Source organism: Neolamprologus multifasciatus, chromosome 18 (genome assembly GCF_963576455.1).
Source record: "Neolamprologus multifasciatus chromosome 18, fNeoMul1.2, whole genome shotgun sequence".
NCBI lineage: Eukaryota > Metazoa > Chordata > Actinopteri > Cichliformes > Cichlidae > Neolamprologus > Neolamprologus multifasciatus.
The window spans coordinates 9,584,547-9,869,340 of NC_140456.1; the positions used below are offsets into that span (position 1 = coordinate 9,584,547).

Here is a 284,794-nt window from a genome sequence, read left to right on the forward strand (position 1 = left end):
ACTCGAAGCAGTCTGGCCATTGTCCTCTGACCTCAACAAAGCATTTTAACCTAGAGAAGTGAAGTTCACTAGATTTGTTCTCTTTTTCAGACCTATTTTCTGTAAACTCTGTCACCAGTTTAACTTAGATGTTGAAATGCATTGAGTTGCAGTCATGATCAGATATTTACACAAGACAACAAACAACAACTGAACAATAGTCGAAAACGCACACACAAATAACATGTCCGCATGTGTGCAAGTTATTAGTTAAGAGACAAAGGTTTAGACATTTCCGCTTCAGCTCTGTGTGATATTATTTAGAGGGGACACGATTACTGTTATCGCAGCTATAAAACTAAGAACACAGAAGCCCCGCCCACCTACTGTTTAACCCTTGTGAGAGGCATCCAGCTGACAGAAAGTTGGCTCAAAGGTAGGTGAAGTGAGCTAAAACAGGATGTTTTACACAGAGGATAAACTGAGGGGTTGTATTAAAATGGCCCATTATTGGACAAATAAGCCTTTGAAAACTTCCTCCACTTACATCAAAAAAGTCTCACAAATATGACAGCTGTTCTCGAAAGATAATGTAGAAGAAAAAGGAAGTGTTTTTCACACGCCATCTACCGGGGCACACTGCGCCCAGGCAGTTTTTTGTTGTACTTTACAACCTCCCAATAAAAAGCCACATTAAAACTGTGTATTTAATCCCGCCCACAAAGATAAACTTTAAATTTAACCAACAAGATTTTCCATATTAGTTCTGTGCACGTGCTCTTACCAAAATCTCTGACAGGTTTTGAACAAGGTCAGTGTCTGGAGTCTTGAAAACGGGATAGTGAAGTAATAACAATAATGATAATACATTTTATTTTAGGCGCCTTTCAAAACACTCAAGGTCACCTTACACAGAAGACTGATGTCACAGTGTTGATCTGTTGATGATGATATTGAAATGTCCATGTTAACCAAGGTTAATATTTAACATTATAGCATAATAATAATTCTTTAGCATGTTATAAGGCCATATTTGGTAGTAAAATTGGGATATTGACTTGATGGAGGCAAATTTTAAAAAAAAAGAAAAAAAAAGTATTTCAGGTATGCCAGCATTATTTTTCTAAGAATGAATGTGTTATTTCATGTATCTGTTATCTGGAAACCATAGAAGTAAATTTCGCAGTAATCCACTGCTGTTTGGAGATTTCAGTATAAACCAAGTGAGCTGACATTACTGTCACCGGAGCAATCCCACAATCCAAAATGCTTATCTTATAAACTACAGGAAGCAGTTTTATCCAAATGATCTCAGGCCCTGTTACAGCCTGTGTACGACTCAATCTACTGTCTCAGTGTTACAGGGTTTCTCCTCTTTGAGAGCCTGACAGTCCAAGAGAAAACAGCGAGTGAAGAACACAAAGCATGAAGAGGTGGAATAACGCAAAGAGACAGAGACAAGTGCTCTAGAGGCTGATGTGCCTGTCGCAGGACTGTCCTGAGAGCAGTTTATGTAAGAGGCTGTAAAATAGATGAAGTTCACAGGCAGGTGATTGCTGTTAGTTCCTGTAATAAACATCAAAGTGTGAACTCCCTGTTCCTGTTCAGGCAGCAGCATAGTTCCCTTTTTGCACAGTCACCCTGGATGAGTTACAACGCCCTCTGCTGACAACTCATCTAATGGACTGACTGTATATCTGATGAGTGCATGGCATGCTGCAGTAGTGTCTGTCTGCAGTTTCAGTCTGTTGTTTGGTGGTCGGCAGGCAAGTTTTGCAGATATAAATCAGGTTATTGTCACTTCAGTTTGAGTTGATTTATGTAACGCCAGATCCCAACAGTCGCCTCAAGGCGCTTTATGCCTAAGTTAAAGAGGCCACAATAATAGAGACGTTTAATTGTCGTGCAATTAAAAGGCTATGACGCTTATATAAAATGATAAGTGTATAAATGCTAAAAAAAGGTCATTTTCACATGTTGGTGTTTGTTTGTTAGGTAAAATAAAATTTAATCTAGATAAGGATTAAAATTAGTTGCCATGACTATTGCTGAAGTCTTGTAGTTTGCAGAGAAGCAGACAGAAATTTGGTGGATTACAGTAGGATGCTATAATCGGAGCATCATCTGATTGCTGACCGAGTAAATTAATTAGAAAATGTTCCTATTAAATATCTTGTATGTGTTACAAAATCAAATCTTAAAATCAAATGCTTGTTTTTTTCATGTCTTTCACGTAATTGGTTTTTGGACCATTGTTGTTCAAGACACAAAAAGTTAAAGCTGTGGTTTTAACCTTTTTGTTTTAAGGGAAAAACCCCAAAGGTTTTATTAATGCTAAAATTCAGCTTGTATCTGTTTCTATTGTTAATGACTCACAAAATGGGGAATTACTTAATGGTCAACGTGACAAGAGTTAAATAACATTAATCAGTCATATATCTTTTGACAGTTAATGGACTAAAATAATATTTGCAGCCTAATTTTGAATGATAGCGAACTCAGGCAAGTAGTTTGAGGAACTCTGTGTCAGCAGGGAGTGGTTTCCTGGTCCAGCTGTATGAAGGAGAGCTGGAGCGGTGTGATGGGAGCACTGCCAGCTGAGGAGAGGCACACCTGTCTCGCATAGCTAATTAACCTCGCAGTCAGAGTTTTCTGACTCCACGGCCGGGCACGTAAAGTGGAGCAAACAGAAGTGTGTACTTGTGAGTTATAGTCACATAACTGTGAGTACAAACCACAACATTGCATTCATTTTTACTACGCGAGTAGCTGCACCCAAGAGCTCGAAGTTTGTTGTTGAAAAAGTGTGACATCCAAAACCAGAAACACTGACAAAACCCTCTATCCCTTCATCCATCTAAAGGTCTGAATTTAAGTCTTTCATGTGAGTATAACAGTAAAAAAAAAAATGCATCTGTTGGTTTTGAGAACAGTTTTAATATAAAGCATAACAAAGAGCAAAGGGTTTATGGGAAGAGTTTCATGGAAAATCTAACAGAGAGGACGAGTCAGGCAGGCTTAGAACGTCTGACATTAAAGCACAAACCTGAGAAAAGTTTGAATGAATTTGAATGAAAAACCTTTGTCAGAGTGAATGGGAGTAATGAGCATCTTGTGCTTGTAAGGTTTCAGTACTGAGATGACAAGAACCCCAGTTCGACATGAGAAGCAAAAACAAACAGGAAGTCAGAGCAGATCTGCACTTATGCAGGTAACTGTAAGAGCAAAGCCGCGTGGTTTTAGATGATGACTCAGCCATTTAAGAGCTTGGTGGCGATCGTGGTTCAACAGTTGGGAGTTCGCCTTGTAATCGGAAGGTTTCTGGTTCGAGCCCCGGCTTGGACAGTCTCGGTCGTTGTGTCCTTGGGCAAGACACTTCACCCGTTGCCTACTGGTGGTGGTCAGAGGGTTACAATGTAGCTTGCCATCACCAGTGTGTGATTGTGTGTATGAATGGGTGGATGACTGGTTGTGTAAAGCGCTTTGGGGCCCTTAGGGACTAAGTAAAGCGCTATACAAATACAGGCCATTTACCATTTAAGAGCTTGGTTTGTTTTCCTTTTTTTCCATTTTTTTGGATTTCTAGCTTTGGAAGGGTTTCACAAACGTGTGAACGAGGGTGCAGTTCAGTTTCACATTTTGATCATTTTAAGTACTTAAAAAGAAGCAAACATGTTGATATCCACGCAGATGGATTTTGCATAGTAAAATATGCATTAATATACAAAGTTGTTCAGTAATGCCATATGGTTAAAAAAAAAATCCCACTGGAAAAAAAAAGCTGCCGTTCACTGAATATTTAATTCTCAGACTGTCGTCTTTCACCTCGACCACTCGCACCACCTCAGCTGTAGGTGTGAATGATTCTGTGCCGCTTTAAATGATGCATGAGGATGAAGGTTTTCCCGCACTGTGAGCAGCTGTATGGTCGTTCCCCGCTGTGCGTCCGCTGGTGAACCCTCAGGCTGCTCTGCTGCGTGAACCTCTTCCCGCACTGTCCGCAACCGTACGGCTTCTCTCCCGTGTGAGTCCGGTGGTGTATGCTGAGGTGCGACGAGCACTGGAAACTCTTCCCGCACACCGTGCACCAAAACGCTCGCTTTCTCTTGTGGCTCTGCTGGTGCAGCTTGAACTGGTGGAGGCGGCTGAACGACTTTCCGCACTGCGAGCACCCGTAGCATCGGGCCGTCCCGGAGAGGGGTTTGTGTAGGCTGTGAGGGTTAAAGCTGCTCGGTGTGAACGTGTTGTGCGACTGAGTTACAACTGGTCCGTCTCGAGTTGCGGACTCCCTCTCAGGGTCTTCCTCAAGCTGGCTCAGGTGAGTGGAGTGTGACGCGTTTCTCTGCGGGTAAATTTGTTCCTTCTGCTTGCCTTGCTGCAACAACGGAGCCTGCGACCTAGGCTGGAAATCTGACGACTGTGGAACGTCCTTCTGATATTCGCTGTTGTAAATCCCATTGCAAAGCCTCTGAGAAGGCAACTGCTGGACGTTAGTCGACTTGCTCAGGTTAGAAGTTACATTTGGATCTGAATGGTCCGGGTACGTGTTGGAATACTCCTCTACTACACTAGAGAAGTCAGGGAAACCAGTGTCAATGTCATTACCTTCAATTATGGACGACCAAATTTGGTTCTCTCTTTCATCCAATGAAAATTCAGCAGCAAGTTGCGTCTGCTTCCCCACATTGTGCTGGCACCCCTCCTGTCTGAATGCCAGTCGATCTTCTTCCTTCTCTGTCTTCACTGTGAACTGAAGACTACTGATGTCTACTGCACGCTGGGCAGAGTTAAACGAGTCACTGAACTCTGATGGCTTCTGTCTGGCAACCTCTGGATGGGTTAACTGGTGGCCCTCTTCAAACTGCTGGTTCTCTGGAGCACTAGCAGTGTTAGGGTACTGAACAGCAGAACCTGCAGGTGACAGGTGTTAGGAGACTTCAGGTGGGGGTGTAAAGTTCAATTAAGGTTTAATTCTTGCACAAAACCTAGGTCTTCAACTCACCAATTGGTCCAGCAGAGTCACTGATCCATAGTGCCTCATCTGGACTTTCTTCTTTAATTGTGAAGGAAACAGTTGCATCTTCAATCTCAGGAAACTACACAAAAAGGTCATGGATTACCTGATTTGTTTTTCAACTTGAGAACTTCTAAGATATATGGTAATAATATAGAGATTGCAACGCCAGAATCTGCCAAATTAAGTTTTATATTTCACTTCTTTTAGCTTTGTTTTCCCCTCTACAAACAACTTACTAATTATTAATCCACCCTTTTTTATAGCACAGCTACCTGCCATAAATAGAAACACCTATGGGAGTGGTGTCACACAAACAAAGTCTCAGCAATGAAACCAAAACTATAAGATTAAGAGGTGACATTTCTGCAGCGAGGTGACATTTACCATACAACTGACACTATTAGAATAACACACAGGTTTTTGATCCACTTTTTGAACTAGTTTGTCACCAGTGTCAGCTGCCCATTTTTTCCCCCATTTTTCTTTTACAATTTGTGAAAAAATATATACAACCACTAAAAATTTCTGGATTTTTTTGTTTAGAAAGGCAAACTTTTAATTCTTTTGGAAAACAAAATAAAGATGATGCTTTACGATAAAGTTACCATTTCAATCATTTACAGTAGAAAAACAGCAACAGCAATTACTTTAAATGGCGTGTGAGGGCCTAGCAGAAATACAGTGAGGTCCTTCTGAGCCTCTGAATATGGGGAACTGCGCATAAAAATGCCCATAATTCCTGAAAGGTTAATGCAACAGTTTTGTTAAACCCCTTCAATTAAAGGCTGAAAGTTTGCGCTTTCACCACATCTCGATTGTTTGATCTAAAATCCACTGTGCTAGTGTACAAAACTACAAATCTTATATCCACGTCCAAAACTGTAACTTTTTGTAGGCTTTTCGGAAGTGTTCATCAGTCTGGGTGTGAAAGTTTCTGATCACTCTAACATGAAAGATTTTTGAGAATCCCCTCAATGCAAACTCAACAGATGACCTCACATTATATCTAAGCAGTTTTCAATATAAAGTAGAACTCACAAGTAAATAAATGACTATAAGCGACCTTCTGCAAAGGCAGCGAAACAGCACAAAACCACAACACTTCCACCACTAAACTTCACAGATGGCGAACAGTTTTTCTCATGAAAAGCTGTCTTTTGTCTGCACCAAACATATCTACTGTTACTCCAGCCATACAGCTCTGCTGTTTCTTTATTTTTCCGATGCTAACACTTTGACATTAACAGCTAAAGAATAAATGAACAAATGCTCAAGTTTTTGCAAGACTTCTTGTTGCATTAGTCAATCTGCCCCTGGGTTGAACTGACCTTCCACATGTGGGGGATTTTATTTCATATCATTTGGGGATATGTTTGAATTCCCATGCTCACAGGCAGTACACGTTTTCTTGTTTTATTTGTTTATTTATTTTTAAATGAACACACTCTTCAGAACAGCAGAGCACAAACCTCACAGCTTTCAGCTGTCACTGTTAAAGGAAGCTCAAATCGCTGACGCCTAACCTGGAACTGATTTTAAGTCTAGGTGTGTGACACATAGAGGGGTAACAAAATAACTCGAGAGGCAAATCTTACCCCATCGTAACCACCATGAAAGACCTACAGGTGCTATTTTGAAGGATTATTGAAATAACTTTAATTTAACAAGGAATAAAATTAACAGTTTGTTGACTTTTCTTCAAAACATTTTTTATCCTTCAATCACCATTCTTGCTGTTACAAAATTATCCCTTAGATGTCACTTCATGGTTGTTTAAAGGCCAGGTCTCCCTTTTAAAATATCTAAATAAGCGTAGATACTTTTTCCATGTAGCTGGTATGTTTTTAAACTGTGTAAACATTGAAACTTGCAGCAATTTTCATTTTCATTTTATGTATGACTTCTCTAAAAACAAAAAAGTTTTGGTTTTTTTTTAACAAAAAAAGAGCAAATGTTGTCCAAAAGGCAACAATTATTAGAGCATGTAGTAAACACAGACCTTCATATCTCTTGCAGGGTGCGGACAGTTGCTCCCCACATCAGTTCCTCTGTCCATGTAGTTTTCTGGTTGCAGAAGGGAAGAAAAATCTCAATTTGAAAGCTCGAGCAGAGGAAAAGTAGATATTATTTGGAGGGGGAGTAAAATACCTCGAAATTCATTTCCAAAAATAAGCAGAGGTTAATATAAAACACACCAGCGGTGGCTTTTTAAATCAAATTCTTCCTGCGTTTGGTTCTACTTCTACATTTAGATGCACAACACACTGAGTTGTCAGTTGGCACAGTGATGGAAATCTTACCGAATCCTCGCTGCAGCTGCGCATTTTTGCTCTCCATCACCAGCAGTTTCCTCTTCAGCATCTCGTTCTCGCTCTGCTTTCGGGATATTTCAAGATGCAGAAACGCACATTTGTCATCGACTAGTTTGGATATCTCTGCCACTGCTGCCTTCACCAGAACCTCCATTATTGAGGATAACTGTGTTTGAAAGGGAATGCACGTCGCCATGTTGACTCATTCAAAGTAATATATGCCAGGTAAATGAAGAATTAGTAAGTGCTTCCAAGCAGTGGTTTAAAAAATGTGAAAAGAAGCGACGCAGTAGAAAATTTTTACATCCCTGTGAGCATCATGCTAGCTGAAACCTTTCTTCCGTGTGGCGGAGGGCTTTACCATAAATACACGAATAGAGGCGCGGTGGAATAACAGGTACGAGGCCTTCATCCTTCTGAGTCATCACCCATGGGTGTTAAATTTGAGCTAAAACTGCACGTAGAAAGGAAATTGTGGGTTAAGAAATAAGATAAAGATAAAGGTCAATAACCAGCTCAAAGATTAGTTTTGATTCTTGTTGTATTTAATTGGGAAATATACCACATGGTCTCAAAAAACAAGTCATATTGTACTTACAAATACTAATTGCAGTAGTAGTAAAAACTAAAGAAAGATAGAAAAAATGTTTGAATAAAGAAAGTTCAGGAAATGTGCGCAAATGTAACAACAGACCTTCTCTTAGGGACTCCAGGACATCAGTACAATATTTAGAAAATACAAGAAAACAAAGGTGGATACCTTAATCTATTTCATTTGCTTTTATATGAATTTGTTTGGAGACCTTTTTTCTGTTTAAGAAGAACCTGTGAAATAGATCTCTTGATACAAATGAGTACCAGACCAATCATACCTCTAGACTAAACCCTTAACATATTTTTGACGGGTGTGTTATCCTCCTGGAAGCAGCCATCGGTAAATAGGTACACTGTGGTCATAAAGGGATGAGCAAGCAACAATACTCAGATAGACTGTGGTGTTAAAGAAAGATCAATTGGTACCAAGGTGCCTGAACTGTGCCAAGAAAAGATCGACCACACTGCTACACCACCACCAGCACTCCGAACCCCAATTTTTCCTCAGATTGTGACCCTAAAATCTGACTGTTGCAACAGAAATCAAGACTCATCCCTCATATTGTACAGTTTTGGTGAGCCTGTGTGAACTGTAGCCTCAGTTTCTTGTTCTTAGCTGCCAGCACCCAGTGTGCTGTTTTCAAAAAAGTTTGAAACACACAAAACAGATTTGAGAAACCTAAATCCAGCCACTCGTGGCGCGTCACAATTAATACCAACTTTCATTGAGACCATCTTTCACTGTCAGTCTAAAGACATTGTGGAATTGTGCCTTTACCACTGCCCTCGACTCAGAATGAAGCAGACACCAACTTCGAAGAACCAAAGGAAACACGTGCACATTGTCACAGGGCATTTGTGGCAAGCAAAATTTAAAATGTTTATGTCTTGGTGCCACAGACAGTTGATTGTCTCTAGAAGTAATAACTCCCTTCATAACAGCATCTCACAAGCCTTAATGTGATAACTAAAAACTCCACCAATCAAGGTAGTCACGGTAACATCGCCCATCTTTTAAATCTCCTCCTTTTAATCTCAAATACACAACTGAATTTAATTACTCTGTTATTACTAATCTTATTACTCCCCACAAACATGCCACACAGGGATCCTAAAAAAAATGGGTGAAAAAAAATGAGTTAGCATCTTAGTAATTGAAAAAAAAGGGAAAAAAAACATAATGTCAAAGGTCTCAACTTTGATTTTAGAACTTATACATTTTGTGTAAATTAGGCTCCTTCAAGGATCCCTACAGGGTCCCAATTTTACATTTTTTCCAAGAATATGGAAAAACTAGGAGGAAGGTAGGAGATGTAACAGAATGGAGAGAAGGAAGAAATCAGCATTTGAAAGATTTAACATTTAGCAATTACTAAGACTGATCAATACGAAAAGAATCCACAACTCAAACACAGAATTTTCCATTTATTAGAAAATACAAATAAAGAAAATTATATTTTGTTATTCACATATTACGTATCCTTGAATATGTAATCCAACTTCATGTACAAAGTGAATTTAAATCTTTCCACAGCGGCCTTGGGTTTCAGCAATTGTTGATCAGCAGCCTTGTGTAATAAACCTCTGTACTAAAGTAAACAGAAAACACTTCATATAAGAAAGGGGGGAAATTATAAGAGGTTTACTTTGTGATGCACTTTTGAGAGGCATCAAAACTGCAGTGGCAGGTTAGGAATTTCATTTCCATGGAAAAAAACAAAACAAAACAAACAAAACAGAAGCACTCATATGATACAAGAAATAGTTTTGTGACACCTGCCTCAGACAGTCTCTCTGTAGGCTTGGTCAGTGCTATTTTATTGGCCTCTTTAAGTCCATTTGTCCATCTAACAATTCAGGACACTGTTGTCTATATAAAATACTCAACACCGCTTTAGTAACTAGTTTCTGGATTATGTCTTTGACCCAGTTCATAAATAAAAATACATTTCACACAATAAATATCATCGTGGGTAGGTATAGGTAGTCAAACAAACAAAGAGAAACTTCAAAGTCTTTGACCATTTGAAATTCTTGCTAGTCACCATAGATGTAAATGAGGTATTTAATGCACAACCTTCTCTTTGATTCTTCATCATTAACTCTCATCCTTTCATTTCTTCATGGAAATTGTTTTTTTGTTTTTGATTAATGGAAAATGTCACATAATTGAAATCTTGGCTCGACTGGAAAGTTAAAGACTATCCACCTGTAATTTGTCTTCTTTAAGACCAAACTTGCAGAATGTGGCACTACAGTGCAAGCGCAAATTTCATGCAACTTTAGAAGATACCGTGATTTGAGGTTCAGTGTGCAGCCCATAAGAGGACAGAAATAAAATGCTGCAAAGCAACTATTTGAATGTCTTCGACTAAATTTAAAACTTACCTTACAGTAACTTCTACAACAGTTAAACTCCGTGTGGGTGAACTACACACCAGCCCATATCTTAAAATCTATTTTACTGATGCAAAATTAAATTATTTTACTTTAACAGCATTGGCATGATGTCTCAACCAAAGTTTAGAAAAACTGGTCCAGTATACTTGCTTCGTTATATATGCTATAGTATGGAACAGCAAATAAAAAAGCGCTAAATTTCAATGTAATGTGTTAAAATAATGCATACACTTGTACCAATAAAAACAATCAAATATTTTCGAATTGATATGTGATAATGAGAAATTAAATCTATGTTTGTAATTATTTTGTCTATCTTTTAAAAATGTAATTCAAATGTAAAAGGACACATTATAAGAAGCAGTGCCATTTAAAATTCTATTTAAAGGTGAACAGTGTCATATGGGTTGAGGTAATGGTTGATTACAGGACTGTACTGGCTACTATAATAAAATAAAGTACTTTTGACACAAAATAAATGTCTTTGAGTAGTTTACATTAAAAAAAAATTGAAGTTCTGCACTTAAATAACAGAAAAAGCTTTTAGTTAGTAGCTTGCAAATATCAAACATTTGTTTTTGGCCTGTTACTTTAAAAAGTAAGTAACACATAAACTAATGACAAGTCTGAGTAACTGCTCCGTTTACAGACAAGAACATCTGACAACTTCTAATGTTTCTCACCTACAGAGACATAATGGATTCATTTGTGCAAAAACGCTCCTGTTTTTCTGAATCGGTGAGACCAGTCCATGCACATGCAGCACTGTTTGTTCTGTCTGTGCTGCTGGTTAACTCAGGTATCAGATTTTGTTTAGATGCTAAAATCAGTAATTTTAGCCCATTAAAAGGTGGTTTTCTAGGCTTATATAATTCACCTTTATGAAAATAAAAGTGTTGCAGGTGCATAAATGCTAAAATGAGTTGTTTGAGCAAACCAAAGAAACATATTTCACGTAAGATCTCAAAAGAACACGAAAGCTTGATTTCTTGAGTAGTAATGATAACTCTTGACTCCCCACTAAGTGTTACACAGTTAGAAATGAGCTTCCTATGAAAGGTGGCTGTCCTCTCCCTTAGAGATCGGGTGAGAATTTCAGCCATCTGGGGCTCAGAGTAGAGCCGCTGCTCCTCCACATCGAAAGGAGCCAGTTGAGGTGATTCGGGCATCTGACAAGGATGCCTCCTGGGTGAGGTGTTCAGGGCATGTCCCACCGGGAGGAGGCCCTGGGGCAGACCCAGGACATGCTGGAGAGATTATATCTCTCGGCTGGCCTGGGAACGCCTTGGTGTTCCCCCAGACAAGCTGGAGGAGGTAGCTGGGGAGAGGGAGGTCTGGGCTTCTCTGCTTAGGCTGCCGCCCCCACAATCCGGCAGCTGATAAGCAGAAGAAGATGGATGGATGGATTTACTTTTGCTCACGTTTAAAACATTGGGAGATACTGCTATTTTTGTATGTTGATGTTTAAGAGATCCCAGAAAAACACTTGAATATACAGCAAACAGTTTGTACTGTTATCAGCTACATGATTCAAAGACTTTCTCCTCTTTTAGGATTTTAAGATCTCAAGTTTTTCTTTGGATTCCCAAGATAATTATTGTAATTCAGAAAAAAACCCAAAAAAAACAGGTGTAAGTGAATCACGCTTCCATACTCTCAACTTTGTTTCTCTCCTCATATTAATTACACTATTGTGAAAGGCACTCAAGAGCCCAGCACAGAACAATACAGAGCAAGTAAAGAGCAGTTGTGTTGCAGAGCAATTACACTCCTCAATCAATTCAAAAACAGATGAAGTGGTTCGAAGCAGCAGGAAAACATTTCTGTGAGCACTTAAAAATGTCACAGAAGTCAGACGGATCAGTCATTTTTGTGCTTGGAAAAAAAAAACAAAAAAAACTACCTCAAGATTTTGTTCTTCAGATTCAGCCTTTGAGAGTTTTACTACAAGTGTTTATATAAATAATATGAATAACTGTACTTGTGTGCTTTGTATATTTCAGTCCACATGCAGTTTAAGATGCAGTTTCAGGATGCTCATCTGGTTAAAACTCTTTCCACAGATCTCACAGCTGAAAGGCTGCTCTGTGATTTTCTCACACCGGTGTCTCTGAAATATATCGAAGCTATCAAAGCTTTGGCCACAGTTCGAGCATATGAAGCAGTTTTGCGTGGCAGACTCCTCGCCGCAGTTTCCCTCACGGTCAGTTGACGAGTTCATGTTAAATCCAAAAACACTCACTTCAGGAGTCCGGTCATTCGCTGTGTTGTAATCACTCACAGCCACCTTGTGTATGATATGCTGATTGTGTGGCTCAGGTGTGAGAGTTATATCAGAGCTGCTGGGTTGCATGCCTATGACAGAATACTGGTCGCTGAGCATCATTTCTTCATTTTCTTTGTCTAGAAAAGGCAGATCCTTTATCGGCGACGTATATCCCTGCTGCTCACTCGCGGCTCCGGCAGCAGGACTGAGGTGATACTTGACATCTTGTAGAAGTACACAGACAGTTTGTTCAGGGGCATCGCTGCTCTTCTCAAGCCCAGACGTCCACAGCTGACTTTGATCTGGTGCTGCCGTGCCATTATCAGTCCCTACCTGTCCTACAGCCTGAAAATTCTCTCCATTAGGCTCCAGCTTTACCATAACAGTTTCCTCCCTGGCCGTCTCACCATATGTGGGGCCTGGTAAGGGTTCCTCAAAAGGTGGTAGTCCATTCTTAGATTCTGCCAAGTTCTGCAACAGTGGGTTATCAGGAAGTGTAAACATCATGTGCGGGGGCTCCAGCACATCTGGGTTTTCTCCTTTCCAGAAAAATCAAAAACAGATGTCAATTAGCAGATAGTGTTAGCCAACACATTTTATACACAGTAGTGCTGGTTGTTTTCACATATGGATCCCATAAATTGGAAAATACACATTTAATGGGAATATAGAAATATGATCAGCAAACCAAAAAAACAATTCACAGCTTTCGCCGGGCTGCCACGAACCGCTCCACAGGAAGCTGTATCACAGTTGACTCCTGGTTTCAGCATTGATAAACTCATAATATTTATCATGACCAAAACTAAATGAATTATACTGTTAATTTGCTTTTTTTCCTAATGAATTTCTTCAGAAATACATTTCTTACCATGTTGTGAAACCTGTGTGTCTCATTAGGAGTTTTTAAGCTTTAACAAAAATGCACTATTCCAGCTACCAAAACGCGTACCTGCTTTTTCCCAATCATCTATAATGTTATAGAGAAGTTCTGTCTTTCAAACGATACTTTTGCCCCTTCCTTACCATTTCTGTGTGTCTTCATGTGGCCTTTTAGGCTACTCTTCTGATTGAAGCACCTCCCACAGATGTGGCAGCCGTACGGCTTCTCGCCGGTATGAATTCGCAAATGCCTTTCAAGGTGTCCGGCTCGCTCGAAGATCTTGCCGCAGTACGAGCAGATGAAGCACTTCTTTGGTTTGATTACCTGAAAAGATCTGCTTCTCCTCTGATGCACATGATTCATCAAGGTCTCTGTCATACCGTGCAAGCCTCCTTCTTGTGAGATCATAAGAGGGTCTGAGGATCCAAAGGGCGTTTGGGAGATCATGCTGTTTTTGAGTTCGCCGTACGGTTTTCCTGGGAAAGAGAAGGTGCTACAAGAAGCTTCAGCTGGTGGAGAGAGTAACTGAGCCATCCCGGGGAACGATGGCATGTTTTGCTCCGAGCTGCTAAGAAATTCTGTACTGCCCATCTCAGGGTTGTTTTGTAGTCTGGGCATCCACTGCTGGCTGTCTCTCTCAAACGCTGCGAAGGTGTCACCGAGGGTTTCAACTCCTTCTCTTGTCTGCTCGTTCCCCCCGTGAAAGAGCGGTGGCGGTGTGATATTCTTCTCTGCAGGCTCTGATTTAACCTGTACAGGTGTTGGCAGAATGTCCTCACTCTTAGGTAGAGCATCTTCAACGATTGCTTCTTCAGGGCGATGCACATCAATAGGTGGATTCACCTCAGGAATCAGTTTCTGCTCAGCCACTTGGATCTCAACAGGTCCTGACTGAATACCTGTTTAAGCAGAGAGAGGAGGAAAAGTAAGGTAATTCACCTTTTAAACATCGACAATTTAGAGTTTATTCTGGTTTCAGAATGGATCATCCTATATTCAATCACTACTCCTCCAATCCAGATGTCAAAGCATCCATAGATATTTGACTCTGTTGATTCAATGTTGGGTAAAAAGGTGCTTAGACAAAAAAAAAAAAAAGGCTCTTGCATGAATATATGTGAATAGGTGAATGAGGGTTGTAACAAGAAACCACACTGAGTTCTTAAATAGACTAGAGAAGCACTACATTAAAGTACCAGACCATTGACAATTTACAAGTCAGTCAGTCCACCATCTCTCCAAGACCTCCACAAACCAACTACGACCCTTCTGTCAAATCATCAGTGCCACTGCTCCAAGTTCCAGTCAGTACCTTCCCCATTGTTTCAGCATTTTCAGTGATGGGCTTTATGCCAAATTGCTTTTAACTATAACTAATTCGTTTTTTATTCACATGAATATAATTTATGCAAAAAATATGATTTAAATCGGGTGGCACCGTGGTTAGCACTGTTGACTCACAGCAAGAAGGTCCTGAGATCAATTCCACCATCAGGCCAGAGTCTTTCTATGTGGAGTTTGCATATTCTCCCTGTGTTTGCGTGGGTTCTCCAGCTTCCTCCCACAGTCCAAAGACATGCAGTTAGTGGGGATAGGTTAATTGGAAATATTTTTTTAATGGTGCCAGCCTCATCTGAATTAAAGACTAGATTTCATTTAAAGCACACTTAAAGACCCTCCAAGAATGTGGAAAAATTTATATTAAATATAGGTTTCCTGTCCAGACTGAATATAAATGACACAGATGTTTTTGGCCAGAATTTGGCCTGTGGACACCTCAGGACCTTCAGGAGGAACCGGAGAAAACATTGCTGGGAAAATGACGCCTGAAAACACTCAGCTCACTATCACTGCAATTTCAGAGGTGTGAATGAAAATGGTGGTCTAAGGAGCTTGGAAAGAAAAGCGTCTGGACTTCTTTAAGTTGCTTGAAGACGTTTCACCTCTCATCCGAGAAGCTTCTTCAGTTCTGGTGGTTGGACTAAGGTCTGCTATGACGTCTACTGTAGTGTTCCAGTTATTTAATTAATGGATAAGTTCATCAAAAATAAGCAAATTTCATTATTCAAAAGTCATTTTAGTCATTATTGAGGCAAAATAACAAACAAAACCAAAGATTAAACTGGTACACGTTCTCAAACTTGAGTCAGGTGTATGTCTGTGGTGTTTTGTGTCCTCCAGTTTTTTGTTCAGCGCTTCTCAGAGTGTCAGTTCACACCAGAAGTGAAGTGTTTAGTCTTGTGGGTGGGGGTTTGTTGATATTGAAAACTGACCAGATTCTCGCCTCCCTAATCTGCTCTGTGCAACTTGAGGCGTCTTCATCGAAAATAGACCCGGCTCCATTTTAAGCAGCACTGAGACCTCAAGTCACTCCTACAATGCTTCTGAATCACACAGCAGCACATCTGGTGGAACTGTAATCATCATTTTGAGTGGGTGCAATTAGCTCCAGAGGCTTCAGAGCCAGAACATGCAGCCATGTTTGGTATATTCACGGGGTTAGCAGGTTTCAACCTCACACTACAGAAATGGTCTTAAACTGCAGAGCGAGCCCCACTGGCAGCCACAGAGCAACTGAGGGTAGAAACTGCAATTAAAATAGTTAATCATTTTGAATTTGTTTATTGGGTGAAAGGAATATTCTGCTCACCCCTAAGTTAAATGTCAAAAAACTCATTTTTTATTGTTAATGATTGATATAAATATGAGGTGTAAACATTTTTTGGTTTTTTTGAGCAGGTCATACCTGAAAAGGTTTCCTTGAGACCAAAGTGATCAGTTGGTATGGAAAATAATGCTCCTGCTTCTTGACCATCAGCAGTTAAAGCTTTAAGCTGTTTAAAACATAAGTAGTTTAAGCTTTAGAAATTCTTTCCTTTAAACACCCGCAGGGAAGGAAACTCGCGACCCCTGCTTGACAATAATCATGATGTCGTCTATGAAGACATCTGGAAACGGTTTGGATTTGATGCCACACATGAACACAAAGTTATGGTGGCTTACCAACTATGCTAAATACTTGGAGGGAACCCCTGAAATGATTTATTGTTTCATCTCCCTGTAAACACAGAGGTTTTTGTCCTCGGTGTTGCTTGCTATGCTCTGCTAAAATCAGCAGAAAATAAGCTGAAAATTGGTTAATTGCCTAAAGGTTCGAAGGGCACTGAACATCTCAATAGTGTCACGTTACATGCATGAACTGGGTTTCAACCTCGGTAACTAATATCTGGTGGATCTTGTACAGAGCCCGGTGGTCTTGCTCTGGGTAGCACAAAGCTAAAAATTGGCTCTACAAGGCAGGAAGGGGGACTCTGCTGTTCACTGAGACCCTTTTAAGTCACCTTCCCCTCCACTCGCTCACTGTCGTCACACCTAACCCACATAATTTTTCCTGTGCTTACTGACTTCAAACTGTGAACCAAGACTCAGAGACAGAAGATAAAAATAACACACCACAGCGTACAACTAGCTACTAACGTGTCATGTGAGTGACATGAACCTTCAAATTAAAAGATAAAATTACTGCTTCTATACGTTTCATATAAATTACATATAATTTTAAATGTGTCTTTAATCTTTCATTCATTCTTATAAGTAAAATCTAAATACTGCACGCTGGCAGAGAGCCAATGACCCCAGGCATCCAAGTTTGATCCTCCACAAATCCGTGAACCTCCCTAATCCTGCCCTGCTGAAGAATCGTTGAGCAATGCAGTAATTCCCCACCAACCAAACAGCCACCGGTCCTGACCTCCTTCAGTACAATAACAGAGGAAAGAATGTCTTCATTCTACAATTTAAATCCAGACGTTTATCAGGAGGATACTGCCTGAGTGCACACACCATTATGCAGCAACACCCTGATTTACACGTACCTCCAAACTACTGGAGACCTCAAAACTGCCAAGTGTAACACAAAGTCTTTTGGCCCTTCTGAGAGCGACAATGATTGTGCAGTTACTGAAATATTTGAGTATGTACGACAGTTGTTTTCACAACTCTTTCTCTGCTCATGTTCAGACTGTTAGAAAAGCAGAGGAGCAGCTTAACTGGGTCCAGGGCTGCTTTCACCCTGAACCTTTTTAGTCTTTGTACAAAACGAGCTGCATGCGAGGATGTAGACCAACGGTCTTTCATCTGTCAACGTGAAGTCACACTCGAGTTAGTTTTGGTCCCATACCTGAATGGCATCATCACCTAAAAATCAACAGTACTTCTGCTAGTAAGAAACCTTCTGAAGCAGATTTCCTGTTGCGTTAGAAGTGAGAACAGGCAGCTTGGAACCATTTTGTGACAGGTTCCCTTTTAGCGTTGTATGAAGTTCCTGTGTGAAAATAGCTTTATGATAAATATGGCGCTAAATGTAAGGGTCATATTTATTTATTTGTTGTTTTGCCAAACCTGCCACCAGTAGGGAGAGCTGTCAATCAGTTTGTAGTTCTTCAGAACAATTAATCTGACAGAGACGTTGCCTAGGACAGAGTTTGTGACTGTGGTTGATGCTCCACAAAAACTATAATAAGAAGCTTTTGTGTTTGTCTTTGTGTCTCAAATCATCTAAACGAGCTTTCTGCACTAACCACTGTGGTCGCTTCTGAAAAGCTAATTGGTCGACATATTGTTCTTATACAAAATCTGTTTGTTTCTTTGTCTGCCAACTATGCTTAAACAATCGTGAGTTGAGCAACCAAACGTGGAGGACAGGTACATCTAAAGATGGAAGCAACATGGAAGAAAAAAGCGAGGAGAAAACATGAATGACATTTGGTGACTTCAGGTGACTATGAGTGAAATAACTGCTGGCAGTTGAAGTGGGGCAGGACTCCACAGGACCAATGAGAGTACAGGAAACTGTTGACTGGCATACAATCTTAGAGAGTTACCAAGGCAACCAGAACCTGGAATGTCAGCAGGTGAGCAGCTGTCAGCTTCACAGCAAAGTGCAACAAGCAAAGTGCTTTCAGCATGAACAAAGTTTATCTCTCTGTCAAGTTTAACATGCCATCATGTTGCCTAGCAACCACCAAACAATAGTTACGTAGGTATAAATGATCAATTATTATCATCATCTATGCACCTATAACACCTTATAAATTGTATAATTTTAAGTTCACAATAACATCTCATTTAGATCCACAAAGACTTATTCGGGCATGTCCTGTTGCTTAGGAACCACCTAGCAATAGGCTAAAATGATCAATTTTTAGTATTTATTTATCTACGACACCTAGCATGATTGGACTGTGTTCCTGCATTCAAGAAATCTCTCTAAAATTAGAAACACCCTGTCTCAAAGTGATGCTGAAAAACGTCTATGCTCAACTATAGTAATTCATTAACAGGCTTTCCTAAAACATTACCTCATTACTCTCAGGAAAAAGTTATTTGTTATACTACTTGTTGCAATACTTTCATGTTACTCTGTAAAATAGCTGAAACACTCTGTCTCATAATCACCATTTAACATTATACATACTCTTCTCACATGCAAGGTCTTGAAGAATCAGACCCAATATAATCTTAAAGACCTTATAATACGATATCACCCCAACAGAGCACGTTTCTGGTTCTTAGGGATTAAAAATGGAATAGGAGGCAGATCCTTCAGCTTTCAGGCCCCTCTTCTTCTCTTCTTAAATATTTCCTCTTTGATGAAGCATATAGTTGGGGCTGCTGAACCCTCCCTTTTTTTAATACTGCAATAGCTTGCTCATAGGAGCATAGGCATATATCAGCAAAAAAAGAAAGAAAAGGAGTCATGTGTCTATACTTGCACCCTCAGAATAGTTTGCTTGTTCAGTTGTTGAGTGCTTGAAAGCATTGAAGATGAACACTGCGTTCATTTCCACAAGCTCTAACTGACCAAGTGTTTCACTGATGAGAGCTGGTTACAATCCAACTTAAAGCTACAAACCAAAAACCTCATAGTAGGAAGCATTTTACTTACATCTTCTGTGAATCTTTGTGTGCTCCTTGAGGCTGCATTTCTGATTGAACCGCCTCCCACATATCTCGCAGCGGTATGGCTTCTCACCAGTGTGGATCCTTTTATGCCGCTCGAGATGCCCCGCGCGCTCGAAACATTTGCCGCAGTACGGACAGATAAAGCCTTTCTTAAACATCAACCTCTTTACCGTCCTCCTCCGTGCCGTGTTGTACGCATTGCGGTACAGACTATAACCCAGTAAGCCACGACCAAAGTGGTTCTGCTGAAATCCACCAGAGCTGCTGCAGGACACGACCAGCCCACTGTCCAAAGACGATTCGGGAAGACACGACAGGGAGTTCTGTCCTAAACGTAAATAATGAGAGCTGTTGTGTCCAGTCTCATTTTGTGTAGTCGACCTCCACTGTCCACTTTCATACAGAGGCAGCTCTTCTCCTGGTTTGTCGGACTGTCTGCTGGCCTGTTGATTTTCCTCCTCCACAGGTTCACATTTGACCTTCACTTCAGGTACAGACAGAGTGGCGGGTCCATCATCAGCATGCACATTTTTAAGAGAGTTCTTCACATCACCAGCACCACCCTGGCTTTCTGCAGTAAGATAAACATGCATGTTATAACTGAATTAAACCATCACTAACTTAATTCCAAAACAATTAGAAGCCGGAGGAAGTAATTTCCCCAGGATGATGGTGAGATATGTGCAATGACAGAAACAAACCAATAACATACATTAAAGAGTTGTAACTTTAATTCTTCCCCAAGATGAGAGTCAAGATAGACATTAGTTGAATGCCATTTGTTCATCTGATTTTGTGTTTACACAACTTTTGATCTGCATTTCATGAAGTTTAATGGAGAGGTGAAGCAGTGGCAAAGGAAGTACTTGTTAAACTTTGGTCTGTTATTACATTCTAAAAGTTTGAAAAACAGGACGTTGGTCGTGGCAGAGTATGGACTCTGCACGCACCACTTTAGTTTCACATTATTCAAGTTTTGAAATCAGGTCCTTGGTAAAACTTGCAAAACTCTTACATGGCAATATCTCCAAACACTATGCATGAGTTTAAAACTTTTCACAAGGTGCACAGATTTATTTTGGGACTCATAAATAGCAGAGCTAAAAGTGTTATGTAACCCGCCTCAACAAACCAGAAGTTATTCTTGTAAATGGCGTGTAACTAATGAGATCTTGGGGTAAATGTAAATATGCCCTTTCGGATTTTGTTCAAGAATCGAATCAATCCTCTAATGATCGTGTTTCACTAGCTTGACTGTCACAACAGCCTGACTAAGGCTTAAATTTGGCAGGTACTTACATAGTGCTTTCATACTCTAAACGAGCATTAAACATGCTTTTTACTGCAAACCTCATTTAATTCTATTTATGTAGCACCAAATCACAACAACAGTCGCCTCAAGGCGCTTGATATTGTAAGGTAAAGAATCTACAGCAATTGACAGAAAACCCAAACAATGAAATGATCCCCTGTAAGGAAGAATTTCTGGTAGAAACCGGCTCGGTGGGGCGGGGCAGTCTCCCATAACCACACGTAGTGAGTGAAAATAGGTGAGTGAAGAACAAATACTCAACTTTGGCCTATTGTAGTATAACTAAGGGAGGATTCGGGATTAACTGATCCAGCTCTAACTCTATGGTTTACCATAAAGGAAAAGTTGAAATGTAATCTTAAAAATAAGAGCTGGTTCCACAGAGGATGCTTCCCATTTTACTTTTAAACATCCTAGGAATCACAAGTCAGCCAGGAATCCGAGAGACAATTGCTCTATTGGGGTCTTTAAGATAAGACAGGGCCTGATTATTCAGACAACCCCTGCTGGTCCTGGCAGATGTCCGATCTTCCCTGAGGACATTCTGCTGTAGGTTTTTTCCTCTTTAAAAGGGAGTTTTTCCTTTCCACTGTCGCCAAGTGCTCGCTCAAAGCGGGTTGTTTGATTAGTGTCTTTATCTTACAATATAAAGCACCTTTGACTGTAGTTGTGTTTTGCACTATATAAATCAAATTGAACTGAACCGATGTTGTACGTGAGGAGAAGGATTGTAAAATTAGATTCTGGATTTAACAGGAAGCCAACAAAGAGAGGCCAGTGTGAGAGGAGCACACTCTCTTTTTCTAGTCCCTGTCAGTACTCTCACTGCAGCCTTTTGGATTAACTGAGTTTTTAGGACAGCCTGATAATAATGAATTACAATAGCCCAGCCTAGAAGTAATAAATGCATGAACTAGTTTTTCAGCATCACTCTGAGACTGGATGTTTCTAATTTTAGAGATACTGCGCAAATGCAAGACAGCAGGCCTACATATTTGTTTAATATTGCTCATTGACTCAGAGCTTTGGGCAATATTTCTCACTCTGATCTCTCACTCTGATTGATTCATTGGAGGAGCCAAGGATTCAACCACCTACCCTGCAATTAGCGGACGACCTGCTTTACCTCCTATGCCACAAATCCATGAGCTGTACAGCTCACTAAATATGTGAATATTAGTAATATGTGAAAAAACACCACTATCTCGACTTCTTGTACATTTTGGAAATCTACAGCGCTTAATACATTTTTAGACGACCATCCAATATAAGATTTATGCCACAGCTGCCCTAAATTAACAGTACTTACCAAAATCAATCTTTATGATTCTGTAATATCCACAAGCTCTTTTATTGAAGTGATACTTTTAATATAACTATTGTTGACATCCAATAACTTTTAAATTTGATTTTACAAAAAAGCTGACAAAACTATTACTTTTTTAAAGTAAGATGACAAATTACTGTTATTTACTTGCATTCACAAACAAAAAATAATATTAATTTTACTGGTTTGATTAATTTCTGACTTCTCAAAGGAGTCCAGTCTGCCAGCTCTGGTGTGAGTAATCAATTCAGTCTTTTTTTTGTTTGTTTTAAACATGTTTTTGACAGATTTCTAAAATATGTTCTTTCTTGTTTTTAATGGCAGTTAAGCAATAAATACGGTAAGCACAACTGGTGCACTGAACTCATGCCCGTGTAAGTAATACTGTTTATTCTGACCTATGTGAGCAGGCGGGAGAGACTCATGAAACAAACCAAATATTTGTACCAAATGTTCTTCAAAATGAAACGAATCACTCAAAGATCTACAACAAAGTGAGAAAATAGATTTGTGTATTTCATATCTGCCCCCAGAAAAGGTCCACATGGCATTTGGACAAAAATCTATTTCTAAGTAACTTCTGCTGATATCTTATCGCAAAGAAGAGAAACAACTTTGTAATGCTTACATTCTTTTCCTTACACTATATAACTGCAAACACGCCAGCTCATTAAAAAGACCTATTTTGGTCCTCATGTCCTGCAGCCAAAAGATAAATGATCCAAAATAACCACTGGAACGATTTCCCATATTATTGCAGAGCAAATAAAAGCCAAAGCCTTGTGCTGGGGGATTTTTCACAACGTGGCAACACAAACATTTGTTCTTAAATTATTTTTTCTCTAGAATTTAATAAAGTATTTCTCTATCTCTACACAACCCCTTTATAAAAGTTTGAAAACTGAGATTTTTGCATTTTCGTCCCTGACAAACCTTGCATCAGTGTACCAGTAAGTTGGCACCCCTCAGCAAAGAGGTGCCAGGTTAGCACGGCAGCTACAGGGTGTTGAGGTGTGGTTTAGCTCGGGTCCAGCTCACCATCTCTCCCGTGGTGGTCGGGTCTCAGGGTCACCGCCTGCTGGGTTACTCTCAGCTCGCCGTGCAGGAGCTCGATGTTGCTCTTCAGCTTCTTGATCTCGTTTTCACGCTGGCACATTTCCAGCCGCAGCACCACCATGCCATCCTCCACAACTTTGGCAATTTCTGCCACGGCTGCTTTGGACAAGGCATCAATCACGGAGGCGATCTGGGAGCGCAGAGCAACGCTGCTCAACATTATCGTGAACCGACCAAGGAGTGAAGGAGGGCTGAACTTTAAAGCCAGTGAAGCGGCTCGGTGGGTCCCACGTCAGGGAGGTGAGTTAACAGCTGTGTCTAAGCGAAGCAGGCCGATGCGGGAGCCGCTGGCTCTTCCCAGCCTGCAGGCATTTGGTTAGCCTGATGTTGGTTTTTAATGAGTACAAAGAGATAAACACTTTCTCGTTTTACGGAAGTGATGACACACATACCGTAAAAACGCAGAGAAGAGCGCAACGCAAATTGTCACCGCACTTCTGGGGTTGCTGGACCTCTTTTTTTTTTTTTTAAAGAACCCCAAAAACAAAAAGTCTTCAAAAGACTAAAGTAGGACGTTTACGAGAATCTAGAGAAAACATGCTATTTTCAGGTTTTATCTTAAAGGGACCATATCGCTTTACTCTTCAAGCATTTACTCATGAGAAGTTTCCAATGTTTCCAATCACATCAATACAACACACAGAGATGAGGTTGCAGGGACCGTCTATAAAGTGCAACACGACAAAAGAAATCATACCCTTTCATAACATTTGAATCTGGATTAATTACAGTATGTTCATCTAAAAGTGTTGTAACCAGAGTTAGGGATTATTTTAAATTCCCTTCAGTTCTATGCACCAACACAATGGAAAGCTGCTAAGTTTTAGGAACACCTGAGAGTAAAAATTATATATGCAGGACGTGTACATATTCAGTTGAAGATTTTTAAATTTTTGTTTCGAGTGACCAGAATGAAGACGATTAGAAATGAATATATCAGAGAGACAGCTCAGGTTGGAGACAGAAAGGCAAAGTGACGTCTTCATTCTCTGCTGACCGCAGGTTTCCCCAACCTTATAAATAGTATATTTGCATGACTGAATCTAGCACCACTGACTAACAATGGGCCATGAGATCGACGAAAATATCAGTAGATGAGCAGTTTCTGAACTACTCAGATTAGCCTATCTAACACCAACAACCATGCTGCGTTCAAAGTCACTTAAATCACATTTCTTCCCCATGCTGATGCTTGATTTGAACCGATCCTGCTGACCATGGCTGTATCCCAATTCAGGGTCTGCAGCCTTAAAGTACGCAGCCTCAACGATCCTCAAGGGCCGCGTACTTAAAGACCGCTAAGGCCGGAAGTGCGAGGTTTGTGAAATGGGACGGTCTAGCCTCCGTTGCGCTGCCCAGGTTGCCTAGCAACCATGATACTAACAGCTGGAAACGTTTCATACAGCTTTGTTTGACAGAAATGAAGGAGAAAGTCTTTTGTTCATTTGCTTGTTTGTTTCTACATGAGCTTTGATCATTCTCTGTAAGATTAAGGTCAGCTATTGAACGGCGTATATTTTAAAGTAAAGGCTGTAAAACCAAGTTAGTACAAACGTCACTTATGTCACATAACTTTGCCGACATGTGGCCAACAGTAATGTTTTCATGTTCTTCGTTATTAAACATTTGCACATAAATAAGTGACATAATATTCAGTACTTACTTAAAGTTTACTCTTCGGGTGCCCCTCATCCGCCGTTTTTTTCGGCAAAATTATCCACACCCACCGCTGCACTATGCATTCTGGGATATGTTGGGCCACGAAGTCTACACCGCCACGTCCTTAAAATTCAGGGAAATTAAGGACGCATTTGAGGGCCGCATTTCGAGCAGCCTTTGAATTGGGACAGCCTTCGTCGCGTCACGGTGACGTAGTCGGCCTTAAAATGCAGCCTTTAAGGCTGCAGACCCTGAATTGGGATACAGCCCATGTCTAAAGGCCTAAATGGATTGAGCTACTGTCATCTGATTAGATATTTGAGCAGTTATACAGATGTATCTAACCATTTGAAACCCAGAGTTGAAGCTTTAAATGAAAAATGCACTTTCAATTAAAAAAAATGCAATTAACTCATTGTTGTGTTGTCTGCACTTTATTAAACTGTTAGAAACAACACCCACAAAAGACAATGAATACACACACACACAATTATAATCCCTCGCGCACTTAAAAGTTTTTACTTTTTAATTAAATGTGTATAATTAAGATCTGACAAGTAATCTTCAGTCACATACAGTTTGTCCTGCTAATAACTACATCACAAGGGCAAATATTAGAAAAGGACCAACCATTTAATTTCTTCAGACATGTTTCAACAACAGATACCAGTATATTTTCAAGGCACTTTAATACTTCTGAGTACAGAAGTATGACAAAGTTACAAACACACCAATCACAGTTTTCTTTGAGTGTTTTTACAGTCATTGAAGAATTAAAAATGAAGAAGAAATAAGGTAGCTAAAACTTCCCAAACACAGAAATGTCTACTAAACAGTAACACACAAATGGCTTATGGAAAAAAAACATGTTTCCACATCTGTGAATTTGAAAGGGACCTGCAGGGTATCATCAGGCATCCATGTGCCCTGCAACTACAGTGCAATGTCCTCCCTGCACGTGGACTTAAAAGTAGTATAAAACGACACACCCCGGTGACCACAGCTGTCCATGTGCGCATCCACATGGGAGCATAATCAGCATCACAGTTAACATCAATAAACAGACCATTTCTTAATAATAATACTAATAATGGATTGGATTTATATAGTGCTTTTCAAGGCACCCAAAGCGCTTTACAATGCCACTATTCACTCACTCTCACATTCACACACTGGTGCAGGTGTGAATTGAAGCCACAGCTGCCCTGGGGCAGACTGACAGAAGCGAGGCTGCCATATCGCGCCATCGGCCCCTCTGGCCAACACCAGTAGGCGGTAGGGTAAAGTGTCTTGCCCAAGGACACAACGACCAGGACAGAGAGCCCAGGGATCGAACCGGCGACCTTCTGGTTACAGATGCGCTTCCCAACCCCCCGAGCCACAGTCTCTGCCATTCTTACTAATGTGTCACAGAGGACATTTGTATGCACGCAAAACATAAAAGAGTCACAATGGAAAGTTGGTCTCTTCCATTTCCTGCTGGTTTTATTTAAGAGACCCTTTCCCCAGCCACCAGGTTAAAGAAATGCTTAACATAATTTAATGGAAAATCTTTTCAGTTCAATGTGCCATCTAAAGAGTGCTGGTTCATATAAGTTGTTGGAGTTAACCACAGAAGCCGTTCTCAGAGAAATGAGTGCAGACACCCTCCAGGAAGCCCCTGACACGACAAGAACATCTACACTACACAGTCTGCTGGTGGTATGTTTGGGGAAACTGAAAACAAAGACCAAATATATTCCTCTGAGCCCTTCACACGTCACCACGCTCTTGTAGTTTCAATGCCTGAGAGAATTTTTTGCTACTCAGACTGCATTTAAAGACCATCTAATATTTATATGAGAACACAGAAAAAGAAAATCTTCCCCACCTCTCTAGTAGTTCCTACTCGCAGCATGAGAATCAATCAATAGTTGACATTTATGGAAGTTAAACTGTTAACCCTTGGATCAACACCAGAATGCCTTTATTTATCAGTTAGTGGTTACTTTTTAGTTTCTGTTTTATTTATTTTTTTCTGTCTGTGTAGGTTGTGGTCAAATAAGGTTAAACTTTCATAAAATGTCTTTAATCTTTAAAACTTTCTAAATATCTAATTATACCTCTGACCTCACTTTTACATTTCACATCTACATCACATATGGTCATGAAAAAGAGAATGAGCTGACTAGTCAGAAAAATTAGATAATAAACTCAAATTATTCATGTCCAGTTATTTACAAATCAATACCTATTATCTGTTATATAATATTACCCACTACTATATGTTTTTTTTTTCAAAAACACAATAATATTCCCTTAAAAGTAAATAATATCCAGAGCAGTGCTTCTTTTTTAGGTTAATTGTGATCATGCCATTAGGAAAAAAAGACATAGAAACTTTTTTCAAAAATAATAGTTACAATGTTTTTTATGTTTAGATTTCCCAGGAGATGAAATCTGTCACATTAATGGGACAAAATGTCATATACACATAATTAGTTTAATTATGTGTAGTATCTCACAAAGAGGTGTGCGTCCAATGGAAAAGCAAGACAAAGCAAACGATAAATGTAATGACTCTCATGCATCTGCCGCCCTGTAAAGCAAATCAGAGGGCTTTTTATGTTTCTGTTCATTCACTCCAATAAAACTATCAAAGCACACTTGTAAAATAAAAGGTTCATGCAAATGTTCAAACTACCGCAGTCCATCTCTGAGAGCTGCAGTATCTGATCGCTATCTTCCTTGCAGGTGGATCTCTTCATGTATTTTGAGGTTACCAAGCACCGTGAAGCTTTTACCGCACTGCCTGCAGCTGTACGGCTCCAGCCCGCTGTGGAACCGCTCGTGTCTGAGGCAGTTGTCCTGCCTCGAAAACATCTTACCGCAGATTTTGCAACTAAACGGCCTCTCCCCGGTGTGCACGCTTTGGTGCGTCCTCAGCCGGGTCTTCTGGGTGAAAGATTTCCCACACTCGAGGCACCTGAAGCGTTTGGAGGGTTGGTGGGTGGCTACGTGTTTCTCCAATTGAAACAGGCACGAGAAACTCTTGTTGCACAAAGAGCAGACGTAGACTTTCTGATTAGGTCTGCACACCTTCATCACCCTTTTGGCTTTAAAGACATCTCTGCTCTGGTTAGGAGCGTCAGCATTTGAACTTGCTGAGATTGCTGCGGCTGTTTCCACGTGAGGCAGAGGGAGTAACGGCTCAGCTCGCAAGCAGTCACCCTGACTGCCTGCAGGGGGCGAAATACATCTGAACTCTTTATTATGAACAGACTCTAAAGCGATGCCCCCCATACACGCGGGGTGCGTCTCTACCTCCACTCTCACTGGCGCGCCTGCAGTTTCCTCTGTGGTAGACAGTAAAGAATTATAGGAACTTTCTGTGTTGCTCTGAGGAGAATACTGATCAGCGTCAGTGGGGAGGATCTGCATGTGCTGCTGCAACGCCACAGGGTTACTCTCAAACATGCTACAAGCAGGCCACATCAAGTCATCCTGCTCTGCCTTGAAGCAAACACCTGTTCTCGCCGTGTTGTCTTCTGTTTCGATGTTAGCAGGTTCATCCTCTGGCTCGTGCTTCACCACTGGCCAGATGTTTTGGCTCTCCTCTGTCCCATTTTGGGCAGTTTTTGGTTGAAGAGACACTGCAACCATGTCCTGAGCTTCCTTTTTGTCTGCATTCAAAAGAATGACAACCGTGTTAACACTCGATTTCAATTCTCAACCAACAAATGCAAGTCAACAGAGCATCTAACCAGTTTCACCAGTAGAAGTGTTTTAGTGCTGTCCTTACTTGTTTACTGGAAACGGTTAGACATGTCAGTCACAAAGGGGCACTTCCTGATAAACTCTTGTTTTACAAAGTTTAGAAAGTCACTGATATACTGCAATAAACTGTTTTTATCTTCATAAGTTCTTGAGAGTTTTATCTGACTGATATATTGTTAAAAAAGATTCAGTCAGTTTAATCTGAAAATGAAATGAATGTCAAAAAAAAGGAATTTCTTTGATTCATCGAATTGGACCAAGACATAATAAAAAAATATCCCAGCAGTTAGAAAGACAGTGTACAGAAATTTATGTTTAACTATCTTTATAAATGAACTGCAAAGACTAAAATAAATTGTTGGTAAAGGATTCAGTCACCTATATATACCTGTATATACAAACTTCGGTTGTTTATGTTTATAGGCACACCCTGTGTCTTCCTTTTATATTTTATTTTCCCTTGCTGTAAGAGCTCTGTAACACCGAAATTTCCCATCGGTGGGATAATAAAGATTTATTCTATTCTAATACACTCTTGAGATTCCTTCACAGGCGCCTTAACCTCACATTAGATGACCTCAGTGGGTCAGACGATAAGGTTAGGCAAGGTCTCAACGTGGTTTCACCTAAAACATCTGGAGGTAATGACCTTGGCTCATGTCATGAGGAAGTGAAGAAGCCTCTTGGATGAGGGGTGAAAGGTCTAAATGAAACAAAAAGAAATGGAGTGTGGGGCCTCCCTGCTGCTGCGGAGTCGGGGCGGTCTGCTTCTCTCCACAGGATAACACCACCTGGGTCTGTGTGCAGTTTCCCCCTCTAGGGGCAAGCAGCAAGACCTGGCGCTTAGAGTACGCTTGGGCAGTGTGATTGTGTGTACAGTGTCTATTTATGTCTGTCTCCACGTTGGGTAAGTGCTGAGTATTTGCATGTGAGAGCATGAAGGTGGGAATGGATGTTAGTATCTGTGTGTGCCTGTTTGTCTGTGTCTATATGTCAGGTCGGGTATCAGACGCCACCTCTCTGGGAACATCTCAGGCCCTCCAAGGTATGGAGGCCTATCTCCACTAACTAATTAAACACTAAAAACAAAGTGAATCAAATAGACCAATACGGCAAGGCCAGGATGGTCCATTTGGTAAAGTAAATCCTTTGGACATCTTTCTTGGCTTTTAGACAATAATTCTGATGGCAAAAGAACCAAACGGGACAGGCGCAAAAAAAAAAAAAAAGTCCAGTAGCTTTCTCCTTAGACTGTTACTGCTTGACATAAGCAGGACATCCTCCATCTGTGCTTTTAAGTCTGGACTTCCCTTTACTCTTTCCATTTGAAAAGAATTTTCAAATGAGGAGTGGAATCACCATTTTAAATGTTATTAGTAAATCGTGGATTTTTGAAACCATTTACTTATTTCTATTTTTTCATATTGAGTTTAAAAAAATGATTTTGAAAATTAGTTTTTTAATTTGGAATTCAAAAATAGTTTTTGAAATTAGGTTTTTATTGAGAGTTTAATTCTTTTTTTGTGAAATTCATTTTTAGTTTGAAGTATTTATTGGTGGATTACTAATTAATTTTGAAAACTAGATTTTAAAATAGTGTTTTTATTTAAAATAAATGACTGAAGTAATGTATTATTTAATAATGTTTGAATAAATACAATTATTTCAAAAATGAATTTACAAATGCAGAATTCATTATTTAAGCACAGAATTCTTTGTTTTGATGCGTGTGGCTCTTGTGGTCCTCCATTTATCAAAGCAATGTTTCAGTGTGCTTTATGAATACATGTCACTTACTAATGATTCATACTTCAGCCGAACCTCAACTTGAACCATCACAACATGATAGGGATGATCATTTATGTTCTAATGTGCAGTAAACCTTTTTATAAGCAAAGGAAGTTAAAATTTGAGATTTTTTTGAGTAAGGTTCGTTTGGTCGGTTCCAGGTGTTGCTGTTTCTTACCCGTTCGGAGCACCAGTTCCTCGGCTGTAGTCTGCGTATGTTTGGCTTCTGTAGCTGTGCTTGCGGCAGCTTCTTGAGCTTTCTTGAGCTCAGCCTCTATCAGCTTCAAACTTGCTCGGAGCTCCTGATTCTCATCTTTCCTCCGACTCAGCTCCAGGCGCAGGACCAGACTCCCGTCTTCCACCAGCTTCGTGATTTCTGCCACCGCCGCCTTCGCCAAGACGTCCATGATGGCTGCGACCTGCGCAGGAAACGACGAGGGAAAAGACATCCTATGACCCGAAGATTAAACCTCAGCTATAGATGTAAGCTGAACTACCAGCTGATGCATGTGGTGAGATCCAACTCCCCTGCTGTTATTTTGGTTCCCTTCCGGGAAAATGAAAAGGCGGATATGATGTAAAACCGACGGCTGTAAAACTTCTAATAAACATAATAATGATTATAAATCTCTCATAATAAACGGAGCAGTGTTCTCTAATGCAGCGGTCCCCAACCCCCGGGCCTCGGACCGGTACCGGTCCTTGAGTCGTTTGGTACCGGGCCGCGAGAGTTGAGGCTCAGGTGTGTAAATGTATGGTTTTCAGGGTTTTTATCGGTTTTCAGCGTTATTTTGATATCGTTTTTATCGTTAACTCGGTTTTCCTTGGTCTTTTCACGTTTGTTATGAATAAATCTTCTTTTTTTCGGTACCGGTACTAGTTTTATTTTGTTGTATTTATCCGCGACACCTTAAACGCCGGGTGTTGTGCCAAAAAGTGATTGTCTGCCAAAAACTGATTTCCAGTGTTTCTGTGTATTTTTTATGTGTAATATCTTTACGTATGTTCGTAAATACACTTCGGTGAACAGGGGATACAAAGGGGTTACATAAAGAATTAAAAAATTATCTGTTTTTTAAGTATCTTTACAACTTGTAGCCGACTTACAGTATAACCAATCCGGTCCTTTATCCCCACTTAAAATATTTTTACAGAACTACTGTAATATTTGCTGCCATTTCTGCTGTCCTGTTGGGCAACTTACTCTTACAAAATACATTTTTAATGTTAATGAGATTTTTTTTACTGCATAAATAAAGGTTATATAAAAGTCACTGCCAAAAACTGATTGCGGCTTCTATCTTGTTACACGAATGTTGTTTGTGGCTCAAGATGACTTTATGTCATCCATAAGGGATGCATTTGACATATGTTTAACATATTATAGCCCAACAAGTTACTTATAGCACTTTAAATATGAGCAATCGCTTTTTGGCAAATACCGGAAATCCGTTTTTGGCAGACAATCACTTTTTGGCACAACACCGGTCCGTGAAAATATTGTCGGGCATAAACCGGTCCATGGCGCTAAAAAGGTTGGGGACCGCTGCTCTAAATATGTATTTTATATATCTATATATCTATATCTATATAGATATAGATATATATATACATATACGTATATATATATATAAATAAATAAATATATATATATATATATATATATATATATATATATATATATATATATATATATATATATATATATATATACAGTAACGGAGTAACGGAATACATGTACCGCCATTACGTATTTAAAATACAAAATATGAGTAACTGTATTCCGTTACAGTTACCGTTTAAAAAGGTGGTATTTAGAATACAGTTGCTTTGTTGAAATAAATGGATTACATGGTGGTACTTCCCTGTTTCATATTGTGACGGGTCAGGACTGTTTGGGTTTTGTTTGACAGCTACGTTCTGTTGTTCCAGGCTGCAGCGTTACGGTTGCCATGGTTACAGGGTGACGCACTCTCTCTGCGTGTTTCCTGGGTGAGAGAGGCCTTTTTGTTGTTGTTGTGCTAAGCTAATAGACAGAATGCTACCAGTATAGCTCTGAAGAATGTAGCATCATAGGCAGTGTAGTCCGTGCTTCAGGGAGAATGGACTGCCATACAGGTTATGTGTCTGTGAGCGAGGGAGGGAGAAAAAGGAAAAGTATGAGCTGTCATCGAGCAAAAACGGGAGCTGGAAGCATGTAAATATAATAATAACCACTGCAGCCAAGAAGAGAGCCTGACGAGCCCAGTTGTAAGTAAGCTATTAAGACTCGACTGTACACCGTGTTCGTGTTTTCCTCCAAAAACAATAACTTCCGTTGGAGCAGCCTTTCAACGCCTCTCTCTGTCTCTTGCAAGCAGAGTTGACCCAGACAACAAGCTATTTTTCGGCTACGAACCCGAGGTATTAGCCAGAGGTCCCTTTACTACGTTTGGAGCCGCGGACCTTCAGTAACAGTAATAATCACAGCAATAGTACATTCATGTAGTTGTAAACAGCATGATAATATATTAAGTAATCCAAAGTATTCAGAATACGTTACTCTCATTGAGTAACGTAACGGAATACGTTACAGAATACATTTTGGGGCATGTATTCTGTATTCTGTAATGGAATACATTTTAAAAGTAACCTTCCCAACACTGTATATATATATATATATATATATATATATATATATAATATATATATATATATATATATATATATTATATATAGATGTAGATAGATAGATAGATAGATATATGTATACATATTATATATATATATATATATATATATATATATATATATATATATATATATATATATATATAATATGAGGGATTTATGATCATTTCTAATCATTATGGCTCAGGTGGTGAGGTTGGTGGGCAGGGGTGGGGTGTGTGAGGACAGTGTTTGTTTGCAGTCCGAATGGCCCCGGGAAGAAGCTGTTTGTGTCTGGAGGTGTCGACCAGAGAGCAGTGGGTCAAAAAGGTAGTGAGTGGGATTCAAGGGGTCACCTGTGATTGCCCTGGTTCTCCTGAGACAGGAGCATCTGGCCATGGCCTCCAGGAGAGGCAGAGGGCAGCCAGTGTTTTGTTTTTTGTTTTTTTGGGTGGTGTTAATTACCCTCTGCTCATCCTTCCTGTTGTCAGTTGTGGCCACTGCGTACCAAACACCCAGATAGTTGGAGTCCACGCTCTCCACTGAGGACCAGTAGAAGGCTAGCAGGAGCTTCTGGTTCAGGTTATTCTTCCTTACGACGCGGAGTTAGTGCAGCCGCTGCTGGACCTTCTTTATCAAGGCGATGGTGCTGTGGGTCCAGATAAGATCGACGGAGATGTGAGTGCCTAATGAAGTCTATTGTGAGTTCTTTTGTTTTAAAGACCGTCAGCTTCAGGTTACAGAAGCAAAACAGAAGACGTGTGTGAGTGAGAGGGAGGCACGTAGAAAAAGGTGAATATGTAAGGAGCAAAGGTAGTGCAAGGTGGATGAGTATAAATGCAAGGGGTCAACCATCAAAAGCAATGAACAGTGCACAAGAGAGGTGAAGAGGAGCGTTGGGGGTGATTTGTAAAGAAAAAAGTAACTTTTAAAGAAAATGTGTGACACACGGATAGCAGCAAGAGTGAAATGAAGGTTAACAAGATGGTAGTGATGTGTGATATATGTTTATTAGACGGTGTAATCAACGAAAAGGAAGTCGAGTTATTTTTCGAGTGATTTTTGAAGCTTGAAGTTATTTTAATGATTTTTTGTATTTACCTTCAGCTTATCTGTCAGTTAACATCCTGAAGATGTAAGCAAATACCAGCAGCATTTTTATAACGTAACAATAAAAGCTATTTATAACTTCAGCTTCAGCACCAACACACTTTGTTTGCTCTAATAAAGTTTAAATAAAGAAGGATTGAAGAAGACACAGCATATTGAAAACATGTTTTATTCACACAATGCAAAACAACTTAGATCTGTTGACATCATATTCCTGCTAAATGATATAGTCTATGCATCTTTTTAAACACATTTGTATTTGGCATCAAACCTCTATTTTTATGTACACCTTTCTGTAACGAGAGAGAAAACTCGTTACTCGTGCAAACACCGAGTGTAACAGGGAGTGTATTCAATGCAAATATTTTTACTTTTAGATTAGCAACCCAGACTCTTGAAACTAGCAGTTCGTCCAGATGGTTTGTCACACTGGAGCAGCACTTCGGCACTTCAGTGTTTGTCATCTGTTTCAGTTTATTCCTCTTAATTTCAGGATTCAAGATGCTGACCGTGTAAATCCAACCCCCGCATGTGATTCCCTTTATATCATCTCCGCGGTCTATTCTGTTCTGGTAAATGTATGGAGAACAAAACGTCCCTTGAACAATATTTATATTAGAAAACTATTGGTTATGACTGCACGTCAAGTTTATGAATTCTACAAAGAAACACCGAAACGGCTAAATCAGTTGCCTTACATAAGCAGGGCTGCTGTTGCTGTAATGTATAATGGAATAAATTCACCTCTCTATATAAGAAAATACAGCCTTTAACTCTGTGTGCAGAAAACTAGTTTGTACAATTCAAATCTCTACGTCACTTCCCCAGCGCGTCTGCCTCCGCCTCTCCTTCTCTCACCCTCTCTTTCTCTCTCCTCATGGTTGCAATGGCCACAGCCTCATCAAAGCACATGCTGAGGGGACTGTTTCTGACTTCGGCCCTGTCCCTCCTCCCCTCTCTCTCCCGGCTATCTCCCCTGAGCTTTGGACTCTCTTTTTTCTCAGAGCCCTCGTCGCTCTGGTCTCCGTCCTTGTCCTGCTCTCCTGGGGCTCTCAGCGTGTTGTCTCTCCCTCTGTCGCCGTCTCTTCTCTCTCTTTGCTGCTGCTGCTGTCGGATGGTCAGGGCGGTGATTCTGCAGTGCTGCGGCTTCGGAGGCACCACCGGCACGGCTTTAACTTGGTAGATCTTCGGCTGTGAGGAGACCAGCGTGCTTCCGACACCCTCTAAGGGGCCGTCACTCTTCTCACTCTCTCTTCCCTCTATCATATCAGAGCCCACCTCTTTAAATTGGTTATCTTCACTTGGCACAGTTTCAAGTTGCTCATCGGCTGTCTGTTCACCATCGCTCTCATTCTCTGGCTGATCTGAAAACGCTTCTGCTGTGACACGTTCCTGAGAGTCTTCCTTGCTGGCCATGTTCTCATGAGTTTCTCTCTGGGTCTCATCTTCGTTAAACTCTTGTTGCATTTCTAAACTTGTTAGCGCTCCTTCAGCCGTCTCCACTGGTTCACCGTCTACTTCTATCATACCTTCCTTCTTCTTCGCCTCCTCTTTGTCGTCTTCCACCATTTCCTTTGATCCGTGCTCTTCGTCCTGTTCATCTTTTACCAAATGTTCTTGCCCAACATCACCCTCCCTCTCAGATTGCGCCTTTTCCTCATCTTCTATCACTTCAGATACAATGTCCTCAAGTTCTTCCCAAATGTCATTGTGTGTCCCACAGATTTGGGTATCCTGCTCATTGCTACTGTCGTGTTCTCTGTCAGCTTTTCCCTCTGAGGTTTCTTCCCTCATTTTCTCGTCACTTTCCTCTATTTTCAGTACAAACTGTTCACACATGTCCTCCATTTCATTGCATATCACACCATTCTCCCCCTCCTTATTGTCTCTCTCTGTTGTACCCCCTCCATTACAGCTTCTGGTATGATTTGTTGATTCAGTTTCTTTCTGGTTCATCATTTCCTGAGATGGACAATCACTGTGAGCAATTTCAACTACTTCCTTCACCTCCTCAACGCTCGTGCCAGCCACAGTGCTGGATTTGTCAGCGGCCTCGGTGACTGGCAGTGGAAACTCTGTACAGCAGGTTGTTGAGGATATTTCACTTTCAGCATCTTTCATAATATCCAGATGTTCCTCTGTTTCTCTGCTGCAGATAGTTAAGAGACAAAAACAGTTTAGACACGTGCAACATAAGTGAGACTTTAAGACATATTAACGTTTGTTTATAGAATTTTTTGAGCTCTAATTTTGAGCGTCTTATTTAATATTTCTTCCTGATTTAATTAAACTTGTAGCAGTTTATTCTTGTAGTATTTCTCAAGCTAATGACACAAAGTTTAATGTATCAAAAGAGAATTCTCCTCAGTTTGTTATGATTTTCTAATGGAGGGACGGGAAGGACATGTGGTGCTATCTGCCACACTGTACTTTTAATCTTTTTCCACCAGGGGGTGCACACAGGTTTCAGACATTAGCCTTCAAATCATCCAAGTAGTGGCCACTGTGACCACACAACTTAACTACAGGATACTGGAAAACAAAACACCGCAGCAAAACAAGAGCGAAGTGATTATAGTGTCTTTTGAAAAGCGTGCAGTTGGGTTTCTTTTCCAAAATCAGCCACAAAAACATAACTGACATGTAAACCTTTGAAAATTTATATGTTAAGCATGCTAGCACTATTTACATCTTTATCATTCATGTGGAATCACGTTTCTTATAAGTAAGGTCAAATAGCCTGTTCACTCTCCATTCTATTTCTGTTTGGCCTTCTCAAACTCCCAAGGGAAATATCTGGGTCATTACAGTCTAAAGGTTTCACCGGCTGACTGTTGTCTGGGTATATTCAGATTATTAGGTTGTTTGTTTCTGAAAATAGCTGCTGCTGCTGCTGCTGCTGCTGGACCCAGTTGCAGAGAAAGACGAAAACAATAAGGCGAGTTTAAAACCAGAATAACGAACTGAAAGATGCTCAAACATCATATGTCAGACAGGAAGTGCAGAACCTGGTCACATTCTAATTAAACATCAAGCATTTAAGCTACAATCACAGATACTGTTGTGGTTATCTGACTCACTGTTAGTGTAAAATAATAGATAAAATAGTTGTTATTGTGCTCTTTCTGTCTGCCAGTCAGGAAAGATTAAGACAAAAATGCACATGCATGGTAACTATAATGATCAATACTAAAATCTGAGATTGTAATCAGTTGTCACCTTTGCATGTCGTTTTCCAGCTGGTCTCCTTCCTGGTGAACTTTAGTTTCCTCTTGTTTTTCTATCATCTCCTTTTCATCCAGTCCATTTTTATCTTCTCTGTCGTTCACTTCTACCTGCTCCCGCTCTCCCGTAGTTGTTTCCGTACATGCCGAATGTTCAGTTTTCAGTGACTGGCAGTCTCTTTCTTCAGAGCTCTCTATGTAATGCACAGAAACGCTATCATGAAGGGAACCTTCTTGTCCATCAGTTTCTGGTTTCAACCCAGAGATTGTGTTCAAAAAGAAATCCGTTGGAAGGCTTTTAACGAACATGCTCTCGTCTTCCTCGCTACTGTACTCGTTATCACCGATGTCGTCCCCCATAGCCTCGTCTTCAGATGAAGACTCATCCTGTCCATGGACAGGCGAGGTCATGTAAGGCAGGCTGAGGGATTTTGTGTGTCGACTGTGCAAGTCGAGACTGAGCGGTCTGTGTGGGTTTGACTCGCTGGGACTTTGAGGGCCTGGACGCAGGAGTGACTGTGGCTCTGGAGGACAAGGAGAAGTCTGAGCTTGAGCCATTGTTTCATACTCATCGTCTGAGTGACAAGGAGGTTCAACAGAGAACTCCTGCACCTAATTGGAAAAAAGAGGAACCACATTAAAAAGCTTCCACAAATACAGCGTAATACTGCTCCTGTGCAAATAACCATTTTCTTCCGCAAACCTCCAACTTCTTATGTGCTAAGAAAGATTTGCAACCATAAAAAACACACCTGATAAGAGACACTGCAGTCCATATGGTCCATTCCACTGCAGTCCATTTGGTCCAGGAATTCAAAGTTGTCTTGAATGTAGCCAAACATATTCTGGTTGTCACCTGCCACCTCTGTTGAGTTGAGAACATCAGAAGCATCGAACTCTCCATTATCTTCATGCTGAGTGTCCTCTGGCTGAAACTCAGACGTCTCACTAACTTTCATTTCTGTCAATGAAACAACGATCATGAGTTAATGAGTTTCACGACCGAGTAAAGTTCATTTGTTGCACTGTACTTGCAATAGTTTAATTCTAAGACAGCTGCAGAAAAACAAAGAGAAAAAACAAATTTCTGGGGAAAATACAAGCGTAAGATTATTGGGCTTATTTTTTGACTGATTCTCAAAATGTGCTTGGAAATAAATAAAAACAAAAATGCTCAAGTATTTTAAAAGGCTATAGTCAAAGGTTGGGGCAAAAAAGACTTAGAGCAGCTGAATGGATTTCATCCTTCAGAATACCCTAATGTGGTAATTTGCACAAAACACATACAGAAGTCAGATTGGCAGGTATTTGGTATTCCTGTTAAAGGGCACCATCGGAAAAATCGAAGGTCAAACGTTTGACCCGTTTATGAAACTTAGCAGAACTGTTTGTGGAATCTTATATAAAACCACATCAGAACTCAGGGTTACATTAGAAAAAGTCAACAAAGAGAAAAGTCGCTAGTCCCCCTGGGAGTGTTTCCTCGATAGGTGCACCGGAGCTCTTAACTATTTGTACCAAATTTTAAAGCAATCTTTGTAGTATCAGCTAAGACGTTTAAGTTTGAACCAGAAAATCAATAACTGATGTGCAAAACAGTTATTATTTGCAGTCCTTGTAAGGAAAAGTGGTCATTGTAATAAAAAAAGTTCAAATTACCCATATATTCATCATCTTCAACCTTTTGTTCAGCATTTTTGGCATCACTTTTGTTATCTTCTTCTGAGTTGGACAGGAGGCTTTTGGCTCGTTGTCTCTCAGGTTCATCTCCTTTCTCTTCTGCTCCTTCTTCTGTTTTCTCCTCAGCACCACCTGCTGCCACCGAATCCTCTGTCGTCTCCACGTCTTCTTCACTGCTTTTCTCCTTTTCACTTTTCACTTCCTCCTCCTCCTTCTTGGTTTCTTCCACATTCCATTCCATTACTCTGCTTACCTTTTTCGCTGCCTTTTCTGCTCCCGCCTTGTCACCCCCGTTTTTGTCTCTACGGTGTATGATCCTGTCAGCCCCGCCCCCTTGAAGAACCCCTAAAGCCAGGTTAGAGGTGATATGTAGTGGCACAGTAACCATGGTGGGTCCTGTGATGTGCATGGCTGCTCTCCGACCAGCTTTAGTGGATATTCCTGGAGATCTGGACTGGACAGTATCATTGCCTGCTAATCCTAAACCTTCTGGATCAAGAGCTGTGTAGGTACCCTGTACGCCTGCACCACCGCTTACTAGCCCTGTTCCCCTGCGGTAGGTCACAGCATATTCACTGGCACCTAATCCACCTGAAGATACTGGGAGCTCAGAGACAGCCTGAGGGGTGGTAGTGACAAGGGGAGACATGCTGGTGGAAGGAGGGCGCTGGCCAGGACGCCTGGTACCTAAAAATATAATGACAAATAAGAGTTTAGCCCAAGTGAAAGGTAAAGTTGAGTCTAAATTTTGATATAACCTGCAAACAATCATTTGAATCAACAATGAATCCTCCAAGATTGACAGAATCAAGTTTATGTATGATTATCCATGTTGAAACACCCAACTGTGCACCTTGGGCACTGACTTGATCTCAACTAATTTCACTGGGCTGGACTGAACCATGACCTCTTGACTGTATTTGTGCTTTCTGGAGTATTTTGAGCTTATCTAATGATGTGGCTTTCTTTGTGCTTACTTGTATTTAAAAAAAACCCACAAAAGGTCTGTGCTCCAGGTTTGACAAGTGAAAATCTAGTAAAGTATACTTTTCACCAGTGTGGCAAAATATTCTCACAGCAGTTTGTAAAATAATCGTGTCTTTCCTGTACACAAATATCCCATTTCTATGTTCACATACTTATTCATTCTATTTGTATTTATATTAGAGGGGAGGTCTTGATATGTTAAATTTCTACCTTCTGTTTTTCAAACATGAGTTTGTGTATGTCTGATACCAACTTCATTCATGTATTTTGTGTTGTGTTTTCATTTACTCCAAACGATCTTATATGTTGGGATTTTTTCCAGGTACACAAAATTATTTCTCTTGTTTAAGTGGAGAAAAAGTCCACATTTGGAGACTTAGGGATTGGTGGTGCCAATGGGTATTTTAGGACATTTATTTTAACTGCTCTATTAAGAGTTTGTTACAACAACAACAACAAACTTTATTTATATAGCACATTTAAAAACCAGTGGTGTACCAAAGTGCTTAACATGCAAGAAGGTAAGATGAAGTTACAGGGAAGGATGAGGGCTATGGCAAGGTACCAAAACGTGCTAGCAGGTTGAATGGCATTAAAACACACGAAGGCAAAATAATTGCATATAAAAGCATAAAAGAAGGCTAAGTGTAGAGGATAAAACAGTCAAAAAAAATTAAAAATGAATTAAAAGCAATTAAGAATAAGCCGAAGATAAGAATAAGCGTTAAGCTAACTATCAAGCAAGCGTTAACTGGTAGAAAAGGCGAGGCTAAATAAGTGGGGTTTTAACCGCGTTAGAGATTTGTTAGTTCCACATGGTGTACGGTAGGTTAAATATTAACAACAGCAATGGCTGCAGTGACTCCAGACATGCTCATAAAAGTATGGCACAAGTTTGACTATCACATGGACCTATGGCCTGCTCGAAGTGGAGCACTTTTGAACATTGTAAATTTTCAGAATCAGAATCACGTTTTTTGCAAAACTTTTACACAAACGGGGAATTTGTCTTGGTGTCATTGACACAGAAACAGAATATGTAGTATTTACAGTATATATAATCTATATTTCTCTATATAAATACACTAAATAAGAATATATACTAAATACCTACAGATGTTAGAATATAAATTAAAAATTAAAAATTAAATGAAGGTTATGGGTGGGAAGGCAAAATGTAGGTAGAACATGATGTGCAAAGCGCTGTTTTGTATGTAAAACCTTAATAATATTTTAAGATTTACCGCGAGTTTCTACGTCCATTACTTTAAAAAACATAGCCTCTCCAAACTGAATGATTCATTTTGATACACTCTGTACATTAGCTTCAAATTTACGCTAGCTCTAATGGAAAAAAACAAATCAGCTGGTGTCTATAAACATTAATGGATTTTACATTTTGTCAGGAGACTGGGTTAAATTCTAGCATTTTACTTTGTGCTACTTAAGATTAATTTGCATGTGTCACTCTTTGCATTGCACTGATGCAGTCTATAAATGTTTCCTGCTAGCCATTCTTGCTAGTGGTTGTAGTTAAACCGCTAGTAAATGTGGTCACTTCTTACTTCAAAATATGACTTGTAGTCGCTGCTGGTAAAGTACTCTGAGACATCAGTAAGACTAGAAAAATTAAAAGCACTATATAAATACCAGCACAGTCCAAAAACTGAGATGGGGATGGCTTAATTGCTTCAAAGCGGGACTTTACGAAATGGCATGTAAAAGTGCTTTTTTCTTCACGACATTAGAAAACAAACTCCATTCAACTCTATTGTGTGGTGATGGTGGAAGAAGTTCACAGTCAGCTTTTCACTATCACCAGATGCATTTAAATGAAATTTTATCTGCTCATTTTCTTCTTATACGTAAGCACTGTGAGTTCACATTTTAACAAACCTCAGAGTCTTACAGCTTAATCAAATCAAACAAATTAAATCAACATTTCAAATTCTTTAGAGAAGAGTTTATATCTAAATAAATATGAAATTCACTTACTTCTTAACATTTGTACTGCATTTAATTATTTTTCTAAGTAACAAATTCATCATTTTAATGTTTCAGAAGACGATACCTTCATTTGGATAGGATGGGGAGCTGAGGGAGTCCATGCTTCTTGCAGGTCTCAGAGCAGGCCTTTCTTTCTCTGGAGCTGAAAAAATATAAAAAAATATTTCTAAGATAAGTGAGATAATATATAGAGAGAAGCTGTTGGAACTGATCTATGGGAGACTTATGTCCAAAACAGTGGCCAGCAGCAACAATTTTCTAAAAGTACATTAATAAAAAGTGCCAAAACACAAACAAATTATATTTACATTTTTAAATATTTATATTTAAAAATATGTGAGTTTGAATGTCATTTTAAATGTTACTATTTCCTAAAAGTGAAAAGAAATTAGAAAACAAACCAAAGAGAATAAAGTTGTCAACACGCAAACCTGTTTATGGAAAAGGAGAAATGAACTTAGTAGGAATAAATGATGTGACTCATTTCTATGTGAAGGTTTTGTACCTTTGGTTGAAGGTTTGTGTTTTCTCCGTGGATCCGGGAATCGTCCTCCAATGTTAAAGATGGACATCCACTTCCTGCCTTTAAGGGATCCTTTCCTCCTGAGGCGAGCAAGACACGCGCATTTGCAAGAAGTTTATATGAAAAGAAATGTTATTTTCTAACATACAAGCATCATTTGCATTATTCCTGAGAAAAGCTTAACTTGCTGCTGACTTCAGTTCATCTCATCTTCACCTGATACTCTAACAAGTGTAAACGACTAAGATTTTGTGTATAACGGACAGTAATGGTGACCCAGATAAAGAAATGGTTTACTCACTTGTCTGTGCCTTCAATGATGGCATGGTAAGGTCTTATGGGAAGTGGACCATCTCCTGGACTGATGTTCCCATAGCTACAAGCTGGGGTGGGAACAGGCCGGAATAAACATTCCTCCGTGTTGGGGAATGCTGATGGGGATGGGAGGGACTTCCTTCTCTCGTTTGATATGTCTGAAGAGGTCAGAGGAAAGATTTTAAGCAGTGGTACATAAGTTTATCATCTTTCTCTGCACGTGAGTGTCTGTGGATGCACATCTGTGTTCTGACCTGCATCGGGAAACAGCTGAGGGACGTGTGTGAGAATGAACTCCACCACGATGGACTGGACCCTGACCTCCATGAAGGCCGCAGTGCCATTGAATCCTGTCGCTTCAATGTCTTTAGACCTTTTCATACAGATTGATAGATTGGTTTACTGATTGATTATCACAACTGCAAGACATGACTATGTGCTAAAGGAGAAGAAAGAATGGATGAAAACAACAGAAGAACAAAGTGAAGCAGAAAAGGAACAAGGAACAGGTAAGCAAAGGCAGCGGTACACAATACAAGGTTATTGAATCACATACAATATAAATTGAAATTACAGTAACTTTCAGCAGTTTATATATATAGTATTTTCCCTCAGAATGAAAGCAGGTAGTGTATCCCTCAGTTCACAAGAGCACATATCCGAGACACACTGATTTTTCATTAACACACCTGAGTAGGTTGGGGGCCCAGACAATGGCCAGGTTCCTGGCGTGCATGTTGGTTTCTGACGAATACGAGGCCATTCTGACAAGATGACGCATGAGAAACTCCAGAGTCCTGTAGGACACACATGATACATGATCAGCTTTTAAATCTGCAGCCTTGTTAGAAACAGTATTATTTTACACATCAACCATGTAATAATCAACATTATCATCTGTAAATGTGGGATTAATGGTGGTTTTCCTAAAGGAAATACTGTTATTGGTCAGTTCTTTACTTTTTAATTGGTAACTGTACTGGACTTTTGGACTGTGTGATCCAACTAAGTGAAGTATTTCAGCCATGTTGAACTGTAATGAGAGCCCAGGGTAGACCCAGGGCACGCTCTCTTGGCTGGCTTTGGAATGCCTTGCATGCCCCTGGAGGACGAGGTGGTTAGGGAGAGAAGCGTGTCGGCATCTGTGCTTATGTTTCTACCCCATGATAATAGACGGATGATAGCGGACCAAAACCGCCAGTTCAGCCCATTTATATGTAATTAAGCAGCTTCCCGGGGTCCAGTGTTGTTATCTGTAAATGTACAGTTTTGTAATATTTTCCTACATGGCTTCCTTGTGGCAGTGAACTAAAATCTACATATAGAAGAATTTACTAAAGCGTGTAAAGAATGTTTTTCCAAATAGTGAGCACTTTGTAAAAGCCCTAAAACTAATCTCTGGTGAAGTAATAAAATTGAGCTTATCTGTTGTGATAGTTACTGGAGAGAAATAAAAGGAGATGCCCTCTGCTTCAGTGCAGAAATACAGGTTATTATATAGTAAGCGGCTGTCATTGGGATGCAGAGGGTTGTACCTGTAATGAGGTGCTGGTAGCTCTTTCAGGACATCACCAATCTTTACTAGCCTCTCCTCCTCTAGCTGGATGGCCACAGCCTCCTGTTAGAATACGTGTTATTTTCTGTTTTCATGCCTGTAGTAGACCAGTCAAGGATTTTATTTTGTTTTTTCGCATGTCTGAGATACTCACAGCAAATTTGTCATACAGCTGATATGTGAGCAGAGGGTTGGGCAGCTCTCTGAAATAAGCTTTACACAAAGAGCTGATACAGTGGATGTCCTGCAGGTACACATCCTTGTTCAGTTCAGGATTACCATCACTCTCAAACTCACCCCTGTTTAGAATGATAATAACATAATCGAATAGCCGTTAAAATATATGTGGATTATATTGTTTATTTACAGGTAAAGGTTTACCACACACAGACATTTTACCTGAGTTTCTGTATATTGGATGACACTCCAGACAACCTGTAGATCCCATCAACAATCCCATGATGCTCCACAAACTCACTGCAGCATCGCAGCACCAGTGGAACTGTGAAAGAAGACTCAAATGAATAACCTGGATATTGGCCTAATAAAAGCATGGAACATGTTCAGTCTGTCATCTTTAGATAAAACTTTATTAATCCTTCGGGTTGCTTCCTAAGGGAAATTCTGGAAATTCGGTACATATACAGTCAATAAGTCTATCAAATCTATAATTTTATAACTAAAGCATACTGATGACTTTTGACCATGAAAATTTGCCTGGTTTCTCATGGTCCACGGATCTTATTGATAATGATCCTCTGACATCTAGAGGTTCATGCAGAGCATCAGACATATGACTCCAAGACTCCTCGATCAAAACCTATGAAAGACTGTTGTAATGAATATAATTTCCAGGGTTAAAAACCTTTTTAAAAACTTATTTTAGGGTCAAAGTCACCACACCATTTATACTATATATATAAAACTTATGTTGTGGTAGTTGAACAGGTTATTTTTAAGTACATTTCTGTAATACTGAGATTTGACAAATACAAACATGAAAGTGATTTCAGCCACAGCTTTGTTGTTGTTTTGTCTTTGCGTATTGATAGTGAGAAAAATTAGCATACCAAACTATGACTGTGAACACAGCAAATATTCTGTCTGCTTAAAACAGTTATTTTTGCTTTGTCATTGTTGACATGTGGGCATTTAGCTTGAACCACAGAAGTGCCAAAGACTACATGGATCCCTGAGAGCCTAAGTTGGCCAGGCGCACAGCAGATACCTTCCTCGTCCTTTCATCCCATTTATTGACATTATGTCCAATATTTTTTTGGTTTATTTCATGTAAGTGGAAACATTACTGACAAGAAATGTGTTGCATCCCTGCTAAAATCTTAAAATACCAGAAAATAAAACAGAAGCTGAAGTGCAAAAATCATTGTTTCTCCAGTTATAGTACCACAAAAAAGTGTTTGCCCCCATCTGATTTCTTAGTTTGTTGCATATTTGTCACAGTTATATTTTATATGTTTCAGATTATCTAACAGATTCTAATATTAGACAAAGACAACCTGAATAAATACAAAACGTAGCTTTTAAATTGTAATTTCATTGTTCAATTGTCCCCTAAGCCTTATAAATGGCTTTGTGACCCTTGGCAACAACGACTGCAATGAGTTTTTCACTTTGCTCTGGAGGAATTTTGGCTCACTCATGTTTGCAGGATGAATTAATAAAGCCACACTGGAGGGTTTTCAAGTATGAATGGCCAGTTTAAGGTCATGCTAAAGAATATTTCACTATAACACTCCAACACCATTATTTTGGAGTTTTTTAAACCAATCAGACGTGGACTTGCTGGTGTTTTGGATCACTGTCCTTCTTTTCAGCTCAACTCTGTTTGAGGTTTAGGGCATGAACTGTTGGCCAGACGTTCTCCTTGAGCATTTCTGGTAAAGAGATGGTTCCATCAGTTACAGAAAGTCGTGCTGAAGCAGCAAAGCAGCCCCAGACCATCACACTATGCCCACTTATGACTGCTGGTCTGATGTTCCTCTAAAAAAGTCAACCTTTGTCTCATCAGTGCCAGAATACTTTCCCAAAAGTCTTTACCTTTTTTTTTTTTTTTACTTACCCCCAAAGTAATTTGCCCTGCGATGTCCCACGCTTTGCCCACAATGAGTCAGTCGGGGTCGCATTATAAAATGATTAAGACTTTTTCAAATGTTTGACTCAGCCTGGTGTGGTTTGACAAGCAAAGTCATAATCTGAATGTTGGCCTTCACAACTTGCCTATGCTTTTTAAAAAAAAAAGCATAGGCAAGCACTTTACTGCAGAGTGAGATGCTAAAGAGTTAAGAAACATGAGAAATATCCCATGAAATGTGCTTAATAGCAGGTTGCTTAAAGCGAACCTGTCAGTGAATTAAATTTGTACTTTTAAATGTTCATTTTAGTAACACTTCTATGACATGTTTTATCTACATGGTATAAACGGTACTTGTGCTGATGTTTGACACCCATGTGTAAATGATTTATCTCTGCAGGATTGTGTTTAATGCAATGAAGAAAACTATGACAAGTGCAGAAAACAACAATAAGAGCAGGACATGTTTTCTAATCAGGGTTGCTCACTTACCCTCTTGACCAGAGGTATTTAGATGCTCCAACAGATCACATCCAAACACCTTCTCTTTGTTGCCCCCTTTTCTTCGAACTCTCCTCATCTCTTCCTGTCTTCTCTTTTCACCTCACATTCAGACTGGTCCCCTCTGCCCTGCTGGTGACGGTCAGGTTCACTAACTGTCTGTTCTGGATGCGTTGACCAAAATGGTTAAAGTGACGATGACTCTGATAAAACGTTGCACATTTCAGAGGTTTGACTGTGCTGCTGTTGCTTCTGTTTCCTTTGCCTCAGTGCATGTTGTTAGGTGCAGGTTGTTTCCTCTGTGAGCTGCGCTGCATTGGGGCTGTCACGTAAAATCGAGCGTTAGGACATACTTTGTTGTGTCTTCCTCCCTGCAAAAGCAGAAATGATAACGGTTTCGTTGTGGATATAGCAGTTTCACGTTTTAACAATGAACAATCTCACAGCCGAAATCAAACAAACTGCACCGAACGCTCGCCTTGCATATGTGGCTCTTCACTTCCCCCTGATGCACTCAATTTATTTTCGAATGAAAGGCCACACCCTTGCGTCTGTACTTCTCGTATTCACTGAAAAGAGCCCTGGAACGTTTCGCTCCAATCATGCTATAAGGTTTCTCTGAGGTGGTGGACCAACTTAAGCTTCTAATCTCCGCTCCTGCCTGAGGACTACGCTCACTACAGAGCCCGGTCTGTCCTCCCTGCCCTCATGTCAGGGCCATCGCGGCCCTGTTCTCATTTCAGCGGAAGTCGAGCACTGAACATATAGATTCACAGAGACGTTCAAACTCTCTCCCCACTCTCTCCATCTTCCTGACACCTGCCGCTGCTCTCCTATCATCCACCACCCCTCCCAATCGGTCCACGTTTTTGGAAAGACTTTAAATGTGAGGAAACAAACAAATTAAAAAGCGAACACAAGTGTTCCTACCTTCACTCTGCATCGGCACACAAGTAGCAGCATAAAACGATGACGCAACAAACCACTAAACTTCCCCTGTTTAACTTCCTGAGTGTCTCTCCTTCTCTTGTGCTTTCTCTCTGTATTTGGCCCTCTGTTTCTCCGCCTCTGCTGAGTAGGGAAATCAGTTCATAGTATCTGTACAGTTCATCTATTTCCCTCACATGCGCTGCATTTGTCTCTCTGTGGGCTGAGCTCCATCACCCTGACTGAAATAAGTAGATCTGAACATACCTTAAAGATGAGCGACACTAATCTGATTACATTTTCTTCCATTTTAATAGTTTTACATCATTGCTACATATAAATATAAATATAAATATAAATACTAATATAAGTACCAGCAAAGTATCACATAGGGGCTCAAGAATTATCACTGGAGTTCCACACAGCTGTCATACAAAGATTCAGTATGTCAGTGAAATCATAAGATAAACTAAAGCTAGTTACTAAGCCACAGATCACGAAGCAGTATCACACTGTGCCAGTGAAGGAGAAGACAAACACATGAGCAAGAAAAGTAGTTCAGAAAACCACAAAGAACATGAATGCACCACAAAGTAACAAAAGAGTCACAAAGCACTGCAGAGAAACATAAAAAGTCTAGTTGTGTGTGTGTGTGTGTGTGTGTGTGTGTACATTAAACACTGTCTGTGTTGATGCTATTCTTGCAGTATCTTGTTATTTGAAATAAAGCCCTCAAAACATTATGTTTATGATGAGTTTCTGTGGACCTGCTGGGCTTTTTCCCTGTTACAGTTCATCACAGATGTTTTCTACTGTAAAAGGTTTAATTGTAAGAATCCCTGTTAAAGCAGGTAAGTGTGGAATACTTATCACACCTGATTGTTCTCCGACTGTTTTTCTCTGGATGGTTTACCTTCCTTTACTTATTTGCATCTATGAGCTACAGTTTTGTAACTTCCTGTATTTTAATATGCTCCATTGCTTCTTCAGCTGTTATTATGCAATTTTCTTGTTGTATCATCTCTAACAAATTGGCACGGCATAGTCACCACTTATAATTCACTCTTAGGTCATAAGTAATGGGTTTTATATCAGTGCTTTATACAGTGTTTTAACAATAACCTTAAATTTGCCAGGTTGTGCACTTGATTAATATTGCACATGTAATTGTTGGAAAATCTTTTAGTTAGTCTTGTGGATTTTAAGGTTTTGAATTTTCCAGTAGGTTATTGAGCCAGTACTCTGCAAGGCATTCCCAAAATTTATGAAGGCTGTAACTAAGAAATTACAAAGTGGTGCAGCACAAGAAGGACCTGGATTCAAATCCATCGCCTTCTAACCTGGCTGTTGGTGTGAACATGAGCATGAATGGTTGTTTGTTTTAGGCCTGCAGCAGAATGGTGCCCTCACCTTCAAGTGTGCACCCTGTCTCTCACCCAAGGAGAGCTGGGACAGGCTCCAACCCCACTGCCACCCTGAACTTGATAACCAGAAGAAAATGGATGGATTGTTATTTCTTTTTGTTTTTTGTTTTCTTGCAACTTGGTCATTTTTATGGATGCCCACCTGTGTGTGTGTGTGTGTGTGTGTGTGGTGGGGGGGGGGGGGGGGGGTGTCTTCGTTTTTGTCTTCGTTTTTGTCTTTGTCGTGGGATTCCCCATTTAGTTACTTTTTGTTTTGTTTTCTTAGTCATTAGTTAAACTTGTTTTGTTTTTGTTCTAATTAGTTTCAGTTGCATCTTGTTTACCCTGGTGTTTCTACTATACCTACTCATGTGGGTTTACATAACCCCTCCTTTGTCTCTGTTAGCCTGCCTTTGTGTGTTCCTGCTTCATTCACGCCATGATAGTTTTTATTTATTTATTTATTTTCACCTTAATTGCATAACTTTTTTCAGAATAATTTTATGTGATGATTAGACTATAGACAAAAAACAGCATACAGGAAAAACAAGGAAAAGTGTGTTAGTTGCTGGGCCACCGCATGCCCACTGATTGACTGATTGAAGTCTCATGAACTCTACTGGACAATCACCATTCTTCCAAAAGATAGTATATAAAGACCAGTATAATCATCACCATCCTATAAGAGTTGATTACAGGGTGAAGCCTAGACTCATAAAAACTTAATGCTTATTTGCAGTGAGCTGTTTCACCTAAGGTGAAGTGTCTCGAAGTTTGGACTAAAACTTAGGGATAAAACCTGGACAGAGAGTGGTTTATATTAGTAACTGTAACCCGATGTTAATGATGTTTTTCTTTCTCTTTTTTTTTTGTTATCATAATTTTTTCACTGCTTAAATTGGCTGTTACATTTCTTATGGCTTTCTTTCTTTCTTTCTTTCGTTCTTTCTTTCTTTCTTTCTTTTCAGATGTGTTTATAAATGCTACAGGAAGGTTAAGTCTCTTCTTAGAATAAAAGTATTGAAACAGCAGAAAAATGCTCCTTTGGCCATATCAGCCATGCTACGCACACTGAAGCTACAGAGAAAGGAGGAGCTTCTTTCCTTGTGGCTTTTGCGGCCCAATCACTTTAATCTTTGCACTAAATGCACATGACAACCTAAACCATGCCTACAAACGAACCCTCCAAAATTTAAAAGTTATATTACACATGTAATATGTCAGACATCTGTATCTCGCAAAAAAGTCAGTTGTACGTACAGTTAAGTCCATATCTGGCTGTTTATAAAGGTAGTAGCTAGGTTACAGCATATTGTAATTGGAGTTACATATAAATAATAAATAATCATAATAAATTATTATTATTAAAATAAATAATAATCAGTCAGTCACCCGCAATCACACCTGCTACACGCGCAGTGCGCTTGTATGTAATAATTACGGTAATAGCACAACGTCACCTGTGGCTGCAAGTGAGTTTGGTGTGTCGTTTAAGTACTTCCTGTAATGGTGGAAACTACATTTTTAAACACGCACAGACGCATTTATCGGCTTGTTGTTTTTTGCATGAATTTTCTAGGAGGATTCAGTCGTGACCGTCTGTCTGGATCACAGAGGTACTAAAAACAAGCGTCCCTCTAGCATACGCGGAAGAACCTGCTGATACGTCTGCCGCTGTACTTCGGTGATGGATGCACTGCTCTAATACTTTCACACAGATTCACACACAGCACGCGTAGACGTGTGCGGCTTAAAACGTATATTTGTGCTGTAACAAGGAGCCGAAACCGGTGCGAGATGGAGAGCTGCGACTTCCAGAGTCAGCTGCTGTCCGTCATGGAAGTCCTGGCCAAGGCGGCTGTAGCTGAGATAAACCGGCGTGTGGACCAGAGCTGCACGGTGCTCAGGCTGGAGGTGAGCCAGAGCCGGCGGGACATCGACCTGCTGAAGAGCAAGTGTGAGGTGATGGAGGCAGAGCTGAGGAAGAGCCGGATGAGGGCCAGGAGAAAAGGTGGGGACACCTGCCTGAGAGATGCTGAGGAGTCACATCTTTGTTGTTTATAACTGACAGTTTTGTGTGATCTTCTCTCTTAGTGTTTAACAATCAATCAGCGGGGAGATTCTCTCCTCTGGTCAAAGTAGTTCTCAACAAAGAAACTCAGAGCTCACATTGGGACACACCGGTGGAAGCTCAGGCTCCAGATCAACCCCAGCAGGTAGGGTACGGCTATTATACCAGTGCACCATATTATCCCATTCATAGAAGTTCCAAAAGTGAGAGTGAGAGACAGACCCTTTAACCAGAAGAGCCCAATCCCCTTGTGGAACCAGCTCCCCGTCTGGGTTCAGTTCAATTCAATTCAATTCAGTTTTATTTATACAGCCAAATCACAACAACCGTTGCCTCAAGGCGCTTTATATTATAAGGTAGACCCTACAATAATATATCAGAGAAAAACCCAACAATCATATGACCCCCTATGAATGGCAACAGTGGGAAGGAAAAACTCAGTTTTAACAGGAAGAAACCTCTGGCAGAACCAGGCTCAGCGAGGAACCAGTTGCTTTAAGGAAGTTTTTTTTTTTTTAAACCTATATCCTTAAGATATAAACACGGGAAAGTAAATTAGAATATATGTAATAATTATTTTATATTGACTCATAAGTACAAAACTTTGTGATGTTAACCTTATTTAACCTCATTGTAGATGGGCTAGAGCTCTACTAGCACAACTTGCATATAAGCACTGATGCATTTGCTTGACCACACAGTGCATGTGTCATCTTATTTAAGCACTAACCCTGAGCCTGCTGTTGCAGTGTGCTGAGGCCGTGGAGCTTGCTAATGGGCCTGATCACGTACGGATCAAAGAGGAGTGTGCAGAAGAGGATATGTGGAAAAATGATGCAGAGGACAGACCGAGTGAGTCCACACCTTTAATAGTGAAGAAATAAAACAATGTGATGTTTAAGAGGAACTTTTCATTCAGGCACAAGGAATACTTTACTTTACTTAGTTAAGCTGTAAAGGTAAATAAATGCACTGTTTATATACAGGTCATAAGATGAGAAGCCTGAGTACAAATTAATATGTATGTGTGCTAATGTGCACCAGAGCTGATGCGACACACATGGTTTAGTTTACAGACAAATTATTGTCTAGGTTTGCAGTTTAACAGCGTTGCACTGAATTCAAAGCCCAGGATATGATCTGATAAGAATTACAACTATAAATTAATTTCAAATGAGCCAAACTGTTATTTGCCGACTATAAATCAGGGATGTCAAACTCAGAGGCCAAGTGGATCAGACCAGTGAAACTTCCCTTTCTATTGGTGCAAAGAGGTTTAACTGCCCATTTAATCCCTGAGATATCGCAAGATGAGGAAAAAGAAGCACAATTTTACCTTTACTTTCAACATATGATAAAGAAATTCTGCTGTGCTTAATAAAATAAATCTATCAGCTTGACTCTGGGATTGAGTTGTAAGAAATAAATGTGTAAAATTATCATTGTTCAGACTGTCCTATAGTTATAAAGCAGAAAGTTTGTGTCCACATTTATGTGTTTTACTGTGGAAAAAATGTGAAGAAAACAGGAGATTTTCTCTAATTTAATTGTTTAATTATTACTTAATTACATTGGTGTAATGTGGATAGCCACAGGGAAGAGCTTTAATAGTAGGGCAAGCTGTCAAATTTATGAAAATACAGAAATATATGAAAATAAATATATGAAAAATTTACATTTTCCAAAGCTGTCCAGTGGGGTGACTCTGGAGACTTGGCCTTATGTTTGACACCTTTGCTCTAAATGATTAAAGGCATTTCTCTGGTAATGTGCTCTCTTTAGTCTCTGGAGCCGAGCATCAGCCGTATTTCGACACAACAAAACCTGCCCAGGGCGACAGCTTTGCGGAGCTTTACCACTCGGCTGAAAACCCGGCCCTCTCTGAAGATCTGGTTTCCCAAGTAGACGGCTACAGCATTTTCCCAGAACAGCAGCTGAACAGCGGCCAAAATGATATCGAACTCGTAGTGAAACACGAGAAAGAGGAAGAGGCGGATGAGGACGCAGCTCCACTCGGTTCAGCCCACACGTTTGTGACAGAGACAGCTGAGGGGCAGCTGTGGTCATCCAGCGTGTGCAGAGACACGGGGGACCCAGGTGTCCCGTACACCGGGCAGCAGTTTGAGCAGATTCCTGCTGCATTTGCATCTTCAGCCCTGTTGCATTTGGAGGATGTGGCACCCAGAGTTCACTCTGTTGGGAAATTAAATTCTGTTGTGCTGAGTTCCGCACGACTGAAAAGACGAGGCAGAAGTTTGGGATGTAAGAGGCCACAGTCAGAGGAAGGACAAAACTCTGCATCTCAGATTAACTCCACAGATCCCACCTTGATTCCTCAACAGTTACAGAGCTGTACTCAAACGAGTAATCCAGACGAGGGTCGGACTGGGCCGAACCCCGCAGGCCCCTTCGCCACACACAGAGTTGGAAGCAGTTTGAGCCTGGTGAGGAGGATGAGGACGCCCTGGAGGTCCGGGCTCAGCGAGAAGCGGTTCAGCTGCACGTACTGCGACAAAAGCTTCACCAGGTTCAGCCAGCTCAAAGAGCACCTGAGGAGTCACACGGGCGAGAAGCCGTTCAGCTGCATGCAGTGCGGCCGGAGCTTCACCAAACAGTGCAACCTCATCAGACACGCGGTGGTCCACAGCGGGGAGAAGCCCTACGAGTGCTCGCTGTGCGGGAAGTGCTTCACCCAGCGCTCCAGCCTCAAGTCTCATCAGAAAACAGCACACTTATAACATTTATTTTATACAACCGCTGCCCGTGTGGAGAACATTTTCATGGCTTTTATAATTGGTTTTGTTTTTGTGATGTTACATATACACATAATTTTAGACAGAGTGGTACAGAATTATAAAACTACAGTCAAGTTTATGGCCCGGCTAATGTGTTTCCATCAGGCGCCACACAGGCTGCATGGAAAAGATGGATTGTGGAAAGTTGTTAAGTGTTTTATCTTTTTATGTTTATTTTTCTTTTTTTAAGCCAGCTGTGGTGAGTAAAGGGTGGAAATAAACTCATCAACTCCTCAAACATGCCCCGTATAACACATCTGTTTTACTCCAACTAGGAACAAATTTATTCAGTGAGACATAAACTCAGTGTTTATGAAATGTTTATTGAGGTCACAAATATAGAGTCGCCCTCTACTGGCTTTTAAAAAGAATGCAGGTTTAAAGCACTTCTCCAGTGGCTTAAAATTCATACCTGAAGGATATGTCAATCTTCCATATACAGTCTTTGATCAGACTGCAGTACTAATGCTAGCTTCAGTCCTTTTAATTACTGGTTTGAAATCACTTTAAAGACTCATGAAACGTAGCTTTATGTGTTAATCCATCAGCCTTAATCAGAGGCTAATGAAAAGCTAAAGAGGCTTTCTACCTCCCATTCTTCTCTCTTCATCTTCAACCGTGTTGTTTTTCCTAAACTACCAATTTCATATTCATTGCCTTTGTTATTACATGTAACTTATGCTAATTTAATCCTGATAAGTTTTTCCCTGCGGAGCCTAAACTGCATATTTGAAAAGTAAATAAAGTTGCTCTGCATTTGAACTTGGTCCTTGAACACATCTTTGAACACATCTCAGCCCTATCAGAGATTAGATCGGTGTCTGGTGTTTCCATTGAACATCAAAGTTACTTGTGCTGGAGGTAAATCAAAGAAGTACCAAAAAAAACTGATGGGCCGTCAGAGGGTAGAAGAAGAGATTGTCTGGTTCTAACAAAAGCAGTAATCCCTGCACCCCCTCCCCTCCCATGTTGTTGTTTTTACATTTTCAAGCACAATGTCAGTGTTTTTATAAGCTGGAAATCATTTGATTATAAATTAGGTATGTTTTAAATAGCTTCTTACAACTGCAAACTAAAGTAGGAACTGTGGTATGTTTAAACCTCTAGGTCACATTTTTACAAACAGTCAATCGAGGATTAAGTTTGATTTGAATTTTATTGAATGTTACTGGTCATAAAACAGAAAGGCGACCTCTGCAGGCCGTACCCCGCCTCCCACCCTGTGACAGCTGATAAGTCTCTCGGCCTATGACCCTGAACTGGATAACCTTCAGATGGACGGCTGTTACTGCTCATTACAATAAATACATTTCAGTAAACTGAAAGAAATGTAACCAGATTAGACTTGAAGGATTTTGGAAAGTGTCAGAACTGCTTTCTTTAAATATATGACTCATGAGAATTAAACTAATGATCTTTTGGCATTGCTTGTCTTCAGTCTCCGGGCATGGAAATCAAATTGGGGAGCCAAAGTTTCATTTATTTTAGAAACAGATCTCGCTTAGGATGGTGCAGTGGTCAGCACAAATGTCTCACAACAAGAAGGTTCCTGGGTTTGAATCTAGAGTTTCAATGTTCCCATGCTGCCCGTGTAGCTTCAGGTACTCTAGCTTCCTCCTCCAACCCAGTGATGCTTGTTAGGGTTATTGGTGATTATAAACTGATTAAAGACTGACTGGTTGACCTTTTCTGAAAGCTAAAATAGGCTCTGGAATCTGAAGTGTGAGTTCTGAGGGTGACGGGAGTCATCCTGAAGTAAGACAAGAAAAACTCAGGCAAACTCGTTATTCAATCAGAAAAACAAAAAACATCTTAATCTGTATTCGACAAGGCAAGTACCACAAACATTTTACACAAATATACAAAGGTAAGACATTACTTTTTTTCAATATAAATATGAAATTAGATCTTTTATCCTGTAAAACTGTGCTAAAAGTTGCATAGAGGAGTAGTGATAGGACAGGACTGTATATATCACTCTACGTGTGCATTTTAGTTCTTATTAGAGGGATCAGACTGAGATCAGCAGAACGCAACAAAAGCCACATGAAGGAAAAAATACCGGCGTTGATGTTCAACACTATGAATCGAATCTTTATGAGCATTTAGTTTGTACACTGAGCTGTTCAGATAGACATTTACAAGGATTTTAATACTCATTAAAGTGGAGATGGAAAAACTAAAGATGACTGATTCAAACCAGACATTCAGTGGAGTGTAAAGTACAACAAGTCACAGGGTCTCATAGTTCATTAAACAAACCAAACCAAATGTTAGCAGCTTTAAAAAAAATCTGTACTGTACGCTGTAATTATTCAGCTTTACCACATAACAACTGCATTTATTTGCAGCACTTCCTGTTGCCTAAATGTTTTCCCTCCACTAGAGCAGAAAGTCCCCATGAAAGACTTTGAAACTCCAGGTTATGACGTTAAACTGGAAAACATATTTAAACCCAATCATCAACTGAGTCCTTTAAGTAAAGTGATTCCAGTATCAGCAATGTTAAAACAATACCACCATGAAAAGTTTCTGACAACGCACAAATCTGTAAGGACTGTTTGATAACACTGTTTTTATGACTTACAGTAATCCTGTTTTTTTATAAGTCTGTAAGACCCGTCTTTCTATAGTTTACCAACATTTGCAACAATTATCAACCTAAAAGTGGATTTAATTATGCTTCAGTAGCTTCATCCTGTAATACTTAATCATAAGAGTAAAGTGGGAAGCAGGTTGTTACTTCAAACCCGTCACACACTGGATGGTTCGTCTGCTAGTAGAAGCACTCAAATATTATGGACGGATTATTTAATATTATTATTTTTATCTTCTTTTTTCCCTTCTTTTTTTTTTTTTTAAATCAGTGGTGAGACTTGGCAAACTCAGGAGTGATTAATTTCTGGAGTTCATACAAATCTAGAGCGAGAGATGGCGAAAAACTGGAAACTTTGCATCAAAACTTTACATGATCAAAACTGAGAGACAGAGTTGTGATATATTTTTGAGATGTATATGAAGCTAGATCCAGATATCCTTCTGAATCCAGGGATAATTCAGTGCATAGCATGGAAGGATTTTCAGTCTTTGTGGTGGTATGATCGCAGATTTGGCTTTTTATTTAAATTGCTCTTTAAAATTTGCATCGTGTGGCTTTAAACTTGTCTTGAGTTGGAACACATCCAAGTAAATAACCTGTGTTTTGGCTTGCTTCTTTTTTGGAGGGACTGTTTTGGAAATCTGGCCTGACAGCAACTTTTAAGTCCAGAAATGTACAAGACATTTATTACAATATCTATGTTTGCCTACAGAGGGTAGAAATAAAAAATGCTTAGACTGGCTGGCTTTCGTTCGACTAGTTTATCTCTCCTCTTTTTTCTGTTCTTTTAAGTTAGCAGGCTAAAAAATGTCAAAAGAACAAGAAATGTTCCTGAAAGATTTCAGTCGCCTGACACCAGGTTGTTTTTTTAAATTGGCAGGAATGAGCAGTGAGGAACCACCCTTTTCCCAATTTCACAGAGAAATCACTGACAAACCCTTAACTCTGTCACCCTTTTTCTCCTGGGGGAGAGATTAAACATCTGTCTCGTGAGTGCTTTTAGGCACGTTCTCATCTGTATATCAGCGTACGGTCTTGTAAATCTGATGCGGGGTTTTTTGATTCAGTATAAGCATTTGTTTCTCAATGAACACAAAAAGTATCAAAACCTAAACACAACACAATGGCTCTTCAATACCTCTCCTCATAGACAAAACACTGACTAGAGGAAAAAGAAAAAAAAATCTACATCTCATCAATATTAAATATAAACAACCTTTTCAGAAAAATAATCTCTATGCAGAGGGTCCGTTGTGTTGATAAAAAGCTTTTTGTGCTATTGCTGACTTTCACACCTGGGTGGAAACTTTGAACAATAATTATTTATCCAAATCAAGTGTGCTTGATTGAGTCAACAGGTGATACATTCACTTGAAAGATCACAATCAAGTGATTTTTCCTTTTATCTTTTATTCTCCAAAGAAATTTGAAATGTGTCCAGTCTACTTTTAAAAGCCGTTTTCGGCTGCCTCTGCGGAGTCAGAGTCCTCCCCGCTTTCTTTTCCACCACCACAGTGTGATGACGCACTTTGCGCTGGTGCATTACATTGGGCATGTGTTTGTCCCCCGTTCCCATTCCTGCTCGTCCTCCGGGCTGCTCGAGCAGTCCATGGCCTCTCCACTGTCTCTCTCACTGCTGGGGATCATCGGAGACCAGCTCTCCCCTAACGAGTCCTCCTTACTTCCCTCTACCTCCCCGTCGTCCTCCCCTCTTCTCTGCCCGCAGTAGGGTGGGATTTCAACCACAACATATTTCTTCGCCCAGCTGCTCAGCGCCACCTTTTGCCGGATGTCATTTCCCATTTGGCCTGCATCAGACCGTGAGTTAGTACCTGTGAAAAAAAAAAGCCGAAAGAGTAAGGATAAAAGGTTACAACAAAAAGACTGCTGTACTTGTAAATTATGTTGAGTTTAACTCTTTGTAGCTACAATTTACAGATGTCCATTAATGCATCACACATAGGTAATCATAAAGTTACTGTTTTGTAAAAGGAACAGCAACAAAAAATAGTCTGTGTGTGTGTGTGTGTGTGTGTGTGTGTGTGTGTGTGTGTGTGTGTGTGTGTGTGTGTGTGTGTGTGTGTGTGTGTGTGTGTGTCTGTGTCTGTCACATCCTTCATCCAAGCAGCATCAAACTCAGCAGTGCACTTAACTCGGGCTCCTGATAATTCATCAAACCAAATCTGAAGTAGTTTGGATGCAGTGTTGTTGATCAGACGAACACAGATTTCTCACACTATGAGTAGGATACACATGTTGATCTATGGCTAAACATAAACTTGTGTAAATAGGGTAAATCGGTGACACCAAGTCATGGAAAGCTACTATCAGTTACATGGCTGCTCTATTTGATTGCCACTGGAATTTCCTGTCCGACATTCAAAGTCCATTCTTATTTTGAGATCATAAAGGACGACTTTAAAAAGGTCACACACGGCGTCTACAGACAAATATTGCCTGTTATTCATCACCCTCATGCTTATCATTTAAACCATGCAAGTTTCCAAACTTTAGATACTAATTATGTGGGACCATCTAGGACAGGGGTGTCGAACTCCAGGCCTCGAGGGCCGGTGTCCTGCAGGTTTTAGATCTCACTCTGGGTCAACACACCTGAATCAAGTGATCAGTTCATTACCAGCCTCTGGAGAACTTCAAGACATGTTGAGGAGGTAATTTAGCCATTTAAATCACCTGTGTTGGATCAAGAACACATCTAAAACCTGCAGGACACCGGCCCTCGAGGCCTGGAGTTCGACATCTGTGATCTAGGACCATTAGGATCGTGGGCGATTGTGGCTCAAGAGTTGGGAGTTCGCCTTGTAATCGGAAGGTTGCCGGTTCGAGCCGGCTTGGACAGTCTCGGTCGTTGTGTCCTTGGGCAAGACACTTCACCCGTTGCCTACTGGTGGTGGTCAGAGGGCCCGGTGGCGCCAGTGTCTGGCAGCCTCGCCTCTGTCAGTGCGCCCCAGGGCAGCTGTGGCTGCAATGTAGCTTGCCATCACCAGTGTGTGAATGTGTGTGTGTGAATGTGTGTGTGATGACTGGTTGTGTAAAGCACTTTGGGGTCCTTAGGGACTAGAAAAGCGCTATACAAATACAGGCCATTTACCATTTTACCATTACCATATCGATATGGTAATGGTCCTTGTTCCAGTGTTCTTTGCACTGGAACTCAAATAGTTTTCTTATGCATCCCAAAAGATCTTAAATAATCGCATTAACTTGCCAACCTACACTAAAGGAGCAAAAACTGATGAACGAGGAAACTCGCCTTAATAATTACACACTGTTCTGTTCCTGCTCCTGCAGAATGAGATGGCCCACACTGTTTCATTTATATAAAACAGACTGAATGAAACAGACTTCACAGATGATGACTCATGTCTGTTACAGTAACCTAAAAGTGAACAGGTAATGTAATAATATGACACACATGGTTTGGTCATTACTGTGGTCATCACTGACAGAAGATAACGTGTTATCCTCTTATTTAAAACCATGATCTTTTCTCCTGCTCAAAAGCAGCACTGAACACGAGTTTCTTATTTCTGGTTATTATCACCTTACTCGCCTCATGTATGGTGCACTCTTAGCTGAAAAGAAGCATACTATGAGTTCACAATCCTCTAGCTTAGAATTTAAACTGCAAAGCAAAGAGTTACTTACACACTCAGCAATTAAAAATGTTATTTATTTACAATGCTTGCTGCATGCTACATGCAAACTGCTTGGTTAATCACAAATGTCCCTGACATGCCACTTCAAAGAGGGACCATTAGCCACAAAGTACTAAAATCTAATTTTAGTTGATTGTTTTCTACTTGAAGCTCATCTTTTATCTTTCCACAAACATTCGCTGAGCTCACCTGGAAGAGTTGTGGACAGCTGACTGGAGTTAATGTTAACAGAACCGTTGTTGGTGCTAACAGCAGCGGCGAGGTGGAAGATCTCAGAGCGAGGAAGCTGGGGCGATACCGGTAAGGAGTGACACTGTCTTCCCGGCAGCTGCTGCCAGTAATAAGACACCTCTTGTTGGGCTCCTCCGGGCCCGAGAGCACACGGTTGGTTACTGAACACACTTCCAGGTGGCGAGTGGAGGTCAAACACCAGGGAGAAGACGGACTTGCTGGGCACATCGTAAAACTTAATCTTCCCACCGCACAGATCTTCTCGGGCTGTAAAAGGGTTGATCTTGCGGGCTTTGGAGGCTCTCTTGGCAGTAGGGGGGTTATAGTAAGGGTCCTGGACATTGACTTTTCTTCCTGGCTTGCAGGAGAAGACGTCCGATTGGCTGCGGCTGAGCCAGATGTTTCGTCTGGGGCGGGGTGATTTAGGAGGGATTTTATCGTTTTGGAAACCAAGAGGATTCCCTCGCTTGAAGCCTTGGATCTTCTCCCCTTAAATGAAGAGAACAAGAGCTTTCTGTGATCATCTTACATAAAGTCTACAGAATATACAGAAGTGTATTTCAGTTTTCTTTTGACACAGCCATACTGAAGGTGAAGCAGGAATATTTTAAAACCACTAGATGGCAGAATAGGCTAAAGGCCTCGTATGCAAATACTCCATCAAAGCCTATATGTTAACAGTTTCCCAAGGCGCTGCATGAGATTATTTAAACAGACGTTTTCGGTGGTGTGGTCGGGTTTAATTCTCGTAGCGCTGAAATCATGGCAGGAAAAGCAGGAGGATTAAGAAACAGTCTCGCCGGTGGTTGTTAAACATTGTTCAAAAACAAAGGGTTTACTTGTATAAATATTTTAATATGTTAAGTACTGAGACGGTTCCAAGCATAGCATAAATATATCTAAACAAACGAGCTCCTCTCAAAGCTTGTAGTGCACCCCAGGTGTCTCCTTTATTCCAGGAAACTCTTTTTACTCATGTGGACTAAAAAAAGGCTACTTTGGAAAAAATATTTGGCTTTTACGTTTTCGTTATGCAACAGAAACATTTCCTACTGTCAGGGCGACCCTGGTCTCGGGAAACATTGATGTTATCAGCAGAGAGAGGGAGATGGAGGAGGTGGAGGAGGATGATGGGTACATAGAGGGGAGGAGGAATGGCGAAAAGGAAGTTTATGATGTAACAACCAACAGCTGATGAGAGGTGTCACAGTCAGGCCTTGTTTTCCACACAGTAACAGCTACATGAGGGATCACCCTCATGCCAGCAGGATAAGACTGCGTTTTATATGTTCTGTCACCTTCATCGGATAAAAAGAAAACAATAATCTTGACAGCTGTATAAATGTTTTATGTCACAGCTGTGACATAACATGTAGTGGGGAAGGGGGGAGCTCTGGGGCTTGCCTAAACAAAATCATTACTGGCTCCTCATGACTCCACGATGTGTCAGACATGCAGGCGGCTCTACGTGGGACCAAATTAGAAGTGAAACCTGGGCCTGCATGGATTAAGTGTCTCAAGCAGGAATGTTGATCTCTGACCAAATTTCCTCTTCTACCGTGGATGAAGTTTATATTTTCAGGAATCAAAGTGATTCACGGTTAGAGCTCTGGGTCAGTGATACGGACACTCAGATAAATGTTAACATGATGCACTTTAAATAGCTCGCTTGAGTGCGATAATAGTGAATACAGACGTCAGTGAAATAAGGGCTATTACACGGCTGTTTGGAAGGAGCAAAATCTGGCCTGAGCAAGCCTGGCTGTATGTTTAGGGTGAGGGCAGTGTAAACAGCACCTTTTGTAAGTGACCGTTTGCTTTGAGATGAGAAGCACTGTGGTGTTAGGAGGAAAAAGAAGAGTTGGATTGGACATTGGATAAATGATGAAATAGTTGACAGGCTGAGAAGATAAGACTTCTCTGTTGTAAGTGGCAAGGGCGAGGTGGGGGAAATTTCTGTTGCCTTGTGTGCTTACAGTTTCCCCTCCTTTCACCTCCCCTTGCAGGAATTTACAACCATCTTCGTGTAAATAAAACGACGTGGCCTTTATGGACTGTGAAGCTGAAGTTTTATGTGAGGGTGGGACTGTTACCTTTGGCTATGGTTTTCTTGTCATTGTCCCCAGTGAGCGGGACACACTCGTGCTCCATATCTTCAACTTTAAGGCGTGCGAAAATCTCCTCGAGGTGCCTGACGAGGTCTGAGAAGGATGGACGGAGTTTAGGATCCATCTAAAGGAGAAGAAAAAGGAGATATGGAGAAGGCTGATAGTGACAGTAATAAACATTATCAAAGGTTGCACTTTGTAAATTATTTTCTAGGTAAAGGGAAACACACACACAGAATTGCATTTATCTTAACATGAAAACTGCGTTGATTATGTAACAGTGTCATAGTTCACATTACATTACTCGATGACACCAAAACCCTTAAACTGTAGTTTACAGGTTGGTGCTATAGTGGCACAAAGAAAGGACGGTTTTATAATATTATTGGCACTCTAGTTGGGAAATGTTCAGTTGCTCAGCAGACTGTGGTATAATACTAAGACGAGTAGTAAAATGAACATCTGAGGTCACTACGATTTTCGACTGTCCTTAGCAATAAAATCGAGTAATAAAATGTTTCTTTTATGGCTAAGAATTAGATTTACCTTTGGGTGGTGCCAGCACATACAAGTACAATCATATCCTTACATTAAAGGCCATGAGTCACCCTGTGTGACAGAAATGTAAACTCAAACGTGCTTAATATTTTAATCATATAGCCGTTGATTAACGTTTGGCTCTAGCTAAAAATCCCTATGAGAAAATTCCCCTATGCAGGAAAGCCCCTCCTTTCCAAGAATAGTGACTGACTGAATTTATGAGGATAGAAATTGATGAAATCAAAATGAAAATGATAAAGCTGAGAGGCAAAATAAAAGCAAGAGAAACAAGGGGAGGCAGATGGAAGAAGAAGAAATTGGCAATGGGCAGCTGGGATGAAATACAAAGTGTGAAAAAAAATGAAAGTGTTGCTAAAAGATGTTATTTAACTGTCAAAGAAGTGCAAAAGAAGTCACAAGGAAATGCCAGAAAGAGACAGAAGAAGGATAAGGATGATAAAAGCAAGACAAGAGATAAGGATGAGAAGGCATAGAAGAGGCCTATCTAGTCTTAATCAGCAGGGTGCTGTAAGATCTTTAATGCTCTCATCATCTGTGGTTGTAATTAACTTTAGTGAAAAAGAACTCGTGTTTTCAGTTCAGTGATCATGTGAGTAAAACAAAGTAGCAAAATCTCATTTAAAGTCTATAAGCAAATATATTTGATTTTATGGTTTCATTTACTTGCTGCTTATTTTAGATACTTTTACAACAAACCAGTATATGACTTAAGAAAAGCAGAACGTGCCAAGTGAGTGGGTCTGCTTTTAGAGAACAGAACCCCTTCTGGAGAGGAAGCTAAATCCGATTATTCACATAATCAGATTGCCCCTTTATTTCTGAAAAAGGGAATGAACGTTACTTAACTAATTAGAAATAAAACAGTCGAAACTCCAGGACAAAGCCAATTTGGAAATGTTGTCTCAACATAGCAGAGTTTGTGGTAAACACATTATAAAAACAGACTGAAGCCTCAACTTTATGAGCTACTTTAAAGCTACTGCTGCCTGCAAGCTGTTTTCTCACAAGCAGACAGTGGGTGTTTATTATCAGTGAACTAGTGCTAACAAGCACATTCATTTTTTTTCTGTTGAATTTTAAATATTTAACAGTTATGTTTTGTTTACTTCCTGTAAATGCTGGTCAGAGATAAGCAGCCCTAAATGTTTGTTGCACAAGATGGAAAGCAGAGGATTGGAAATCGATAAGCAATGACCACGTACATCTCCCAGTAAACAACAACATGTTTTTATGCTTAAAATAAACCTAAGCTGTTTATTGGACTTTAAAAGAGCCACTTTAAATGAATCACAGTTTATCTCATGGGTTTTGATGAAGTCGCTCATTTCACTTGGTCTGAAATAAGCTATGTTAGCTTCTCTACCATTATCAAGCCAACTTTATTCCGATTGGCTGCTGGTTGCAAACACAAGGACTGAAGAGCAGGTGGGTGGGCCTCAAATGGCTATATGACAGATATCTGCTCTTTTTTTGACATCATACTGATTTAAATAGTAGGAAAAATTTTAGAAACCGAGCCTTTAGAGCAGCCTGAAGCCTCACAGACACTACTTGGATTATTTGAATCCTGCTTTAAAGTTTTATTATTTCTGAAATTACAAAAAATGAGGTTGTATAATGGACTCACATTGCAGCAGTTAAAGGCCAGCTGGAGGAAGTCAGGCGGACAGTCTCCAACCATGTGCTGGAACGTGTGATAGTCCAGGCCGAAGTTCTGATCAGGAGGGCGAAGCGAGAGGGACAAAGAGGTTTGAAATACACGAAGAACAAACAGGAAATTCATATTCTAACAGTGGGATAAAGACGGAGACTGACAGCACTTCAGCAGATGTTTGACATACTGTAACTCAGCTGCCAAAGCCAGCTTCATGTCAAACTAATCCCTCTGACATGATCCTGCTGGCTGCCAAGTTTTCTTTTGCTTTAGACCATCAAGAACTAATAATCAGCTGCTTTATTATTAACTTGGATTCACTTGTAAGCCCGGCTTAAGGGCACAATTCACACTGAAATGTAAAGGATTACCCTTTTGACCAGTTATCATTCTTAATGAATTCATGCCAACATGCATACAGTAGATGCTTGGTAAGGGATTTTAATGTTAAACGGTGTGCAAAACAAATGTACAGGTGATTAAAGTTTCTGTATTTTATTAACATGCATTTCATAATTTTAATGCCAGTGTAAGATGCTATTGCAGTTATAAATAAGACTGAAAAGGGTGGTTTTAACTAACTTGAACAGCTATATTCTGAGCCTTTTACATATTTCACATCATAAACGGTAAACATCGGCCTTGTGCAAAGAGAGCCTGGACATAAGCACAATGAGAAAGTTCATTAGATGAATAAATAGTAAAAAAAAAAAAAAAAAAAAAAAAAAAAAGATGAATAAATAGTAAATATTTGAATTTCACTTATATTTTTCTAAAATGGGTGGGAAAATGGTTGACACTCATTTTGTTCTGTGAATAACTATTTTACTGTGTACACATGGTGAGAGGCACGGTATAGCAACGAGATTAGTCTGTGTACAGTGCAAACATGTAGACTTAGTACTACAAGGTCATGTGATTGGAAAAGTGATGCGAGGCAGATGAGCAGTCACCTCTGTGCGGGGAAGGAAGTCGGGGTCGGCCTGAATCCTTGCGATGATTTCACACAGGATTATTCCATAGGAGAACACGTCGGCCTGAAAACAGATCGACGTTAATATTTACACACACACCCACAAGAGCAAAGAAAGACTGCTTATAAAAATATAAAATTGCCCCTGCTAACAATTCAGATCAGAGTAACTGCGAATCATCTGCTATTATTAACAGTTCCGAAGATTCAGTTTCCATCGGGGTTTGTTTAGGTTTAATCAAAACTATTCTAACAATGTCTAATCAAAGTTTATGTTCAATCCAGTCTGAGGCCATAGCAACACTGGCTGTAAAGATAAACATCTACCTTCTCATTGTAGGGTTCATCTCTCAGCACCTCCGGAGCCATCCAGAAAGGAGACCCAACCACCGAAAGCTTCTCTCCTTCAGCGCTAAACACACCATCACAGACACAGAATAATTTATTATATGCAACATGCCATCATAGTAAAAAAGCCAGAAAATGTAAGAAACTTTGCAGCTTTAAGATTGATCTAGAACTCTGCTTTCCTGCTTCACTGATCTAAAATATTTTTACCGAGTTGTTTTTAACTTGAGGAAGGCAAGAGTGAGTGTAGAACGAGGAAGAGACCTGACCTGACCATGGTCACAAAGTGGGTAAAGGAAGGATGTTTAATACAACATGAGGCTTTATATTACCCGTGTGCTAAAAAGTAAAAGCCTGTTTGAGTGCATTAGTGGAGTAAATGGATATAGAACATCAGTGAAAACATGCAAACTCTAACCTCACCATTAATGCTGAAAGGTACATGCAGCTTGTAGAGCAACATATGCTCCCATCCAGACCATTCCTTTTTCAGAGATCGCATATTTCAGCAAGACAATGCTAAAAAACATACTGCATCCATTACTGCAGCATGGCTTTGTCATAGAAGAGTCTGGACTGCAGGCAGGCCGATTTTTACCAATTGCAAACATTTGGTACATCGTGGAATGAAAAATACAAAACAAGAACACACAGTATTTTTGAGCAGCGAGAATCGCATATCGGACAAAAAGGGGACGATATTTCTCTCCCAAAGGTCTAGCAGCAGGTCTCCTCAGTTCTCAGACACTTTCCAAACTGCTATTAAAAGAAGTCTATAAGATTTACAAATAACCACATTCTATTTTAATTTACTACCAATGGTTTTTGGTATTGACTCTACCAGGCAGACCTTTTAATCACCTTTTATGACATTTAAAATGATATAGTAACATTTCTCTTAACTCTCTAATTCGTTCACTTAAATGACCTTTGCTTCATACATTTTTAAACTGGATTAAGCAAGCCAAGATTCATAATTTCCTGACAAACTGCACTCTCCCACTTAATAAGAAATAATAACGGGAGTGGCTACTTTCAGCACAGTAACACCCATACATGTTTACATATGCACATGCATAAAGCATTACATAAGTTATTATTTGGTCTCTATGCACAGCGCTCCTGAATATAGTTTAGAAAAGACAAAACAGAGACACTCCTTCTTTACTCTGCTGCAGGATTAAAAAAGTAAAACCCGGCACTGATACTATCCCACTGTTATCAAAACACTAAAGAAGAGAATGTGAAATGTAGAGGCGGCTGTTAATGTTAGTGCCTGACCTATGTGTCAGTAAATAACCCTGTGAGTGGTAGGAGGAGGAGGAAGAAGAGGAGGAAGACTCTAAGTGAGTTAGCTGTAACAGCAACAACAGAAAGGTACAAAAAGAATCATGTGGAGAGCAGTAATGAACAAAAAACAGGCTGGAATATTAATCTTATGACCTGTTATATTCTCTGGCACTCATTACAATGAGCAGGATTTGAATGGAGTAGCAATATGATCATTTATTCCTGACACAAATGAAAGTGTGGTGCAGATAAATTAAAACAAATCAAGACAAAGCTAAAAAGGCTACCCTGCAAACACATCATCCCAGTCAGTTAAATTACATAAACCAAACTATGTGACACACCTAGAGATGTTAGTAGCCACTACAAGCAAGTACTTTACTGCAAAAAGCTGGTCCAATACAGCTTTGAAGTTGTATAAACTTTTTTTAACCAGATAAAACAAGCGAACGGATATCTCAGTTTGGTTACACACTAGCAGACATCAGCCTTGTTAAACTTCAGTTTTGAGTCATCTGTCTTAAAATCAATCTAATTTTAGATCTGGGTTTTAAAAAGAAAAAAAGAGCCTGTGGTTTTACCTACTAAATGTGCTTCTGTTCATCAGTGTTTTCCCTTACTCTTTGTCGATCAGTACGTGGGGTACGTGTGGTTTTTGACAGCTGTAAATTACTGAGTCTAGTACAAGGTGGATGAGAACAGCTGTGACGCAAACACGCTAAATGTAAAAACTAAAAACAGTGAGTGAATAAAAGGGTACAAGGACAGATCAAGCTAACACTGGGTGATAATTATCAATGACTTCACGGTTACAGCCGGCCCCTTTTACAACGCAATTTAGATTCAGTGTTAGTATGAGTAAGCATGACTGTAACGCTGGTAGAAAACCAGAAGCACGGCCTCCAAATGCTGTTTATTATTTTTAATACTAGTTATGATCCAGGTGTAAATATGTGCTGAGATCACTGAGTCCTCCTTACAGATTGGTAGGGATCTTTTCTGCCAGGCCAAAGTCTCCCACCACTGCTGTGTACATGCCGTCATCACTCTTGATCAGGCAGTTCTGTGAATGCAGAAAGACACGTTTGCTTGAGGAAGTTGCATTAAAAAAAAAAAAAAAAAAAAAAAAAAACTTTTGTGAGCTAGTAATACCAGTCCAAATCTCTACTTCCTCACCATTACTGTACATGGTGTTGCATCTTTCCTGTTGAACATTCCTCTTCAGATTAAATTAACAGGCTGTAAATATGCTGTTTATTGAAATTTCTAATGCACATGCACTTCTGACTTCGCCTGCACACCCCTGTGTAACTTAACTGTGACATTTAGTAGTCACAGCCACTCAGACTGGCATATAAATAAACTGTGAGTACCTAGAAAACATTAACATTCAGCTCAACTGACTGGAGTAACGTACGACACAGTGAGTGCACAACTAGATTTCTATCCTGCCTTTATAAATGGTACAGCAACATGTTGCTCTGTAAACTACAAAATCCTTTCTACAGTAAAGCAGGACAGTACAATAAGAGGAGAGAGTCTTTAGAACAGTGCATATCTTTAAATAAATACAAAGCAGACAATGTTGCTTTGTTCATTTACTTCCCCGACCGGTATGAGTCCAAGTAAATAGACTCTCTATTAATTTGAGGAAGTATAATTTGCAAGGCTATGAGTACACATATGACCACAAAAGGCTTTTCTTGCGTGTTGCGTTTTCATCTAGTCCAGTGGAAAATTTCACACGCTTTAGTTTTTTGCAGGTACTTATTATTATTATTATTTTGTAAACAGGTGAGGAGCTAAAAGCAGAGAGAGGAAATAAATATGATTTTACAGCATACTGCTCATGTTCCCTCGCTGCGCCAACATGGCTCTGGATCAAGTTGGAAAACTAGAAGCTGCTTGGTACAAAATATCACATGTGACAGTGTTAGCTGTCTTTAGGTTCCACTTATTCCTAAACGTGCTGAACTCTTTGTTAACTGTGTTACAGGGACACACCTGAACATACTTTAAGGTTTCTAAATAACACTAAGAAAGTCTTATGAATATTATCTGGGAATAAGAAAATGGAAAAACAATTATCTGTTTAGTACAGCTAGTATTTCATTATATACTACCCCACAGGAAACTCATAAAGAAGCCAAAGTCAAACATTTTATATTGTTCTCCACACAAAAACACTTACAAGAAATACACCACAGGGGTTCTAATCTGAAGATGTCCAAGTGTTCATTTTTGGGGGGATATAAGCAGACCATTTTTAGCTCCCGTTTCACCTCTTAATGACACAATTACCCATTTAGCTAACCTTGGAGGTGAGGTCCCGGTGGAATATGCCTTTAGAGTGCAAGTAGGCCAGACCGCTGGCGATATCACAGGCAAATTTCACCCTGGTTGGCCAGCTCAGGTGTTTGTTGCTGTCCAGAAGTTGCTCCAGGTTCCCACCATTGATGTACTACAGGAAGAGAAAGACACATCTATAAATTAACTGGTAAATATCCGATTATTTTTAAACAAGATTTACATTCAGACCTAAAATAACCCTGAACAAAGTGGGGCACAGAAAATTGCTTTTAAAATGCTGAAGCTCGAGAACAGACAACATGCAATATGGTTTCAAAATGTGCGGAAGAACAAATTATTTCATATTATTGGTATTACTGAACCAGGAACTGCTTTACTATGCTTGAAAAACAAAGCATTTCCTTCCTACACAGGTCATTATAACAGTGAGATGGGGAGATATCAAATTCCTTTCAGTGGAAGCAGAGTTAGTGTGAATACTCCAGTCATGGCAAGATAACACTCCCTGTTGCCAGCAACAGAACAGAATGACTTGCTGGCTTTACAATCCATTAGTCACAGTGGTGCAATCACACTCGTCATCATTAAAATACAGAGGTAAATTCAAGCTGCACAGAGGTTCTGACTAATCATGTTACCCAAACTAGCTGCTCATTTGACAGCTCAGAGTAGAGGACTGATCAGTTGGATTCAGTGACTACTGACAGCCTGCTTGGTGGGTTAGGTGATGTATCGACCAACTGCCTGAACAAAATCTGGCCTGCAGCCTGTTCAACTGGCTGGCAGAATGGCTGGTTTCCTTAACATGAATGGGAACCATCTGCCCACCGTGTAGGCTGAAGAGCGTGCAGGCGAATTAGTAAACCTGCTCCGTGGGTTTAAGCTATGCTGGGGCCTTCAGTTTGTCCGTCCGCTTTGGTCCAGAAGAACGTGGCTGACCTCGGGTCTTGCATGCAAAGACCTTCTAATCCTGTCACATATCAAAACCAACTGTAGTTAAAACTGTGAGAGATGAGATAAGGAGTTGCTCGGGTTTAACTCTGGTTACTGTATGACTGACAGGAGTTGAATTAGAGCAATGGGAGCTGATACTGTACTCTACTTCTTCATGCAATAAATAAACTGGGCTTCTAGTCAGATTAATACCAATCAAGCTGAATCTTTTTTTAAACAACTGAATATTAGCCGGATCATTTCAGGGTTAAGTGTCATAAAGGTTTAGATTCCAAAGCCCAACATAAATTAGATAGGCCAACCTACAAATCCACATTACGTAAAACTGAAGAAAAAAAAATGAATAAAGAATGCAAATTATTTTGCAAAAATATGTAAAAACTGTGTCGCATCATCAGTGACTACCAACAACATTCTTCACATAAGTTTGCCGAAATGTTTGTCTTAATCTCCACAGATGATAATTCCATGTACCGGACTACGGTCTTTCTCAATTTCTACAGAAAGAGGTGCTTTTTGTGCCTTTGGATGTTTGTGGATTTCAAGCAACTGGACGATTGGACCCAAAATATTGAGCTGCCTGCGGTCTTTTACCCTCAGATATACTGTGACACACATGCGCACACCGCTTCAAGATGTCAGAGGATTACAGTATTTGTCCAGTAAATTCCTCAGTAGCCACAGAGTTCAACATCTGTTGTCTACGCCTGATTGGAGTTTCCAAACAGAGAAACACAACAGGAGAAATCCCAAGTGCAGTCAATTAAAAAGAAAAAAAAAAAAAAAAGACTACCGGTAATCCAACTTTCCTGCTTCGCACAGTTTATAATCACACCAACAGAATACGCACAAAGTATGCCTAGTCAGAAAAGCAAATCACACGATTTTACAGAAGAGTGCACCTGTCGTGTAAACTAAAAGCAGCAAAGTGGAAGTAAAGTTATATTTTAAAAAGCCTCTCACTCATGCATTGTGTATTTCCCGGAATTTACCTCATCCTGTTTATGGAAGTACTGATGTACCAAACTGATCATTAAACATGGCACGTTTGGGCCATGCAAGTACAGAGTATGATCATTTAAAATGCAGTGAGCTGAGGAAATAAGAAACATATGGCTGGTCACAATTGTTCTGGAGGACTGTCTGTGTTTCAGGTTAAAAAAACCTGGAAAGACTCAAACAAAGAGTTCTTGTTTGCTGCCGGGAGCAGCTTCAAACAGCAGTATAATCCTGGCATGGGTCATGACTTACCATTAGCCCAGATTACGATTGCAGAAGCAGTTCATATAAGATGCATTAAAATGAAGCTGAGCAGAAGCAGAACAAGTCTTTGAGGTCTAGATCACTGTACATTGTGCTAAGTCTTCAAAGGATAATTTGCCTGTGAAACGGTAATCCAGTGCAGATGCCAAATACCCACATCATGCAACGATTCATTTTATTATATCCTATATTTATCCTACATTATACCCTATATATATTTATGCAGGTCAAAGATACTATTTCAGGAGGCCCTGGCCAAGAGCACAGCGCACAGCACAATATCCAAAACATATTTAATAAAATATGAAGGTTAAAACCAATTTCAGTGCAAATCGAGGAGAAATTATATTAACCAAGAGTAGCATTTTCCTGATCCTTTAAAATTGACTTCAAATCCTCCACTGTAACCAGTTCTGAGAATTTCAGGCCCTTCTTTATATACTTCCAGGAAAAACAGACAAATTTAAAGGTTTTTGTCTGATTCTGTTCTTACTCTGTGGAGAAACATTTATCAAATATATAAAAGCAAACGCCTTCCTGATACACGTGTATGCGCAGACGTAAGAGGGAACCAGGAGGGGAGAGTTCTATATAGAAAGAATCCAACAGGAAAGTTTGAAGATAAACAGCAATGATGTGTGTACAATTTACATAGCTAATAACAAAACATAACGCATAATTATGTACAGGTATACCTTATCTAGTTACTATCAGGTAACATTTATAAAGAGCAGATCATCATAATGCAATAAAGATTAAAAAACAGTTGTAGATCTCAAGGATTTCCTTACCTAAATGGGGAAGAAGGTTTTAATTCTATCATATGCTATAGACCATTCAAAGCCAATCTTTGAAACAAGAAGGGGAAAAAATGCTAAAACTATCATTTTAAGTTTTATAATTAATACAAGGGAGGTATGCAGGTTGTATTCTTCAGTGTTCTCCTGGATTATTCTTATTTAGACGAGTTAAGAACAACTTTATTTAATGAAACGTCTGGTAAAAATCCAGACATGTTTTTGTGCACTGACAGAATGAAAAGGGTGTTTATTAACTTAACTGGATGCCTTTATATCGTCAAAAGACGTCAGACTGGATTATTTATTTAGCAGTTGTGAGTTATGGTGCTTTTCCAACACCATTTAATTTTCTTCTTTTTCTTTTCTTCTTTCTTCTGCTATTTGTGTCTTATAAGCTCTTTCATGCTGGACTTATTTTCTGTGCATGAAACAATAATAAAATCAAATCTATCATTTTCAACTTTTGCTCTCTTGAATGCAAACAGCACTTCAGTGTTTCAGTTTCAAGCTAACATATGTGCTAACATGGGATGTGCTTGTGTCTGCGTGTCAGTCAGTGTTACTGAAGCAGCTTGAGGCCATGCAGTAACTTCATTCTGCTCTTCCTCTGAGCACAGCCACATAGCGGGGGTCAGGTAACAAAACGCCATGAGCCTGCTACCAGAGTCAGAGCATACAGCTTGGCCCCGACACGACACAACAGGATCTGTTTACGCTGAAGGAAGGAATACAAGACCTACCACAGTGCGTATGCATAGTACAATATGCAGTACTTCCCTTTGCAACTACGATCAACCATGTGTGCAAATTCAGCATCTCAAGATGTGTTCTATTATAAAACTGGTGTCAGTCTCTATTTGTCAAGGCTACAATAAGCACATTCACTGTGCAGCACAGCAGTGTAATTTAGAACATATGTATGAGTCCGGGAGCATCTCTAACAGTGTATGCTTTCTTCAGATAGTCCATGTATATCACCCCACATTTACATGTAACTGACCATATCATGCAAATTCATACATAATCATTTGCAGAGATGAACTGGCTCATCAGTGGCTGATGTGTTGATGTTTATCTGTATAAATGAAAGTTCATGTAGATTGAGATTAGCACATCATTAGGCAGATTATGTGTGTATAAAATTTTAAAAACCTATCAAACAGAAAACGCAGTCTGTGATATGACTATATTTACACTGCATTAAGCAGCAGAGGGCAAATTTTATTGCAACATGCGCAACACGTGTTGCAAGAAAACAGGAGTTGTAGTTTGCATAACATTACTATTTCAAAATTAATTAATTCATAATTTAGTAATCTCCATGTTAGGGGTTAGAACAAGGCTAATAAACTCCTGTTAAAACCTTTTGTTACAGGAATACAGACAAAAAGAAATCTATGTCTGAATGCCTCGAGCTCTGAGACTGACAGAAGCAAAAAGCTTTGTACACCTTCTCTTATTCACTCACATTTATAGAAGCACTTTTTTCTACGCCTGTTTTCTATCTAACACTCACACCCCGGTGAACAACTTGGGGTTCAGTAGTTGCCCAAAGATACTTTGAAGCAGTCAGGGATCAAATCACCAACTTTCAAATTAGTAGATGACCTGTTCTACCTCCCGAGCTACAACTACCCCATTGTATTTATTATTTAAATTACCCCAAAAAACACACATGAGAAGCAAAAAGCAACTTGCGATGTTGGAGAATACTGTTCAGTATTCAGAATGACTTAAGAAAAATCAAAGCTACTTGGTAACAAGGGGCCCTTTACTATAACATAAACGCCACAAGGGTTCTGTTTCTGCCTCAGTTTATTCTTTTGTAATTTGGAGGATAAGACCTGATGTTCTGTGCAATTCATCCTTTCATTCAGACTCAGATATGTCATGTGCTTATTGGACATTTTCTGTGACTAATTTTGTCAATCGCAACCAAAATGTTACATTTCTAAAATTGGGCTATGTGAATTTAAATAACATTAATCACAAAGATATCCAAACGTTTACCTTCCCTGGAAAGCTAGATTAGTTGCCTGTATCAAATTCTCCCTCCCTCTTACTCACACAGAGGCCAAGGGTTACACATAAATAAGGACATTCAGTTCTCTTGGTTTTCCACAATTACAGGCTTGTGTACTTCTGTGTTGTGCTCATGGATTACGTGGTGTTCACTTGAAAATAACAGGAACGCACACAAGCCACACTAACACAAAAAGAATTATAGCATAGGTGCCCCAGTGCTCGACCTTTCATTAGCAGCCACACTTTGATCTCACATATTAGTGTGCACAGAAGCTTCAGTGTGAAATTGTGTGTTTGTGCATATGTTCTCCTACCTCTGTGAGAGCATGAAGCTGGCCCTCATGGACACAAACTCCTTTAAACCTAGAAGACAGATGCAATGAAAAATGTTGTTGTTAAAACGTGTTTTATAAGCACCATTTCAAAGATTAATTGAAGATATGTGTAATAATTTGACTTGATAAAAGAAAAATGTGGTTGAGACACTGACAAACACATGTTATTATCTTTGCAAACCACTGCTCCCTTATCACAGGACGTGTTTTACACTAGATACCCTTCCTCATACATCCCCAAAGGGCATTTGTGCTTTCAGCTGGAATCAAAGTAACAGCCTTTTGCTTGCCAAGAAAATGTGTTAACCATTACACTATAGAATCACCTGCTATGTAGTGTGTATAAAAAATAGATTAAAATACTTTGTGACCTTTGCTGTTATGAGTGAAGAGAAGAAAGCAGCAACAACAGTTGAGAAAAGATTAAAATTCCAGTAGGCAAGACCGGACCGGTGATTACTGTCAGACAGTCTCATAGCAGCAGGATAATAACAGCTCAGCTGCTTCACCTGCATTCCATCCATTTCTCCCTCTGCCTTTCCTGCAAATTTTAATATAGTAATAAACAAAACCACAATCATGCTAACACCCTTTCTGTTGTGTCAGTGTTTCATAATCACACTGACAAATTCGATTTCTGATATTAAACTAAATAAATAAATCTACCACAATGACAAACATTTTAATCAAGGATAAACACCGCCTCGATGTATCATGATGTCAGATCATTCTTTCTTAATTTTGGATAACTTTTTATTCATCTTTATTTATAAAATAAATTGAGCCCAGAGAGGGCTGTGTACCCCTTCACTTGAAATCTAATGGTGTGTGTGTGTGTGTGTGTGTGTGTGTGTGTGTGTGTGTGTGTGTGTGTGTGTGTGTGTGTGTGTGTGTGTGTGTGTGTGTGTGTGTGTGTGTGTGTTCAGAGCAACACATGAACCAACTGTTCACAAACTCGGTTGAGGACCTCATAATTCTGAAGTAAACGAAAAGGTCAACTCTGTGGGCCCTTATTGGACCTTAGCTAACAATGACCCCCTCAGTGCAAGCTTGTTAGCACACAGACACACAAACCATGAGGCACGCTTAACAAAGATGGCATTGTAAACGATGTGTGCTTGTGTGTCCGTGAACACACAAAGATATTTATGCATATGTGTGCATGGCCGTAAACACACACTCCCCCACACACATGCCCAAAGTAGAATGTGAAATATTTACTACAAAGACAAAATAACAAACCTATTTTTGAGCAAAACAGTTGTTCTAATTGAAATAACATCTCATATTCAACGTTTTATTAAGTGTACCCACTTTCCATACTTTCCTGCAGTAAAATGAAAGTTAAACATATTTGTATAGCCTTTGCATTTTACCACAGATGTCATTTCAAGAGGTTTAAATATGGATAAGATCTGCATTTAAGAACCATAAAACAAATACAATCCGAGGAATTAAAATATACTATTCATATTTTTTAGATGTGGAAAACTAAAACTTTTCTGGAACAGCAGCCATTGGTTATATAATTCCACAAGCCCATTTGATTTTATACACCTTAAAGGACATGTACATCCAAAACACCAATACCTGTGTAAGAAAACTGTAACTAACAACTGACTAACTGAAATTGAAAAAAGCACACTTTTTAAAAGACCGGGAAAAAAAATCATGATTATGCAAAGTTATACATACATAAGTAACTTTAACTATTAACAGAGGCAGCCTTGCTCAAATCCACAGGCTTAGGAGTCTTCATATATTTATGTATCTTTTTTAGATCTTTACTAGCTTCCAGTTTTGTTTTGGCCTTTGTCCAGTGATCATTTGTGTCAATGTTCTTAATGTTTAAACAAAGCAAAACCAAATAAAGTCATGAAAAGTGGCATTACACTATAGAAACAGAAGACTTTTAAGGACATTAGAGAAATTAGTCAGCAGGACAGCAGCGTAATTATAGATTCAAAGTTGAAAGTGGCCAAAGATTATGTGCATTTAACTTCAACAGGAAGTTAGATCTTAAAGAAAGTGGAACTTAAAGTCAATTTCATCATGATGCCTAGGTTCTGACCAAGTTGCAACCTGTGGCGCTGAAAAGTGAAGCCCAAACACACATTTCAAAAATAAGAGTTCCTTAAATGGCAAATTGAGGCTGCAAAAGTGATTCAAGTCCTCTAGAATCCCATGTTAAAACTTTGCAACTAAAACAGGCTTTGCTACATGTATCCAATTTTCCCTTTCACAAGATCAGCACAGAGTGAAAAAAAGCTACTTTCAGCTGCTCACTTATTCACAGGGGATCACATTTGTTTTGGCAGACTTTAACATCAGATGCCTTTTCTGATGCAACCCCAAAGACATTTATGTCTCCTCCTAGAATCAAACTGGGAACTTTTCACTTGTTAAGCAAACATGTAAACTACTGCACTATGTAGCCAATTTTTTGTGTATATCTCACCCCTTTGAATTTTATTAAGGCTTAAAATTAATATACTATTAGGACAGTAGCCACTTTATTTCTACATTACTTGGTGCTATTTAGCAGGTATCTCTGGCTAAATGAGGCACTTGTTGAGTCTATCAATGCATCATGCTCACCCGTGTTACTATTTATTTAGTGCTACGTCCAAAAAGAAGAAGAAAAGCAAAACTGAGACTGCACTTTTAAAACGGTTTGACATTGATTTCTACTTAATTCTGAAAAATGTTAAATGGAGACAACACAAATCAGCAAGGACCCCAAATGTCACCAACTTTTTGACACTTTGCCAATCATACAGCAGATAAATGAAAAGAAAATGTTCATGACTGTATACAGCTTCTGCCTTTCCCCTTCCCTGTGACAGAGAGGGCCCTCCTTGCTTCTTGCCTCCAGGCATCTGGTGAAACCCTAACAGGAGTTGGCAGCTTAGAAAATCCATTGCTAATAGGCTCTATGTTTGACACAGTTTCAAACCAACCCCAAAGGAAACAGGTCACAACCACAAGCACATGAGCAAATGACAGAAGAGAAGTGGTGGTGAAGGGGGTGGAAGACTATAAATATATTTCATTTATCATCACACAGGCAGGTGTTAGTAGAAATTATTTTCTGCACACAGTCATTTGTGCTGAATATAATCTAGAGTTTCTGAAATCATTCCTAAGAATGAGTTTCTTAAAATCTGCACCATAACGTAATAATTATCTGGAACAAAATAATGATTTTGCTTGCTTTGTTAAGTTAAATTAATGCAGCATTTAGAAGCAACCAACATTTTAAATTAAGATTCATTAACAAAGGTTATTTATCTATCTATCTATCTATCTATCTATCTATTTTTAAGAGCCCTGGCTGGAAAATAAATTACTCTTATTCGATTACTAACCTGAGTATGTTTGGATGATTAAGCCGGTTCATTAGCTGGACTTCTCTCAACATATTAGCCCTGTTACTACTGAGCTTGTTCATCTTCAGAGCCATAACTTGGTCTGAAGCTCGATGACGTACCTGGAAAAAAGTCAAATGAAAATGTGTTCAGTTACAGTCAAATACAACCAAACACTGTCTCATCCTTCATATCTAGGGCAGTTTAACTATATTATAGCAAGAAAACTATGACTGCATAATGCCTAAAATGAGCACAACAGTTAAGGCCTTGAACAGCTTGCAACCAAGCTCTTCTGCAATTATAACCCAAAAAATATATTAAATCTGGTTCTTCAGGCAAGAAAACTGAGGAAGCCAAAAAAACAAAACAAAGAGCAGGACATAAAAGAGAAGTGAAATGAGGTCAGTCAATGCTGACCAGCCATGACAAAGGAAACAGTCAGGTCAGTGCTCCACAATCAATTTTGTATGATTCTGCGTCAGGATTTCATTTCCATTGATTTGTTACATAGTTGTGGCATCACACTCAATCCCGCCATGGCTGGCTGGAGACTATCCCCGCACGGCAAACCTAACAGGTCATTGGATTGTGACAACTTTAAAACATTTCCTGTTTGAAGCTTTGAAACAGTACAGTACACTTTTTAAAAAAAACACAAAAAACAATCTACTAGCATTTATTTTTCATTGACTGCAATTGACTAGCAAGAGGTGCTATGTTGGTAGCATGTTTGAATTTAAATGCCTAAAAGTTAAAACCAAGAAAGTTGAATCAAAATTTAGAAGCAAATATTTCTTAATCAACATCAAATGTAACAAGAAATAGAGACGTGTATGCAGATTTTGATTTTGTTTGTTTTTATCCCAAATTTAAAGATATACTTTGGAGCCATTGCAAATACAAACACACACATACACACACTTTCTAAAATATCAGCAGTTCAATTTGCTTAATATATTTAATATCTACTGAAGGAAACACAGATTATTTTATAGATTCCTGTGGTTACTATTAAAGGTAGAAAGCCCCAATGTGACTGTCTAGACGTCAGGAGAACCAATTGACTAAGACACTGTATGCAAATCTATCTACCTACACATGCAAACTCTTTCCTCCCATCTAAACCATTTAAAAAGCTTTTAAGAAAGTCATTTCAAAAGCCTAAATTAATCCTGTATCTAAGGAAATACGAGCTTCAGTACATAAGGCAACTATTCAAATATCATAAGCTCCAGATGAGGTGTTAACTGTGGAAAATTATTCATAGACGCATGCAAAACAGACCTGCTGGCACGTTAGTATAGCAGTTATGCTATCATTTATTCTGCAGCAACTTAAACCAACACTTCAAAGATCATTTTAAACTGCACAGTGAATAAAAGGTTTCAGTGCTGCCAATGTTACTGTATGGGCCATTGTGCATTCTTTGTTTGCATGAACCATTACAAGAACAAAGGTTCACCTGTCACATATGTTGGTTTGTTTTGGACACTTACTCAATACTGGATGCTAAATAAACACGGTTTGTTAGTAAAAGAGTTTTAGTCACTTTTAGTCGTGCATTCCTTTTTTAAAAAAGCACAAACAATTCTGCTCTTTTCTGTAAGCACATAGTAACACATGATGATTGTAGAAATCATATCAAACTGCTACATTTGATTAGATTCAATAAAGACTGGGGGAGGGGGTATACAGTCCCTCTTATATTCACTATAAATAAATAAATAAATAAATAAAGGGCACATTTATGTCATCTTATAGCAAGTATCTTTCATTACACAGCCACTGTGATATCCCATCAGTACGATGGGGACTTGACAACACAGGCAAAAATCAATGTGGATTACACAGGCAACATTAACAATTAAAGGAAAGTATACAGAATAACACTGGTTCCTCTGCACTGCAAGTTCATTACTTAGTGCAAGATGATCACTATTATATACCGTGTATAAGCAGGACTTCAAAAAACATAATGAACTTGAATTTAGTCTGTGAGAGTTTTCTGTATCGACTTCTCTCTGTGTCTCACACATGCACAAACAAAAATGTCTCTGTTCAAGTTCAAAGGAGTGGGCATGGCTAAAAGAGCCGACAGTCCCCACCACAGGACAGCAGAAACAACAGATGGCCACTCCTCTAAAGGCCTCCTCCCCCACATCCGTCCGACCCCCAATTCCTCACTCTTCACATCCCCCCCCATCTGCAGTTATTCCTCATCCCCCCCTTTTTCTCCCCTCTGTGGGCTCCAGCAAATCATCATGCCCAAGTAATCATCGAGTCTGTAGGGGTAGCATTTTTTCCCCCTCTCCCATCTTCCTCTCTAGTGTCTCCCCATTTTTCCACCTCCCTTCTCAGATGGAAACCATAACCCTAGTGTCTGTCTCAAACCCTTTACCAAGCCCCTGCCACCCCAAAATAACTCAACCTCTAACCAATCCTTACACCCCCCTCCTCTTCAAACTCCTCTTCCTCTCCTCTGTAGCCCTCATCCTTGCCTTCCTTTGTACTCAGTAAACACCTAAAACCTCTTCTGAAGCACCACATCCCGTTCATCAGTCTTTCCACACCACCCCAGCATCCACCCGAATCCGTCCCTCCTCTTTAAACTCCTTCTTTTGCCTCAGCTCTGATCATTTTCTATAGCAGTATAGAAACAAAGTGAGTAATGCTTATCTCACAGTGATTATGCTTGTTTCCCTTCAATGAAACACACCCCAAATGTCTCTAAAGTCATTCATTAATGGTGTTTGCTTTGTTTATTTTTTGTTTTTTTAATCCACTCTTTAGCCCAGTTGCAGCACTGTGAGTTATGAATAACTTCCAGGGGTTTTACATCAATAACAATGGCATGTTTCTGAGAGCTGGCATACAAAGTACACAATGGGTTAGAATAGTGCTGAATAACAGCACTTTCTACAAGCTTAATATGGCTAATAAAAACCAATTACAATATGCCTAGATTCGCTCCGATACAAATCTGGATTAGCTTGAGCTGTTCCTAACAACACACACGTCACTCAAACACCACTAGCTGTCAGACACCAACAACAGTATCATCAATCAGCCCACCCAGGACACAATGGAAACCAAATGTCACAGCAGGTCATCTCCACTGGAGGTCTCATGTTGCATACTATCCAGTACATGGCCAATCCTCCTGCACTAAAGCCAAGTTGAAATTCCAATACACAAAAGCTGACAAGGAAAAATAAATTATAATACAGTTTGTAGGGCTGGGCGATATGGCCTAAAATCCATATCACGGTATAATTTGAAGCATGTGTGATAACGATATATATCGTGATATATTATTTTCTTCTGTATAACGTATTTTCCACACTATAAGGCACACTTAAAATCCTTTAATTTTCTCAAAAATCGAGAGTGTGCCTTATGTATGAATTCTGGTTGTGCTTACTGACCTCGAACCGATTTTGGCAAGCAGAAATCTGTTAAAAAATGTTTTAGTACAACTTTGGTAAGCCGCACTGCTTGATGGATTGTCAGAGCATTACGGCTGCTGTAGTGAGGAGCTTCGCAGAATAATCTGGGTCCAAAACTCCATCAACTTCAGGTCCCAAAGTCAAACAAACACTGAGAGTTAAAAACAGTCTAAATTCTTTCATCTTTAATAAAATCATCAGCATTGCTGCTTTACCAGGTGTAACAAGTAAGTTTAACATCCAGGCATCCATGAAAACAGAATTTATTACATTTAACAGAGTTAGAAGTTAACAGGAAGTTAGCTCGCTAGTTTCCAGCTAAACATGACATACCATGTTCTGACTGAGAGATTTTTGAAACTAATTAAAACGTACAGCTCTGCTACCACTTCCAACATAAATGAAGACAGAAAACTAAACAGCAGTGGCGTTTGCAGGGTTACTTAAGTTGGACCACCTGGTATATAATGTTGTGCTACGTGATTGCTAGCGACACAGCTATGTTAGCATAACATTAGCACAGTGAAGCTGGAGGATGAACGCCAACTTTTTTTCCCACTCGATAAAAGTTAACGTGAGGGATTCTGGTGGTCAGGGACAAATGCAATCGCGTAGCAGGATGCTATACACGGGCCAAACTCCAGTCAGGAGAACAACTGAGATTATTCATCCACAATACGAGGTTAGTTATTAATATACTGCAACAACATGGGAATAGAACAGCTGCGAGAGAATTCAACATTAATGAATCAATGTTACAGAAGTGGAGGAAGCGCAGTTTTTGGCTTTCCCCATATTTCAAAAGTGCTTCATCTCTTTGCTATGACTGTCGCCCGGCATAATTTGCAGATGATAATGGTTGTAGCCGCTGCGATGCTTTCGACCAAAACAGGCGCAGCTTGACGACGCCGTCAACATGCGCTATCGCGATAGAGCGGTATAGTCAAAATCTCTATCGTTGGCCAAATTTATATCGTTTCTATCGCCCACCCCTAACAGTTTGATAAATAGAGTGAAATAAAAGGGAGCCTTAACTTTCTTAATGAATAAGATAACAAACCCTTTACCCCAATGTCGTCACCTTTGTCTTCTATGTTACCCCTTTAAGAAACAAGAGATCGGTCTTTACTGTCTGTCTTAGAATAAACCCCGAACAAAGAATGCATCTGATGATATACTAAAACCAACAAAGTCAAACATTATTAGGCCATCATCATTTATTTCTAATATATGCAATCGGGCTCTATTCATAGATGAGCAGTCACACTGCTTATCTAAACCACAATGAGTCATGCAAAAATTTGTAACTGTCATGGTGGACTGATAATACAACAGACCAAAAAAAAAAAAGTTTCTTCTGCTGCAGCTTCATTTAGCAGAGCCTAATTAATAATGAGACTGAGTGCAATCGAACCACAAAATAAAACTATGTCAGGCACCAAGGGTGAAGAATTCAGCTGAGGTCAAATCTGACACTCTTGCTTGAGGTATGAAATGAGGCATGGTTATAAAATGAGAAGAGAGTGAAAGAAAAGACTGAACTTGAGAAAAGAGTGAGGTAATATCTGATCTCTACACACCCTAAATACATCAGAGAAAAATCCTGAGCCAATCCACTCGCGGGAGAAGTCATCAAGGCGTGTAAGACAGGAGAAGGCACTGATGAGGGCTCGGTAGGATGATGGGGAAGACACCTGGAGAACACAGAAAAGGACATGTTTGATGAGCATGTTGCGGGACCATACCACAACTTTGTTTGGGCTGAAGAGGTTGTCACAAACAGTTTCTGAAAAAAGCCACTACTCTATAGCTAAGTACAGACTAGAACACTGTACAGATTATAATTATACTGTTGTCCAAGCTCTACACTGGCTTTACATTGAGTTGTAGAGTGCACACGAGCCCTGTATAGTGTATAACATGTAACAATTTTAAACTAAATTAAAAACCAACCTGCAAAGGTGGAGCCATTCCCATCTCACACACTCCTACCCCTCCGATATCATCTCTGTCCTCATTGAGGCGTTCAGGTCGTGTAGGAAACCCAGCAATGGAGTTGCGTTTATTCCGTTCCATGGTGACGTGAATGACGGTGGTACCAGTGAGGGTATTATGGGTGTTTTTCTGTAATGTACCCGCATGACAAGTGGACTGGTTGGTTTTAGCGGAGCCGAGGGTTTCACGGCAGAACAGTATTTGCACAGTTTGTGTTGCGGGAGAAAATATATCACACACATAGACTTCTGTTTCTGAATCTGAACCCAAGAATTTTCCAAGTAATCCAAATCATCACTGCTTGTAACTGAGAACTTCAACCAGATAAGGATTTCACATGTTTGACAGAGGTATGTTGTATCCCTGGAGACCTGTAGAAAGAAAGAAAGAAGAAATTTAATGAGTAAGCTTCATGGCAGACTTTTTTTTCCTATGCTGCTGATTGAAGTAGCCATTGTAGCCAATGAGAGGTATAAGCAAATGCAAATTAAGGCTTTAACATTTATTCCCACTTGAAGTGAAACATAAAATGAACAGTAAGAAATTTTTTTAAGTGTTTGAATGAGTTTAAGCAAAGTGTCCAAATGACAAAAATATTGTTTTCATAAAAAATATCTACTTATCTCCAGGTATCAGTCTACATTCTGATCGTTTTTGCTGTTAAACTTCCGCCTTTGGATTTCCAGTAACTCACAAGCATGTTATCAAGCATGGTTTACTTCATCACTATTTTCAGGTGCCGAGACTTGGTGGCCCATAAATCCTCCATCTCAAGTCAACAAAGATTTTTGTATATTTAAAATGGTCCTTTTGACATGATCTATCTATCTAACTATAAAGCAAGACCTTTTTGATGCAGTCATGTCACAAAAACAAAATGTCTAGAGAGTGTCTGAGACTAAAAGACACATTTAAGACCTATGCAAACTGAATTTAAGTCAATTCAGTACTTTAATTACAACTTTTTGGTATTGAATGTGCCCTGGACATTTTACGGCTCCTTATTGACCAGCAGTCTTACACATAGTCCTAAACAATAAAGAAGGAGCAAGTTACAATTTCATATTATTCTAAAGGTATTTAAAAGCAAATGCAACTTTGGACTGGGTCCTGTCTCAGGGGGGACGAGACAAGCCAATATTACTCAACAGGCTCAAATGAAATGGCTGTAATAGGGGCCCATTGTCCAATTATGGGAGATTAGCCAAGGAATAGCTCAGGTCTTGGACCTTTCTGCCATCCAAAACAAAGTCAGCAGGGTACAAAGGGGAACAGGAAAGCACGTCTGCAGCTAAAGGTCTTTAAATGCCTGTAAACAATGTGGCTTTCATATCTTAAGAATACGTCATGGTAGCGGAAGATTTCTTTAGGTGATAAAAACATGTTGAGCCACCCTATAAATCTTTCCCTATAAATGCTGAAGAGTACACAAAAAATGCCTTCCTTTGCCTAAGGTCATAAGCAGAAAATTTCCACTCACTGTACATTTCCACTGAAGACAGTTTTGAGATCCTATGTCTCAACAGTAAGTGAAAAATTAACCTGACGACTGAGCATCTTATGTGTGCTGAATAGAACATACACCTTTAAATGAGAACAGAGTTCAGTGAGAAATAATAACCTTCACACAGCAAATTGCTTGTGACCTGTTAATGTTAATGTAATAATGAAAGAAGCATCCAATTATAAACTGTTTGCCAGCTGAATTTAAAGATAATGGACTATATTGTCTATAACAAATTAAAAACAGGTATAACTTGCTAAGAAATGTTGCTTTACAAGTATTTGCCATTTCTTTTCCAAAAATGTCCTCCTACTTGCAAACAGAAGACTTTAGAAATATTGAAATAAAGGCAATGTGACCTGACAGCATGACTTACTGTCATTTGAGTCAACTAGTCAACCATTACTACTTCTAAATGTAGGTTAGACTGTGATTCTGACTTTTGTTTTGGGGGTTTTAACTTCTGAGTAAAGTTTAGAACCACTTTTTTCCCCACAATGTTGGACCTTAACAAAAACAAAAAAGCAGCAGAAGTCAAGTCACCTCAAACAGAGTCACCTCAAACCACAATGCTGATCCAACACTGCATTAATATTACTAGGGTTGGCTGGAGTTTGTTCCATTTATCCATGGAGGTCAGAAATTAAAATGATTTTTTTGAGTGTGATTTTATGGATTGAATGTGTTCAGGTCAATAAAAATATTTCACAACCTCAAGTTTTGCCACTAGTGATTTTCTGCTTGCATATTTAAAGATGTCTGCATCTACATGACAATACAAAAAAAATGATGTCAGGTGCAACAGGTAGCAATAATTCTAACTGTATATAAATGTTGGCCAATCATAAGGCTACAAACAATAACACGTGGCACAGTCTGACACAGGCGTACACTTTTGATGTCGCAAAACAAAACTATTGTTTCCCTTGTCTACACAGAAAGGTACCGGATGACGATGTTGCACTTTTCTTTTTTCAATGTTCAATGTTTTATTGCTACAATGGCAATAAAGATTTTGATTTCTGACTTGACATCTGCTTTACATATTGCTGACCATCACATCGATAGGCTGAGATAGTAGGTTGGTGTATCAGGGTCTGCTCACAGGTAGTTCTCTTCAGATGTGTCTGAATGACTCTTTTTTTGTGGCTGCTTCTAAGTACAGGTCATGCTCCACTTGTCTTGCCTACAAGTTCTTTATTGTTTCTGTTATACCTGTTGGCTCTTCTGCACATTTTTAAGCACATTTAGGAACATTTTTATAACTGCTACCCAGCAAGCAAGTATGTCGCTGAAAGTAAAATTTTGTTGCATTGGCTCCCTGTTAACTTCAAAGTCCATTTCAGATTCTGGCATCAACTCTGCATTGACAAGCACCAGGGGATATCAGAGAACGTTAACATCAATATATCCCCACCAGGTGTCTGAGGTCGTGTGATCAGGGCCTGCTGACTGTGCATCAAACAAAGTAGACAGAGCTTTTGCAACAATTGCAGACTCTGGAACTCTCTCCCCCTGAGCCTGAGCTCTGTGGACTCATGATCTCATAAAAAAAAAAGAAGAAACAAGCTCAAAATATGAAAAAAGGCTCTGAACTAGTGAATAAACAAAAAGTGGACATCTAATGATGTCACTTTGGGTTTCAGGAAATTGTAACAGGTATTTTTTAACAATGACTTCATCCTTATTCTTATCCACTTTTGCTATTTTAGAAATGCTTGCATAATGTTGCGCCAATGTGGAAATTTGACTTCAACTTCTTCCCTGATGTAAGAACAGAAAGTAAACAAAGACTAGATGTTGTGGTTAAACGATTCCTTTAAGTATGGGTTCCAACAATGAGCTCATACGTAGAAGTCGGACTTCACATTATTGCTTATACTATAAATACTGTCATTATGTACCTGCCTTTCTATGTTTGAGAGGAATAATGACAAAGGCTTAAAACAGGTGCAGTGTTTTAAATGAATATACTAAAGAGGCCCATTAAACCAAAGCAGAAATGCAAAAGTCAATGTTGGGCCCAGATGAGGTTTCATAAGATCCTAAAAACAGCAGTGACACTAGACTCTTAAGAGAGTTGCTGTACTCCTACTGGACAATTTCTGAGATCATTCTCTGTCCCAGCCACATCCTTAAAAGGCTTTTCATCCTCCTCTTTCTGTTTTTTTCCCCCTAACAGCGACACCTCATTTTATGCCTTGCAGAAACAGTACGGCAGGAATAAAAGTGGCTGTGCCAAGAAAAATGCAAGCCACAAGTACCAGGCCCAAGCGTTCCTATCTAATTTCAGTAGGGTTTCCGTCCAAGACCAAGAACACAGATACATCACATCTATTCTGTATCTGAGTAGACAAGAATAGGTCAGCAAGTAGAACATAAATTCTCCCTATATTCATAACCGAGAAGCAACAAAGAAGAGCTTCTGCATTCACACACCCACATTAATGGTCAAAGCTGCCCTAACTGATTAAATAAAAACTTCCCATTCTTACAAACACTTCAGACACACACATGATACTTGAAAAAGCCTAATCTTTAGTGGGTGGTTAAAAAATTATTTTCAGTCAGAATGATTATTTTATATGCAAAAGATGATGACAACCATAGTAATAATTTAAACACCTACTCATTAGGTAAAAATGAAACACACATCATTCAGAGTCACTTCCTGGCAATAAAAAAAGAATTCAATTATGGGAAAAAAACAACCACAGCTGCATACTACAACATGACTTAGTCCAATTAAAAAAAAATAAGATCATACTACAGAAAGTTGTAATTTTGAGCAATACGATAACCCTCTATCACACTGGAAATGATAAACAGAAAATGTAGGCAAACCAACAGAGTTCATAACTATATTTGTTTCCAAACTATACCCTGTTGCCTACATATCCAAAAGGCGTGCACTTAAAAAACACCACACTAAAGGAAAAGGGTGGAAATTTCAAAGGCAGAATTTTTCTTGGGGTCTGTAAAATGTGGCTTGTTGCTACTCTGAAACAGATGGGGCATCACCAAAGCAGCCTCAGGCCAAATGTTTTAACAGTAGTTTGGGGGCCTGAACACCATGCCACTGTGTCTCAGTGGATCAGAGACTAATAGAAAATGTCAGCAATAAATAAAAAGAAAAAAATACTTAAGTGATGCTCTGATGACAGGTTTGTAGCTAGGATTAGTGTCTCTGAGGAGCAAGAGGAATTAAATGGGCGTGAGTGAACGTGTAAGAGTCTGCATACACAGATCAGCAATAAGCACAGACCTGTTTTCACTACATTCAAACACAATGTAGAAGTTATGATAGTCTCTAATGGATAATTTCTGTAAACAATTTTCAGCATTTCAGTAATCTGATAGGCCCTTTGTTTGGTGAGTTATAGATACCAACTAACTGGAAAAAGCCATGCAAAAAATTTAAACAAGGTCAATTTTAACAAAAGAGAATAGCATCATATCTGACCACAATCTATTACAGAATACGTGAGCCTATGCATACCTCTCATTCTTCAGAGTTTTGAAATAATGGAACAAACCGAGGGGACAGGCACTGTGGAGTGGAGGTGAAAAACCTACTTTATATACCTGAGAGCCATAAACAGCACGAGCGAAGGGGAAAAAGCATGATTCATATCTTGTAAAGTATAAATAATAGGCTAAATAATAAACTTCTCGATCAGCATTTCTTCTGTTATTTTAAGTGTTTTTTGGCCGCGACAGAAATGTAAACAAACCACAGAAGAAACAGTCAGCATTGGCGTGTGCTCCCCTCGAGTTCAGCTGACTCACCTGTTTTTATTTCATAGAGGTGTTTGCAGTAACAGTGCAAACTCGTTTTCGTGTCTTTTACCAGGTGCCATTTGAAGAAAACGTCCAATTAACGCCAAAACAGTAGGGTTGGAACCGAGGCTAGCTTCGTGACTAGCGGACGGGCTAGTTTGTCAACAAAACTGGAGCTGAGCAGAGAGCTAACAGACATTAGCCCCTGGATCCTGCAAACACACACAAACAAGAAGTTTCTCGTCGCGACGGTTGAAAAGTCCAAATTCCCAAAGGCTCAAGTGTCACAATCAATTCAGAGACTGCTTATGTTGTCCTTGTATCCACAAATGACCAAATGACCGTGTTTTTGTACCGCCCGGGATAATATTTCGGTCGATTGTTGGTGTTTGACAGCTCCGTCGTCTTTCGTCTCTCATCCAAGTAACTCCCACTGGCCCCGCCCACATTCGACTGGCACGTCTACAAGCCAATGAGCACTCGGAAATTTGCGCAAGCGTTAGTTAAAATGAGAGAAATATACCTACCGGTATGTACCATCATATACAATTTTAAAAAATAAGTGGAATCCTCAGCAATGTCTTGGTAAGTTCATTGCCTATGTTTCATAACAACGACTTCACCCTTATTCATTTATATTTCAAAGTATTTTTGTACTTGTACTTTGAATTGCCCAATAGCTTGTATTAGTTTGTTTTTTAAAGTTTTTGCTGACAACTCCAGCAACCCCACTGCTTTTGTTAAAATCATCCCATTTACATGTGACATTTTATTGGTTTATTAGCCAATAAAACATGTGATTTCATTCAGTGATAAGACTTCTGATCTATTTTGTGTGGTCACGTATTGCCTGGTAAAATAATCACAAACTTGAGCACCATATATTTAATAAGTCTTATTTATAATGACTTTTTCTGCTCGCAAGGTGCTTTAACGCCAGCTTTTATGTACTCTCGTGGAAAAACAGCCTCATCTAATGGAGAAAATCAGTCAGCACAAGTCAGCTCACAAAAATCAAGAAACAAGCGGCACACCTGAATTTGTTCTAGATGACATTTTCCAATTACTTTCAAAGAAAAGGTCTGTAGTTATTTGCGCACAATAGTAAGGTTTGAACATATCTCAGCCACTCCTGCGTGTCCTGATACTGTCATATATATATATAGCTTTGTTATGTAGGTGGCGGCTCCAATGCTGTCTATGCAGTCTTCCATGCGAGGCAACGGGTACGAGTCAGGGACTGTGACTGCATTTACCCTCCTAAAATTAGTACAAAAACGAGGAGAACCATCTGACTTTGGTGTCAGCAGACATGGAGAGCTCCAAGAGCTATGGCTAGGTATCGCCAAACCACTTTCAAGCAGGAAGTGTACCTCAATCCCTTTTGAGCGGGGGGCACCGGTATGCGTGTCACTTAGGGCACGCATTACCCACGTCAATGTCGTGCTTTAACACTGGGGTTCTAGATGGTACATCCCCAAACAGACTAGGGTGCGCTTGGATCAGGTTTTTCACGTCATCTTTCTCACCATGGGGAAGATAGGAGAGGTACGTGATCTAAAAGCCACTTAGATATTTCTAGCTTTTCTCCTAAATCTACTGAATAAAACTGCGTTTGTGTGAGAGCCTCTTTGTGAGTCCTTAGATGAGCGCGAAGGTTACTTCATATTGACAAAGCACTTGCTTTGCTTTGTCAATATGTTCACATGTTTAACGTTTGTTATTATAATTTTTTTCTAATAATAATAATTGCGTGAAATACTCATAGTTAAGACTCTAGCTGGACTCCAGCTGACCTCAGTTATTCGAGAATAGATAACACATGTTGTATTATAATGTAATCTAATATTTAAAAAAAAAAAACCAAAAACAATAAATACACTGATTATTTCCACCCTGTATTTATTACAGACAGCCTATGAAATTACAAAACTGCTATTGTTTGTTTATATAGTTCATTTAAACGACCAAACACTGCCACACTTCATTATAATTATATCGCTGGTGAGAAAGTTTGACCCATCAGGGGCACCGTAAACTCTCAGCATCACGTGAGCACTCGAGTTTCCTGTTGCTATTGTATTACACTTCCATATTTTTCACCTCAAAGAGCGACTGTCATGTAAACTACCGCGGTGAGTTCGCTCCTTCTGTGTGATCTGTCCCCACGCACCGAGTCCGTTTAACATCCTGCCTCGTCCTTACAGTCCAGAAGAGCTGCTAATCGCGGGGAAAATGGCCAACAGTGTAGCTTTCCAGAGCAAGTTAACCTCGATCATGGAGATGCTAACTAAAGCAGCCGTGGTGGAAATTAGCAAACTGTGGGAGGACGGCTTCGCTTTGGTCCAGATCGAGCTTCGGAGGAGAGAGATTGAAATCGAGACTCTGAACAGAAAGTTGTTGTTGATGGAAAAGGAGCGGTTAGCGGCTCGGGCTCAGTCTGCAAATAACTCCTCATCTTTTTCCAAGAGAGAGCAGCAGAATAAACTGCTGCCGCCCGCCGGTGATGGTAAGAACAACCGCGGAAGAAACAGGGGCTCAATAAACGATATTTGTCTTAAAAGACACAATTTAATACCCCGTGGATGAAAAAGTCCGTTTGCAAACTATTTATAACACTGTAATGTTTGTGAACATATGAGGACATGTGTTTGTTTAAGTACAGCGTTTCCAAACAATTATATTCTCTCATATTTAACAATATAACAACTATATTCTCTATACAGCACCTTCTATTTGTAAGTGTGCACAGGAGGAGTTTTAGCACATCTGTATTGTTTAATATTGCAGCTTAAAACAGTGTCAGTTCACAGTAATGTCAACATTGAGTTTAGAAGGAGAGTAGTTTCTTTCTTGCTCCTTGGCACAAACCTGCATGACTTAAGTTTGATGATGAAAAGAAGCCTGATGAATGTTTTATGTAGACATTATGTCCAGCATGTTACCACATGATGTAAAGGCAAAATTAATTTAAACACAGCAAAACTAAACTTTACAAAGAAATAAATGAAAGTTAATACACACACATACACATATACACCCACTTACACTGTTATTTATTGTAAGCCTGTGAGAATAAAAATATTTTAAGTTTGTTTAGACACAGTTGTAATTGATAACAGTGAGCTCCTTCCAAAGGACAGGACCACAGCAACTGAAAGCACCTTCAGCACACTTAGATCTAATTCTGGGAAGTGTTAAAAGATCTGCACCTGCCTGAGAGGTCTAATCGGATTATAAACACTTAGTAAGCCGGAAATGTACAGGAAGTGGGTAGGAATCATTGAGAGCTTTATGAACTAATAGAAGGATTTTAAAGGTAATTCTGTATTGAACTGAGAGCCAATTAAGTGACTTCAGTACGGAGTTATATAGTCAAATTTCCTTGTGCGTTTACGGATTGGCTCCTGCATTCTTAACAAGCTGAAGTTGTCCTAGTGATGATTTGGATAATCCAGCAAACAGATCATTACAGTAGTATAACCTGCTTTATATAAATGCATGGGCCTATTTCTGAGATTCAGTTTGAGATAGGGATTTTTAACATTTGATGTGTTTTTGAAGCGATAGAAAGCAGTTCTGGTTGGCCTGATTAATATGATTATCAAAACTGAGATCACTGTCCAAAATTAGGCCAAGGTTCCTGACTTTGTCACTGGATCCACCAAAATATTAACTAACAAGACAAGTGGTAAAAGAGGTGTATATCAGCATGGTAATGATCCACAGAACAGAGCCAAAGTTACACACACCGGGTTACTAAAGAAGAAAAAGGTAAAAGTATCAGAAAGAAAAAAAAATGTGCCTAAAGACTGGCAAAAGATCCAACCTTTTTGAGACACATCACTGCAGTCACATTCAAAAGAAACTAATATTTTTAATGAATTAGTAAAATGTCTCAGTTTTACCTGTTGATGTTTTCTAAGTTATGCTGTGAATTAAAAAAAATGGTTTATGAGCTTGGGAAATCATTGCAGTCTCTTTATTTGCATTTTACATCGTGTCCCAAAGGTTTCAGAATTGGGTTTGTAGATAACAAACAGGTCTGTGTTCTTTAGATTTACCTAATTTGTCAACAGGCAGAAAATGTTTTAAGTGACTTTTGCCATTTTGTAGGAAAACTTGTCAAATACTTTCTACTGCCATCTTTTCCACTGTGATATGATGATTTTCTTAGTGATATGTCATTGTAGTTGGCTTGACTGTCCCTGCAGCTAACAGTCGTTAAAAGCGTTGGTGTATCTGCTTGTTACTTACTCAAGTCAAAAAGTTTCCCAGTGTTTAAAATCACATTTTCAGACAGCGCTGTAATGAAGCAGGTGCATGTTATTTGGGTACCTTTCTTTACAATTCACAGTATTTGCTGCCTCTGTTGCTGAGGCGATTAATTATAAAGTTAACCTGTTTTTTATTTAAAAAAAAGACTTTTTAAGGGAACTTTGGTTTTCCTTTAACAATTTAAACAATCTGCTGTGTCCTTTCAGGGCCTACGATAGAGTCGGTCCAGACTTTGTCTTCGGATCAGAGCGTGAGAGATAAGGTGGATATTTCACCAAATCAGGGAACGTCATCACCTCCTCAAACAGAAGAGAAACGCAGTGAGCAGCGCAAATCTGACAGCGAGGGCAAAGATGACGAAGACTTAGTAGTCAAACTAGAAGACGAGGATGACGTCCAGATCGTGGAGCAGGTCGTGGACTCGGATCACAGCGTTAACAGTGGAGCAGGTCCCCACGAGATGAATTTGAACCACCAGCCTGCTGAGGTTGTAGAAGAGCAAGAGTCACAGCAGTGGCTGACTGTTTCGGTGGGAGACAGCGACACTGCGGATGACTCGGAGTGCTTTTTCAAAACAAAGCAGTTGTCTCAAAATCTGGACTCCGAAATCTTGCTCATTCAAAATGCCTTGGACATTTTCGATAATTCAGCAGAGGGAGCATACTCGGACAGGTTTATGAGGGACAATGAAACGGTTCAAGGTGCATCAAGTAAATCAAGGGCTCCTGTGACTTTCAGCCAGTCTCAGCCAAGTCAACCTATAGAAGCAATAAATCACTCAGAGAGAGGAATGTCCATTAGATTCCTCTCAGAAAAACAGCAACCACAGACTAAAAATATGTCAACCTTTAACACAGACAACAGACTCTTTCATTTAAATGACCCAGAGTTGCACAAAACTATAGCGGGGCGCCGCATTAGGGAGAAGTGGTACATCTGCCCGTTCTGTGGGAAGAGCTTTGATCGCATCAGCCACCTGGAGATACACCAGCGAATTCACACAGGAGAGAAACCGTACACATGCGACACATGTGGCAAGTGCTTTTCTCAGAGGAGTAACCTTCGCACTCATCAAAGGACTCACAAAGAGGCTCTCACACAGAACGCAGTTTAATTCAGTAGATTTTGAAGAAAAGCTAGAAATATCTAAGTGGCTTTTAGATCTAGATTTATTAACAAATTCTGTTTGTTTTTTGATATTTCTGGAAAAATAATGTAGCAGACTGATTTAACTGTGCCCTCTTTTTGTGAAATAAACAAAATTTTTGACACAGTGTGGCTTTTAAGAACTAAAACTGGAACATATGAACTGCCAGAAAAGAGGTTTTTAACACATATGACATACTAGGAACATATGACCTCTAAGACATTCAGTTTAAGCTAGACAGGAAAAATCCAGCATCTAATCGCTTAGTTTTCCTCGACCTGATGGAAAGATGGTGAGGAAAAGTCACAAGACATTTGATAAATTAGTTTACCACAGAGCACTAAGGATGTAAAAAAGGACAAAGAATTTGTTGGTCACCACATGACAGCCTAACTTGTGTCTTTGTGATGCTGCCTAAGCAGAAAATTAAGGTAAACTAAGATTTCAATGTTCTGTTTGTAGAGGGAAAAAAACATGTTGTTCAGGCTTGCACTGCCGCTTAGATGTTCATGGGTCAGTCGAGTTAAAATTTTCCTCTTCTGAAGAATCTTTAACTTCCAAAACATTCAGGTACTTCCTCCAGAGGTTTTCCACAGGATCCAGAGCCAATCATGGTAGGAGATGTAGACTTTGTAGCCCTAGGCTTAAGCCCACCCTGTACACACTTTGCTTGTTCACTTGGAGGGTCAGAAACATTGAGTGTTGTTCTAAACCTAGCATTAGCATTAAATAATGCCATTTAATGTAACATCAGCCTTAATTCAGGTTTATCAACACCATTCCTTACAGTAAAACATAATTTTTGTCTGGTATGTGGAGGGACAGGTACTTTCAGCTGCTCACTTATTTCCCAAGGGGAAATAATGCACAGTGCAAGTTTGAACTGGCACCAAGTTTACAACTGCCATCCCAACAAAAGACTCCCTGGCACAAAGAGTACACGAGCTTGTAATTCTCAGAGGCTGGGTTTGAGTGTCCTCTTGGGCTCAAAACAAATGTAAGAATTTAACATATACCACAAATTTTATATATCCTTAGGAACAAACTCCACATGCTTACAGATATGATTTCTATATTCTTTTTTTAAAAGCCTTATGTTACAACCCCCTCTGCTAGGCGATAGGAGGGGAGAAACATACACAAGCTCTCTCACAAAATCTGAGTAAATAAGGGGTTTTATTACAAACATTAAACTGAAAACCGACGGGGCTGTTCAACAGACCACCGGGGAAACAATTAATACACAATGAAAAGAACAGGCAAGAGTAAAAGCTTAGGGTTAACTAAGGCAAGCTGGCAGCACACAAAATAAAAGCTAAGGGTTAACTAAGGCAAGCCAGCATCACAAAACTCTAATGAAACTAAGTTTAGCTGTATACCAGGTTTAAACAAAGAGCAACACAGCAAACAGGTTTAACAAACAAGCTTCCCATGCAAAGCAGACAAGGAGGACGCTGCATGTTCACTTCAGAGCAGCAGTTCCCCATAGTGTGAAGGCTCTTCAGCCTTTTATACTCCCAGGTGCAGACAATCAGCCAGTCAATTGGTCATGGGATCTCCAGGCAGCCAATCGTCCGCGAGGTCTGGCTCACTGTGATCTGCATAAAAGAAGGCTGGCACAGGACTCCCAGCAGCCAGTCATCCACGAGTCCTGGCACACTTCGATTTGCATGAACACAAAAGGGCAGTCTCACTCCCTCCAAGGCCCAGGGCTGTAAGACCTTTGTTATAGTTTTTTTTTTTAATAAAAGTGGAAGGAGAAGGAGAATTTTGAAAATCCTTGAGTGAAACCTCGATGAAATAAGTGCATTTTAGAAGTGATTGGCATCATCTTAATTCCAATCTATGTAAAACATCAAAGACGCTGAGTGTAAGTTTCATCACAGAGTTTTCAACTGTATTTGTACCCAATACTTTAATTAAGACCCTTCAACAACCTCAAGAGTGACTACATGTACACTCACAATCATCAAGCAGTAGGGGGCAGTTTCTAACTGGGCTATAGTTGTAGGATGACAGCCAAAGGTTTGCAGCAGTTGTCCATGTCAGGTCCAACCTTGGAGAGCAGCTGCATCCTAGTGAAATGATAATGTTTGGTTATGTAGCACTTATCAATACCAGTATTAAAAAAATAGTCTTACAATATAAATGAGTCAGCCGTGGAGCCCTAAAAGCAGACACTTGATCACCTTTTTGCTTTAAGCATGAGGTGGGAACAGTTAACAGGTTTCTGCCTGAGCATCTCAGGCTGCACACTGGTCGGTACAGCAAACAGCTGTTCACATATATCAGGGCTCGGGATTTCCAGGCCTGAAGGGCCGGTGTTCTGCAGGTTTTAGATATCACCCTGGGTCAACACACCTGAATAAAATGATTACTACATTACCAGGCCTCTGGAAAACTTAAAGACATGTTGAGGAGGTAATTTAGTCATTTAAATCAGCTGTATTGGAACAAGGACACATCTAACACCAGCCCTTCAGGCCTGAGTTCCCCACGTCTTACGTATATAATCTCGGTCCAAGCCTAAATGCCTTTACAAGTAATAAGTTAAATCTTAAAATCAATTGTAAAAGTATTGGACATCCAGCATCTGATTCTTCTGGTTCTCTCTGTAATACTGTAGGGTCTGTACCTTATAATATAAAGCAGCTTGTGGCGACTGTTGAATTGAATTGAATTGTAGAGGGGCAAACTGGGATAATATGTTCACATGTGCAAAATGCAGCTGTAAGACTGCATTTTGCACAATCTGAAGTCTATTTATTGTTATTTCTGATTGTTACCTTTGAAAAACCATTACAAAAACCCAACTGAGAGGAAATAAAAGCACAAATAATAGCCTGAGAGTCAGTAAAACACAGCATTCAGTTTATCCTTGGGATATTCCTAAGGTTCCATTAGTAGCATATATGATGGGAGGGGGAAAGGATTGGTCCCAGTATGGATCTCTGAGGAACTCCACAACTTATTATAGAGTAAGGAGAGCTGTTTGTCACCAATGAAAACAATTTTTTTTGGATTGTCAGATATGACCTAAACCATCTGACCTTTACCAACCCAGACCTGGAGCCTCTCAATCAAAGTTTTATGGTCTACTGTGTCAAATGCACTTAAATCAAGCAGCACATGAACAAAATATTAATCAGTATCCGTAGTTCTTAGTATCATTTGTCACCATAATAAGTGCAGTCTCAGTACTTTCATGTTTATTCAATCTTCTTAGTGCATTTTTGTCTAAGACTCCCTCTACAGGTACAGTGTTATTTCCGGTACAAAATTAATGCCAAATACAGTGGCCTGTACTAGTTCTAGGATCTTTTTTACAGTAGTAATGCCATGGGTTATTTCTTAGCCGAATGCAGTGACCTGCTAGTCCCTAATAACCTCATAACACAGTTAGGGCATCTGGCCAAGCAAAGATCTGTCCTGTAAATACTTGCAAAAACTACAACTATGTTTTAATTTGCATCAAAGTTAATTGTCTTCCATGCCTTTATCAGTAAAATATGAAGGTAGTATCAGTGTTTGAATCTATAAATAATAACAAGAAAAACAATATTTCTCAAAAATCCTAACTTTTTCTTCAATAGAAAATTTATTTAAATTCATCAACCTATAACAGAATAACCCATAAAGTTTCTGCTTTTTATGAAGTTCCCGAAGTAGCTTTAATGTTCCAGTTTTTTTAAAAGGACGTTTGTAAGCTGCACTTTTACAAATAAAGATTTTAAACATATACACATCACTTCCTGATCTTCTTTAAAAAAAAAAAAAAAAAAAAAAGCATAGAAAAATTTACAGTGTATTTGTATCATCACAATGTTTTTTTTTACAAAAGGTATTTACAGCACTAAAAAGGTATAGTTATATAGATGAAACTGACCCAGTTTGCTGCATTTCAACACCAGCTGGTCAAAGAACTTTCAGCATCGTCTCTTTTGTTCTTCATATTAACAGGGGTTTTTTTTTTTAAGCTGACAGCAGCAGATGGCTGTAAAGATGTATTAATAAACAAATGTACACACAAACATATCAGACATTAACATTAGAACACCTAATGTGCAAGAGTTGATGTGGAAACAATGTAGAAATAACTGACCCATCGGGGCAAGAGCACTGGATCGCTGAGGGTGTCTTTACTTGATCCTTTGGGAGAGTATCAGCCTCAAAAACCTTAATTCAATTTGGATCTGAGGAGCTGATAGTTTGTATCAGCAACTCTTTGCCAAGTTCCTCAAGTAATTTTTGTGATGTGGAGGGGCTTCTACAGGGCGAAGCGATGTAACAAGTGAGTCAATGTTATTCACTTCACCTTTTAACAGTTTTAATGTCGTGGATGATCAGTGTATATAAACATCCATCCATCCATTCGCTTCCGCTTATCCTTTTTCAGGGTCGCGGGGGGCGCTGGAGCCTATCCCAGCTGTCATAGGGTGAGAGGTGGGGTACACCCTGGACAGGTCGCCAGTCTGTCGCAGGGCCAACACACAGGGACAGACAACCATTCACACTCGCATTCATTCGCACATTCACACCTAGTGACAATTTGGATTATCCAATTAACCTATCCCCACAAGCTGCATGTCTTTGGACGGTGGGAGGAAGCCGGAGTACCCGGAGGGAACCCACGCAAACACGGAGAGAACATGCAAACTCCACACAGAAAGACCCCGGCCTGATGTTGGAATTGAACTCAGGACCTTCTTGCTGTGCGGCAACAGTGCTAACCACCGTGCCACCGTGCTGCCCGTGGCCATGGTATATAAACATATGCAATATATACATATTGTCCTGCATGAGGCAGGATTCTCAAGTCCTTTATATCTATTTACATGTATGCACTGGATGCAAAACTCAGCTTTGCACCAAACATAGTAAACATTTGTAACAGGATTCTTAATACAATACCTTAAAGAACAAAAATACTTTTCGTTTGCATACCTTTCAGGGCAAAACTCTCTATAAACGTAATTCTACATTAGTGGAACTTCAAAATAATTTGGGTCCAAAACGTTCCAGTTCTAGCATACCAGTCGTATCTGGCTCAGGACTTTTTTTTTTCTCTTCCACCAAATTATTCCTCCTTTTTTATTACCTCACTGATGAACTCATAAAATGCTCAAAAGAACAACTCAAAATCTTCTTTTGATTAATAGAAATAAGGAAGAATCTCTAAAGTAAAAATCAACAATCATCAGCATTGGGATAGTACCTGAGACGAATTACCCTTCCGATATATTCAAAGCAAACATCAAAAGTCACAGTCAGAGTCAATGCAGAGATACAGACAGTCTCTCTTTTCATATCACAGATGAGAGTCCTGTCTAGATCAGCTGTCCTCTGGGGTGTAGAATAATGGAATTGTTACTTGGCTTGGGCCTGATGGCCCCATTGCTGTAGTCAAAGTAATTCTTGAGAGTCTGTGATAACTGGTAGGGGCTCCCATCTTCGTCACTGTCGTGTCCTTCAGACTGTGTGGGAGCCCAGTCCTCTCTCTCCCTCGGCTGGCAGGCGTCTGGTTCTCTGGGCCCGCTGCCGTCATCCTGCTGAGCCTTCAGAGGAACCAAAGATGAAGGAAGACCTGAGTCCTGGTAGAAACAGTATAAAAATAGAATACAGTTTTTCCTGATTTGTCCTGAAAGTTACCAATATTAAGGAGGACCTATTATGCCTTTAATATTTTCTCTCAAATACACAGTTACAACAGTTAATGTTGAAACTGAAGTTTTAAACACTGAGTTCAGCAGATGAACAGGTAATTCCTGCAAGCCAAAACCTCAGGGTTCGATCTGCTCTACCACTTAGTTTCACACTGTTTATTCTAGTTTTGGCTCTGTATGATCAGCCAATCAGATGAAAGTTGGCTAGGAGATGGTGGCCTTAAGAAAGAAAATGGCTAAAATGGATTGCTCCATAAAGAGGATAAACTGTGAGTCAGACAAAACTATTTTACTGGAGTCCAAGAATACATATTTAGTTGGAAATGAGCATCATAGGTCCCCTTTATATAACCAAAGAATTGAAGTTGGACTGAAAAAGGCACAGAGGGGATAAAACTGGGTTTATGATACTTGCACTAAAAATCCAAATTCAAGCTGGATAATCTGTAGATAAACTTTATATTTCTACCAAAACTGTCTATGGGATCAGTGAAAACCAGCTTATTGAGGTAGAAGTCTAGATTTTAAAAAAAGAAAAGAAAAAAAGCTCCTAACACAACATGGACCATATCCTACCATCCAATATTTCTTATGACGTTTTTTTTTGTGGTAAGAGCTAGTGTGCTAGGAGAGAATGCACACTGGTATTCAATCTCTTTTGTATGAAACCTCTAAGTGAAGCTTTGGTCGTGACGACATCAGATTGTAATCCAGATTTAACAAAACAGTCATGTTTACATTCCTGATCCTGTTTCTAAATAAATCCAATAAAGCGTCATCATTTGTAGAAGACAGGAACAATTATAAAGTGGCTAAAAAAACAGATGACGTTTCTTGCTGTTGTTTCCTAAATTGTTTCCTGTCATCCGAATCCCTTTTGTTTTGAGTCCTTCACCCGTCTTTATGTCACATACCACGTCACCCACAGTGACGATGCAAACCCAGCAATAAATACAGCACGTCGTTACCATATGATACATTACAAACAAATCTAAACACATTTCAAACTTAATCTCTCAGACGCTGACACATACCAGCGACATGTTGCTACTGCTCTTCACGTATGACTCCACCCTCTTCCTTTGCGCCTCCTTCCCTCCATCAACCTCAGCTCCTCCTGGAATATCGCTGCCTTCACACCAGATGACCGGACGTCCCAGTTCATCCAGTTCTACGTCTCCTGGCCCCCACCTCCCACCCAGAGTGGAATGGGTGTGCTCCTGTAGGCAGGGAGAGGACATTCAATGTAATGATAAAGTGCAAATCTGAGACAAGATCTAAAAGCATTTTATTTTGAAAAAACCTTCAACATTAGAAAGAAGAAGCTATAGGAACAATTCCTTAGAGACAGCGCAGGCAGAACCAAGATCAGCAGTATTCTCCCTCTACCTGGATATATTTCATCACAGTGAGACACTCACCAGAGACATTTGGCTGTTTTTCATTCGGCTGTCTATTCTGAGCATGGAGTCTTCACCCTGGAGAAAAATAGAAAGTCGCAAAAAAATTAGTGAACCTGAACACGAAGAGGAATATAACAAACCGCCAAAAATTAGATATTAATGATATGTGTCTATGAACGCTGCACGTTTCAGTGTTGTTTGAAGCTGCAGCAGCCTGTAATCATCAGCCTGAGCTGCCAGCGGCTCCACCCGAGCAGGACAGGTGTGTCAACCTGGCTTCCTTCAAGCTTGCAGGTTATTGTTGTCAGCAGGAGAGTGTGTGTGTCTGTCTGTGTGCATATTCCTACCTGGTATCTGAAGTCTGTGCTGGTAGAGTTTATTCTCCTGAAAGAGGCTTGCCTAGAGAAACTCCTAATTTCATCCCTGGGAGAAAAAAATAAAAACCACACACACATTTTGAGGATTTATGGAAAACCTGCATGTTCACAAAATAGATCAGTTTAAATCCCAGTTGAAGTTATTAATAAAAGCATTCTTTAACAATATGTGCTCACGATTTTTCAGATAGTTGTCTCTTAAGCTTGTTCGTTCTACGTCGATGATGGCGGTGAACCACCAAGATGATGATGATCAGGAGGAGGATTACACCTCCGGTGGAGGCACAAATTATGATCAGCAGCAGGTTATCAGGAGGGGTTTCACCAATGCGCCATTGCATCTCTAAAAAAATATAAAAATATGAAAAGATCCGATGACTCTCTCGCATATAAATACATTCAACAACAACACAGCTACATCTTTCCTCTAATATTTATTTTGTAATCCAGACTGAGCTCAACTGTTAATGCCTTGTATCTAACAAGAGGGGGCAGCAAATGTTCAAAATTACACCAACTCAGAGGGAGTTTGGCAAATAAGTCTAAATTTCCACCTGCAAAAACATCAACAAAGCTCACAGCAGCAGAACAGTTTCTCCATTAAATCCCATGAAAATGTATGCAAAATTAGCTTTATTGCACTTACCATCTATATTGAGCATATACTCAGTTTTTCCCCTTCCCACACTGTTCGTGACCATGCACTCGTAGGCCCCACTGTCACTCAAGTGAACGGGCCGCTGAAAGAGGAGCTTCCCTCCAACCACAGACACCCCGTCAGGCAGAGCTCCCCCTTTCCTGCAAGCAATCAAAAGAAAAATGTTACCATTAACTTGCAGATGTCACAAAGAGGTGAACTACGCAGAATTCTGTGACTCACTGTTTGAAACAACAGCTGTGACTCATAGCTGCAAACGACAAAATGAAAGGAGCAGAGTTCAAACCAGAGAGCTGGAAATATACAAATATCTAATGACGTTTGCTTGCAAGCAACAGGAAAAATGCAAAAACTGGTTTGAATCAAGGAAGTTATCCGCTTAGTAAACGCTCTGAAGGATCAGGTTCATCACAGAGTGAAACCACCTGAACCAAAGCATGCAGGGCTCATCTGTATAAACCAGGTAAATACTAGGTTTGGGGGATTGAAACAAGCCCAACTTCTGAGCCCTAAATTGTACAGGCCGCATAATAGAGGCAGTTTCTGATCAGGTCCACTGAGAGGGGTCATATTCCCCCCTGGTTTCACTGTGCTCCACCAGCTATTTAACTACTGCTTTACCCCCCCGTCAAAGTCGCCCCGGCTCAGATTTCTTTTCTCAACACCCCGCCTAGCTTCTCTGACCAGCCTTTTCTAAATCGAGTCACAGGTGGAGATTGCATCTGACACAGCGAGGATGGTGGAAATGATACAGATAAGGTGTGCAATACAGCTTCACTGGCCAAAAAGATTCTAATCTCTCCCATGACTTATTCTTTTTGTGACCTACCACAGTATCAGTGCAATGAAGCAAAGACCTATTGTGAAATGACTGAAACTAGAGTAGTACAATATAGTTTCACTACATGAGTTATACATAAAAACATATTGTGAAACTACTGCCACTTTTTTAAAATCAAAACTGAGGATAAGAATGTAGCTGGCCTCAATAGTGCCAAAAGGTAAAAGTAAAAGTTTACTAGATAAAGCAAATTACATGTTTTATGGTATTATCTGTTACACTTAACAATGACTTTGTCTTTGGAGCAATGTAAAGCAGCTATAAGAAGATCAAGAAAGGTATTTGTGAATTTGATACACATTCTATATTTTTAGGGTTGCTCTGATTAATAAAATATGCACTCATCTGCCACTTTATTAGGTATACCTTGTTAGTACTGGTTGGAGGGCCCCTTTCTCCTCATAAGAGATTGAACAAGATTCTGGAAACACTGTTCAGAGATTTGGGTCCATATTCCCATGACAGCATCACACAGCTGCTGCAGATTTTTGGGCTGCACATACAGTATTATGCCTAAGTTGTAGGTAGGTGTGAAAAAAATGCTGTAAACAAAGAATGCTTTCAGAAATATAAATAATTGTTTATTGGCCCCAAATGTATTCTGCAGCAGGACAACGACCCCAAACATACAGCCAAAGTCATTAAGAGCTATCTTAATGAACAAGAAGTACTGGAAGTGATGGTGGTGGGTATGGCCCCCACAGAGCCCTGATATCAACATCATCAAGTATGTTTAGGATTATATGAAGAGACAGAAGGATGTGAGGAAGCTTACATCCACAGAAGAGCTGTAGTTAGTTCTCCAAGATGTTTGGAACAACCAACCAGCCGAGTTCCTTCAAAAACTCTGTGCAAGTCTAGCTAGAACAAGGGTAGGCAACTCCAGGCCTCAAGTGCCGGTGTCCTGCAGGTTTTAGATATCACCTTGGGTCAACACACCTGAATCAAGTGATTAGTTCATTACTAGGCCTCTGGAGAACTTCAAGACATGTTGAGGAGGTAATTTAGCCATTTGAATCCGCTGTGCTGGATCAAGAACACATCTAAAACCTGCAGGACATCAACACTTGAGGCCTGGAGTTGCCTACCCCTGACCTAGAAGAATTGATGCTGTTTTGAAGGCAAAGCGTGGTCACACCAAATATTGATTTTATTTAGATTTCTCTTTTGTTCATTCACAGCATTTTGTTGATTGATGAAAATAAATGATTAACACTTCCATCTTTGAAAGCATTCTTTGTTTACAGCATTTCCATCCATCCATTCGCTTCCGCTTATCCTTTTTCAGGGTTGCGGGGGGTGCTGGAGCCTATCCCAGCTGTCATAGGGCGAGGGGCAGGGTACACCCTGGACAGTCTGTCGCAGGGATAACACATAGGGACAGACAACCATTCACACTCACATTCACACCTATGGGCAATTTGGATTTTTCAATTAACCTATCCCCACAAAGTGCATGTTTTTGGACGGTGGGAGGAAGCCGGAGTACCTGGGGAGAACCCACGCAAACACGGGGATGACATGCAAACTCCACACAGAAAGGCCCTGCTGGCCTGATGGTGGAATTGAACTCAGGACCTTCTTGCTGTGCGGCAACAGTGCTAACCACTGTGCTGCCTGTTTACAGCATTTTTTCTGCCTAAAACTTTTAACAGCACTGTACATGCTGTGACTCTCCTACATCCACTACATCTAAAATATTGTCTTGTGGATAGAGATGGATCGAGTGGATATTCGTACAGGAGTGGCACCCAGGCTGGTCTTCTGCTGCTCTAGTCCAATAGTATTGTGCATTAAAAGATGCTCTTCTGCATATGCTGATTGTAACAAGTGCTTATTTGAGTTACTGTTCCCTTGCTATCAGCTCAAAGCAGTCTAGCCATTCTCATTTGACCTCTGACATCAACAGGGGATTTTCACCCAGAGAATTGACACCCACATGACCATCTCTGTAAGCTCTACAGATGGCCTCTTGAGAAAAATAGATCCACTATTTCTCAAATAGTCTGGCTTGCACCCTCAGCTATTCCACACTCAGAGTCAGTGAGACATTGTGGGAAATGCACAGATTGATGATAAAATTTATGTTATCTGCCAATTCATATAAAAGTGGAACCAAGAATTTAGCATTAAGACTCAACACACAGAAACAGCTAGCATGACATCTTATATTTAAAGCTGAAATGATAGTTTATTTATTCCACACATGGCTTATGTGTAAGATCATTTCCTTAGTCAACAATCTTTTACATAACCCCACTAAATGAGAAATTACTTCTTTTACGCAGTGTTTTCGACGCAGATTAAACTACAGATTTGTTCTGTGAATGCTCACATGGAGAGACCAGCAGTCAGCCACTCATATTGACTATTGGTTGTATTTTTATATATTTACATTGTTAAAAAGCAAACAAGGGGGAAAAAAAGTCAACATTTAAAAAGGTTTACTGACATTATAACTAAAATTAATCAGTGGAGAGGTTGAAACTAGCACAACTTTAATATTTCAAGATTGCCTCATGACCCAAATATTTTTCACTCAGCAAAAAACATTTGATCACTGTGTGCACAGGGAGAACTGTAATGGCTGGCGTCTTTAATTAAAGTACAGACCCAGTGTTTTACCAGGCATTAGAGTGATATTTAAAGCATGGCACTATGATTAAACGCTTAGCATGTGTCTCCTGCTCTTCCTTGTGTCGCTCACTCCCTCCCTCGTGTGAAACACAATCTTCTAACTTCAAATTTCGCAATGCGACACCGCACCTTTTATTCAGCAGTGATTTGAGCCAGCAGAGGATAGGAACACTCCCCCCCCCCCCCCCCCCCTTTAGATGGGAGCGCACTCCTTTGTTGTTTGCAGGTGTGTACTCCATGTGTATGCGTGTTAGCAGTGGCTTATGTATGTTTTGACTTACATTCCAGTGCCATGTAAAATGAACATTAGCAGCATAAATATTAGAAAGGGGGTAGGTGGGATTTAACATGATATCATCATAGTGTTGTAGACTGCCAGAGTGACAGATGTGTATGTGAAAATGCAGAAAGTACCACGTCCAGGTGAAGTTTTGAGGTTTGGGGTGTCCCCTGCCTTCGCACACCAGCTCAGCTTTCTCCAAACCCACATACCAACGAGATGAGGACGTCGTGATCGTAGCATCTGGGGGGTCTGACACAGAAACACAAATATTAAGTAAGCAGCATCACAACCTAGTGTCTCCTATGCTGCATAATAGATCAAATAGAGAACTTTGTAGAGCAGCAGAGAAGATACAAAGAAGTTTGTTTGCACCATAAACACAACAGATGAAGTTATTTCCTCCTCTTAAATCTCAAAATTTCAAATGTTATCTGGGAGGTTTGGAGTCATTACTAAGCATATTGAGCACCAGTTCAATGATTTTAACAGTGAGTACATAATATTAGCAGAAAACTTAAGCTTGAAACCTTGTATTTAATCCCATTTTAAAAGCAACCCACACCTTTAACATATGTCCTTCAAATCAGACAAAGAGGAATTGTTGGAACAATTAAAGTTTTGGCACAGTTATACAGTAACAGTTGTCAAGGACAGACTATTACTGATAAACTTTCCCGCCGCAGGATCAAATCTGCCGATAGTGGCTAATATTTACCCAGCTCTTTAATCTCAAAGACTGACAGTTAAGCCTTATAAATATAATTTGCTGGGCAACTAGAGTCAAAAATATCTAATTGGTTTACGTTCCCATTAAAGGGAAGAGCTTAAAATTTGGCCCATAGCCCAGCAAAGAGCAACTGCAGTGTCATTCCATACAGCATACTGATAAGTATGAGCTGATTTAGTTTGCATGCTGAATACAGCTCTGTCTTTCACACTCACAAAAAAAGAGTCATTAAGGTGGTACTCAAAGATACAACGAATGAAAACATGCTGAAGAAAGTGCAGGAATCCTCCAGGTTATAAAGAATAAGTTTAATATTTTGAAAGTAACTTTTGCTCAGATGCATGAAGTTGAGTTATCAGTGATAGACTGATGGATGGCAGACCATCCACATAATGCTCCTTTTATACTACAGCACCATAATATCTTCATTTATGTAATATTATTAATATATACAGGTAGTATACATACTGTACTCAAGTATTAATTTTATGGGAGAACTTGGCAGTATCAAAAATGGTTATAGAACTTTAACTTCTCGAGTATAAAATATAAAAACCTTTAAAAATGTAATATTTTTATTGATTTCAATGCCAACATTTTGACACCATTAGAGGAAAAACATGGGCGTGGTTAGTACTGTTAGTTATAGCTGTGTTGCAAGTGTTAGTCTTCAGAGTTGTTCAAACATAAATATTAACTTAGTGGCTTCGTATCATCACAAACACACCTACATAAAAGGGAAGGGACCAACTTATTAGGTCAACTTGTGATATTCTTAGTATGGGCTGAATATTTAACAAGTGTCCATTGAATATTGTGAACTGAATATTATTATTTTGGATGAGATGTAGAAGAAATGTTGTTTTTTTTAATCTAATACTTTTTTGTCATTTGGGAGTATTCATAGTTTCTACAATACTATAAGAAATCTGCAAAAAACATGATTGTAATGTTTGTTTTTGCCATGTTACCTTCTATAACTGGCATAACTGCTGTTATGCATTCAAATTTCTGCTTTTAAAACATCAGCGTATGCTGGTTTAAGTAGTAACCTATAAATATTTAACAGCAGAGGAAAGAAGGATTAAATCGCGATACGTCAAGGATCAGCGCAAAGCTTCAAGTGAAAGGAGAAAGGTGGGACTATAAAAACAGTGTTTAAGAAATCTGAGAGTAAAAACACTTCTGTCATTTTTTCCTTTATTTGTTCTTGTTATTAACTAAAAAGCCAGGCGTGTCCCAGTTCTTTACATATTCTATATGAGCATATAGTTTGGACTAAACAGCATAAGTGTAGTATTTTAAAACCCTTTGCAGTGACGTACACTGCTTCATACAATGCAAGGTTACAGAGCATCTATTTACAGCTGCAAAACACACCAAAACAAAATATGGATGGCACTGAGAAAGCAGTATTGGGGCGTGATGATCTACTAATTAAATTAGTAAACAGTAGGAGGTCCAGGCATTTATTAGGCATCAGCCATCACTACGCGTGACCTTTGTGTAGTACATGTGCAAATTAGTTACTGACGAATGTCAAGATAAATTATTTCATGTTGTTTTAAAACTTTCATGGTTAATTGACTAAAACTGCTTTCAATACCCACACCCTTCGCTCACTGGTTTGTGCATGACATGTGTCTGACGGATGGACAGTGTATACAAAACCAAAGCTCACATTCCTGCACTTTCCCATGAATGAAGTTTGAAGTGAGACATTTGTTTCAGACAAGGGGAAGGGAAAAAAAGGTCACCGCCATAGCGCTTTTGTCACTGTCGCAGTATCAGTGAGCGACTCGGTGGTGACAGCTTCGCTGGCAACGATCCACCACGACTGATCCTATTGGTGATTTAAGATGTCTGATCAGTGCTCAAGCTTGGTGTGCTGTATGTTAAGGCTAAATTATAGGGCTGTATCTTGTATGGAGACAGAATTTTCTACCAAAAAACTTGGTAAAAACAGATAACATTCTAACTTCTCCACATTTTATATTTGCTTGAATAATTTCAGGAAATGTTTTTCTGACGGGCAAGAATGAGCAATGTGTAATCCCCGACCTGTAAAGAATGAGAAGGGGCCAGTGACGGGTACCGATCTCTTCCTTATTTTTCCATATCATACTCTGTGACTTTTCTGGTTCCTTCTATTGTTCTTCCTTGAACCAGCAATATTATTTCTGCAGTAAAACCCAACTCAGCACTTAAAAATATGATGTTAATGCCACAGCTCCAGTCTGTTTTACTTCTGCTCCACAGCTATACTCACATTGAACCTCCAGGCGGTTGCTGATCCTACGCGGCTCCTCCAGGCCGGGATGCCACACTAAACAGTCCAGCTTTTTCCCGTTCATGCTACGCAGGGGGTGGAGCGAGAAGTAGCTGGACACTGACCCAGTCTCGCTGGTGCGGTTCTGGACCGTTCCTGAGATGTCGGTGTCCCACGAGAGAATGGGAAGTGGGTGACCTATAGCCCGGCAGGTGGCTGCCACACGGAAGGATTGGCCCTCCACAAGAGTTACTGGATCCAGGGAGGAGATGGGTAAAACTAGACAACAAAAAGGAAAGAGGTTAATTTAAGTCTTCTGGTTTGGACTTTCTAGCTGATCCTTTGCTGAAGTACTAAATTAAAAAAAATGCACAATGAGTTCAGTCATCAGATTACAAAGTCTCTTTCCCAAGTTAGTTTTTTATTTCCACTTCTTGGCTCTTAGATCTAAGGGGGTAGATGATCCAACACTTGTCCTGACTGGCAAATGAAATCTGTTTGAGGGATTAGCATGAAAGTTTGTACAGCCCTTCAAGTCATAGAACTGCCTAATGATTCAAAAATGTTCCTGCTGTACCAACAACAGATTTACATTTGCATTTTTCCGCATACCTTTTGTAAAAATGTTATTTGATCTACAAAAGTTAAATGCAAAGTTAAAGCAAAAAAAACAAAAAACAGGCAAGAGTGCAGTGAAATCTTCCAGGTTGCTGAACCAGCTACAGATCCGCTGACTTTCTATTTAGTGCCACCAGCAGGGTGACCTTCATTGATCCCTCTAGATTCCTATCTTCAAATAACCACTTGGACATGAAACCACATGTCCCAGTGGTTTAAAAGCTGGTTTAAAACAAAAAAGAAAGAAAAAAAAAGGTTTTGAACTTTACAGTCATCGTCGCCCATTCATTCCACCTTGCTGGAATTGGGCATTGTTAGTGGGTGTGGCTTATGTGACTGACAGGTGCGGGCAGACACGTGTAGCTCTAGCTGTCTGCTCAGCCTCACCTGATAATGAGTCATTGAACTGGACCTATCCATGGTATTTGTGGAATTTGACTATTTTTGATATAATACATGAAACAATTAAATTATAGTATTTTTCTATTATAAATTAACAGGTATCCATTTCTGTACCATGTGCATTAATGCAACTTGCACCAAGTGTTAGCAGGTCGCAACACCAAAAAGAAAGGTTAAAAAAAAAAAAATCAAAATGGGAAAAGCTATCCAGCTAATGCAAATCTACTTCCATCTTTTATATACAGTGTATAAACAGTATACATATACAGTATATATACAGTATACAGAGTAATCTTTTTGTGCTTTAATGTGCCCACTTCTACTTTGGAGAATTTCCCACATATTACAGTTGTGGGTTTCCAACTAAAAGTACCATCAAATTCATTGGAATTGTGTAAGAACACCAAGTTGCAAAACTCTCTCAGAACAGGTCACCTTTGATGTTTTCACACAGCTACATCTTGTTTTTGTTGCCCCGTCACCAACTGGTTTAACACGATTGTGATTCACACTGCAGTCATGACTGTTGTAAACAGTTACTGGCTGGTTAACTCTTTCCACTAATGTTTGGATTATTAATACATCAGACAAAACAAGTCGGTAGCATTAACAACAACAGCTATTATGGATTAACTGACAAAGAAAAGGGCACCACCTGAGGAAAGCTCAAACCTTTAAAAACAGAAACTAGTAAAAAAACAAAACACAAAAGCACAGCGCGGCATATCAGCGAGGGAAATATGCTGCACTCATTGGCTAACAGTAATAAAGGAATGATTCCAGCTTTCTCAGTGATAAATGACTGACTCACAGCCAAGAAAAGACACAACTCAAGAAAAAGTGAGCAGCGGAGATGTTCTCCCCTCCAAATATTTCAGCTCTCACATTATTTACCTGACAAACTTATCTGAAAAGTGCCCTCATGAGAGAAGCTATGTTGTAAAACATGCTGATACCTCCATCCTGGTCATTTTTCATCCAGTTAAAATAAATGTATCCGTAAACCAAACACCCAGTTTTTTAACAAAAATTCCAAGTCCAAATGTGACTTTTCGGCTTTCACAGTAGGGTAATTTCTCTAAAACCTATTCTTTCACATTAAGAACAACATGCCCAGTTTGTTCAGTTTACAGTTTCGACAGTAACATGTGGGCAGGTAGCCTCCTGCATCAGTTTCTGCACTTACAAATCAACATTTTACAGCTGAATGTTCCAACATGGAGGGAATTCAGTGCTACAGGTTGTCTCTTACTACTCTGTGTTTCTGTTGATTTGTCAGATTTGGGGCGTGTTGAGACAGGTCTGTTACTGCAGATGACTGGCAGCGAAATGGGAAAGTTGTTTAAAAATGATAGCATCATTCCAGGGTTTACTTCACAAAGGATCCGTCCAAAAACAGTATTCCCACGGCTGTTATTATGGTTGTAAAGGAGGAAGCCTGGGGACAACAGCGGCACCGCAGAAACTGTATACATCAAAATGAGTTTTTAAAACATTTGAAAGGGGACAGAATTTTAAGCTCTTTTCTCAGTGGGAAATTACTTGTGCCAGGCTTTAGTTGGGTGCAAAACTTCTGCAAAGATCTTTCAAAAGACAAAATAAGGAGTGGAAACAGGTGATTTTAGGCTAAAGAGGAAGCTTTTCTTCTGCCACAGACCTGGGAAATCGAGGGTGGCAGCTCTTTAAAACATAACCCTGTTTCCACAATTATATCATACTTTTTAATAGTGATTATACTTTATTTCGCTTTTCTTTGTATATACACAACATGCTTTTTCCAGTCGTTTCTCTATCATCCTCCCTTCTTTAGAGGAAGAATTAAGATTATAAAGATTATGGGGGTGTAAAGCTCTTTATGTAAACTTGTGATTTAAGGATATATACGAAACTTACATCAATGACAAACTTATCTCAAACTCAATCACTCCTCGTGGTGGAAACCTATTTATCTTGGATCTCGGAAAACCCTCTCCATCTTTCTGGAACACCAAATAAACTTGCAAATGTTTTGACAGCTGAGCTGCTATCTACCTACCAGAATCAGAATCCGCATAACATATTTTGGGTGTATGCAGATTCTGTGGTGCTTTTTTATACTTGAGAATATTTTAAACTATTTCTTAATTTTTAGTTGGAGTAACAGAATAATATAGAATTAAAAGAATTTCCCTTTTGGCTTTTCACATGCTAAAACCTAAAGTAAGCTGACAGTGCTTGTGGCCATGCTGGCACACCTTCTGAATTCCCCCAGTCACCAGTTCCTCTATGAAGATATGATGGTGTAAACATCATTACAGCAGCTCTCTCAGGATTAGGGACATGTGGGCGAGAAGATTAAAAAGAGAGAGAGACAGAAAGGATGATGAGTCTTACTCCAGACGGTGAGGGCAATCTTCTTCTCAAAATTTCCACTGGGGAAGGTGGAGATATGGCAGGTGTAGCTGCCCTCGTCCGACTGCTCTGTGTTCAGGATGATCAGAGCAGAGTTCTTGATGGGGTTGCTGTTCTCGAACCTCACCCGACCAGAGTAACGCCCAAACTCTGTCAAACAACAAAAACCTGAGGTGAGCATCTTCAACACTCACAAAACGTCAAACAGACCCTTTGTCAAAAGCATTAGCTCCAGGAAAGGAGAATAAATGGTTGGACATTGTTAAAATAAGCCTCCAGTTATCAAGCAGAGGCACAACAGACAAATAATAAAGAGTAATCCAGGTACAAAACAATGGTCTGCTGGGATGATCTCATTTCAAATAACTACATCCCAATTAGAGACACAGCAACAATTATTTTGTTTTATTTTCTCATGTGTGTACTTTTAACTTGTGACTCTAATTTGAACTTATGGATAAAGTTGCTATTAAAGACGATGCGTCTAATTTATCTTTACATGAATAATTCTGAAAGTGAAATGATGTGTGTTATAAGCAGAGTAATGTAACAGCCGTTAAACCAGGTCTACTCATAGTAGTGAGTACTCTTTAACAACAGCAGTATTTAAACGATTAACAAAGGTAGATGTAGCGCATGATTCACATTCACTCATACAATCATGGCCCACTGGACCAGCTGTGGGCCTCTGGATCAAATTACATTTCCATTAACCAGCACATGTACCTCAACCTTCTGACTTCACCAATTCACAAAGCAAATCTCCAACCTCCAGATCTTGCACTGAAGCTGTTATGATTAGTTAAAACTGTAAATGTTAAAATGCTTTTCCTTGAAGCGTGGCTTCAGACTGCTCTTTATGCTCAGTTTCAGACATTTTTTTCTATTCTTAGCTCCATACGGTGTTACTGAAAGTGGATATTCCCAATGTCATAATTTCAGGCACAAAGCTCTGGCTATGAGCACAGAAGCTCCACCCACATTCTGTTCAAAACTTTATGAGGGGCAGCCAATCAGAAGAAAGTCTGCTTAAAGTTACAGTATCTAAAATCTCTCGCTAGATGTCGATAGATTGCAGATCAACTGCATAAGTGCATAATACTCGCTGCAGGACAAACAAACTGTGACTGAAGTTCATCTGTAGTGAGCGCAGGTTGACAGTCCGCTGTTTACCTGAGCTGTCAATACGTGTCCATGTTGATTTGGGAGGGAGCTGTAAAACTTTGTGAAAGGAGTCTGATATGAGTCGATGAGTCAGTGATGTTCATGCTGATGTCTAATCTGCTGACACAAAGTAATTGTGACAATATTGGGAATAGATAAGCATGTTTATGCATGTTTATTATGTGTCAGAGCCCTGACTTCAGTTCAGGAGATGAGGCTTGAGGAAAAGGATGATATTACGTCTAAACCAGGGGTGTGTCAAACATAAGGGCGGGGGCCGCAATTAGCCTGGCAAAGACTCCAATACGGCACGCTGGATGGCTTTGGAAAATGTGAAAGTCAGTATACTTTTTTTTTTTTACAGCTTTTCCTACCCTTAAAACCTCTCTCATGGCCAGTCACAATATGCCAAAATAATTCAATTATACATTTCTGTAATTTTACATCTTAGTTCTTACATTGGGGACAGATTTCTTTTACTTACTAAAGCAGCATTTTTTGCCATGTAGAAAACCTGAGACATAATGTTGAAATTGCTCTTCCACGTCTTATATTAAGACATTTCATTGATCGAATGCGTAGCTAAACATTTTACACTGACAGAAATTGGAGTTAGATACAAATTCAAATTTGCCACCACAACATGTGAACAACTGCGAGCCCTGTTCTCTTCCATATTTGGCATACTGCGCACGTGGTCAGTTTCTATTGACATTGTGTTTTATGTGCAAATCTCAGCCACAGTATCCAAAATATCAGGCCAACATGACAAACCATCGCCTGCTTCTATGCATTTCTAATTGATTAATTTTGAGTTGATCATAATGCATCAGTGATTAGAAGACATAATTACACACTAATGCGTATTTATTAGTAAAATGTATATTTTTTTATTAAATAATGTGGGTTTTTTTTAAATTTCTGATTGTATCTTTAAACTGTGTTAGCTAACAGTGTTAGCTGTGAATCAAGTAAAGCTCCAAGAAGAAGAATACAGAGCTGAAAGTGAGCTTAATTGGTGCACTTTAGTAAGACAACAATACATGTTTCTAATACCCTGAAAAATAGAACAATTAAATGAAATACAGACATTCTTAAAGCTTATTAGTATCAAAGTCTTTCCTATATTTTGTTATTAGCTGACCACTTTTATAGTATTTCTTTCTCAATGATTATGATTTAACTTATATGCACAATCACATGCAATTTATTAAATGTACTTATGGTTTTGAGTGAACTTTGGTCTGCAGTAATGAAGAACCACCTTACCTTAGCGTTCCTGATTATTATAGAGCATATTATAGTACGTATAGGTATGGTTGGCATTTGTCAAGTCATTAATGCTTAGGTTGCATTATCTCTATTTTTTTTAGATAAAGCAGTTATAAAGCAGATATAGCATTCGATAACTGAGGTTCAAATCCATAAACAATAACCTGATGAGGGCAGTGTGTGTAAGTGTATTTGGAACCAAAGGATGCACCAAATAGTTGTTTTGGTCTTGATAATAAATGCTTGTACTAAGTATCATGTCCAAGGACTGCTGCAACTGTAGCATCTGCTGGGAAAACAATGCTTGACTTGCACCTCGTTCATTACACCCCCCCCCCCCCCCCCCCCCCAAGAAAGAGAAAAGAAAAAAGCTTTGCCAAGACGTTATTACTGAAATTTTTATTTTCCCCAAGGACTTTACAGGAGCTTCTTCAGTCAAGTACCTGTGTGGCCGTCAGTGAAGTGAGCTGTGATGATCATATCTTTGCTGCCATCTGAAAGCTCCTTGTACCAGGTGACCTGCACCACCTTCTGCTCACCCTCCACCAGATACTGACAGGGGAGTCTGGTTTGAGTCTCTGTCACGGAGCGCAGGGTGGTGACGGGGTTAGCAGGCTCCACAAATCCACCCCCCACGCGCATGGCTGAGGAGGGAAGAGAAACATGTGGATTTAATCAGTGGAAGATAAGGCATATTTGGAGAGTGTGATTTTGGATTAGGAAACACAGCAAATCATTGGCATTTGTACATTTTGAAGACTAAATTACGTTTATGGTATTTCGCATGGAATTTCCAAATCAAGTGATGAAGCATGCAGTCATTTTTACTCATCACAGTAATCTCTCCGTAATTTCACAGAGACCCGCCAGACTGTCAGTGCCAACACACCCAAATATGTTGTTCCAGCTCCTCAAAGTGAAGAAATACAAAACAGACATGACCTTAAGGCCTGGGAACCTGTGACAACTATTTTGCTACTATTTAGTGTTTTTGCCACTCTTCTGTTATCCAAAGTGTTTGTGCTTCCTTCCAGACAGCTCTTATGACCAATCCTGTTCAGGATGATCATAAAAAGCTCGACATTATCCTATAATGCTCCAGGCAGAAGGTCGGGTATAGCCTATACAGGTTTGTGTATAGGCAAACATTTACAATTACAGGCATTCGCTCATTCACCTAACCAGCTTGTCTGTTGACATGCCAACACCGAGAAAGTCACTAAAAACTGGTTTTAGGTGACTTTTAAAAGCAGAAATTGCCTCTTGTTTGTGAACAAACTTGCTATTCATGACAGAGCAAAAACTTTATTACTTCATATTTCCTTGTTGACAGTAAACAATTCAGACAGACTGCCTTTATATTAGGAAACATAGAAAAGTTTCCACGTGTGTAGTTTCTTTTAACCCTTTCCCACATAAAAAGAGCATTTGACTCCACTGAGTCCTTAATGACGAGATCTGACACCTAAGTATATATAAATAAAAATGTGGTTTGACCATCATTAGAATAGGTCTTGGATTTGCTTTTTTTTCCTTATGTAAAACCAGTCATTAATTTTTCGAAGCCGGCTTGAACTACCAGAGAGAGAAACAAGGTTTACTCCCAGTAGGGGTCCAAGAGGGTGAAGACTACGAACATCTGCCCGCCAACACATGTTTACGCTTCTATTGTTTTACATTTCATTGCATTAGAAACATATTTCAATCTTATCTATTGGATCTCAACTCATTTTTTTTTTGTTTTGCTGTCTCATTGTTTGATGACTGATTTCATTTTGTGTCCTATGATCTTCCCGCTGTTTAAAGTTTGCTTTATTCGGTTTCATTCCGTAATGTCTTTCTGCATCTCCATGTTTCAAGTTTGACTTGCTTTTGGTTTTAAAGAACGCTTTGCGACAGAATAAAACTAAAACAAATTCTTCGTCACCTGAGCTCAGGTTTCTGTGTGAGGAATAAATGTGGATTTGATTAATGAAAACTTGCATTTAATTAACTCACTGGTAAATGGTAAATGGCCTGTATTTGTATAGCGCTTTTACTAGTCCCACCTAGGGACCCCAAAGCGCTTTACACACCCAGTCATCCACCCATTCACACACACATTCACACACTGGTGGAGGCAGCTACAGTTGTAGCCACAGCTGCCCTGGGGCAGACTGACAGAAAAGTGTTTTGCAAAACGCTGCCTGCACACTGAATCCATTCTGGCACAAAAGTAGATGCTTTTTAATGATATTTTATAGAAAATCCAGGATTTACCCAACAATTTAGCAACTCAAGCACAAAAAGACAACTGCTGGTTCTTGTCGACTCTCAGTGACGCGTTTCACGATCAAAACTGTTGAAAAGCCATGAATCGGAACTGACTAATGGCTGGAACATTTATCACACCTGGTAAAATGTCTACGTGTATCCGCGAGAGAAACAGGAATGGGTGTGAAAGCCACATCAACAACTCAAACAGGAGATGCAAAACATTTGCACTTTGATTTCTGGGTTTAAAGTTTTTTTTCTTCCTTGCTCTGTGGTTACTGATTCACAAGCTTAATCAATGATTACAAAGAAGCCAATATAGGACGGACTCCCACAGATCTGATATAGTCAGTACAAGGACACACTGACAAAGCGGTGGCACAGACAGGAGAGCCGACATGCCTCTTCACACAGACAAAGTTCAAAAGTAGGTACAAAGAACTACAGTGTGGTTGACCTAAATGAGGACCAGACCGAGAGAGACCGCTCGAGACAGACAGACTCAGATTTTTGGAGGAAGGAGACGATTTGACAATGTGAGCCGAGAGATAAACTGAAAGAAAGAATTATACAAACACACACACACACACATTCTAGACAAACACTGGGGCGCCACAAAGCTGTTGTACAAGCTTTTCTTGTTCGTTCAAACTGCTGTGGTCAAGAGTAAAAACAACACATTCACATTCATCTGTTTGCTCCTTCATCTGGAGCAGAACAGTCCAAACTAAATGTAAAATGATGTTAATCTCCATAGATGAGGAAACAAAAGCAGACGAACATTATCAGAATTAGTCACCAAAAAAAACAGGAAGACACAGGTTGGGCCACGACTTCTAAATCACTTAGTAAGAGTAAGAATGTGATGGAGCTGCATTCTGTTCTGCTGCTTCTTTCTCCACACCTGCACGGACAAAAGTATGTGGACACCAGAACAGTTCACCCATGTTCATGGCTGCAGAATTACTGATAACTCTGAGATAGTCAGCTGGCCTCACGAGTGCAGCAGAACAGCAGACTGTTAATTAATGCTACAATTTTAAATACGATCAACTTATCTCTGTTAAGATGCTTCAAGCTACAGATTTTTAAGCTGTCTGTAAAGCATTTACTTGATCTAGCTGTCTTAGAAAATCCCACCTTTACCTAAAAGCTTCTCAAAAAGGAGTTTTAGTGCAGTTATGTGATCGTGGGAAGAGGAATGGTTCATTTGAAGAACACGAATCAGGATTTAGTGTTCATCATATCACTGAAACAGTATTGGGAAGGTGGAGTTCACTATGCGTGTCCTGCTAGCCCCCAGTGCAGCATTTGCTATTCTTGATCACAACATTTTACTGCAGAGATTCAAACACACCATCAGTGTTAAAGGAAATGTGCTGCACGGCTTTGAATTATATCCATCTGATAGATTCCAGTTTGTGTAAATGTAAATCAGGAGCCTTCTTCACACACAAAAGTTGGTCATGGAGTTCCAACCCTTTTTTTTTTTTTTAAATATAAATATATATATTTCCATACTCCATTGGTACCTGTGCTGGGACCTTTTTGCATAATACATGCTTCCTTTAGGCACTACAAGAAAAAACTGCATGCACTTTCATTGCTGTGCAGATGACACCCAACTATATTTATCCATGAAGCCAGACGAGACAAACAAATTAGTTAAACAACAGGCTCGGCTTAAATCCATAAAGGCCTTGATGAACTCCAATTTCCTGCTTCCAAATTCAAATAAAACTGTACTCTGCATTAAGAGATTTAGTGGCTAACCAGGCATTCACTGTGGATGGCATTACCTGGGCCTCCAATAACACTGTGAGGAGTCATTTTTGACCAGGTAATTTCTTTCAGTGCTGACATTAAGCAAATATGTAGGACTGCCTAGAAACATCCTGCCTCAGAGTGATGAGGAAAACTGCTTACTTCTAGGCTGGACTGTAATTTATTATTATCAGGCTGTCCTAAAACCTCCCTGAAAAGCCTTCAGTTGATCTAAAATGCTGCAGAAAGAGTACCCCCCCCCCCCCCCCCAAATGGGCCTTGTTCTGCTGGAGGCATCTTCCTGTTAAAAAGGAATTTGTCCTTCCCACAGTCACCAAGTGCTTGCTCATATTATATCATCTTATTGTTGGGGATTTCTCTCCTTTAGGTCCTTTACCTTACAGTATAAAGCACCTTGGGGTGACTGTGTGGTTATTTGACATTATATAATTACAGCTGAAATGAATTGAATTGAGAACCATTTATCTGAGGGTAGCTAGATCTGTAGCACAGGTCAATACAGGTTATCTAAAAAAGCAAAAGGCATTCCCAAATATATTGCAAAAAATTTGGAAGGACACTGTTGTCCAAAACAAACATTAGTTTTATTGGCTTGTTGTACCATATAGCTACTTGCAACCCAGGGCAGGTCCAGAAGGGCATGAGGTGGCACCTGTCCATGAACTCTGATTCATTTGAGGGGTTTTTTATATATATATTTAGTAGCCAGCAGAAAAAAAGCCTAGCTGTGTGATGGTGCAGCTAATGCACATGCAAAGAAAGAAAGGAAACGAAAGACTGTCTTCTAAATTATTGTAAATTATTGTTCCTTTTATGCATGTTGTACAGGTTTAAAACCTACCCTGGGTATTACTTTCTTGCTTTCGAGTACATCTGTGCGCACAAATTAAAAATGTAAAGGTACTTTGATGAGGCACACCCTAGAATCTCACTGCAATCTAAAAACTTTACATTTCTTAGGGAGTTTTAGTCAAGCAATGACTTGCAATTAAAAAAAAGAAAAAGAACTATACACAATGTGAAACTAATATGGTTTCTCACCAGCACCTTAAACTGCAGCTCAACAAAAACTGGAAATTTAGTCTTTTTGCTTTATTCTGACATTACTCAGTTTAGACTGAGATGATTTGCAGTGATATGATATTCGTTTAGTGACGCAGTCAGCTTTATTTTGTCTATCTAGATGTTACATCTTGTGGTGGCTGGGGGTTGCCATGCTCCCAGCCACCCCATTAAAAAAATCCTAGAAACGCCCCTGCTTGTAACAGCTTGTCACAAGTTAAAGAGTTTAAGGGTGGCTGTAGTTCAGGTTTTCATTCATTTCTCCAGTTGAATTATTGCAATTAAAAAAATCAGAAGTAGCCAAAAAAAAAATAAAAAAAATCCAATATGTCTGTTTAGAAAAAGCAAAAATTAAAAAGTTTTCTAAATTTATAAATCTTTGGTGACATGATGATCTTAAGATTTGGAGACAGAAATCATTGCATGTTGTAACAAAAAAATTGCACAATTTGGCCAAAACCATGGCAAATAAAGCAAAGGCATAGAGACTTATGAAGACTGCAATAATAATAATTCAGTGTCTTAAAAAAAAGAGCCCTTCTATATTGTAGGACATTGTTTTAACACTCATAGGAAGATTGCTGGGTTAATTACACCAACATTAAGCACAAAAAGCTACCACGAAGTTCAAAATGTATAGATTTTAGACACTATATCCAAGCTTTATGCCATGTCTGTCAAATGTTTAATCGTCACAGACCCAATTAACAGAAAGGAGAACACAGAATTCTCCAAATGACTTGCTTAGACAGGTGATTCGTGTTTTATGAAGCAGTGTCACTGTTAATTTACATGCAAATCAATGTAACAGAAAACTCACCGATAAAAGAAAGCAATGCCAGGAGCGCAGCACGTTTTCCAGCTGACTTCATGTTTGGTTCCAAAGTAAAAGTTTCTCTTTATTAGCCTCCTTCTGGGAAATTCAGATCTCGTGTTAAGCTTCCATGTTCAAATTCAGTTGGGAAATTGAGGGTTGGTTTAAAAAAACTTAAAAATAAAAAAAATAACCCGCAACAAGGAACCAGGGGCAGCAGATGTTTCCTGTTCAACTGAGAAATAATGTTTAAAAAAATCACACTTCCACTGATAAAGGAACAATGGTTAGCAAAAAGCTGATAGAGGCTCTATCCTCATTTCCAGTGAAATGAACAAATAAACGGAAAATGTTAAATCTGCATTTGAGCTTTCGCACGACAGAAAAATAAAGTTCGTGTTTATAAAAGAACAATCTCGCTTGTCACGCGAAGGCAGAAGCACCAGAATACAGGTTTGGTTTGAGTCGCTACACCTGTTTCCCTCCGCCCCGCCCACCGACACGCCCACTAGCGCTGCGTTCAGGTGACGCAAGATGAAAATGCAGTGGTAGGGTCGGAAAATTAACCAAAAATATACTTTATGTCAAGCAATTTCACTAGATTAAATTCTTATATCTAACTACACATGTTTAGGGATCAAATTAACAGTTAAACTGTTGATCATTTGATTGTAGTCTGCAATTTTATCAATAAGCTATAAAAGTAACACTAATTAACACCCCTACTCTTCTTGGACAAATCCAACAATGTCCTCTTACAATTGCGCAAGTAAATAAAATTCTTACTCTGGAGAGTATTTATCAGACTTTGTTTGAAACGAATGTATTAGTGGTGGCTACTTTTATTTATGAATCTATTTTGTCTATCAGCTAAACTTGCATTTTATTTTTTGTTTGTTTGTTTGTTTTTCCCATTTTGCTAATCACCAAGATCAAGAACCTTTTATATTCAAGATAACAGATCACAAAGAAAAACCAGAACAAAATAAGAGAAGAAAAACAAGATCAAAAAGTAAAAGAAAAAGGGTCAAAGAGAGAAAAGAACACGAAGAATAAAACAGTAGTTAATATTGTGTGGTTAAAACCTCCACTACTCTGGCTTACCAGTGACAATGAAACTGAAATAAACAGGTGAACTGCACAAACATGGTTTAAAATGACTCGCTTCCATGCTTGTATGAGTGTAGAATAGTTACTTTCCTGTTTGTTAGGAAGAATTTTAGATGCTACAATTTTTAATGACAGCATCTAAAGGATCTGAAAAGCCGCAAGTAGCATTAGCCATTAAAAAGTATTCATTGTGGGGAGACGGTGAAGATTCAATAGTGCAAGTGTTGTTGATGTTTCTTTGTGTAAACCAGGGGTTTCAAACTTATCTTACACGGTGGGCCACAACATAGTCTTACGTGGGCAGGATGCATACCGCATACGACCAAGTTGTTTTTAGACATAACATACCGGTAATGTGTATGTTATTCTTTAGTAACACATTATGTTATGAATTTTTCTCCTTTCTTACACTGTCTCGTTTGATAGAAAGCATTTATGCCCCCTGTCATCGCTGTTTTCACGTAATCCAAAGCTAGTGGGCTAGATTTAACCCTTTCGACGGCCTGGTTCTGGCCCCCTTTCTTTAACAATCCTCACATAATCGTGTATGCTTTAATTCCTCCCCTAATGGTCATCTTCCATTTATACCAGCAATTTAAACTGAAAGGTTTCTTTAAAAATATATAATTAACCCTGAGACATTCATTTCTTTTCAGAATGTGACCCCAATTCTTCTCTGTGGAAGAAAATGGGTGGATGGATTTTGATTTCACAGCATTCATCAAACTTCCCCAGGAGTACTTGAAGGCAACACCATTATCGATGCCAGTTTGTTCTATTTTTCCAAAATAACCTGAAAGTTTGAGGGTTTTTGTTTTTAGTTTCAGTGGTTTATTTATTGGCTTAAGCTCAGATGGCCTGATCCACAAACCCAGACTGCAAACAGGAAGCTTTAGACTTGGGGACAGTTTCTGACAACACTTCTTCAGCAAGACTTGATACACGGGACCTTTGCTGCACTTTCTAACACTCGATCCACTCAGTCTGAAACATATCAGCTTTGTATTTAAACCATTTCCTGTTATATTTTTAAATGGCCTTTTAAAGACGCATCTATCATTTTGCAGACTATAAAAAACGTAACGGTACAAAGGGGGGGGGGGGGATACCCCCCATATTAAAAGGAAAACATATGCGTCATTGAGCCGTGGGAATCACAAACATAGATGTTTACTTCTTCCTTTGATTCACGAGATAATGCTGGGGGCAGGTATGTTGTAACAGCAGAATGCTTGTGTGACGCTTCAGTGTGAGCAAGTTTGTCCTGTCATTGCGAGGAGCCTCGGGGAAAACTGCACACAGCCGGTAAGTACAGCCTCCTGTGAGTCTGTTTTGAATACATTTCCAGTTATATTTCCATGTCAAAGGCAGGTGAGACAAATAAAGACATTTTAAACGGCCTTTGTTGCAGCTGTTACATTTATCTGTGAGATCTAGACACCTAAACAGAACAGTCACATATCAGGATTTTCTGTTTGTGGTATTATCTGGTCTTACCTGAGTCTGCAATCAACAGAGAGGATGTTACAAAAAATGTAACATACTTTTTTTTTTTTTAATTACAATTATTTTCTAATTTATACTTTAAAAAAATCAAAATCATATTTTTAAATTTTAAAAATATGGTTATTGTTGTTATCGACTGTTAAAAACTGTAAAGCATGTTATGGTTTGCGCTATTAGGATGCCAAATTATATTGATTTGTCAGTGTAGTGTGCCAGTTTAGTGTTCCAGCTCTAATTTGGGTACAAAAACATGATTTTTTTTTAATTCCTAAAAAATAAGAGTATAGTTTTTGACAGTTTTCTAAAGTATTTGTGTGACATGTGTTCTAATATTTTTTTTAAGGAAGAAAGAAGTTGAGTAGTTTTGTTTCATACACCTACATTTTTATTTAGGTTTTTTGTTCATTTTGTGCATGCTTTTATTTTACTTAATGTAACTTCTACAGTTTTGTGGCATGCTGGATATCAGCTATTGGCCCAAAGCTTGATGGCGATCCATTCCTGCTGTAGCATTGCTGGAAGCTGATGACAATTTGTGGGGTCCTGGTTGTCCACCTGCCATTTACATCCTGGCAGTAGAGACTTGATTGGCTTAAGATCAGGGGATAGGATCCAAAGTGTTAATTTGCTGATCTCTGTGCAACTTAATTATCACATTTGGTTCTTAATGTGGTGCTTTATCATACAAAAAACTTTCAGGGCCTTTGGAAGAAGTTGGTTTTTGAGGACGTTTTTAGTATCATCAATTAATTTTCTGCTATACAAACTGTGATAAAGATGAATCACTGAAGCTGGGCCTCAGAGATTAGCACAAGTTATTAAAAAAAGGATCAAAATTGTAAAATACTGGGATTACTTGTGAAATACCATCATACGTTGAGTTTCTTTGAAACATTTTGAGTTATGAGCAATGCCAATATATAATAGTTGGTTCAGAAATGGAATTTCTTCTAAAAAGGTGACATCTATTATGAAAAACTAACACAAAGAAATAAGATGTTTCCAAAGTAGGAAAAGGCCAATATTAAAAAATAAAAATCTTTCTGCATCAGTCACTGTGTTACATTTGGTTTTGCAACTAGTCTTAAAACCCTAAAAGTGTTGCCTGACTTTAACCAGTAATCATAAAGTCTTTATTAAGAAAGGAGGAAATGCAGAAACAATTGTTTCATTATTGCCAATTTGGTTCCAACTTCTCAGTTATCGTCATAAACCTCTCTGACGTCATCTGCAAACTGAGCGTCTTTGTGTTTTCACCTGTTAGTCAGATCTTTAAAAATAAAGCCTCTTAAAGACATTAAAAGAAGCTTTTAAGAAGCCAGTATTTATAGTCATCAGAATTTTCTGACACAAAGCATTGATCAGCTAGAATTAAACTAAAGCAATGACAGATTAAAGCAATGAGATTATAAAGCTTTTCCTAAAGGTCGGTTAGTGGAGTTAAGCTCTGTTTACACGGCTCGAAGTTCTAGTCCAGACAGCTCAAATTAAAAAAGGGAAGACTTGAACAGAAACCTCAAACTTCTCTTTTCTTTGTAATTTCAGTAAGAGCAGCTGTGAGGCACAAAGAGTCACACAGTTTAAACTCATCGACACAGCTTTTATTAGTAAACAGTTAAATTATTTAGTAATTTTACATCTCATGCATGCACATTATAAAGTTCAAGAATACAGGAAGCATTTTTTACAAAGTAAATGTGAAAAATGTGCATATAGGAAGTCTATGCCCCGGCCTGCTACAAGACAACACAACGTATTATATAGTATAAAGCTTCAACAGGGGTAACACTGTGTTTTTGCGAACAGCATCCTCATTGAACCAAATCTGTGTTATTTCAGGCAATGGGCTTTTTGTCCAGTCTGATGGTCTCGTAGGTGTCAGTACTTTGGCTGGTCAGACCCTGCAGGACGCAAGCAGACAGACACACATACTGTGAAGTGGCACAAAATTGATGTGAAAGCTGCTCTAAAACGACACTGTTCATTTCCTGCACTGACTGAAGTGTGATTTTGTGACAACCAGCGAGATGAATTAAAAAAAGAAAAACATCTACTGTGCAATGTGCTGTCACTTTTCCATTATGTGCCATTTTAAATATGTTTTTAAGCATTAGAATGAGAAGTCTCACCGCATAGATGCCTCCCCCGGCGGGTTGTTTCTGTGTGAATGGAAATAAAGACATGATCAAGAGTGCGTTCAGGGGCAATTCTTTCAACTACGTGTTGGACATGTGAAATAACTGGATGCTTCTTTGGGTACTGACTGGTATTTGGCAGTCTTTCTTTTTTTTTTCATTTACTCTAAGATTTTGAGATATGAGTAATGTGCAAATCTAGCCCCTTTTTACAGGAAGTGGGATCTGACACTGTTACTTGGTGCGAAAAAAACACTGATGGAAACTGTGACGACATACATAGAGTATAAATAATATAGGTCGGTGGTCAGCTTGCTTACAGGAAATTATAAAAAAGGGTTGGTGTTTAAGCTGAACTATGATGTTACAGAGAAAAAACAGCTTTGACACGCTAAAAAAAACCCTTTTCTATACACACACTTCTGTTTATATTAAATTCCCCATTTCTTTATAATTTTACGCAATAACACAGATTTAATTTTACCTCTGGGTAACTGCCAGATGAGCTGCTGGACGGATGCATCTGTCAAAAAATGTGATTGGGTGACTCCCATTGTAGTTTATTAATCATGTGAAATGTTGAAGAGGATGTAAAATGATTCTAGATAATTGACTCAAAAGAATGCTCGTACGCTATTACAAGGAACCACAAGTTTTTAAAAAGTTATCTAAAGAAATTGAGGAAGTTTTATAAGAGTAACAGAACATTTGCTATACTTTTTGCAGCCTAACATAAAGAGCAACTTTAAACAAACTGCTGCATTTAAGTGCATTTCCTTCACGCACTGTCTAGAAGGAAGAAGGAACAGCTGTACACTTTCTACAGTCCATCATGGCGATCTGTGTGTGTGCGTGTGTGGTTCCTGTTTGCCTTACCCTCAGTCTGCAGTACAGCACGGTGAGGATGATGCCATATAGGATGAGAATACCATCCAGGATAAAACATATATCCATGCCTTCAATGCTGTCTGTACACACATAACACACACTTAGTCGCGATCGTCAACACAGCCAGAAGAAAAATGTTAAGAGACACTAACTCCGTGTCATCCCTTTTCAATGCCACAGGTATCTCAAAAGTACTCCTACTAGAGCAGGATCAAAAAGAGAGCAATGAGTGCTCTTACCGGGTGGGCTGAAGATAAGATGGTTGATCTGCTTTGTTTTTCCCCTTGTAGGCTGTCAGCGAGGTGTCTTATACTCAGAGATGAGAAGCAGCGAACAGGAAGTCAGTGGCTCTCTGTCCGTTTTGAAGCTATGAAACCACACGCCTACCGCACTGCCATCCCCCAACTTGACAGAAGTTCCTCTAAAAGTCTTGCAAAAAACTGATGAAAATTGTTCACGTCCAAAGGCCCAAATCGGCCTTTGGTAACAGCATTCAAGAACAAATTCTTATTAAAGCAAACCAAAATGATCAAATGCAGATATTAATTTTCTTCAACCACATTAAAAAAAAAAAAAAAAGTCTCAGCTCCTTTTGCTTCTTAGCTTCAGTCACATGTTTTGCTTTACAGACTAAAGTTCCCCATGCTGCAAGTTAGGAAACAAGGAGACTTGTAAGTAATAAATGGTTTAATAATGGAAAAAGCCTAGCACACTATACAAGCTACAGTTACCAAAAAGAACAAAATACAACACAGATCTACATTTTTTTTTTTACATTCTGAAAATTGCATCATCATAACTTAGGCACCGTAAAAATGATAGAAAACAACTTATTATAAAAAGGATTTGGAGCCCAAAATAAATCTATGCATGCATTCTTTTGTTCGTTTGTTTTTTGGGTTTTTTTGTTTGTTTTTTACAAAAGTCAGATGACATATCGAACAAATCGGACCTGGTGTTTGTTTGTTTCATTTTTCAGAAATGTGAAGGACTTTTTAAAACCGCATTTGACAAAAACAGTCAGCCTGCTTTTGTCTGTTTCTGTGGCTCAGCATGTGGGGTGGAAACATCGGGTTAAGTATCGGGAGCTGCAGATGAAGGGGTGGGGGAGTCGGAGTCTGCTGCTCCTCCACATCTGGAAACTAAGGCTGAGGAAAGGTCATAGGCAGCATGTTCACTGTGCCCGTTTCAGCTCGTGGCACAAGGCGAGGCGGTGATAAGCTACTGCTGCAGAGGAGCTGCAGAGAGGAGTTACAATCACATGTCTGGTTTGGGATTCTTGTAGATATGCTAGTAAAAAAAAACAAACATTAAACCACAATAAGCCAGCTCATAGTTAAACTACAGCTGCCACATCTGGATTCATTTAATTGTGTAAGAAGTGTGAGACTGACTACATTTACACCTGGTATTACACTGTAACGATACACTATTATTTTGCTTCCAATATTAATAATCAGGGCATTTTCCGATGGACTGAGGTTTTATGACAGATGAGCGCCTGCACACAGTGACTCAAAATGCTGTTATCTGATTATTAGGGTGGCTTAGAGTTAGTGTGCAGGCGGAACTTCTTCTGCAGAATCTAAATATACCCTCGATAATGCAGCAACTCTGTCGGTATCTGTTAAGGAAACTCTTGAAACATGGTTGCACAAACAGTTAACTTGAATTTAGCACAGAGTATGCTTTTTCCCCCCCCAATCAGTCACAGAAAATCTGCAGATTTTATCGCTTAAAATGCAAAGATTCTACCAGCATTTCAACATATCGGACGCGCAGATCGCATTTGCATTAAAGAGTGAGGCTGGTAATACTCTTGTTTTTCATATTGTCAAATAAAAGCCATAAAAAGACCAAAAATACCCCCAGTCAATTATTAACCCCCCCCCAAAAAAAAAGATCACCGATACATCAGGTTAAAATCCACTAGTACACATATTTCAGTATCAGCATACACACTGCTTTGATACGAGCTGATATCAAGACATATTTTTAGTTTGTCCATTGGAGAGACTGACTAGCAGACAGAACATAAAGCGCGAGTATAACTTACTAAAGAATCTAATATTCTGAAAATATGAGCCATTATGTGATATTGGAAATGTTTTACTCTGTAAAGAGTGGCATCGGCCTGTTACTGGCTCCAGTTTTTCCATTGCTGTGCAATTTATTCTTCCACTCACGCCATCCTGCTGCCAAAAATACTCAATTGTATCTAAAAGTAACCAGCTACAAATAGCACTGAGTAAATCCACTTACTACTTAGGCATGAGTAACATTTCCAAAAACATTGTATCCATGAGTTAAAAATGAATAATAACAGCATAATGCACGTATGAGTTGTTCTTAGGAAGTAGCAGCAATGAATAGATTCCAAGTAATGACACCCGAGACGAGTGCACTGTCGGTCTTTTTGCTGGATTTGTTGACAGTATGAAAAATTCAGAACACCGTCAAGCTCACACTTTAAGATCCTCACGCAAGTAATGTTCAGAATCTCAGTTAATACCAGGTGAAAATGTCATTTTTATTCTGTAACGCGTCCTGCTAAAACGGTGACATCAATAGTAAAAGTACCAGTGTTAAATAAACTAAAGCTGCATATTTAAACAATCATGAACATACAGTTTGGGGTTGCAGTGAGTTAGGAATGTACTTCCATTTTGCTTAATAGTCACATACATTTTTAAAAAAAAAAAGGACATACTGGCCCTTTGAGGCCACAAGAGAGAACATGTTAACTCACTGCACAAAATGCTACATTCTGAAAGTTAAAAAGTCACTCCTCTAACATATATATGTAAAAAAAAAACAACAACAGTCCTGCTTATGTTAAACACAACGACTGACAGGGGACCAGAGGGCAGTGGTACATCAGCGTTACAGTCAGAGCTGAAATCCAGTTGGACTGATTTTAAGACACAAATAAGAGGAAGTGACACATGTGATGTAATCCCCTTCCTCTGGTGTTTACGTGTTGAGTCAGCACAGTAAACTAGTCCAGTGGTTACAGCAAAAAGAAGAGGCAAAAGGAGGAAAAGTCCCCGTTTAGTGGAGCAAAGAATTTTACAGTGTGCCGTAAAGACATTGTCAAGAAAAGAAAAGGTCAAGGCATCTGTTTACTTCCAGGGTTTGAACAATCGTTGAGCTGATCACAGTCTGACGCAAAGCATCTGTGATGATCACAAAACAGGAAGGATGAGGCCCGCAGAGATGTTCCTCTCTGAATGGTTTGTTTGTTGATGAGAGGGGAAATGATTGGGCGAGAATAGACCACATGGCCTCCGCATGTCCCACTGCATCAGTGATCCAGGAGGAGTTAGCACGAGGGGAGAGGAAAGTGTAGGAAAAAGAAGACGTTTTACTGGACGCCTTTACACCGAGGTCTCAGACTGCAGCCTCATGACGAACTTGTGGCTCTTTGGGTCAATGAACTCCTCCCCGAGCCGCAGGAAGGGGAGCGGCGTCACCGTGACAACAAGGGAGAAGTCCAGGCGTCGCAGGGAGAAGACCAAACCCTGACGCAGGGCTGAGGTCACCGGCTCCTCGCTCACCAGAGTCCACTGGCGCCCCCTACCGTTCTGCTGCTGGTACTGCATGGTGGGGCCGGCGGTGAGGTAACGCTCCAGGAAAGCCTGAAAAGGAGGATGTTGGAGTTTAATCACCAAGGAAACACCAGTTGTCTTAGTGCTGAAGTACCGTGCCCAAGTACACTCATGAAGCACTTAACTACATTTACATCACTAATGATGCGGCTTTGAAGATCATTTCATCAATCTACACTGTCCGCTAAAACAAGTAAAAGAAATCCTATCCTACAATAATTCTGCCTTTCTGTAGTGGCAAAGATCCCCTTATTGTGTTGTATTTATTTTATATTTAATTAAAGTGGCTCTGTCCTACAGTGGTAACATATTTGGCTAACACTAGATCCCTGGCATCTCCTCTCGAGACCGAAAGGAAGCACAAATCCCTCGGACGGGCCATGTTGGGATGGAAGGAGCATCCATACCAGATCAAATATGCACATTGATCCAGTGTGTTGACCTCTTGTGAATAAGACAGCAACTGATGGAAGCTGTTTTGTTTTTTAAATAAAAGAAAGTGTCCCAAATAGAGAGAGTATTCAGGAGTAAAGATAGGTACATCTGCACTCAATGAGGGCCTTTTTGGGCTTAAATAGGAAAAAAATAAACAAATAAAACCATCCTTATGGTAAATAATATAGAAGGGTTTTGATAATCAATAGAAAGTATCTGTACACACAGGACAAGACTGAAAACAGTATCAAGTGGCTGCTATCATCAGGGACTTTGGCGCCTCTGAGTTAGAGATGTATTCGATTCTCTAGTAGAAAATTCTGCTAAGAAACAGCCATCAATACTCAAACATGTTTAAAACAAAACAAACAAAAAAAAAACAACTCCACAAAGACCAACAAACAAATCTTTTAATATCAATTAGGCTGTTTGCTGTATTGGAACTATTGACGACTCACCTTGGGTGTCATGTTGTGCGTGATGCAGAACTGAAGGTGTGTGAGGATGCTCTCCATACTGTGGAAGGCCTGCTGCCGTGTGGTTCTCAGGTACTTCTGCATGGCCCGGGCCATCGGGGCAAAGATGGCTTGGGCTGCCTCTCGAGGATCCATTACCTCTCTGGGGTGCTTGGGAGATGAGGCCGCCTCTTCCTCTTGGAGGCGCTTGATATGTGTGAAGGCCTCTTCCACCGCCACCACCAACCTATTAGAGTAACAGAGGACTGTGGTGACATACCCAACAGATCAAAGATGAAAAACCGAAAAGTTCTGCGGGTGATAAATGGCCCTCGAGGCCGACGAGGAGCGTGGAGTGTATCTGACCTGGCCTTCCGTTTGCGGATCCTTCGGTCCATCTCGGCCTCCTCGTAGTAATACTCGTTGTGGGAGTTGTCTCTCCGTCTGGCAGCAGCTGCTATCATGGCCCGGGACTGGCCTGTGGAGTTATTGGTGGTGTTTTCTGTAAGACCGAGGGAGGGATTATTGGACTGCACATTAGAACTCAGACAGGTAGTTTAAGGAGTTCTTTATGTTTCCCGTTCTTGCTGTAAAGCCACCTGCTTCTGACGTAGACCAACAAACAGCAACGAAAATTAAAGAAAAAACGATTTACTTCTGGATTAAAGACAGACGTCAAAGCCAGGACGAAACTATATTTACCATCCAGAGAGTAAACTTTGAAGCCTGTCATCTTCTTGGACAGGATGGACTTGGGCAGGTTGAGGAGAGCTGGGTTATAGACGGGGAAGTCGCTGTAATAACGGTCCAAAACCCAGACAGCTGCCCGCTGGATGCTAAAACACAGAGTATCTGTCGTCAGTGTCACAGTAAGTACAGGTCAAACAACAGCTGCTGACTGCACAGCGGACAGGCTGCAGTTAATACAGACGTAAATGTAAACTATATCTCAGCACCTTCCTCACATTTCTGCCTTTGATGGTGATCTCGTTTAATGTCACACCTCAACTATTACTTTAAAATAAGATGCACTGATGTTCGGACAGTAGAATGCATCCCCTCACATCTTCCAAACTGTTTTTTGGTGTAGTTTAATATTTACCTAGGTTTTGTGACACTTCTGCTTTAAAGTTAGTAGATTTATTGTTGCTGAAACTAAGAAATGTTTCAACAACAATAAATATATGCAATATGCTAAGAAATATATGCACATTTGTACCCAGTCCATTGGGATAATCAGAATAATTGAGCATATATTATATTTCCATTAAACAGTTCTTGACCACCAGAATCACCAAAACCATGGAGTCCTGCCAGTGTCACGTTTTTTTTATATTTCACTGAAATCTTACTAAAGTTACTTAAAATAATGCCCGTGTACACGATGTAGGTGTGACTGCTGGGGACGTGACTGCTCACGTTTAAAAAATAATGGCCTGATGGAGATATGCATGCACGAACACTTCCCCTTCAGTTTGTTTCCAAAAAACAATCTGTGTGCGATTGATTTTGACAACTTAAAAATACATTTTTCCCCGCTCTAGGATGTGGGTTCAGAGCACAGGCAGAGAAAAAAAGCTTGTAAAGCTTCTCAAATACAAGCGTGAACACACCCAAGTATCAACTTTCAGACATTTTAAACCCACTTAAGACAACTTTGTATTGATTTGCAGTGACTCTTTCCTTTGTAAAGACAAAGGACCCAATCCATGCCATCAAAAATTACTCCATAGAGTAACTGAGACCCTGCATCCTCATGTAAGGACATAGCATTTAGCTTTTCTGCAGCTTATACTTCATGCTGCTGAGCACAGGCCTGTCTGTGGTACCACTGTGGTGCATTGCAAATAAGAGTTTGGGACTCATGAGGTTAATCTTCTGCCTGTCAGCAGGTTTATCGTATTTTGTTACTAGAAGGCAACCAAGTAACAAACAACAATTCTGTGAAGATATTAATTAAATGCCACGGCTGGTGTCACAAACCTGAGGTGGCCCACGTTGTAGAACTTGCTGGCACCATCCGTGCTCCGCACCACCTTAAGGCAGAAGGCTGGCTGAAGGTGTCGGACTTCCAGCAGCACCAGAGCCAGGTACTGGATGAAGAGCAGAGCATCCACCAGCGAGGCAGCATACTCCACAATCCCCCTATAGTCCCGTTCTCTGGGCTCCAACACACGCACGCCGTAGAACAACCAGTACGACGCCACAAACAGGAACACCAGCACCATCAGGAGGCAGCGGAAGACGAAAAAGCGCGGGAGGGTGGCGCGGGGAGGGCGGAGGAACAGAGCCCAGGAGGAGATGAGCAGGACCAAGAGCTTGAAGGCCAGGGAGACGTAGAGGCCCTCGCAGGGCGTGCCGCAAGGCTCGAGGGCGTCACGCCACAAGACCTGCGGCAGGATGAGGAAGGCTAATGGCGTGACCAGAGCAAAGAAGCTTAGGCAGCCTCCCAACGCCGGACCCACAAAACGTTTGCACTCCAGTGGAGTTGACTCCTCCAAATCTTTGGTGACGCGGGTCAGGTCCTCGTTTGAGATGCTGTGCTCTGAGGTGCCAGTGACCACAGTGGTGGTCTCTCCCCAGTTGTCATCCTGCACAACAAAGAAAACAATTAGTCATTTTAATCTCTATGCTGAGTAATATATTAAGTTCACCCCCAGCTTTGACTTAAGCTCTTCAAGAGGCTAAGAATGCTGGGATTGTATGTGTGAACAGGAGTTGCTCAGTCATACCTAAGAAAAGGAGGGTGTGAGACAAAATCTGAAGCTACTTATCCTACATATATGAACACAAGATGTTTACATGAAAGGGTTGGTTGGAAGGCAACTATAATCTGAGTAAGCACAAATGAACAGTTGTTGCTTTTTTAAAAATCTTTTTTGAGTAGCTGAAAAGCCCTCAACTTAAAATTAGAAGCTAAGGGCTCAAGCCCTGAACATCTTTGTCCCAAGAGCGATTGCAGGTTGGTTAGGCTTTAATGCAAGTGCCCCTTTACTATTTTAAGAATGACTCTTCACTTCATCTGAGAACAAGCACGTCCCCTCGGGCTCCTTAATGAAAGCACGTCTCTGCACTTTAAATAGTGAAGTCAGATTATTTTAAAGTCAGCACCTGCTCTCTTCCCGCTAACTGACGGGGCAGAAAAGGACTGAAACGATATGATTAACAGCTCTAAGAAAACACACTTGAGCTGTTGAAAGAATCTGAGAGACCACTTTGAATGGATAACAAAGGAAAACTGATGGGGAATTCAAATACAGCTTTTTGACCTGAATAATGTAGAGAGGTCAAAGTTTTGGTTTAAAGGCCTATTTGTAGTTCAGCTGAGTGTTTGACTTTAATTAAACATAATATTTTAGCATGTACAGCTCCGGGGTAATCTGAGCCTATCAACTTCGTCAATGTTAGTGACATGCAGCTAAAGGACCGAAAGTCGCTAACATTTTTTGAACAAATTGTAGTTTTAAGAAACACTGGTGGGATAAGATATGCACAATGTTAACCATTAATTAGAATAATGACTGGTGATTAAATGAGGTCAAAGATGACGATGCATGAACAAAAAAAAGTAGAAAACACTGTAACTGACCCTGTCATCTCCACGGGTCGACTCTGCATCGAGAAGCGGCTCTCCGGGTGTTTGGATGGTGACCGATTTGTCTCCACGACTGCTGCTGTCTCGGCTCTTGGAGCGGTGACGGTCCCGTCGATCCCTGAAGACAAAGAAATTATATATCATAAAGGGCTACATTAGTCACACACGCATCGAATAATGTGATGGTGTTACACCATGACGCAATCTGCTATTAGTTATCCCATTTTTATTTATTGTCTTAGCAGATTGTCTGTCAAAGTTGCTGTGGTGAATCGTTGTGACAGAAGAACACACAGTTGTGGTCAGAAGTTTACATACACTCATCGTGGGCATGAATGTCATGGTAATTTTGGGCTTTTAAAGAGTTTTTTAACTGTTATTTTTCCAGGCTGGAATCATTATACAACAAACATCTTTAGTGGCTTAAGAAAACTATTAATTTTAGATTTTTGTGCTAATCCACACAAACTCAAATATACACACACACCTCACTAATATTTGGTTAAATGTCCCTTAGCAAGCTCGACCTCAACCAGACACTTTTGAGAGCCATTAACCAGAATTAAGCTTCTGCCATAATTCTGGTTTGTTATTTGACCACTCGTCTTGACAAAACTGATAAAGTTCAATTAAATTGGTTGTTTTTTCCTTCTTTTTTTTTTGCATGGACCCAGTTTTTAAGCATAATCAACAAATTTTCAATAGGGATTAAAGTCTTTGGCAAGTCTGTTCCAGAATCTTAATACTAGCATCCTTTATTCCCTCCAAAACCGGCCTTGATGCGTTTGTCCTGTCAGAACATCCAGATGTGTCCAAGTTTCAACCCTCTAGCTGTTGATTTAATGTGAAGTTGAAGATTTCATAAGTAGCCTTCCTTGTTCATAATTCCACTTTCCAAACTCCTCAAGATGGGTGGTGACCATGGTGGCCATTTAGAAGTCGGCCATCTTGGATACAACTTTTGTTTTTTTCAATAGGAAGAGGGCCATGTGACACATCAAACTTATTGGTAATGTCACAAGAAAAACAATGATGACAACCATTCCCATTTTATTACGGTGTATCCATATAAATGGCCCACCCTGTATATCAGCACCACTGACAGCAAAACAGCCACAGAGCATGATGCTACCACCACCATGCGTGACATTTGGTACCGTGTTCTTAGGTTTGAAATCCTCCAAACGTACCTTTTGTCATTGAGGCCAAATAGAAATGTTTCAGCCTCCATCTTATCTGATCATGTCCATAGCCTTGTGGTCAGGTGCAGATTTCAGTCAAGCTTCACTGTGGGCAGTGATGCTGGTGGACCAGCCGTTTCTAGTTCATGTCAAGCTCGGGCCCTGGTGGTTCCTGGGTTGTTTCTGAACATCCTGACCAATTTCCTCTTATCTGAGGGGGGACCGTTTTGGATCTTTTTGGATCAAAGTCGTGACACATGTGAATAAGTTATACTTACGTACAATTGTTTGAACGGATGATCTTGGGATTTGGAATTGTTTAGAAATGGCTACAAGGGATCTTCCCAACTTATGCAAGTCTGGGTTTCCCCATTCTTTTGAGCAGTGGTGTCAAACAATTCCTCTTTATGCTGGCAAAAAGAAACCAGATTGCAAAAAGAAACCAGTTGCCCACAATCATGATCAGCAATGAGAGGTTTATAGGCCTTGGTCTTGTCGAGTTAAAAGACACTGTAGAAGCTTCAGCACCACTTGTTAAAAGATTTAAGTCAGCGTAAGTTTATATCCGAGCCCGTATTTATACTTTTGACCCTGCGAGAAATACAGAAACTCCAAAATAAATTCAAACTTGTGCATCCAGCAACTTATTAAAGACACATGCTGTACTTTGGTGCCACCCGGGGGGAAAAAAACAGTTCAAAGAAAAAGTTGAAAGCCCGAAATTACTGTGACCTTCATGATGAGCGTATGAAACTTTTGACCACAACTGTAACTTTTTAAGATTCCTCGTAAACAAAGAAATGGGTCTTACATTCCTCGGTATAGTCACTAATCGAATTATGTCTGTTTTCCTTTCATTTAAAAACAGTCAGAATGATTAATTCCCTCATAGTTTTTTCCCCCCCTTTACCCAGTGAACAGTGTTTTTCAAAAGCATAACAAAACGATACTGCCAGAAAGGAAATTAAAAGCACTGCCATCACTCACCACCTCCAATTTATCAACCGAGATTGGAGCTTAAAAAATTTGAAGTTTAATCAAGCAAACAGACGTTCGCACAGATTCAGCGAAAATGCTTCCTTATGGTTTCCCTGGATAACATGTATAAAAGCAGCCCAGGGGTCACTCAGCTTCTTTGAGTGGTTAATCAGCAAACAGCTTTCTTAGTTCACTGTAGTGACTCTGATGGATGTATTTAGAATTAAAGCTGTCTTCCTGGCTCTATACGAGGTTATGTATGAGTAAGTATACTTTATAATTCCTATTTTCAATATAGATGTATGATGTGTGAGTGTTCAGTATTAAAATATGTGCCACTATGTCTCCTAGTGTGGATCTCAGCATGTGGTTTTCATCCACAGCATCTGTAAAGCTTTTGAGCTGCATACCAGACACCCTACTGTTACTGACGACTTCTTATAGGGAGAATTTGATTATGAAACCTCACAAGTCACTACCTGTTACAAAGTGATAAAACATTTGATGATTAATTATCCTTTCAGGTGGCTAGTGTTGGTCTGGAGTTTAGAAACCACATACACATCAGATACAAACCTGTATATAAACTCAAAACCTTTAAAAACTGTTATTTTCTAACTAATATAAGTTCCACAATCGCTGATTTATCAGGCAGCAGCTGCAGATTTGGGTTCACTGCTGAGTTTCAGTGACTGGGGAGTGTCCTTCAGAAAAAGAAAAAACTCAAATAATAATCAGGACCAGGGGTGTCAAACATAAGGCCGGGGGGCCAGAATCGGCCCAGCCAAGACTTCAATCTGGCCCACTGGGATGGCTTTTGAATATTTAAAGGACGGCATCGATTTTAGACTTAACTGTATTTTTATGACTTTTACAGCTTTTCCTACACATTCATTCATTCTGGCAGATTGATGTGATTTCATTATCTTTATCAACAGCATTTTGTTATCATGTTGCACTTATTTTCCCTTTTTCCCTACACTGTAGATCCCTGATCTACACTCTTGGACTGACTGCTGCTGCAGTTGCATAAATATTTGATTAAAAAAATACAAATACAAATACAAATCTCATTCTAATTATGTTGTGTATATCACAATATGTATTTGAAGATCCAATATTTAAACCAACCAATATTCGAATCAGTCCAAAACAACAGACCAGAAACAAATACATGAAGTTATGAGCCTGAGTGTGCCTACTTGAATGGGTCTTACCCACCTGTGCTTTCGGGAGCTTCGGGAATGGGAGGACTTGTATGAGTAGCCCGAGTACTGCGACTCGTTGTCCATGTCTCGGGTCGGCGGTGAGCGGGCTTTACGAGCCCCGCCTCCTCCCGCCGTGCCGCGTTGCTCGCCGACGCCTCCCAGTTGGTTTTTGCGCTCGGAGATGGACTTGGTGGAGAGAGCCAGGGGCAGTTTGAGTAGGTCAACCTTACTCCTGAGGGAATCTATCTTGGAGGCCGATGAGGGGGGGAGCAAGAGAAGGGAGGATGGGAGGGCAGGGGAGGCTAAAACGAGGAGATGATGAGGAAGGAATAGGGGTGGGAGAGGATGATGGGCAGGAGAGTTGCAACAGGGGAGAGCTGAGGTTGCTGAGATCTGAAAGAGAAGGACAAAAAGAGAGCGCTGGTTAAAACTCAGCATCGCATGTAGCCATTTCTCTGCCTGAGCTACTATTTGTGCTCCTAAGTTGCACAGTTTAACTGAACTGACAACACACTAAAAATACACCGCAGGCTTCATATTTATCTTTTCCTTTTTCCTGCCTGAGCTTCCTGCCTTGTGCTCCTAACAGCGATCACACCAGCATATCTAGATGGTACAAAATGAGGTCCCCAGCGTCACTTCTAAACTTGGGCGAAAGCTCCTTTTCATAATATGCATCACGGCCTTGGAACAATTTACAAGATAGAGATCATTTTGGAAACACTGGCTTTATATCAGGCATTGAAAAGCATAGCACATTTCAAAATCCTGTCTGAGGAATGCGCCTGAAGCCTAACTTTAGAAAGAAGTAACGACGGAGACGTCTGCGAACACATGGAAGGTCAAATTCATAAGCCCCTTTCAGACGTCAACTCCTTTCCACTAGTCTGAGGGCGTCTGCGTGCTTCATTTGCATGTCTTAATGTGCACCCTGGTCATTTTCCATTAAAATCACTACGGCAGTAATACAATGTCTGACCTATAAACCATCATTAACTGACAGGCACACACAGGAATATGGGCATCCTTCTTTGTGGGCTGCACAGGTAACTAAACGGCACAAAACAGAAAAAACATAAGTTTTTTTTTTTTTTTTTTTTAAAGGGAGGTCACCAACTCTCCTAATCTCACACTTAAGAGAAAACCTCAAAACTCCTCCCTTTTTAAAGTAAAGTAAAATGACCCTTTAAGAGTCCACTTATGTGGTTTATACCCACATCCACTATAAAACACATTAACCTTCTAAACTGAGGCTTCGGTTTCACTTCAAGCGCTTTCATCGCTTCCAGGTCTCAGCTGAGGTTAATCATCACACGACTATATCTCCTCTCTCCAAGCAGCGAGCATTAGCCACAGTTAGCTGTGTCACAATGGCAGCCATATTGGATTACTGTGTTTTCACTAAACTTGTTTGCCCTCTCACTCCCTCTCTCGCCATCTCACATTCCGTCCCTCACGCCCTTCGTCCCCCGGGAAACGGGGCCTCATCGCTGCCATGGTAATGAATGAGGGTGTTCAGCTGTAGGGGGATTGGAGGCTGACAGTTACTGTGGAAACCTGACCTCACACCGCCCTCTGACACACTGTCTGTCCACGCGGGAGGAAAAAAAATCACCAAAATAAAAGTATCGGTGTGATGGATGTTTGGCTGTCACATGGTAGTTAATCGATAAAGGGAGGGCGTGGCTCACTGGCTTTGATTGGCCCTCTTTGGGAAATGGAGAGGGAGGCTAGCTGCTATCAATGCCGGACAGATTCCACTTAAAGGTGCTTTTATGCCCCATCAAGACCATTGAGTTTAAAATCCACTTCCCTTCATCCAAGTCCTGCATGAAATCCAATCTCTCTGTCAAAGTTTATCCACATTTTCACCATCTCTTTTTGCATCATTATTATTATTAGTAGTAGTAGTAGCAGTATTATCATCACCATCATTATTACATGGTAAAGTGTCAGTTCATCCACTGTCTGCAACAAGCCCCCCAACTTAAGTCATCTTTCTTCCCATTGGTTGTTCCTCACAAACAAAGGGTTTGAATAATAGGTCGGGTGGGGCATCAATGTTCCACTCTCTCTGACATCATAAAGACTGAAAGAGAGTCTTTTTGAGCCTTTGGAGCACCCAAGCCTTTATTCCAAGTGAAACTGCATGCGTGTCTTTTGGCTTAGGCATTTGGTTATAGAAAGCAAAAGACTAATGGTATGTGACAAATGCACGAGTGTCAGAGCGTGATATTAATGACAAAGAGATGCCATACGTTTACTTTCATAGTGCGCATGAGACAAGCCCAGACATGTGTTACAGCAAGAGGCAGCCTCCAATAATAATTTAGTAAACAGGGAGTCCCTTCAACAACTTCAAACAAAAATTACAGCACTTTGCAAAATATGCGAGAAAGCTGTTCCCGCTAAAGGTGGAAACACTACACTTGTTTCAACACTTGTGGTAAAAAGACACCACCAAGCTATGACGCCATGCGAGGAGGAGATACTAGGAGCTGATGATGTGCTTGGAAAAAGTAAACAACGGAGACTCCACCGGGGCTCGCCGGAGCACTGCTAGTTGTCTGTATGACAGGGAGAGCAAAACGGTGGATGGAAATTATGGGTGCAGTTACATGATGGAAATGCAGGGCTTCAAGCAACTCCTGATAAAGCGATACCCAAGATCCCAGGTAGAAAATATTTTTCAGTGTTATGTGAAAAGTCTAAGTTAAGGTTAAGCTACTTTAATTATTAGTAGTATTAGTATTAAAATGTTAAGCATTTGTTTTATACTTTTACTTTAAACTTCCATGGAAAACGCTACTTAGGTTACTTTTAATGCTTAGATTTAACTGTGCCACTATCAGTGCATATATAGTGCAGTGCAGTGCTATAATGCTGCTGCTAGCATCTTGTTTCTGTAGAGTCACACTTCAAATTCGATAGTGTGTCATCAGGAGTTACTGACAGTTTTTTTGTGTTGTAGCAATAAATAAATAGTGCTTCCTGCAGGCTGCAATCACTGATAAAACACTGTTCACTATATCTTTTTAATAAATACATTTTTCCCAAATTTCCTTGAAATATAAATGATGTTGTGACAATATATCCCACTCCTGGCAGCAAGTCTGTTCCATTTCCCTGCAAACAGGGCCTTTCTAATAATCTTGAAGATCATCAGTGGCTGAAACAAGAGCAGCGCACAGACTTTAGACTGCCCCTGGTTGTGCACAGCTATAACATGCAAACAACAGTCTACCAATCTCTGCGTATGATCAGCGCACAACCAGGCCAGTGCCCTCACAGGGATTATTCACACATGTGCTGATCTCAGTTTCTGAAAGTTTCTTCCTGTTTAAAATAAACACCACTAACCACCAGCATAAATATGATAGCAAATAATGAAAAATTTAATAGCTCAACTTTATGAGAAACCTCCCCTTAGCCAGAATCACTAACTTTTAGCAGACCAGAAGAGATTTTGGACCCTTGCAGCCATGTGCAAAACCTCAACAGCATGCTTATTCCAAAACCACAAAACTCCAATGACTAACAGCTGCTTTCTGGTGCATCATGATCGGCTTTTATCTTCAGCTTTAGCAGAGGAATTAGCAGAATTGTGCTGTGCTTTTAGGCCAAATAAAGTGCTTAAAAGCTGTGTTTCATGCGACCCCTGCAACAGACAGGATTCTGCATTCTGAATGTCACGCGAAGCAAGAGGATTCTTATTTTAGATCAAGTTAAACTGCATGGCATCAAACCGAAGAAAAGCACAAACTCCTCTCCACAAGTTCTTTTAAACATGCCATTCGGGGACAGACAGAGGAGCAGATATGGGTAGAGCTTCTCAGCAAAATAATACGAGGACAATAAGTGGAGAGGACTGATTCCCAAACAAGGCAAATACTCTACACAGGCAAGAAACACAAATCTAAAGTGTTTAATGTAATGGCTGTAGAAGCTTAGCCGGTATTTGCTCTCCCAGACAGAGAAATGCTGGCCAAAATAACAATCGGAAATCATCACTGGCCATAATGCTCGCCCCACCAACGCACATAAATAACAATTAAGCAATTATAATGGTGCGGTCTGCCTTTCCAAGCAACGACAAAGGAAAATGAAGGAGTAGCGTCTTTTTTACTCCTCTATATCTGAAACTCTAACAGCACAGAGACAGAAGAAAATGGCTCAGCTTTTTGAACGCATGAGTGATAAAAAGAAAACAAAAGCATTACTCAGATTAGTGCTCTTTTTAATGTGTGTCAAAATCAAAGCCCACAGCCATTTGTCAATTTTAATCCAACTCACAAATTATTTTAGATTCTCAAGAAAGTTTGGCCTGTGGTCTGCACCGCCCTGTGCTCATGGCAAACTAACCCTCCGCTGCATCAGCAATCTGACAAGCCTGCAAACAATGAACGTGACAAGACTACATAGTCCATGTCTAACTGAGTGTTAACGGACGCCTATCATGAAACAATTTGTTTTCAAAGAACATAGTTCCCATTTGAACATATACAGCAGCAACGATATGAAGTCATACATACTGCAAACAGGTATGCAGCTAAAGCAAAACATGTTTCTTCTTTCAGTCCTGATCTCAAAGTGTTGAAGCTGCAGAGTTTGCTGCAAGCTTCATTTTTGTTCCGTGCCAGGAGGCTGCTGTCTATGGTACAGGTAGACTAGGTGATCAAAGAGCCTTTGCCTCCTTCTTATTCTTTTTTCTTAAATTAGCTTCCTGCACAAATATTGAGCTGTCGTGTTCAGGCCTGTGACACAGGCAATGCCAGAGCTGAGGACGTACTCTGTGCAAGACTGAAACAAAAGACTGGTTTTATGCTTTGACATTAGGACTTAACAAGATTTTATTAAAGGCCCCAACTTCAAGCTTGTGGAACAGATTGTTATAAGTTGGCTGAAGGAAAGCCTTCTTTGTGGAGTTAGTTTGCTTAACTACATTTTATAAAGACTAATGATCTTATTTTGTTCTGGTAATTTAATTAAAGCACGTCTATAAACTGTATCCTGTATGTCTGGCCCTTGATATAATTCCCATTTTGCAGCACAGCCCTTAGCAAACCCTCCTTGGACGCTCTTGCCATACATAAAATGCTGCTGACATAAATGTGTGCTTTTGCTTGCACGTAAAGACAAATGTTGTGAAGAGTGTCACGGTTATATGTATCCAAAAGCCTTAGAGAGCAATTAAAAGGCCAAGCATAGGAGTCTAAATTCCCCCTAGAGACGTATGGAGATACAACACAAACACGTTGGACAAAGGCAACGAGAAAAGACATTCAAACATAATATTTATCACCTTAACATGTTGACATTTCCTCCCATTGTGGGCGGAGTGGTGACAGTTTCATGAAAGGGGAAAAAAAAAAAGATTTATCATCAGCGGAGCGTGAAAGCACTCAGGTAATATTGACATATTCTCAAAGAGGTAAGATAATTAAATGAAAGTATTACTATTTAACACAGCGAATATTCATTGTGAACGTTAAGACTTGATTTCAAGTTACAAGTCAATGAAAGATGGACTTAAGAGGTCACGAGAAATTCCGTGCCTGATGACGGCATCTTGATGAAAGACAACAAAAAATTCGAAAGGCATTTAACTAACTAACGTCTCAGAAATTAGGATAGTCAAGTTAGCTGGAGAAACCTACCGGCTACATCTAAAACATGGATCTTAGGATTTGATATGAAAGTTTAATTTAGATTAAACTGAAGATAAATCATCTGCTACACGTTTTGAAAGTTTAACTGGTAATTACGGTTCTTGTGAAACCCTCTGAATCAACGACATGTAGAATACACAGACAAGCAGAGCTCACTGTTCACAAAAGCCCTCTGGCCAAATACACACATTTGCTCACACACCTAGCAAACATAGCAGGGTAATGTTTGTAATTAAATTCCTGCATTTTCTGTTTCCTGCCAAGTGTCCTTCTATTCCAGTCACTCACATCATGGCACACTGACTTTTTACCCTTAACCACAACATTTATGACAACATACACTGAAACCAAGACTGTGCAACAATGAAAAACATTAGCATGATAACACTTACTATGGTGTATCGATAAACATTTGGTATTCTCCAAAGAATGAAAGACTGCATTCACAATCATAATCACTGCTGCAAATTACTGAACTGGGTATAGTCTATCTGACCTTTAAAAATCAGTATTTAAGTAGCAAAGCTGTAAAGGGAACTTCAGAATCTCAAAATGTGAACTGTCACAGAAGCTGCACACGAGGCTGTGAAGGACTGAACTTGATATTTGGGGATGTTTTAGAGTTTTGCTGAGTTTTACATGCACAGGCACATAAACACGGGGTTAATGTTTCTCAACTCTTCAACTTTGCATTTCCCAAACAAGTGAGCACTGACGGCACTGTTTGACTCCACCGTTTGCTCAGCTGTGATGCTACTTTGCTGCAGCTTTCGCAATTAGGATAAGCTATGTGATGATGCGTTATCTAAATTACTCTCCAAACATGTCCTTCTGCTTTATGTTGTGTAAAAAGGTTTTGACAGTATCCAAGTAAACATGAGCAATAATGTTACATTTGTTGTTGACTGGACGATATCTGCCGACTGGTAAGGAGACTAGAGCTCTCTGTAGCATTTTACTTGTTCTAAATAACGTAACATAAATTGACTTGTACATTATAAATAACTGCTGGATGATGTAAAACTTGGATAAATAGGTGGATCCCTGGCAGCACTGCATTCTGGGGCTCCTGTCAATTTTTAAAAAATGGCTTTTTTTCCAGCTTCAGTGAATGATTTCTCTGTACGAAGACTGGAGTCGAGTGTAAAATTAACTCTGTTTTTATGCTGAAACGCTGACATCATCTTTCAGCATTTGACCTTTGAGGTAGATAAAACTGTTTCTTGTAAACATAACATTCGGCCTGTTATACGTATAATGAGAGACATATGCTTCAAAAAAAGTAAAGCACACAGGGCCGTCTCTGCAAGTAAGGCCTGCAAAAGGCCCGTCCTCTCCAAAGAAAGTATGAAAAGAAAGTTGCAAATATTACATCACTTTCAAGTGGCTTAAAGCACTAAGCTACCAGAAATTTTTGATATGAGTAAATCTAGATTGCACATGGTCTGCCGACCTTTACAGTCTGAAATAATCCTGTTGCCAACCTACCTGCCTGTCTGCTGGCCTGATAGTGAGAATATGACTGAACACTTGATCTACAAAGGTGTGGTCCGGTACTAAGAAGGATAAGGTTTCCTATTCATCCCACCGTCCTCTATGACCTACTTCATGGACTTCAAGAGGATTCTCCCCTTCCATCTTTAATCAGCAGCATTAGTATAAAAAAGGAAACCATACACCCACAGTGTAAAAGTACATCTGAGCACAAATCTGTTCAGTAAAGCAATAACAACCTACCACTGGTTCTAGTTTTTGATTAGCACCTTACACAAAAGGTTCATTTCTTTTCATCCAGCTAAGCCATTGTTCCTCCTGACATTGTTAACCAAATACCGGTATGACTTTCCCCATATAGTCTTATGCAAAAAAAGTCAAATTTCTAAAAAATAAAAAAAAATCTCTAACCGATTTCACCAGGGTTGTCCACTGCAAGCCAGTCCAGAAACCTGTGTGTGTGTGTGTGTGTGGTCTAAGATTAAACAGTTATAATGCTGGGCTTCAGGCCTACTAGAGCCACGGCTCAAAGGTTTTATGGCTCAGGCCAAAGGGAGTGTAAAGTCATTTAATATGCGCCATCAACTGAGAGCAAAGACAACAGCTTCCTCTGAAAACAGAAGACAAACACATTCAAGCCTGAATGAAGGAACCAACTCTCATATGCACACAACACAACCTCCACACAGGGTCCCAATCCTCAACAGCTAAAATCGACTTCATTATTTTTTATTTTTTTATTGTGGAATTTATTGTACCAACTCCTTTTGTTTTCAATTTAAATCAATCTGGTTTTATGACTCATTGCATCCAAAATCAATTAATGTAGCCCAAAGCAACAACGCTCCTGAGTCAAATCCATAGTTTAAACATCTTTGGCTTGCAGTTTGGATTTCATATGCATTTCTTCATGAATCATTTAAAGTAACTATACAGCTTAAAACAGTGCAGATGTTCATAGAAGACCATTTTGGTTATGCTCATCCATAAAAATGATTCCAACAATGAAATCAAACCATTAACGGTGCAATTATTTTGCTGCAAGCGTGCAGATCTAGTCACACGGTAATCAAAACAAGCACATGGAAGATTTTACAGCTACCTTCCCCACGACAAAAAGAAATCGAGCTGCCGTTAAAAAGTTTGGAGCTGCTGGCACTGGGACGGCAGCTGTCAGGGCGGAAAAGCAAGCCGGGACACCTCTGAAGTGACCAGCTCCGCTCCATAGCCATTTTAGGCCAGATATAGTCCACCAACTGTGAAAATAAGCATGCACACGCCCAGGGTCCAACAGGGGAAGAGGCTCATCAGTGTAACAAGGGCCACACACACACACACACAGACAGAACAGAGACCGCCACCCACATCAGTAAAACCAGTGAACAACAAGACAACTGCTTCTGTCCAGGTCTGCACACACACGGCGAGCAAACGGGAGCAGGTGTGCGCGTGTGTTTGTGTGTGTGCGCGAGTGAGAAAATCTAATAGGGTATGTTTGAATCAACAGGCCTGTCTTCTGACTCTGCATAGATTTGTCTTCATATCCAAACAAAAGTACTGCAGAGACAGGAAGCGGCTGAGATGATTCATGACTATGGCGAGTCTCACAACAGCAGCCAACTATGTGTTACTGATAAGACAGAGCATCATTATTTTCTTTGTTTGGGTTATAAAACGTCAGGAGTTGCTTGAAAAAGTCCAAAAATGCAGAGGTGTGTCATAATTCACTGTCAGAGATTATAAAAACAGCAGAAGTTCAAATGTGGCGATCAGACTGGAGTCAGAAACTCTATTGCATTTTTTTAAGGCAGTCAAAAATAGCTGTATGAGTCAAAAAGAGATGCATTTATTTTGAATAAGAAAACACTCGTATTCCCTTCAGGAAACACTTTGAGCACTGAAATCTTTTCATGATGACAATATTAATGTAGATATTGTGGCAATTTCTTAATTAAGGCTTAATTTGTGAGTCACCTGACAAACATCAATTTGACTCCTTGTTTAAGTGCTTTAAACATCCAAAATTATGTTTTATCACAAGACATTTGGAAGCTTTTTTGTACATTTTTTCAACCTGAAGCAAACACATTGACTTAAAAAGAAAACAAAATGTGATTCCATGTGATTAAACACAAATATGACATGATAGAAACCTTCTACCATGTCTGTTTCCTGAAAATACATGCACAATTCTCTCTGCACTCACACTACTAGTTGTCGTGCTTCTCTTATACTTTAATTGAACCAAAGTAGAAGGCACACCGCAGGGGGTCAGAGGACAAGCTGTATTCTCTGTTTGTGTGGACAGACCCTTTAAGCAGAAAGCCAGGCTGTCTGAAGAGCTGAAAATGGTAAATTAGTCAATTTACAGATGAAAAGGGCCAGTGGACAATTTGAATTGTTAAGTAAAACCTCAGTTTATTTCTAAAGGAATAAAGTCTAACATTTTCTGCTTTTGAAGAAAGAAAACTAACGTTTTCTCCATCAGCTTCTTGAATATTGAAGGTCTTTGTGTTTTTCTCTGTTTGCTAATATTGTAGTATTTGGGTTTAAGACTCCTGGTCAGACCAAACATGTTTCTACATAAAATATTGGAGCTTTTCGTTTAACTCTAACAATAAGGGGAGAAATCTAGTTGATTTTTGCCATCATTTCTTAATATTTCAGATTTCCTAAATTAATAGGCACCAATACTTCTACAATGAACCAGCTGTGCTTCATATTTCTTAATCTCTGTGGTATCACTGTGTAAAATTCCTTCTTCAGTCCATTTCCACTGAGCCCCTGCTATGTTTACGACCCGTTTTATCACTAAAACATCCCCACTGAAAGCAGTTTACAGCCATTCTGTGGTATTTTTTTAAAGCCTGGGGATAGCATTGTGTAGTTTTATCTCGCAAAAGCAGGACTCAAATCTTAGAAATTAGAAGTTGAAGGGCGAACAGACGTTTCAAGCACTGGATCTGTGCGTAATCAGGGCCTATTTCGGCTGCAGCAACGTTATCCTGTTTCACTTTGAATTACAGCCTGTGTTTAGACACATTTTAGCACCGTGCTGCAGGCTACGGCAGCGTGGCTCAAGAGTCGAGCTGCGTTCATTAATATTTCAACAATATTCCACATGCACAAAGAGCCACCAAAGGCTAACTTACTGCGAAGAACCGGGCGAGTATAAAGAGTTGTGCGACCTACAAGATAAAAAAGGAGGGTGTTGGAGAAAGGCAGGACAATGGGAGACTCCCAGGCCCCACCGGTGGCGTCCTGATGCCAAATGATCCCAACGCCCGCTCCCTTTCTTTCCCCTTTCCTTTTCCAAACGGGACGCCCTCGCAGTAAAATGAATGGACGCACTCAAATTCCCACCAGCCCTTCGCCGAGGACAAAATTCAAACCCTCCGGCCTGCAGTCACACTGGACGCGCTCTTTGCTTCCAGGCGCATCACTCTCAGTCTCCTTTTTTTTACGCTTCTATTCACATTAATAAAGGCAACTCTTCCTCCCACGTTTAAAATCGATCCAGGGAGCTACGTGGCCTCCGTGGGGTCAACAATAGCGCCGACGAGGGTCCTAAACTTCCCTTTGGATTAAAAAAAAAAAGGGCGACCATCGCGTCCTCTCGACTATTGTTTGGGGAAACCGGAGATCTCCGGCGCCCCGAAGCTTCCCAGCTCCCCTCTCCGCGTTACAACAGCGCGCAAGCATCCACATCACCACTTCCAACATTTTAACACATTTCCGCAAAGAAATACTACTTACTTATTCCGGATCGTCCATTCAGGTATTTTCTTACTTTCCACTCTCCTTCCACTCAGCCGTAGCACCGTGCGCCCCGCCTCCGCTTCACTCTGGCCCCTCCCCTGGTTCCCCCCCTGGGGGACCAGGCCCGTGAGAGAGTGTGGTTCAGCCACGGCGCATCTATCACCGCGCTGATGTCTCTGAGAGTGTGCGCTCGATGAGAGGGACCGGGACAGATTAATGTGGCTCTTAAAACAGAGAGGCGGTTTATGGAGCTGCTGACGGGAACAGTCCTCTAAAAGCGCCATCATCATTAGATGCTTTCAAACCTCCTGACCTCCGTGCAGCTAAGAAGATGGTTACGAATCCAGACATGCAGCACGAACAGGTTTTAATATGTCGTATAGTTTAGAGGTAAGAAGAAAACATTTTTTTTTGTATTATACCACGAATTTGTACAACGTGGATAATGTCTATTAATAAATGGTTGGACTCTAGCAAAGACCTGGCACATGTCCTTGCCAGTTGATCCATTTTCACTGAAGCCTCGTCAGAAATGGAAGGGTGACTATCAAGAAGCCATTCTTTAAAAAGGGAAACAGGGAGGAAATGTTGAGGTATGCCAAATGTCCTTCAAGAAGCCTGGAGGACTATTCATGATGACTACTTACAGAAATTAGAAGAGAGCTTACCTAAGAGACTTGTTTCTGCAAATCGCTGCATGTATTTTACATTTTCCCAGCAAAATATAAAGAAATGAAGAGTGACTCAAACATTTTTCACAGTACTGTAGCTCAAAATAATCTCACTATATGGCAGAGGATCCTTGGCAGAGGTTTTCTGTACTGCGTCTTACTAAAATATTACAATATTTGTTTTACAACTACCTTCCAACAAAATGCAGGCTAGGGTTTACCATTAACTACTTTACAGTACATAAGTCACACTGTGTTTCTTTTTATGGAGAATCTCTACTTTCTTGCTTTTTTTCCCAAGGACTCTTAAAAAATTATCAACTCAAAAACCGTCTTTTGAGTCTATAAAAAGCTTCGTTTGCTGTCATTGTGAGCTGGCTTAAGAGGGAGATAATGGATGGATGATCATATTAAACATGACCAAAGTTTCAAATTATGTGTGCAGGTAGCCAAAGCTTCATACTGCTTTAAGCACTCAGTTTAAGAGTTTTTTTGCACTCTTGGATCTGTGTGACATCATGACGAGGGGATATTCTTAACAAGGTCATCTCAACCACAAAAGTGCGAAAGTCCCTGAAGGTCAGAAAACTCGAGCCAGTAGAAGTGCCTTAAACATGCATTCCTTTTAATGGCCAGCAGGGGGCGACTCCCCCAGTTGCAAATCCAGCTCTATGAAGGTCAAAAAGCAACTCACTCTGTGGCTGTGTCCCATTTCAGGGTCTGCACGCTTGAAGTACGCGCACTACGCGTACTACATACCGTATGTAGTCCCATTTCACAAGTGAGAGGCTTGTGAAATGCTTCGTCGCGCTGTTCAGGTTGCCTAGCAACCATGATACTAACCGCGAGACACGTTACATACAGCTTTGTTTGACAGAAATGAAGGAGAAAATTGTTTTGTTGGCCATTCATTTTTGTTCTGACATCACTTTGATTAGTTGAGTATCTGAGGCTGAGACCACAGGACTGTAAAACATGATTCAAGGGCTTCATTTCTGTACTGAACAGTCATTTAAGATTAGCTAGTAAATAATAATTAGTTAATGTTGTTCATGAGACTAAAGTCATCTCACTATGGTAATGTAAATATAATATGGCCAATATTATAGTATTGTCAGATTATTATGATATGTGTATATATATATATATATATATATATATATATATATCACTGACTTTCAGCTTGTTGTGTTTGTGGATCTATGACTGACTTTAATTATCCATAAAATCATCAGATTCTCTGTAAGATTAAGGTCGAGTATATGTATATTTAGAAGTAGAGGCTTTAAAACCAAGTTAATGCTGAAAGTACAAACATCACTAGTGTCACATAACTTTGCCGACATGTGGCCAACAGCAATGTTTTAATGTTCTTCATTATTAAACATTCGCACATGAATAAGTGACGTCATATTCAGTACTTACTTTTGACAGTTCACTCTTCGGCCGCTCCCTTCTGCCGTATTTTGAGGCAAAATTATCCACACCCACCGCCGCGCTATGAATTGTGGGATATATGGGACCACAAAGCGTGCACCGGACCACGCTTGATATTTGGGGAAATCGACGGCGCATTTGGAGTACACATTTGAAGTACACTTCGAATTGGGACAGCCGTCGTCGCGTGGCGGTGACGTAACCGCACTTAAAACGCGTACTTCAAGCGTGCAGACCCTGAAATGGGACACAGCGCGAGACTTCAGTAAGCACTTTTCTGCTGCGCACAATTGGTAGTTTAAATTTATACGAAAAAGAACGTGAAGTCTGCTGGAGTCAGAAAAAAAAGGATTATCCAGGATAAATGTCAATCAATTCTGCTTCATAGTCAGATTCACTCCTTGCTCATCACATCCACTTCAAAACAGCAAGAGGCTTCACAGGCATCAATAGTGGCAGTGGGTAACATTGTGACACCTGTGTTGGGGGGGTACCAAACAGAATAAAAAGCGGTCTTAAAGAAATGAGGGGCAGGGAGTTAAAACTGCTTGATGAACTGAGGAGCTGCACCTAGGCCTAATTTATGGATCCTGCATCTGATGAAGGCTTGAAGCTGTCAGCTGCATTAGAAAAGGTACACTTGCTCTAGTGCAGGGGTGTCAAACTCAAATGCACAGTGGGCCAAAATTCAAAACTGAAACAAGGTCGCGGGCTAACGTTAATATTTACTGAAAAAAAAATCTTCCTCCAGATTTAAGAATGAATCTCTTCTTATGGACTCAAACAAGTTTTGCTGAAAAACTGAATATGGAACAAGCAAAGCTTAATACTAAACAATATATATATTAGCTGTATAATACCAGTAGGCCAGCTCTAATAGTAATTTGGTATGGCTTTGCGGGCCAAATGTAATTAGGCTGCGGGCCAAATTTGGCCCGCGGGCCAGAGTTTGACACCTATGCTCTAGTGGGTCTTCCTCTCAGTGATTTAGATGCTTTGTTAATGTGGTAATTTAGAAGCCAGTGCCTTTCCATGTACTTTCTAAAGGTACATTTTTCTTGCAGTAGTGGAAATTAGTATCTCCTGTGTGTGTTTAATAAAAAATAAATAAATAAATGAAAAAACTAATTTCCATCCTTGTGATCCCTTTTTCAACATTTTCCTGCTTTTCTGTGCCAAAGTCAAAGGACTGTGAAATACAAGTTTGGAAAAGAAGCAATGTTTATTTCTTCATCAAGGCATCACAATCGGTCTTTTAATTCCATCTATTAAAACAAACACCCATCGCCAATCTCGTGTGTCATACAATTTTCAGAAAATAAACTTCATAGGGAAAAAAACAAAAAACCAAAGAGTGCAAAGGCAGAGTACCAGCATGTTGTTTTTCACTGCTAAAACGGATCTTTCCGACTGCTTTTTTAATACATTATGGCCGCTGACTGATGAGAAATAAAGTGTATTTTTCAGCCATGCCAGACTCTTGGAAAATTCCCATTCAAATATCACAATATGTGAAACTGCAGGGGGTCTACAAGTACAGTTTCATCATGTGTACTTGGACTGAATGATACTGATTTATTATCAAAATCTTTCACTGCACATTACCAGATTTTGCAAAATGTTAAATTTGTAATATTACTACTTGCTCATTGACTCACAAAGTGGTTTCTTATCATTAAAACTGATTGATAAGTTAACTACACTGACAGAGAAGACAGCTAAAGTATTGCACATACCATCGCAATCCTCATACAAAGTTCACACACACACACACACAGACGTGCGCACACTTATAATTGCTCACACACACGGTTGCATTCACATTTTCAAAATCATACACACAGCTCAAAGTAATGCTCAATGTTTAGTGCCTATCCCATGACACAGTAAACAAAACATTCTTTAAGGATAAAAGGGAAAAAAACCAACAAAACAAAACAAAAAAAAACTAAAACAAAAAATATAAACATCGTTTCCACTGGCAGGGCCTGCTGGTGCCTGACCAGTGTGTTTTATGACCCTGATGAGTCCAGATCCATCCAGGCAAATCCAGTCCGGTCCAGTCCTCATGTCACGCCTCACATGAGTGAGTCCATAAACACGGAGTCGTCGTCTAAAAGGAACCCCTCACCCCCCGACCCCCCTCCCCCACCTCGATGCAGCTGAGACTAACCTGTCTGTGTACCTACTCGTGGTGTGTTTTAAAGAAAACTGTCCATGTCTGGTTGGGATAAAAGTAGTAGTAGTAGCAATAGTAGTAGTAGAAGTAGTGGTCGTGGGTCTGAGACGCTTCTGAGTGAATCAGTAGGTGGCAGCGGTGGGCTCTCTCCCTGAGCTGAAGAGTATGTCGGCCTTTGAGCTGATGATGTACGTCAACATTAAGGATGCTATCAGCACGGCCACACCGACTCCGAGCGTCAACATCTGGAGGAGAAAGGGCAAGGGTGTACACAGCAGCAACAAGATATCATCACCTTTATTTATAGTCACATTTAAACATCAAGTAGTTCCGATTGTAGCTCTCATCCAAAAAGCCTCTAAATGCTTTGCTATGGAAGCGATTATTCCAGCTATCACGGGTAAAACTGTCTGTAGAATGAGGGAAGTCGAGTTCCAGCTGCCTGTGGCTTTGCACTCATGTGATGAGCTGTTATATTAAAAATAACTCAGTCACATTATCATGTGACTTTAAATCTGCAGTGATACAAACGGTGAACCCAAAGGCGCCAGTTTAAGCAGTGAGATGCAGTTACCACATTAACAAAATTGGATTGTATCAAACACTGAAATAAAAGAGTTTCGATTTGTTTTAGCACAACGTGTTGATGAACATGCAGAGACCTGAAATTTGTTCAACGCACGCAATCAATCACTGCCAGGATTTAACCAGTTTTGTTTTTGTTGTTAGGCTCTTTTGTTGCTGTAGTTCTGGAAACCGGAGTTGTTGGTTTAGGCCGGATCGGCCGCTAAAATCACAAACACTACTGTGAGAAAATCTAGATCAGAGAGAAAATAACAACCAATCACGAACACTGTTACAATTGCCATGCAAATTTGGTCTCTTGTTGCCGTTTGGAAGCCATTTTTTCAACATGAGACTTTCCCACAAGCGCTCGCGTGCCTTAAAACAATCCCTGCCCTCCACTAACAATGAGATCACTGCTTACAAAAAAGAACTGGAGGCCAACAGTGCTACCCCTCAGCCTGCTAGTAGATGCAACCATCAATGGTATCAACTTCAAAATCCTATGTTGCCTTGTCTCGAGTTATTGCATTCACATATCAAACTTTTTAGTTGTAGAACAACTTCTCTGCTGTGTGTGTGCATCAGTCACATCTGTGGTGTCTTTGAGGGAAAGTTTACCTCCAGTTCATGACTGGCCACCAGAAATATGCGCCCTTTAATGCTCTTCCACCTGGACTCCGTCCACGTTGAGTAATCTTTGGAGGTGTACTCCTTCAGGTCGAAGGCCGGGGACAGCGCTTTGGAGAGACGAACTGTGGAGCGAACGCAGAATGCCACTCGTTCTGTACTGTTGGGAGGTGCTGCACCTTGAACCCACATGTAGCTGTATATCTGAGGGACGGGTTGACAACAATGTGTTAAAGGGAGGAATTAGATAAATGATGTTCCAAAGGCTTTAAAGTTCTTACTTAAATTGCCAGAGGGCAACTTACACCCAAGTTGACTTTCAAGAAAATACACACTGTTGTAAATCTTACATGTTTGCTCTCTTTGTCATCCTCGCCCTCTCTCTGGTTCTGGCAGTTGTCCTGGGTGATGTTGACGGTGGTGCCGGTCAGGTTGGCCAGCAGGTATTGGACCAGAAAAGTCGGTTCACTGTGCTGTTGTGTCACCCCCACGTAGAAGTTTGTGGGTCTGTCACCTGAGAGAAAGAAAGTATTTTGTGAGGAAATATAGTTTTGATAAAAAGATAAGCTTCATTTAAGGCTTCATACTTCAAAACAACAATAGGACAATATTGTAAACAGCATCTAAATAGGCGTTAAGAAGCAACATTTATCAAGAAGAAACAAGAAATAGGTTTTAGAACATTGGTTAAAACCCATTTTTATTCTTTGGCTTTTGGCCTCAGAAAGACTTTGTTTTTCCTTTTAATTAAATTTGTTTATATAAATTTGTAATTAATTCATTATTTTACTTTTTTCTTTTATTTGGATTTTATTTATATCTTATGTAATTTTATTTTTTAGTTCCAATGTGCAGCACTTTGCTGTGGTTGTTTTAAAGTGCTTTATAAATAAAGATGATGAATTTCTCATTATAAAACATATTGAAGACACATAACAAGCCTTTTTATTCCTACAACATTTATAACAGTCTAGTACAAAACAGGATCAACTTACGCAGATGAATCGCGAAGTCCGAAGGTACCATTTGCTGGAACCAGGAGTTATTTGACTTAACAAGGAAACCGTACAGCATTTGGGTCACCTGTGAGGAAAGTAGGACAGATTCACTTCTGTTCAGTCCCACAAGGTAACAGCAGCATCAAGGAGAAAATAAAAAGGACTTAAAAAGAATCTACAATTGATTATTATTGAACTTTTGCTGAACAGTTTAAAATAAATAAATTTCAAGTTCAAAATGAATGAAGTGACTGAAGAAGCCACTAAAGTTTTTAAATTTCCTTATTTTTGAAGATTTCTTAGACGAGTTAAAGCTAATTGGAATAAGAATAATGAGCTTGTAAACAAAATAGCATTTATTAAAATAAATAAACGTACCATCTGACTATCCACGTTAATGTTTTGCAGCTGGATGGGGTCCGAGCCTCCTGCCTGTGTGTACAGAGCTCGAGCCACAATGGTCGCCGCTTCAGTCAGAGCCTTGATGATGCAGGGAAACAAAGAATGTTTTTCAGAGCTCAAAAGACTTTGTATGAAGCTCTCCACAGTAAATCAACACAACAAAGCAACAATGTTTAGATGATAAACAAAGTTTAGACGATAGCGTGACTTTCTGCAGCTTAAATAAAAATAGACTTGCTATATTTTGGAAAACTGTTAATGTGAAAAGATAATTCAAACAAGCTGATCTTAAAATTAAAAAAAATATATTTAAACTCTTTCAAGCTAAAAATAAGAAGAAAAGATCAGTAACCAGGGTTCATGTTGCTCTTAATACTTTTAATGCATTTAAAAAATATAAGTAGAAATCACTTTAAATGTAGGTTAACACACTTTTAAACGGTTTAAACAACAGCTATACCTTTGCAGCATCTGTTATGTATTCCAGCTGCTCCTCTGGCGTCAGGTTTGGTGGGTAAGACATGTTCAGGTACTCCGCATTATCATACATACTTTCATAGTACCTGTGCACAGAACAGGAAATGGAGTTTTTTTTTTTTTTAAAACAATCCCTAGCTCTGGATTGATTATTATTTATACTGAAGAAAATGCAAAGTACTTGTTGGTGAAAGCAGAGTTATGATTCTGGATAACAACACCAGGGATTGGCCGTGCTCGCAGGAAACGCTGTAGGGATGACGGAGGCAGCGGCTGAGAGAAACTGGGCTCTTGCAATGAGAAGTTGAGACTTAAGGCAGACGAGTTCAAGTTTCTGATGAGCTTTTCCACCTGAAACAGATCAGTGAAGGGAAGTAAGAACAAATGTTAGCCACACAGTAAAACACACACTGTGAGCTCTGGTTTCAGTTTTTTTCCCGTTTATCTGAAATTTATGATTATGAAGTTACATGGACACAGGAGCCTGTCCCAGCTGCCATGGGGTGAGAATAACAAGTATATAAATACATAAGACTAAAGCATAGAGGAATGTAAATGAGGGCTCATGTTGGACTTTCACCCATCCATCCATGCTTTTTCCTAAGTGCCTGTACTATTTAGGGTTGTGAGGAGACCCCAGGAAGACGACCTCGTATGAGTAGACAAAAATGGGGAGGAAGTACTCCCATTTAACAGGAAACAAGAAATGAAGGCTCAGAGACATGAGTGTTTAGGAGGTGAGAGGGATATAGGTACGGAGAGAGACCAACCTCTTCATTCACACTGCTGTTCCTCCGAGACACGGGATCAGTGTGAACCCAGAGCTTTGATTCTCCATGGAGTCCCACCTAGGACAGGAAAGTCCGACATAATCATATTGTACTTGCACATTTTCATTAACATAACCCACAACTAATATTAAATAATTATTAATAAGTAACACAAAAGAAATCTGCACATGGTAAAAAAACAAACAAACATTATATATAATCAAAAGTTTTCATTTGAATTTTTTAAAGCCATTCAATTGTCAAGTAAAGAGGTATTCTAGTTGAATTATTCTTTAATCCAAAAGTATTGAAAATATAAACAAATGCAGGTATAAAAAAAATATACCCAAATTCAAACAAAATTTTCTTTAAACTTCAGGAGTTTGTGCCACATGACAGTTACGTGTAAAGCTATCAGTAATATAATACACACCTGTCCAATCTCCACCACTGAGTGAACATTGTCCAGGTCCAAAGGAAACTGTTTATTCTCCATGTCGTACACCAACCTCGAGCTGCCGATGTAGTCAAAGGTTTCCTGTGGTCAACAGACAAATGGATGAATGGCAGGACAGTCAAAACTAAAACAGTTCTCAAATGTTAGTTGAGCACTGTGCTGACTATGGAAAAAAAAGAAAAAAACAAAGAACTGACCCCCTGGAAGAATGCGTAGAGGATGGTGCGGTTGGGTTGGGCCTCCTGGGTGGCGTTGCGCAGAGCGTGTGCTGCCGCCAGCAAGGTGACAAACCCCGAGGCTGCACTCTCTGCGCCTGGAGCAATGTCAAAGAAAAAAGACCGGCTGTCCAGCTGCAGACAGGACAGGAGCGAACAGGGATTAAGCAGAGAATTTATCTACACAAGTTGTTCAATTTAACTAGCCATGAACATTTTTATTATTCAAAATGTAAACAAAAACTCTACCACTGTATACTGCAGATCAGCCACTTCTACCATCTATAGTACATCCTTTACTCAAAATTGAGCAGTCACTTTGATATGTTGGCCACTATTCATCTTCATTTTATGTCATGGATACAAGAACTGCACTTAGAGGTCAGAACCACCACTCAGCCAAACAGGAAAATCCAGGTAGAGGTGGTTAGCAATGACCGACTTTCAAAATAAAAGCAAGATGAATAAAATTTTGACCTCAGCCGTCGACCCAAATAAAGTCTATGTGAGGGTAATCCTGAATTCTCACAAACTCACATCATTCTCAGCATGTTAATATGTAACACGTGGTACTGTGGTTTTCTTTTGAAACCACTTTTGCTTGAACTCACCCTCGCTGCTGCGATGACCACGCTCTCCCCCGTCTTGTGGCCCTTATCTGTGTAGTTCAGAGGCCTGGTCGAGGCCAAAACATTAAAGTCTCCAAGTGGGTCACATACGGTTTCTTCAGGGTGAAAAGAACAAGGACCAAACAAACAGTGATTAGCACTATAACAAAAATAACAATAATAAAAACTCTCTTATTTAAATATTTTTGCAGCATGTTTCTGAAAATATTTCCCACATATTGTAAAAACGTTAAGTAATGTTTAGATTTAGATAATTACACTTTAAAAATACCTGGGTTTAAGCTGAAGTTGATGCCATTTCTCCTCATGCAGGTGGCCGTGTCGGTGACGGCAGACATGTGTGAGTAGAGCTGCATCGCGCACAGTGGATACTGAGGACTACTGCCATTCACAACATGGTTATGATTGTAGTAGCACTGTGAATGGAGAAAAGCACACAGATGAAAACGCCTGTATACACAGATTTGAACTAAGAATGTTCCTGGGGACAAATTTCTTAGTCGACTGCACGAGGACAAAAAATTAGACTAACCGACTAGTCTATAATATTGACAATATCACGTTAAATTTGAGGAGTGTTTAATCAATGATGTCAGAAACTCATCTTGACATCAGGATGAGTTCCTGCCCCAAGTGGAGGAGTTCAAGTATCTCGGGGTCTTGTTCGCGAGTGATGGGAGAAGGGAGCCGGAGATCGACAGACGGATTGGGGCTGCAGCTGCAGTAATGCAGACGCTGCACCGGTCCGTCGTGGTGAAGAGGGAGCTGAGTGTAAAAGCGAAGCTCTCAATTTACCGGTCGATCTACGTCCCTACCCTCACCTATGGTCACAAGCTGTGGGTAGTGACCGAAAGAACGAGATCGCGGATACAAGCGGTAGAAATGAGCTTCCTCCGAAGGGTGGCTGGCCTCTCCCTTAGAGATAGGGTGAGAAGTTCGGCCATCCGGGAGGGGCTCAGAGTAGAGCCGCTGCTGCTCCACATCGAAAGGAGCCAGCTGAGGTGGTTCGCGCATCTGACAAGGATGCCTCCTGGGCGCCTATTGGGTGAGGTGTTCCAGGCATGTCCCACCGGGAGGAGGCCCCAGGGCAGACCCAGGACACGCTGGAGAGATTATATCTCTCGGCTGGCCTGGGAACGCCTTGGTGTTCCCCCAGATAAGCTGGAGGAGGTGGCTAGGGAGAGGGAGGTCTGGGCCTCTCTGCTTAGGCTGCTGCCCCCGTGACCCAGCCTCGGATAAAGCGGATGAAGATGGATGGATGGATGTCAGAAACTCCCAAATCAAAAGGCATCTGAAACTGTTAATCAGTTTTCATTAATGAATGAATATGACAAATCAACATCTGAAAAACTAAGAAATTGTAACTCAAAAGTGTGCTGCGCATTATGAATGATGTACGCTGTTTGAAAATTCAGACCAACCACTTCAATAAATGTAAAAATCTGAAATAATAAAACAATAAATCATCCAGCTATTTTCTTCCATTTATCTGGTTCTGGGATTGAGCAGGAAAGCCTAGACCTCGCTATCACATCAAGGCATTCCCAGGCCAGCTGAGAGACGCAATCTCTCCAGCGTGTCCTGGGTCTGCCCTGGGGTGGGCAGACCCAGATGCTTTGTATCTTACTGTCCTACCCTCCTGGTAGGACACACACGGCTGGAACACCTTACCCAAGAGGCGACCACCTCAACTGGCTCCTTTCAATGTGGAGGAGCAGCGGCTCTGCTCTGAGCCCCTCCCATATAACTGAACTCCTCACCCTATCACTAAGAGAGAGCCCATCCAATCTTCCACTATTTGTATTCGCAATCTCACTCTTTTGCCTTTAAAAGAACTAACCAGTATTAGTGTTGACAAAAATATCAGGCCTGATTAACAGATTTATGGCATTTCTCAACAACCATGCTCCATCTGGTGGCAGACAGCTGCATGATATTTGGGATACAACAGTGTACCAGCATTCGGCATCAAATAAATGTAAAATAATTAGATTAAACGACTAGTACATCTAGCACTAACTAGTGACAACAGCGTTGATGATTGGACTAGTGGCACACATCCCTAGTTTAAACCCATCAACATGAAAGTGTCAAAAACTCCAAATCTTCTAATCTTCTAAGGCTGGCTTTAAAAGCAAAAAACCGATTCCCACGTTAAAATGTGCAACCTCAAAATATAACACAAAAGAAACACAAGCTTAATCTGTGCATTTGGATAGTTGTAAGTGTTAAAATCAGGAGCATGGCTGCTTTGAATAATGTACATATAAACACAGAAAGCTGTAGCTAAATGCTGCTAGCCTTCACATTTGCTAATTAAAGCAGACTGCTGTACTGTATGTTGTGCATCTACTGCCTTTTTTAATGGAAATACCTTACAAATAGTATGACTTTGTTTGGTACACAACATTCAGAATATTTTGGTAGGTGAAACTGCGGCATTTCGTTGGTCTTTTACTTAGCACTGTGGCTATTTACAGGCAACTTTAAATCCTTAAAGTTGCCTGTAAACTGAAATTATAACAAAAAGTTGTAGTTCAGGTCAAACCAAGCAGCTTAGACTGCATACAATGAATGTAATCTGAATTCGATACACGTCTATTTTATAAGGGAAGAAACATAACTTCTCTTTGAATAGTGTGCCATTCTGTTTTAAACTAATGCAATACTATGTGATCTACATGAAGATGACCTTGTTTGCTGCTGAAACAGCTTTAGAGCATTATTTCTAAACTCAACGACCAGTGAGGCAAGTTCAGATTTAGACTCGTAGTGTGTGAGTAGCTTATCATGTGACTGCACAATCTTGTACTCTCCAACATCAAGTGGAAAACAAATAACCTGTTTTATGGCCTGAGTGTCGTTGTCGTCTTTCAGGGAGAACATCGGGAAGTCATACTCCTCGTAGGACAAGCCATTTCCCAGAGGGTTCCACACGGTCACGTTACAGTGGGCTAAGGCTGGGTCATAGCTCTCTGAATACACGCCTATGGGGGATGCACAGAGAGGGGAAAAACAAAAATTACCATCAGTAACATTAAAGAGACCCCTGATCCAAAGATAAGGTTGGATTGTTCCCCATCTACAAAGCATCCAACTTCCCTAAAATGACCCGGAGTATTTTGACTGTGTGCTACATGTTACCCCGACTAGACTTAAAGTTTGAATCCAGGACTATTTAATAGTATATGGCGTTAGCAAAGCATCTTCATACTGTGAAATTACTTGTTTTACTTCAGTAAAGGATGTGAATTCCCTTTTTTCTCCTGATATAATGCCGCAGAACTGTGCACTTCACCCCCCTTACTTTTCCCACATGTCTGCACTGAGTACGAGATGCTTTGTATCTTACTGTACATGTGTACAGTGACAATAAAAGCCATTCTAATTAAATCTCTGTTGAGTGTAAACAAGACATTTTGCAGACACTGCAATGTTTCAGAGATCAAGCGCAGAACATGAAATATGACCCAGTTACAACTTGTGGTTTTATGAGCTATGCTCTCTGAGGATCATCAAACTATAATTTATTTCTGTAGCTTGTGTAAAACTGTGGAGCAAGCCTTAACATGTAACCCCCACCCACCTGAGTTCTCGTTGGGGCAGGTGGTGTGTGGAGAGAAACCCTCAGCTGGATTTGAGCTTGGCGCCACAACAACAACACCAGCAACCCTACTGGAGCCAGTCTTAAGTTTCATCATGATAGATCTGATGAGCAGACAGCCGGCACACAGTACAGGAGATGATACAGGTTAAAAAAACAAAACAAAACAAAACACAGAGATCATAGGTGCGTTAATTCTTTTGAAATATGGTTCAAGTTTCTTTCTTTAAGTTTAGCAGCTCCTATTAGACACACATCTATTTTATTATGCATGTAAGTAAATGACAACTTATAGCAGATTGGCCTCCGTAACAGAGCCACAATACCATTACTTCACTGATTTATTTTTATTACCAAAGTTTTTGTTTTTCGTTAAGTATTAAAATATCTAAAATAGGGCTGAAAGAGAAAAAATTCTTAATTTAATTTCTTAAAGTCAACTCCAGTTTGATACTCAAAGTGCAATAATTTATACAATGACATGTAGCATTACCACATGGGCCGATATCAAAAGATAGAAATATGAGCTACTTCTAACCTATTAATTTAAAACTACTCCACATGTGTGTTATTGCTGGGTGTATATGTAGCTGTCTTGCATCACGTCTGATTGGCTAGCAGGATCATAGACAGTATACAAAGTGTGGACTAACTGCAGCTTTTACATTTTTTAATTGGATAGTTTCAAACTGCAATTCTGTTTTGACGTCGATTGATTGTTCAAAATAAAACCAAATATGGAGTAAATCAGTAACAGATTTAAAGTGTGAGTAAATGAGGTTTATGTTCACTAAAAACTACTGTGGGGGCTTCCACTACAGGATGAGGCATGTTGAGCGCACCTCGTAAAGAGCGTAGAATCCAGAATCACCATATATGGAGGGTTGGGACCAGTTTTCAGGACCCAGTCCAGGTTTGCTTCTGATTCGAGCACATGGAGCACACCAACATCACCTGATAAAGACGCTGAAATCCGAAACAAGGAATGAAATATCTGTGTTACAGCTGTCCAAGACATAAATGTCCTTAAAAGCTTTTCAATCATTCTCCATTACTTTCATTCAGCAGAAGCAAAACTGCTGCTGGTGAGGCTTTTGTAGTGTGACACCAGCACACACTTCTATGGATATTCAGTTTTTTGATATTCAAGTAGTTATCACAGGAAATATTTGTTTTACTACGGGCTTTCATCTGTGAGAACTCTTCTGTCACAGCTACACAGATGTGTGTTTGTGAATTTGAACAACTGAAGCAAAAACACAGGAAACACAGGAAGGTGTTTGCAGATTAATGCTCACTAAGCATTTTATTATTGCTCACTGTGTATCTAAGATACTCCAAACTACAACAAATACTTTTATGTACTAGGTTCAACTTGGATAATAATATCAAAATATAATATAATAGAAGCTGATGTACTCACACTGACAGCCTATTTGATGTGTTGCGTTTAGCAGTCGCACACACGGGATAGAGTAATTAAGATGCACATAAATCTTGTTTTCCACTGAATTACAGCTGACACCTGCAAGAAGAAAAAACAAATATTTGAACATACACACAAATTTCATCTTTACTATTCCACTTATACTATTGTCTCCTGATTTGTTTTATTAGAAATCATTTAAATCAATCAAACTTTCTCAACACTTTGAAACATGCTAGATCCTAATCTACTCCAAGCTTCATTCTGCATGAAGAAACCATGCACTCTGAGCTCCCAGTGCATTAAAAAATATCCATACAGAGGTCCGTGCACAACAGGCCAATTTCCCATTTTCTCATTTCTTATAGTTTCCATCGCGAGCCTGGTCCCTGTGATAATGTTATAAGTAGGTAGGTTCCCCAAGCATGACAGCAACACTCATTCTCATTTTTATAACCTGCACTTACAACTAGCTGTGTTTTGACTATTAGACAACACAAAGAGGTCCTTTCCGAGGCCTAGTCAACACAGCATAAATGTTGCACCACTGTTTCCATAGTACACGTGAAGATGCTAACACCCACTGTAATGTTTAATGGTTGTTTGGGAAACAAGTGAACTGAAGCACAATAACGGAGTTCATCTTTTGATGATAAAGTTTGTATATATATATAAAAAAAATGTGTTGTTAGTTCATTCTCTCTCTTTCTTTAAAAAAAACAAAAAAGCAGAAGCAGAAGCATACACTGAAACATGAGTTCGAAAACAAGGTGTGAACTGAAAACCAAAGAAAGAACCAAGCCGCAGTTTTGGAAATACCCTTATTGACAAGTTTTGACACCTCAGTATATATGAATAAAGATCTGGTTGCAGGTTTTTTACAAGTATAGGCCTACTGAGCTGTACAGACAGCGATCACTATTATTTTGCTTCTTTGCTCACCCCTCAGTTCACAAAAGAGAAACAAGGGTTACTCCTATCCAAAGATTCCTCCTTGAGAGTTAAGATGCCTGTTTACCCACATTGAAATTAGAGGAGCTTTTCCTTTAACATGCTTTGTAGAAATAATTTTCAAATAAATCCTGCGTCACAGGTCGCTTATTTAACGTATTTTATTTGGATAATAATAGAACTAGGTTCTTTATGACATGTAAGCAATACAATGCTGCTTTTATTCCCCAGGTAATATATGGCACGAAACTGTGCTTAAGTATTGTGTACAATACAATACTTCGGGGTTTCAAACTGTCATCCTTCAAATGTTACTCTATAACAGCATCTAATCGCTCATGAATTAATACTGCTGAAAGTCAACAACAGAAACATACAGCAACAGTCTAAAACAGGCCAACGGATCCCATTCAGACAACGGGGAGGTTATCAGCTTTAAAATTTGCAGTGAAGTTGTAAAATACTTAATGTGTTTCTAAATCTTGATATGCTTGAGTCATAAAGACATAAAATATTCTTGGTATCTGGGTTCAAAAACTTTACATGAGAGGGATCGGTGTCCTCGCTTTAACCTGACCTCATGGTTTCATCTTTTTAACATGGTCCAGGACAGCATTTTCAAATGTACGTTTTTGCACTTCAAGAAGCGGTATAAGTCATAGCATTGTTTACAATTATTTTACATAAATAGGGTTCCTGCATACCAAAGAATTTGCTGCCTAACAAAAAATAGAGACACATCAACCAGTTGATCTATAAAAGTTATTACAGTTCCTTATTTTCTAAATATTTCAATTCTGTTTCGTTTCTCACTTTCCATACTGGGTAGGTTCACTTGTTTTTAAGCTTTTATTGTTTAAAAACATTTTTGTTTTAAGTATTTTAAATGTTAGTGTTAGTTGTCTTTATTATAATAATATGTCTGACATTTCTTTTTATCAAAATACTAAAAATTATCACTCAACACTAAAGTAAAGTTCAAGTTTAGAATGAAAAGAAAGCACAACTGTTCGGTTTTTTTTTTTTTTTTTTAACTAATCTCCCCACAGCAACAGAAAAGGGAAATGAGAAACTGATTTTTTTTTTCATCTCAAATGATGCTATGTTTGCTCACCTATGTGCCGATTTACCAGGATATTCTAAATATTTGAAAGTGGCTTCTCTTCTGTTTAATTTCACTAGAGAGTCACGTAAACTACAAGAAATATGTATATAATGTATATAATCTGGTGTAGCGGTCCAGCCTTTAATCCCTCCGGGGGCGGCCGCAGCGGTGAAATCACGAGCGGTCACGCTGATGCTGAGTTAAGAAGAGGGCTGACCCAATCTGTCACTACAAAGTCACCACAAAGGCTTAATTAACACAAGAGATGCTGTGTTTCTTTTGCACATCCACTTGGTTGAAATGCGTAGAGAACAGTCGAAGCACCGAACTCAGTTGAAAAACTCATTTTAAAACCGGGACATAGATTTTAAAGGCAGACAGAAAACCTCCTGCTAACGCTAATTTAGCCTAGCATTCAGCTAGCACCGGACACAAAGAAGTCCTCGAAGCTAACCGCCCGAAAGCGAAACACATTTCGTTCTTCAGCAGTTAGACGAAGACACAAGTTTAGCAACAGGGGAATACAACTCACCTATGAAAAAACAACAAAATATCAAGTTAATGATCCATTTATTCGACAGCAAATCCATCTTCCTGGTTTGAAAAGCTGAAAACACAACAGGAAGTGTTGACATGGGGAAACATCCGGGTTTTGCTGTTTGGGTCCGGTTTACAGAAAAAGGGGCGGACTCAGGTGGACTGAAGTTATGTATTATATATATTCTTTAAATTGTAGATTTTGATTCAGCTATGTTTCAGTTAGTTTGTTTTTATTGTTTTGAAACTTTTTATTTTTGATATAGATTTAGGTAGTCTTTCATAGTTCATAGTCGTATAATATAAAATTTTTGACGGGCAAAGTTTTAAAAGATCAGATATTGAAATATCACATTAAAAAAATCGTGTATTATTTTTTTTAATAGAAAGTGGAACGCTTCATGCTTGATTTGTTGACAAGTTTGAAATACTAGCATAGACTAAAAGTTATGAATTTCCATAATATTTTGATATTTTAGTTATTTAAGTACAAAATATTGTTTCAGTTAATTTTTGTATGCATGTATGTATTTAGAGTATTATCTTTATTTGATATGACTTAACCAACATGTCATTGTTTAATTTTGTTAACTATATTGGTGTTTTGGACATCACAGAAGAGAGTAATTCAGTTTTCAGACACATTGGGAGTGATACAGTCCTGCAGAGCAGAAACCGACTTGACTTGTGATGCTAAATGTACAGTTATTAAAAACATATTGTAAGGGGAAATCCGTTTAAAATAAATCAGTAGTTGAATGAATTTAATGTAATGTAAGCCACTGAAGCTTTTAACCAATAAACAAAGCCTTTATTTTAGTTTGTTTTATTAATGTGTTCAAAATCCTGTGGAATGAGCTTTTCCTTTCAATGAAAGAGAGTGATTATATATTTCCCCCCACCTTTTTTTTTTTAATGCAACTTTTCTAACATTTGCCAGAATGTGTTCTGGGTAATAATGACAGTGCTTCCTTTTACAGGTAGAGGGCAGACTCTGTCAAAATGAGAACTTTGCTCTTTATAAAAGGAACTAACCACATTTTCAGTATTTAACAAGAATCGGGTCAGGTGTAACAGGTAACCATATAACAAACTTGACTGTGAATGTCACCCCCTTGTTTTCAACTTGTAATGCCAACTAAGGAGTCAGTCCACTGTGTAGGCTTTTCCATTTTCATTCCTCATGACTCATCCTTGAGGTGCACATCACATGTTCCCATTTCACTTTAATCTTCCTTCTGCAGACACCATAGCGTATTAAAAACACGACAAAGACGGCCCAACTCACACACTTCATTTGTGTTCATAAAAGGACCTTTTTATTTTATCGTTTCCCACAGATACACTGCGTACTGCTGTTCATTTTCCATTATTCATGTCATACAAGTCAGGAGCGGGTTAACAGTACGGTTTTACAGCTCTAATAAAGCACACAGTACTGTGTTATTGATGCAGCAGTACTTACAACAAAAAGCTTTTAGTAGGATCGGTGATGAACAGGAATAGATAGCTGAGAAAGGATTTAAAGAGGTTTAACAGCACTGTGAGCAAACACATATATAACTGCTTCCATTTCTCATGCAAATAATTGTATCATTACTACAACAAAGTAAGAGTGGAGGTGTTTTCATTTTTTATCCTCTCAGCGGAACTGAAGTGGACTCACACGCAGACCAATCACGTCCTTGCCGATCTCCGTCGCCTAGAAAAAGAGGAAATATTAAAAATTAGTGGGTGGGGGGGTGGTAGTTATAGCAGAGATGGGCATTTAAATAAATAAAAAGGAAAAGTGAAGGCAGCAATTTAATGATATAAAAAAAATGGAAGCAGGAACTTATAAGTGGTTAATAAAATTTCTGCTATCTTGTCATGACAACCACATTTGAAGATTTGAAAAGGTTTCCGCTCACTAAGCTGAAAGTGAACTTGACTGAAAGTATTATTGCCTTTTTTCTTGCAAATCTTCAACAGATATTACTGTTTTAATATTATTTATTAATAATTATTGTTATTATTATTAGCCCTTATTCCCTGACTGAAGAGAAAATACCTTCAAACATAAACAATTTACCAGGTGTTCTCATTAAAGATGGTTACAGTTTCAGATCTGAGTGATCAAGAAACTTGAGCATTCAGACCAAATGTCCTCTCCTTTACTAAATGATGGTCCCTAAAATTGTATATACACATTTGTTTGGTCTACCTGTGTGACCCTGCAGATCTGGCCTTTGTAAGTGGGGCAGTAGCAGGCTCCAGACAGAGGGCACTTCTCAACGGGGCGTCCGCGGTACAGGGGAACGTAAGAGGCAGCGCACAGGTCAAATGGATTGTGGGGGTCGTAGTTCAACTGGTGGGCGTCTGTCAAGCTCTTCTCACAGGCTGCCAAAATCTTGCGAGTCTAAAGAAGGAAATATTTTTGCAAAGGAGATGATGGCAAGAGAATGACACCAGCGCAATAAAGGCCATCTAATAAAGACCATTATAAAATAAAAAAAAATAAGCTATGAGTGATGAACAACCAACCTGCTGTGCAACATCTGGCTTGGGCCCAAGTTCGAGGAGACGTCGTGCGAAGCCTGCAGCTGTCTTAAAGTTACGCAGTTTGAAGAAGAGGTTCAGAGCTGTGCGCAACACTAACACCATGTGGACTGGCTGGAGATTACAGTGGGTGAAGTAAGCAGCCATCTGCAAGGAAAACAAACATTTTTTTGAACATTTTCATCATGCTTTGGTGATTTTTTTGTGTGAATCAGTGAAAGCTTCATTGTGTTTTTTACCTCACACAACCTCTTCTGCTGTTCCAAAGTGTCTTTAGGCAGCTTCTTCCTCTCAGTCTCCATGGTCAGACCCACTATGTACTCTCTGCATATTGTAATCAGCTGCTGAGCCTAAAACACATACAACCCAGTTAAGTATCTGAGCACATATAAATGTGTATCAGCATGTCAACAAAATTAGTTTATCTGAAAGCCACAAGAGCCATGAGGATCATACAGGCAAGCTTATTAGGTCCATTACAAATCGACTTTAGAGATAAACAGATCAGGTTCAAGGCATGCTTGATGCTTACCTCTGCAATCTCCTGTTTGTTATCAACCACCAGCAGGGGTACAGACAGAAGGATGACTCTGAAGCGCTCAACGGCGTCCTCAAATCGTCCGGCTGTGGTCAGCTGGTAGCACTGCTGCAGGCGGGAGATGAGATCAGAGAGACGCAGGCCCACAGCAGGCAGCCCCTGCTTTGCCCCACAGTCCTGAGAAGAAAATCAAAGATAAAAAAGTCATTTTCTATTTTGTGGAATCAATTAGAAACTATGGAGAAAAGGAGCAGATATATCAATAAAAAAAATACATCCACCAAATAGACAGCTGTACCTTCCAGTTCCTTTGAGGGTGCCCACGCAGACAGGGCAGGGACGGCAGCCCCAGGTAAGATGTGCGTCCTCTGGACAGAGTCTGCATGAAAAGCGACTTATAGGGGCCAAAGTTCACAACTCCAACCTGGTCGTGGAGCAGCTATGGTAGAAACAAGCAACCGTAATTAACCATTTATGCCTTCCTTTTTAAACGATGATATATGTTATCAAAGGGAACCAAAAATAAATAAACGGTGTTGGAAAACACTGTCAATATGAGCGGACCCTCATTGCAGTTTCAAAGGAGCCGGCCAGGATATGATCCACTGGCAGCTGGGAATTGTTGCACCACATCTGGGTTGGACTTGTGCCCTTGGTTGGTGGGACAAAGAAGCCGTCCTCTGTTCCTCCACCTGCACCAACTGGTACATCCTGTTGATTGGTGTAAAGATAACATAAAGCTGAATACTTTATACTCTTTTCACATTTAACATGAGAATTTTTCTCTCTCTCACCAGCTCTGGAGGAAGATCCAGGTCTTCCTCAACATCCCATCCTCCTCCTTCCTCTTTCCCCAATCCTTCCTCTCCTAATCCTTCCGGAGCATCCACAAAGCCATCTGAGAAGAAGAGAGGGAAAGATACACATTTAATATTTTTAGGCTCAAGCAGTACACTGAAAGTTTGAAAAAAAGAAAAGATGATTTGTTAAAATCAGTCTGAATTTACCTTCATCCAGCTGAAGCTCAGCATCATCTCCCCAGCCCTCGCCTCCTGAAGTATCCATGTCCAAGTCGGCAGCCATCTGACCAGCTTTTCCTACAACAGGTGAACAACAGGTGCCCATATTAAATCCCGCACGTTTCTACAATTACTTCATCTTTGAATTCCTTTAAAAAAGCAACACTGTTGCATATTAGAAAGAATTAAAAAAAAAAAAAAAAAAAAAAAAAACACCAGCTGTTTTAGAAGCAATCCAAGTCCAGGCAGAAAACTCAGCTCAGACCATGGACGTGAGTCTTTGGATATCTGGATCCAGATTGTATTGTGATATTTTCTTGAGATCATCAAAGGGATATCTCAGTTTTTCTTATTTAAATCTGGTATGCATTTGCAAAGACATGTCAAACATTATCCTATCTAGCAATGCTAAAGAATCGTTCCAAATATTCATCAGCTGATCACTTTCAGGTTGGGCCAAGTTGCACCTCTAATAAGGTTTTGCTCCAAGTCCATATGCAACTTTTGACTAACCTGCTAACAAACAGACAAAACCCAACCAATCACATAACCTTGTTCAAAATTAAGTATTAAGTGTCTCCATTCTTGGTTCCATTTGAACAAAGTTAACATGGATGAAACTTTAAAGTATTATGTTCCTTTTCAGTCCATCGTGGCTCTTGACTTACCCTTTGCTGCAATAGCTCCCTCAAAGAAGCCCTTTGAAACGGTGAGCAGAGGCCAGTTAGTGTCTAGAGGGTTGATGGGTGGAGGTGGCTGCAGCAGCTGTGCATTAGGATCAACCTCTGGCACCTAAAAGTTACATAATAAATAATAAAATTAAGCAATAATTATGTTATTTATCATCATAAATTACTGTATTGTTAAAAAATACATATTAGGTTCATTGCTTCTGCATGTTATTGTTTCCCATAATTTGTGTAGGAAGAATATTTTGTCAACACACCGTCTCCTTTTCTGGGTCAAACGTCTCTTTTAGTGCCTCAGCCTCTTCATCCAACCCGTGTGTGGCTGCAGTCAGGTAGGCCAGAGACTCTGCAAGCATGCACACAAACAATTTTGCATGATAACTTGTCATTTTACCGCCATAAAGGCTGGCAAACAAAATACGACAGAATACGAGTGAATGTTGACAAATTAACTCACTTTGTCCACAGTTCTTCAGTATCCTAACCCTTTCGCTGACGTCTCCCAGGTAGAGTGCTGCCTGGTAGTGACCGCTCATGTCCTTTCTGATCTCAGCTACACAGACAACACAGCCATTAGAAATACTGAAAGAGAACATACACACCTTTGCAACATGTAACATAAAGAATAGACATCCTCACTCACCAATCTTCATCATCTTGCGTAGCTTAGCCAAGTTACCAGTGATGAGGTAGAGGAAGGTGAGCTTGTCAAAGTTCTTGGTCCTCTGATAGCACATTTCCACGACCTGGTGGTGACCCTGCAGCAGTGCTGCCTCACCCAGACGCTCCCAGCAGCTGCGCTCATCCAGGGCTTTGGCTGCCTCCAGAGCCACCTGGAAGTACAGCGATGAGATTTTTAATTTTGCAGACGGATCTCGGTCTCACTGTGATTTGATTAGAGCTCGTCGTGTACAAGACTTCCATCCTTATCTTAAAAACTGATAATAGGTACAGCAGTCTTTGAGTACTGCTGCCAGCTCACCTCGATGTTCCCACACTCCAGAGCCAGGCTAAAGCGCGTCTTCTCATCTTTGACGAAGTGCAGTGCTACCTCAGGGTAGCCCTTCTTCTGCAGATAGGCAATGATGGACTGACCTACCAGTTTGGCATTGCGCACCATGTGGAGCACCTGAAGAGTAACAGGAATGACCTCAGAATTAGAAACCAAATGATTCCCGGCAAAAATGTAATGCTGTTTAATATGAAACTCAGATTATCACTGCACAGTTCTGGTGTTTAATCTCCTTAAATATACTCAGATTATCACTTCAAGGACACCACCCTTAAGAACCGACCTCATCATATTTGCGATTGACCAGGGCCAGTTTGAAGCGGTACTCTGTGGGGTCGATGGTGAGCACACGAGGCCTGCACTCCCTGTCCAGGCAATAAACGCTGTTGCCTCTCACGCGGGTCACATAGATGGGCAGGTCCAGGGTCCTGATGATGCCATGATCACTACAGGAACACAAAGAATATCCTAAGTTAGACATTTTACACTGAACTGATGCTTTCTAACTGTGAAAGATTTGAGCTTTTCTGTCCAGAGAATTTAAAGCAAACAAACTTGTATTTGTCTTTAAAACATAAAGTTAGAGATCTGAGCAAAAACAAAGCTCCAACTATTCTAAGTCACTGCTGTGCTTATTTTAAAAGACATCTGGGAGCACAACACTATCAAAGAAAACAAGCACTAAGGCAACATTTTAGCTCACAAGTTTCTCAGTGACAGCTTATTTTGTTGAAGCTCTATGGGTCTGTGTTAAGAAGTTTCTCTCCCCAGAGACTTGTGCCTGTGGGAATTAATTAACACTGCCTTTTCTAAGCAGCACATACCCAGACGTGAGGGCGTATTTGATGTGGTTGGAAGTGGTGTAGATAAAGACTCCGCTCTCATCCCAGGCTCCACTCTTCACTCTGATGTTCTCGTGAATGTTGCACAGACTTTCCAGCTTACGGTTGCAGATCATAATTGCTGAAGGGAAGAGGAAAAAAAAAAAAGAGAAAAGCAGATTTAGAGCTTCCTTTGAGAACCAGCAGAGAAAACTTTCAGGTTTGAATATTTGTTGGTCAAATCTGCAGATATTCATCTCATCCACTCACCGTGTTTAGCCAGCAGAGCCACGTGGCTGGTGTCTGCGCTCCACACCACGTACTTGACCTTGGAGATTTTCACGGTGGCCAGGGAGCGTTTCTGCTGCACGTCAAACAGCGTGACGCCGTCGGCATCACGCAGCAGCAGTGAGCCTGTCCCGGCGTAGAAGATCTCCTCACAGCTCGGCACCTGGACTTTCTTCACAATTTCATTCTTCAGATTTTTAATCAGCAGCTGCAATGGAGAAATGAAGAAAGCACTGTGATAAATAATTACAGATTAGGACAAAAAGCAAAGTAAAAAGTTTTCTTCAAATATTTGCAGGCTTCACAAGTCACATAATGGACTCTTGTTTCATTCGGAGATTAACGTGCCAGACTGCCTTTGATCGATCATTTGTAGAGAACAGATGATTTACTGATCAACACTTTCAGTTCTTTTTATAGAATTAACCAACTTTTTAAAAAATCGTTTAAAAGGGGATTTCCCATATATTTCACTGCTTTGTAAACTTTCATATGCACTTACAGAGTGCATACGGTCCAACACAGCAAATCTGTTCCTGGCCACCCAAACGGCTGTCAGACCAGAAGACCTTTTCCCCTCCGGTGCTGGAATTTAAAAAGAAAACGCAGCCTCTTGTTACTTCATTCAAGGAGATACAAACTGGAGGCATATAGTAACATTCAATAAGTAAAGTAAAAACATTTGGGGGTTTTTCGAGTGTGAGAAAAAACATAATTAAAGTGTTGGTTTTTTAGTGTGTCTGGTTTTTTTTTGGGGGGGGGGGGGGGGGGGGGGGTTTACCATCGGGGTTCTGAGAGTCACTTTCTTTGGGAATTGAGTACAGGTCATAGGTGCTGTTTTCCAGGTTCGTTGCTCTCTGCAGGAGGTAAAGAGCATTTCGATAAACAGATGCGAACCAACACACTTAACTGAGCAGTAAGAGATTAATGTGTGCGAGTGCATTTGCACTGAGAGATACTTACAGTGCAGAGCAGGACAGCATTCTCAGCGGGATTATAAGACATGCTGAACACTGGGAACTTAGACCCACTAAGTTAAGGAGAAGGTAAAATAGGTAAAATGGGTTATTTTAAACTAGACAGATTTTCCATTTAAAAACAAAAAAAAAAAAAAATCAAAAAAAACCCCACGAACGACAAAAACAAGCACTAGCCCATAATTTCTTAGACCAATTTCTTTTTGGTCTAAGAAAGGAATTCTAAGAAATTGCACTCAAAATGCACACCACACCTACCTGCGCAGCTGCATAACAGCCGTGTCTTTGCTGCTGTTGAAGTCCAGCTGGCGGAGGAAGCGATCCTTGACGTAGTAAAGCATGTTGCCATGTACGGCGTAGGCTGGACGTTCACGCTCCAGCTTGAACACAATCATACCACTGTCATGACCTGAAGGACACAAAACAAACCATCCGTCAGTGCAAATTTCACATGTACACACTGTATTTTTTCCCCTCCTCAGGAAATACATGCCAGACATTTCCTGTTATTAGGCCATGTGAACTTAAGAGAACCATTAAAATCTTTTTTTTTTTTTTTTTTTTTAATTTTCCCTGATATGCCAAGGATCAGCTTCAAAACTAACCAAACTAAACTAACCAAACAACTACGTTGCAAGTTGATGTTTGAACTGTTAATGTTCCTGTTTTGATCAGATCACTGTCAGCACTTACCTGCAGCAAACAGGTTGAGGTTTGGGTGGGCACCCAGCACCCAGAAGCGGTCGTGATCACGGCGGAAGGTCTGTACTCCGGTCCTTTTGGACATGTCCCACACCCGGATGCTCTTGTCCTCAGAGTTGGACAGAATGAGCTCCTGGCGTGGGTGGAAGATGGCACAAGACACGTTGTTGTAGTGCCCACGGCATGTATCGAGCTCCCATGCCTTGGACTCTGAACACAGGTGGGGGGGAAAAAAAAAAAAAAAAAAAAAAGAGACAATTTAAGACAAAAAAGAAGCAGAAACATTCACAGCAGGAAACAATTAGTGAAGTAGTCAGCTTGATGAAATACCTACTTCTCGGCACATAACAGAAAAGTCAGGGGTTTTAGCTTCTGTAAATATCAACTTCTAACACTCATGTCAAGTCACTCACCATTCATCCTCCAGATCTTCACCTGCCTGTCATCAGCTCCAGACACAATGAGAGGCATGGTGGGGTGGAAGGCTGCCCAATTGACCCCACGATCGTGACCCTGATCATAAACATAAGCTCAAGTCACACAAACAGCTGTCATAGCACGGCATCATTCTATATGAAACTAAACTGTTTTACTCTCCGAGAAGCCATTTTAGTACCATTAAATGAATAATATATCACACAGAAACCATAAAATAGTACAGTAAAACAAAACCCGAGCAATGTAGTTTCATTACCTATAACTGAATATTTCTGACCTTAAGTCGTAATCACATACCCCTATAAAAAAAAACAAAACAAAAAAACCCCAAAACAAAACAAAACAAAACAAAACAAAAAAAAAAACAAAAACACACACACACACACACACACACACACACACACACACTCAACTGCCAGCTCGGGCTAAAAGCTGGTGTTTTCCACAGACAGAACTGCATCATGGACTTTTTTGATGATTTGAAGAAACCTCATTAATGCTAATCATTAAAAAAAACAAAACAAAAAAAACAAAAAGGAAATCCAAACAATATGTGAGCGGAAGACTACAAATGGACATTTTCCTGTAATGAGATACCAGAAACATATGAAGGCTCCCTCAATGGCTGATTCACTCAAATGACCACAACATTTACAAAAGGTACAAAGTTGCTTCTCACCTCGAGAACGTGTTTAACAACAGCATCAGAGGCACCAAACAAATCAACACCAGAGATGCCGCGCACCTCTGTCTCCACAGCGCCTGGAGACAGGTTCTTCTTCCTCAAACCTGGAACCATCAGAGAGCACCGCGTGCAAAGGGGGGAGCCATAACCAAATTAGACAGGGCACAATAGAGGATCGGAACATGGGAAAAACAAAATACATATTATTTAGATATCAAATTTGGAGAATCATCATTGGAGAAGAGAGGCCACAAAAAGGGGGGTTTAAAAACTGAGCGCACTTTTGTACTACTGAACACACACACAGGTTTGAAACACACCAACACAACCTCTGCTTTCTCATTGGCTGCCAGCTTGAGTCTGGAAACAATCATTCCTGCAACAGTGCTTTGGTTGGTTTAATTAATCATCAGATTACAGAAGAAACCGGAGTAACTTGTGATTTGGATGGATAGCAGAGCAAGGTAGCTGATTATTTCAGAGACTCAGCAAGATCAGGAAATGAAAAAAAGATGGAGAAAACACAGCTTGTATTCATGATTCTTGCCTGTTAAAACAATGTGGTGAGCAGATAGTACAACAGCCCAGAGAGAGATGACATGAGAAACAGAAATGACACTAGGAACCCATGTGCAGGTGTGGATGTTTCCAGGGAGAGCATGGGATAAGGAAGACACAGGGAGTGTGTGGACTTGGCTGATGGAGGTGGAGTGGGTGGTAGCTAGCATTGTAAAGGTGAGCCTCGATGGGGCGTTGAGTATCAGGACTATGAGTCTTGGAGTTTGCTTTCTTAAAGGCTCATGCACATTTCAGTCACAATGTTTAAATGACGTGCAGTTAGTATAGTCTGAAATGCCACAATTACTGGTTAGGAAGGAAGATGACAACAATAAGTTGCAATGACTACAGGAAATATAAACCTGTAGTATATTTCATGTTATTTTTTTTAATAGTAGAGCCAGTCGTGCAAATGTCATAGGTCATATAGAAATATGGGACAGCCAGAAAGTTTAAGTGTATAAAAAAGATTAACTCTTTTTTAACCAATTAATGTTTTTTGGATGCAAAAGCAGTATGGATTTGCTATATTGTGAGTATGAGTGCAAAGTGACCCCCTTAAAGCTAAACTTTAAACTTACCATGTATTTATCATAAAAAAAAAAAAGAAAACACATGCTGCAGTTAAGTCATGTGATAGACAAGTTAAAAAAAAAAGTACAAATGGATGCAACCACACTCAAGTTAAATTACATAAACCCAGGATTGGTGAATGTTAGAACTTATGCATGTTCACATGAAAGGAAGTGAAAGCAAATGAGTGCAGTTAATCTAAAGAAAAGGAGAAACAGGAGGAAGAAAAATGACAAGATTTTTACAGCATGCACAGGCACAGAAACACCTCTCCAATTATCCATCTGTGGATTTTATCCTTTCACTGTGCATCTATCTAACGGTTAGATAGATGCTCTGAAAGCTCTGAAAGGAGAAAGGCCTTATAGGTTAGATTCTAACCTGTAAGGCCTTTCTCCTTTCAGAGCTTTTATTTACAGTGTTGTATTAAAAAAAAAATAGCACACCATAAATTTGTTCCACTGCATCTAACTCTCTTACCAACTATCAAAAGAGAGGTGTTTCTGCAAACAGCCCACAGAGTTTTATCCTCTACAAGTTAGAGAGGAAGAAGAGGTTTAGGACTTCACTTCGGTCCTGCTCCTGTTTTCTTCCTCCTCATCTGTACCACTCTGCTCCCAACCCCTCCCCCAAAACCCAGCCCGCAGTCCTCTGGTCTGCCATCCCCAGGCCCTCACCGGAGATATCCCACACTCGCACAGTCTGGTCCAAACTGCCCGACACCACCAGGTCCTCAGATGGGTGGAACTGGGCACACATCACGTAGTGATTATGGCCAGTCAGCACACTGCAGAGAAGAAAGAAATAGGAAACATAAGAAATCAGGGCAGACCATTCATTTTCATTATCGTAAATTTGAACAATTTTCATTCCTCTGTTTATTTAAAATCTCAATTAAACAGCCTAACTATGTGCAAGTTGTGAGAAACAACAGTTTAAACTTTACACAATGTCTTACCAGACACACGTCCTGGACTGCCAGTTCCAAATGCGAATCGTCTGATCATCTGAAGCACTCAGAATCCAGGGGTACTCCTACAGGCAAGGTGACAATTAATGTAATAAATTAAGTCTAAGTTGTTCTAACATAAATTACAAAAACACCCCAAAAAAACAGAAGTACTAATCCAGTGGGGTGACAATATAAAGGAAAACCCCTTAAAGACAAAGTGTTTACCATAATATGTAGTACTGTACTGAATCCCAGCTTTAGTGTTGTTTACATTTACACAGTGCTCCACCATCACAAATACAACTAATGATTTCTATCTTGGACTGATATCTACACTGGACTGATACAAGTTGCATAATTTAATCTAATCCAGATTGGTGGAGGCCATTCTGGAAGAGAGCACTTCAAAGGATAAAAGGTGATCATTTTGTATACATCCATTGATTTGCACAAGTAGTTCAAAATATGAGAGTCACTGCAGGAGTCAAAGGTTCAAGGTTTTCGTTTAATTTGTCACTTGTCCATTTTCTATGTTAAAACGGCAGGACAACTCACATGGTGAAAGAAGGTGGTTCTGATGTAGTCAAGATGCCCAAGGAGGGTGAAGAGACAGCGCCTCAGCTTGTAGTTCCACACCTGTACACAACAAGAATGTTTACTCAGCTCTCACCTAGGTTTCATATTACAGTAGTGCATTAAAACATGGCAGCATCTTTGATGTTAAGGCAAAATATTAGAAATCCTGAGTATGAGATACTGCCTCAAACCAAATAAATATAAGAATAAGCACTTGAACAACATTTATCCAGCTTCATGACATTTAATTTGAGTCACAGCAGTCCCACCTTGATTTTGTAGTCATCTCCTCCAGACACAAACAGGGGCTGCTGCTTGTGGAAATCAATCCCTCTTACAGGCCCTGTTGTGAGATACCACATTAAATCACACCTCATTTCCATTAATAACACAGTTTGTAAGCTAAAGCAGCGTACTCCAGCTAAAACACTGTCTTACCGTCATGCTCATCGAATTTGTCAATAAGTGTACACATCCGATAGTCCCACAGCTGGATGACTCCGTTGTGCAAACTTGCAAGAACCCATGGCCGTTTTGGATGGAAGCTCAGGCCTGAAATGTAAAACAGCTCATCAGAGCTCTTACAGAAGAGGCTATTACACTTCAGACGACCAGCATCATCCTAATTTAGAGCGGCTTTTAAAACATGCAAAGTGATGTTAGCCGGACAGCTAAGGACACGTACAACTACTGTCCATTTATCGCTACATCTGAATAAGACATAATAACGACAAATTAGTTAGAGACAGTCGGAGGAAAATCTATTTAGAAACAAGAATAAAGAGAGAATTCTGACTGAATAATCAACCGAGGACGATAACGTCAACTAGCTAACGTTAGCTTCTTTGCTAATAAGTAGCTAGCAGACTCTTACCTTTGACACGGGCCGACTTCGTTTCAAATTTTGTTAACATCGTTACTGGTGAACCGCAAAGCTCTTCTTTTTAATGCTGAGACAAAACTCAGTCAGAGCAAATAATTAAAAAGGACGAAACTCTGCAGATTGGTTGAATCAAGCGGCCTGACCACCTTCGCCCATTTAGTTGATTCTCCTTTTTCCTGACACGTAGTCCGTTTTGTCTTCCGGTTTTGAACAATAAAGTTTTGCGACGAAAATCTGACGCAGAAAGTTCCACGGCAGCGGCGCGTAGAAATGTAACACATAGACAAGACATCCGCGACTAAATGCCGTCATAACAAATCTAATCTGTAAATTTCTAGGCACTTAGACGTACGAAATAAGTATACGGACTCGGATAAAGGGTCATTAGTTTCTTTAATAAAGCGGTAAAAATCTAAGAGACAAATAGGTTATTCTTTAAAATGTCAATGTCATGAACTCGCAAATTCTATGAGTTTAAAGTGACAAATTTACAATTAAAAGAACTTAATACGTATTAATCAATAAATTGATTTGTTTTCTTCATAAACAATTCTAAAATTCCTTATTTCTAAAACCGACTGCAAGTAATAATTTGATGACGTCATCTGCTGCAGACACGATACGTGGCACGCGGGGGCGCCCGTAGTGTAAAGTAATGCGTTTCCACTTACAAAAACAAAACAAAAAAAAAAAAAAACCCAATCAGTAATCTAGGATTGCTACAAAAAGAAAGTGGACTTCTACACATTTTTTTCCTTTTTAAACGTCTCAAAATACAGTTGTGGTCAGAAGTTTACACACACTCATTCATAGGCATGAATGTCGTGATAATTTGGGGCTTTTAGTGATTTCTTCGACCTGTTCTTTTTCCAGGTTTGGCTGATAGGACATCATACACCTTTAATGACTTTAAAAACAGTCAGAATGATTCTTACTGGATATTTGACAACCCTTATTGTCAGACTTGGTAGAATTCATTTATAGTGACTGGTTTCATGGCATGTGCTTATAATCATAGTCTACAGATTTTGAGGTCAGGGCTTTGAGAAGGCCATTCCAGAAGCCTGTTCTATCTATTTTAGTTTTAATATGTGTTTGGGATCACTGTCCTGTTGGAAGATCCAACCATGTTTCAAGTTTCAAATGTGCAGTTGTTGATTTGAGGTAACATTAAAGAATTTAGAACTAATTCCCTTTCTTCATTTTTCCATCCACTTTGTCCAGTGTACTCATACCATTAGCAGCAAAAAGCCACAGAGTATGATACTATGATACTACTTTTGTCATGTTAAAGACATTGTGAAAGAAGTCATTAAAAGCCTCAAATTACAGTGACATGTTCAAAATGAGTGTATATGAATTTATTATTTATTACTTGAGGATTTAAATTTAAAAAATCCCTTTACTTCATTTACTGCAGATTTTCTCCAGTAATGCAGCATATTTTATAAAAGGACCACAGCTTTAGGATCATGACTACCGCATACACGAACTGAAGTGCAGTAAGCTTACAGTAAAACTGGTCTCTGAATGCAGTTGATTATGACACAATATTTCTACTCATGTTCCATAAGCAGTATGAAAGAAATAATGACAAAAATCAATTACAGTATATCATTAGTTTTATTTTATATATTTACAGAAGAATAGTGTCAAAAAGGTTTTATTATCATCATTCATCATTATTTTTATTATTTTTAACGGTGCTGTGGGAAACATTTGCATCGGCCCTGAGAGTTGAGTCCCACCCCACACTGGGATGAAACCACAGGTCTCTGTAAACCTCTGCAGCAGAACTCCCCTCAGCTGATGTAAATCGCATCTCTTCTCAGTGCATGGCTGACTGATTCCTTTCACAGAACCCTTTATTACACAGTCACTGATGGGCTGGTGCTCGTGTGATATCTAGATCTCTCTCTACAGTTACAGAAGTCAACTGTTGTCTGCTACACAAACCCGACAGCCACTGCCAGAAAGTGCCAACATCAGGTTGTTGATGTCTTACCCAATAGCGCATCTCCATGATTTAGTCACCTCTTTCTCTCTCCCTTTCATGTAACACAATGTGATGTTTACTACACTGTCTGTCGCCTTCTCTGGAACAAACATGACGCACTTTTATAGGGTTTATTTTCATGCCCTCAGGTGATTATTGTTCCCCAGCGGGGACCCTGTACCAAAGGAAAACACCATTTTGCACATTGAAAACACTGGGAATCACAGGGAAGCACTTTGCACAGTAACTCTACACTATAATGATCACTTCAACCACAGCAAAGGCATCCAGGAATCATCAATCACTTCAAATCAATATTTTGGAATGAGGAATAGCAAATGGGTCTTATTAAATTAGCTGGCTTAGTTTTAAGAGGTAAAGGAAATCTCTTATGAGAGCTTCACTCCTCTTTAGTTGTTTTAGTCTTTTAAATAACTAACAAATGTACACATTTTTCATAGTTTTCTAGCATGTTAACCATAAACTTTCTAAATTAAAGCTTTTATCTTAAGTGAAATGTTAGAAAACAATCACTTGGTGCCAACTAGGGATGTTATTGCAAATTCACACCATTTTAAAGCCGATCGTAGCTGAATAATAGATGAAATTTCACGTTCTAATGAAACCTAAAAACAACAACTTAAAGTCACTTTGAAAAGGCACCATTTATACCCGTGAAGTGGTTTGATGTAAATTACCATAAGGTTAAACAGTATGTAAAAGCAACACTGAGAAGGCCAGTGGTATTTTCTTCTTACAGAAACTCTGCTAAAATTAAAGAGTGAAGGAACTGTGGCAGCTGCTAATGAAAAGATGTCCAAATGTTCTTAGTTGTGCCTTCCGTGATTTTTATGGAGAAGAATGTGTGTTTGTGATTCCTTATGTTGCTTCTGTTTCCACACACTTTACTCTTTAGGGGGGAGAGCAGTGATGACGGATTAGTCACACTCCTGCCTGACATTTGCTTCTCATTCTGTCCCTCTCCCCCGCTGCTGACACACAGAGCGACCCTTCGGCTCAAGTGCTTCAGATGGACACCACCACTACCCTCATCACATGATGGAGCACTGCTCGGCTGACCCGGCCCCGGGGCCTCCAGGAAGATTGAGAGAGTCCATGTCAAAGTTAAAGCCAGGAGGCTGGAGAGGAAGAAAAAAAAAAGAGGAAGAAGCCTATAAATATTTGTGCTCATTTCAAATCGCATAAAATTCAGATTAAAACATCAACCGCAGCTCTGTTATGAAAGAGACAATCAAATGACAGCACATTTTCTTTCCCTGAAATCTTAGTGAGGTCGAACACACAATGGTGTTTTTACTTACCGCATCACCTGCTAGCTCTTTAGGTGGTTGTCCAAGGTCTTGCAGCTGTTGGTAAAAGAAACAGGATGAGTTACCAGTTTCACTCTACACATAAAGTGTTTTTTATGAGATAAGAGATAGTGCTGCATCACCTTTTGCATCAGGTCCATGATCCTCTCAAATGTGCTCTCTTTATCTGCTGCACCCTCTCCCTCTCTCTCAAAGAGCTTACAGATATCTCCCATGATTTTGGCCTGCTGCTCATAGCGCTGGTAATCCTCTGGACTAAGGCTCGGTTTGTTGGTTTCCAGCCACTCTGGGTACTGCAAGAATGAAGTAGAGTTAATACAAATACTGAATGGGACACTGCAGAATATAATGTCTGCTATAAAACCAAAGGCACACCTTAGTAGTGATTTCCTTCAGAGATGGATAAAGAACCTCCTTAGAGAGAAGATTCTGCATGATGGACTGCATGATGGGCAGGATGTTTCCATCATCACCACCTCCTTCACCCTCCTCCAACCCTAGACCCTCTAGTGCTTTGACAAGATCATCTCCAGCTAGTCCCGAAGACTGCAAGAAAACAATCAGATTATGAAGTTGCTCTCATTTGCAAAACCTTCATTATATTTGCTCAATTTCAGCTTGACCCACCTTCAGGTTGTCTGCATTTTTGGCCAGCCCCTGAAGGGTTTCTTTTAGACAGCAAGTGAATTCTTGTTGGGAGGCAGTGTCAGTACCTGCTCAGAATAAACAGAGTATTTTGAGTAAAATAACAAGCCAAAATAGGCAGAAGACTACAAGTAAACCATAGTCAACACAAGCCTATATCTTACCAACTTTTCCCGCAGCTTCTGATAGCTTTTGAAAGTGTTGGAGAAGCTCCGGCTCCTCCTGAGCCAGCTCCGTCATGGCCTTCTCCCACTCCTCCTTAGCTTGGGCAGCCATGTCCCCTTCAAAGAGAGTCTCGAAGAGCTTACAGTCCTCAAGCAAAGGGGGCTGAGACAGGCAAAGAAGAGAAAACAAACAAAATCCCTTATATAGAAATAAGGAAAAACAGAGGAAGATGTTCTTCTTTTCAGTGCATCTGAATTGGAACAGTTTTGTTTTTTTGTTCTAGACCCGACTCTAGCTTACTGTGTTTTAAACTTGACGCAAACCTGCAGCAGTCTTGCTTCCTAATAGTAAAAGAACGAACATTTGAAAGCTCAAAACTAAAATAACACTGACACATTCTAGTTGCAGTTTTGGATAGAAAATTAACAGAAAAAGACAAAAGCACTGCTTTATCAGTCAAATATTGCCATCTGCAAATACTGATATTTACTGATATCGGGAAATAAGAAAGTTGCGATGTTTATCTGTTGTGTGACCTCCGTTTTTTGGTGGTGAAATGTTAAAAAAGTGATGAAGGACTAAAAAGACTTCAAATTGTGTCAGTTATTTCTTAAAATCAACATTTCCTAGATTCCCTAACATTAGGGGTAATAAATAAAATAAAATAAAAACTGAAAATGTATTGGTATTCACTATTAGCCAAACTTTTATTTAAAAATTTGCCACCGTGACACCACAGTGGTTGGACTCAACTCTGATGGAGATGAGACAGCATACAGGATGGATGTGGAGAACTTGTCTCTCTGGTGCTTAGAAAATAACCTGAAGCTGAACGCCCTTAAATCAAAAGAACTCATAATGGACTTCAGGAGGCACAAACAGGTCCATTCCCCTCTCATTATAAATGGAGAATGGGTGGAATCTGTCTCCACCTTCAGGTTTCTGGACACCCACATCTCAGCTGATCTCACCTGGACCCACAACACCATCGCCCCGGTAAAGAAGGCCCAGCAGCGGCAGCATTTCCTCTGTGTCCTGAGGCAGAATAATTTGAACCGGAAGCTGCTGCTGGCCTTCTATTCCATTCTAAATATTCTATTCTAAATTATTTCGCAAGCACCTTTTGTGCACCACTGCTGGCTGAGGACGAAGCGGCTGCAGGTTCGGGGGCTGGAGGGGCGGGCGCCTTGTCAAAATCATCCAACGCACCTGAAAGAAAGCGATGATATTAGAACCAATTCACTCAAACTGCTTTTAATGGTTTCATACTCACTGACAAATAAGTATCCAGTTATTCCATTGCTATGAGATAACTGAATAACATATGATGCTGCAGCAATCTTTCTGAAATTTAAAATTTCAACTCTTGGCGATCGTGGCTCAAGAGTTGGGAGTTCGCCTTGTAACCGGAAGGTTGCCGGTTCGAGCCCTGGCTTGGACAGTCTCGGTCGTTGTGTCCTTGGGCAAGACACTTCACCCGTTGCCTACTGGTGGTGGTCAGAGGGCCCGGTGGCGCCAGTGTCCGGCAGCCTCGCCTCTGTCAGTGCGCCCCAGGGTGGCTACAATGTAGCTTGCCATCACCAGTGTGTGAATGTGTGTGTGAATGGGTGGATGACTGGATATGTAAAGCGCTTCGGGGTCCTTAGGGACTAGTAAAGCGCTATATAAATACAGGCCATTTACCATTTAAAATAGTCATTTTTGTTTTTAATCAACTCATTCTGTGTTCAAAATTTTAAAAAAAAAAACATTATCAAAGAAATGAGCAAAAACATAATATATTCACATTTTAAAACACGAAAGCACTGACTTTTTCTTTTTTTAAACTCAATTAAACACCATTAATTAATCAACAATCACTTCATTCCTCAAACACCCATTCTGACCTTTAATTAGGAAAACAACAACCTGCTAAAGTTTAAACTGAGCATAAGAGTGGCAAAGAAAGGTTATTTAAATAACTTAGAATATGGAATGGTTGTTCTGAAACTGCTGATTTACTGGGCTGTTCCCACACAACCATCACTGGGGTTTATGGAGAATGGTGTGAAAAGAGAAAAGATCGAGTGAGCAGCAGTTCTCTGGGTGAAAATGTCATGTTGATGTCAGAGGTCAGAGAATAGCCAGGAAGCTTCGAGCTGACAGGAAGGCAACATTAACTTAAATAACCACTCAATGCAACCAGTCAACATAGAAGAGCATCTCTGAATGTAAAATACATCAAACTTTGAAGTACATGGGCAATAGGGGCATAAGACCACGCCAGGTGAAATCCCTGCCAACGAAGAACTAATTTGAACATTAGAAGATTAGAAAAAGTTTGACTGGTCTGATGAGTCTTGATTTCTGCTGCAACATTTGGATGGAAGGGTCAGAATTTGGTGTACATAACACAATAATATGTTGTCTTATATAAGACAAATGATGACTTTAAACTGAAGGAAAAACATATAAAGCGGTTTGAAGATTTTTAGCCCTTTTCTGATTGTTTTATTATTGTTATGAATGTCTTTTATATTGAAAACCTACTGTTGAGAAAATAAAACTGTATATGATTTAGCCTTTATACATATTTGGAAAAATAAAACTGTTTAAATCCTAAGCTGGGTTGTTTTGAAAATTTGCCTTGAACAAAATATGGGGTTAAGGAAACTGACTCCGTGGTCTGTGCAGATACACGATGAAGGGCACAAACTGAACCCGGATAAAGTTATCTGACAGCAGAGACATTAAGCGATTCGTGCTGACGTTTCTTCTTGAACATTACTCCTGCAGACCCCGGCAGGAGCACCTGACGTTAAGCTAAGCCCTGACACGATGAAAGCAAAACAACAACAAAAAAAAAAAAGACACAGCGACACCACGAAGCTGCACGAAAACCCCACTGCTGTGTTCAGAAATACACACACTGATAAAATATTAATGCCGACTCTTACTGTCCAATAATTCGTCCAGCTCTGCATCGTGCCCATCGGGCGACCCTCCTGGTCCTGACGCCATGATGTTGCCTTCTCCAACCAGCGCGGAAACTGCCGCTTCTGCTGTAAAAATGTCGCAAACACCTCTACGTCACTCCTCCGAGTGAGCGCCGCCTCGTGGCCGGTTAAATATTTTACTCTGGAGCAAACTGTTGTTTCGTGTTCTGGAAAACACGCACACAAAAGCTCAAATGTTTACATGATACTTCCTGTATTTTATTTGTGTTTGTATTAGAATTTCTGTGAGTTTTTAAATGTTTTCTATTTAATTGTGTTCCCCCCCTTTTTGTCATTATCCCATCTTCACCTCATTGATCTTATTTGTCCATTGATCTTACAATGGACAAATTCTGTATCTGTAAATGTATACTCATTGATAAGAAACCACACTGATCTGTACATTTAGTCAGTTTAAAACTCGCAAATATTAAACTACAGTTGTTTTATTTGAGAGTTCTGATAGAGAAGTATAGAGAAGATTAAAAGGACTTGGACTGTGAATCTAGCCAAAGCGTGTGATAGAATGAAGTCAGGAGTGGCAGAGAAGTGTGTGAGGGTGGTGCGGGACACGTAGGAGGAGAGTGAGACAGTGGTGATGTGTGCAGTTTAATTGATAGATGGTTGGTTCAAGGTGGGGGTGGGATGAGATCAGGGTTTGGACAGGTTGGCAGATGAGGTCAGCCTGGAGTCTCTGTGGACGTCGACGTTGGTGGCTCATATTGTGATCTATATTGAGAGCAGGCAGCAGGTGGAAGAGAGCCTGGAGAGATGGAGGTATGCAATGGAAAGAAGAAGAATGAAAATACGTAAAAGGCAAGATAGATTACATGTGTTTGAATGAGAGGGAGACAGGTGTAAGAGTGAAGCTGCAAGAAGCGGTGATAGTGAAGGTAGTTGATTTTAAATACGTTGCGTAAACCATTCAAAGCAATGGATGGTGAACACGAGAGGTGAAGAAGAGAGTGCAGGCAGGGAGGAGTGGGTGCAGCCAAGTATCAGGGGTGATGTATGATAGAAGGACTTGACCTGCTATGATGTCATCTTTGAGATCATGGCGCCATCACTGGAAATGGTTACATCAGAGGGGCAGCTCAGGTTGAATGGCTTGGAGACAAAGTTAGTAAGGAAAGGCTGAAATGGCTGGATCATGCAAAGAAGATGGATAAGCAGATATACTGATAAATGCATACATTTGACAAAGGGTGTTGAAGATGGAGCTGCCAGACAGAAAGATTAATTGACATAGTAGACAGGGGCTGAGATGAAAGCAAATACTCCACTAAAGGGAGCAGCAAAAGAAGAGGAGAAAAACTCTGAAACATGAATTGAATCAATATTGTTACAGTTTATACTGGTTATTATCCTTAATTTTAAACTGACAGAGAAGCTGTTTCATTTTCCCTTGTTTTTTATATCAATGTGTTGTATGTTTGGACATGTTATGAACATGTAAGATGCTGTTCTTAGGGGTTACTGAATTTTGAGCAATAGTTAGTTCATTTAGGGCTCATCCAACCCCTTAACTGTGCAGCCATTGTGCCAAATATCTAAGATAAGAAATATTATAACTTTATATCATCATGGGCAGATGCACTCCTGTGTGCAAAGTGGAAAAACTCTCTTTAATTAGAATTAGAAATACTAGTTGAGTAGTTTCATTTCTTTGTGCTTCTTAGAATCCTTTCCAGTTCAGACACTTTGTGCCACAATTTTTGTGATACAGCTGTAGTGCACAAGATGTTTTTTAATACAAAGCACAAGATGAATTTTACAGAGACATTATAACACACGGGACACTAGCCTATATAATAGATCATGGAACAGACATTCACATTTGTCATTATATTAGAAAATATATTGTTAGGCATCAACATTTTACTTTTAAACGGACTTCAAGAACTATAAATACTTTCGGAACCAGTAAAATTGTACGTGAGCAAGATATAAAATCACCCAAAGGATTGTAACTTCCTTTTTAATGTCATGTGGAAATTGATTTATTTATAAATTCAATAATAAAAACCCTGAGCTGTGTCATGAACAACTACTATTGCAAAGTAAAATACACTTAAAAAATGTCTATCTAGTTATTAGCCCCACAGGCCTTAATTGTTGAAATGTGAACGATTTAAATAAGGCTAATCAGTCTTGTATAAATGCCTATATGATACCAGAGGTCGGGGGTTTCCTTTTTCTATTTTCAGGAAACGTGTCAGTTTTACAGTCCATACAAATAAATATGGTTGTCAGGGTGTCGTTGCTAAGCAACAGCATGAAAAAATATAAAAAATATGCAAAGATTCAGAGGGAAGCGCTGACAAATGTTTAGCACATCCGTCCCGTAGCGATAGTAACGCTGATGGAGATGACAACATTGATTGTTCACGTGGGGGTTTCTACGGTGGCCCCTAGAGACAAAGCACGTACAAACTCCAAAACACTTGCAAACTCCAAAACACATGCAAACTCCAAAACACTTGCAAACTCCAAAACACATGCAAACTCCAAAACACTTGCAAACTCCAAAACACATGCAAACTCCAAAACACTTGCAAACTCCAAAACACATGCAAATGCCAAAACACTTGCAAACTCCAAAACACATGCAAACTCCAAAACACATGCAAACTCCAAAACACATGCAAACTCCAAAACACTTGCAAACTCCAAAACACATGCAAACCCCAAAGCACATGCAAATTCCAAAACACAACGGAAGTGCTCCAGGACGCTAGGGGCAGTGTTGAGCTCGATTTGCAAAATAAACGGCAAGTTTGTCTGTATGGGACGGTCTAGTCTCTGTCGCGCTTCCCAGGTTGCCTAGCAACCATGATACTAACCGCTGGTAACGTGTCATACAATTTTGTTTGACAGAAATGAAGGAAAACATATTTTGTTCATTTGTTTGTTTGTTTCTACAAGAGCTTTGTGTGATTTGATAAGTATCTGAGGTTGAGACCACAGGACAGTAAAACATGATTTTTGGGCTTCATTTCTGTACTGAACAGTCATTTAAGATTAGTTAGTAAATAACAATTAGCTAATGTTGTTCATGAGACTAAAGTCATATCACTTTGGTAATGTAAATATAATATGGCCAATATTATAGTTATTATATTAATCATTATTAGCTATTACAGCAGTGAACATGAACTCTGTGTCAAATACTGAGCCACAGTACAGATTCAAGTTGCAGTTATTTATAGGTCTTATCACCTTAAATCTTCACTCAAAGACAAGTATCTTTGACAGTGCATATATAGGTGTATCATATATAAGAGAGAAATGTTGTTCCTTCAGTATGTTGGCATTACTAAATTTGGCTCATTGCTTACATACGTGTGTAAAAAGAAATTATATGAGCTGTGATAACTGTTTCTGATAAAATGAAGAGTAGACTGATATATTGAATATTCCTTTATTGGGTGAGAAAATCAGACCATGTCATAACTGCTTTAAGTCATACAGAATAGATATCAGAGCCTTAAACAGGCTGACTTCTGCTAAATGGGTCAAACTGGGCAGAAAGTATACAAACACATAGCATCATTATAGAATATGATGTAACACTATAGATCAACTTACCTCAGAATATATAAAGCATATAAACAATTACAGCAATATGATGCAACAAACACAGCACTGCTACTAATCCAAAATACTCAAAGCTTCATAGAACTGAAACAAACATTTATTTTTAGGTCCATTCAGCTGCTGATACATACTTTAGGTTTCTGAATATTAAACTTGTTTCTTCCTTTCATAGTGTGTAACTTGAAGGCCCTGAGTACTTTCTCCCACACTGCAAACACTGGAATGATAAAATTATTTGAACATTACCTAATAAGACTGATTCAGGACAGACAATTAGTTATGTTAAACTTTCCTAGCAGTCCTTCACAAACAGGGAACAGTCTGTCTATTCTCTCCATCTGTCAGCTGCAGCTGGCTCTTCCTCCTCCTCTTCCTCACACACTGCTGAGTCCTGGTGGATCATCAGGGGTGCAAAGCCTCACAGATGATGTGCAGCAGTGAGTCCCTCAGTCTGTCCTCACTCTGGACACTTGCAGTTGTCACACATGGAAATCAAATGCGTGATAAGCTGCAGGATTCAAACACAAATGTAACTTATAAATACATGTTCATACTTTTATTACACAATCAGAGAGAAAGAAAAAGAGAGAGAGTGCAGGACAGACAGACAGGTGACAGCCTCAGGTGTATACACTGCTACAAAACAGCACAAAAGAAGGAGGACTGTGTTATTACGAAACAAGAAGAGTTCCCAGATGGTACAGTGGACACGTGTGTGACTCCTGTGATTAAAGCACCTTTCTTTCAGCTTAACGAGTGAACCGTCAGCTCGTTCAAACACACGTTAAAGTCCGTTTGGCTCTACACCACCGAACAGTGGCAGCAATATAACATAGCTAACATTAACAGTGCAGTGAATCCTGCTTGTGCCGTGATATTCAGGACTGCAAACCGAGCAGCATCACTGACTTTCAGCCTGTTGTGTTTGTGGATATATGACTGACTTTAATTATCCATAAAATCATCACATTCTCTGTAAGATTAAAGTCAACTATTGAACGGCGTATATTTTGGAGTAAAGGCTTTAAAACCAAGTTAGTACAAACATCGCTAATGTCACATAACTTTCCCGACATGTGGCCAACAGTAATGTTTTAATGTTCTTCATTATAAAAAACATTTGCGCATAAATAAGTGACATAATATTCAGTACTTACTTCTGAAAGTTTACTCTTGGCGGCTCCGCTTCAGCCGTTTTTTTCGGCAAAATTATCCACACCACAGGCGAGCTATGAAATCTGGGATATGTTGGGCCATGAAGGCTACAGCGACCCATTCTTAAAATTCAGGGAAATTAAGGACGCATTTGAGGGCCGCATTTCGAGCAGCCTTTGAATTGGGACAGCCTTCGTCGAGTCGCTGTGACGTAATCGGCCTTAAAATGTGGACTTTAAGGCTGCAGACCCCAAATCCGGTCATTGGTACATCCTGGCTTGTGTAGTTACTAGGTAACAAAAGCTCAACACTGCCCCTAGCGTCCTGGAGCACTTCCGTTGTGTTTTGGAATTTGCATGTGCTTTGGGGTTTACAAGTGTTTTGGAGTTTGCATGTGTTTTGGAGTTTGCATGTGTTTTGGAGTTTGCAAGTGTTTTGGAGTTTGCATGTGTTTTGGAGTTTGCAAGTGTTTTGGAGTTTGCAAGTGTTTTGGAGTTTGCAAGTGTTTTGGAGTTTGCAAGTGTTTTGGAGTTTGCAAGTGTTTTGGAGTTTGCATGTGTTTTGGAGTTTGCAAGTGTTTTGGAGTTTGCAAGTGTTTTGGAGTTTGCAAGTGTTTTGGAGTTTGTACGTGCTTTGTCTCTAGGGGCCACCGTAGGGGGTTTCTAAAACGTTAACGGCTAATTTTCTAATCAGATATCGGGCAACTCAGGGGTGTGTCCAGGATGGTACGTTGTGGGGAAATCTGAATATTTAATCACAAATAAATACAGTGTAGAAAGCCGGTGGATGATTTTCAGCATCACATGAAAAGTGCTTAAACATTAGTTTTCATTAAGCAACTTGTTTTCCAAGGAGTGAAACACATACTTATATAATTGCTCCCATATAAAAGTCATGACCCCGCTTAAGTAACACAAAGGTTTTAGGATACCATTATTATCAACATCATGTTGTTAGATGATAATTATTGATTCATTAACCTGTAAATCACTTTTACTTTGCAGCTGGAGATTATTTTACTTACTGAGCTATATATTTCTGATTGGTAGTAAAATATACAATATAATAACTAACTACAGCTTTCAGCAAACAGCAGCCTACAAGATTTGCAAGTAAAATAAAAATAGAATATAGAACTATATTCTATCACCAGCCCTAGGCTTTTGTCCAGTGATATTATGATTAACAGTACTGTACAATTATTCAGTAATACTTATGTAGTTATGACCACGTGTGAATAAATACCTGATTAGAAGGAGAAAAGAAAAAAAATTTTTTTTAATCAAATCTTTTTTTAAAAATTATTATTTTAATATATTTTAGTTATTTATTTTTATTTACTGCTACTGGGATTATGGTTGATCTGAGCTGTGCTAACTCAAAATGCTGCAATGCAATTTCAAAGTAACTGGAAACAAGTGTTATTAAGTCGAGATTTTGAGATTAATAACCTGAAACTCTGAATTACAGATGGCAAAAATAAGTAAATAAATGAACCAGTCTCTCTCACACACATACACAAACACACCCACATACAAATCAGAGTTGGAAACAAGCTTCCATAGCTTATAGCAAGGTATTGCTAATTTCCCAGCCTTTTTCTCTTATTGAGAAGCATTAGCTTCTTGGGTTCTGCCACCATCTTTGCCGTTCGTGAAATCTCCCTTAAACTTCAGTCCAAGATATATTTGAGTGATACTGAAATTAATTTAGGTCAGTGTTCAAAATAGGTAAATATCACGATGGCTGGCAAGTCGTGCTTCTAGAAGGATTCTGGCACAATGAAAAGTGAACTTCCAGGTAGCTGCATTTCCAACAAGCATATTATGCTAACAGACTTCACATAGAAAGCTGCAGTCACTCACAGAAGCTTTTCATTATTTTGATTCTCTACTTTTCATTAGTTTTGCACCAATAAATAGTATTAAACTAATTAGGAAGATTAGATAGGAGGGCTCAGAGTAACAGAGCAGTAGCCTGGGTAGCATGGAGGAGGGAGATGAGGAGGAGGAAAAGGAGGATGATTTAAGTCAGACGAGAATAACGGTGCAGACATTTGACGCCTAATTTGGTTTTTTGGGCGGGGAGCAGCTCGTCTGAGCTACTAGAAGATCCAGCCAGGGGGCTGAAGACCTGCAATCGTCGGCTCTCCTACCACTTGCATGTTCTCAGGAGCTGAGAGCAGCAGCAGCAGCAGCAACGAGAAAGCAGAAAGGAAACTTCCCGCTGTGGTGTTTTTGCGATCAAGGTAGGCGTTTTGAGAAGTGTACAGGAAAGTTCACAGCACACAGTGGTAGACTTTACTGAGAAGAATTGATTACTTAGTGTACGCTTTTATTTTGAAAATCTACAGGCTTTCGACGAATTAGAATTTTCCACCACGAGGAGTAACTTTAAATATCCAGATGTTTTACTAAATATTATCGCGTAGTTCGATTTTTCAAAAGAAAATGTTTGTTATATGTTTTTGAGACTATATAAAAGACTGCAGTGTGGTGTGTTTCTGTGGTTGGAGCAGGGTGTGGCAAGTGGCACTCCCACTTTACTGTCAATGAATGAACTGCGTGAGACTAAAACAGCTGTCAAACTTACATGTTTTACTTTACAAAAGGGTTACATTCTCCTTTTACCTATTCCCTGATGTGCCTAAACATTTCTTCTTCTTCTTTTAAGTTTTTCCTTTAATTTTAATTAAGAGATGTGGCTTTTGTTGAGTGGGTCAGTCTCAGAGAAGCAAAATGTGATCCTCACTGTACCTTTTATCAGAAAGATTTTGTGCCTCGACTACTTAGGATTATTTCAGCAAATGCCTATCAACCTTTCAAAACGCAGTGCTCAGTTTTGAATACACTGACATCATGCTCTGACTTGCACATACTGAAATTGTTGGCCAACAGAGTTCATCTTGTTCATCTTGTGCCTCCATCTCTGTAAGTGGATTATAGGTGAAATTGAGTAACTAACGTTGTGCCATGGCAAAAAAACAAGGACACCACATGACCTCTCTGCTGGGACACTGAAACATTCGTTTCCTGAACATCTTGACATGATAGTACATCTTGACATTTGTGTGTGTGTGATATGTGTAAAGCGACTGTGCAGAGGAGCATGATGCTGTCACATCCTGATATAATCTATTTTCTATTTTCAGCATCTCTTGCAATTAAGGAAGTCCCCCCCCCCCACCCCCACCCCTTTTGATTTCCATGCTGTGCTGCGTAACGACACTTTTTCCACGCTTTTTTCTCTATCATGACTATTTTTCTCTCCTTTATTCTTTCCTGATTCAATTCCACAAGTAGCAAAGCAATAGCAGTAGGAGTAGCGGGACTGATTTTTCCATGACGAACCTCCATATTCATTTATTTTGAGTGGTTTACACAAAGCATAATCGCTACCCTGACTCTCAGGCTGGGTAGGGACTTTTGAACAGGGAGGGAGAAAGAGGACAACTGGTGGAAAAGAGAGGGAGTAGCCAGCCACCAAACGAGACCATGAGGAGGAAAGCAAGGAAAGAAAAAGAGAAGAAAAGACAAAACTTGGCAAACATGACAAAGTTACCAGTTGTTCAGCCAGACTGCAGCACATCTGGAACCCATGAGTAACTTGGAAAATTTTTATAAGAAATAGGGGAGGAGGTAGAGAGAGAAAGGAGGAGTGGTGAAAGCGAGGGGCCTTGTAGTGACTCAACCTTCAGCTATTCCCCTCCATCACTGTGTTTAAACTATGTGTCCTTCTGTGGCCAAGGCACAGGGCTTCCCCCGTGTTCCCCTCCCTCCTAGGGTGAAGTGAGTCATCCTGAATCAGTTTGCATGGTCTTTTTTTCCCCATTTCTCTCTTTTTGTCCACTTCTTTGTCTTGATACCTCACCACCAGTTTAGCTTTTCACCTCCCCATCCATGACTGTGCCATAGATGTTTAATAGGACTAATGTAAACAGGCCTTTTCTCCATGTTTATAACTGTCTCTCTGTGTAAGCTGTGTAAGGAGAGGAGCACTTGTGGAGCCAAGCAGGCAATAGGTGTCATGAGGGGAAGGGAGGAAAGGGAGGAAAGGCAGCCAGTGTTGCCAGAGTGAATCTGAGCTGTAAAAATGTTAGATGTGGAAAAAAAAACCAAGGAAAAAAATCCAACCCCCCCAAACCACCACTGTAGATAAACTGCTATATAGAATTTTCCTAAAAGCATTACAGCAAGCACAATGACAGGATATTAACTCTTCTGTAAGTTGACTAATCTTGTCAACCTTGCAGTGCAGTGCAGCTGCCCAACCAGTTGCAGTTTGAGGTAAATTATATTATCTGGAAAATACTTGCATACAGATTGCTAAAAGCATTTTGTAAGTAATTTTTGGTATGAAGTCTGGAGATAACTCTAGTACTAATTATTTTGGGTGGAAGGCTGAGCAATAAAATTGAGCAAACGGTAAGAAGGATGAGGGATAAGTGTACCAAAAGATATAAGTCAAAAACAGCGATGCTGTGTTTTGTATCAATTTGTATCAAGTTAAGTACTTTTCGAGTAAAAATGTTGCATTCAGCTCTGTCATGGCAATTTTGTTTTCTGACATTTTAAAGTGTGCCTAGCTGATTTCCAGCTCTGTAGCTTTGTAAAATTAACAGAAAAGCTGTTTGAGTTCTACCATAGAGCCACTCTCTTCCCTTGCAAACAGAAAGTTTGAACATTTAGTGGGTGGGGCTTCTGAGCCTGAGCTGTCTGGAGCTCTGGCTGTCTGAAAAGGATTACCACTAAAAATGGTGACCTGATTATTTGAATTGTTGACCACTTTAACATGTGCATCCACCTTCGTGACAGTATGACACCCCAACCCCTGTGGATTTGTAATCTTCTGCGTTGAAGCGTCAAGTTTGGCATTCTGGTCATGTGGATGCTGTGGTTAAATCAAACCTTAATTTACAAAATGAACACTTGCTAATCTGAGGAAGGCTCAAAGTAGAAATTAAGAGTATAAACACACTTTATACTGTCACCCAAAAAAGTAAGATTATATATAATGTAATAATAGTGCATTCATTCTCTTCATCATTAAAAATGTTCTTCATTGTCCAATTAAAATAGACTTGCTCAAACTCGACAGACTTATGAGTTTTGCTGTGACAGCCATTCCAGGTCCAGTATGACCACTAATTTATTTTGGCCACTGATAACAAAGTTTATTGCTCAGTAATTTGTAATTATCATAAACCTGATGTTGGTTGAAGCCAAATATATTCAGTCTTGCATTAAAGCAACAAGGTGTCTCCAACAAAAAGCACCGTGTTTTTCAATTACTGCCAAAAGAAAGCAAAAAAGTTATGTGATACATTCTGTCTTTAAAATTAGAGGTCTTATAGTTTTTTCTAGTCATTGTAAAATGCTAGCGTCAGCTCTTACCCCAGGTGGGTGTAACTTAACTGAAAGCAGCTCTGTAGCCAGCTGAAGAAGTAGTGACAGGCAAGTAGTGACATACTTGTTGGACTAAATCTTACATTTCCAGAAATATTTCTAGAAATATGAACTGTAAACGTTTTAACCGCTGACAAAAATATTTTAAACTACATTAAATATTCTAGTCAAATATAAAATTTAATTAAAACACCTTAAAGATATTAGATATTAGGAGCAATATAATTTTGCTTGGTGCTATGTTACACTGAATTTTCTACCCAAAAAAGGAGAGGACAAAAAGACTTCAGCTTTCCTTAGACTATATTCATAGTTTAAATTCCAAATTGCACCGTACTTGCGACACTGGGAGTGGGTGTGGAACAAATAGGCCACATTTGCAACACGATGACAGACAGGGGTCTGAGGAGTTTGAAGCACAACACCCACCTCTGAGGACATGATTATTGCGCAATGTCTGAAAGAAAGAGGCTGCACTCGGTGCTTCAATTCTGTTATGAGAACAAGTCTGGAGCTTGTATGAGACATAAACTACCAGAGAAATTAAAATGGTGTGTTCACCAGCTGATTTGACCAGATGTGAATGGGCTGTGACACGTTTGACCACAGTGAACTCATTATTTGCAGTTTCGAATTGTGTTTTCAGGATTTGAGTTGTTGTTTAAGTCATTCATGAAAATACAACGGTAGAATTGTTCCACTCAGAAATTGGTATGTAGTCGGATGAACCCTGTTTGGGCACAGGTTGCTGGTCTCGCATAGTTATATCTTATATTTCATCTAGAGCCATAAAAAGTTGCATGAGACTCTAAAACACCACTTACTAATCATTGTCCTTTTCTTCTTACAGGTTTGTCTGCCTGACAGAGGAAACTCCCACAAATAAGAGGAAACTTTTCTACTTCTCTCATCGCCCAATTCACCTCTCATTATGGCTATAGTCCTCCACTCCAGCCCTCTGCTGTGGACACGGCTGGCAGCCCTGGCTTTCTCCTGTGTGGCATTCTCTGTGGCCGTGCATGGTGCCCAACTCGGGCACGGCACCGGAGACTGGTGCATCTTCTGCTGGGCCTTCAGTTTTGCCGGCACTCTGCTTGTGATTCTGGTGGAGCTCTTCGGCCTGCAGACGAAAGCCCCTGTTTCCTGGAAGAACTTCCCTATCACCTTTGCCTGCTACGCTGCCCTACTCTGTTTGTCCGCCTCTATCATCTTCCCACTCTACTTCCTCAAGGGTTTATCAGGCTCCAGTTCGGTCCGCGACTACCGTATTGTGGTAACCGTCTTCTCCTGCTTGGCTACCATTGCTTACATAAGTGAGGTGAGCATCAGCAAGGCGCGTCCGGGTGAGGTGGCCGGCTACATGGCCACAGGACCTGGACTATTGAAAGTCTGTGAGACCTTCGTGGCCTGCGTCATTTTCGTCTTTGTGAGTGACCCCGTGTTGTACGACCGTCACGATGCACTGAAGTACTGCATGGCCGTGTACTGCATCTGCTTCATCCTGTCAGCAGCCATCATCCTGCTCTGTATAGGCGAGTGTACCGGGTGCTTGCCTTTCCCATTCCCCCGGTTCCTGTCAGCCTACGCCATGCTGGCCGTGGTCCTCTACCTGTCAGCAACCATCATCTGGCCTATCTTCAACTTTGACCCCAAACACGGTGGGAATAAAAATAGGCCATACACCTGCAGCTCACAACCGGGGTTGTGTTTGTGGGATAAGCGCATGGCAGTGGCTGTACTCACCGGTGTCAACTTCATCCTCTACCTGGCAGACCTGATCTACTCCACCCGTCTGGTATTTGTCAATGCTTAAAAAACAGGAAATCACGCTAGCAGTATGCTCCAAATAAAATTGAATTTGCCCACTTTGACAAAGGCTTTGGAATTGCTGTCTCTTTTATTGCTGCAAGCAAATGGTGGCATACTCAGTCTAGCACTCTGATCACTTTAATGGTATCACTAGAGGACAAGCCGTGATAGGAGGCTAGAGAACAAACTTTAGCATGATAGCACAGCTGAGACAAATCCTGCGTGACTCAATTTGTTGTTTGAAATTTGCCCTTAAAATGATATGATTTGACTTTTGCTAGAATCAGACAGAAGGAGAAAAGCATGCCCTGTGGCCCAAGGTAACTGTGCAGTGGTAAATACGGAAATGCATTTTAAAAAAACAAAACAAAAGAGAGTGTGCTCAAACCATGAATGAAGCTTTTCATAGGTCCTTGACATATTCAGATGGTCAAAACACAGATCTTGTGCTATTTTTGGCCCGAAACGTTAAAAATTAGTCGTGAAACCTTGCTGAATTTAATTTTGTGTGAAGTATACTGCATGACTGAATTTCTTAGAGAAAAAGTGAGAGAGAGAGAGAGAGAGAGCGAGAGAGAGAGAGAGAGAGAGATGGGAGGAGTTGGAGGCAAGTTAGTAGTTGTGTCTACACATACAACAATATGAATTTCTGTTCATGTATTGGGGCATGTAAATGGCAAATATTTGCTTCCAGTGACCCAGATAGACTCTTATCTTTTATATAGAGACCTGAATGTGATTGCTGGAATCTGCTGATATTACTAAAAAATTTTAATGGTAGATCAGTTCCCATTTTAAATGTTTAAATACATTTTTCATGTATGCAGGGATGCTTTGGATAGTAGTAATCTACCAACAGATTTTCCAAAAGAAGGCCACGTCTTATTTACATGCTGTGTGCATGTAAATAAGACAGAAAAATAAAAACAAAGCTAATGTTGAGTTTTTGTTTGATACTTTTGGCAGAGTGTATGTCAAAAGTGTATATATAAAAAGAAAATCAGTGAACATTTCAGATGAACTGTTACAGAAAATATTGCAGTGCCATGTGACTGACTTTTGTGACCTTTTTTTTTTTTTTAAATGGCATCATTAAACTTCATTGCAGTACATAAAGCAGCTGACAGGGTTGCATCAGTCAGTCATTTCTTTAAGTTCATATCCCAACAATTCAACCACTTAAAGAAGTGATGAATTGGTTAACATGATGTTAAAGATGATTGGTAGGCTAGCTTTTGCTCTTGTTATGGAATGTGCATATCTGTGAGCTATAATCTATTGTAAGAACATATATGGATTTAAAGAAACAAGAAAAACATATAGTCAAAGTGCACGTATTAATGTTTTCATTGTGTGTTTATATTTCTGGTGTCTCCAAATATCCAAGAACCTACTAATGCTGGTCCCTCACAGCTAAGGTTATATTCATTAAATCTATTTGTTTTGTACTGCTCATAGAAATCTAATAAAAAGGTTTCTCTCTGTCTAGATGATCTTAGGATTGTAGTCTTTACATTTTTTATACTCTGCTGTTCCAAGTGTGGAAACCGCATCAGTGTTGAAGGAAAATGTATTCCAGTGTTTCAATAAAACCACATGATTAACAGATGTTTGTGTGTTACTTTCATGTTTTTATGCTTTGGTTTAGTCCCCATATGATCCAATTTGAACATTTTATTTAACTCTAAACTTAGTTTTAGCCACCCTGTTGGTGTAGCTCCTCTTCTTAGTCAAGGCTGAAAAATGCCAACGTCTATTAGAAGCTGCAAAATCTGGTATAGATATTTAATATTAAGTGTGTGACACACACATATAGGAAAATAACTGGTAAATAAGTAGGTACCTGTCCAAATGGAAACAGCCAGGGTTTAAAGCAAGAGCCCAAAAAAATCAATACCTTCAGTGGCAACACGGGGCTGGCTCCAAAAGTGAGTCCCACAACCAACTCTAATGTTAAAACCTCCACCTTTCCAGCCAAAAAAAACAGCGTGTTGGTCTAAAGAGCTTGGAAAGAAAGCAACTGAACTTCTTTGAGTTTCTTGAGTTTCTATTTAAAACTGAGGTGAAACGCCATTGTAATGGAGAATGTCACTTTAAGAGGGATGGACTTGACCTCCTGACTATGAATAATGAAGATGATAAGGTGCTGACTCTATGAATCCACAATCTCAACAGGGTTGTCCGATAAGAACAGATGGCTTATCCACAAAATCCACTGCCACTCAGGTATCTGTCGTTCACTCATTTATTTAACAAGAATCCGAGGTACACATCCATAATGTGAGTGAGGGGATTTAACAGGCTGTAAAATGCTATATGCTGTGTGGTGAAGTGATGGTGTGGTTTCTGTTGGAAAGAACATAAAAGTCTTCCATAATTATGTGAACAGAGTGAATTAAATGTGTAATACAATACAAACAATACAAGGGAGTATCAACAAATGCTAATTTTACTATTTACATAAATCCTAACTAGGCACTTTACACTAGAGCCAAGATGGGAAATTAGTGACGGTCCCTTAATGACCGCATGGCAGAGGCTCCTTCGCAGTAAACGGCAGTAACATTCGGTAAACAAAGTGTGTGCCAAGGATTTAAACAAGGGAGGATAATGGCCGCACCAAAGAACAAACAGGATAAACACAGAAACTTACAGTCTCATGGACGCACACTGCTAACAGTATAAGGAACGAAAATCCACACGGTGAGTAAAACTCTGCTGACTCTCCCCACCTGCAGCTCCGACCGAACTCTGCGTCGAAGCCTGGGCTTCTGATTGGTGAAGAGGATGGGTTGCCTCACTGCTCATTGGCTAGTTGGCATGCTGATATATTTACTCGGCAGATGTGGCTCTGTTCGTCGGTACCGTGGACGGGCTGGCCTTTTGTACAGCCGCCCCCAACTTTGCGAAGCAAAGGTGCACTTCACTCAGGAAGGTCAGGCAGTAGACTCCGGTGGAAGAGCTGTGAGTCTGATGAGTCGAGCCACTGGTTGGGTGTATGTCTTGTCTCCAACCTGTATCTGAACGGTCTGAACCCTGCCATCTGCTCCAGGGATGACTTGGATGACCTTACCAACTGGCCATAGGGCACGAGGGAGCTGCTGGTCCACAATGAGAATGATAGTGCCAACAGTCAACTCATCTCTTTCCTGCTGCCATTTATGCCACATCTGGAGTGAAGGTAGATAATTCCGGATGTAGTGGATCCAGAATTGATCCGCCAAGGCTTGACACTGCCTCCCCCTACGACGGCTCAGGAGTTCTGCTTCTGGGTAGACGACCTGTGGCATACTGGAATCAGGCCGCCCCATCAACAACATGTTGGGAGTGATTGGATCAGCATCTGCTATGTCTGAGGAGACATAACCTAGTGGCTTAGAGTTGATGATGCTCTCTACCTCGCCGAGTATCGTCCTAAAGACTTCCTCTGTGACATGCTGCGAGCTGAGAATGGTATGCAGCACAGACTTGATGGAACGAATCTCCGGTTCCCAGGAACCACCGAAATGTGGAGCCTGTGGAGGGTTGAAACGAAAATGAATCTGCTGGCTGGCCAACTGTGACTTCAGAGCTGGGCCGAGGGCGTTGAAAGTCTCCTGGAGTTCAGAGCTACCACCTTTGAAGTTGGTACTTTGATCCAACAGTAGTTCGAAGGGCTTCCCATGTCTCGCGATAAAACGATGCAGTCCCATCAGGAATGAGTCAGTGTCCATGCTGGCAAGCAGCTCAAAGTAGACTGCGTGGGTGGTTAGGCATTTGAAGATGATCCCCCACCGTTTCTTGGTACGCCGCCCCATCTTGACAAAGTATGGACCAAAGCAGTCCACCCCAGTTGAATAGAAGGCTGGGCAATGAAGTCTTAAACTGGATGAGGGAAGGTCAGCCATCTTGGGAATGACTGGCTGACTGTGCCACCTCCTGCATTCAGGACAGTTGTACTGGTGCTTCCGGACGGCCTCTCGTCCTCGAAGTATCCAGAACCTGCGCCGGAGCTCAGCAAAGACCCTCTCGGAGCCTGGGTGAGCAAGCCTGCGATCACAATCCTGGATGATGAGCTTTCAAGAAAGTCAATGGGTCAAGAAAGACAGGATGCAAGATGTCTTGACTGAGGGTTTCACATCTGCGAAGCTGCCCCCCTACACGGATCAGTTGAGCCTCTGGGTCATACTCAGGAGCTAAGGCAAGTAGGCGATTGCTGGCAGCTACTGGTTTGTGAGATGACAGCCGAACAAAATCTTCAGGAAAACTGTCTTCCTGTACCTTCCGGAGGAATGCTAGCTCTGCTTGCCTGTAATTCTCTGATGTGGGTGTCGAGTCGGCAGCTGTCCCATGGACAGCTCGAATGTAATCTTCCAGAAGGTCCTGGAAGCCACCGAAAGAAGCAACATCAGGTAGATGTAGATCAGATATTCAATCCTTAGTGGATTGAAGCGGGACTGGTTCCTCTTTCCACAGCAACGGGGTGGCATATCGGCATATCTTCTCCTCTAGCATCTTGACAGCCATGGTATCTTGTTTTGAATGTGTGGCCACCTTCTCATTCTGGTATGGGAGAACATCCATCTGCCAGAGCTTGGCTACTAGAAGTTCAGCACTGGGAGTCAGGGTCCTTGTGAGTAGACACTGAGGAGTGGAGGCTTGATGTAGAAGAACCTTGGCTGGACCCTGCAGAGTTCAACCCAGCCATGTCTTGAGTGCAGCTGGTCCTCCCCGTGGACCCAGATGTACAGGCTCTATTGGAGTCAGGAGATGTAGGAATATATAGAGAAGGAAACGGAATGTCCTTCCACCGTTCTAATGTTTGTCGGATGGTTTGAAGCGCCAACTCCTCCCTCATTCCCTGAAGGCCCAGCTCTTGGGCAGCACTGTGAAGAAGGATTGTGCGCTCTGACCCATCATCAAGGATGGCGTATGTCTCTAGCTTCCTTTTGCCATTGTAGAGGCACACCCTGACCATTTTCAGTAGCACACAACTGGTCCCCCAGGTTGGTTCAACGTAGTACATGACGGGTTGGACCGCTTCCTCCGCCGGCCTGTCAGAGCTAGAGCATTGCTGGCATCTAGCTTTCAGGTAGTATTTCATCTCTGGATGGTCCCTTCCGCATCTCCAGCACCGCTTGCCTGTCTGAATCCAAGACAACTTCTGCTCTGTATTGAGCTTCTTGAAATTTGTGCACTGATTGAAATAGTGCTGAAGATTATTACAGAAATGGCAGAATTTCTTTGGCTTCCCCAATTTGGAAACTGGACGTGATGCCTGTTTCGGAGGCTCTGGTCCTTTAGCAGGAGGGAGCCCAATAAGATGGTTGTGGTTGCCGCTGTAGATCTCTGCTTGGGTCTGGCACCCTTCCCACAATCCACACGTGGCTCTCGAGGTTGCTGAGGCTGATGGAAATACACATCATCATCTTGGATGCGGACTTCGTATTCAAGCCACTCTGCCAAATCTGCTAAGGTTGGGATGGGTGTCTGAAGAGGATTGATGAACCGCTTAAACTGCGCTCAAAGACTGTGTGGCAGTTTGGACAGCAGTCTGGTAACGTGTGACCCACACTCTAGTTCTGCTCTCCCCTCTTTCCCAAGCTGTTCCAACATTCCCACGAGACCCCTCACTTTTGGGGGCGAAAAGACGTAACGCTCGGCTGTCACCACTCCGTACCGGAGACTCCGACAACACGTCTAAGATCCGCTGCAGGGTAAGTTTGTGAGATTGACCATACAGCTCTATCAGAGATGACATGGTCTGGCTGTATGGGTAGCGGCTATTGCTGTAGGAATCGGCAATCAGGAGGGCGTCTTCCAACTTGAGGTGATCGACTAGGATCTGGTACTTGAAACGTTCAGTTGCATCATGAGGCAGGATATTGTCAAGTGCCATTCGCAAACGAGCGAACTGGCTGGGGTCATCAGAGGTGAAGTATGGAATGTGTGGTGTTGGTCCCCGGTACACGGTCTCTGTACTCGGTAGAGGTTCGTGCTGACCATATTTCCTCCAGTCTTTGGAATCAGTTGGCGGCTAACGAGGCGGGTCCCCAGTCATCTCCTGGAAGCTTTCTGGTTGTTGGCGCTGAAAGGTGTATGGCTCTGCATATTCAGGGGTGACCTGCCTCTTCACCCATGCTCCAGGGCCATACTTGTCCTTCACGTTAATTTTCCTGACCTGTTCAGTCACAGGAAGTTGACTGTACTGATAAGGTGACGCACGTCTGAAAAGAGCTGAGGCTGCTGCACTAGCAGGAATTTCTGACACCGGAGGTGGTGGAACAGGGAATGGCTCAGCACTCTGAGGATCAAGTGGAAGTGATGCCTCTGGCCAAGGTAAATCCTGTATGTCATCCTCTGGTATGTGAAAGGAACGTACAGTGTGTGAGTAGTGGCTGGAGGCATGGTCAGGATGAGGAGACTGAGGCATGGAATATGTCCAAAAGGACTGCCTCTTGTCCTGGGTACTGGGGCCTAACTCAGAAGGTTGGGGAGCTGGCAATGTCTGGAGGGCTGAGGACCAGAGAGAGAGAGCACCAAGCAGTGTCTGAACCTCTCGTCTGAGCTGATTATTATCTTCCTGCAATTCTCTCAGTGCTGACAATACCACGTCTGAGGTGCCATGCTGAGAAGTCTGGTCAGCTGGAGTGGCTGAGCTGTTGGGATGTGCACCATGGTCATCAGGGGAGTGGTTGTGCGACGCATGCACCTGTGGTAGTGATCTCCTCGGCAACTGCACCAAGAAGTCATCAAGGTAACCATCGTGACGAGGACTACTCCGCCTAGGCTGCACTGTCGAGTGCAGATCTACTGAGTGTAGTGCAAGCTAGCAAGACAGAAGCTAAGCTTGTTGCAACATGGCAACTGCCTCAACGCTACCTGGAATTGAACCTCCCCCACCCTCATTCAGATCTGGCGTTTGGAACCATCTTGGTTTTTATGTGAAGCATGACCCTGATGGTAAGCGCATCATGGACAAAAGTAAAACAGTATGTCGGATGTGCCACGAAATGCTCAATTGGTGGGAACTAGTGCGTTAGCGCAGTTACCTTGTTAACGTCTTGACGCCGTCCAGCCCCACCCACGAGGCGATCCGAGGTAACTCGTTAACGGAGATTTGCCACGTTATAGTGTTAATGTCATTTTAACGAGATTAACGCTGACAGCACTAGTGGGAACACAACGAATATGACTGCACATTTACGCCGACATCATCCTAGTGCAAAGACAAGTGGAAGCAGACAAAAACAAAGAGCACGCATGCTACAAACTTTACCCGAGTCATTTAGACAGCCGTTAGCACATGATTCTCCTTAGGGGGACCTAATACGTTTAATATGCTGCTGAGAGTATACCCCAGAAGAAGCGTATAGTATAGCTTTTATTTTGGAAAGAGCCATTTCTCTGTAATAAACTCTCTTTTCCAAAGATGAGTGATTTTCTGATCAGATAGATTTATTATTTTATCCCTTTGTTGTTTCAGCAACATTAAATCTAAAAACTGTACGTTTGAGTTAAAATAGATATTTATAATTTTAATAAATGACAAATTAAAAAAGCATGAACATTTTTTGTATCGAAAAAATATTGAACCGTGACACCAAAGTATTGAACCGAACCGTGAATTTTATGTATCGTGGCACCCCTAATATATATATATATATATATATATATATATATATTAGGGGTGCCACGATAGTCGTATCGATATTGAACCGTTCGATACAGTGCTTTCGGTTCGGTACGCATATGTATCGAACAATACAAAATTTTTAATTTATTTTATCAACTTTTCTTCTGACCGTGTGTGTGTGTGTGTGTATATATATATGTATATGTATGTGTGTGTGTGTGTGTTTGTATGTGTATGTATATATATGTATATATGTCTTGTCAGCATGGACCAAAATTAAGGAATGTTTTCAGCATCTTGTTGAAGAAAAAATAAATATAAATTAATTAACTAAAAGAAAAACAATATTTGGTCTGGAGGTAACTACCTCTCACTACTCTGTTCACTTGTACCCATCACCTCTCTTCTCAGAGATTCCTTTCAGCTTTGCGCTGACCCCAGGGTGTGAATCAGTGACAACTGTCACAACGACTGTAAATTTTTGACCACTGGAGGCTGCACTTGATGCTTCAATTCTGTTATGAGAACAAGTCTGGAGCTTTCATGAGACATAAACTACAAGAGAAATAAAAGATGGCGCGCTCACCAGCTGATTTGACCAGATGTAAATGGACTGTGATGGGTTTGACCACAGTGAACTCATTATTTGTAGTTTTGCGTTTTCAGGATTTGAGTTGTTTTAGCCATTCATGAAAATACAAAGGCATCATTGTTTCACTCAGAAATTATTATGTAGGAGGACTGACTCTCTTTGGGCACAGACTGCTGGCCTCACATAGTTATAGCTTGTATTTCATCTGGAGCCATAAAAAATTGCATGAGACTCTAAAACACCACTTACTAATCATTTTCTTTTTCTTACAGGTTTGTCTGCCTGACAGAGGAAACTCCCACAAATAGGAGGAATCTGTTCTGCTTCTCTCATCGCCCAATTCACCTCTCATCATGGCAATAGTCCTCCACTTCAACCTTCTGCTGTGGACACGGCTGGCAGCCCTGGCTTTCTCCTGTGTGGCATTCTCTGTGGCTGTGCATGGTGCCAGGACCATCCCCATCATCGGAGACTGGTGCATCTTCTGCTGGGGCTTCAGCTTTGCCGGCACTCTGCTCGTGATTCTGGTGGAGCTCTTCGGTCTGCAGATGAAAGTCCCTGTTTCCTGGAAGAACTTCCCTATCACCTTTGCCTGCTACGCTGCCCTACTCTGTTTGTCCGCCTCTATCATCTTCCCACTCTACTTCCTCAAACATTCCACAGGACCCAGTACGATCCGCGACTACCGTATTGTGGCAGCCTTCTTCTCTTGCTTGGCTACCATTGCTTACACAAGTGAGGTGAGCATCAGCAAGGCGCGTCCAGGTGAGGTGGCTGGCTACATGGCCACAGGACCTGGACTATTGAAAATCTGTGAGACCTTCGTAGCCTGCATCATCTTTGTCTTTGTGACTGATCCCGTGTTGTATGACCGTCATGATGCACCGAAGTACTGCATGGCTGTCTACTGCATCTGCTTCATCCTGTCAGCAGCCATCATCCTGCTCTGTATAGGCGAGTGTACCGGGTGCTTGCTTTTCCCATTCCCCCGGTTCCTGTCAGCCTACGCCATGCTGGCCGTGGTCCTCTACCTGTCTGCAACCATCATCTGGCCTATCTTCAACTTTGTCCCCAGGCTTGGTGGGAATAGAGATAGGCCATACACCTGCAGCACAGAATTGGGGTTGTGTTCATGGGATAAGCGCATGGCAGTGGCTCTACTCACTGCTGTCAACTTCATTCTCTACCTGGCAGACCTGATCTACTCCACCCGTCTGGTATTTGTCAATGTTTAAAAAACAGGAAGTCAGGCTAGCAGTATGCTCCAAATAAAATTGAATTTACCCACTTTGATAAAGGCTTTGGAAATGCTGTCACTGTTACTGCTGCAAGCAAATGGTGGCATACTCAGTTTAGCACTCTGGTCACTTTAATGGTATCACTAGAGGACAAGTCGTGATAGGAGGCTAAAGAGCAAACTTTAGCATGATAGCACAGCTGAGACAAATCTTGTATGACTCAATTTGTTGTTTGAAATTTACCCTGAAAATGATATGATTTGACTTTTGCTAGAACCAGACAGAAGGAGAAAAGCATGCCCTATGGCCCAAGGTAACTGTGCAGTAGTAAATATGGAAATGCATTTTAAAAAACTCAAAAGAGACTGTGCTTAAGCCATGAATGAAGCTTTTCATAGGCAGAGATTGACATATTTGGCTGCTCTTTTTGGTCTGAAACTTTAGAAATTAGCCCTGAAACCTTGCCGAATTTAATTTTGTGTGAAGTATACTGCATGACTGAATTTCTTAGAGAGAAAGTGTGTGAGAGATAGAGAGAGAGAGAGAGAGAGAGAGAGAGAAAGAGAAGGGAGGAGTTGGAGGCAAGTTAGTCTTTGTGTCTACACATACAACAATATGACTTTCTGTTTATGTGTTGGGGCATGTAAATGGCAAATATTTGCTTCCAGTGACCCAAATAGACTCTTATCTTTTATATAGAGACCTGAATGTGATTGCTGGAATCTGCTGATATTACTCAAAAATCAGTTCCCATTTTAATACAGAAAATACAGTTTTCATGTATGCAGGGATGCTTTGGACAGTAGTAATCTGTCAACAGATTTTCCAAAGGAAGATTAAAAAAATTCTGTGTGCATGTAGAAAAGACAGAGTGGAATAAAAACAACGATAATGTTGAGTTTTTGGGTTCTAGCAATTAGTCTTTGATATCAACACTTCAATGACTTAAAGAAGTTATGAATTGGTTTACATGATGTTAAAGATGATTGGTAGGCTAGGTTTTGCTCTTGTTATGGAATGTGTGTGTCTGCGAACTACAATCTCTTGTAAGAATATATCTGAAAAAGACAAGGAAAACATATAGTCAAAGTGCATGCATTAATGTTTTTATTGTGTGTTTATATTTCTGGTGTCTCCAAATATCAAAGAACCTATTAATGCTGGTCCCTAACTGCTAAAGTTATATTCACTATGTCTGTTTGTGTGGTACTACTCAAAGAAATCTTTTTTTTTTTTTTTTTAAGGTTTCACTCCGTCTAGATGATCTTAGGATTGTAGTCTTTACATTTTTTATACTCTGCTGTTTCAAGTGTGGAAACTGCATCAGTGTTGAAGGAAAATGTATTCCAGTGTTTCAATAAAACCACATGATAAACAGATGTTTGTGTGTTACTTTCATGTTTTTATGCTTTGGTTTATTTAAAGCTCCTATATGGTCCAATTTGAACATTTTATTTAACTCTAAACTTTTTTTAGCCACCCTGTTGGTGTAGCTTTGTCATGTCACAATGTGAGTTAATCCCCTTGTAAGTCAAGACTGAAATATGTCAAAGTTTATTAGAAGCTGCAGAATCTGGTATAGATATTTAATATTAAGTGTGTGACACACACACATAAGAAAATAACTGGTAATATGAGTCAATAAATATACACATTTACCTATCGCAATGGAAACAGCCAGGGTTTAATACAAGCTTGTATGACATAAACTACCAGCTGATTTGACCAGATGCAAATGGGCTATGATGTGTTTGATCACAGTGAAGTCATATTTGCAGTTTCACTTTGTGTTTTCACCATTTCATTTGTTTTAGCCATTCATGAAAATACAAAGGCATCATTGTTTCACTCAGAAATTATTATGTAGGAGGACTGACTCTCTTTGGGCGCAGACTGCTGGCCTCACATAGTTATAGCTTGTATTTCATCTGGAGCCATCAAAGGTTGCATCAGACTCTAGAATACTACTAATCATTTTCTTTTTCTTACAATTTTCTCTGCCTGACAGAGGAAACTCCAACAAATAGGAGGAATCTGTTCTGCTTCTCTCATCGCCCAATTCACCTCTCATCATGGCAATAGTCCTTCACTTCAACCCTCTTCTGTGGACACGGCTGGCAGCCCTGGCTTTCTCCTGTGTGGCATTCTCTGTGGCTCTGCATGGTGCCAGGATCATCCCCGGCACCGGAGACTGGTGCATCTTCTGCTGGGCCTTCAGCTTTTCCGGCACTCTGCTCGTGTTTCTAGTGGAGCTCTTCAGTCTGCAGACGAAAGTCCCTGTTTCCTGGAAGAACTTCCCTATCACCTTTGCCTGCTACGCTTCCCTACTCTGTTTGTCCGCCTCTATCATCTTCCCACTCTACTTCCTCAAAGGTTCTATGGGCCCCAGTACAATCCGCGATTACAGCATCATGGCAGCCGTCTTCTCTTGCTTGGCTACCATTGCTTACATAAGTGAGGTGAGCATCAGCAAGGCACATCCAGGTGAGGTGGCTGGCTACATGGCCACAGGACCTGGACTATTGAAAGTCTGTGAGACCTTCGTAGCCTGCATCATCTTCGTCTTTGTGACTGATCCCGTGTTGTACGACCATCACCATGCACTGAAGTACTGCATGGCTGTCTATTGCATCTGCTTCATCCTGTCAGCCGCCATCATCCTGCTCTGTATAGGCGAGTGTACCGGGTGCTTGCCTTTCCCGTTCCCCCGGTTCCTGTCAGCCTACGCCATGCTGGCCGTGGTCCTCTACCTGTTAGCAACCATCATCTGGCCTATCTTCAACTTTGACCCCAGGCACGGTGGGAATAAAAATAGGCCATACAACTGCAACACACAATTGGGGTTGTGTTCATGGGATAAGGGCATGACAGTGGCTGTACTCACCGGTGTCAACTTCATCCTCTACCTGGCAGACCTGATCTACTCCACCCGTCTGATATTTGTCAACGCATGAGAAACAAGAAGTAAGAGTAGCAGTATGCTCCAAATAAAACTGAATTTGCCCAGTTTGTCCAAGGCTGTGGAACTGCTTTCACTTATACTGCTGCAAGCAATTAGACTTTTGATAGAGGCAGACAGTAGGAGTTTTTAATGGCAGATCAGTTCCCATTTTAATGTATTTTTTCATGTATACAGGAATGCTTATTATTTGGATAGTAATAAGCTATCACCAGATTTTCCAAAAGAAGACTCAAAAAATGCTGTGTGCATGGAAATAAGACAGAGGAACAAAAACAAAGACAGCATTGAGTTTTTGTTAGATATTTTTTGAACTATGGATACCCAAGAATAATTTTGGCATGCAGAGTGGAGCAGCCAGGGAATAGTACATGACCTGCTCTACCTCCCCAGCTACAGCCACCCTGATGTGATGCTGTCATGTCAGTATGGACCAAAATTGAGGAATGTTTTGAACACCTTGTTGATGTTATCTTTATATGTATTTAAGTAAATTATGGCAGTTCTTAAGGACAAAGGGCATTCAACCTGGGACTAGCAAGGTATGCCTAATAAAGTTTCCAGTGAGTGTATGCTTGCAGTTTAGGATTCCTCAGGATTGACTGTTAAAACTGATTTTCATTCATCAAATTCATGATTGTCCACTGAAATAGATGCAAAGCACCACATTTTCCTACTCACTCTTCTGAAACTTGACTTTCTGTTAAACTCTGATCTCTAATTGTGCTGAATGTTCACAAAGTATATAAATGAATTAACTAAGTAAACTAACTGTAAATCAGCATAAGCTCAATGAACACTATTTGTACTCCCCTGTTTTCTTGTAACCACCACCTCTGTTCTCAGAGAGACTCCAGCTTTGTGCGGACCCCGGGGTGTGAATCAGTGACAACTGTGATTCACACCAACTGTAAATGTTTGACCACTGGAGGCTACAAGGGGGGCAGAGTGGAAACTAGGAATATTTAAGTTGCCTGTAAATCTACCATCAGGAAACAAGACAGCGGTGACGCCCAATCGAGACACAATGACTTGTACATTATTTTTCTAAAGGAAACGCTGGATATTCTGGTCTGGGAATGTGGTGCTGTAGCTGCTGGCAAGAGCAGAGTTAATAGGGCTTTACCATAAATCAGGAACATGATGACTCAGCTTCAACCAGCCTAGACAGTTTTTAAAGTTTGGTTTACAGCATATATATGAGAAAAGTGGTCGGTAGATAAATGATATGAGGCTAAATTAACAGCTTTGTGTGATTAACCATGTTTACCATCCTGAGCAATATATCGTCTTTAACGTGGACAGAACACGGACGACTTTTTATGTTCTCTTTATACCAGAAATGTCCCCTTTAGGATTTCAATTATACTGAAATTCGTGATCATCAAAATGTTGTTCTGTATTTTCTTTGTCATGTCACTTTGATGTTTTACCTGCACAGAATTTTACAAAAAAGACTCTTTACTAGGACTAAGAGGAAATTTACTCTGAGCTCTTGGAAAAAAAGAGAGGTCAAGATGTTTACCAGTCTAGTCACGACTTGACTGGAGGCCAATCCTGGTCCAACTTCCTGCATGACGTAGTAACTTAAAGCCTGTATTGCTAAACGCTGATCAGTGTCGGGATTTTAAATGAAGGAGAAAAGAATAATTGTACTATCCTGCATTAAAAAACACTTTTGCTGCAATGGTTTAGGAATTTTTAAAGTCTTAAAAATCTGTTTTGATCAGACCCATCTTACTACTTTGATTTAACAAAAGTTTCATTTCTGATGTGTCTAAAAAAGTCATTCAAACATTTCAAAGTCCATTTTTGCACATTTTCATTTTAATAAAATAAATATTGTGCAATCTTACTGCAAACATTACACATCTTAACTCTCTTGTGTGTGTGCGATTTTTTACTCCATCTCGTATAAGTTTCATTTTTAGGGACAAAAGTCCTGTGCAGATCAGCTTCCTTACCCTACGTTACTAAATTAATTCTTGGCCATCCCACTCTGACTCACAGGAAGAACAAAGAGTAAGTCAGCAGCACTACAATAGCTTGATACAATCTCAACTGAAAGAGGCCATAGAAAGAACTCTGTGTCTTACGCAGCATCATGTTTCCACTGGAAGAGCAGACTTGTTGTTCCAAACACTGCCAAGAGTTAAATGTGGAACAACAAGCACTTGAATGACAGCACAATACCTAACTGAGAACATGTGGTTAATTAACAGAGACGCACAGATGTGCTGAGAGCCTGAAATGTGCAGCACTGCTGAAATGCATACATTCTCATCTTCCTGAAACTGCTTGTACACAGCCTTCTGCTTAGCCCGAACCTGATTTCTTCCTGATTTTTAATGACTAATAGCTGGTCATGCTGTGTGTGTGTAACAAATTAAGTAATTTAAAGAAGTAAGTTTCCCAATATGCTCATTTGCTTTCAACATGTTTGTGTCCTCTGACTTTACACTGACCCTTTGCCGTGTTGAATTTAGCTTCTTACTGCACAGTCTCATATCATCTTTTTATTTTAAAGGGGAACTTCAACACTTTACCACACATAAAAATCAGTGTGTCATAGAGCCTGTAAAGCACCAAGTCGTGTTTTTTTTTTATCAAAGGTTATGTGACGTCAGTCAAGAAACAGTCAAACACGAGACCCCCTCATAAAACCACAATTTGATCTCTTTTTACTTCCATTGGGGGCTCAAAAAAAGTGAAGATGGTGATCAAAAAGCTTTAGAAATATTCTCTTCTCACTTTGTTACTTTATTTATGCCAAACAAAGAGACTGATGTCTGCAGTCTCTTATTTATAGGTCAGCCTAGCAAGTAGCCATCGGTGTTCTTCTCAAGAGCATTTAACAGATTATAGCACAAGGTCCAAAGTAATTGGAGACATTTAGATGTATACTTACATTATAAACCTTGTGAATTTATAAGGTTTATGATGTAAGTAAGTATAAACCTTATAAGTTTATAGGAGATTAGTTAACATATTGTGTGTTCCAAACACCCCTGCTGATGAAACCTCTTTATAAAGGACAGCCAATGAGAAGGAAATTCGGGTAAAGGGAGAGGAAAAGGAGCTAACATTTGTTGTTATCAGAAGGTTTATGAACTGCAAGTGAACAGTGGAGAGGGGCTCCACCAAGTCCCAGCATAAGATAAACAAAGAATATTTAAACAGTGACTCATTCAGAGCTACTCTAGTGGAGTCTAAGTGTAAAAATATGAAGCTGAAAATGAGCATAATTGGTCCTCTTTAAATCTATCTATTGTAATGTCTTTTACACTGAAAACAGAGCATTCCTTTATAAGTACATTTTGCAGCTTAGCTGAAAAGGTAGATCCTTTTTGGATGCCTGCTCCTTTAATTTTCTGCCATAATAAAGCTTGGGTAAGATAAGGCTGTCTCAGATGCAAAATGCTTTTTCTTCAGTGGTCTAATGTGATTTGTCTTCACTGTACGTTGCAATCCAGTGCAGATGCCAATCTAAAAGGCTATCATTAGCATCAGCATTAGTAAAATAGCAAATTAGTGTGCTAAACACATGTTTTTGTATCAGTAATGGCAGTATTTAATCTGAGATTGCATAGTTGTTACTTGTGCCTGTCCATAGTAACAAAATCATAGTGATACACTACTTTTGACTAATATAAAAAAAATGCAAAGGACTATAAAACAAAACTTTCCACTTTAATCGGTTACCTTCATGTTTTGTTTTCTGCCAACTTTTGTGGTTGAAAGTGTATCAGAGTCTGAATCTGACTTTTGTGATACTTTAGTAAGAGTTTATGCAACTCTGAGCCTCAGTCACGATTATAGTTACTCACAAATATTAGCTAAGCTTGTAAACATTAAACCTATTAATCATCAGCTGTCTCGGTGGGAGCACACTGCCAGGAACTTGTTATAGATTAACAAGAACTAGCATGATTATAAATATAGTCAGTGGAGCATTATTTGCATTAAAGCCAGAGCCTGTAGGCTGCTTTGTCACATTAACAGCAGGCAGCAGCAGGCAGATTGCTATATTTGTTTCTCACATACTTGAGGATCCTAAAATTGGATTGCAGCTGCGTTTACTGATGAACTCGGCTAGGGATTTCTACAAAGACAAAAGCTATGTGAACCTGGATGTGTCGGTCAGGCTGGCCAGAGCTCAGTCTCTTATGTTTGAGATTATACCTCCCCCTGGTGAATATCTGTGTGATTTCATATTATCTGTGGTGACCAGGGAGATCAGGTGAAAGTTAAAAACCCTTTACTGTAGTAAAGCTGAGTCAGGTATACAGTAAACAGGTGATCGGTCAAAAAAACAGAGAGACAAAATTGGGTCAGACACAAAAAGGAAGTCTAACATGAGGCGAGGATTACCGGAAAACAGTGCGTGCACAATAATGAGGACAATGTGGCAGATGACAGGGGAAGACAACAGGACACGGGTGGAGCATATACATTTCTCAGTTTTCACTTCTTTCATTACTTTCCTCACACCCACTCCTCACATCCTGGTCCCTCCCATCATAGATGCAAGCAACAGAACAAAATGACACAGCCTTCCTTTCTGGAAGTCGTTTTAAAGCCGTATCAATTACATTTGTTTTGTGGAACAGCTGTATTGTCTGTTTTTATGATCTCAGATGTGACAGTGTTTAGACAACCTCTATATTTTGTCTTACTTTTAATTAACTTCACACAATGTGACAAAAAAGGACATATATGACTTCACAGGTTAAAAACCCTTCCTCATAGAGTCTCAAATTAAAGCTCCTCCACTTCTCTCCCTTCCTACTTTAGAAATGGAAACATCCTTCAAGATACCATACTGTGATAAAGTCCACCGTCATAGTCAATGGGAAGAAGGAGAGAAGGATACAAATAACAGACAAATGAGAAAAAAAACACACACAGAAGGGCAAGAAGGGAAGGGTGAGTAAACAGATTGTGCCATATGCAAAAAATTCACTAGTGCACAGAAAAGCGAAACATATTTTTTCTGCCTTCACAAAAACATTTAAGCACTATTTTGTGGCCTATTAAAACACTTAATGAAAACCTACATGGATTCAATTTTACAAGGTCGTTCAGCAGCTTGAAGTCAGGGCGACCTCGTTTATCCATTTATAGGATGAGAAACTATGCAGTACTGATGAGATAGTGACAAAGTTCAAAAATTAAGAGATTGTGGAAGTCATAACTAACAATGCAGATCGTGCTTTTATCACACTGAAGATGTTATTAAACCTTGAACTGACAGACAGTCACATAGTTTGGACCAAAGTGTTATTTCCCAGGAGAACACGTGGTGTGTTAGCAACGAGAAGATGATGAGGTTGATTCTTTGGTTTCTGCATTTTCTTCATTTTTTCAATTAACAAAAGCATTACTTTGTATCAGAGGACTATAAATTCAGTGGGTCTTAAAAAAAATACATAAATATTCCCATGAACATGCTTACACATACATGTATACAATGGCGGTGTCTGACATTGGGATGTTGGCAGTGGACCCCTTGGTTCCTGTGGTTTGCTGGGTGGGGGACTCCTTGGTCTGATTCTTGTGCTTTCCACTGTTGCTCACCAGATTGGGATCTGGGGAGTTTGGAGGTTGGGCTAACAGTTTAAGCTATTTTTCTTGTTCTGGAAGATTTTCTTGAGCAGCGTGGCGAGCCACATTTTACTGCCACTGTCACTGGTGCATGACTTTGCAGCGGTTAGGGGTGAGGGGTGGGGGTGGGGGGGTTCAGATGGGTGGTATGTGTCAAAGTAACCTCCGCACGAGTGCCAGGACCGAACACTGTAACAAGATGATGTGGGCCAATCGGTATATAATCACTCCAGTATGAAATAGTTCTTCCATGCAATTCGACATCTGCACTAATCAATACCAACAACTGCACTGTCCTTTTATCTGATTGTGATTTGATTCCTTCAACTCAGCCCTTTGTGCTCTTCAGCTATAATTAAAATGCTATTTGCAGCTTTAAACGCGAGCTTTCCATTTATTTATTTTTGGCACGTTTGCTTGTCATGAACTTTCCATGTGTAACTAACAACCTTTCCTGAGCTGCAGCCAGAGAGAAAAGTAGGACGAGGAAATGGAAAAGTCAGTGTCATGAAGGCGTTGTGGCTTCAGTAGAGCTACATTCAGAGCTCCACGGCAGCTATACTGTAACTATCCTGTACCATTAGTGATTTTGGTCTCAAGCTCACAGCATGCCCATGTATGGTTGCAGCGAAGCATATATACCCATAAAAGTGTCAGCAAACTATCTGCTGCAACTTTAAGATCTTCTTGTTGTTTGAAAACTTTTTATTACCTTGAATGTTTTGCGAGACTTAAAGACTTTTCATCCATCTCTCCTGTAGCCACAGTTCTTTAAGAGGAGAAAAAAGGACACTGTAAAGGGTTGCAGGACTATGAGTACTCTTTCAAACAGCTGCTGATTTAAGACTGCTGAGGCATCCTTCTGCTGAGTCACCCACCAACTCCTCCATGTTTCACCATTCTGAAACAAACTTGCTCTACTTTGAGGTATTCTAACAAACTATATCTCTTACAAACCTTTCAAACTGTTTTAAAAGTCCCTGCCTTATCATCCTTTCAAGAGGTCAAATATCAGCCCTGCACCAGCCGATATATACTGAGAAACAGTAGCAGCTGGTTTCCCAGTTGTGGATTAAGCCCAGTTCAGGACCAAAAGAAAAGCATCAATGAAGACAGCCCCTGAAAAAAGATTATGGTCTACTATGTTTTGCAGGCATTCCAAACTCAAGCAGTTTCTTATATAATTTATTTTGAAAACATGTTACAAATATTAGTTTCCCTTTATAAAACAGTTACCTGTGGTCATAATTACAACAGTGTCCTGGTAATCCCCTTTCAATATTACATGTAACTGCAGCGACACATCTTGATACCGAGTGCATAAGGAATTTAAAATGAGGCTGAATATCAAACGGGGGACCCTCTCAGCTCAGTTTGGCTGGTTGTCCATCTGTGAGCTTGGCTGGTAAGACTGGATGTCCTCCCCGATGAACTCTGATACTGTGGAAGGAGAAGAAAATCACAGATTCACTGGATGCAATTTGCTGCTGCAAAATACAATACTAACCTATACTGCACTGTCAGTTTCAATCGTATGTATATTTTCAGAATTCATAGGCTTTATTTTAATCGTATTTCAACATCCCCTTTTTAGAGATTTGTATTTATTTTTTTTTTACGTACTTGGAACATCTAGAAAAACTGCACACCACACCACATCTTCTTGCATCAAGTAAAAATAAAATCTAGTCCCTAACTTAACCACCAAGGTTAATGCTTTGTTTCTTTTTAAAAACGCTATAATGCAAATTACAGTGAAGACTGTAAACGTCTAAAAACACCAGCAACTACAAGATGCTACCAAACATTACATTGACTAATATCTGTCTATATATCTGTCATTGACTATAACTTGTATGCTATTTGATAAAAAACAAACAAACAAACATAGTTCGCTAATTAGTTTCTAAACAAAAGACAGTTGTTTTTTTATGTTCAAGTTACCAGAAATTTTTAGTTTTGATGTATCAAAAATAGTTTATACAATTATCAACTCAATCAAGTCAAGTCACCATCAATAACTCCATGCAGTTAAATCAATCATCAATAATCAGTATTGGGGAAAACCCAAACAATCGAGCAACCCCTTAAGAGTAAGCACTTTGTAATGGTGGGAAGGAAAAACTCACTTTTAACAGGAAGCAGGAAGAAGCTTCTAGCAGAACCAGGCAAGAGACTTTTGAGGGTGTTTTTAGAAGAGACTGAAACTCTACAAATAAGGAGTTACCTGTTTGAAAACTAGTCTTTCGGGGTTCTTTTATTTTAGTCAAGAGGTAGGTTGGAATTAACCACTTTGTTTCTCAAGCTACCAGTTTACCTACAACAAGGTTTCACTTTCTCATCAAAAAGACAATTTTTGGGGCCAAATTAAGTGGCAAACTAGGTTCAGATTATTCAAATTTTGACAAAAATACAGCTCTTTTCTTTTTTTTACTATGCTGTGAAACTGTGACTGACCCTGCAGGTAATGTCAATATAAGGTTGTGAATCGGCCTGGTAGCCAAATCTTTACACCAAATACCACATGATCACCAGCTATCCTATCAGACAGCCTGTGTTGCATGTCATATCACGTTCTCACTCCATAATGCAGTGTTTGTAGATCTACTCAAACCCCAAGACAATGCACCAGTGAGTAGAAAAATATTTCAGCATTAATAAACATGATTTAATAAACTTGTTTTAAAAAGTGCCTTTAAAAATCATAGTCCCGGGGCTGAAAAACAAGGACAACACTGAAGTGCTAAAAACTGCAGTTCCTATAGTGGCCACTGGAGACTGGCTGCAAAAGTCAGTCAACTTCCGCTGATACCCACTTTAAAATGGCCAGCTTTACGGCATTAAAGTCGTGTTTACAGTCTGGTACAACAAATTGTTTCTGTGAAAAGTTTGCCCTTTCAAAATAAAAAGTTTTATAACCTGTACATTTAGATACTAGAAAGGCTGCTAAGTGTAATTGTGCTGTTTGTGTGGTACAGCTGTCCAAGAACTTTGTGATCTAGTTTTGTGGAGTGAAATTTCTGTTTTTTATTTTTATGTTTCTTATCAATAATTAACAGATATGTATGTCAAATTTGGTGATATTACCAGATATCTTAGGACTCCACATTCTCTTCCAAATCTGGTCACTTCTGGCCAGAAAAACAAAATAAAAAACGCCCAAAATACCTAGAGAGTGGCAGCCAAAATGCACAGTCCATTCAGTGGATACCATTCATTCTTCTTTGTATTTCTTCCTGCAACATTTCTGTATCTGTGTTTGTAGCCACATATGTCTTTTTTTTTTTTATCAAATCAGTTTTCAAATATCACATTGTTTTGAAAAAACTATGTCTCACCTTCTTCAAAGGTAATGTGGTGCATAGAGGCAGAGCTGGTAAACTCCAATGGACACTCCTGGATCTTGGGATCCCTCTCTCCTCCATTTCCTGTATCCAGCACTCTTCCCTGGGGGTCCCAGCCCTCATAGTGGGAGTAGGATGCTGGGCAGATATCCTGATAGGGGTTTGGGTTGGTAGGAGGGGAGGGACAGACCTCCTGAGCATAAGCAGAGTACTGTGGGTAAGAGGAGTTGGGGATGGGAGGCAGAGGGGAGGTTGAGATAGGACTTCCAGCTGGGAAAGGGCTGAGAGAGGATGAGTGGGAAGGAGAGGGTGAAGAGGACAAGTAGGGTGAGTCCAGCCATGGGGAAGGTGAAGGTGAGGGAGGCTGTGGACCACGTGGGTACAGAGGGGGAAGGAGCTCGGTGAAGCCCAGCTCTAGGTTCTCAAAACTGGGGTGACGCTCGGATAGTGCTGGCCTGGTCCCGCCGGGCTCTTCCACCGTGCCATCAGGTTTAGAGCAGTACTCCTCATTGTAGTTTATGGGTGGGCACGGAGAGGAATAGGTGGAGGGGTAGGGGGGTAGGTGGAAGCTCAGATTTTGCTCATCAGACATCTGGTCCCCTCTCACGTGGAAGCCTCTGTCTATCCTGGGTGGACCCCCTGCAGGGCACATGTTTCCACCATCCAGAGGCAGCATAGGGGATCGAGAGAGCAGGGGATCATCTTCTTTGAACATAACTGAGGGAAGAAATCGAGAATAACTGACACACATAACTGATGTTTATGTAAAGCATGTCCAGCTGACACATATAAGTGTTGTATTTACATTGGATTTCAAACTGTAAATCTCTTTATTTCAAAATTATTTGTGGGATTAGATACTCACTGGGTAAATACTTGAAGCAGTTAGTGCTGCTCCGTTTCCTCTTCCCATTAGAAACATAAAGATTGACCGACACAGGCCGACTGACGGATAGGTCACTGTAGGCTGGGACCCTCACACATAAAAGACACTGGAAGGCATAAAGACGACATACAGGGGGATTAAAGAGCATTTATCAGAGCATCTCCAGTTGTGTTGGATGCGTCTGCTGAAATTTCACAAATTTACCTCATTGCTGTTGTCACGGTCAACATGAGCCTCCTCCTCCCACTGTAATTTGCCATCTAATGCAAAAGAGCACAAGAGCAAGGTTTGACATAATGAACACAAGTCAATTAAAAAAGTGCAGCATCTGAATTAAGCTTTATTTAAAATGTCTGTTAGAATTCTAGTATCCCCCTTCTGATTCTGAACTCATCATTCAATCAAATAATCATCATATAATCTTTTCTTTGTGTGTCTTCTGGGTTGAATTTTGATGTTCAGCTTGAATAAAGATTTGTTTGTTGATTTTTTTAAGCTCTTGAGTCTCTATCCAAGTCCACGTTCTCCACACGTTATGACATACATGTGAGATAAGTTTCTAATAGCTGGATTACACAGACCTGAATGTGAAAATTATCAGCATATAATGAACTTCAAATATGTGAAAACAACCATTTAAAGGGGGCTATTGTTTGTTGTAATAAAAATATAGTCCCACATCATCTTCAATGTTTATTAGACCTAGTTGCGCAAACATTGCATCAAAGCAAACATTGCTCTGCATTTGAAATTTGGAATGCTTGTCAACTATGTGTGGGAACCTGGAAATGTGCATTTTGACAGTTTTTATGATTTATGAGAGAACTATTCACTATGAAATAGTGAAAATTATCATTTTTTTGTGTGTATTATAACTTAATGTGGTTTTTGAACTATTTTAGGTTGTTTGGTATTTTTATTTTGGTTTATTGATCTTTATGTTATTTGAACATTTTGCTTTTCTCAGTTCTTGACTCATTTTTTATTTGTTCCCTCAGCATTTGTTCCATTTAGCTATGACTCTCACATTTTATTTTGGAAGTTCCTTGTCTTTAGTGTCTTGCATTTAATTTTATTTCTTCTCTTGCCTCTCTGTGTATGTATAGAGGGTCTGTTAACTCTCCCATGCATGTTTAATTAGTTGGAGAAGTTAATAGTTAGAGAATTGTAAGTTCTATTTTCTATTTTAACCTAAATCTAATGGGCTGAAGTATCATTTACCTAATATTAAAAACAGATTTCAAGTTATTTTCTGTCTTATTATATTCCCAATCAACTTTTACTGCCAGTTCTGTAAATTAAAATGTGCCAAGGCTCCTCTGGACGCTTACCTGTGCCTCTCTCCATGAAAAGGACTCTGGAGACTGGCAGGAAGTTTGTGCCGCTCAGCAGCAGCTCTTCCCCTCCTTCCACAGAGCAGGAAGTGAGGCTGACCGACTCAATGACAGGCAGCTCCTGGGCCGAACGCTGGGCTGTGGTGGAGCGAAACGATAAATGCATATGTAGTCATCAGACTTTATTCATACACTACCTTTCATCAAGGTTAGTGCATCTCAAAGTGCTCTACAGATGACGGACAAGCCATTAATAATACAGAGCAAAATGCAATAAAACATCCATAAAATATAAAGTAAAATAAAATGTAAAAAAAGCAACAAAGAGTAATCAGTGAAGTTAAGAGCTTGTGTAGTGGAGCAGAAGTAATGCAGAATAAGGTTAATTAAAAAGACATGATATTATAAAGTAGAATAAAATCAAATATATCAAATAAGATCTGGAAGTGAAAACAAAATAAAATAAAATAATGTTTATAAAGCAAAGCGCTTGTGATCAGTGTTTGCAGAATTATAAAAAATCTCAACCTTTGACAAATCCAAGTGACACTGCATGTTTCAAATGTGACTCCTTTGTAACAGGATTCTGTATCATAATATGAATTCTCCATAAAGCAGCCACTCACAGCATTCGATGGGCAGAGAGGCAACCTGCAGAGCCAACACTCGTCCAGGGGGTCCCGAAGGGGGCACTATAGGGAGGTGGGTACGAAACACCAAACGAACACGTGTGTTTTTCCTTCCAACATCTGTTTCTCCTTTCCTCAGCTCAATGTCTGAGTTCCTCAATTTCAAAATCCCGGCACAGTCGATGCTGTGAAACACAAGATTTGTCTCATGACATAAATTTGGGTAGGAAAAGTTTCACTCAACACTGAAACTGCAACTTGAGGGAAAGAGCTATTTAAAACTTAAAGTGGACCAGTTACAAAGGTATGACACAGCAGTCAAACATGAGCAGCCCATCCGAGCATATATAATAAGCAACTCCAGCATATGTGTTAAAAAATCCTTTTCTACAAACATGACCAGGACAGTGAGAGCATCCTTCTGACTTACAGAGCAGTCATGTTGTTCTCGGGGCTGAGGGGGATGTCCAGTAGTTTGGTCCCCACCTGAACGCTCTCATGACTGGCAGTGCCCACCATCTTTCCAGTCACTCTGAAGGGGAACATACATTTAAATTTACCAGCTGAGACAAATAAAGTGAAATCCCAGCAGAACACAAGTTATTTATGAATGGAAAACAGTGAAATTGCTTCCAAAATGTGAGGATTTAATGCTCCTTTTCATGTCACTTCAAGTTCTGTGAACACATGAGATCAATAATCACTAATATCACCCTCACTTTTTTTCTAATGACTTAAAAAAAAAAAGAGCATTAGTTAAAGTCTTGCACTTATGTTATTAACTTAAAAAAAACATTGTAATATACAATGGCTGGAAAATTTCACTGGCCACTAAAAAATATTCATCTAACTTGACCTCGTAGACTTACTTTGATATTTTTAGTATTGACTGACAGTTTAAGGTGTGCAGAGTTGACTACATTCCCTTCTGAATGATAAATAAATCTCTCACATATAATTTTAAATTATCCATCCATCCATCTATCTATCTTCTTCTGCTTATCCGGGGCCAGGTCACAGGGGCAGCAGCCTAAGCAGAGAAGCCTCCTCCAGCTTGTCTGGGGGGACACCAAGGCATTCCCTGGCCAGCCGAGAGACATAATCTCTCCAGCATGTCCTGGATCTGCCCTAGGGCCTTCTCCCCGTGGGACATGCCAAGAACACCTCACCCAGGACGTGCCCAGCATACATCCCTTTGTTAGATGCCCGAACCACCTCAACTGGCTCCTTTCGATGTAGAGGAGCAGCGGCTCTACTCTGATCCCCTCCCAGATGGCTGAACTTCTCACGCTATCTCTAAGGGTTCTTGACTCAGTTTTAAATTATATTCCTTTAAAAGATGCAACTGAACTCAATATTGTGTTTAAAATGCAAAATTTGTGTGGGTGTGTTTCTTTTCTCAGTTTGGATCTGCTTTGCTTTGAATCTGCACTTCAGTCGATATAGGATATCATAATCAAAAATACATTCTCTGGATTATGGGAAGGGACTAAGAACAACTGTTGTAGCACATTTTCTGGACCAACACGAGAACCAGCTGGTGGTTTATTGCACAATGGTTAAAGCTACGACAGTCACGTGATGGGTCCCCTGAATTTTGTGTTCCTTGAACATTATGGCATGAAGAAAACGTTTGTTTTTAAATAGAAAAATACTGCAGCTCAGTACCTGTGTATCTGATAGAAAGGATGTGGTCTGATTGATCGGTCATCAGCTGTTCCAACGAAAACCTGAAGAGAGAGCGGCTTCCTCTCTGTGTAACCACACAGCTGTGAAGAGAGAGAGACAGAGAGAGACGCAGTGTGAAATCAAACTGCGATGAGGCCAGCAGCAGTGGCCAAAGAATTTGTTCCAGTGTCGTGTGAACATGATCGAAAACATGTTAACATTAAATTAGATCTGATATCATATAACACAGATAAAGGTGAAAAAACCTGAGAAATCACAAAAACTCTGACGAGACTCTGCGGGTTTCGTTTTCACCTTGACAACAGGATGTCCAGTCGGTGCAGCTTTGACGGCTCCTCTGCTGCCCTCCGTCTCGTAGTGGGCTCTGTGGTGTGGCCGAGGCTGGACCTCAATACGCAGCTCATACTGGTCAAACTGGGATGGCAGAGGCCAATCAAGTGGCGGCAGGGCGTTAGACCTGAAATAAATCAGATGTGAGAATTTTAGATGCAGTAAGAATAGAAAGAACCACATGGAGAGAAGCAAGTAAATTTACAGGATTGAAATGTTGAAAAGTGATGCTGTCCTTGCCTGAATAGAGGGCTGTGGGCGCTGGCTCGGGTTCGGCCCCAGGCCAGAGGAGGGGGAACAGAGAGGTAGTCCATGCCCACAGATGGGGGCTCTCTCCTGGTCTGCTGGGTCTCTGGCAGTGGGCAGGGAGAGCTGTGGCCCAGAGCCTGCTCCTGGTCCACCTCCCTGGGAGATAACTGCAACACAAAAATCTCACCTCGTTAGTTCTCCACAGACTTGTTTTTGCTTTTCTATTTCTATTATGTTTCTTTTATATTTCAGTCTTCTCTGTATGGTTATGTTTATGTTTATTTAAACAATTCATCATGTGAATGTGCCAGATTTAGCCGCACGGGCTAATTTTCATCTGTAGTCCCTGGCAGATTGATAACATATTAAATTAACCAACAAAACCACACATACACAAGCATGTGAGGCTAGCTAAAAGAGAGAAACATATCTAAAATAAACACATGCCCATATAACATATTAAAAATCAAATGTTAAAAATCCCTACACATTAGGATCAAAGACTTTCTTTGACACTACTCAAATCATGACAACATGTTTGATTATCCAAAAACCAAAGTTTTATAGATTTAGAGAAAGAAGTAAATGTTGTTTTCCTTATTTCTGTGTAAGGGAACCCTAATGTACTCTAAAGCAAATTCAACAAAACTATGGCAAGGAACAGATCACAAAATAAAGGAGTAAGAAAACATGCCAATGCAGCCTGAAAATTACATCATGGTCAGCTTTTGGAGGTATCTACACTAATACACTAATGCAATATTAGCAACATTTATGCAATAATGTCCAAGCACGTGGATTATAGGCAGGCCCTCTACACAGAGGGGCCTGCTTATCTCTACAAAAAATTACAGAGGAAGTATAGTAATGGCAAAACTGTTTGGACCGGCAATCATGTGGAACTATTGCTGAATGGACTGATACTTAGATATAGATATAGCACTTTTCTGTTCTAACTGAGCATTCAGAGAGCTTTTTTTCACCCAGCCATACACACATTCCATGCCTTTACATGGTTTCTAAGCACACACACACTCTCACACTCTGATGAATACATCAGGGTTCAGTAATAACACAAGTATAAAGCAGCCACAGCACCAGAACACACAGACTGGGAGTTTTTGCACAGTAAATACAGCAACATAGCATTATCCATCACCAGAGGAAGCCAAGGTATTGGGAAAGAAATATCCATACAATAAAAATGAAATCTCAAAACATAACAAAGTTTAATCTTTGCAAATTAAACATCCAATCACGAACTAAAACGTTCGTGTCTGTATCATTAAAAAGTTGCAGCTTTTAGCTTTCTTGAAAACTGTTTTAAGACTTAAACTGCTTCAGTTTTTGTATTTGCTAAAATGCATATTCAGTGCCGATGCTAGACAGAAGCATAGTAAAAGTAACATAATATGAGCATACACTGTATAGATGGCTCTGAAATAAAGGTCCTTTGAACCTGCATTCTTTGTGATAGCCAGCAGGGGGCGACTCCTCTCATTGCGAGCGCCATTACACGGAAGTCAATGAGGAAATCACTGAGTTTTCACTCGATTTTCTGCCTCACTGAACATTTTCCTGATAAGTTTAATGGGTCAGTCACTGGTTTCAAGTCTTCTTCAGTACAGCTTGGTGTTCATTTGATATATATGATGGTCACATATAGACTCAAATAAATCATGAAGCTGGACATTCATTATGGATTGGCTACCTTGAGTTCCACAAGTTTTTTACTGTGTGACTGTGCAGTGTCCTTGGCTTGACAGTTAGATTGAACCCTCTCTTGTAATTTCTGTTTTAATTTAAAAACAAACAAACAAACTAGACAGGGATGGCAGCTTGAGGTCTAAGAGTAGGAGCCGAGTTAGAAAACAGAATTTTATACTGCTGCTTTGAGAGGCCTACTCCAGGTTTGGCAGGGCTAAATAAAAGCAATAGATCACACACAGCATTTTACCTGCTCCAATGATGTCTTCCTGGTTTTCTGAGGAATGCTGAGCTCACAGCTGCTGGGCGGAGCTTGAGAGTGAGGGGTGGACTCTCCACCCTCCAGGTTGCACCCCTGCAGTTCCTCTGAGTAACTCCCTCTGCGCGAAGTACAGGGAGACGCCAGCGGGGAGTTTCTACGCTTCTTCCCACTAGGCGAGGTGGGCCTTGAGGATGATGAGTGGCCAAAATTGATGCTACCTTCGTTCAGCTCCTCCTCCTCCACCAGCAGAGAGTCGCAGCTGGAAGCGGGACTGAGCCAGCCTCGAGAGGAGGGGCTAGAGGCAGGGCTGGGGCTGAGGGAGCTGGGGCATCTGTCACGATAGGTAAAAGGATCCAGTAGAGGCAGGTAAAGGCGCTCTCTGTCCCAACCGCCGCTGTTGCCCATGTCCCAGTAACTGGAAATGGTGGGTGTTGTGTCATCGTCAGGCGAGATGGTGGTTATCTGGATGCTGGGGCACTCGACCACACGAGATTCAGAAACCTGGAAAAGAGATAAGAGGCTCGTAACAAACATTGTCACACACAAAAAAATATATCTAATTAACAATTCAAATCTCGGTAAGAAAACTGGCAGTAAGAAGCACAATTTTAAATAGCTCTTTAAACCATTGTTATTACTTTGACCTTCAGATCAATCTTTTGACCTTTAAGGAGAGGTCAAAGGTCAAATGCGACACGCTCTTTTAAGATTCTCTATGGTACTTTCTACAAATACTGCACTTGTAAGAATCATATTTTTATAAGTTATGAGCCTTTTTGACAATTTTCAACTAATAAATAATGAAGTTGACCTTGAAGACCTTGGTGGATGCAGACCAAATTTTAATGGATTTTTAACACGACCTCACTCTACATCCTTACCAAGTCTTATCAGAACTGGAGGAGTTAATAATAATGATAATAATAATAATAATAATAATAATAATAATAATAATAATAATAATAATAATAATAATAATAATGTATAAAAAGCAAAGAAAAAATATTAGAAAGTGTTCATTCTTGTGGTCTCCACCAAGTAGTTAAAGGGGACATCTGTTAACGTCAAGGCAAACAGCCGTTATTTATTCCCTTCTCTATTTAGAGAGCACTGAGGCAGTGATCACTATGTTTTGTTTGTATGTACTAAGAATTTCATTAAACATCGTGGTGAGATAAACTATGAGAAAACAAGCTTTTTTTATGTGTGGATTTTGATCATTTTCTTGGCACTGACCCCTTTTAAGGATGTGCTCCCTGAAAGCCTCTTTAGCTTAATTTGAAACCTAATATATAAAATCTGCCACAGTGAAATTTAGCTGCCTTCAGACTTTTTCAAAATTACTCCAGGACTGTAGGAGAAAGCAGGCTGGGTGTCTGGCTGTGTTTAAAACCTCTTGTTTGTCACGTCCTGTGGTTTTTATAATTTTGAGTTTTAGTTAATATAATACAGTTTGGGTTATGTGTTTTATTTGTGGGATGTTTTTATGTTTTGAGGAACATGCTTGCTTCTCCACCCTCTCGTTGTCAAGTCTTCTTCTTTTTCACGTGATTCGCTGTGCAGTTACTTCCTGTTTTATTTTAATAGTCTGTTTTCCTCTCTGTGTTTATTCCCTCATGTATTGTGCAGCTGTGGAATTTTCAACTTTTGTAAAGGACTTTCAACCTAATCAAGGATTATTTTTCATTTACCTTGTGTTGTCTGCAAGTCCAGAATTTGGGTCCTTCAGGTACAAAAGACCAATCTTTACCCAGTAAACCACAGAATTCAGTGAAAACTGTACATGTACTCTCACCTTGTTATATTCTGAGACAGTATTACAACATATTTCAGCAGCTGCCCTGCAAAATGCTTACGTCATAGAAAAGAAGTAGCTGAATGCATAATAACAAAAAAACTTGAGTACAATAATAATATATGAAAAAAATCAAACCAAGTATTGGTTCATGCTATTGTTTGTCAATCTCAAGCAGTTTTCAAGTCACTGTGAGTTGATTTTCAGGCTGTGCTGAGATGAATTGAAACAACTGTCCGAATGAGAAGCAGTACGTCCACTTCTTGCCTAATATTTCCTGAACTGCATGAGTAGAAACACTAAATGTGTGAGTGTTTAAAAGTCTGTTTGCTTTGTCTCAAAAAACTTATATACCCTAAGTCTTTCGGCCCTTGGTTTGGATACAGCAAAAACTCTCCAAGTAAGGAAAATGGAAGGAAACCCAAGAAAAAGCTGCTGAGGAAGCCTCCTTCTTCTTGGACTGACTTACATGCAATCGACGGCGTGTCTACAAAAGTTGAATATGCTCTTGGAACAAACTTAAGGTCAACCAATCAGACGGCTGCTGCAGCTGCTGTAGCTGATTCTTTCTACGGTCATTTGTTCAGTCAAGGTATATGAAATACTTAGACATAGGCCGTCTCACCTGTACAGAGCGTGCCGGCAGGCTCTCATAGGTCCCGCTGAACTTATTGAAGTGATCCCTTCGTGGAGGTGGGGAATGCATCCCTGCCCGCTGACTGGACGCAGGTGTCGGGCTGGGGATGTCGATTGAGTGACCTGCGTGAGAGGCAGCCAGGTTTTTGTCTGCAACTGAAAATACATAAAGGTTGGGATGAATGTCCGGACACATGAAGGGCACACCCACAAATTATATGAATTAGAAAATCTTTACAATACTCTTTCTGTTGGCAAGTTGTCTGCTTGCTTAAACTGACTATAATCCCATGCTCTCAAAGAACAGCACTTTGTTCTGTTCACTTTACACCTTTTCATCCACATGACAATAAATAATTATTCATCTGTTTTTCATCCCCTTAACCACACAATAATAGCTAGCTCTGCAACTGTCCTGCTCTTGTACCTCTGGCGTGAGAGAGACTCATTAGATGAAAATCAAAATATTGTAAACACAATTTGTGGTGAGTAAGGATTCATTTTTTATCATCAGTGTGCTTCTATCATGCTTTACACATCAGTTTCCCTTCATTTTACTGTAATTGCTACCATATGGAAAATGCACACGCTAGAATTTTACCGCAATAATGTCTTAAAAGCAAGTGCAGCATTTTTGTCACTTTTAATATAAATTAGGAAATAGAAGTAATTTTCGGAAAATGCAAAACTACTCCAAGCTGTTTAGTAACTTAGCTTAGCAAATAGATAAGAAACAACTAGCTGCACTGACAGAGGATTAAGTCGTTTGACATTTTTAGAAAATCTGAGGCAAACAGCTGCTTAACATTGTTGAGTGATTTTAAAACATTTTGTGTACAAGGTGTACTTGATAGCCAGCCAAAATCTTAAGGCAAATAGTGGTATTTGGAAGCCTCTATTACATCTGTCATTTAAAATTTCTTCTGATTACATCGCCTGAAGGAACATAGCATTACAGCGGTATTTGTGTTCTTAGTAAAAAGCTCCACTAGCATTACACCATACATTTCCTTGCTTAAAAAAATGAAATTAGGAGTTGGGAACGTCGCCGTTTGCTGGATGCCCCTCTTAAATCTCAATCAAAAGAAAAGCAAGCAATTCGAGAAACACATACTCCACGAGTACACCTCTAACATCTGACCTTGTGCTTTGAACTCTGTCTCTTGTGGTACTGAGCAACCTGAGCCAGACTCGTGTCACATCACAGGGTTATAATGCAGACACTGGGGTTAGGAAGGTGACAAATGTCATAATCCAGACATGTAAGAGTCCATGAAATTAATGAAACAGAATTTACATGTAGACAAATGTATATGCCTTAAATGTGTTGCTTATATTTAAAAGAAAAAGTAGTTTGTATATGTAGGTGAACTTCAGTCAAATGCTATTGTATTTTAAAAAGATGCATGCATATGTTTTCCCAATTGCCACAGCCTAATCAATATCTATAGCTCTGTCTGACCGGACTTCCACTCTACATGGAAGAACCAATGTGAACATCTGCCCACAGTTTTTACCATCACATCACTAAAAGCATTGCTGTTCTAGGATATAATTTGTCTCTGGCACCTTATCAGACAGTTTTATACAGTCCACAAAAAACAGGGAAAAATGCTGACCATGTGTCACGTTCTAAGCTTTTTTGGAATGAGCCAAGTCTCAGTCACAGACCAGTTTGTCTTGGGAGACCCAACCTGGAGGAAATGCCCCCAACAACATAACCTCCAGGATCACTCTGACACTCAAACCGCTGCACCATCATAACGTGACCATTCACTGAGGTGAATCCCAAGGCATATCTACACTGTTCCTCACTGCACACTCGTATTCCTTGGTACACTATTTGGAGACAAGTAGCTTAATTTTATAGCATAAAGACTGGAAACACCTAGTCAGAAGCATAAAAATCAATGTATTATTATGTCTGAAGCTGTTGTTAAATCTTTATGCTAGCTAGGCTAATTAGCAGCTAACTATAGCTTCACATTTAAAAGGCAGACATGAGTTTGGTATCAGCCATGTTTTCTTTGTGACTCTTGGACACCAATTGGTTTTCATTTTAAAATTCTTCATGCTATTTTTTAGTCTTAGTCTTAATTATTTTGTTAACAAAAGCAACAGGAAACAGGGGACCAAACTTGGAATGGTAAATGCTGCCAGCTTAGCTTCCACATTCAGTTCAAAAACATCAACGTAGATGTCCAGATGAATCTAAATGTGGGCCAAAAAGACTGTGATAATCTTTCCTTAAAGTGGGATTTGGTTTTATCCATAATCACTATGTCGTATGGCAACAATTTATCAAAATCCCCCCAAAACTTTCAGCTCTACTTTTAAACTATTTCGTACATTTTTCCATGTATTATAGTTACAAATTGCGCAGTAAAGGGTGAAATGGGAATTCTAACTAAATCATGAAGTTTACTTTTGGCCCACTGATTCATTTCACAGCATGAAGAACCACACACCCAAATCCACCGCTGACCTTGACATTTATATAGAGACTTTTTTCATTGTATAATCTCAACATGACTCCTTTGGATTTTGCCCATAAGCCACCAAACTGACTCCTTAAGGCCACATCCCTTGCCACAACATTTTCCCAGTGTGGTGTGGTCTGGCTTCACATGGAGTCAAACAGTAGTTACTCTCTAATGAACGAGGCTCCGACTGATCACTGCCGCTCCGTAGTGGCAGCGGGCCATGCGGGCAATTTTTGGGCAATGCGGACACACAACAGCAACTGCCAACGAATTAAGACGCTGGGTGAAAAAAAAATCTCTTCAAATGTTTCCTGGCAACAAAAGTATTTCCAAGTGATTAAAGCTGCAGTACTGAGGCAACTCTTCTGCTGGCGGATTTTTCACATGAATCAGTGATTTAGCGGTTTATATGTAGACCAGCAGGAGTTTATGAGGCACCAGAATTTAACTAACACTTATCGAACAGGGAAAAAAAAAGACTCACTGATCTGATATACTTTCATGTTTGTTTCCATGTCCTGAGCTGAACCTCAAGAAAGCAATGTTTACCTCAACCTGGGGGTCTGTGGGGCCTCACAAGTGGTGGAAAAGCAAAAATGGCATAATACTGCTGCGTGCCCCCTTGTATGGCGCATATATATATATATATATATATATATATATATATATATATATATATATATATATATATATATAAATAAGCCTTATAGGGTTCAAAAGAAATGGGAAAAAAACATACATTTGTGCCATTCAGATTGATTTCTTCTTAAGCTTAAACTGTTGTCTTTTTTTTTTTTTTTTTTGCCTCAACTTAATGGGGAATTTATCTCTTCGTGTTCTCTTCTTAATCTTTAAAAAAAACCATAATTTAAATTATCATTGGATCAGTTTCTTTTGGAGATACCAGTCTAACAGATCTAATATACTTCAGAGAATCTCAGTTCGAGAGTCCAGCTCTTTAACAAACTTCGATCTTAAATGAGATGGTTTCCGGCGTGAGGTTCTGGGTAAAAACAATAGGTCACAAAACAGATCTGGAGCAGAATAATAGACTGATTCACCTAAAGTATAAATATTTGCAATAATGGATTTTTTAAAAGTCTTTGACAGTTAAATTATTCAACTCATTGGTGAACAAACTTTACCACCACAACAATCGTGTTGCAGCTAAATTGGCAATCTGTTTACCTTGATAGATATTGGATTCATACTTAACTTTGAAAAGCCCAACTTTAACACATTTTATGGGCATATCCATGGAGATTTTTACCCAAATAAATAAAACCTACATACTCTGAAACATTTTAAAAAAAAAGTGAAGAAAAACGTGAAGACTTGCCCTCTCCTTTTTCTCCTGTAGTTAATGTTCATACCTTGGGTGTGGTAATACAAATGTATGCCAGTGTGGGCGGGAAACAAATGAGTGAGAAGATGTGAGGATGTGAGGTATGTGTATGTATTGGTGGAGCTCGGATGAAGACGGGAGGGAGGTGTGTGTGTGTGTGTGTGTGTGTGTGTGTGTGTGTGTGTGTGTGTGTGTGTGTGTGTGTGTGTGTGTGTGTGTGTGTTCAGTACACAGAGGTTGAGGTTCCTTCCCAGATGGCAGCTGTTAACTCTACTCACACGCACAGCTGATTAGAAACACATTGAGTCTGGGGCTGCACGCACGCATGCACAAGCTCACAATGCGCAAAGATATGCACGCAGATGCATACCACACAGAAAACAAACACACAGTAAAAATATACTCGTTCTCACGCAAGCATCGGACGTACGTTCAAACATACACATCACATAAGCACAGGCATGCAGATGAAAGCCCCATCAAACGACACGCAACGACACGCACGCGCACAGAAGTTCCCATGAGTTATAGAAGCCACCCCGTCAGGCCGCTCAGACCCCCTTTATCCAGTATGTCCCTTTGCTTTTAACACGTTCAGCTATTCAGGAAGTGACTCTAACCCAGGCTGCTGCTGCTGCAGGAGTCGAGTTGCAGCAGGGCGCCTTCACTTTCCTCCCCGGCAGCGGAGCTCTCCGGCTCGGTAGTGCGCACCGGGGATGGACCCTGGCTCTGCCGCGACGGCGGATCCTCCTCAAAAACCAACTTGAACTCGAACTCTCCCTCCTCCCAGCCCGAGCCCGGCGCGGCCCCCATCGCCCTCCGGCAGCAAGGACAGGATACAGATATACTGATACAATCTTGTCTCCCTGCGTCAGGCGATTTGAACGTCCCTTGGTGTGCCTTTAAAAAGAATTCAAAAGAACTTTATTCCCCAAACTCTTCTCATAAGTGCGTGTCATTGTGCTAATGTTCCTCATCTGGGATATGTAGGAAATTTTTGCTTCAGAAAGTTTCTACGCGAGAAATTCTGCTTCTTGCCTCCTTGTTTGCAAGTTTTTCCAGACTTGATGTCTTGATATCCAAATCAAATTTTCGCTCCGGATAATTTACAGTCTTCTCCGAATCATATTTCCAAAATACCGTCGGCTCTTTCATTCTAGCTCCATCGTCATCCCTGTAGCTTCTTCTTCTTCTAGTTCTTCAAGAGACTGGGAGGAGGGGGAAAAAAAGTTTATCAAATATTTTTGTCGTCCTTTACCCTTAATTGCCTTTGGGTGGGTTTCCCAGCTCCAGTTGGTCCGTTACTCATTCCCCATAGGACCTCATGTCTGTCAGTCATGAATCCCCTCTGCCCAACCTCCTGCCCCCCTCCTCTCCCCCTGCCTCGCTCACTCTGAAGGTTTCTCTTGAAGTCATTCACTTAACATTAACTTATTATAACAATCCCATGCAAATTTCCCTTTTCTTGTCTCATTTTGCATCATTTGCATCATCTCATTTAGTTTTTCCTTTTAAAATCAACTTCATGTCCTCATCATCCTTATCATCAATTAGATTTTCGCACAGTTAAGCCCAAAACAATATGATTATTATTCCAATCATGAGCAGGACACATGGCAAGAAGTTCATTATCTCTGAAACCTGCCATAGGCCGCCTGCACGGCCACCAGGGCTGTGATGTTAACTGTCAGTTAGTGAACATAAGAGGGCCTATTTCCTGTGGCAATGAACACAACAGCCCCCCCTTTTTTGGCTGTCACTCCTCCCCTTTTCTTCTCTTGCATTTTTTTCCTTTCCCTCCCAGCTCTTTCTCCCCTCTTCTCCCCACTGAATCCTCCTTGTCCCTCCTTCTCCTGAGTCTTGCCTCCCTCCTCTTCCTCTCCACCAAAGGTCTGTTTCTCATTATCCTCTGTAGTCTGCTCTCTGTCTGAGTCAGGAGACGAAAAACTTAAATAAACACTCTCTCTCTGGCTCTCTCCGCCTCAGTTCAGCTCTCAGTGCCCCCTCCCCTCCACTCTGTCTCTTCTGTCCTCCTTCCTCGGCCTCCTCTCGTTCTCACAATCATTAGGAGTATGTTATACTGGTGTGTAGCTGGGGGCCTGTTTCACTCTCTATGTCATCCTCTTGGGGTTGTGTGGGCAGGCCTTGGATGCTGGACTGATTTCAAGATGTTGCAGTGTGGTTGGGGAGAGGAAAAAGTGCGACCAGCAAGGCAGGCACAAGAATTTCTGAGGCCCTAACAAGCCTCAGACTTGATAAACCTTTACACAACCACGGTGAAAAAAATCCCACTGACTCCACTCGGTTATAATCAGAGAAATTGTTTTCTCTGTGGTAAAGAAAAAACCCCATAGAGGTTTGATTGGTGACCTCATGGTGGTTGAAATTTTCTAATCAACCATTTAGTTTCCTGCTTTCCTAAGAGACAAGAAAATGTCCAAACTACAAGTGAAAGCATGCTTCAGACAGTGTGATTAATATTTAAAGTCCTCCAGTACCTTTCCAAAAGCAGAAGTATGTGAAGCCAGTTGCTCCAGCTGTTGAAACGAGTATTTTCCAAAAGGTCTTGCATAGGGCTTAGTTGTAGCTAAATAATTTCCTCCTAATGAAACAAATGGCCTGTTTGGAGCACCCATAATTAGAACCAGTGGCGCTATTATAACCGAGTACTGATGATAACCATCTTATTTAAAAATGAAACATCAATATCATGGCACAAAATCGCATAGGATAACAGGATACACAGGATGAGCTTCAATCCATATAATAATATTTTTATCAGCTGTTTATCCAGTTTAGTTTTAGGTTGCTTTTTTTAACAAATGTTGTGACCCTTTTTGACAAGGATAAAAATTTGACATCGTGACCACCCTAGATAACAGTGATAAATATTCTATAAATATTGGACTCTCTCAGGGTCACGTCCACCCATCAAACCACCCTGAGCTCCTCCACAGTTATTAGAGCCACTAGAGAGCGCTGTTTTTATGGGAAATATATATCAAGTTGGACAAAAGATGCTTATATTTGACTGCAACTGAGTTTCTAAACACAAAGGAATGGCTTTACTATTAACTTACTCGATACACCTGAGGTTGTACAGGGGGTTTACAGTGTAAGATAAACCTGCCTTTTGAAACCCCCATTTGGCCACAAAACAACAGAGTTTTGTACCTTTTTATAATGACTTCATCTAGCTTTTCAATACAATGAAAATACCACATGTTTTTATTACATAGTAATCTCCTTGCAATGTGCATTTGCATGTATCTGGGTCAATCCAGTGCCGGAGCTGTCAGGACTGCGTTCACACAGAGGTGTCACTGAAATTAACGCAACGGTTTGTGTTTGTCATGCAGTAAATAATCCAAGAAAACAGGTGAGGGGTGGGGAAAGTCTTTTCTTCTTGTTTGTTGTGTGGAAAACAACAAAAAGTATATATTCAGTCTGCTCTCTCTCATTCCTCCTCTATATCATTTTCACTTCAGGTGAGTTTACAGGTATTTATTTCCAACAGCTTTATTTTTCTTTTTGTTATCGAGATAGATCGATTAAGACTTTGATAAAGATGTAAAATAAAAAAACTAAATGTTCATTGTCCATTGTCACTTAGAGGATAAGCATTTATTGTAATTAATCAGTCTGCACGTGTATGTTCTGAATTATTATTTTTTGCATAGATGACCAAAGTTCTCTCTTATAAACACTGAATCCTAAATCTATGTGTAAGCAGTGCTGTACATTTCCAGCAGTTCAGAGATAGGACACTCCTATAAATGGAAAGATTTAAAGGGCTGTGAAACTGTAAAGTTGAATGGCTAATAAATTGTTTAAAGCAGCACTGCAGTATGATGGATGAGTGCAAAAGACAGGAGGAGCTGCTGAGTGTCAAGTATATGGGAGGAGAACAGACACAGAAGGAAGGATTCCCGTGGATGTGTTGCCCTCGTGTGGTGAAAGCTAGAATAATTTTACTGTAACTTTCCTAAAAAGCAAAGTGAAGTGAATTTTCAAAGTGAAATTTACCAAAAATGATCAGTAAAATGATTTTGGCAACATGATTTCTGTTATACACCAGATAGAAACAAAAACAAAATAAATGCATGCAAATTATTACTCGTGTTCTTTTATATTGACATTTATACGTCTACATTTCTTTTATATAACTGCTTTGCTGTCTTTTTTTTATGCTGCTTTTATAACTCAGTGTCTCTCTGGGATTGATAAAGTTCCTGTGCTCTGTCGACACAGGAACCACTCCACTCAGGAACCAATCCCAACCACTCCACCACCATGGTTGATATTTCGTTTCGTTCATTTCATTGTAAGTGAGAAAACTTACAAATTCATCAGAGGCCCAAATAATTATTTCTCCCAGTTTACTGGAGGCTGAGTCTTCACTAGTTTGTTTGGCTGACGTTGGCTGGCGAGACTGCCACAGGTTAAAGCCTATTATCAAATATCCAGTGAATGTCGATAATCTCCTTAGTTTTTTTATATAATACTTTCTTTTAAGGGGGCTGCTGGTCCCAGACAGACACATTTTCACAGAATCACGTACATCACACACAATCACATACAAGGTCTTGAATAATCAGGCCCCATCTTATCTTAATGACCTCATAGTGCCATATCACCGCATTAGAGCATTTTGCTTTCAAACTGTGGGCCTACTTGTTGTTCCTGGAGTATTCAAAAGTAGAATGGGAGGCAGAGCCTTCAGCTTTCAGGCTCCTCTTCTGTGGAACCAGATTCCATTTAGATTGGGGAGACAGACACTATCTCTACTTTTAGTATTAGGCTTAAAACTTTCCTTTTTGCTAAAGCATGTAGTTAGGGCTGGATCAGGTGACCCCGAATTCTCTCTTAGTTATACTGCAGTAGGTGTAGGCTGCTGGGGGAAGTAGTTCTCCTTCAGTCACTATTTCTAGTCACTATGTGTTTATAGACCTCTCTGTATTTAATCATTATTTATTACTATCTCTGGCTCTCTTCCACAGTATCTCTTTCATCCTGCCTTCCTCTCCTCACCCAAGCCAGTCATGGCAGATGACTGCGCTTCCCTGAGCCTGGCTCTGATGGAGGTTTCTTCCTGGTAAAAGGGAGTTTTTCGTTCCTACTGTCGCCAAAGTGCTTGCTCATAGGGGGGCGGTCGCCCCATGATCAGAAGGTCGGTAGTTCGAATCCACTGAACGGCAAGGTACCGTCCCTGCACACCGCTCCTCGGGCGCCTGCTTAGTGGCTGCCCACTGCTTCACTGAGTGAATGGGTCAAATGCAAAGGGAAAAAAAAGTGATTTCCCAACAGGGATCAATAAAGTACACATTATTATTATATGACTGTTGGTGTGATTTGATACTGTATAAATAAAATTGAATTGAAATTCAGGTTTATTTAAAATGTTTAATAAAAAGAAACCCTCAGTTTATTTTGTAACTGAAAGACAATGAACTTCAATAAAAGGACCATCACATCTTTCACTAAATGTTTACTGTATAGGATGAGCACAGAGTTCATCTTGAAGGGTGACAGATGGTTCTGAGAAACTAAATTACTTCCTTATTTTACTTTTTTCCTAATTTACACTTTTAGTTAAACTAAAACTACAAACTAAAAATATTATACACAAATTTCCAAGTACTTAATTGTTTGGACGGCACTTTTCCACTTTTACTGACGACTCAAAGCACTGCACACATTTACATTCAAATCAAAACGATCTGTTTTTATTTTGGTCTGTAGAGCTATTTTCCACTCAAGTTTATTTTGGAATTACTTACCCAAATAAAAGTTCAACTTTTAGAGTTTAATCTTAAAAATTAAACTCCTTAGAGATTCTTTTGCAAGCATGTCCTAGGTCATGATAGGCAGTATTAACGTAGCTCTTTAAAAGTAGTGAGAATAAGTGGACCAGAAAAAACCGGCAGAAGCAGGATAAACTCAACACTTGAGCCCTGCGTGAGTTCATGTAAGTGCGTTGTGGTATGAGGAAACACCGAATCATCATGCTGCTGGTGGTTACTCACATCTATGCCCATGATGAAAGTGTGAAAAGTCTGATAACACTCACAGAGTTGAGATGAGGTGAGAATCCCTTAGAATTATTATATTTGGCTTGTTTTAAACATGTTGAAAGCTTTTAAACATGGACAGAGATTTTGCTAAAATACATCTGCACTATAAAAGTCCACTGTTTTTGAGATTTACCTTAATTTATTCTTGACATGAATGCATGCATGACACACACACATTTAAAAGACACAAAGTATCCTACCATCAGACTGAATTTTAAACCTATGACACTAAGAGAAATAATACATAAGAAAAAGTGAGAAAATTTCACCCGCTGTCTGATTTTTGTTTACATAAACACATTTTCACTGTAAACTGATGTAGAATAATATCAAACTAGAGCATTAAACTCACCAGGCAGGAAATGAATGTCTGATGCTAACGTTTTTCTGGCAGAGGCTATCGAGGCTTGTTTCTACTACGGAAATAAAGAAAAACAAATAAATTACAAGGCATTTGCTGTTGAAATTCTCAAGTTATTATCAAAATTTGGATTGATTCACTCAAACAGGTTTTTTCCCCTCTTTTTCATTTTATTCAGTGGTGCAAACAAACCTGAATAAGGGAACCGCTAAATACACTAAATACATATAATGAATGAACTAATTTCATCTTGAAGAATGGCATGCTGGGAAACTGAACCACTTCCTCACTTTTCTCTTAAAATAAACTATCAAGCATATTTACAATTTCAATTTCTATAAAACATTATATCCATTCTCAGTTATTTTAAGACCACCTTGCATTGCTACAATCAGAGCCCCCTTCTTTAATTAATATACACTCCAAATATTATTGACATGTTTCCAAATAATGAATTGTTTGGTCTTTCATGGACTTTTGGGACTGGAACTTTTCTAGTCTTCCTGAACACTTAAAGTCTTTTACCCATCATTTTGACAATTTGTATCAAAATGATAGAATGCCAGTTTCCATTCCAGGTTATTTTGGTGTTATTTACCCATTTTTTGATATTTAGGTTGAGCTAATGTAAATAAATCATGTTTCAAAATCCAAAAAACGTCAAAAATCTATAGAATCACTCTCACAAATCACATTTTTAAAGCTTTATTTGACCAGGAAATGTAACTGTTTTAAGCCAAGACAAGCAGGATCAAACTAGTTTCTTCAGTGGTGGCACTAAGTAGACCAGACAAAGCCGGCACAAGCAGGATAAACTCGGTGCTTGAGACTTGTGTGACATCCGAGTTTGACGAAAGATGTAATCACCACAGTGGTTACGGTTGACACATCAATACGGACCATGAGAGCTCAGGAGATGTGACAACACTGATATAGTAACAGGATGTTAACGTGGCCACCCTCAGTTGAGCTACTTTGGTTGTCAGATGAAGTGCAGTGTAGAAAAATCGTTAATTGAACAGCTGAGAGCAAGGTTTGTGGAATCTTTGAGCAACAGGGTCATGATTTTTGAAAAGTAAAACGAGTATTTTTGTTTGTTTGTTTATTTTGTTTAGTGGTTGCATTTGAGGTCATCTGATTGATTGTGGTTTGCACGTGTGGTTTCTCCATTTCAACAGCTTAGAGCAGATAATTACGAGAAACATGGCTTCACTAAAGGTAGACATGCATAACCTGGAATTCCTGGAAGTAAAAGAAAAGGAAAAAAACGCGTCATTCACTCAGTCCGTGAGCGGGTTGGGCTTCTCCAAAGTTTCTCACTTCCCCGTTCCATGGAAAGCTGCATTCCTGTCAGTGACAGAGACTTGTATGAACAAGAATGTTTTGCTTATGCGTGTCTATTCTCTAAAATGCAAGCTTTTAAATTTTATCTATACGCCTCGGGTGCTTTTAATAACAATTGACTCAGGGTGAAAAGCGTCTCAGGAAACAGAGAAATGCATTATGGTACCTCACACTGGAACATGTTATCTTAAAGAACGCATGCTTTTTTATAAATAATAACATTGTGAAGACTCTGTTTTAGCACAGGTTATTAAAAAAAAAAATCCCAGGACAATCATACATCAAGATAATACAAAGGTTTCGACAGAAAAGGGGAGCGAGAGAGTTTTAATGAAGGACACGCCTCTCTGAAGCGCTCCCTTAAACCACAGCATGTTACAACCCGCGAGGCGAGATGTTATAGTTTGAGCTCACAGGAGCACTGTCAGGGCTGGTGAGCAGCGGATATTTGAACGCGATACATATCACAAAGAGAAAATACATCGTGAAAAGGTGAGTGGATTATAAACAAAAACATGATAATTTTCCATCTCGTTTATTTCGTTCTCAAATAAATGCCTGAAAATAAATTACTTCTTCTCATCATGTCATGATATGATGACCAACTTCTGAACCCATAAACTTCCATCACTCACGTTTATGTATTTATTTATTTGTGGTCAGGTGTGCACAGATACACAAAGGCTTTTACTACAGTGTGCAAAACTGACTCAGAAGCCAACTGCTTGTACTGCACTTCCAGTGAGCGACTGTAGTGACACAAGTAAGGAAAAAAACTTCAATGTGAACCAAAGACTGTTGAAATAATGCTCTTCGATGCACTATTTGCTGTTAGAATCAATGTTTGGTGCGTTTTAATATGCTGTTTATGAGATTATGCTGAATCATTGGCTAGAGCCTTGGATGTAAATAATTTAAAGGCTGCAGTACAGTAGTAAGGAGTGAGCCAACAATTTTGATTTTATTTTCAGTTATTTCTGTACAAAAAGATGTAGAAAAAGATGACTGAAGAAGAAATACTTCCCATGAATCATGGCAATCCTTCAACGTCCTACGCCTATTTCAACTTAACTAAGGGAGGATTCAGGGTCACCTGATCCAGCTCTAAGAATCTGGTTAGATCTAAGATTTTTAGGGCCAAGTACATTACCTCAGTTTTATCTGAATTTAGAAGCAAAAAATTAGAGGTCATCTAGGTCTTTATATCTTTAAGACATTCCCGCAGTTTAACTAATTGGTGTGTATCATCTGGCTTCATGGAAAGAGAAAGTTAGGTGTCATCTGCATTGCAGTGAAACTGTATGCGATTCTTTCTGATGATACCGGATAAAGGACGCGTGTATAATGTAAACAGAATTGGTCCTAGCACTGAACCCTGCGGAACTCCATAATTAACCTTAGTGTGTGAAGAGAACTCTCTATTTACATGAACAATTTGGTCTATTAGATAAATATGATTCAAACCACTGCAGCACAGTACTTTAATATATATACAGCATGCTCTTATCACTGTAATAAAGTATTATGGTCTACAGTATCGAACGCTGCACTGAGGTCTAGCAGAACAAGCAGAGAGATGAGTGAAACTCTTCAAAGAAAGCATTCCTCTGCAGATGATCTGTTAGCTGTTCAACAGCGACTCTTTCAAAACGTTTTTAGATCAAAGGAAGGCCTAAGACAGCTAGAGATGGCTTTTTAAGTAATGGTTTAATTAGTGACAGCTTGAAGGCCTGTGGTACCAATTATTAGAGATAGGTTGATCATATTTAAGATTGCAGCATTAATTAATGAGGCAGCACAGTGGAAGGGTGGTTAGCACTGTTGCTGCATAGCAGGAAGGTCCTGAGTTCAATTCCACCATCAGGCTGTGTTTTTTCTATGTGGAGTTTGCATGTTCTCCCCGTGTTTGCGTGGGTTCCCTCTGGGTACTCCCGCTTCCTCCCACTGTCCAAAGACATGCAGTTTGTGGGGATAGGTTAATTGATTAATCTACATTGCCCATAGGTGTGAGTACAAATGGTTGTCTGTCTCTCTGTGTTAGCCCTGCGAAGGACCCTCGGGAACAAATTAATTTCATAAATTGGGGTTCCACTGTAATTATTCCTGCGTCTTTCAGGATCTTACAAGGCTTTAAAACGACACATTGACTATTAAATTTGTCGTCGACGATTTTGATAGTCAACGTGATCGTGACTAGACGACTAATCGTGGCAGCCCTACTGGGAACACAGGGAACTTGGAGCGTGGAGAAAACACAGCGTGAGGGGACTGGTTTCCCCAAATCTCTGACCACAACGCTACTGAATTTTTTGATCTCTGCTTAAAAGTTGTGTCTATACCAAAAAATCCACCAATTTAAATTAACTCTACTATTTATGCCAAGAAGAATAATCAGATAGCTATCCACAATTATACTAGAAGCTTGTTAATGGCTAGCAAAAGCCTTGGTGGAGGTGAAACTTGCTAAGGGATATTTAAACAAATATTAGTGGAGGTGTACATATATATTTCACTCTGCATATACTTTTGACTCTATGTGAATTAGAGAAAACCCAAGCTTTATAAGTGCAGGTAGGGAATATGTCTGTTAAGTATGTATGTTGAAGCTCTTTCTTGACTAGTAATTCATGTTTCAATTGAAGAGTCAAAGAAAACCAATGGGTTTTTCTTTCAGGTTCAAAAGTTCATCTAGCATGAACAACATAAGTGTCTCATTCCTGACTGGCCCAGAGACTGACCCTGATGAGGAAAATGCTGTGAAAAATAACTATTCCACAGCCATTGGTGCCCTCATCTTTAGCTTGGTCTTCCTCCTGGGTGTCCCTGGAAATCTCTTCATTGTCTGGAGCATCCTGGCCCGCTGCCGACAACGCTCAGTCACCACCCTCCTCATCCTCAACTTGGCATGTGCTGATGGGTTCCTCATGGCTCTCTCCATCTTTTTCATCATCTACCTGGCCATGAAGTCGTGGGTCTTTGGTAACACCATGTGCAAAATTGTGTTCTACCTGTGCAACTCCAACATGTATGCATCAGTCTTTCTGATAACCCTGATGAGCGTGAACAGGCTGTTGGCCGTGGTCTTTCCACACACACTGTATCACCTGATCACCAGGAAGGTTGTGAAGAGGGTGATCCTAGGCACATGGGTGCTAGTGATGGCCATTTCCATTCCCTCGTTGGTGTTTCGAGATGTGAAAGAAGAAACTGATAATATGACTCAAACAACATATGTGTGTGTACCCAATCACACACTGCAAAGACATGTAAGTACACTTGTGTTGGTTATCTGTCTTCCACTGATCTGATTAGATTCATAACCATATTTGTTTCCATCATCAAAATGCCTTCTAAAAACCTTCTGCCTATGAGAGCCCGTGAAATAGTGAATGAGGTATTGAACATGATCACGCTTTGAGCAAAAGGGCCAGAATTCTTCATTCATGACTTAATTAATAAAAGAAAAAATGGTTCTTTAAAAGACTGGTTAAATGTTGTTGGGGAAATCTACGCAATGGAAAAAATGACTTACATTCTCAGATTAAAGGAGGATATTTTGGTTGTTTGTTTATTTCTCCTGAAATGTAGTATATCTCTGTGTTTAAACTGTAACTATTGATAAAAACTACCGTGTCAAAAAATACTCTTATAATACTCTACATTTTATTAGATATGATTTCATGAATAATTAGACAGCTAAAACATTTGCCTATTTTAACAGGAACACACTATCTGAAACTGAGAGGAAAGAAATATTGCAGATGTGTTTGTTACTGTGTTTAAGGCCTTGGAAGCTGCAGCTTAACTAGTGTTCAGAATGTAGTTAAAATAACTAAAATTACACCAGACTGCATGTTTTTTAAGCCCTTGAGCCCACACACTGTAAATACTGATGCATGAGTAGTGGCACTGCACAAAAGTCTGAAAATCATTTTGCATTGATCCTTCATAAATGTAGTAATGCTCTTCTGTAAAACATTCCTTCTTTACAGGTAAAAGTCCTCCTTAAGTAAGGTGGCAAAAATATTAGAATCAAAATATTCTAAAACTACATAAAGTAAAATGATTTATTTTTCAGAATGGCCCTTTTTAGATCAAAGACCATAACAACATTATTTGGTTTTAGGTCTTCAGATGTTTCATTTTGTCCTCTCATTTGACAAAAAAGAACCAGAGAACTTGATCAGTTTAAACAGTTTCATAATTTTGGCTCTATTTCTTTGTTTTTCATTTAATATTTAAAGAAACAGCTTTTCTTTATATCCTCTCATGTGCAGGTGAGGTTTGAGTACGCCTTTCAGACAGTGGCAGGATTCATTATTCCTTATGCAATCATTATAACCAGCTACGTTCTCATCCTGAAACGCCTGAGGGAGACCAGGTTTCAACGAAATTCCCGCAGCGAGAAACTTATCCTGGCTATCATCATAATGTTTGGCCTGTTCTGGTTGCCGTACCACGTCATCAACATAGTACAGGTGTGCAAGGGCATCTTCTCTACCAATAACCCAATAACCACATCAAATCTGTTTGTAAATCGATTATCTGAGCATTTGATTGAATACTGAGTGGGTTTTTATTTTTCACCCAAGGTGGCAGCTGCGTGGTACGGAAAAGACTCAGCAACAAGAAAACGGTGAGTAACTGAAGATTTTCATAAACATGGTGCTAAAATTAGTGAAGTACAATATTGTCATTTTATGCATTATGTCCAGTAATAACAATACTCAAATTCAAAGCTGATATATGTAGTCTGTCTCTGTGCATGCAGTGACATACACCTAGATTTAATTTTTACCATCCAGTAAACTGAATATACTATAATTGAGAGTTTGAATGTGCCGCCATCTTCAGTATATAATATTATCAAAATATTCCAAAATCTGGAGAAATCTCAATATTCGGGCTTCATGTGACACTGCACTAAAAGCAGGCAGGATTCTGTTGTGGAAAATCACTGCAGGGGTTCAGGACCACTTCCAGAAATCTCTTTGTGAATATCATGTTCACCTTGCCATCCAAAAGGTTGAAGCTCTAACAAACAAGAGACAGATCGTCACTGATTTCTAGACTCGATTCCGAGTCACAAGGTCCCGATTCAATTCGATCCATGATTCGATTCGATTCAATTCAATTCAATTTTGACCCAGACAGTCAGAGATATTATAATTCTGATCATTTATCAGTACTGGCACTTGTGAGACTTCATCAGAGATGTAAGCAACACAGAAGATGCCTTTGTGTCAAAGTAACTGAGGGTAAAACACAGAAAAAGATTAAGGAGAGTTTCCTGGCCTGGCTATTTATAGCAGATAACCTTAAAAATATTCTGCTGTAGATCAAAAACGGAAGAAAAGCACAAATCAGTATATGAACATTACTGATGCTGCTGAAGTGAAGCAGTGTAAAGATACAGAGGGTTTATTAGAGACACTTTAAAAAAAAAAAAAAAACAGCGGCCGACAATGCTGTAAACAATGGTAGACTGGTGCGTAATAAGCAAGCAAATAATGCAGAGATTTGAGATGGGAAACTGTTCTTGAAGTACACTGAGAGAGAGAGCAAGAGAGAGAGAGAGAGAGAGAGAGAGAGCTGTGCAGGAATTGTGATTTTATTGCGGTGGAAGCAAAACAGCAAAAGTCAGAGCGAATTAATGGCGATGTTTATGAAACGTGAAGTATAGTTTTGATCTTCTTTTGCTGCCAGTCAATTTAGTTTGGAGAGTGACAAAACACACATTAAGAATGTGTGAGCTCTCGGCTTTCAGCCCCAGTGGGTGAGAAAGCCGACATCTCACAGATTCTGAAGCATCGGCTCTGCGCATTGTGTTTACATCTTTGTGTGGAATCCATTTACCTGCTCTCACTTGCTTTTTTTTTTAGCTGTTTGGTGGTTGTTGAAATAGTTTTGTGAGTTTTAACCTGAGATTCTGGCATTTCTGGCAAAATACATGTATATTTAAAAGTCGATTCAGGATTTAATGAATCAATATCACTTTATTCAAGCTAAAATTTTAATTTTCCGATTTTAATCGGAAATTCAATTATCGAAACCCACCCCTAGTTGAGACTCCTCCTCTGGACATGTGAAGAGGAGGAGTAGTAGGTAAACTGGATAACAGATATGCAATAAGGAGCTGCCAGGAAGGAGGAAAAGACTGCAGAGAAAATTCAGAATGAGAATACTTTAATTATCCCTGGGGATTATGCGGTTCCAGAACCATGAAGGGAGAAGCCAAAAGAATAATAATAAAAAGATTTAGAAATCATCTTTTTAAGGAAGGTCTCAATATGTCTTGATACTGCAGGTGATGATTAAGGGGTATTTGAGTAACTCTGTACAAAAACAATCACCATCAATGTGAAAAATCCAACTTTAACTTTCTTCCCTGCAGATTGCAGGATTTTGCCGACTTAAGCCGAGCGGTGACCGCTATGTGCAATGAACACAGCTGAAAAAAAAAAAAAGACTTTTCAAACTTTTCCCCTGCAGATTAGATGCCATCTCTCAGTCCAGCCGTGCAGTGACCGCAGCTTTGTCCTTCATCAGCAGCTGTGCTAACCCAGTCCTCTACACCTTTGCTGGGAAATCCTATATCAAGAATAATGGCTTTGCCTTTATGGCTAAGCTGTTTGAGGGAACATCATCGGAAACAGGAACCAAAACCACCCGGTTCACAGCAACAGACGATCTGGGAAAGAATAACGTTGTTTCTGAAAATCATACAGTGGCTTCTACTCTACAAAATCGATGTTGAATGAACTTAATGCACTTAACAGACTGTATATAAATGAGAACACTTAAAATTGTGTAAATCTTTAAATGGAATATGTAGCTTGAGCATTTGAGGCTACAGACGATAAGCACCAGCACAGTATATTTAGAATCTGATAACAGAGTTTAAGTGAAAGTCAGAGGCACAGGCACAGCCGGGCTACTTTTGCCTGCATGCACCTGAATATCTGTAAAGTGTATAGGACTGTACATACTTTTTTTGTGTGTGTCACATTATGTGTATGTGAGAATGCTACCTAACATAGAAAGCAGACTCAGCTGAGTGTTTTCATGCTTAGTGTGTTCATTTATAGTCAGGTGAATGAATGAAGATGGGAAGTTTCCTTACACAGAGACACAGATTGAATGGTTTATATGACACTGTGTGGGATGTGTTCATGTGATGTGTGTGTGTGTGTGTGTTTTAAATGCAACTGTTAAGAATTGTAAATGGCTGTACCCAAAAGGCAGACTCACAAAATCGCCATAAAGCTCAGTAGGTTGATTTATAATGATATAACTATATCAAATGAGCTGACAAAGAGTGATGTAGCCTAGGTGGGCCTAGGACGTAGTCTAAGAGGGTCATGAGAGAGAGAAAACAAGTGTAAGTGATGACTTGCAGGGAGGAGAAAAAAGTAGTTCAGCTCAGAGGAGACATTGTGAAGTATTCCTCAAGGCAGGCCTAATCAAAATTAGGTTTTTGGGGCCTTCTATTACTGTCAGTAATACTGCTTAGTGATCATTCACACACCTACTATTATCTTATTTCATTTTCTAATGTTCCATTATAAATATGCTTGTGAAACTAGATGTGAGAACTTTTTGTTGTTGTTAGATTGAGCTTTAGCACTGTAGATTACAAAAAAATCAGAAAACAATTTGCACACTCGCAGAAACATAATTCAAATAATATTTAGCAAAGTCAGCATCTCCCCCTAATGGCCACACAGAGAAGCAATATACAAAACCTCAAAGAGCTGCACAGTTGCAGCAGTGTTGTTTGCATCATCTTATTGTAAGCCTGGAAAGTTTAACCCATCTATGACTTTAATCTGAATTGGTAGTAAGTTCAGCTGCAAGTGTGCCTGGGATTGATTTACACTTGATATTCAGTGTGATATAATATTGTAATAATTGTTAAAGGCTATTCTACTGTGACAGGTTGACTACCTGTGTGCACTGTTGTTGTTTCTTTAAGAGACATGTTCGGTTGTGCAGCAGGAAATGTCATTGAGTGTGTGCAGGAAGACAGAGGTCTGTCTTAGGGGTTAACAGCCTGTGTTCCTCTACCTACACAATAAACCGTGGTGAGATCAAAACGTCTGGTTCTTGAGAGCATATGTGAACATTACAATATTAACTAGGATACTGAATGTCATAGGCCAACTAAAATTAACAAAATAGAACAACAAAATTGTATTTATTATAAATACATCAGCTGCCTTATTATTTTTGGTTTTAAAAAAAACTGTAACAGTTTCTGCAACAACACAGCACTACAAAAATTAGACTAATGATTAAAAGCAATTTAATGAACCTATGTACTTAAAACATGGAGCTTGCCTGCTCAAGCACTTGCCTTGCTTGTCCAGAGGGAAATGCCTCTGTGGGATCCACAGGCTGACTTTGGGCTTTTGCTAAATGTTGCGTACTGTCTGAAAACGTGTTGCCAATGTTTTGTTGACAGTTGGTACATGATTTAATGTCATTCATCTAATTCATCTTACTGTGATGTTAAGTGGGCTAGAGCATTTCAGTTCAGTTCATGTATGTAGCACCAAATCACAACTTCTGGCTTGGAGCATAACCGGTCAGTATCACCCTTCTGTCAGTTTAATTACACATTTAAAACCTGAGATATTTTGGTATTAAAAAAGAATAACAATTTCATCTGTACATCTCAGTTTTTCTACATGATAAATGATGAATCTATTTTGTAGGGTAAATTGAACACTGCACACTGTACTGCTTCACGGCGTGTGCAGCCCTTTACATGGCTGTAGAACAGAAGCATAGGGCCCTTTGAAGGGCTGTAAAGCAAAGGCCTGCGGCCCTTTGAATGACGGTACAGCAAAAGAAGGTGACCCTCAATAGTGTTTATTTTTTTCCAGCTGAGTAACAAAAGGATCGGAAAGATCGAGTGAGGATCTCAAAGCAATAGATGAGAAAAGCGAGTATGAACAGAATAAAGTTCAATTTAAAAAAAAATATGCCAGGTGGCGCAAACTCAAAAATATAAATTATTAGCACATATTTCAAATTAAATTTTAATAAATTTGTCCCATAATTGGACTGGGAATTTTCTAGACTTACTCACTCAATGCATTTTACACATTTAAATAGACAATTCGCTGAAAAATTTGAATCATATGTATTTCTGTTATTTCATTTTATTCTTATTTTCAAATATCTGTGATTTATGCCATCTGTTAATATAATGATGTTCGCCTGATGGTGCTCAATGTGCAAATTTTACATTGATTTGTTTATTAAATGGGGAAGGAGGGAGGGAGGGCAAGGCAAAGGACAGGGGCAGATGCTGACAATAAATGTACACCAGGTGCTTAGGGGGAAAGGTATATTGCAGTGGAATCAAAGCTAAGTTATTGATTACTCTTTCATATGGTTGTTTGTTTGTTTTTTTGTAATTTATCTAATTCATCAGATTCAAGATAAATCCCAGCCAAAAGTGAAAAAGAGAATAACACTTCCAGCAGGCTCCTGGTACATATTATCGAGATTGAAGAAAAAAAGTCTTTAAAAATCCACAAGATTTTATGTAAATGTAAAGTGACATTCCTTTAAGTTTTGGTTTACTGTAATGTAAAAGTACAGAAGGTTTCTGTGTTTTAATTTTTTTAAAAATCTATATATTTTTTACGGCTGTTGGAATATTATTTAAAAAATTTTTTAACACATTTCTTTGTTTCGTTTTGTCTTGTTTCATTTTGTTTTATATTGTGAAGAGTAGCATCTTCATCAGTGGCAGAGCCTTGTATGAACAAGTAGGTTTTGCTGTTGTGTGTGTGATCTCTAAATGCGTGTTTGCGCTTGTGTGCCCAGCATACATGACACAGGAAAGTCTTTTGAATCATCTAACCCCTCAGGTGCTTTTCATTGCACAACACTTAGCTTAGAGTTAAAAGTGCCTACGGATACAGAAAAATCCATTCTGGTACATCACGCTGGGACATCCGTTTTTAAAGAATGCATATAAAAATAACAGAGTTCATATTCTGTTTTAGATTCTACACGACACTCATACATGGTCATGAATACAAAGCTTTAGAAAGAAAACGGAAAAGTGGGACTTTTAAGGAAGGGCATGCCTCTCGGCATCCCTCCCCTCACTGACAGCATGTTATAGCCTGCGAGGCAGGAAAGGGTTCAGTTTATGTGGTCTGAGCTCACAAGAACACACTCAGACTTCGGGAGCACATCACAGAGCGATAACAAACCATAAAAAGGTGAGTAATATCATAAATGAACATTTAGCATATTTTCTTTTAGACCTCCTTTTGATATTTTTGATACATAGGTTAATTTCAAAGTTTAAATTAATGCATACCAAATGGTTTACAAACCTTCTGCATGTTATGGAGCCCTTCCATATAAAGTCATTGCCATTCTCTGCAGTTCTTTTATGATTCCCAATTTTTGAGGGGTTTTTTTACCCAAAGAAATGCTTGAAATTGAATGAGATAAAGACAATCACACCACTTATTTTTTTCTTTGCGGTCAGTGTACAGATGCTTTTTACTACAGTGTCTAAAACTGACTCAGACAATGTCTGTGACGTCTGCACTTCAGTTTTCTATGTGAAAAAATGAGGTGAGAAAAAGAAAAAAAAATCAAGTTGAATCAAAGACTATGTTGAAACACTGTTCTTTGACGCAGTGCTGCCAGTGTTCAACGTGTTTTAGCACGCTGCCTCTGAGGCTGAATTGTTGGCTAGAGTCTTGGATACAAATATTTTAGAGGCTGTGTCAGGGTAGCACATCTCCCTCTTTAAAAATGTATTAGTCATTTTTTAAATCTTCCGTATATGTATATGACTTCTGGTTATTATGGGTTTTATTTATTGAAAGAACCAAATTGTCAAAGAACTCTGTATTCAGTAATTTCTGTCACTTTTTGCCTCTTACATACCTTTCTATCTGTTTCTATATCTTTTCAGGTAATTTCTTTTTTTAATGCAGAGGGATGATTCAATGGAAATACCACTTTTAATTATAACTTATGTGTCAGTGTGGAGCTCTCGATCATATGCCCATTCAAACCACTTGTTCATATTTTTCACCTCATGTTTCATTTTACCGATTACCGAAATTACACATTAGCAGACCTCACAACTAGAAAAAGTACAGTCACATAATTATGAGATGTTGTTTTTATATATAACTATATTATAAATTATGTTTTATAATATCTAAGTATATCACTGGTTGGAGATACAATACGTATGTGCATTTGTTTGATAAAATTTTAGAGTTTCAATATTCATCTACCAGACATATTAAAGTAAACAACTATATCTAATTTGCTTAACACAGAGACAAAAGAGGTAGTGGTTTTAGGAAGTGTCTGAAATCCAACTGTACAGAGCTGATGGTAAATGATGGTAAATGATGGTAAATGATGGTATGACGCGTTTCACTGTAATTATTGTTATTTAACCCTGTCATGCATGACTTATGACTACCTTAATATGGATTTTTTTTACTTAAATATTTATTCTAAGTATTTATACATTTTTTCATGCCTAAAGATGAATAAAACTACTTTAAAAAAATCCACATTGAGGTTGTCATAAGTCATGCATGAAAGGGTAAAAATTATAAATGAATGAAAGAATAAATAAATAATACTGTAGTGGCAATCTGCTAACCTGACAGTTCCATGCTGAAAACTGTAAACATGAAGTTAGCATTGATCAAAGTGCTACTTTAGTGTTTTGGACGTCATTAGTTTTGTTTACTAAACTGTTGACTGAGTTTGTGTTTGAGGTTCTAATGTTTTTTCCCACTTTCAGGGTCAAAAATTCTTCTACAATGAGTAACACGAGTCCCCCACCTCTGACAAATCCAATTCCCACTGAACCGGCAGAAGATAGCGCTGTGAGCAATAACTATTTTACAGCCATTGGTGCCCTCATCCTCAGCTTGGTCTTCCTCCTGGGTGTCCCTGGAAATCTCTTCATTGTCTGGAGCATCCTGGCCCGCTGCCGACAACGCTCAGTCACCACCCTCCTCATCCTCAACTTGGCATGTGCTGATGGGTTCCTCATGGCTCTCACCATCTTTTTTATCATGTACCTGGTCATGCAGTCGTGGGTCTTTGGTAACACCATGTGCAAAATCGTGTTCTACCTGTGCAACTCCAACATGTATGCATCAATCTTTCTGATAACCCTGATGAGCGTGAACAGGCTGTTGGCCGTGGTCTTTCCACACACACTGTATCACCTGATCACCAGGAAGGTTGTGAGGAGGGTGATCCTAGGCACGTGGATGTTCGTGATGGTCATTTCCATTCCCTCGTTGGTGTTTCGAGCTGTTACTGCTCAAAACAAAACAAAACTTGTGTGTGCACCCAATCACACACTGTCTGAACATGTAAGTACACTTGTGTTAGCTATCTTTCTGCCACTGATCTGATTAGTTTGATAACTATATTTATTGTCATCCATAAAATGCCTTCAAAAATCATCTGTACATTTGAGAGCCTGAGAAATAGTGGGTAAGCTACTGAACATGATAACATATATTGAGTAAAAGGTCCAGAACAACTACCTGAAATTGAGGCTTTTTTGTTTTGTTTTGAAATAAAGATGCATTAATAACTTAAACATCTGCACAAGCTGATATCAGCTTTCATAATTCATATCAGTTTATTTCGTGGTAGAGTGCTGAAATGGTGAAGAAAGAAAGAGAGAGAGAGAAAAAAGCTTTGTTACTGTGTTTAAGGCCTTGGAAGCTGCAGCTTAACTAGTGTTCAAAATGTAGTTAAAATAACTAAAATTACACCAGACTGCATGTTTTTTTAAGCCCTTGAGCCCACACACTGTAAATACTGATGCATGAGTAGTGGCACTGCACAAAAGTCTGAAAATCATTTTGCATTGATCCTTCATAAATGTAGTAATGCTCTTCTGTAAAACATTCCTTCTTTACAAGTAAAAGTCCTCCTTAAGTAAGGTGGCAAAAATATTAGAATCAAAATATTCTAAAACTACATAAAGTAAAATGATTTATTTTTCAGAATGGCCCTTTTTAGATCAAAGACCACATTGACATGACTTAGGTATTTAATCTCTAAGGAAATGGCTTTATATCCTCTCATGCAGGTAAGGCTTCAGTACACCACTGAGACAGTGGCAGGATTCATTATTCCTTATGCAATCATTATAACCAGCTACATTCTCATCCTGAAACGCCTGAGGGAGACCAGGTTTCAACGAAATTTCCGCAGCGAGAAACTTATCCTGGCTATCGTCATAATGTTTGGCCTGTTCTGGTTGCCGTACCACATCATCAACATGATACAGGTGTGCAAGGGCATCTTCTCTACCAATAACCCAATAACCACATCAAATCTGTTTGTAAATCGATTATCTGAGCATTTGATTGAATACTGAGTGGGTTGGTGTTTTTTTTTCCCACCCAAGGTGGCAGCTGCGTGGTACCCAAAAGGCTCAGCAACAAGGAAACGGTGAGTAACTGAAGATTTTCATAAACATGGTGCTAAAGTTAGTGAAGTACAATATTAATACAATAATAGTAACAGTAATAACAATACTCTGTAATTCAAAGCTGATATTGGTGGTATGTCTCCGTGCATGCAGTGACATACACCTAGATTTAATTTTTACCATCCAGTAAACTGAATATACTATAATTGTAAAGAGTTTGAATGTGCCGCTATCTTCAGTATATAATACTATCCAAATATTCCAAAATCTGGAGAAATCTCAATATTTGGGCTTCATGTGACACTGCAGTAAAAGCAGGCAGGGTTCTGTTGTGGAAAATCACTGCAGGGGTTCAGGACCACTTCCAGAAATCTCTCTGTGAATACCATGTTTCCTTACCACCCAAAATTGCAGGTTTAAGGTCTGACTTATGAGTAGTCATATGTGACTAGGATGTACAAAATTAGAAATGAATACATCAAAGAGTCAGATCAGGTTAAGCCGACAGAGGTAATATTAGACAGGCAACGTTGAGATGGCATGCACAAGTGCAGAGGAGGGATAGTTGATACAGTGGATAAAAGATGTGGAATAAGGAGCTGCCAGGAAGGAGGAAAAGAGGAAGACTGAAAAGAAGATTCAGATTTAGAATACTTAAATAATCCCTGAGGAAACTGTGTGGTTACAGACCCCTGAAAGGAGAAGCCAAAACAAGAATAATAAAAAAATCTTAATAGGGTCTTGATACTGCAGGTGATGATTAAGGGGTACTGAGTCAGTCTGACGAGGCTATAATGGCAATCTGTATAAAAACCATCACCATCAATGTGAAATAACTTCAACTTTCTTGCAGATTGTATGGTATGGCTGAGTCAACCCGAGCGGTGACCTCAACTTTGGCCTTCATCAGCAGCTGTGCTAACCCGGTCCTCTACACCTTTGCTGGGAAATCCTATATCAAGAATAATGGCTTTGCCTTTATGGCTAAGCTGTTTGAGGGAACATCATCGGAGCAAACAGGAACCAAAAGCACCCAGTTCACAGCAAAAGACGACCTGGGAAAGAATAACGTTGATTCTGAAAATCATACAGTGGCTTCTCCTCTACAAAATCGATGTTGAATGAACTTAATGCACTTAACAGACTGTGTCTAAATGAGAACACTTAAAATTGTGTAAATCTTTGAACGGAACATGTAGACATGTAGCTTGAGCATTTGAGGCTACAGATGATAAGCACCAGCGCAGTATATTTAGAATCTGGTAACAGAGTTTAAGTGGAAGTACGAGGCACAGGCACAGCCAGGCTACTTTTGCCTGCATGCACCTGAATATCTGTAAGGTGTATAGGACTGTACATACTTTTTTGGAATAATCAAATAAAATTGTGATAATATTATGTGTATGTGAGAATGCTACCTAACATAGAAATCAGACTAAGGTGACTGATTTCATGCTCAGTCTGTTAATTTATAGTCAGGTGAACGAATGAAGATGGGATGCTTGGAAGTTTGCAAAGTTTGGCCTTACACAGAAACACAGAGTGGATAAATGCTTTATATGACACTGTGTGGGATGTGTTCACAGCTAGTGTGACGTTTGTAATTCCTATAATTCTAATGAATGTGCTTGCTTTGAATCTGCTTTGTAGGGCATATTCAGTAAAAACTTTTTTAAAAAAGACTTATTGTCTGTTGTCTGTGTCGTAGAGGGTAAGTCTGACTCCACACCTACACAGTTAAATGAGTGTAGTCAGCAGTTACAGTAGGATTCAGGAGGTATGAGAATAACCTTTTTGGGATTTCTTTACTTGGATGACTGAGCATACATCGAGACGTAGCTTCAATGGGTTTTCATGTGCTCACTCACTCAGATGACATGTAGTTGTCTACCTCCACATACAGCTAGTCAACAAAACTTGTCAAACACAAACAAAAGTAAATCACAACACAGAACATGATGATGAGTTTGTATGAGGCCAACTGACTCGGGACAGGTGCTGCTAGGGTGAGGCAGACGTCACTAACGAAGTCCTTTGGTGCTGCAAGCAGCCACTAGGTATCGAGGGAAAAAGTGTGCATCTGTTTGCGATTTGCAGCACCATTGCTGAATTTTGGCAAGTCACCTGGGTCTGGGCTTAGAAATAGATTTCTAAGCTATTTTATTAGAAATATCCTGTCTCAGAGTGATGCTAAAAAAAAACTAGTTCACGCATTTATTACTTCCAGGCTGGACTACTGTAATTCATTATTGTCAGGATGTCCTAAAAACTCCCAGAAAAGCCTTCAAATAATCCAAAATGCTGCAGCAAGAGTCCTGACAGGGACTAGAAAGAGAGAGCATATTTCTCCTATATTGGCTTCCCTTTACTGACTTCCCTGTTAAATCCAGAATTGAATTTAAAATCCTGCTCCTCACATAAAAGGTCTTAAATAATCAGGCCCCATCTTATCTTAAAGAATGGGAGGGAGAGCCTTCGGCTTTCAGTCTCCTCTCCTATGGAACCAGCTTCCAGTTTGGATTCAGGAGACAGACACTCTCTCAACTTTTAAGAATAGGCTTTCCTTTTTGCTAAAGCATATAGTTAGGGCTGGACCAGGTGACCCTGAATCCTTCCTTAGTTATGCTGCAATAGGCGTAGGCTGCTGGGGATTCACATGATAAAGCGAGTGTTTCTTCTTCAGTCAACTTTCTCACTCACCCCTCTGCACTGAATAATACTTGTTATTAATATGTGGCTGTCTTCCACAGCATGTCTTACTCTGTTTTCCTTCTCTCACCGAAACCGGTCGCAGCAAATGGCCGCCGCTCCCTGAGCCTGGTTCTGAGAGTTTATCCGTCCCACTGTCGCCAAAGTGGTTGCTGATAGGGGGTGATATGATTGTTCGGTTTTTCTCTGTATGTATTATTGTAGGGTCTACCTTACAATATAAAGCACCTTGAGGCGACTGTTGTTGTGATTTGGCGGTGTATAAATAAAATTGAATTGAATTCAAACAATGGAGTAAAGACACAGAGATCTCTCAAAAAGATTTTAGATGTAGTACAAAGTAGTTTTGTCAGTTATTTTAAGGCCAGCTTTTTCTGTTGCCATACATCTTTACTTCATATAAACTCCAAACATTATATAAATGTTTTGGTTTGGTTTTGTCTCTCAAGTCATTGCTGTACTGCAAATTTTCTAGTCTTACTGATCACTCAAAGCACTTTGCACATTTGAATAAACAATATAATTCAAAATTAAAATTACATCTTTATTTTATTGTTTGTTTATTTTGTATATATTATCTGCTGTAGAGATTCATGATGTCTTTTGAAATAATGGAACTAAATGATATTTACCAAACAGTCCTCAATCAAGAAATACATTGGAAAAAACAAATCTTCCAGACTATACCTTCAAATTCTACATTTGTCAAACTTTTAAGATCTCCTTTTGCAAGAGTTTCTTAGGTTGATTCTGCCAAACTTGCCCTAATTATTTTTCTGTTGAAGGAATAAAACAAAATAGCACAAGCAGGATAACTTATATAAACTTCAACAATTCGTGACCTTGTGAAGTAGTCAGACTCTAACGTCAAGGAAGGTGGTAGGGAAACAGACTACGCAGACATTTCAGGTTTCCAGAGGTGAGCAATTTATTTACAGTGAACTTAATTTAATGTGTAACTTAACAAGACTTCCCCCAAATCAACTCCATTAACAAAACTCAACAGAACGTGGACCTGGCAACGCAGCTCACCTCTCCTCTCTCTGAATCTGGTAGAGACTGGCTTTAAACAGGGCCATCAATTTCCCTCCAATTAGCCCAGCCGGTACCACTCACTCGAACTGAGGGATCTAAAACTCTACACAGATGATTAAAAAGACACAAAACATCTTCACACTTCTAATATGCACATTTACACAACTAAATGGTGGTATTAACGAAAGGAAATAAATTCAACAAATCCCTTTAAACCTTAACACAAACAAAAGGAAACATCTCTATGGAAAAAGAAACCCCTCCACTTTAAAATGAGAAAATGCTAGGCAGGTGTTTCCTCATACCTGACCCTCATGAAGACTGAAAAGACAGAACAAAGTATGAACAAATGACTTAATCTGTAACATAATAAAATATAAAGAAACATGTAACTGAGTATTTGCCTTAATTTGCAGAATGTTTGATTTGCCGGCAACAGAACGCTTACACAAACAAAACCCGGGATAGTGAGTGCAACAATGTTACTTAACAAATAGCAAATCATAGCAAATAAATAGAAACAGAATAATGTGTATAATGTGCAAAAAAAGGTCAACACATATGGAACAATAGGAGAGCATTGCAACTGCTCATCCACTTTGTTACAGACCTTCACAATTTGGGTTGGATTTCTACAAATTCTCTTCACTTTTCATACAAAGTTTAATATATTTCTAAATGTATGAAATTCTAACAAAATCACAAAAAAGTCATGTAAAAACTAAACATGATTATAAACAAAACTTCAAAGTCAAAACTTCATAAATTGAGTGGAAATGATAAAAAATAAGTAGTTTCTGTTATTTTTTTACATGGATTTGTTAATAACTGATAAGTTGTGCAATTAAGTAACTTTTCACAAAAAAACTGGTGAAAGAAATTAGATAATTCTTTTTCTTGTGCATGACATCTAATTATAAGTATTAGTCAATTGTGAAAAGGTATAATAAGGTAATTACACAGATTTCACAGTTATATTAGTTGTATATATTTTAAGATTATTCACTGAAATTGGTAAAACTGTAGAAAATTAATAGATAGTGATTTAATGATTTTGAACAATAAATGTTAAATGCAGGTAGAAGTAAAAGGTATGATATAAAAATATAACAAACTCTAAAAATATCATTGTACATATAATGCATTTTTCACACTGAAAAAATGCAACAACAACAAAAATGAACAACTAATTACATTCGTTTGACAAAAATACTTAATACTAATAGAAAGCATATGGAAATCCTTTCCATGATTATATAAGTTGATTTAAAGAGGTATTTTTTGGAATGATAAACAAAGTCTAGAGTCTGATTAACATAAAATTTTAATGGGCTTCCACTCCCTCCATCCTCTTATCATTACCGGGGTTGCAGGGAGGCATCATGGCATCATCTTGCGAGGTGCACCTGCTGCTTGCCACACAGGGAGGAGAGGGTGGGGCAGCAGGGATTCTCTGGCTGGCTGGAGCAGCACCTAATAACCAGCTCACAAAATAAAACAAACCAACAAACTATAGCTGTCAACGATTTAAAATTTTAATGCTGTGGTGGACCACTAGAGGGCTCCACTCACACCCAGTGTTGAGGAAATGTGTTGCTGAGTTTTGTGGCACGATGTATTCAGTTGATGTGAAGAGAGGAATAAAGCTGGTCTGTGCTTACCTCCACATTGGTGACCCCAGACTCGAACATGTTACAGGTCGAGGATGACGCCGGCTCTGGTCTGGATACATCAACGACTGCAGGTCCTCCGTCTCCTGCTGCAGCTAAGTTTGCTGTGGCGCTGAAGCTGCCGGACTTTTGGCTCCATGATCCCGCGTCGTGCCATTGCATCCATTGTATGATTGACAGCAGGGCCGTGCAGAGAGGTTTAAAGGGGCGGGTGCTCAAAGTTAAAAAGGGGCACATTGAGCCAGGCTGAATAACAACAACACACATTCATCAAGAATCTAATATGGGAAGGGCAGGGCTGTGTTGATCTGAGACTGTAGACATTAAAAAGTCCATAGGAGAGATTGTAGCTGATTAAACAAGTGTCATGAGATAATAACAAAATGCAAAGATTGGTGACAGCACTTGGAACCATAAGGCAACAAAAAAACTGTGAGAAATAATTTAGGCTCTGCCTGTGAATCACTCTTTGCTTCTCTTCTTCCTTCCATCCCATCATTTCATATATCACTCTCCACTTGCTGTCTATGTGAGAACAAGGCACAACTTGCTATTGCAATAAACTATAATTTAATTATCCACACCTAACAACTCTTGCACTTAATCTATAATAAAATGATGACAAAAAAATGTTATAGCACTGCCTTTAGTAGCCTCACACAGCTCCTACTGTTTCCTCCTCATGTCCTTACCAGCCATGTCTGGACAATGTTATATCATGAGTAATATTTTTTTTTTAAAAATCCATCTAAATAAAACACACACACAGGGACATTTTAGACCTTCTTCAGAATACTGTATATACAATGGGCATCATGGTGCTGATCCAGAATCCTTACATTATTATTTATTACTAGAGCTACAATAATAAAGCAATGAGGAGGGGGAAGTAATAAATATGAAATAATGTATTTCTGATGATTCCATTTGTTTCACTATCCACTCTGTGCAGGGGCAAAGCTTATTACATTTTTAAACTGTAGAGATACAATCATTTTACTGCTGTAAAATCCAAATTTTGTCTTATTTAAAATATAAATCTAATATAATCTGCTTCTTAATGTATGTTCTTTAAAATACAGCGTGTGTTTTTTAATATAATTATAATAATGCATAATTATGTGGACATGCATATTAGATCGTTTTTAGTGAAATATAATCCCTCCAGAAAGGCAGGAAAAGCCCGGAAACTTACTTTGAAACTAAATATGTTCTAAAAACTTTAAAACTAAATATGTTCCCTAAAACGGTGACAGAGCTACAGACCCATGACAGCCTTACCCAGGTAGCCAGCAGCTATGACCAGCACTACTTGTGCAGTTAATAAAAGGACAGGTAATGTTTGTCGCGCTGTTGCACACACAGCACGCTCGTTTGTTTCAGTTCGTCAGTTGCCACAAGACAGCTTACCAACGTGTCCGTAATAAGCTAACACTCCTGTGTGCTATACACTACAGTGTACGCTGTACACCTACTTACTGGTTTTGTCGCATCAGTCTGTATGGAAGAAATATAGTAAGTCTATGTCTCTGAGTTAACTTGTTTCTCCTACAGCTCTGGACCGCAAAAAATGCGCGTGCTTTTTGTGAGCTCGTTCCCGGCTCGTAACCAGCGCGTTCTGTCGTCAAGGGCGATCATTGGTTAAATGTGATCATGTGACAGATGCAAGCCAGATCCTTTTATTTAGCAAAACTGTGATTAATAGTTAAATATTATTGTTGAGGGGCACAGACAGGACTCCGCACGCACACACACATTAAAAATTATTTTTTTTAAAAAAGTTGCCTCAACAAAAGGGCACTTTGGGCACCCATCAGGAAAGGGGCGGGTGCTCAAGCCCCTCTAGCCCCCCCCCTCTGCACGTGCCTGATTGACAGGCTGTACAGGGTTATTAAACCGGGCCAAAAACATTTCCTTTGGGACTTTGGAGGTCAGCAGGAGGTCTTCTCTGATGACAGACTTAATCCTGCACATGTTCTGCAAGACAAGAAACACAAAAACTGAAGACATTATGATATAGACTTAAAATTTTCACCGATGTGTTTTCTAAATTCTATCATACACATATGAGTGAGCACAAAAAAAAAACCTATACAAGTATAGATCTATTAGTCTATTAGTTTATGTTGTTGGGTGTTGATACTGGAGTGCAAAATTACTGATGGAAGATGGACAAAAAAATGTCAAAGCCACCAGGTTTAGAAAAAAAGGAGAAAACAATAATAAGCAAAAGATACAGGAAAGCAGATGTGACTTTGGATAAGGGCAGGTATTATGTATCTTGAAACAAGATAACATTCATTAGTAGGAATTGGGAAAACTTCTGTTTACCTTTGTTAGCCACTTGGCTATGATAGTAAACAGTAGACTGCTGATGATAGGACAAAGACAGCAAATATTAAAAATGACATCTCGCAGGCGCCCAAGAGCAATCCTAGTCAGATGCTCAAACCAACTGGCTCCTTTTTGATGTGGCAGCAGATGCCAGCCTTATTTCCACGTATTTCTTTTGGTCACTACCCATAGCTTGTAACTGTAGGTGAAGGTAGTGACATAGACCAAATGGTAAATTGAGAGCTTTGCTTTTATACTAAGCTCTATCGTCACCACGACGAACCAGTACAGCGTCCGATCGCTGCAGACACGGCACCAATCCGTCTGTCGATCTCCCAATCCCCTGACTCGTGCAACCATCAATTACAGGTGACCTGTTTGTTAACAATTCTGACAACAAATTAGAGTGCAGATGGAGGAGATGGATGTTGGATTTACTCCAAAACCTCAATGCAATTCCAGCACAAATGCTTCAAATGTTTCACTGTCTCACATAGCCTCATTTTGGCCCTCACAACCTTCAGGGAACTTAGAAAGAATGTTCCTTCACGGTTCCCCGAAGGTCACTGATTGCTGGGTTATGTAATTAAAACAGAGAACTTAGATGTATTAGCAGCAGCTGTTTTTCAGGGATCTCTGCTGATGTTAGGTAGACAGAGTGCTGAAGTGTTGCTGCCCTCTGCTGGACTGTGTATTGTATTCAACAGTCTAAAAATAAGATACCCATGTAATCCCTGCATGCTATTAAATGGTGTGAAGATTGAAAACTGCTTCTACTGATTCTGAAAACTTTCCATCGGGATCTTTATTAATCAGTCACCTCAATCATTAACTCACAACCACAAAGTTTCAACCTGGTTACAATAAAATATCTTTTAACAGTGGAGGGAAAGTTTATTTGTCATGGCTTTCATGAATGAAAGACTTTCTGTTTTCCTTGTTTTCACACATTTCCTCAATGGTTATGACATATGTGCGTTTGGTTCTTTCCTCAAGAGTGACTCTTTTTGCGAACTGATCTTCATCAGCACTGCCCTGGACACCCACATGCAGTGCATGCAGCCAAACAATTACATGAACCTGACATCTCTGCCTTAAACACTGATATATTGTCAGGAATTCTGCATGCCTTTTTAATTCATGAATTCATCTATCAGTACTTCTCTTTCTGAATCTTTTTTCTTCCTGATTTCCATCGGTAAAAATAATTCAAAATGTGTTTAGCTACTGGCTTCTGGATCTGACAGACAGGAAGAGATTACAGTGAATAACAGATCTGACTTTATTTAGCTCCCAGTTTAGAATTTGTTGTTGTTGTTCTCAATTGTTCTGTATTTTTAAGGCTGTTGAAATATTTTTTTCTTTTTGTTCTGTTTGGGTTTTTTTGTTTGGTTTTGTTTTATATTTTGAAAATTGGCATTTCTGTCAATGACAGAGACTCATATGAACAATTACATTTTGCTGATGTGTGTGTAATCTCTAAATGCATGTTTGTGCCTATGTGCCCAGCATACATGACACAGGAATGTTGTGCAAGACAGAAAAAGAAATAGCAGGACTTTTAAGGAAGGACATGCCTCTCAGCATCCCTCCCCTCACTGACAGCATGTTACAACCTGCGAGGCAGGAAAAGATTCAGTTTTTATTCAGCTTACAGGAACACCATCAAATTTTGGGAACAGTGGACATCTTAAGCTCATACACATCACGGAGAAATAACAAACCGTCAAAAGGTGAGTAATATAATATATACTAAATAGCCATTTTAGCATATTTTCTTTTGGACCTCTTTTTGATAACAAACAGCATCTTATTTTTGTTGCAATACTTACTGGTGATGTAAGCCTGGCAGTAAATGATTTTTTTGCTCTTGCACAAATCCAACAGGGGAAAATAAACAGTGTGTTTTAGTGGTACCAGAGAAAAGAAATTAAGACTTGATGTCTTGTTCTCATCATGTCATTGTATGTTGACCAGTTTGTGAACCTTTAGACTTCTGTCACTATCACTTATATTTATTTTGTCTTTGCGATCAGTGCACAGATGCGTCATACTTTTTACCACAAGGTGCAAAACTGACGCAGAGGATGACTGTCTGTGACTTCAGCATATCAGTTTTCAACATGAGACAAAGGAGGAAAAAAAAATCAACTTGAAACAAAGACTGTATACTTTTCTTTGACGCAGTGCAGCTAATGTTCAACAAGTTTGGGCTGAATCGTTGGCTTGGTTGCAAATATTTAAACGCCGTGTCAGGGTAGCACATGTCCTCAGTTATTGTGTATGACTGTCTTCTTATTATTATGGTTTGTTTGAATGTTGTTTGTTGAAAGAATCAAATCGTCCAAAAACTCTGTGTTCTGTCACTTCTTTTAAAAAAAATTAAAAAAAATAGTAAAAAACTATATCTAATTTGCTTAACAAAGAGAAAAAATAGGTTGTGGTGGTTTTAGGAAGTGTCTAAAATCTATCTGTACAGAGCTGATGGTTAAATGTTAAAAAATAAACACTACCAAAGTCAAACATTTTGGTTTTCATATTTGTAGAAATTTTTTAGATCTATTAAGTTAAATAGGATTTAGGCTTTGGCGGTGCAGAACGTGTTTTGGGTGGTCTCCCATGATTTCTGGATTAAGGTATTGAAGCTCTTTCTTGATAAGAAACATCTGTTCAACGTGGAGAGTCCGAAAATGCAGTTCAAAGGTGCTTATCTTAAAAAGATAAATGAATGAATGAATGATAATAAATAATACTGAAGTGGCAATACGCTAACCTGACAGAGTCATGCTGAACCACTGTAAACAGTTTCCATGAAGTTAGCATTTATCAAGGGCTACTTTAGTGTTTCGGACCTCATTAGTTTTGTTTATTTATTGATTTATAGAGTTAAATGTCAATCTCATTTATTTCACCTCTGTAATATTCTTGATATTTAAATTTATATATATATTAGAGATGACACGATACCACTTTTTTGTGTCCGATACCGATACCGATATCATAAATTTGGATATCTGCCGATACCGATATGAATCCGATGTAGTGTGTTTTTTAATCAATAAAACTGTTTTTTTAATATCTTGCTGCTTTTGTATAAGTTCATACTCAAGTTAAAAAACAACAACAACACTTAAGCTATTCTGTTATACCTGTATGTAAAAAAAAAACAAAACACACTGCACCCAAAATATTTCATAGATCAGCAACACTGATCAATCTAATAATGTTAAACCTACTCCATCCTCCCTATTCTGGTATTTTAAACAGTACTTAGCACAAATATTAAGCAACCTAACTAATAGGGTTGCAAACTCCCAGCAAAAGAAAATAGGGAACCACCCTCTTCCTCATGATGCTTAATCAATGTAATCAACTTTAATTTGATGCAGGGTGAAAAAAATTCACAGAAATAAATTATTTTTCGAGAATAATTAAATAGATTCAACATCTTTCTTCAACAGAATTGCAGAATTCACAGATGGTACTTTCCCAAGTCAGCAGATTTAGTACTTTTTTAAGGAAAAAGTACTACAGCTTACTGGGTATATTAGACTTAACAGTTATTATATACAGTAATGGACTTCTATACATTTTACATCAGATTAAAACTTTGTGTGTAAGACTCAGATAATTATTAAATAATTAAAAGCTAGATATTTTAAATGAGAATAAGAAAGAAAAGTATGTCTGTGTGCCCCCTTTTCCCTGTTCATGCCCTATCGGCCCCCCTGGCTAAACTTTGCTAGATCCGCCCCTGCACAGTTACCAGCCGTCAGCTACGTAGAAAAGGATCCTGGTCTAGAAAGTAATATTAAATAAATTCTAACAACAGGTTATCAAGCTTAATAGTGCTGCTGTTGTTCAGCCGCTGGTTTCCTCTTTCTGGTGCAAAGTGGGCCAAAAACAAAGAAGAGAGACGGACTCCCGACAGAAAAGCCGATCAGCTTATTATTAAGCAGTTTCACGATTGAAGTAGCAGCAGGAGAGAGAGAAAAGGCAGTTGCTCTATATATCGGTTGTTAAGCTTAACGCGGGAATGCTTTACAAACATTCAGAGATGAACTTACACACTTGCTTTACTTCTCTCTGAGATAACTTCCTCGGAGATGAAATGTTTGCTAGCAGGCTACAATTACGCACAGCCGCTCTATCACGTGACCACACTGCTTCGACGTGCTACGGTTATGAGCCGAGTTACGCCGTGTCGCAAGTTTTGTGAGGTGTTTTTTTGATATTTAATGGATCGGATTACATTTTTTTATTTCTCTCCGATATGCGATCCAGTAATTTAGGTCAGTATCAGACCGATACGTAATATCAAATCGGTCCATCTCTAATATATATATATATATATATATATATATATATATATATATATATATATATATATATATATATATATATATATATGTGTGTTAGAGCTATTTCTGATGTTTTGTAGACTTTTTAATACATTGTCATATTAAATTAGTTTAGTCTGTTACTGTCATTGTCTTGGAGCAGCTGTAAGCTACATAATTTCCTTTTGGTATTCTAATGTTTTTTCCCCATCTAAAGGATCAAAACTTCTTCTGCCATGAGCTACTCAAGTCTCTCACCTCTGACTGGACCAAACCCCACCCCTGACCCTGATGATGAAAATGCTGTGCAGAACAAATATTCCGCAGCCATTGGTGCCCTCATCCTCAGCTTGGTCTTCCTCCTGGGTGTCCCTGGAAATCTCTTCATTGTCTGGAGCATCCTGGCCCGCTGCCGACAACGCTCAGTCACCACTCTCCTCATCCTCAACTTGGCATGTGCTGATGGGTTCCTCATGGCTCTCACCATCTTTTTTATCATCTACCTGGCCATGCAGACGTGGGTCTTTGGTAACACCATGTGCAAAATCCTGTTCTACCTGTGCAACTCCAACATGTATGCGTCAATCTTTCTGATAACCCTGATGAGCGTGAACAGGCTGTTGGCCATAGTCTTTCCACACACACTGTATCACCTGATCACCAGGAAGGTTGTGAGGAGGGTGATCCTAGGCACATGGGTGCTAGTGATGGCCATTTCCATTCCCTCGTTGGTGTTTCGAGATGTGAAAGAAGAAACTGATAATATGAATCAAACAACATATGTGTGTGCACCCAATCACACACTGCGTAGACATGTAAGTACACTTGTGTTGGTTATCTGTCTGCCACTGATCTGATTAGATTCATAATCATATTTGTTTCCATCATCAAAATGCCTTCTAAAAACCTTCTGCCTGTGAGAGCCCGTAAAATAGTGAATGAGGTATTGAACATGATCACGCTTTGAGCAAAAGGGCCAGAATTCTTCATTCATGACTTAATTAATAAAAGAAAAAATGGTTCTTTAAAAGACTGGTTAAATGTTGTTGGGGAAATCTACGCAATGGAAAAAATGACTTACATTCTCAGATTAAAGGAGGATATTTTGGTTGTTTGTTTATTTCTCCTGAAATGTAGTATATCTCTGTGTTTAAACTGTAACTATTGATAAAAACTACCGTGTCAAAAAATACTCTTATAATACTCTACATTTTATTAGATATGATTTCATGAACAATTAGACAGCTAAAACATTTGCCTATTTTAACAGGAACACACTATCTGAAACTGAGAGGAAAGAAATATTGCAGATGTGTTTGTTACTGTGTTTAAGGCCTTGGAAGCTGCAGCTTAACTAGTGTTCAAAATGTAGTTAAAATAACTAAAATTACACCAGACTACACGTTTTTTAAGCCCTTGAGCCTACACACCGTAAATACTGATGCATGAGTAGTGGCACTGCACAAAAGTCTGAAAATCATTTTGCATTGATCCTTCATAAATGTAGTAATGCTCTTCTGTAAAACATTCCTTCTTTACAGGTAAAAGTCCTCCTTAAGTAAGGTGGCAAAAATATTAGAATCAAAATATTCTAAAACTACATAAAGTAAAATGATTTATTTTTCAGAATGGCCCTTTTTAGATCAAAGACCATAACAACATTATTTGGTTTTAGGTCTTCAGATGTTTCATTTTGTCCTCTCATTTGACAAAAAAGAACCAGAAAAGTTGATCAGTTTAAACAGTTTCATAATTTTGGCTCTATTTCTTTGTTTTTCATTTAATATCTAAGGAAACAGCTTTTCTTTATATCCTCTCATGTGCAGGTGAGGTTTGAGTACGCCTTTCAGACAGTGGCAGGATTCATTATTCCTTATGCAATCATTATAACCAGCTACGTTCTCATCCTGAAACGCCTGAGGGAGACCAGGTTTCAACGAAATTTCCGCAGCGAGAAACTTATCCTGGCTATCGTCATAATGTTTGGCCTGTTCTGGTTGCCGTACCACGTCATCAACATAGTACAGGTGTGCGAGGGCGTGTTCTTGACAAATATTCGCATCAAATCTGCTCAAAATTTCTGTTAAGAGAGCTGAGCTTTTGAGTGAATACTGAGTGTGTTTTGTTTTCTACCAAAGGTGGCAGCTGCTTGGTACCCAAAGAACTCATCCATAAGAGAAAGGTGAGTAACTAAGGTTTTCTGTAGAGGCTCTTTCTCCACTCTGTTACATATTCTTTACTTGGTTGTACATGTGTGTGCTTCTTTGTGGCATCAATATATGGTTAGTGTGTGGTGACAGTGTGTGTCCGTTTACCTTTATGGTGGGAAGCCTGTCTCGGTAGCTTCCCAGGATTCTGTTGCCCTGATCCCCACAACAGAAGAATAAAGTTGTAGCTGCTGTGTCTCTAGCGGCTAGCTGTGGCTAATGTGTTAGCCAGTGAGTGAGACCCTCGGGTCACATCCCTAGCTCAGGACTGATGAGGAAAGCGGATATCTCACAGGCAATGGCAGAGTGTCCAGGCCCTTGGCCGGGATCCACTCCCTCATCAGCTTTGGGATCAGTCTACAGCGGGCTAGGCCACCACCCCCTCCCCTGTCTGAGAATAACTTGGGGCGCCTACAGCTCTGTGGACCCTTGGGTCAACCTTCCTACTGGCCCTTCCCTGCCCTCGCACCAGGCAGCAGCCAGTGGAGGGCAGTTATCAGTCGTCTGTCCTTTGAAGCTGTGCCTGTACTGGGGACAGTCCACAGCTACCTCCACAGGTACGCAGTTGGGCCAACATTAAGTATTGTTGTAATAGGCACGGCTTCCAGGGCTCTGGGGACCCTGTTGCCTGCTTTCTTGAGGCTATCGCCTTAGTGTCGCAGTCAGCTCATATATATATATATATATATATATATATATATATATATATATATATATATATATATATATACACACACACACATATATATACATATACATATACATATATATATATATATATATATATATATATATATATATATATATGTGTGTGTGTGTGTGTGTGTAATATTAGTTCACTATAGTCATTTTATGCATTGTGTGCATCTGCTGAAACCAAAAGCTTTTTTGGGTTTCTTAAAAAAGTAAGTACAAACTTTGAATGTTTAAATGCAAAAAGTGCAGTGACATACATGACATTTTAACTTTTAACATTCAGTCAACTTATTTTAACCATTTTGTAATATACTAGGTTATAAAAGTAATACAAAGTTGAGACGCTGTGCAAAATGTAAAAAAAATGCACTGATGTGGAAATCTTATGAACCAATATTTTATTCACAATATAGTATATAAAAACATCAGATTTTTCAAACGAGACACTCTTCTATTTCATGAAAAATATTAGATTGAATTTGATGGCAGTAACATGTTTCAAAGCTGGGATAGTTTTCGCAAGAGATTAGAAAAGTAGGTGAAACTAAAAAGAATTAGCTAGAGGAACAGGTCACTAAGAAGAGCATCTTAGAGAGGTATAGTTTTTCACAAGTAAAGATGGGTAAATGGTCACCAATCTGCAAAAACTACATCTAAAATATGTGCAGCCATTTCAGAGTAATGTTCCTCAATGTGAAGTTGTAAAGACATTGACCATCCTACCATCTCAAGTACATATTATGAAATTATTCTGAATGTGGAGAAATCTATGTGCAATGAACACAGCTGAAAAAAAAAAAAGACTTTTCAAACTTTTCCCCTGCAGATTAGATGCCATCTCTCAGTCCAGCCGTGCAGTGACGTCAGCTTTGGCCTTCATCAGCAGCTGTGCTAACCCAGTCCTCTACACCTTTGCAGGGAAATCCTACATCAAGAAAAATGGTTTTGCCTTCATGGCTAAGCTGTTTGAGGGAACATTATCAGATCAAACAGGAACCAAAAGCACCCGACTCACAACTTATGACAATGTCAGAGAGAGTAATGTTGATTGTCAAAATCCTACAGTGGCTTCTACTCCAGAGAACGGGAATCTTGAATGAACTTCATACACTAACAGACTGTATATATAAATGAAAGCACTTAAAATTGTGTAAAGCTTTAAGTGGACTTATAGATTTTATAGCACAGCATTTTTTTATTTAAAATCTGATTTATTCCTTAATGTAAAGATGGATATTGTAAAATAAAAATTGTGTGAATGAAAACTGATGCTTGCTACTTAAGTACACTTTAAGAAAACTGCATATTCAATATCAAGACATTTTTAATGCAGTTTACTTTGAGAGAAAAAAAAAACATTTAAAATCTTCTGTAATTAAGTTTCATGAGCTTCTGTCAGATTTGTTACATAGAAGCTCAAGTCAAAGGACTTGTGTTTAACCTGCTGTGTCCAACATTTCTACATAATCTGTTGCATTTATTTTGTCCTTGTTAAAGCCAGAATGACTGAGCCAAGAAAAGGCACCACCAACTTAAATTGTTACAAATGTAGAAGACTATCTCTAAATTAAAGCAAATTGGCTACAGCTGCAGAAAATCCATACCAGGTGCCATTCCCAATGCTACAATTTCCTCACCAAAAATGGTCAAAGTCAGTTTTGTGCAAAAGTGGATTCTCCAGGCTTGCATCGATGCTGGTGATCAATGTTTTAGCGCTGTTAAACACAAGTACACTTGCATACTATTGTTGCTGCCAAGTCACAAGGCTCAGATCATCTCAAACCGTTTTCCTCAACTTGAAAACGAGCTCAATGTGCTCAAATAGCCTCCAGTCACCAGTCTAATACAGCACCTTTGGTATGTGGAATGAAGGTTGTAGCAGCTGCCAAACCCAAAGCAACTGATTCCATCATATCCAAATTGACCAAAATCTGAGTAGTCTTTTCAGCATCTTGTCTCTGCTGTAGTAGCAGGCTGTAGCCAATGACAGAGCCCAGTGAGTGTATACTTAGGTCAAGACCTGTTTTACTGATGCTTTTCAGTAACACCTTTTCCCAGATTAGGCAACAGGAATTTAGTCATTTTCCCAACTTACTTTAAAACATGTTTTGACTGGTCCATTTAGACATGCTGCTACAGTCTAATTTTAATATTCATTTACCCCTTTTGCCCCAACTTCAAATGTACAGCACATTAACCATAATTAAAAAGTCATTTGCACAGTCCAAGCCCAACACATCCTGCAAAAACAAGTCAAATTACACATTTTAAATAAAAACCTGCAAAAGTTTGATTTACAAAAAAGATGCTTTATTGAACACACAGATGTACCTACTACAAATTGTTATTACTGAAATACAGATCAAGAGAATTGTATTTGTCAGTGAACAAAGATTTAATTAAAAGAAATTACATTTAATACTTTAAAAATCAGAACATTTCCACCTGAGCAAACCCAGCAGCCAGAGCTCATAAAGGATCCATCACCTGTCAAACAAAGAAAATAATATTAATAGAGCCTCACAGGCATTAATTCAGCATTACAATCACTTTAGAGGGTAAAAAGGGGTGCTGTTGAACTATGTTGTACATGCACAGACTAAGTAACACTTTAATGTTAACCTAAGATTTAAAGTCATCAACTTAATGGCTTTGCTGACTTCATGCGTCACTGACTAGCCAATCAGTGACACGCAGTCTGACGTCACATCTACGGACACATTTCCACATTTCTGCCTCGATTGCTTGGTACCCCGGTTGAGTTAGTACTAAAAATAAAAAGTACCAGGTACTATCACCTAATGGAAAACCCTAAAAAGTGTCCTGACCCGAATAGGGACTAATGAAAACAGGCTATTAGATAATACGGTTCTTTTGTGATGCAAGCTTATTGGCCATTCAATGTCAGATTAAGGGCTGGATTTTGATACCCAGAGTGGATTGCATTAACCATTTAATTTCAAAAGGTCAAAGAAGAAATTATCCAGCAGAATTTCACCCTAGTTAAATTTTGACTATAGACCACCTGACTTCAGCATCTTAAATTTCTTAATTTTATCTTAATTGCATCTCCTTTTCTGTCTTCATTTATTTATTTATTTGTACCATTTGTATTTTATCTGTTCCATTTCTATTGTATATCTTAACCAGCATCTGAGGGTGGACAGCAAAGAAACAATTTCATTGCACAGAGAAATGCCTTTCTTTGGACACATGACATTAAACACCTTGGATCTTGAATCTAAAGCTTGGAATTTCCACACTTTTAAACCAACAGATACTGTGATGCAATTTCAGCGAACAAAAACTGAAGAAACCTTACCTTGGACACACCCAGGTTCTGAAATCCTGAAAGAGAAAAGGAACATAAGATTATCTTAACCGTGCACTTGCACACCAGAGTGCCTGACCTGCGCCCTTACTGTCAAACCCATCAGTGCAGTGAAAGATAATCATGAGGTTTCAGGTGAAACACGGACTCACATGCAACTCATCATCAAGGTTTGACTAAAAGCTGGCAAGTCTGCATCTGCAGCAGGTATAGGATGAGAACTGAAATGGCACAACTGAATTATGGGCCTAGTGTGATAAAGCTAAGAGTAAATAGTGGCGATAATAGATAGTAGTGGCGACACATCACAGGCATATAACATTTTCTTCTGTTTGCTTTTTGATGTTGGAAACTGATCTGACATTTTTTCCTCATTCTTAGCTATCTGAGTGAGAGTGAATGGAGGAAAAAAAATCACATGAAATGCTTCATTGTATGCTGATTTCTTCATAATCCAGGCCAAAACTAGCTTGTCAATGAACAAAGTGCAAGTTTTCTGTGTTGAAGCTAGTCTATATGTTGTAAAATATATTTTATTATATAAAAATAATTTCTTATTTTTATATAATGCACAGTTTAGTTGATGCATTTTAAAATGTGTGAATATTACAGCAATGTTTAGAACTTACAGAACCTATTTAGCTCATTTAGGAATTTACACTCTCAGATAGGACAAGACAGGAAACCATTTGTTTTACAAGCATAAACAAAGGGAACACACCGACTCCTCAAGTTCTTAATAAAACGGATTATACCCTTTGTAGACAAGGCCTTAGTGCTTTACCTTTATATTAGTTTTAACTTTGTTACTTATGAAGTTCATAGTGGACGTTAGTCGACCCAACATAGTAGCACGGAGTATCAGATGCACGAGCATTGTCTTGTTTGACGCAACTAAAATTCACTTAGCAAGCCAGCTTCATTTAGATAGTTTTGTAGGTGATGTTTGAAGTACACACCAACCCTGACCCACAGGTCTTACTCTTATGGGAGTCATTAACCTCAAACACATCAACCTAAACTGTTATAACATTACAGAACACAACCCCAGCACCTTAAAGTTCACTGGGCTCCCAATCAAAGCCTAAATTGCATCATTCCCTCGTATGCATCGTTTAATATTCAGCTGCATTTTCCTCATCAGCGGAAACCACGAGGTGCATTTGGCGCTACTGAAGCTGCGAGCTAACAATGTGCGGCAATAACGGCAAGAAACGCGCAAACGCATAAATATAAACACGACACTGCGACAATAACGAAGTGAATCATCACTAAATGTGAACATTTAGAGTAAAACAAGGTTTCACCTCTTCAGTTCTCGTCTCTCCAGCACCTCACGTCCGACCTGCAAGACCGCAACAAGGAAGAGAGGCCGTTAATGAGCCTGAGCCGCAATTTATCTCTTTATCAAACCACGTGTCCCCTGCTCTCTGCCGTCAAGCAAGCAGCTTCCGGGTTTGCCTGTGCAATACAAAAGCAATACAATAAAAAACATCGTTTAACAGTATACTTTCAAGACATCTTCTCATCCTGCATATTATTACTGAAACTACTACCGAAATGTAAACATAATGACATAAAGTAGCAGCATAGAGGCACAGCCTGAATATACAAGTAAGGAAAATAAATACAGTGGCATATAGTACATTTTCCACATGACTTTATCAATCTCTCACGTCATTTGGAGGAATTTAGGCCCACGCGTCCTTACGGTGTTGCTTCAGCTAATTGACGTTAGCAGGCAAACTTTTATGTACAGCTCTCTGAAGATGAATATTTTAATAAGGTTGCAGCCTGGACTTTGACTGAGCCAATGTAACATCTTTTTTTAGCCATTCTGTTGTAGATTTGCTGCCAAGTTTTAGCTATGGGACCGATTACTTCTTATTTGACCCTAGAATAATTTTGATTAGCACAGTGAATGCAAGGTGCACAGGTCCTGTGGCCGCAAAACAGTCCTCAAATTGTTACCCCCCTCTACCAACACGATGTTTGTGTTGATATGCTGTGTTTGGTTTTTTGGCAAACAAACCAAAAATTATTGGTCATAATGCGACCATCTCAACTTTGGTTTCATCTTTCCAAACCACATTGTTACAGAGGTCTAGTGGTTTGTAGCAGCTTAGCAAATCTAAACCATGCTGCTTAGGTTCCAGGGAACCCATCCACATAAGCCCAGAAGGGAATTTGTAAGGACACCCTCTCCAGGGAAGATTGTGGTAATGCATTAACACACACACACACACACACACACACACACACACACACACACACACACACACTTGACTGTATAGCTAACATAATTAACAACATTAAATTATTATTGTTGTTACTGTTGTTAAGATTTTTGTTTAGCTTTTGTTGATGTTGGACTGTGGCCCATGGCGCTATTGTAATATTTACGTTTTGTATTACCCTTTAATTAGCAGAAAATGATACCATAAATGGCATTTTTATTTCACTCATATTCCTGTGCATCTGTGCTAATCCTGCAATGATAAATGTCTGTTACAAGATATTCGCTTTAAACTTATTTATTTGTTTTAACTATGACCTGCTACATTAATAATTTATTGCCTAATATTACCTAATTTCTTACCTAATCAAGGGTAAACATTTCTTATTCGGATTCGGATGCTGTAGTTACGTCAGAGGCGGTGTGAGTTAAACTTTTAGTACTTAAAGCTAAAAAAGTTTGGGGTTATATCTCATATTATTCCTTTAAATTTGAAAAGGAACGACATCACATCACTAAAACCAGCAGGTGTCAGCTGTTACTAAAGACTTCGGCCAAGCCAACTGTGAACTACAAAATGACGTGTTTGCATGGCTAAAGTACGGAACGCCGATTGGTCCAAACTCGCTGAAATTACAGTTTGATAACAGAGCAGCTGGAGAAGGAGAGGAGGGAGGTGGAGATGGGGGAGATGGGGGTGATGCCTCTAGGACTGAGAAGAACACAACTTGTACTTAATTATTGGCCAAATCTTCAAGGCCATGGACAGGATCACCCACCACAAGCAGTTCTCAACCCTTGCTGGGAGAAAGAAAGGCAGAAATCAAAGAGCTTTGGGTGGATTGTGGGTGGAAAAGCAAGTGAATTTAAACTGGATCAGTTGGACGTTTTTCAAAGAGCTTCATTACCAGCAATATCTCCCTGGATACTTCCTGAAGCCATAGTTGATTTCACTCTACTGGATAACAAGACTAAGGATGGGGCGTTTATTTTAAACTCCTATACTGTGCAGGCTTACATTGACCAGTTTTATGGTTATGTTCAATTATATACGGATGTATCTAAGGATTCAGCCAGTCAAGTTGGTGTAGCAGTTGTGGTCCCAGAGTTCATGGTTAAAATAGAAAAAAGGATCACTGATAGACTGTCAGTATTCACTGGAGAACTGCTTGCAATTCTGTTGGCGGTTCAGTGGGTGGATATGAGGCCATTAAAAGCTATTGTTTGTTCAGACTCAAGAGCATCATTGCTTAGTTTACAGGGTAGTCACTCAGATGCGAGAGCAGATATTCTAGCAGAAATTCAGCAAACACTGTTCAGGATAAACATGATGGGTCTTACAGTTGTGTTTCTATGGATTCCAGCCCATTATGGAATAATGGGGAATGAAATGGCAGACAGAGCGTTTTTTTTTTTTTTTTTATTTTGGGGGGGGGCTCATTCCAGTCCACACTCCATACTAGTGGTGGCGGTAATGCACCAATCTGTTGTTTGCCAACCGCCAATAACATTTAAGAAGAAGAAGACGGAGAGGAGGGACTCGAGTACGGTGGCGTTTAGAGATATAACTCAAAGTTAAAGGGCAAGCTTCTGGCCATGAGAATTTTAATAGGTATGTACATTTTTTAAAAAGTTACACGTTTTTTAAAGTTGCTCGGAAAGGTCAGAGTGACATTACGCTTTCAGATAGCTTACAGCTAATGTTTACGTTGCAGCCTTGAAGTGCCTTATATCCATTAGTGAGTTTGTACTTGTGCATTATGTTGGGCTGTAGCACTAATGCGAACAGAGCCTGGGAGCTTTGAGAAAGCGTGCTAAAACTGTGTGCTTATGGTGTGTTTATTAGTTGAGTTTGCTCAGGTAATGCACAAAGCAATGTTTTGTAAGCATGTACAATACGCATGCGCACCACGCATGCCTGACTCGCCTAATTTTGAGGGTTTTTTTTAATAATTTCGAAGCGTTTCTATGTATTTATTTAGTTGTTTAGTTAGTTATTTTCACCCTTATTTACATCTGTAAAAATCGGCTAAATAATAGAAATATTTCTCTTTAAGTTAACTGCAAAAACGAGAATAAAGTTGACCCAAAGCCACCTTAACGTCATGAGCAAAAAGGGTTTTTTGAAAGTTGCGACTTTCCTTTGTTAAAGCAGTTAAAACTGAGTGTAATTTTAAATTGAACGTAAAACGTTAAAAAAAATTTAAAGCACGATATGATAAAATAAATCCGATTTTAAAGATTAATTAAGAAAAAGAAATACCAAAAAAATTACACGAGTGTAATTTTAAAAGAAGACGCACTCAGAGAATGCAAACCTCCAACAAAGCAGCTCACTATCTGGAATATTAATTTTCTTTTAAGAAAATAGTATTGTATTTTATATATATTCATGCAATTTTCTTCTTTTAAAATGTACTTTAAGGAGTTTGTAGTGTAGGAAAGTGAATAAATTTTGGGGTCAATTAGAAAGAAAGGTAGATGTGAAATGTAAAAATGAGGTCATAGGTAAAATGTGATATAATATTTGGATACAAATTATGTGTGACATTTACAATCCCCATTTACCTGTATCATTTCCTAAATGTTCCCAATACAAACAAAGACAGTAGCATTTTAAGCTGTTTTAAAGATACATTTTATCAAAGTTTGACCTTATTTAACCTTGAAGAAATCGTCAGCGCTAACTTGATATTTAAAATGCTCATACATTATTCCTTATGTAGCTGCATGTTGTCAATACAAACAGCAGTTAGAAACCTAGTTTCAAAAAATCCCATATAGCGTTGCATTAGTCTCACCTGACGTAGAGGACAGAGGTCAGCTGTGACAGGCTATTTTAAATCTTTATACAGTACTTTCTTTACACACTTGTAAGAATCACAGTTTCTAAGTTGGAGGAAGTGTGCGGCTTTTGTTTTTCAGTTTGTTCTTTCGATGATTTCTCTGTCTGTTGTGTTTCTTGTAGGAGGGGGATCTGGCTTCGTTGGCCGTGAGCTTACCCGCCTACTTAGGGACAAAGGTCATGAGGTGACACTGATATCCCGCCAGCCTGGTCCAGGGAAGATAACATGGGTATGACCTAAAGTTAATACAAAGTAAAAGGGCAAACCTAAAGCTCATTTTAGGACCTGTTGATTCATCACTGTTAACGAAACATCATATTGGAGCTGATGCCTGATGGTTTGAAGGACTGAGATTAGAGAGGGAGAAGAAATTTATTAATCCATCGTGTTGGTTCCTCCGGGAAATTCAGTATGTACAAACTGTACAGACAGAGATGTACAAACTGATAAATGTGGAAGGGGGATAGTTTACAGATCCAGTGACATTTCTAAACATCTTTATGTTTCTTCCTCTCTGCTCCTGCAGGGTGAGCTGGAGTCTCAGGGTCTCCCACCTTGTGAGGGTGCCGTCAACTTGGCTGGAGAGAATCTCATAAATCCACTGCGATGGTGAGATATAAATAATCAAAGAGTCCATCCTAATATCTGCAGCATTTTAATGCATTTACAGGGATTGCCACTGTCCCGTCCCCCCCCCCCCCCCCCCCCCCCCCCCCCCGGGTTCTGTTTTGAAGGTGGAATGAAAGCTACAAAAAAGACTTGTTCTCCAGTCGTGTTGACACAACTAAAGCTCTTTCTCAAGCCATTGCTGCTTCCTCCAGTCCACCTCACTCTTGGGTGCTGGTGTCAGGTGTAGGTAAGCATTTAATAAGTGAGATTCTACTCAGCACAGCAGATCAGATGAACTCATTGATAATATAGATAGTAATTCTATTATTGCTTTTTCATTGTTTGTTTTCATGACACAGCTTGTTATAAACCCAGTCTAACAGCTCAATACACAGAAGACAGTGAATGGACTCCGTTTGACCTTCTCTCAAGACTTGTCAAAGAGTGGGAAGCAGCAGCACTACTTCCTGAAAATGTGGCAAAAACCACCAAACAAGTCATCATCCGGCCTGGTTTGTATACGGCACGTGCTTATGTTTATTGTCCATCCTGAATCTGTCTAAATCAGGGGTGGGCAACTCCAGGCCTCGAGGGCCGGTGTCCCTGCAGGTTTTAGATGTGTCCTCGAACCAACACAGCTGATTTAAATGGCTAAATTAGCTCCTCAACATGTCCTGAAGTTCTCCAGAGGCCTGGTAACGAACTAATCATGTGATTCAGATGTGTTGACCCAAGGTAAGATCTAAAACCTGCAGGACACTGGCCCTCGAGGCCTGGAATTGCCCACCCCTGGTCTAAATGGATCAGATGAAGGGCCACATCCATCTTTCTGGTCCTATGTAAGGTCTTTGCTGGATCTTTTTCCTATTTCTTAAGAACATGGCTTTCAGATACTGTTTGTCTGCTGTAGATGGTTTCATTAGGCCTGCCACTTCTTCTTTTGTCCTCACGTCTAGTTTCTTCATTATTTGTAAGTGTAACCTGTAGTTACACTGCAGGTGTTAATGCTCAATTGCAATTTTTTTGATCAAATCCGATTATTTATTTATTTTATTTATTTATTTGTTTTGTCTGGTTGTTCACACTACAAATAAAATGTGACAGCAAATGCGCTCTAGTGTGAACGGTTCATGGCCCTCAAAGAGGTCGACATGCACAAAAGAAGACGTCACACACAACGCGCTCTGTTTGCGGAAGTAAAAATGGCAGCTGCAGAGCTAGTAGGTGTTGTTGCAGCAGTCTGTCAATTTCTGCACAGTTGTAACCGACAGAATTTTGACAAATTAATTAGAGAAAGAAGGAAACTGAGAAAAAAAGCCTGTGCTTTAACAATGGCCGCCATGCTTTCTCGTTTGTCTTCTCTAGTGCTGATAATTGGCGTCCGTCTTGTGTCAGTGATGTAAAAGACGGATTAAATGCGACATGACCATTCAAACAGCAGTTGCTTTCTAAAACATCAGATATGTATCGGATTCAGTACCACATACGAAAGTGACCTAGGTCGGATTTGAAAATATCGGGTTTGTGCCGTTCAAGCTGTCATACCATGATCGGATATGAGTCGGATAGGGTCAGAAAAAGTCGGATTTGATGCGCTTTCGCCTGCAGTGTGAACATAGCCTAAGTGTTCTGCTCATAGTTATTTTGGAATCACCAAAAATAAAATTTTTATGCCTGTCAAAATATGTTAACTTTGGCATTTTTCAGAGATTGACTAAATTGACTTAAAGCAATGTGGAAAAAATGTTGTTTTTATGACTGGCTGCTAATAACCAAGTGCCTAAGGATACATTTCACAAACAGTGGTTCATTTCTTGAATTGGGTGCCTTTTTCATGCTTGAATGATTCACAGGTCAGTGTTAACTGGTTTAACAAACTAAAGAAAGAAAGAAATTGGGGCAAAAAGTTCTATTTTTGCATTTTGTACATGCATACACAACATGTGAAGATTTAAGTATCTTATCTCTGTATTACTTTTTTTTTTTTTTTTTTTTTAAATCTTTTTCAGTTTTTCTAGCATGAATTAAAATTTTATCTCATGGGCAATTTCACGGCAGATAATCTGACTAGATTGACTGAATGGACAGCATAAGCTAGAACTAATGGTTTCTCAGTTATAAAGAGTGTCCCAGTAAATCATCATTAAACAAGTTAAATGGCTGCAGTGAAAAACATGTGCTTTCTTATTTTCCATGCATTCCCCAGGGGCAGTGCTGGGTCGTGATGGTGGGGCCATGAAGCAGATGCTGCTGCCGTTCTGGCTCGGCCTCGGGGGTACCCTGGGATCTGGAAGACAACCATTTCCCTGGATCCACGTTTCAGACCTGGCAGGAATCATTGTCCGCGCACTGGAGCCCCCTGCTGACACTCCACCCTCCTCATCACCACAAGTGTTCAACGGAGTCGCGCCGGCTCTCAACACAAACTATGAATTCACTAAAGAATTGGGTCGGGTTTTGAGGCGGCCCACCATCCTTCCTGTACCTGGCTTTGTCATGAACGCCCTGCTGGGTTCGGAGAGGGCCGTGATCCTTACTCAAGGCCAGAAAGTCATACCTAAGAGGACTTTGGAGTCTGGATTTCAGTACAACTACCCTGACTTGACCTCAGCTTTGAAGGAGATTGTTAATTAACAAGAGAGTACGGCTGTTCATTTTTACTGTAATACAAGAATAAACAAATATGAGCCTAAACGAGTCAATGAATCCCAGGATCATGACTCAGTAAAAGACTGTTGTAAATTGTTTGAAAAACTGTGTTTTAAATCAAATGTCATGCTTTGCTTTAAAGTGTTTGCACTTGCATTTGGGACAATAACAAGCGGCTCTAAAGCCTGGTGTGACGGCATCTTTGCTTACATTTAGAAAGCACTGGGACGTGATTGTTGATACTGAAGTGTTTCTGTAAAATAAATCTGACAGAGTTGAGTCTTGATGACAGATGTGTCTAAACTTTCTCCTTTAGCAGCTTTTGCTCCTTTTGTTCAAACTCATGAACAGAGCAACTAGTGACTGCGTTTATTGTTATTAACTCCTAATTAATGCAAAAAATATATATATTGTCAGTGACACAGGGGTTAGTAATATTAATAAAACAAGCCCATTATCATCAATGGAGCTCCAGTGGAGAGGGTGCAGTCCTTCAAGTATCTTGGTGTCCACATCTCCTCAGACCTAACATGGTCCGCCCACATTCAGGTCCAGACCAAAAAGGCTAGGCAACGCCTGTACCACCTACGACAACTGAGGAAGTTCAGGGTCTCTCCAAAGATCCTCAGGATTTTCTATACAGGCTCACACAGAACATCACATCGTGGTTTGGGAACAGCTGTGTTAAGGACCAAAAAGCTCTCCAGAGAGTGATCCATACAGCAGAACGCTGCTCCAGGATTGCTCTCCCCCCGCTTCAGGACACCTACACCAGGAGATGCCGGACTAGAGCAGCGCAGATACTGAAGGACCCGTCCCATCCTGGCAACAAACTGTTCCAACTTCTGCAATCCGGTAGAAGGTTCCGCATCATCCGGGCAAGGACAGAGAGACTCAAGAGGAGCTTCTATCCCCAAGCCATCCGGGCCCTAAACACACACACACCCGCCCTCTCACATCATCTATAATTGACTGAGACAGGACTCTCTTCCAGACACTCTAAACGCAGGCACTGAATGTACATTTCAAATTCATTTAATTTTAAATATGTTTATATTGTCTATTCTGTAAAATAGTCAGATTGTCTATTCTTATTTAATTCACTTAATGTACAGAATTCACCTGCTCGCTGCTACTACTGCATATTCACCTAATGTATATACTATATATATAATGTTCTTCCTCTACCCCCCTCCATTTTTGCACATGTCGAGGAGCGTGTCAGGTTACATTTCACTGTGTGTTATACTTATGTACTGTATACTATGCATGTGACAAATAAAGAACCTTGAATATTGCCACGTGTCAAGAAAGTTCCTGGTTTGAACCCTAGCTTGGGTCTTTCCGTGTGGACGTTGCCTTTCCTCCTTGTGCCTGTATGCTTTTCGTTGGTACTTCAGCTGCCGTCCACTCCAAAAACATGCTTTTTAAAGTATTTAGTGACTCTAATGGTTGAGATTCAGATAAAGTCCCTTAAGTGTAAATAATAATCCCCTGAATCTTTAGTTAAACTGGTCTTGTCGTCTGAAGTGCTTGTTTATGACTACAACAAAGAAGAAAGTCTAGCTCATTTATGGCAGACATGACATCCAGCTGTTTTCATGACCACATTACAGATGGTGAAGCACCGAAACAATTATTGGAGCTATATGTCATAGCCTGGAGTCTTTTTTGTTTGTTTGTTTGTTTTTATAAATAGTCATTTACATAAGTCTAGGTTAATAATCAAGTTTACTGGATCATTTTTGTGGCCTGCAGTAAATTAAAAATGTTGCTGAAATCTCACTTTGAGTCTCACAGTGTCACTGAATTGAGCTGCAACACTGAAACGTGCAAAAAGAAATTTTACCCTTTTTATTTTAAGGCTGTGAAATGTTATGTTACCAAAAAAAATACATAAAGCTCATGTTATGTATTGTTCTGCTGAATAAACAACTTTAAGGTTTGTTTGGACCGCATTCAAAGTGAAATGCTTCTCAAGGTAAATTCAATTTCAAAATACTTTTTAAAAGACACGTTTCAGTCCGAAGAGCATCACACTTAAAAATATAATGGTTTATTGGAGGTGGTACACAATAAAGAAAACTGCAGAGAGGAAATGTATATGTAATTTGCAGCTCCTTTGTCTATAAATCAAAGTATTATCAGTTTCACGATGTATCGTATGTTTCCACAGAGTCTGTCTTTATGGCTGAATCGTCACTCTGAATCACTGTTGACGTCTTCCTCTACACCCTGAATGATCGGCATTTGATCTCCCCAGTCACTGCTCCGAGCGCAGCGGTACATATCTCTGATTAAAATGACATTGAAATAGAACAATTAAACAGAAAAAACCCCAATACAAAACAAAACAGTCAAATAAGTCCATCAGTGACAATAAAACTCATACAACAAAAAGAAATAAGAATATCCAGCAACCAAAGGCTGCCTGTAGCACAGAGTATCGATTACTATGACATACAGAAGGTTTACAATGAATTTCTGCTCTATTTGGTCTAGTTCTGACACATTTTCTGATCACATAATTCAGAATTATAGCAAAATTTGATCAGCGATTCCTCAGTTTGAAGTCCAGGCAAGCCAGATCTTTTGCTGCATTTCCTTCCCTCATTCTCTCTTTCTGTATTTCCCGCATCTTTACTGCGTGCCTACCTGTGTCTAGGAAATCTTTAAACATCCGAGGAGTTTTGTTAATTTTAGAAAATGTTGTTGATGAACTGTGTGGCCCCACACTGAATCAAATTCAAACAGTACGCAGCCCTAATAAGCATTATAATGACATATTTCTTCTTAGTTTATTTTAATGCACCTGGTCCCTAACATCATATCCTAAAAACCCTATGGTATCCGATCCAACCTAGAGTCTTAATATCTCTGGATTCAGGACTGATATCCTCTCGATTATAAAATTAGACTTCAAACGTTTCTTTTTGATGAAACCTGAGCAGAATTTGAGGACCCTGAAGAATCCTTTAGTCAGACTGCTGGGGGACTTCCCATGATGCACTGAGCAGTTCTTCTTCACTCTCTTCTTTTCCCTCCCAATGCACTCACCTGTCACTACTGAATGTCAGTACCTTTTGTCTTCTCTCTCCTACAATGTGCATTATGTCTTCATCTCTCTATGCCAGAGGTGGGCAACTCCAGGCCTCAAGGGCCAGTGTGCTGCAGGTATCCTTGAGCCCACACAGCTGATTTAAATGGCTAAATGACTCCTCAACATGTCTTAAAGGCTGTGTCCCATTTCAGGGTCTGCACGCTTGAAGTACGCGCACTACGCGTACTACGTACGGTGCGTACTA

At 39.7% G+C, this 284,794-nt stretch overlaps 21 protein-coding genes and 1 long non-coding RNA gene across 30 annotated transcripts in view; 9 read left to right on the top strand and 13 right to left on the bottom strand.

Moving 5' to 3' along the window:
• Positions 1–2,896: 2,896 nt before the first annotated feature.
• Positions 2,897–8,892, bottom strand: LOC146497331 (uncharacterized). Its single transcript, XM_085141487.1, has 4 exons — positions 7,297–8,892; positions 6,996–7,060; positions 4,982–5,075; positions 2,897–4,890 (listed from the first exon to the last, which is right to left on the bottom strand). Exons 1-4 carry the CDS (start codon positions 7,502–7,504, stop codon positions 3,824–3,826), a joined length of 1,434 nt encoding a protein of 477 aa, XP_084997613.1. The 5' UTR covers positions 7,505–8,892; the 3' UTR covers positions 2,897–3,823.
• Positions 8,893–8,968: 76 nt separating this feature from the next.
• Positions 8,969–23,519, bottom strand: LOC146497332 (uncharacterized). The gene is made up of 4 exons (XM_085141479.1): positions 23,093–23,519; positions 19,399–19,986; positions 13,595–14,350; positions 8,969–13,107 (listed from the first exon to the last, which is right to left on the bottom strand). The coding sequence occupies exons 1-4, from the start codon at positions 23,328–23,330 to the stop codon at positions 12,302–12,304; spliced, it is 2,388 nt and encodes a 795-aa protein (XP_084997605.1). The 5' UTR covers positions 23,331–23,519; the 3' UTR covers positions 8,969–12,301.
• Positions 23,520–25,168: 1,649 nt separating this feature from the next.
• Positions 25,169–31,474, bottom strand: LOC146497333 (uncharacterized). The gene is made up of 2 exons (XM_085141490.1): positions 30,552–31,474; positions 25,169–28,491 (listed from the first exon to the last, which is right to left on the bottom strand). Exons 1-2 carry the CDS (start codon positions 30,820–30,822, stop codon positions 27,548–27,550), a joined length of 1,215 nt encoding a protein of 404 aa, XP_084997616.1. The 5' UTR covers positions 30,823–31,474; the 3' UTR covers positions 25,169–27,547.
• Positions 31,475–33,242: 1,768 nt separating this feature from the next.
• Positions 33,243–48,068, bottom strand: arhgap30 (Rho GTPase activating protein 30). 3 transcript variants are annotated; one of them, XM_085141654.1, is made up of 14 exons: positions 47,947–48,068; positions 47,008–47,387; positions 44,823–44,925; positions 44,578–44,722; positions 44,404–44,486; positions 43,558–43,665; positions 43,123–43,241; positions 42,855–43,026; positions 42,536–42,633; positions 42,095–42,172; positions 39,064–39,723; positions 38,109–38,317; positions 37,352–37,968; positions 33,243–36,281 (listed from the first exon to the last, which is right to left on the bottom strand). In XM_085141654.1, the coding sequence occupies exons 2-14, from the start codon at positions 47,093–47,095 to the stop codon at positions 34,949–34,951; spliced, it is 3,813 nt and encodes a 1,270-aa protein (XP_084997780.1). In that variant the 5' UTR covers positions 47,096–47,387; positions 47,947–48,068; the 3' UTR covers positions 33,243–34,948. The 3 variants fall into 3 exon arrangements, with proteins under 3 accessions (XP_084997780.1, XP_084997778.1, XP_084997779.1); XM_085141652.1 differs by having other exon boundaries at positions 39,016–39,723; XM_085141653.1 differs by lacking the exon at positions 47,947–48,068 and having other exon boundaries at positions 39,016–39,723; positions 47,008–47,940.
• Positions 48,069–50,619: 2,551 nt separating this feature from the next.
• LOC146497335 (uncharacterized) lies at positions 50,620–57,070 on the top strand. 2 transcript variants are annotated; one of them, XM_085139325.1, is made up of 5 exons: positions 50,620–50,962; positions 51,125–51,357; positions 51,441–51,562; positions 52,167–52,269; positions 53,200–57,070. In XM_085139325.1, exons 1-5 carry the CDS (start codon positions 50,853–50,855, stop codon positions 54,153–54,155), a joined length of 1,524 nt encoding a protein of 507 aa, XP_084995451.1. In that variant the 5' UTR covers positions 50,620–50,852; the 3' UTR covers positions 54,156–57,070. The 2 variants fall into 2 exon arrangements, with proteins under 2 accessions (XP_084995451.1, XP_084995452.1); XM_085139326.1 differs by having other exon boundaries at positions 50,822–51,357.
• Positions 54,552–89,891, bottom strand: tesk2 (testis associated actin remodelling kinase 2). Of its 2 annotated transcripts, XM_085139321.1 has the most exons (14): positions 89,449–89,891; positions 84,396–84,526; positions 84,114–84,284; positions 83,741–83,854; positions 78,712–78,833; positions 75,323–75,371; positions 69,971–70,117; positions 68,637–68,719; positions 66,346–66,430; positions 65,999–66,082; positions 65,019–65,105; positions 62,816–62,954; positions 60,681–61,211; positions 54,552–58,643 (listed from the first exon to the last, which is right to left on the bottom strand). In XM_085139321.1, exons 3-14 carry the CDS (start codon positions 84,234–84,236, stop codon positions 58,354–58,356), a joined length of 1,854 nt encoding a protein of 617 aa, XP_084995447.1. In that variant the 5' UTR covers positions 84,237–84,284; positions 84,396–84,526; positions 89,449–89,891; the 3' UTR covers positions 54,552–58,353. The 2 variants fall into 2 exon arrangements, with proteins under 2 accessions (XP_084995447.1, XP_084995446.1); XM_085139320.1 differs by having other exon boundaries at positions 84,114–84,526; positions 89,449–89,890.
• A 1,573-nt stretch (positions 89,892–91,464) lies between these two features.
• LOC146497337 (uncharacterized) lies at positions 91,465–95,834 on the top strand. The gene is made up of 2 exons (XM_085139329.1): positions 91,465–91,948; positions 93,924–95,834. The coding sequence occupies exons 1-2, from the start codon at positions 91,675–91,677 to the stop codon at positions 94,829–94,831; spliced, it is 1,182 nt and encodes a 393-aa protein (XP_084995455.1). The 5' UTR covers positions 91,465–91,674; the 3' UTR covers positions 94,832–95,834.
• A 3,008-nt stretch (positions 95,835–98,842) lies between these two features.
• nectin4b (nectin cell adhesion molecule 4b) lies at positions 98,843–121,939 on the bottom strand. 2 transcript variants are annotated; one of them, XM_085139323.1, is made up of 11 exons: positions 121,490–121,939; positions 116,013–116,213; positions 113,116–113,283; positions 109,723–110,001; positions 106,858–106,975; positions 102,954–103,105; positions 102,485–102,650; positions 102,278–102,353; positions 101,949–102,005; positions 101,562–101,747; positions 98,843–100,419 (listed from the first exon to the last, which is right to left on the bottom strand). In XM_085139323.1, the coding sequence occupies exons 1-11, from the start codon at positions 121,539–121,541 to the stop codon at positions 100,192–100,194; spliced, it is 1,683 nt and encodes a 560-aa protein (XP_084995449.1). In that variant the 5' UTR covers positions 121,542–121,939; the 3' UTR covers positions 98,843–100,191. The 2 variants fall into 2 exon arrangements, with proteins under 2 accessions (XP_084995449.1, XP_084995448.1); XM_085139322.1 differs by having other exon boundaries at positions 98,843–100,455.
• A 7,878-nt stretch (positions 121,940–129,817) lies between these two features.
• vangl2 (VANGL planar cell polarity protein 2) lies at positions 129,818–149,076 on the bottom strand. Its single transcript, XM_085139327.1, has 8 exons — positions 148,938–149,076; positions 138,596–138,975; positions 135,210–135,333; positions 133,604–134,211; positions 132,323–132,456; positions 131,987–132,122; positions 131,624–131,867; positions 129,818–130,760 (listed from the first exon to the last, which is right to left on the bottom strand). The coding sequence occupies exons 2-8, from the start codon at positions 138,664–138,666 to the stop codon at positions 130,500–130,502; spliced, it is 1,578 nt and encodes a 525-aa protein (XP_084995453.1). The 5' UTR covers positions 138,667–138,975; positions 148,938–149,076; the 3' UTR covers positions 129,818–130,499.
• A 3,739-nt stretch (positions 149,077–152,815) lies between these two features.
• On the bottom strand, positions 152,816–166,624 carry ncstn (nicastrin). The gene is made up of 17 exons (XM_085139324.1): positions 166,552–166,624; positions 163,961–164,062; positions 163,380–163,503; positions 162,520–162,641; positions 161,775–161,920; positions 159,205–159,349; positions 158,916–159,028; positions 158,287–158,439; positions 158,066–158,170; positions 157,633–157,710; positions 157,044–157,213; positions 156,846–156,948; positions 156,362–156,463; positions 155,981–156,068; positions 155,336–155,499; positions 154,977–155,189; positions 152,816–154,036 (listed from the first exon to the last, which is right to left on the bottom strand). Exons 1-17 carry the CDS (start codon positions 166,607–166,609, stop codon positions 153,914–153,916), a joined length of 2,109 nt encoding a protein of 702 aa, XP_084995450.1. The 5' UTR covers positions 166,610–166,624; the 3' UTR covers positions 152,816–153,913.
• Positions 166,625–167,852: 1,228 nt separating this feature from the next.
• On the bottom strand, positions 167,853–180,003 carry copa (COPI coat complex subunit alpha). Its single transcript, XM_085139315.1, has 30 exons — positions 179,797–180,003; positions 179,361–179,474; positions 179,192–179,265; positions 178,902–178,982; positions 178,353–178,429; positions 178,072–178,181; positions 176,258–176,367; positions 175,554–175,653; positions 175,132–175,350; positions 174,697–174,847; positions 174,425–174,491; positions 174,243–174,318; positions 173,964–174,046; positions 173,444–173,669; positions 173,177–173,315; positions 172,636–172,798; positions 172,323–172,469; positions 171,984–172,173; positions 171,798–171,893; positions 171,598–171,686; positions 171,320–171,443; positions 170,640–170,729; positions 170,427–170,530; positions 170,197–170,343; positions 169,931–170,071; positions 169,627–169,809; positions 169,334–169,444; positions 169,080–169,241; positions 168,760–168,954; positions 167,853–168,258 (listed from the first exon to the last, which is right to left on the bottom strand). The coding sequence occupies exons 1-30, from the start codon at positions 179,834–179,836 to the stop codon at positions 168,199–168,201; spliced, it is 3,669 nt and encodes a 1,222-aa protein (XP_084995441.1). The 5' UTR covers positions 179,837–180,003; the 3' UTR covers positions 167,853–168,198.
• A 1,406-nt stretch (positions 180,004–181,409) lies between these two features.
• Positions 181,410–187,037, bottom strand: pex19 (peroxisomal biogenesis factor 19). Its single transcript, XM_085139342.1, has 8 exons — positions 186,879–187,037; positions 185,063–185,151; positions 183,942–184,104; positions 183,760–183,845; positions 183,508–183,678; positions 183,255–183,425; positions 183,124–183,168; positions 181,410–182,940 (listed from the first exon to the last, which is right to left on the bottom strand). The coding sequence occupies exons 1-8, from the start codon at positions 186,940–186,942 to the stop codon at positions 182,854–182,856; spliced, it is 876 nt and encodes a 291-aa protein (XP_084995468.1). The 5' UTR covers positions 186,943–187,037; the 3' UTR covers positions 181,410–182,853.
• A 6,638-nt stretch (positions 187,038–193,675) lies between these two features.
• Positions 193,676–199,959, top strand: LOC146497343 (myeloid-associated differentiation marker homolog). The gene is made up of 2 exons (XM_085139338.1): positions 193,676–193,917; positions 197,925–199,959. Exon 2 carries the CDS (start codon positions 198,006–198,008, stop codon positions 198,885–198,887), a length of 882 nt encoding a protein of 293 aa, XP_084995464.1. The 5' UTR covers positions 193,676–193,917; positions 197,925–198,005; the 3' UTR covers positions 198,888–199,959.
• Positions 199,960–200,610: 651 nt separating this feature from the next.
• LOC146497344 (myeloid-associated differentiation marker homolog) lies at positions 200,611–208,752 on the top strand. Its single transcript, XM_085139339.1, has 2 exons — positions 200,611–201,586; positions 207,363–208,752. Exon 2 carries the CDS (start codon positions 207,444–207,446, stop codon positions 208,323–208,325), a length of 882 nt encoding a protein of 293 aa, XP_084995465.1. The 5' UTR covers positions 200,611–201,586; positions 207,363–207,443; the 3' UTR covers positions 208,326–208,752.
• Positions 208,753–208,877: 125 nt separating this feature from the next.
• Positions 208,878–214,132, top strand: LOC146497345 (myeloid-associated differentiation marker homolog). The gene has a single exon (XM_085139340.1). The coding sequence runs from the start codon at positions 210,401–210,403 to the stop codon at positions 211,280–211,282; it is 882 nt and encodes a 293-aa protein (XP_084995466.1). The 5' UTR covers positions 208,878–210,400; the 3' UTR covers positions 211,283–214,132.
• Positions 214,133–214,159: 27 nt separating this feature from the next.
• On the bottom strand, positions 214,160–235,623 carry nfatc4 (nuclear factor of activated T cells 4). Its single transcript, XM_085139316.1, has 13 exons — positions 234,201–235,623; positions 229,742–229,908; positions 227,310–227,822; positions 225,344–225,519; positions 225,068–225,230; positions 224,753–224,853; positions 223,515–223,616; positions 223,082–223,269; positions 222,453–222,593; positions 221,326–221,381; positions 221,101–221,227; positions 220,230–220,952; positions 214,160–218,331 (listed from the first exon to the last, which is right to left on the bottom strand). The coding sequence occupies exons 1-13, from the start codon at positions 234,391–234,393 to the stop codon at positions 218,261–218,263; spliced, it is 2,721 nt and encodes a 906-aa protein (XP_084995442.1). The 5' UTR covers positions 234,394–235,623; the 3' UTR covers positions 214,160–218,260.
• A 6,144-nt stretch (positions 235,624–241,767) lies between these two features.
• LOC146497347 (leukotriene B4 receptor 1-like) lies at positions 241,768–249,455 on the top strand. 3 transcript variants are annotated; one of them, XM_085139334.1, is made up of 6 exons: positions 242,026–242,122; positions 244,034–244,625; positions 245,637–245,837; positions 245,952–245,995; positions 247,754–247,784; positions 247,883–249,455. In XM_085139334.1, the coding sequence occupies exons 2-6, from the start codon at positions 244,053–244,055 to the stop codon at positions 248,114–248,116; spliced, it is 1,083 nt and encodes a 360-aa protein (XP_084995460.1). In that variant the 5' UTR covers positions 242,026–242,122; positions 244,034–244,052; the 3' UTR covers positions 248,117–249,455. The 3 variants fall into 3 exon arrangements, with proteins under 3 accessions (XP_084995461.1, XP_084995460.1, XP_084995459.1); XM_085139335.1 differs by lacking the exons at positions 242,026–242,122; positions 247,754–247,784 and adding an exon at positions 241,768–241,851 and having other exon boundaries at positions 247,852–249,455; XM_085139333.1 differs by lacking the exon at positions 247,754–247,784 and having other exon boundaries at positions 247,852–249,455.
• LOC146497348 (leukotriene B4 receptor 1-like) lies at positions 242,027–272,383 on the top strand. 2 transcript variants are annotated; one of them, XM_085139330.1, is made up of 5 exons: positions 242,027–242,122; positions 267,133–267,730; positions 268,742–268,942; positions 269,054–269,097; positions 270,645–272,383. In XM_085139330.1, exons 2-5 carry the CDS (start codon positions 267,152–267,154, stop codon positions 270,916–270,918), a joined length of 1,098 nt encoding a protein of 365 aa, XP_084995456.1. In that variant the 5' UTR covers positions 242,027–242,122; positions 267,133–267,151; the 3' UTR covers positions 270,919–272,383. The 2 variants fall into 2 exon arrangements, with proteins under 2 accessions (XP_084995456.1, XP_084995457.1); XM_085139331.1 differs by lacking the exon at positions 242,027–242,122 and adding an exon at positions 263,991–264,308.
• On the top strand, positions 251,073–257,375 carry LOC146497349 (leukotriene B4 receptor 1-like). Its single transcript, XM_085139336.1, has 5 exons — positions 251,073–251,603; positions 253,169–253,751; positions 254,483–254,683; positions 254,804–254,847; positions 255,681–257,375. The coding sequence occupies exons 2-5, from the start codon at positions 253,188–253,190 to the stop codon at positions 255,946–255,948; spliced, it is 1,077 nt and encodes a 358-aa protein (XP_084995462.1). The 5' UTR covers positions 251,073–251,603; positions 253,169–253,187; the 3' UTR covers positions 255,949–257,375.
• On the bottom strand, positions 272,200–274,636 carry LOC146497350 (uncharacterized). The gene is made up of 3 exons (XR_014870485.1): positions 274,457–274,636; positions 273,141–273,166; positions 272,200–272,305 (listed from the first exon to the last, which is right to left on the bottom strand). It is a non-coding gene; the product is annotated as an uncharacterized LOC146497350 (long non-coding RNA).
• Positions 274,637–276,866: 2,230 nt separating this feature from the next.
• sdr39u1 (short chain dehydrogenase/reductase family 39U, member 1) lies at positions 276,867–281,778 on the top strand. The gene is made up of 6 exons (XM_085139337.1): positions 276,867–276,997; positions 278,354–278,460; positions 278,758–278,840; positions 278,966–279,087; positions 279,200–279,352; positions 281,047–281,778. The coding sequence occupies exons 1-6, from the start codon at positions 276,982–276,984 to the stop codon at positions 281,472–281,474; spliced, it is 909 nt and encodes a 302-aa protein (XP_084995463.1). The 5' UTR covers positions 276,867–276,981; the 3' UTR covers positions 281,475–281,778.
• A 1,745-nt stretch (positions 281,779–283,523) lies between these two features.
• The window catches only part of mettl17 (methyltransferase like 17), an 8,275-nt gene continuing 7,004 nt past the window's right edge, over positions 283,524–284,794 (bottom strand). Inside the window, exon 14 of the mRNA XM_085139328.1 lies at positions 283,524–283,782. Within this exon, the coding sequence (XP_084995454.1) occupies positions 283,689–283,782 (94 nt within the window). The 3' untranslated portion in view covers positions 283,524–283,688. The remainder of the gene's footprint in view (positions 283,783–284,794) is intronic.

What these genes read in the sequence shown, in the direction of transcription:
- pex19 (XM_085139342.1), bottom strand. Translation starts at nt 186,942, where the DNA reads ATGGCGTCAGGACCAGGAGGGTCGCCCGATGGGCACGATGCAGAGCTG. An exon ending in AAAATGCAGACAACCTGAAG is followed by an intron (nt 183,679 to 183,759) that starts GTGGGTCAAGCT and finishes GTTTTCTTGCAG; the next exon opens with TCTTCGGGACTAGCTGGAGA. An exon ending in TCATGGACCTGATGCAAAAG is followed by an intron (nt 183,169 to 183,254) that starts GTGATGCAGCAC and finishes TTTTACCAACAG; the next exon opens with CTGCAAGACCTTGGACAACC.
- LOC146497335 (XM_085139325.1), top strand. Translation starts at nt 50,853, where the DNA reads ATGGTGGAAACTACATTTTTAAACACGCACAGACGCATTTATCGGCTT. An exon ending in GATGAGGGCCAGGAGAAAAG is followed by an intron (nt 51,358 to 51,440) that starts GTGGGGACACCT and finishes CTTCTCTCTTAG; the next exon opens with TGTTTAACAATCAATCAGCG. An exon ending in TGATGCAGAGGACAGACCGA is followed by an intron (nt 52,270 to 53,199) that starts GTGAGTCCACAC and finishes TGCTCTCTTTAG; the next exon opens with TCTCTGGAGCCGAGCATCAG.
- LOC146497348 (XM_085139330.1), top strand. Translation starts at nt 267,152, where the DNA reads ATGAGCTACTCAAGTCTCTCACCTCTGACTGGACCAAACCCCACCCCT. An exon ending in ACGTCATCAACATAGTACAG is followed by an intron (nt 268,943 to 269,053) that starts GTGTGCGAGGGC and finishes TTTCTACCAAAG; the next exon opens with GTGGCAGCTGCTTGGTACCC. An exon ending in AACTCATCCATAAGAGAAAG is followed by an intron (nt 269,098 to 270,644) that starts GTGAGTAACTAA and finishes TTTCCCCTGCAG; the next exon opens with ATTAGATGCCATCTCTCAGT.
- LOC146497332 (XM_085141479.1), bottom strand. Translation starts at nt 23,330, where the DNA reads ATGTTGAGCAGCGTTGCTCTGCGCTCCCAGATCGCCTCCGTGATTGAT. An exon ending in CGACCACCACGGGAGAGATG is followed by an intron (nt 19,987 to 23,092) that starts GTGAGCTGGACC and finishes ATCTTACTGCAG; the next exon opens with AAAGCCAGGGTGGTGCTGGT. An exon ending in CACAAAGATTCACAGAAGAT is followed by an intron (nt 14,351 to 19,398) that starts GTAAGTAAAATG and finishes CTGCTTAAACAG; the next exon opens with GTATTCAGTCAGGACCTGTT.
- LOC146497349 (XM_085139336.1), top strand. Translation starts at nt 253,188, where the DNA reads ATGAGTAACACGAGTCCCCCACCTCTGACAAATCCAATTCCCACTGAA. An exon ending in ATCACACACTGTCTGAACAT is followed by an intron (nt 253,752 to 254,482) that starts GTAAGTACACTT and finishes CCTCTCATGCAG; the next exon opens with GTAAGGCTTCAGTACACCAC. An exon ending in GGCTCAGCAACAAGGAAACG is followed by an intron (nt 254,848 to 255,680) that starts GTGAGTAACTGA and finishes ACTTTCTTGCAG; the next exon opens with ATTGTATGGTATGGCTGAGT.
- LOC146497333 (XM_085141490.1), bottom strand. Translation starts at nt 30,822, where the DNA reads ATGTCTTTTCCCTCGTCGTTTCCTGCGCAGGTCGCAGCCATCATGGAC. An exon ending in GGAACTGGTGCTCCGAACGG is followed by an intron (nt 28,492 to 30,551) that starts GTAAGAAACAGC and finishes TTTTGAATGCAG; the next exon opens with ACAAAAAGGAAGCTCAGGAC.
- nectin4b (XM_085139322.1), bottom strand. Translation starts at nt 121,541, where the DNA reads ATGAAGTCAGCTGGAAAACGTGCTGCGCTCCTGGCATTGCTTTCTTTT. An exon ending in GTATATGCTCAATATAGATG is followed by an intron (nt 102,651 to 102,953) that starts GTAAGTGCAATA and finishes ATATTTTTTTAG; the next exon opens with AGATGCAATGGCGCATTGGT. An exon ending in AAAACAGCCAAATGTCTCTG is followed by an intron (nt 101,748 to 101,948) that starts GTGAGTGTCTCA and finishes CCCTGCCTACAG; the next exon opens with GAGCACACCCATTCCACTCT.
- LOC146497345 (XM_085139340.1), top strand. Translation starts at nt 210,401, where the DNA reads ATGGCAATAGTCCTTCACTTCAACCCTCTTCTGTGGACACGGCTGGCA.
- LOC146497347 (XM_085139335.1), top strand. Translation starts at nt 244,053, where the DNA reads ATGAACAACATAAGTGTCTCATTCCTGACTGGCCCAGAGACTGACCCT. An exon ending in ATCACACACTGCAAAGACAT is followed by an intron (nt 244,626 to 245,636) that starts GTAAGTACACTT and finishes TCTCATGTGCAG; the next exon opens with GTGAGGTTTGAGTACGCCTT. An exon ending in ACGTCATCAACATAGTACAG is followed by an intron (nt 245,838 to 245,951) that starts GTGTGCAAGGGC and finishes TTTTCACCCAAG; the next exon opens with GTGGCAGCTGCGTGGTACGG.
- LOC146497344 (XM_085139339.1), top strand. Translation starts at nt 207,444, where the DNA reads ATGGCAATAGTCCTCCACTTCAACCTTCTGCTGTGGACACGGCTGGCA.
- LOC146497331 (XM_085141487.1), bottom strand. Translation starts at nt 7,504, where the DNA reads ATGGCGACGTGCATTCCCTTTCAAACACAGTTATCCTCAATAATGGAG. An exon ending in ACCCTGCAAGAGATATGAAG is followed by an intron (nt 5,076 to 6,995) that starts GTCTGTGTTTAC and finishes CTTTTTGTGTAG; the next exon opens with TTTCCTGAGATTGAAGATGC. An exon ending in TGACTCTGCTGGACCAATTG is followed by an intron (nt 4,891 to 4,981) that starts GTGAGTTGAAGA and finishes TGTCACCTGCAG; the next exon opens with GTTCTGCTGTTCAGTACCCT.
- vangl2 (XM_085139327.1), bottom strand. Translation starts at nt 138,666, where the DNA reads ATGGACAACGAGTCGCAGTACTCGGGCTACTCATACAAGTCCTCCCAT. An exon ending in TACAACGTGGGCCACCTCAG is followed by an intron (nt 132,457 to 133,603) that starts GTTTGTGACACC and finishes TCTGTGTTTTAG; the next exon opens with CATCCAGCGGGCAGCTGTCT. An exon ending in CAAAGTTTACTCTCTGGATG is followed by an intron (nt 132,123 to 132,322) that starts GTAAATATAGTT and finishes TCGGTCTTACAG; the next exon opens with AAAACACCACCAATAACTCC.
- arhgap30 (XM_085141652.1), bottom strand. Translation starts at nt 47,095, where the DNA reads ATGAGGAGAGTTCGAAGAAAAGGGGGCAACAAAGAGAAGGTGTTTGGA. An exon ending in AGCTGTATGACAAATTTGCT is followed by an intron (nt 44,487 to 44,577) that starts GTGAGTATCTCA and finishes GTATTCTAACAG; the next exon opens with GAGGCTGTGGCCATCCAGCT. An exon ending in TCAGCTGTTTCCCGATGCAG is followed by an intron (nt 43,027 to 43,122) that starts GTCAGAACACAG and finishes TGACCTCTTCAG; the next exon opens with ACATATCAAACGAGAGAAGG.
- nfatc4 (XM_085139316.1), bottom strand. Translation starts at nt 234,393, where the DNA reads ATGGGGGCCGCGCCGGGCTCGGGCTGGGAGGAGGGAGAGTTCGAGTTC. An exon ending in GAGAACAACATGACTGCTCT is followed by an intron (nt 223,270 to 223,514) that starts GTAAGTCAGAAG and finishes TGTGTTTCACAG; the next exon opens with CATCGACTGTGCCGGGATTT. An exon ending in CTCTCTGCCCATCGAATGCT is followed by an intron (nt 222,594 to 223,081) that starts GTGAGTGGCTGC and finishes GCTCCACCACAG; the next exon opens with CCCAGCGTTCGGCCCAGGAG.
- copa (XM_085139315.1), bottom strand. Translation starts at nt 179,836, where the DNA reads ATGTTAACAAAATTTGAAACGAAGTCGGCCCGTGTCAAAG. An exon ending in GAGATGACTACAAAATCAAG is followed by an intron (nt 178,983 to 179,191) that starts GTGGGACTGCTG and finishes TGTTGTGTACAG; the next exon opens with GTGTGGAACTACAAGCTGAG. An exon ending in GGCTCTGCTGGCTAAACACG is followed by an intron (nt 173,316 to 173,443) that starts GTGAGTGGATGA and finishes TCTTCCCTTCAG; the next exon opens with CAATTATGATCTGCAACCGT.
- LOC146497343 (XM_085139338.1), top strand. Translation starts at nt 198,006, where the DNA reads ATGGCTATAGTCCTCCACTCCAGCCCTCTGCTGTGGACACGGCTGGCA.
- tesk2 (XM_085139321.1), bottom strand. Translation starts at nt 84,236, where the DNA reads ATGGAACGGAATAAACGCAACTCCATTGCTGGGTTTCCTACACGACCT. An exon ending in GAATGGCTCCACCTTTGCAG is followed by an intron (nt 83,855 to 84,113) that starts GTTGGTTTTTAA and finishes TGTGTTCTCCAG; the next exon opens with GTGTCTTCCCCATCATCCTA. An exon ending in TGGCCTTTAACTGCTGCAAT is followed by an intron (nt 62,955 to 65,018) that starts GTGAGTCCATTA and finishes CTTCTCCTTTAG; the next exon opens with ATGGATCCTAAACTCCGTCC.
- LOC146497337 (XM_085139329.1), top strand. Translation starts at nt 91,675, where the DNA reads ATGGCCAACAGTGTAGCTTTCCAGAGCAAGTTAACCTCGATCATGGAG. An exon ending in GCTGCCGCCCGCCGGTGATG is followed by an intron (nt 91,949 to 93,923) that starts GTAAGAACAACC and finishes GTGTCCTTTCAG; the next exon opens with GGCCTACGATAGAGTCGGTC.
- sdr39u1 (XM_085139337.1), top strand. An exon ending in CTCATAAATCCACTGCGATG is followed by an intron (nt 278,841 to 278,965) that starts GTGAGATATAAA and finishes TCTGTTTTGAAG; the next exon opens with GTGGAATGAAAGCTACAAAA. An exon ending in ACAAGTCATCATCCGGCCTG is followed by an intron (nt 279,353 to 281,046) that starts GTTTGTATACGG and finishes TGCATTCCCCAG; the next exon opens with GGGCAGTGCTGGGTCGTGAT.
- ncstn (XM_085139324.1), bottom strand. Translation starts at nt 166,609, where the DNA reads ATGGATTTGCTGTCGAATAAATGGATCATTAACTTGATATTTTGTTGT. An exon ending in ACATCAAATAGGCTGTCAGT is followed by an intron (nt 163,504 to 163,960) that starts GTGAGTACATCA and finishes TTCGGATTTCAG; the next exon opens with CGTCTTTATCAGGTGATGTT. An exon ending in ACACTCAGGCCATAAAACAG is followed by an intron (nt 159,350 to 161,774) that starts GTTATTTGTTTT and finishes CTCCATTCACAG; the next exon opens with TGCTACTACAATCATAACCA.